Consider the following 288358-nt stretch of genomic DNA (forward strand, 5'->3'; position numbering starts at 1 on the left):
CCCACAAACTGTGGCTAAAATGGCACTTAAGTTTCTAAAAAGGAAATGTGAGACAGGGGTATCTAAGAGAGAAGCCACATCTGGTAAAAGTTTTGTGAAAAAAACAATAGTATGTTGAAACAGCAATTAGAAACATTATTCTAAGCATTTGTCTTCTAGTACAGACTATTTTTCGAAGTGGAAAGACATATTAGATTCAGCTATTTCTGAGATGAAAAAACTCCAGGGCTGAAGTGGGCTGGATAGCAGTGCAAGCCATTAACAAGCCATTCTAAGGTGCGCATGAGGTTACTGGCGAATTTCGTGGGTAATTCTGGACATTCTCAGGTAAGGTAAGAGTTACTCACTAATAAATGCTGTGCGGGAATAATCCCTTATAGTGAAACACTGAGTGCCGTTTGCCAATAGTAGAGAATGACCCTTCATGTTTTCATCCTCTTTCCAGGCAGATACAACTGTTTATCTGCCTGAGACGTGTAAGCGGTTGCCTTGCCTGTTTGGGATTTAAAGTAAGGCAGTGAGGCTGATAGGACGTTGTGGGGGCTCTGTTGTCACCATCGTACAGAAGACACTCAGTCCAGCATTGTCTTCCCATTTAATGGAAAGCACCTGGCTAAGATAGACATATGGATGACTATGAACTACAAGTGACCCGAAGAAACTAAAAGGGGAGTTGTGCAATTAAGCTGATTCTATATGAACTGTCTTTCAAAGACATATATTAAGATTACCCTTGAAATACATGACAGCTAATGGGTCCTGCTGAATCCATCATGATCACTTAAAGCTGCTATGATGGGGCAAGGGATTCGAGCCATCTCCTGTAATGTGAGCTTTACCATATTCAGCCACAATTTAGTTCTCTGTGGGTCTAGATGCTACAGTGTCTTCAACTTTGAGCCGTTATGGAAGTGCACCTTGAAATAAGGTCTGGTACAGACTAGTTTTCCCTTCCCAACTATGATAGTACAGTTTAGGATGACTACATAATTCTGGGGCTTGGATTTCTGCTCTACTGGCAGGAGCAATTCAAGAAGTTAGTAATGATCTTTAAAGCTCTAGATGAGTAATGAGCTGATTGCTATCAAGATTGTCAGAAGGATCTGAGAAGTACCTAGACATTAAAAAAAAACCCAAAAACTATGCCCAATGGCAGGGCAGGGTTTTTGTTGTTGTTTTGTTTTGTTCTTAATTGAATAACTGGAGGTAGAGGCTCTTAAACCGAAGGCTTCGTTTTTCCTGTGGTAAAGTCCCAGACTGCAAATCTGGGGGTGTTGAGGATATGTAGAGGTAGTGAAGACACATGCAACTGGAAGGGACTACCTGTGTCACTGAATCTAACCCCTTCTATCATAGGCAACCCTATCACATGCTCACTCAGAAAGTTTTTTCCTCCAAAGGAGGAGTCGATGCACCTTCCTTGAGTCTCTGCCTTACTGCTGTGCAACGGCACGGGCAGCACCGTCAGGCTGTACAACACTGTCCTATGTCAAGTATCCCACTCAGCCCAAAGCAGAGGCCTCCTCTGAACTTTCTGTTCTCTGAATCTTATTTCTAAATGGGTCCCTTTGCATGATGGAGGTCTCTCTGCCGTTTGGGTGTCCTGCTTCCTACTGGGGAATAGCACCAGGTAGAGTGGGAGGTGAGGAGTAGCACCGTTTGCTGGAGGGGACAGCACTCAGTGGAGGGGGTGACGGGGATGGAAGAGGAGAGACAAGAGAGAGCAGTGGAAGAATAAATGAGAAAACAAGGAAAAGGAGTAGAATAAGATAAAGAGATAAAAGAAGATAAAGAAATAAAGCCTGACATGGCCAGGCTGTGCAAATTACGGTTTACGGGTTTCTTTTGCCTGAAGCTGGAGTTTCTGCTGCCATGCCTGAAGAGTTATGGTAGTTCCTCTCTTTATGTGTTCTAGTATGAAATGACACTGCGTGTGTACACGTGAAAAGAGTCATATTAAAGATTTCAGGGGATGCCTAAGCAAGGCCTTGCAGTGTGGTGTTCACATTCCCCTTTGTCTCCCGGACATACCTCAGTAGATGCATCCTATGATCATGGTTTGCCTTTTCCATGGTCATTTCACAGAGGTGTCTCATAGTTGTTCTGTAGTTGACTTCTGTGTATGGATCTTGCTCCATTGTTCCCAGCTTCCCAGGTGCCAGGTCACAGTTTCCTGTTATAAAGTTTTTCAAGCTTTTGGCAATCAACTTTACCACCCCACCCCACGCCCCCCAGCTATTGCAATTACTGTCACTACTGAAGTGCACAAAAGAAGGAAATGTGGATTTTTAGTATGGAAAGAAGTTCCTGATTTTTCAGAAAACAGGTCTGAAGTGCTATCATAGTCCCTACTATTGGACTACACTAGACAGTGTGCTATTTTCAGTGTGATGTAGACAGAAAGACCTTAAGAAGGGCAGCTGTGCTGATGCCCTAAGATGGACTCTGAGGCTTCTTGCTCAGGCCGTATTACTTGGTTTAAATGTCCTGGTTCTTTCATAACAGCCAGGGCACACTATGCTGTGCTTCCCGCATCAAGCAGACTAAGGTATATAATTAACCATATAGAATGATGTATGAGGAAAAAAGACATCAGAGTACCTGTAACCCTTTAGCAGGTATAGGTAACACTAGTAAATTTAAAGAGGGTATGTGTTCTGCTGGGACCATGGTCACATCCAGAGTGAGGCAAAATCCACTGGAGTGGGACAAACGCAGTAGAGCAGGCTAATAAATCTGGGATGCTTTTCCCTTTTGTATCTATCTATCATCTCATCAGTATCATTGTCTCAGCCAGTAAACAAGACAATCTATGACGAGCAGTGAAAACAAGTGTACAATTAACAGCCTTTTAATGACTTCTATTAAATCCTGGTTGTCAGTGCGTTTTAGTGCCACTCCTACAAATGTGAGAGGTAAACCTCAGAGCGGCTAGAAGCTTGCCCCAAGGTCTGTGCTAGGATAAGGTGGCACTCAACCACACGGCCACTAGCCTGTGACCAAGGGTAGTCATGGCTTTGTGGCCTCCCGGCAGTGACACATGTGCTGGGGAGCTGGCGCGCTGCTAAGGAACATCCAGGAAGCAGCACCGTAATCCCGGCTGCGATTTCCTGGAAGATAAACAGGGTCAGCACTAATAAACTACACTATTTCCAAAACGCCCCACTTTTAGCAGCTTGCTGAACGGGAAAATTTGCAGTGCTTCCCACAGCTCCAGACAGTGGCAGGCGCTTTAGCCCAAGCCTGATCGTGCTTTAGCCTGCTTCCCTGAAGAAACTGTGATCTCCCAGTTACCCTTGAACCTATCCAACCGCATTTCGAAGAAGGGCTTGCAAAGAGACAACACTCCTTATGAGTTTTCCACGAAGGTCAGCTACTGTGCAGAAGAGAGAGACTCAAAGTCACCTCCTTCCCCGAGAGAAGGATGGTCAGCACCAGCAGCTCTCCTGCAGCAGCAGAGCTGCCGGGGCTGCGGCTGGGCCCAGGGAGACAAGCAGATGCGGGAGGGAGCTGGGGGGAAGGGTAGTGGTATCATGGGAGTCTGCTGAGGATGCGAAGTTCGGCTTTCAGGATGCAAATCCACAGGAAAAGCAGGATTCATTAGTTTGCTGCTTACAGGAAACTTTCTGAAGTTGTTCTCACAGAATTTTCTCATCTTCAATGGAGGCTGAGTTTTTGTCAGGAAAAAGTAGTAAAGACACTTAAAAGCCTTGGGACTGGAGGTTAGTAATGTATCTGCTACTAGACACGGCCAAGGCTTTCTCTACAGCCCTGAACAAGTCACTTAATTTTTCCATGCCTCAGTTACCTCATTTATAAAACTGGAATAAAGATACCTTTTATCACCGATTACCTTTGGTAGCTATAAATACAATTTCTTAATCAGTGCCAGATATATAGTATCTGAAAAGCTTTTGATTACATCTTTTCCCAAACTTGGTATCAGATTCCTACTTTCGGAAAATAATTTGCCTTTCTGCACAGGTATTTAAAAGAATGACATGTAACATTGCTGTGATTGAGATAATGGCATTTAAGAAGGCAGCGATAAATAAAAACAGTTGCCTGACAGAGGAAGATTAGTCCAGACCATGCGATCAAAGCCAAGTCTTCTTTTTTATTCAGAGGAAGATCCACTCCCTACTGAGATGCTGATGATAAGGCCCTCAACCAAGGGAAGAGAAGAGAGCAGCCTTTGATTGCCAGAACCACCCCACCGCTGAGTGTGCCCTCAAGGGAGAACAGATTTACCTAACAGCTGCTTAAAGCTGTCTCAGCCTTTCACGGGCATCCCATGCAACTTGTGTGTCTCAGGACAAGCTCAGGAGATGAGTTTTCAGGGCCACTTCGCTCTTCCTTTCCCCTTTCTCAGCTCAGTGCTTTCTCTGTGATACCGTTCCTCACAGAGACTGTAAGTATTTTGCAGTGGCTATGTGGTATATAATGTGCACGGTGGTTTCAGCAAAGGGTCCGTCTATGCCTCAACCCTGTCTCCAGCAGTAAACATCACTAGCGACACGGCCTTAGGCTGGCTGGCCTTTTTGACTTCATATTCACCATACCATGAGTGACTATCAGATTTCAACTCCTCCTTTCTGGATAACACGCGAGGCAATGGCTTTACTATCTTACAAAGTGGCATATAGGGAAAAACTTTTATTTTTTCCTTTCCCCCAGCTTCCCTACCAGCCTTACCAAGTTCCTCTTTCAGAATTAAAACCCCTGCATTTGGGGGAGCGCATGTCAGAGCACTTCTATATTCTTGCAGCTCCTTTTCCTTCCAGTGCTTTGCAGCTTAACTTGCAAAACCAGCCCCCTCTGACCCAGAGTTCAAAAATGACCAACATGGTCAGGGCCAGCGCGGAGAAATGTGCTTCCAAATAAAACCTGCTCATGTCTGGATGGCCCCAGATTCAGCCAGTGACCTCTTCTTCCCTGGTTAAGTCCTGTACCCAGAAGGAACCTGTGTGCCTGTAGGGAAGATCAGGGCAAGAGCCAGGAAGGTCCGTAGCTGCAAGGCGACAAGGTGGCCAGTTCGCAGAAGTCCCTTGGGAAGGCTTTTGGAGCCTTCACTTCCCAGCAGGGCCACCCTCTTTATTCACCTTCCAAACTCTTCAGCCAGCGTGAGCAGCAGCTTGTGCCCGGCAGGTATGCTCTGTAGAGGATCCCCTGAGCTTTCAGGTTTGGCAGCATTTCTGAAAGGGTTCTGCTTACCTCTCCCCAACAAAGCTTTGCCTCCCTGACTCCAACCCCGAGCCCCTAAGGGCATGTGCTCTCCCTGTGCCAGACTTCACCCTTGTCTGCCCGGCAGCTATGCAGGGATCTGCCGCTCCAATCTTAGAGCACTGAAAGAACAAGCTAAGGAGCTCCTTTGCTTTGGGAGAAAGAGATCCTCATGAATATTCCTGCTAACCTAAGGAAAAGTGAATATACATCCTTTGTCTGCCTCAAACCCTGTGCCAGGCTCCCTCCGCCTCCTACCTTTTACCATGAAGCAGGGATTTTGGTGGACTGAAGCACTGCATTTTATGCAGAGACACCAAATATGGCCCTTATCCCTGCCTCCTGGGTAACCTTAGGACATGCAAACATGGCTTGGATTTCGTGGTGCTCATAGGATAAGGACTGAACTGCGGCGTTAAGCTTCTCAATGCTCAAGGAACACTAAGCCCCCTATAACTTGCATGGTGAAATGTTTATGCAGAGGATTAACAGATCCCTCAGATAAATGTGTTTGTTTTGATTGCTTATCTGCCCTGGGGAGGGCAGAGGAACAACCTAAGTGCTTTTACATCTAACTGTAACAGGCTTTTCAAAGGAAACTTCAGTAGCATGTCTGGAATTAGACTGCAAATCTCCAGTTTCTGTTGAATCCACTTATATTACATGACATTTTCCTACTAGGCTTGTATTTTTTCCTTGCCCATAATATGATCGTTGGGTTTGGTTTTATTTTCTACTTTTCAGTAAAGCTACACTGAGAGTTACCTACCTGCATGTTCCGAGCTGATAGTTTTTGTCACTCTGTTGATGACGGGAGAGGAAATAATTCATCCTAGGCATCAGTTCAGGCTTTGCAGCATTATTCACGCTACTGAGTATTACTGCTCTTGTTTCTGGATACAGAGTCAGGCCGCACCTGCCAAAGACACCTGGCTTTCTGAGACTGGCATAGGTAGTCCCTGGCTGTCTGCAAGTGCTTAATTTGCTTCTGTTTGGAGGTAAACCTGCTTAATGTAAGCCTGATTTATCTAGGTTCTCACTCCCCCTTGAATCTTCTCTGTGGTACTACAGTTTCTAAGGATTTATCCCAAGTTATCATGTGCCAAACAAAGCAGCCGGTCTGCAGCACACTGTGAGATATCCTCTGGCTGGCAGAGGGTCTCCATTTCTTGCCCTCTAACACATTTGCTGCTTTGCCAGTGCATGATCCTGCTCAGCTTCACGTGTCTGAGAAGCAACCAGAGCTCCTCATGATGGTAACAACGCTCATCCATGATAAGTGGGCAACTGTCGGAAGTACCAGGGACCTCCAATTCCCTGTGATGTTAGACGACGGAGGGCAATGAGGAGACCAACAGAGCACATGGCTGAAGGCAGCCTTTCATGTAACATGCAAGTGAGCTGGAAACCCTGCCCAGGAGTCCCAGATCTGTGCTCACCGGCTGTGTGTGCCGGCTGAGGGGTGGAGAGTTTCTGAGGCCGTGGCTTCTGATGCTTGTCTCTGGGTTATCAGTTTCCTTTATACAGCATGTTTAATTTTAATCTGTCAAGACAGTGCCAACAACTTATGGTTCATTTTGTTTAACAATGGAACATAAAGGTTGTGAATTTATTGAGTATTGGCACTAACTGTTTGTTTTAACCACGGTGTGGTAAATCTGAAAAGAATTGCATTGTTATTTTAAACACTGAGAGACATTTAAACGGACGAAACTTCATGGTAGGTCGCTCATGACATGCATTTTATCTGAAATAATGCTGTACACTTTTGACGGTGAGCAGCTACAGTAACGGCATCTGCTTTAAAGCTCATCAGAATCTGATAATGCCTTTTTGCAAGGTCTGTGCCCCAAAGCAAGAGGATGTTTTTTAGCTTGTGTACATGGTCAGTTTTCCACAGGTGAAGAGGGACACAGTAAAAGTTGCTGGTGTAGGAGAGACATGGTTCCCAGGGGCTGCCCAGGCTCTCAGGTGCTGAGTGACAGGAAGCACACAGAGCTGGTGATGCTGGGTGCCAATGATGCTGGGTGCCAGTGATGCTGGGTGCTGGTGATGCTGGGTGCTGGCAGCGAAGCCGGCAGTCCATGGCTAAGCAGTTCTGTCCATATCCAACAGAGGGTGGTGGCACACATATTCCTTAGGCAGCTCCTCCAAGTAACTTATTTAGGGTGAAGAATTCCACTGGCCTATTTTGCTTTAAACGTACCAGAGATATTGGTGGAGAGACCATCTGATTACGTGACCACTGTAAAGGGATCCGGGTATACATCCTCCAGCTAACAAAACACGGGGTCCCTTCCTTAATATCTTGTTTGATCCTGTCTTCCTCTCCTCTTTTTAGGAGGAGGTGTGGTCTCATAGATACGATTAAAAAGAAGAAAGAAATGGGTGTGGGTGTGGGTGTGTCCATAATATATGCTGTAGCCACTGCAGCAGTTTTCAAGTGTACTCTTTCCTCTATTTACTCAAACTCCTTTTCTCACCATTTGGTAGCACCATCCCGCCCCATGGGTACATTCCTGCCTTCACACTCGGGAGAGGCGAGGGAAGGAGGCAACAAATAAATGAGGGAAGGTGTGGGCCCCGCTCCTGCCCTTCCTCCATCTCTCCTTTGCCTCCTGCAAGCCAACAGCTGCCATGATGCAGATGTCTGTGGCCTCAGGTACTCCCAGTCTGGGAAGCAGCTATTAGGACACTGTGAAGAGAGGCAATATCTTTTTCTTGCAGCTTTCAATACGTGACAGGAAAGGTCCTGGCTACCTTCTGCAGAGGCAGCAGCTGGGGTTGGACTCCAGCTGTGACCAGGCATCACTAGCTCTGTCTGCTGCATCTCTCTCCTGGCTGCACCCCTTCCCTTTCTCCTGCAGCTCAAATTAAAACAGCCCCATACCCGTATGCCCCTACACTTGCACTAGTCTGGCTTCAGTAGCAGAGAGCTCAGCGTGGGCGATGAAGCCCACTGGAGATGTGCAAAGGACACTCCAGCAGTAGAGGTCCAACGGGTATGGCTCAGCTCTGGCAGCTTTGCGCCTCTGGCTGAAGCCCATTTCTGTAGGGCTGCGCATGGGAAATGGGCCTGCCCTTGGCTGCCACGCTGCTCGCTTTTGAGTGCAGGAGGTGCTCAGAGCCCTGAGGACCTTTAGCAACCTGCAGGTACCAAGATCCTCTCTGACAGCACATGAGGCCTGTCAACAGGACAGCAGCCAGTCATGGCAGGGCGGTTGTGAAGGGGATTTATAAGCTGGACTGCACGCAGAGGGCTTTGAACCTCTGGGCTGTGACAGCCCAAATGAGGGAGAAAAGGTGCAGACAGGAGTTGTCATCTTCTCGCCTACTTACGGATATGAATAGCTGAGCTGTTCTGCAGGTGATCTACTTCGGGTGTTGGGCTGTTCTTTGTTCCCAGGACTGCTGCACAGCTCCCTGGGAGAAACCCTCCCACCTCTGAATTTCACAGGGTTTTAAATTCATGGGTCAGACGACAATCAGGAAGACCAGATGCTTGTTTGTCTTCCCTCATTTCCCCCCCTTAGTAGCTGAGATGAACCAGCGTGGGAGGCTGTAGCTGCTATTACAGCTGGTTTTTTTTCTTCTTTCTGTACTTTGTTCAAATGAAGAGGCCAGTTGACTTTTTCATTTGCAGGCTTCCCCCCCTCCAGGCAAACGGAGAGAAATGCAAGAGCTTGCTCTCCCTCCCAGCTTGCTCTCCTTCCAGCTCAGCGCACTGGTTCCCGCCCTCCCTGGGGCTTGTATTCTGCATGGACCAGACAGCAAGGGCCAGCATCCTGTCAGCAGAGGTCTGGTGCTGCACCACGGATGATGTTGACCAGCACCAGACTGTATCTCACATACGTTGGTTTACTCTAGACACACTCTGTTACAGTTTATGCTGATTCTCAATATCTACACCATCTTCAGACATGGGCACAAGTAACTGAGGCCCGCGCTACACCCGAGAGGGTTCAGTTAATTTTTAGATGAATGTATCAAAACCAGTAATGGACAGGTAGCTTCACTGATACCACAAAATATGACTGTATACAACAGACTTGCTACATCCATCTGTACAGGTATATATCTATTAACTGGGGCATGGTGACAGTGCTTCCAATTTACTGTGAGATCCAGCTGTGTGAATTCAAGGCCTTGCTGTAGGCATGTGTAAAAGACCACCTAGATATAAGGGGGCATCCAGCTACATGGAGCGGGAAGTAATAAATCATCAGATGCAAATGCTACACACATTACTCCCCTGGGTGTTGTTGGCTATGGAAGCTAGTGGGTCACAGCTTTGGGATCCAAATCTGCTCCTAGTATTACGTTCTTGACTGGTTCTTGGGCATTTTTGAAGAATCCACAACAGCTCAACTGTTGTTGATAACTGTTGATAACTGTTGTTATAACTGTTGTTATCAACTACTCTGTTGCTGATAAACCTCGAGGTATAAATAAATAAATCGAGGTATAAACCTTGATACGATTTGATTCCCTAGGCCTTATCTACTATAGAAGCTTCTGCCTTAGCTGTAATATAACAACTTATCACTTCAAGTGTATTAGGCAACAGCCCTGGCATAGTAAATGCAGCTGATAACAGCAAAACAGGCACAAGCATATGCTGATCTTAAGAGTCGAAATAACCCGGCAGAATTACCTTTTAAAATACAAAACCTGCATCTATAGAACGGCTGCCTGCCCACCCTTTTGAGAGGAGACCAGGCTTTAGCTTGCAAGCCATTAGGGGCATGAATTGTATCTTCTCTCAGCCCCCAGCACAATAGAGCCCTATCAGCGCTGCGGTTAGAAGAACCTTCAAGCTGATTAGTCACACCACAACTTGGGTTTCTTCCATGTGAGCACTTAATTAGATTGAACCCTGCTAATTTAGGAGATAACAAGATAAGGTTAGCCCAGTTAAGTATATGTGGTGGTTTTATCTTTTATCAGCGGTAGGCTTCCCTTGTCTTTTTCTCTTACAAGTGTTTAACTTGCAATTCCCCACAAGGTGTTATCAGCACTCACCTGAAAGAAAAGGAACCGAGAGCTCCCGTTCTGCAGGGAGCAGGCAGCCCTGGCGAGGAGGCCGTGCAGAATGGGCAAGTCAATGAGCACTTTGCAGGCCCTCGGAGGGTGACAATGGCCATTGTTTAAAGCTGGTGGGGGGGCTCATTGCCATGTAAATTGTGCCCCCCCCCATTTAGCTAGACCCAGTACTGCATTCCCTACAGATACAAGTAGAGAACATGTAACTACTCCTATATAAAATACACTGATTGTAAAATTATGGTTAAGCCTGCCCTGTCTTAAATGATCCTAACTGGTTTCAATGGAAGTGACCTTCCAGGAAAAACTGTCCATCCATCCATCCATCCATATATGTACATATACATGTACATAGCCTCAAGACAGATGTGCCTAACTTGAAGGTGATCTCTGTACAAGTTTCTCAGTAATTACAGCTGCGGAACTTGTTTCACTTGAAAGGTTTGTTGGTTTCATAATTTCTAACCTCAAACACCTCCAAATAATGAATCAGACCTCAAAACTGTTATTTAGGCTCTCAAAAATGCAAGGAACTTTTGGGCTTATTTGTTCTCATTTCTTTAAGCCTTTGATATCATGTTTCACACTCTTTATAGTGAAGACGAAGACAAAATGATTCAATGGAAGCTGAGATTCCCATCTAATCAGTTATTTCCAGGAGCCAGAGACATAAGGTAATTGTAAAAAAAAAAGAAAAAAGAAAGAAGAGAGAGGTATTATAAAATCATAGGCTAGAGACACCAGAGCTGTGTATTTTGTAAAGTACTAGGGATTTCCAAGGTAGGAGCAATTGTGCATGCTTCTGTCCAAGTCTGTAGAAGCCTGACTCACATGAGGGCACAGGAGCTCACTGCTAGGACGCAGGCAGCTGCTCTGCTAAGCCAGGGAAGTGCTGACCACAGAGTACCTGCTGTTTATGTCTGAACGATCCTGGAAACAGCCACCAAGACTTCCTCCAGAAGCTGGAGATGCTCCCTGATGAGCAGCATCTCCTGGTTAGTGACATGCAATTGGGAACCCATATCTGTTCTTCTGTGCTGGTGTTGAGATGAATGATCCAGCACTCAAGAAATCAGGACAAACTGTAAGTGCTCATGACTACTGGTTATGATCTCATGGCATCTGCCTGGACCTGCAGGGGAGCTCCAGTAGGAAGAACAGCATTTCCATAAGCTCCATTTGCATTTTAAAAGAGCTGACTTCAACCTGCTCGATGGTTTGGAAGGCAGAAGGGGGAATAAGGATACAGGGCACAGGCAACGCTGTTCCTGTGTCTAGAACAATAAAGAGGAAATGAATCAGCATAGATGAGAGAAAAGCTATTCTTGCTTTGTTGTTCTTGTTACATTTATTCTCGTTAGTATTACTATTATTAGTATTATTATATTAATAGTGTTGTATTATCATTACCATATATTATAACATATTAACATATATTATTACTATTCTATTTTATTTATTTATTCTGTTATTATATTATTATAATATACTATAAGGTATTATAATATAATTAGCATAATTATTATTACTATAATTACTATTATGCAGAAAAACTATGTGCCTGAAAAAATTCCCCTCCTGGGAATGGCCACTTCAGGTCCAAAGATAGTAAGAAATGCATAAGGTATGCAGGGAAAATGTCCTCCCTTCTGTCATGCACTATCTCGTAACAATAATTTGGGGCTTCAAACATGGAGCATAGCCCCCCCTTAATCCTGTGCTAAATAAACACTAAAAAGAAACAGTCTCACCCCAGAAGTGCCTACAACTTGTGTGTAAGGCACCTGTCCTGCAGAGAGAGGATGTTGTTTTGAAAAGCTACCAGTATGCCTTTATTACAAGCACCACATTCAGCTGAATACGTACACTTTATTTTATTACAATTTTGGAATTAGTTCAAGTTAGCCTTTCCAGTCTCTCATCATGCTGTGATTCATGCAGGTCTCCCAGCTCATTTAGAAATTAGTCCTATCTGAGGTCAACCTATCTACAAAGTTAGTCACCTGGCAAATGTCGGCACCTCAGCTGTTGTGCATGACCTTCTGCTGCAAATCGCTGATAACGTATGTAGCTCCTCCAAGCTCATTTTGTCATGCTAAAGCTCACTACTTATTCTACTTCGTTCTGTCTTTCTGAGGTTAGAATGTGTAAAAATACATGAATACTGTAACAATTAATTTTTCCCATCTTCATAGCTTCTTGAAGCTCTCATCTTTGTAGGCTTTTTCACATGTGGCAGACTGAGGCCTTGACTCACAAGCTGTCCACTTATCACCCGCTAGGGTGCATGATCTTCAGGTATGCTTCTCCCTTCCTCTTAAAATATAGGCAATATGAACTCTCTTTTACATGTTTTTAAAAGGTTTTGATTTTAACCATCAGCAGATGCAGTGATTGGTCATCTAGTATCCACATTTTGGGGCTAACTTCAGCAAATGGCAGTAGCATGGGACAGATTATGTGTATAACACGTTGTCACTATCACATTTATCTAACAATAATCAGATATCTGTAATTCTGTATTCATTAATTCATTGGTAACTGAAGCTGTGCTGCCAGATAGCATTCTCTTTTTTAGCTACAGAACAGTTTAAAGGGGATCATGAGGTCCGTGTTTGGCATTGGGGTATTGTAGTTCAGGAGAAAAAAGGCGATGCTGTAAATTGGCGGTGTTGGCCAAAATGAATGCTCCCCCTGCTCCTCTCTTTGTCTGCACTGAATGGCATCACCACGGACGCAGCAGCCAGGGAGCATCGAGAAACAGCCACAACCTTTCTGTGCGTGCAGCAACATGCTATGCTGAGAATAAATATTTGTCATATCCTACATGTGCCACTAAGCTGCAGATGAGAAGCAAATGAATCTAGTTTCAGGCAACAAAGAAATTAGTACTACAGCTAGTCTTTCCATATATTTATGTACCACATTCCCACGTAATTTTTATGATGGTTTCCAGCATGTTCCCCTGAAACATGAGAAAGGGGGTCAATAAGTATTAAATATTAACATAGAGGCTGGGTACTAATGTCTGACCTTATCACTAGTCTAAAACTGGATATTTAATAAACATCATGAGACAGGGAAATCTCTTCTAATAGCATCATGAATCTTTAAAGTGCGGCTTCCCCCTGCTCCATTTCCTGAAATGAGCTCTCACCACAGCCTCTGCAGATACTTGTCTAAAGCCTGAACTTCATGCCAGTTCTCTTTAATCTTTTTAATATTGTTTGTAGCACAGTTTTCAGTGCATTGTCTTCTTTAGGTCCTCCTTGCTGCCTCTTCATTTCTTCTCTTTCTTCTCTTCTTCTCTTTTCCAGTTCTGTCTTTCCCTTTCCTTTTCCTTCTCCTCAGAAGGCCTTGCCCATCATCACTCCAGCTATCTTTTTATTGCCTGGTCCACACTCAAGGAGCAAGCTGATACAGAGCTTGCTCACTGCTGCATGCTCTACATGTCCACATTGCTCAATATAGGATGCCTGTAGCTCAGTCCCCTATGGCCACACTTATGAGGGCAACCCAACTGTGGGCTGCCTACACACTCAATGATCCTTCTGGTATGCAACACCAACACTTTTCTAAAAGAGACTTCATAACTCGTCTGCCAGATGTTGGGTTCAGAATGGCGTTGCAAAAGATCAAGTGAAGGGGAAATTTGTTGGACACAGTAGCTACATCATCAAGAGAAGAACAGCAGTTTCTGGGCCCTGGAGCATGACTGGCTGCACCGTTACACTGGGAGCATGGTGCAGGCATGGTTTGGCCCAGGCCAGTTTGTGCTGTTCCAAGCGGTTCCTGGGAGCAGATCAGGAACTGGTGCAACCCCCAGCAGGCATTTTCCCTGTGGCCACCCTGATCTGGATAAGATCTGGATAAGAGACTTTAACAGCATGGAGGTAAGTCATCCTGCACAGCTAGCCTCCATGTGAAGGGACAGTTCCTGGCATGTTTAATTTACTAGTACAGCTGTAACTAGCATTCCCAACCTAGGATGCCCTTCAAATGGGTATGCACTTAAGCTTTTGCAAAAATATTCTTTCCCCCCCCGCCCCCTCTGAGCTGGGCCTGTGTTAGCTTCTGTCTAAGTAATAGGTTTGTCTCCAAGCAGCATGGACAGATGAGCTTGGGCTTAAATGCCAGCTTGGGACTACTGCAGAGTACAGCATGGCTTTTTGTATCTTCTCCTTCCTTTGAATGTTCCCTCCATGTTCCTTTTCTGACAACTTTCTGCATGTTTCACTACCAAGTTAATATTGAAGTAGAAGAAGACAGATGTGGTGAGACATGGTTCTGGTGAAGACTTGGTATGATAGGCAGTGACAGCACCATTTTTCTGCAAACCTGCATGAATGCCACAGGGTCAGCACATAACATGAGACATCCATGATCAGAAGTGTGTGGTCCCTACTTTGTGGAAATGTGGAAGTGCCAACTGCTACTGATAAACTTATGGGGGTAGATCAACTCTTGGAGCTACTGTAACGGAGAGTTATGCAATAAATTGACATGCCTGAGGGATGGGATGGCATTCAGAGGGACCTGGACAAGCTTGAGAAGTGGGCCCATGTGAACCTCATGAGGTTCAACAAGGCCAAGTGCAAGGTCCTGCACCTGGGTCGGGGCAACCCCCAGTATCAATACAGGCTGGGGGATGAAGGGATTGAGAGCAGCCCTGTGGAGAAGGACTTGTAGGTATTGGTGGATGAAAAGCTGGACATGGGCTGGCAATGTGCTCTCACAGCCCAGGAAGCCAACCGTATCCTGGGCTGCATCAAAAGAAGTGTGGCCAGCAGGTCAAGGGAGGTGACTCTCCACCTCTGCTCTGCTCTGGTGAGACCCCACCTGGAGTACTGCGTCCAGCTCTGGGGTCCTCAGTACAGAAAAGATATGGACCTGTTGGAGCGGGTCCAGAGGAGGGTCACAAAAATGATCAGAGGGATTGAACACCTCTCCTATGAAGAAAGCCTGAGAGAGTTGGGGTTGTTTAGCCTGGAGAAGAGAAGGCTCTGGGGAGACCTTATTGTGGCCTTTCAATACTTAAAGGGGGCTTACAAGAAAGATGGGGACAGACTTTTTAGTAAGGCCTGTTGCGATAGGACAAGGGGTAGTGGTTTTAAACTAAAAGAGGGTAGATTCATACTAGATATAAGGAAAAAATTTTTTACAATGCGGGTGGTGAAACACTGGAACAAGTTGCCCAGAGAGGTGGTAGATGCCCCATCCCTGGAAACATTCAAGGTCAGGTTGGACGGGGATCTGGGCAACCTGAAGTAGTTGAAGATGTCCCTGCGCATTGCAGGGTGGTTGGACTAGATGACCTTTAAAGGTCCCTTCCAACCCAAACTATTCCATGTTTCTATGATTCTATGAAATTACAGACATCATTGCATGAACAAGGTCTGTGACCTCCTCGTGAGGTTACTTATGGCATTGCTTGTGTGGAATAGCTTGTTGAAACTATATTTTGATGACTTATCATCTCCTGTATAAAACCTTGGACTTCATTGATGAAAACTGGTGCTTTCCACCAAAGCCTAGTTAGTCCTGTTGTGGATTTAATAATATTAATGCAGCTTGCCTGGAAAATGCATGAATTCTCATTTCTTTCCCCTAATGGCTGATTTTGCTAGCATGGTGAACAATGTGGGATAAGGAGCACCACCCAATCATGTCCTATTCTAAAAGAACCTGTTTACCTTCTCTTAGCTTGATGAAAGCTTTTGCTAAAGATTTTACTGGAATCTTGATAGAAAGTAACTGCTTAGCTATAGGATGACAGTGGAGACTGAAAAGTAAATGCTGAGTGCTAAATGGAAGGCTTGAGGTGCGGATTAGTGTGTGTGACTCATGTCAATAAATCCACTCCAGCGCATAAAATGGGCTCAGCCATAAATAGTTTTCCCTTCAGGTTTCCAACTCATCTTCATAACCTTGGGTTATTAGGGCACCACATGGGAGCCCAGTTATAGTCTTGCTTGGCCAGTCTCTTTACTGCTTCTCTCAAAAATACCAGCTTCTGTAGTTGGGATCATGCAGCTCCCTGCATCACCTCCTTTTCTGAGGCCCTCTGAGTGGCTCCAGGTGGAAACACAATGCAGAAATACAGGGCAAGGGAGAAGATGAGGTCCAGCGTGCTTATTCGTGAGGCAGGAGCGTGCACTTGCATTTGTGTCAGCATTTGTGCTGACGTTGGCACAGTGCTGCGACTTCAGTCGCAGTGGCCCCGGAGCAGGACTGCACGCAGGCCAGCATGTCAGCTGGTCACGCACAGTGCAAAAGCCATGTGGGAAGGCAACGGGAGAACCACTAAAATAAACATGACCAGAGAAGGATTATTGCAGCATAAGATCTTTGTGGCTGATTTTAGCAGGGGAAGACCGCAACAGTAATCTAGTCACATCCCAGGAAGGAAGCGTGTCACGTGCATGAAGGTCTTTATGCACAGAGGCAAGCAGCTCAGAGTGGGTAATGCATACGTGTAAATAACTCCTTAAAATCTAGGCTAGTGCAAGTCCACCTGGCCATCTATCTCAAAAATGCTCAGAAAGTAGTTCTAAAAATACCACATGCAGTTGCTGTGGGATAAACTGAAGTTAAAACTTCCATTATGTTCTTCTAAATGGACTCAACATTAGTGAGATGAGCACCAGTCCACTAAAAGAAAGGAAAGAAAGTCCCTCCTTTGCTCCTAAGGCTGAATAAAGAAAGACTGGAGACATATTCACACATTCTACTATTCAAAATAGAACTGTACATAAACTGTGGAGTTTGAGTAAGGGAAATGAGATCAGTAGCAGTTGTCAGGTATGAGTCATCCCTTCACAGTTTTTTGGACCATGGGAGTGAGCAGCATGTTCCAAGCAATATGCTTATTGGAGTAAAAAATGCAGTCAGCACAACCTATTTACATCAAACAATATTATTGTGGCTACAGCCTCCATGGAAAAACTGAGCTGAATCCATAATGGAACTTTTGATAGCAAATAGAAGTAAATAGAAAGACTGGGAGGGAAACTAATTTAATGCATATGGTTTATTTAAATATTTATAGAATAAATCTTTCTCCAGCATGCATTCAGAGTAACTGAAAGCAAAATCTGGCTCTCCCCTGTTTAAAATATGAGGTGGGTAATATTTAATTTAAACCAAAAATGCTTATTATTAGATGCTGTAAGGTTGCATTGCAATATCTAACTTCTAGATGGCTGGCTTCTTTAGTGAGATCCAGAATGCAGAGCTAAGCACCCAAGCTTCCTTTGCGGTGTACCAGGAAAGAAGCAGAGGGACGCAGAAAGAAGAAGAAACTGCATACTCATGCATACTCATTTGGGATTTTTTTGTCAGCTGCAATTTATTGTGAACCTGCAGCTTCATTGTTCCTATGCATCACACAGGGCAAACTTTGCTTCATTTAGTCTAAATTTAATCTATTTCAAGCAGCCTTATCTACATTAGTGTTTCAGTTGAGGAATGTGCTTTTTAAACAAATTGTCCAGTTGTCCCCACTTACTGCATCTGGTGTGGCATGCTTGGAGTCTGTAAGCTAGACTCCTTTCAGATTAAATGAAACCATGAGATGTGCTCCAGGAGCATGTCTGATGTGCTCGAACCACAAGTGCGCGTTCAGTCCATTGGACCAGACAACAGCTCATCTTAAGTAACCCTCCTAAAAGGCACCTAATGTAGATGTCAGGTTTTCAGCATGAACTGTTTCACTCTGCCGATCCGCTCCTATTATGCTGCATTACTCATGATGTAGACAGAGCCCTTTTCTCAGGTCACTGCAGGCTGCTTGGACTGAAGTTTTTTTCTGCTTCCCATTTACCATTGGCCTACAGCTAGCTCTCACCTTCACCAGCATTCAACTGCCTCGTCAGAAATCATCAAATGGCTGCACACACACACACACACACACACAATCTATCTCTGTAAAGTGCAAATCAAATATTAGCCGCTGACAGGTGAATAACAGGTCTTCTGGCTATGGAAAAGACAGTGAGAATCAGCACTTTATTGATTGATTGGTAAGAAAAACATCTTAAAAAGTTTAATACATGTCTGCTGCACTTCCCCTTAGCTGCACAATCACTGACACTTTGAACTCTCCCAGCAATCTGTTAACACAGGAGCACATGGGAGAGCAGATTTCTGGCAAATCCCAACTACCTTGCATCAGCACAGTCAGGCCTTTATTAGATACCTGTATATGATCAGCAGTATCAATACGCTGCATAACCAAATGCCTCTGTTTAGCTCAGAGAATCAGAGTCACATAGACCATTTGGGTCTCAAAGTGCTCCTATCACCCAGCCTGCCAGGCCCTCCTTCCTCTCCCTGGCCCAGCTACCATTTTCTGCACGAAGAAATGTGCTCGGTGAGAGGGAGTGGGAATGCCTTTTGTACAGAGCCCATCCTGTAAGGGTACGAGGCGCGCTCAGAGCAGATAGTGTCCCTTGCACGGGTGTGGGTACGAAGAACGAGGGTTTCTCAAACTCAGGCACTTTAGCATAGGTAGGTGCTGAGTGCTCTCCACTGTCAAGGCAGAGCTATACCACGGCATGCTCTGAAGCAGCACTTTAGGTGTTTGTGAGAGGATAAAGTAGGAAAGAAAATGGAAGCAACTTCTGAAATTAGGAATTTCCTGGCTTAGGTGGAGCTATGGAGGTGGAGCAGGTTGCAATGAATATAATTTTGGGGCACCTGAAGTTTCAAAACTGAAGCCTCTTCGAACTCACTGCATCTTAAGAACAAACTCACTGCATGTTAATAACAATGTAGGAGGAGGTACAGAATAATGACTGTGCAGCAATACATAATTCTGCTTATTTCACAATAATTTTCCACTGTAAACTTTCTCCTGAGTCCTGTTGGATCTGGCCTTTAGTTACCATTCACACAAGTGATTAAAAGTGTATCCTACTACTCTAACAGGGGCTATTTCAATCTGAAATCAAATAGCCTTCTATAGACAAAAGGCAGAGACCTCATTAAGAACAGCGGGTAATCTGTGTAGGATTTCTCCAAGTTAAATGGAAAGAGAAAAACAGGCTCTGAAGGCCATGATAGCTAAAAAGAGTAGGAACTTACATAATACATGGCATAAAAGAGTATCAGGAACTAAAACCCAGCCTGATGGAATGAGTTGCAAATGCTGAGGAAAGCAGGTTGGGTGTTGGAAGCATATTAGAGGCTGGAAGCCAGGAAAAATAAGAAAAAGTAATGGAGGGAGTTGCCCTGGGACAGATCTCCTGGAGACAGAAAATTTGGGCAAGCAGAGCTGAGAGGAAAAGCAGTCTTGGAAAGAGTGAGCAACACAACTGTGTGTTGTTTGTTTCCAGGTTGTTTTGGGGACATAGGCATGCATGCACTTCTCTGTAAACAAACAGGACTGAACAACCAAGAATAACTTTACTCATGTAATAATTTTCTCCTCTTGCTAGAAATAAACCCACAGTGCCATTGAATATTGGATGACTGAAACAAAATAGTCATACAATAGGAGCATGTTGGAAAGCTGGCTCCTGCTGCATCAGCTGTATTGTTGTACCTGACCCCTCATGCACAGGAATCCAGGTGGAGCAGGGTCCCATAGCAGACACGTCTCGGAAGTCACCAACCCACCTCTAAGCAGCATCTTAGCTCTGGAACTGGTGGCTTCTGATTGCATATCCAGGTCCAGGTTTGTCTTCAGTGAGCAGGAAAAAGCCAAGGAGCAAGGTCTGAGACAGCTGTACTGCAGTATAGGGTCAACTGCTGAGCACCCTGCCCATTGCTTCTCCTCAAGTCTGCTACCTTGCAAGCCAAGTGTGTGTTTGTACAGAGTGTCATTGATCTAAATGAAGATCTCAGTTTTAAAGCCTTGGAGCAAAGCCAACAGGGAAACTTTCTGTGACAATGACTCCCTGTAGCTTCTTGCAAATGACATATTTCCCTGGGCAGGCAGAATGCTGGAGGTGTAGTCCTTCTAAACATTACTTTCAGCAAACCGTGCGAGATGATACACAGAATTTCCTATTGAAAATTGAGTTTGTTTGGGTTGGTTTGTTAGGGCGCATGACATAACATTTTACAACAGCCTTTTACAACACAAGGGTGGGAACAGAAATCTAGCTAATTTAGGAGTAAGCTTGCTGAATTTGTGCAGGGACTTACATGATGTGGTTGCTATGATAGCAGAGGGCTGGACTCAGCCGGTTTATAGTACCCCCACGATCCTCCTGCTGCACTGCCTTTGAGGCTAAGCTTTCTGACAGTCTACATGGTCTTGACCTTTAAGATCACTTGAAGGTCACTATTTTTACGTACCACAGTACACCTATTTCTCTTCATGGCACAGGCACGAAGCTGGGCTCTCACCCAGACATAACCTTGTTACTTTGCTAGCAGCAGGATACACTAACAACATGGTCTGGCCCCGAGGGGGGCTTCCTGCACCTCTCAGGAGAACCTCACACCAAAGGCATCATGGAAAAGCTGTAAGATGTGGGCCCCCCTAAAGTTTACCTCCGTCCTCTGCACCGAGAAGCAGAAAACTGTAGCTGAAGCAACACACTGTAGCTCATCTGCAACCTCTGTACTTCATGCCTCCTCCATGGCTATCAAACACTGTATGCCTTTCCAGCTTAAAAACTCCAACGTTGATAACTGAGCTCCAAAATGTTGGTTCCCTGACAGATGGCCGCTAGACAGATTTGGGCTGTGTTAGTGCTTGGTGTTGACACCAACCAGCTAGTTCCTCTAGATGATGAGCACCGTGTGCTTACATAGGCTTAATACCGTTTTGTTCCTCTGCATCTACCATACACGCTGAGGCTTGTGCCTGCTCAGCTGTTTCCCCCACTGTCTCTTCCCGTTCCCTGCCCAGCATGGGAGGCAGGCCTGGCCTGCCCCTTATTTTTGTACCGGCACCAGCGCAGCTGTGAACCAGCATTCCCAAGTGCACTGTGCACAGGCAAAGGAAACCACAGCAGAAGGGCTCTTTACTTGCCTACAAATCCTTTGCTGTGGTATGTGGACCCTAGCTACTCCTGCTGCTCCAGCCCATGTGTTTACCCCATGGCCCTGTCCTCCATCCCCACCAGTCCCAAGCTGCGATGCTGGATGAGTCCCACACCACCCATGTGGAGCTGTGTGGCTCCCAGGCTGGGCGCTCCCCAGCTGGGGCTGTGAGCACACATCAGAAACACAGTTCAAGGCAGGTTGTGTTAGGATGCCAAGGTCACGTCTCAGGGACAAACAAAGCAGGACACTTCAGGGTCCATGACCAGCCATGCCCCATCCACTCAGCAGTCCCTGCCTCCCACCAGGGACCATCTTTGGCTACCTCTCAGCCTTAGTCCCTCCAAAGCCTCAGTCCCCTGAGCCTTCATTTCTGCACAGTCAGCTTTTGAAAGCAGGTAGCAAGGCTGGTATTGCGTCCTTTCAGGTGGACTTCCAGGGACAGGGGCTGTGGCTTGAGCACAGTCTGCCAAGCAAGTGGTCAAGGCAGAAAGGGACCAGTTGTGACAGCCCTTGCAGAACGTTTTTCTGCCCATTCTATTGTCCTCATGCCTGCCAAGGTGGCACGCTGCCTGCCAGCCTGCTGCCAGCTCCCTGCCACTGCCAGCCCAGCCAGTGTTACTGCCACAGGGCACCCACTCCTTGCTGCATATTCACGCACTCTTGTATGGAGGTATCTGTAATGCACTCACACTGTGGTCTCTTTGGCCAAAGTCTTCTGTACTTAGAAAATAAGAACACCTCTTTGAGCACTCCTGGGAGCATTTATCTGGAACGGGAGGTAGTGAGGGGGAAGTATGCCATACCAAAGCTGTACTGCAAACATACCTGTTCCTGTACGTACCTGTACCACATGCCTGTGAATGCCTGAGATAAGATCTTGTCCCATACGGGAAATCTGGAGCCTTCTGATCTGTACAGACTCTGATTTAGGCTGAATCTCTGAGGTGGATGCCCTCTGTAGCTTACATGCAGGTCAACACAAATGCATTCAGATTTTGGGGTCACTGCACTGGAAGGCTGCTACTCCAGACAGCTAGCTCCTTGCCAGAATGGGGGAGCTCCTTTTTCCCCTGTATTGCTGTAAGGACTTAGTGGATATTTCCCACCCTTGCATCACTCCATGTGTATGGTATGAATAAGTCAGTGTGGTGGAGATGATACTAGAAGGGCCTTGCAGGGCAGCATGCAAAGACTTACAAGAAAAGTGTCATGCCAAAGAGCATGGGGTGTGCCCAGGATCTGCAGCGGGTGCATAAGTTCAGTGCTTCTTCATGTGGCACCCAAAGGGGCACCCTCAGGTTTGACCTACCAGAGCACTATAGATATGACTTGTGATTCCTCACGACACTATTCATCAGCAAGAGGATTCCTTCGGTGCACTTTCAATTGGTGTGCCAAGTTATTGCTCTGCAGAACTATAAAGATCTTGGCACTCAGAAAACACGAAGAAAATTAAAGCTTTGTTTAAAAATACAGGCCAAAGCTATACATGCTAGATAGTCACATAGCTCAGGTTGTTTCAGGGGTGACTGTGCAAATCATATCCTGGGTAATAGCTTTCTTGACAAGCCCCAGCAAAACATATTTTAGTTTCAGATTCAGCAAACTGTTACTGACATAATTCAGTCATAATATAACATGCTCTAAAGGAATATCGCTGCCTGTTCACTTTCAGTATAATGCTAAATATACTGGCCATGAGTAGGTTATCTTGGGAAAACCCCCGCTGTTTCAAAGAAGATTAAAAGTCATGTCCGCATGATATAATACCTTTCAGTGAGATAAATCACGTTTAACCTGGGAAGTTTTACCTGGGTGTAGTCCCAATGTTCATTTTCCCATAGATGTCTCCAAGGCAGCTATTTCCAGACTTTTCTTTCCTCTCAACTGTATTCCTGTAGTTACAGCCCTAAAAGCCAGTCTCCTCTCAGGTGTATGTCAGCTGGGTCAAACTTTCATGGTCAGACCTTACCATGGTGATTTTAAACTTTGTGCTTTACTCACCCAGACAGTGTAAGTCCAACAGGGAAGAGTGCTTAGTAACAAGCTGGCGTCTGCTAGAAATGGGATGGGCTCTTACTCTAGTGGCACAACACAGTCCAAGCCTGCTTACCACCTGGAACGGGGACAAATGAAATGGGGGTTGGAGAAGGAGCGAGGACACACACATTCAAGTAGGATGTTCCTCTTTCTCATAAATGAGCTCTGAGGAAACAGATCTGTTCGAGCACAGCTGATGGAGGTCCTGTTTCCTACATGGTCCTCTGTGGAGACCCACTGACCCTTCAGATTGTGTCCACAAGGACAATGATAGTGTTCACTGCTACGTAAAGGTCTCTGGTACGTGCAGCAATAAATGTTCTGTTTATAACATAAATGAAGTTCTTTTTTAACAACCTGCTTAATGGTACATTTATGGCAAAAAGAATGACTGTGGCGGAGGATATAAAATGCTGTATTTAGTGACAAACTTGCCTGTCAGTTGGAGGTCTCTGGGTAATGAAACTGTCACCTTTAGACTCTCATCCCTCAGGAAAATGGGCAGTTGTATCAAGCCTGCAGACAACAAGCAGTGACAAGACCGGCTCTTGGCAGGCAGGCTTGGAGGAAGAGTTCTTCCAGCAGCTTTGCATCTCTGGCTTAGGAATGAGGGGAGAAGGAGAGGGGAAATTCTGCCCATCCGACCAGAAAGTGGTGACACCATGGCTGTGACATTATTTGCTTCAAAAAGACACAGAAAGCAAAGCCATAGGGACATCTGAGGCTGTGGATGCAACTCCATCACTGTTGGTGATCGTCATGTCACAGTTTTACCAGAAAGAGGTACGGGCTTTACCCGAAATCCACAGAAGTCACAAATTATCATTGGCTGCACTGTAGGAAAATCCCTTCTGGAGCAGTAGCTTGCAACTTGCATATACCATGCAATGAGTAAAGACAGAAAAACGAACTGTGTTTTGCAGGTAATGCTGAAATTCCAATTAATAAGCAATAGATAAGGAGGCTTAAAATGCACTTTCATTGAAAAAGAAAGATCTTGATTCTCAGTTTCATAGTTAGCCAGTATGAGTGACAACAGTGACATGAGGAACAGATTGATTATAAATGGAGCATAACCAGCAGCAACATTTGAAATGACTTATAAAAATGGGAACAGGAAGTACAGAAGGTCAAGGAAATAGCTCAGTACTCTCCTGATGATGTATTGCTACCATGTAAAATGGGCTTTAGCCTCAAAAAATGTCAAGCGTGTAAAGCACAGGCAAGCCTTCTGTTGAACTGTCAGCTGAAACAAAGGTCTCATTTAGGCAGAAAGAATCTCTGTCAAAACAAATGCCTACAGTTTTACCTATCTTTCTGGGCATCTTTAGTGGGCATGCATTCCTCAACATAGGCCAGGAGTCTGTGTATAACACAAGGAAAACTGGATTCACTAGAAAGGGAAATGAAGCATCAGTTTGGCAAACCTCCTGCCATTCTGAAGGCATGAGAGAGAAGATGCCTTCTCCACCTGTAACTTTAGAGGTAACCGATTGACTAAGTAACCTAGCTAGTAGTGCAGCTACCACGTCACCATCTGGGATGGTGAATGATCTTCACTACTCAGGTCACTCACACACTAGAATTCTGCTTGTGCTTTGGTATGGATGGAGAGTGTCACCCTACAGCTTTGGGGGTCATTTAGACCAACCTGATGGAAATGCTGCCTCCTTCTGTTCTGAGGCTTTACGTAGCTCAACTCCAGATATTTCAGCTTTATTTAGAGGTGAATAGGAGAAGCCCCATCAGAGGTTACTTAGCACTGTGGCTGTCATCTGCACCTCCTGCCTTACCGCCTATAAAACAATCCAACAAAAGCACTGTAGCCTTTGGGGCAAAAAAAGAGCATGATTCAAGGCCCTAGTGCTGATCCTTGCCACCTTGGCATGGGGAAGCCCTCTCTCCTCCCTGTTCACGCAAAGTCTTATTTCATATGCAGCTATGACAATTGTGAAAGTATGTCACAGGAATTCTGGGCAGAAAGCTCCAAGCAAAGAGTCATTTTGGGGCTGTCCTGCCTGCTCCCCAGGGGTGTGCGTAGAGCCCATTTCCAGCTCTGCAGCTCTGGGTAAGCTGTGTAGGAACCTGCTGTGTGGCCACTCTTCCCTCTCCTCACCTGCAGCAGGACCTGAGGGCTCTCGCCTGCATCTGCAAGGCGTAACTCTCACTTGGGAAATATTAACAGAATTAAAATATTAAAAAAGAGTGGAAGGAAATGCAGGTCAGCTAGCAGTGTCTTTATCTACTGTCCAAAATCAGTTGAATCTCACAACCCTTAAAACCCAAGAAGCATGGAAAACACAAGCACTGAATAATTATATATTTTCAAAACATTCTGACACACATTCAATAAACGTCAGCTGCACAATGAAGAGGCGCAGTGCTGTGTATTTGTAGCCACACTTGGAAGTGAAATAAAATCTAATCATTATTACTCCAGAGACAGGAGTTTTACCAACATACTCCCTTTGACTTACCACAAGGACTGAAAAATGGAAAGATGACTGAGGACTGCCCAGGAAACCCTCCAGACACAGTGCAAGTGAAACATATTCTTTGGGCACAGCATTTCAACTGACATTTAATTGAATTTTTTTTTTTTAAACTGCCAGCAACGAAATGTGCAGCTGGGCTCTGAGAGCCAAAGATCAAGAAGAACCTTGGAACAATAATGTGATGATAAATAGAGTAGAAATGGATCATAAATCACAATGGATTAACAGCAAGAATAATGCCTGGGATCTAGCGATTATCAAATGATGTAAAGTCATTTGCTGTGAAGCAATTACCTTTCACACTACTTCCGATTATCGCAGTAAGTGGCCAGCTCTATTGATTCAAGATACGTCTGTAAGGTTGGGAGCTAAAAAAAGTGTTTCCATGCCTTGGGAATGTGAATTCTGTTAATGCATTACTAGCAAATACTGCCGTGGAATATGGGACAAAGCAACAAGAACATTGACAAACGCCAGGGCCAGGGTTAGTACGACGCTGTTACATTGTGCAACAATGCCGAGGAATATGCTGACCATGATGTTTAATTTATTTCCGGTTGTTCCCTTAGCTTTAGTCTTAGACTTGCTATTGTCTTTAGTTGAATGATTTTAAATTATTCTCTTCAGGTAGAAATTTTAGAGGGGAATCTCTGCACTTCTATATTTGTGAAATGTTAACCTGTGCTAAAAAGATGAGTGCCTTCTTGTAAGAAGTTGCTATTAAGCAACTGTTTGCCAAAAGGAAAGAAAATAATTGAATAAATGCAAAGCATGATTTACTATCACTCATGAAAAATATACCAAGTTATCTGATTGTGTGAGAGTATTAGCTAGCAGCTAAAAAAAAAAAAAGGATGCTTTAAGGTACCCAGGTTAAGCACAAAGAGATGAATCTTAATGTGCTTACCCGGTTTGCTCTTCTTCCCTTCAGTACAATATCTGCCGTAATGAAGGGGAAGAATTTGCAGAGAATTTGCAGGCATTCTGCTAAATGCAGCAAGACTTGCCTGAAGTCTGGGTCTACCATTGACATGTTTATCACTGTTATGGTACTGGTGGGGATGTGGACAGATAATATACGCAATAAATGTAGTGAGGCTGGGGAACTTCGTCATTTTTGAGGTTATATTAGCCAAAAAAGTACTTTTATTGGTGCAACTCATTTTGTTTCAAAAACTAGTAGCAGCTATGCTAATGAGATAACTCTCTGGTTAATCCCTTGCTTACATGAAAAGGGACTTGCTAGCCTAGGTAAAGTAACAGTATTAGCTCAGCAAACTTTTTTAAATGTAGAAGCCAATGTAGTGCGGCCTGAATAAAACTGGAGGCCCAGGATACCTCCTTGAAGCTGGACCTGTGAGGTAGGACTGGAGACAATTTAGCTTGAATCTCTTCAGAATTAATCACAGTAGCTGAAGTCATCCAGTGCTGGGTTTCCTCTCCCTCAGCTCAAACTCTCTGGCAACCAGGGCACTGTGGTATCAGGCCAGCCTGGGATCCTGCTTAAGAAGAGTATTTCTGGTGAACAAAGCGTGCATAAACCCGGTACTACAGCTTCAAGCTGCTTAGCTTTTATTCACCATTTGTACCAGGTCAGTAAGGGAACAGTGTAGGTCCCTGGACAGTCCCTGGTCCAGCACCCACTTTACAGGCTTCGGGACTAAGACTGGGGAGCTTTATATTGGTGATACAGCCAGGCTCATTGTCTAGGGACCTGCAAGCAAAGAGGCAGATTGTAAAGCTTGGGTGTTCATGCCCTTTATGAAGCAGGAACACTGGTGGGCACATAGTATGCCCTTACACAGGAGTTATGTTTCTAGAGGGATGTTACTGTGGTTGTACGTGGGCTCTCAAAGGCCCAGTTTGGACTCAAACAGAAAGTGTGGGATTTGTCCTCTTGTTTTCACCCATATTAAAGAAAATGACATACATTTCAGTCACTGGACCACAGATCAGCAGCTGGAAAAGTCTGAATTAAAACCCAAATTGGCAAGGCTTTCTAATAAAACTTTATTTTGCCCATCTGCTGCAGCACTTCAGGCACCTGAAAGTCACAAAGTCAAAGCCATTAAAATATTGCACAAACAAACAGAAGATAAAACTTACACGGGCAAATACAGCTAAATCACTGTGCCAAGCCAAAAGCCTCTGCAAACACAGACTTCTGAGAGGATTTATCCAGCTTCAGAAAACTGGAAGTGGTGGGGAGGTTCTCATGGCACGTACAGCTCAAATTCAACTACATCTCTTGTTGCTTGGAAGTCCTGTGGTCTAACAAGTCAACCTTTAAACTACATCCCACATCCAAACCAGTCTTTTAAAAACCTGAATACACTATGGCTTAACAAGGTATGGACTATAACTTACCTTTTCTTTAACCTTCACCTCTGATTTCTGCAGGGAACCCGCTGCTCTGGGTTCATCCTTTTCAAGGCTTCTCTGCCCACAAGCATCAGCTTTGAAATGGAGCATAGGGAGATGGGAACAGAAAACCAGATAGAAACGTGCTTGGCAGCATGTAGAGCTAGAAACTAACAGAGCTGCCTGCAACAGAGCATGGTGAAGCTTCAGCTGTGTTGAGACATCACCTACAGGGTGAAACCACATAAAACCAAGTTGCTGAGAAAGCTGGGCAGCAGGCACTGCTTAAGATTACGTGTCTATTACACCCTGCAGTTTGCTGTGGAGTTGGAGCTCTTTAGAGCTTGGGCACCAAAGGGAACTGATACAATGTCTCAGGTATAGACCAGATCTACAGTCGTACAAAGGAAAAGAATTTAAGTTAGCCCTAAAGGTACAGCTGTCAGAGTTGTCCACATTCCCCCCAGTGCTGGATATCATAAAAGACACCCACCACCTTTCCATTGCTCATTCAATCTTAACTGAGGCTCCTTTGTACTCACCAGGCGTGGTCTTCAGTTGTATCATCTCGTAATTGTGCAGGATGTGATCTACTCCAGGGATTAATTAGAGCTGGTGAGGAGGCTGTGGTCTGTTCTCTGAGACCTTTTCTTTAAATATTGCAAAAGTTTACTTTCAGAGCGCATGGACATGGAAGGGAAAGGGCCTCACGTCACACTGCAGGGAAGGCTAGAGAGCCAGGCTCCGCATTCTCCTGGGAAACAGGAAATTAAAAAAAAATCATTGACGGGATAGAGTCGCAAGGCCATGCTAAATATGACATATGAAATATGGGTTGATCAGCAGCACTATTTCGGCATAGCTATGGCTGAAAGCGTAAAACAAGAACAGACCCAAACTGCGTATTAATTTACATACTTGCAGCTGCAAAAACTTCAGTGTGGGCTTACACAAGGGTAATGAAAGTTATCTTGTAGTATAGTTGAATAGGGAAACTGGTATTAGCTGTACTAATGAAATAGCACCTTTGATAATTTAAGCTGCATCTTTACTAATCCTGCCCAGAGAAGCTAAGGGCTTTTGTTCTCAAAGAAATAATACTGTGGTTTTAGAAAAAAAAACGCCCAAGGAAAGGGTGTTGTCAAGAAGAAAAATATTTGGAGTAGAGATACTGCTGATGAAAGAGGGGAACAGTTCAAACAAAGGAGAAGAGATAGGAAGGAGTGGTGTTCTTCTTACGTTCCTTCAGCAACCTCTTCTGAGGTGTCCAGACCCTCATTTGGCAAGGTGTTTGTGCTCACTCAGATATCCCTGCTCTTTCATCCTCTGTCAGACTTCAGCATGGTACTTCCCGAATCTCTCAGGCGTGCTCTGCTGGCTTAACTTTGATGGGATAAATGGGCCACAGCGTCCAAGGTGGAAACAAGATCCTGTTATGGTTGAATGTGTTTATTGGGGATTGAGAATACAGAGAGGAAAGCCTGCTTATTCCTAGGGTGACAACCATTATTATAAACCTTCAACCTGTTATTAAAAAACCTGTAAACAAAGAAAAGGCAGCTAAAATGGATAATCTGAAGTATTTACTCGCACTTTCATTTGAACACAATCTCGTATCCTTTCTTCCAAGCCACAAAGAATATTAAAACCTCCTTTGGTGTGGCCTTTAGGGTGGTTAATGATGGGAACGAGCATTCCTTTGGGCTACATAAGGAGGAAAAGAGTAAAAAACATCTAGGGCTCCACTGCTGTAGCTAACGTACAATTCTGCTTCCATGAAGAAAAAACAGACCCAGAAGGGACAGACTTTTTTAGCTTCGTTTTCACCAGAGGACAGATTTGATCTGAGGGACAAGGGGTTCAGCGAGGAAGGAAAACACCGGGAACAACAGGAGGTGGGGGAAGAGGCAAGACAGGAGCTCAGCTCTTAAATTTCAGATTGTCCTGGAGGACTGGGCCAAAGCCCCTCTTTGACTCAGCCACCTCGGGGTCCCTGGGAAGGCGGGTTCCCTCACATCCCAGAGGAAACCAGTGAGCACAGTAGCTGGCTCCTGCCCCCGTTGGGTGGCTTTACAGCCCACCCACTCGCTAGGCTGGGCCGGTCCCACCACCCCAGCCAGGAGCAGGGCGCTGGGGGGCACAAGGGCAGCCCCAGCCCTGGGCATTGGGCACCTCCCTGGGGATGGGGACAGGTCGGGACATGGGCATGGCTCGGCAGGGCCCATGGCTGGGCAGGGCAGGGCTGTGGGGAGCTGGAGGCCAGCCCTGCTGCAGTGTTGCCTGGGCTGCGGCTGGCAGCCCCGGGGGGCTGACGTGGGTTCCTGGGCCCTGGGCAGGTGTGGGGAGCCCAGGGGGGCCTGACAGGGCCAGACAAGGCTGCGGGTGCCCCCAGGGCCTCAATGCTTTTTCCCTTTCATCTTCTCTGGGATTTTAAATTCTTTTGCTGTTTTTCTTGCAGCTTTTTCACTCCTTTTTTCCAGTCCTGATGAGCGCATGATAGGTCAGCTGGTGGTTCCTCCTTGTCCGACCTGAGCCATGGCAGGGCTGGAGGCAGCGGGTCCTACCAGTGCCTGCTGAGTGTTTCCCCTTTTTTCCTGGGTCCCTGCTCCAGATGCCCCCAAGGCAGCGCAGGGCCAGCAGACCTTCAGTGCGGGTGCTGCGTAACCCCCCGGGCACCAGCCTAAGGCGTGGGTGGCCCCTCAAAAGCGGGGCATGAGGAGGCAAGACAAAGACGTAAAGGGAGAGCAGATGATGGAGGAGGTATTGACTCATGGAGTTGCAGCGGTAGCAGTGTCAGAGCTGTAGTAGTGTGGAAATATAATAGGGGCAATATCTGGGGACTATTCTGAAGCATGAGGTTGCTCATTCTTCCAGTTATTTCAAATGCTGTAATAAAAGCAATTACTTTGTACAAACCTTTGCATACTGTCAGGTCTAAGGTGAAAGAAAGTAAAAAAGGAACTGGAGTGACATCAGTCTGGTGCATGCACTCCCCCCCTTATATCTGACCATTTAATTTATTTATGCATTTGAATTTGCTGCATTTCCCCCCCTTTCTCTCCGCCGCCCTCTCTCCCTGCAGGGCTCTCCTTCCTCCCTCCTGCCAGCTCCCGCGTGCTGCCTCTCGCTGCCTGCCCCTGCCCAGCCTGGCAGGGCTGGGACGGGGTCCCAGGGCTCCCCAGCCCTGCTGCCCCCCGGACCTGGGGCTGGGGGAAAGCTTGATGGTCAGCTGTGGAAATTTTACATTGTGATAGTTTTCATGGGAAGCGGGTTAATTAGCTCACTAAATACTTTCTTATCTCTGGCAGGCAAAATTAGGGAGTCACCTTTACTGGAAGTATTTCAAAGCAAAAGAACTTCAGTTCTGTTTTCTCCTTGTGTCTCTTTCACACAAAGCCCAGCATTTAAAAGCACTGATTGTTTCGAGCTTTAAAGTAGCTTGTGTTACTTTTTGGTATATCTTGTGGTTGATTGTACCAATTCTGCCTTAGCGTTTTGGAACATAACAAAATAATTCCCTTCTTTCCTCCACTGCTACTGCATGTATTATCAGGAATGCATAATCATACTTTTGATTTCTTTTACCTATTTTATGAAACAAAAAGTCTTACTTACTCATGCAACGCAAACAATTTAATTTGAACAATTAAAGAAAAACAACTTAACTGGAACCCACTGCCATAATTTTAAGACTTTTTTCCAGCAAGCAGTTTGGGAAAATGATGGCGACTGGAGCCAGCGATGACTGGGTTTATTTTTCCAAAAAGGGCTGAGCCCTGCTGAGTCAGTAGTGTGCAGGATTGAGCTGAAACTGCTAAAAAGACTTTCCAAACAAGGCCTGATGAAAAAGCTTACAATATTGTTCTCTAAAAAAGGAAAAGATTGTTCCCTGTAATGGCAGAGCTATTGAGTTTTTATTGCCTTTGAAAATCATTCAGTACTTAGGAATACATATTGGAAGAGTTATATCATAGACTCTGTAACACACGTTTAAATTGTAAGTTTTCCTTCATTATTTCATGAAACATGCTTCTTATTTTTATTGTTTTGAACAGGTTCCTCTGTTGGAAAAGTGTAAAGTCATTTTCAAACAGAATTGGTAAATACCTTAGTTTTAAGTTCAAATAAACTATGGCTGAACTCCCAAAATCAGCACATAAATTTTGAGGGAGAAAAGGAGATATTGGGTCTTTATCTGACTACAGAAATTAAAATTTTTAACTCTAGTGGCTAAGACTTCCCATTTTCAGGCTTTCTCAAATATGAAGGAGAATTTTCTTTAAAATCTTATTGTAAAGCAAAGGTTTAAATTCCTCACAACCAAATAATTCCTCGAAGCTTTAAAGAAAACACTAGACATTGGAACACATTCTATAGAATTTCAAAAATGCAAAACAAATCTTATTGGCTTGCAAGAGTTACTTAACACAGAAAATATCTATATCTATATCTACATCTGTTCTTTTGGAAAAAAAAAAATTGTGGACCTGGAAATACCCCAGCCTTCTCAGAAAACACTGATATTCTTCTCATGCAGCTATTGATCTGGGGGTGTTTCAAAGACTGAGGGCTTGTGCAGTGGACTTCATCAGATCCTTTGAGGTTTCTTCCCTGCTGTGTTTCAGTTATGAATTGTAATTTCTGAGTGTGGTGTTGCTAACCTCAGAATATTCGTTATTCTCTGCTCTGCTATTTTGATACTTTATACATAAACTTTATCTATTCAGGTTAAAAAGTAGTCCTTTATATAAAGATAGCCTTCTGAAGAGCTCTTTTATTTACTTGCTTTTTTGTTTGCTCGGGGGGCAGTCTTTAGCTGGAGTTGCCAAGCCCTCTTCTGTTGTAATTAAACGGTACATTTGGACCAAAAGGGAAATATGTAGTGGTTTGTTTATTCAGGAGGAAATGTTTGATTTAATTTAACAGATTATATTCTTGAAAAGGAACAGGACCAAAAATAGATCCTGAGCCAAATTCTGCCTTTAGCTACATCTTGCAATCTTAAGTGCCTCCAGAGCTGTGCTAGGGAGCGGGTCCCGGAGAAACCGCGGAGGCTGTGGTGGGGCAGTGTTACATCTCTGCAGGACTGGGAGGGGAGAGAATAACCTTCCTCTGACAGCTAGAAAAACTGGCCTTTGCTCTGCTTGTCTGCCAGCTCCAACCTCTGCCCGCGCCAAGGGGAGAGGCTGGGGAACGTACTCTGCACATGTGGCACCCCCACGGCGGGGAGGCTCCCCGGGCACATCACAAACCAGCTGTGAACGACTGTGGAGAACAGGGAGAGCGACTGCATCTGTGGCAACTGAGAGACACCAGCTGAAATCACCAGTCTGATAAAATACACCGTGGTTTTTGCACAGTCACCTTGAACTGAGTGTGGAAAGTTCATGCATCTCTTCTCCAGTGCTGGCTCCCATAGGCGGTTTGAATACTTAATTCTGCTCTTGGAGATACCTATATGAACCAAGGGCCTGAAACAATTGGCTGCCAGTTGTCTTGTAATTTGTTCTTAGGATCAAGATTTTGTACAATAAGGGCCCATTCTTGCTTGGTCTTGGGGTACCTCTGCAATGCAGATACATGTAATTGAGGTGGCACTGCAGTGAGGAGCATGCTAGCTTCCTGCTCCAAGGTAGCGTAGCTCTATTTTGCAAAACAAACAAGGACTAGTCTTGGAAAGGGCATAAGGTTAGTAAAGGGTAATAAAATCTTAAGGATTTTAATTGCACTTAGAGTAATTCTTCCCCTCTTTTTAAAGAGACAGGCAAAATGCCCTGTATGTATTACAATGAAAACATCCCATCTCTACTTACCTTCCTTCTCAACGCCAGGTCTCAGTGAACACAGAAGCAAGGGAGAGGTGGGGGTGGGGAAGTGTGCAGACCGTTAGGGTGAACCTTTTTTCTCTCTTCCAAAAAAACCCAAAACCACAATTAAAGAATTTAAATTACTGGGAGTCATAGCTGCATATTTCAGGAAATTAGGAAATTTCAGTCAATTAGGAAATAAAAAGGAGAAAGGAAATAAAAGAATTCCCAGTGTTTGTCATCTACTGTGCATTGCTATGATTCAGCTTTTCCCCTTTTTGGGTGGAATGAGACGAGGAGAGGGCATTTAATGTTGTTAGGGCTGGATATCCTAAAAGGGGAAAACGATAGCTGCGGCCAGTACACCAGCGGGTAGTTTTCAGCAGCTTGCTGACAGGGAGCAACAGCTACTGGTGAGGATGCTCGTGTTCAAGCTCTGCAATTCTATCATTTTAAAGGTTTGATCTTTTGATCCTCATCTCCATCCCTGCTTTACAAAAAGCGAAACACTGAACAATAGCAGATACCTAAGGAAGAATATAAAAACAGGAAAAATACAGAGATACTGTATAAAATGCTTTCCTGGTCTGCAGCCATTTGCAGCTTGGGACCACCTTAGATAGAAAGGGCGATCTGTATTAAACAGTATTTGATGGCTTTTTCTTCCTTTTTTGTCCAATTGCTCCTTGAACTTATAGGAACTTCCCAGACTCCTAGTGTCCTGGGACAAGGAGCTTCACGGCTTAATGCTGTATCGTGCTAAGAAGTACTTTCCATTATTTTAACTGTTTTGTTTCATGCCTCCTGATTTTTTGTGTTGTAAGAGAAAGTTGTTCTCTGCTTTTATTTTCTGCATCAACCATGATTTTATCAGCCTCTGCTGTTAGTCCCCTGCCCCCTTAATTTCTTTTCACTGAGGAACATATGACCTGGAAAATAGAAGTGTATGAAATCCTTCCAGGTACATTTAATAGAACAGGCAGTCACAAAGTGTCTCCTCGTAAAAGCAAAAGCAATAGCCTCAGTCTGCGCTACTGAGTCTTCTTGCTTGAAGGAACGTCTTTGTGCAGGATAACACTCAAATTTGAGTCCTAAAAGCAAGACCTTGACCTTCTGCCAGTCTAGTTAAACCAGCTTTACAAGCGTTATAAATCCTGGGCTGGTTCAAAGATTTTGAACAACTACACATTGTTTTGAATCACAAGCAGCAACAAAACCTTCGTGTTGCATTCGCATGACTACTTTAGTGACAATTTTAAACTTTGGAGAAATAAAGTGTAACTTTCAAGGCTTTTAGATAAAGGATCTATTTCAGGAAAGTATTTTTATTATTTGCAGCTAGTGTTTCTCCTCTTTGACTCTTCTTTCCTTAGTATTAATTGTACCATATTTCCCAACAAACTGCAGCAGCCCTCCAGTTTTGGGGGGCTCTATTTAGCAGCTGTGTTTACCATACGCAGGAATTTGAAGGTGTTAGGAGGGTCTGATGCTATTATGCAATGGCTCTACTGCTCCACCTGCAGGCCTGGGTCTTATCTTTAAATGCACTTTCTATGGGCCAAAGACTTTTGCCTTTCAGAGGCAGAGATATGTTCAAACAGTGTACGTGTGCTGACATTAGTGGAATTGAAGACCTGGCAAGAGATTTTATTGCTATTCGGTTTGGGAATAATTTTACATTGGAGAAAGTGAAAACATTTATCTGGCACCTATAAACCACAATATTTGGGTTGACTACAAGTGTTTTCCTGTATCCCTTTGCACTCACAGGCTATTCTGGTTATATCTGCAAGTGCCTAGGATGATTCTGGAAAATGGCTCGCAGGTGCATTGCAAGATAAAACCAGCCCTTGCTGCCCCGCACCAGGACTTTGGCATGAGACCCCAGAGTGAAATCACGCTTTATCTCAGGCATAGCTGAGAAGCTCAAGGACAGAAAGGAGGATGGGACCAGCTGGGAAACACTAAACAAATCAGCCTGAACACCCACACCTCATTCTACTCAAATGGCCTTGAAATGTGTTTACAGACAAAAGAGCTGTGAATTGTGCTATTTGACTGTGCTGGGAATTACTGTAGGAAATCAGTGTAGGAAGCCCGGGTTAGTTTATTACCTTCACAAATCTTAGGAAGTTACTGTGCTTTCTGTTAAAATATTATTGTGCTAAGCAGCTTTTGATAGCGGACACTTTCCTAAGTAGCCTTAAACGTACTGCTGGCCTTATTGTGGTAACAAGCAAAGTACGACGAAGGAGCACATTGCAAAGCAAAGCCACAAACCCCTCTGACTCTGGAATTGCTTGCAAAACAGGACTGATGATCGGACAAGGAATCTGATCATGGCCACAGGGGAGATAAAAATGGTACTTCAGATTCAAAGAGGGCTCTAGCAAGGCGGTCTCATTGCTGGTCAGGTCTTCCTTTCTGCTAGGTCAGGAGAGATGCCTGTGTTGCCCTTGGCTGAGCACACTGGCAGGAGCAGCGGTGTGATGAGCACCGGCACCCAACCGTGCCTGGTGCTGATGACTGTTCATAAGTGCACTTTCTTTGCTGTTTGTTATGCGGTTCAGAATATGGTGTCTAACAGGCAAGAAAGCTTGCAGAGTATAATAAACACACAACACCCGTTTGCGGGCCTTCGGGAGCCATTCTCACCCAGATGATCTCTTAGACCTCCCTTGCTTATCCTGCTAATTAGACTTCTAGTCCTGTAGCCTCAGAACCAATGCAGCCTCTGCCAAGAATCAATAAAATGCAAAGCAGCAGGCAGACAGTATGCAGCCCATTAGATACCAGATGCTCATGCCAGGGTGCTTTCCTGTATCAGCATACCAAGAAACCTGAGAGGAATATCTGGAAAGGACTCCCTACCTCTAGGGTCTTGCATATCTGTGCAGTGTCCTTGGGACACGGCTTTCCAGAATTGGAAGTGACATGATTTTTAGCATTGTTACCACGGAAACTAAACAACCTGGAATGAGCCAACTCTTGTTATCCCTCAGACCTATGCTGCTCCAGGCACAAGAGATCCCTGCACAGTCTCAAAGAGAAAAAGTGCCCACTGCGGCTGTGAGCCCTCTCCCAAACTTCCATCATCTCAGTGTAAATCACTTTTATCCACTAATTTAAACTTCTCTGTTTCCACAGTGTACATGTTATCGGTGTTTGCACACTTACTGCTGTTTGCTCTTTTAGTAGGTGCACTTTAGCGATACTGAAGTTGCGTTTTGTTTAAGTATAGGAATATTTTTGTGAATGCTTTGGGTTTCCCACGCAGGATTCACAAAGCATTTGCAGGACAGCCTACACGTTATGAACCTACCTTGGCCTTATATCCCAGTGTTTAATATTCATGGGGCACCAAAAGCACAGCAGGCCCCACTGATGGTTCATAACACAGCCATACGTGATGCACCATGGCATGTATGCATCCCATATAATGTGTCCCACATGGTCAGGTTTTCAGAAGGGACATCAAAACCTCTGAAAAGTCACTGAGCCTTCATGTCCCAGCCACGGCAAAGCTCTCTCCTTCGCTTTCCCATGTGCTGTGCAGGATGCAGTGCACAATTATGATTTGAAACAGGTATCGCTCTGTTGCCTTAATCTTCCTGTTCATAGTTACCATGTACGGCTCATTTTCCCAGCCACTTTCAGTTTCAGTTTCAGAAAGGAGAGCTAAACAAGTTTTGCTCTGTGAGGCAGTAGAAGGCTTCATTGCTTTCTGCAGAAGAGGACGGGGTGCCTCAGGATAAGAGCAGGCAGGCTGATTCTGTTAACATGCATCAGAGAGACGAAGAGGTTATGGTGCTTCAGGCTCCCACGCAATGAGGACTAGCCCATGTGTCGGAGGTTTACATGACCCTGTGCTCATGTAGCTACATCTACCTGCTTTGCGTGGCATTCATTCTCCCTTCTCCCTTGGAGAAAACACAAGAGATCTTGAGACACGAGCAATGGCATTTACTGCCCTAACACCATCACAGCCTGAAGAGCTGCCATGCCCACAGCCGTCTGCTGGCAGTTTGAAAATGTCACAGCCTAACTAAGCAGTTGGGTAGGGTGAGGAGAGAAGAGCCCTTCAATTTGTCCCAAAAACTGGAGTGAAGTTACCTGTGCCATGTATCCCACTGAGACTCACCTGAGTGATCCCGTGGCATGCAGGGCTCAGCACAACACAGAAAGCATTGCCGCACTGAGCATATACATGGTGGAAAATTCCCAATGCATTCCCAGGGAAGCAGTGAGAAGCTCTTCTGTAAAAGATATTGTTGTTTGTGGAGATGCTCCATTTCATGTCAGATAGTATGAACCTGAAGGAAATAATTTTGAAAGTACATCCATGCAGGCATGTGAGGCAGACTGGAATCTAAATAACATACCTGCCCTCGGGGTGAGCTCTCCCCGCATATGCCTCAGTATCTGACCCCTTCACAATATTTTTGTGGGGAGGCAAACACAGCAGGAAAGATGGTAAGGGAGAATTCCTCTCCCCAGCACTTTGAGCAAGCATGGTTCTGCACGAGATCTGCAAAATTTTTGCTGTTAAATTAAAAAAGGAGGAGGGAAAAGAGAGTGAGACAGACCTTGCAGCTGGTTCCCCTCTACCTTGGCTAATGTTTGCACGGGAGCAGGGAGATATCAATGGGGCTCAGAGAATCATTAACTGTCCCTGCTAAGTTTCGTGGCCTCAAGGTCACAGAGCAATGGTGCACTGGAAGACTACAGGAGAGCAGCAAAACAAGTCTGTTGGTGCTGGGGGGACCAGAGCACCTTGTCCATGAAAGGCAGAGCTCTGTGCACACCTATAAAGCTGCAGCCAGGTTTGCTCCTGGGATTCTTCATCCCTGATACTGACACAGCACAAGGATGTGAACACTGGATGTCCTAAAAGCTGTTTCTTTAATTTTTTGTTAAATTACTTTTTTTTTTTAATTATTATTTTTATTTTACTCCTTTATTGCAGTTCCAGGGAAAAATTAGCCCTAGATGTCTCATTGTGGTTACCACCTGCTAAATTTCTGACATCTCGGTCTAGTCGCCTTGTCTTCAAGGTCTTGTTTTCCTGACTGGACAATGTGCTCCCTGCTCTCTGGTTAGTACCCGCGTTGCTGGGAAGATTAAACCCAGCTCTCCCCCACAAACACCTGGCAGCTTCCTCACTTGCAGTGCGATTAATGAAGCCTTTTCTCCCGGGTGAGAGCAGAAAGTCACCTCCTTTCCTCATGCCCTTGAGCACATGCAGAGCCTTTATCTGAGGTCACTTGTTTCTTGTAGTCCACAAAGCGCAAGCAAGGATTGTCCTCTCAAGTGTGGGACTCATATTTTGACCCTATTTCTCACTCCCCAGCCCAGGTGAAGATAAAGAGCATTTGGGGAGGAGGAAGGCAGATCCCCCCCCACCACCACTGTGTGCTCTCACCAATGAACAGGTAGGTGTCCGCTTGCTTCCTCTAAGGACATCCCCTTAGCTACCTCCTTGACTATAAGAGTCAAACTCCACCTATGCCCCCCCCTGCAGTGCTGGCATCCTATTTCCAGGACAGAGCTATAGCTTCTGTGCTGCTTTGAGCTGTGCCTGGTGCCTGAGGTCCCCGAGCCAGGGATGAGTTACAGCACTGCAGCACAGCTACCCTGCAGTGTCCTGTGCTCAGGGCTTCGTTCCCCAGACATCAGCCCGAGGCCACTGCGCCTTCCTTCTGTCCCCCATCCTCCCTCTTTCCTCATAACATGACCTGGTGCATGGCATCCATGTGCACTGATGTCCAGCCAGACAGAAAAGTCTCAATCTTAGTATTTACAAACTTAAAGGTCAGTACATCTCACTTGGCATGAGCAGGAAAAACACACCAACCTTGTAGGAAGACTGATGTGTTATTGTGTGTAAGTTTACTTTTGTGCAACGCAAGCACGATCCTGAGTTTTCAAGGCTTGCTCTCACCTGCTTTTTTCTTGCAAGGAAGATGCAGTCGTTAAGATGCTGCCAGTATGCAATGCCCTCATATAATGTAATTAACATTTTGACCACTGGATGTTACTGTTGCTCCAAACATCTGCAGGGGAATGCAGGGTAAAGACTTACTGGCAATGCAATCTTCTAATTTTTTTAACCTAGAACCTAGCTAAATCAGACAGTGACCTGTGGATAGGTGGATCAACTATTTATTGCCTGCCCATCAACTGAGGAAGAATAGGTAGAAAGTTGTTATTCAGCTATAAGGGAATGTCTGCATCTAGCAACATGCAAGCAAATGATTAAATTAATGGTACTGGACTGAGATTTTAGTAAGGAAGAAGCAAGTGATTTTTCAAACCATTAGGCTTAGGAATTCTAGCACATTGCCCAAGACAGTCAAATGATTTTGTATGTATTATACTAGTGGTGCACAAAGCCCAGAAATAAACCACATTTTTTAAGTACCTTCGACCACTTACACTGCACTTATTAATCCACCTCTCCTAGAACAATTAGTAAGCCTTATGTGTAAGCAATCTCCTTTAAAAATTTGTGGTTTTATTATTATTATTCTAATCATATGCAAACATTTTTGAACACTTCCTAGATCTCTAATTATTTTTGCTCTCTACTAGATGCCTCCCCCCAGCCTTTCTGTATGGATCCCACACATTTTGTGCGTGCAGCTCTCACTGATGCATCCCAAAGCAAAGTCTTCCTATCAGATGAGCACAGTTGGTACAGTTGTGATGTGCCCAGAGCAATTAATCATTTATTGATTGGCACCTCTGTGGAATACTTTCTTTGTGCATACTGTGTTGCAAGTGCTCCTGTTTTCATCTTCCCCAAACAAGAAGAGCCTTTTAAATATGCATGGTAATTTGTCCACCCATAGGTGGATACCATATGGGTGGACAATATATCCACCTATAGGTGGACACAACCATTACTACACTCTACATAAGCTGACAGAAATTCAGTATGTGGCTGCACACCAATTGTCCATAAAGATGGTTCTGCCATTTTTGGTGTTTCCTTTTGATTCCTCACATGTTGCAGGAAACATCCAGGAACTGTTCCCCCAGCAAGGCAGTATTTTCTTAGAGTATCATTTTATCTGTAGACCCAGTAACTTATTTATGCATTGCCTTATCATTCCACAGTTTCGGTATCTCCAAGTAGGCATCTCGAAGAACAGGTTTTGCACTTTTCTGAGATCTCCATGTGATTTCTGAGCCAGTTTGTCACGTCTGAAGATACACCTGGCTTGAAATCAGAGGTAAAACTCCTGCTCGAGATATGAAAAGTATGAATGCTCACAGACAGTACTCAAACAGGGAGCTACTCAAGGGGAACTCACATTGCCTATTTTAGCTGCTTAATGTAAATGATTAAAGCTCCTAAAGGAGTGAGCCAACTGATCTATGGCAGAAACCTAATCCAGAAAGATATGAAACTCATGATGTAGATGCTGGTTTCTGTCCATTTGTGTGTTGAATGGCAAAGGGAAGGCTTCATCACTGTGCATGCCAATACAGCATAGAGTTATTAAAAAAAGCAAAAAACAAAAATCTTTCTGTTTTTAACTCTGTTATCACTTAAAAAGTGGCTGGCCAAAAATTCTGAACCACTTTCTTCATCTCATCCTAAGAAATTCTTAGAGACTTGATACTGCAAATAGTTTATTTATCAAACTTTCCCTCTCTCCATTTTGTATACCATAGATTCTGCCTTGTCTCTAAAAGACTGCTAGTGGGCTGATGGGATATTTTAACATAGAAAACGTGGGAGCTTTTTGAACAGACATGTAAAGCTTTCTTCATATTTGAACCTCCTAAGCTACCTCTGCTTGCTTGCTAGGGTAGAGCAGTCTACACCTTCTGCCTGTTGCCTACGCACTTGCCTGTTGTCATGATTTACACACTGGATTAACGTGAGGGATAATAAATTAACAAAGTGTAGCCCCATAGTGCATAATCCTCAGTGCTTTAAATTAAAACTGTCTGCTGTGGGCACGAGAGTGATAAAAGCAGAACTTTGCCCTGCAGGCACGTTTTTCGCCACCCCATCTGTTGCCCCAGATACTAGGAATGGAAATGCCCGTTTTGCTCGTTTTTCTTTTAGGGATCATCTTTTTTTTTCCTTCAAACATTTTTTTCTTATATTTCCTTTCTTGAGACTGTTGCAAAAGACATATGAAATACAACATTCAAACCACGACACGGAAGTGGAATGCATGCTACAAGCCAGAGCAGTATAAAATATTCAAAGAACGAATACATGCGTATTTAGGTCAAGTAAAACGAGGGATCCTAGCAGTCACTTCCTTTCTGTGACTTGAACACTTTGTTACTCCTTAGTTATTATTTGCCTGGGATGTCGTCTTCTTTTAGCTCCCTTCAGCTGAAGAGTTGGTGGCCTGACATTTGGTCCCTGGAGTCTTTTCCGTGTGATCTGCCTCCATCCCACCTCAATCCTCTTTCCAACAGCTTGAGGAAGCAACCTTAGCTTACTGTAACCCAGTGTAAGGCATGCAGGGTACCCAGAGTGGAATAGGTCAAGTTCAAAGCATCAGATTGTCCGAGCCCCCTGAATTTAATCAGGAGCTGGTTTCTTTATTTCTTTGGAATTCCCCGTGAGTTAATCAAAGTGAACTCTTGGACAGATTAGCTCTGAAAGGTTTGGAGAGGTGAGTCCAACTGCAGGCCAGAGCAGCATCTACAACAGCTTTATCTACAAGAGCTTTGCTTTCCCCTCTCCCTTTCTCCTCTCTTCAGGACCATTATTTCCTGCTATGGGCTGGAAAAGCATCTGTTCTGGGAGAAGATGGAACCATGGGACACAAATTATTGTGAATTATTTGCCTTTTATTAAACCCATCTGATGTTCCATTCTGGCCTATGCAAGGCCAACACAGTTTCTTTCAAGGGTACCTAATTGTGCAAAATTCCCTCTGCACACACTTTTACCTCATTTTTCTTCACATATTCTCTATGTGAGATTGCAGCAGTGATGAGCCCCTTTGCCACACCTGAATCTTGCTCAGAGTGACCGATATGTGAGAGTTTGGTTGAGAAAAGCTCAAACTGCTCATTTCCCATAGCAGTTTACTTAGTTATGGAATGAAAACTGCTAGATCAATAAATATAAATAGTTTCTAAACTTTGCACACAGAAATACAAGTCTCCCTCAGTGAATGTCTGAAAGCTGAATGGTTGGACACTCTTGCATTGATCATTTCACCTAACTTTTCAAATACATATTCCTGAAATATTCCTGAGCTGTATCATTTTACAGCTAAAACTTTGCAGTTCTCTCTTACCTCATGTAAAAAGCCAGCACGGACCAAATACCTCTCTTGACTTACACAGATACAGGATCCCTGTAGGATCCGAATGTCAAATGGCAGTGTCCAGGCTTCAGGTTGTAGAAGCTGGTGCTGAGAAAGAGCTGATTGTGGGCGCCTGTTGTTAGATCTTAGCAACATGTGGAAAGAGGATGGGGAAAAATGTCCTTAGTTCTCCTGATCTCCCATTCCCCACAAACCACTGCTACGTCTAGAAAAGAAGAGCCCTGGGCATTCAATCATTTCAAGTCCAAATGCTCTGACAGTGGCTGCTTCAAACACTCCCTTGGGCAGTCTGCTCCATACACCCCTAGGGCCCTGCTTGCTGTCCCCTGCAGAAGTTCCTGAAGCTCTCCAGGGCACCACGGCTGAAAAACTGCTCTCCGGTGGGTTCAGGTCCCCGTAAATGTCTCTTCCCACCCTCAGAGGCAGGTAAGTGATATCAGATTCCTGCTGGTTCAGGAGGGAACTGCTGGCCTCCACAACCAGGCAGGTTGCTCCCTCTTCCCAAGGCAGTCGCTGGGAAGCAGTAGGTGGTGGCTACTCTGCCAGTGAGGAGTCCTGTGAAACATCAAAATTAACCTCTGGGTCAGGATTTTCCTATCTGATTCTCCACACTCTCTAATTTCTCCTTTCTTCAGACCTAACTTAGGCTCCATCTCATTTACAGCCTGTGACTGCTCACCTCCAAATTGATGATATTTAAGTAATACAGTAAGCACTGAAAAGTTAGTATATTTAATACTATAATTGGGCCATATGTTCCCTCTCTGGCTCTCAATGTGCTTGTTGTCTTTGCCATTACTGTTTCTTATCACCACACACATTTATGCCAGTACACAGCATAAAATGAATAAAATGAAAGCAACTGCATTAATTTGAGTTCTTCTGCCTCTTTTCACAGGCACTACTGTTTGCATAGAAGAACAAGGAAGGATAGCTTGCTCCGTATGCATTTCCACCCAGTGCTGCTGGATCCAGCCCCAGCACTGTTGTGCAGAGCTGTTCCTCGGGTCTCTGTGCAGGGAAATTCAAAGGGGCGAGGGAAGCCACTGGGCTGCCCATCCACTTCAAGCCTACCTGAGATACCTGTCCTCACTCGGCATTAAAGCCACATTAACAGCACGGCCCCTCCACCCAGTCCAGATAAGGTGGCAGATGTGTTTAGTAGTGGGAGCAATAGTAGTAATAACATGTATTTTGTGGGTTTTTTTGCCAAGGACGGACCAGCTCCTCTAAATGGATTACTTTAATTTACGAGGACAACCCCCTGGGTTTTCCCACTCCCTACAAAGAAGAGTGAATAGTATGTTAAAAAGCTCTTCCTGGTAGCTTATCTAAACCTGTCTTCTCCTAATCCCCCAGTTTTAGTCTTGAAATTAAAATACATTTGCTTTCTCCTTTTATCGTGAAGTCACTCAGCAATTAGCCTGCTGAAGATTTGGGAAAATTTTAATTCACGCTAATGAGATACAGTTCTCTTCTGACTGCTATCTGTCCAAGGAGATTAGGAGAAGGTGGAGAAAATGTTTCTAAATGGGGATGGAAAAACCGAACTTCCTTGCCAGCGTGCTGGGCACATCCCCTTCTGGAGCATAGCTGGCTGCCTCCAAGGTCAGCTCCTCTGCTGATAAGGGCTGCTGTGAAGAAACACAGAAGCGAAGGCCTGCTCCTCCTGCCTCGTGGGAGCTGCTTCGTAGCTGAGGCTTTATGCCGGGCCCCCACCTGTGCTACATCGCTGCTGTGCCACAGTGATGCCCGCACCCTGGCTCTTGGTGCTGTGATTCTGGCCCTGACCCAGCTCCACCAGCTCAGCTTCCCGGCTCGCCCTTGGACATGTCTTGCCGCTGCAGACTTGCTTGGTGACCACCCAGCTGTGTCTGACCCCGATCACTGCCCCAGACCTGATCCTGCCCCAGGCTGGCTGCTCAGCATCCTGGCTCCTTGTCAGTGAGGGCTCTGCCCCGCTGGCTGTGCTGCCGTGGAGCAGCACCGAGGTCCTCGCAGCACCCCGACTCACTTTTGGCTTTCCAGAGAAGGATTTAATCCCATTCACTAATATCCCCTCCAATTCAAAACCCAAGTGACACTGAATTGGCCTTGTGTGGCCACGTGATGAAGCTGTTTCTGCCCAGCTCATTATTTCCAATGAGTAATAGCAGATTTGTCAATATTTATACTGCATCCTCAGTAAGAGTCAGCTTGTTTAAGCTGAAGTCAATATAAACTACACTGATTCACGCTGGCTGAAAAATGTCCACATTTTCTAAACACTTCAGTCGACTTAAAATCCCTGCACCTTTAGAACAAAAAATATCTTGTGTTAATATCTCTGCGTTAATATTTTCCCATTATGTAGATCAGAGACTTGGGGAAATGACATTAGCACTTTCCTTCAGTGCCGTTTATAGCTTTTGACAGCTTCCTGACATTGATAAAGAGTGTTATGAAAAGCAGAGTCAGCAGGCTGAAGACACAGACTGAGTTATGTTTTCATTAAAAGTATTATTCAGCTGTCACGCAATGTCACATGTAAATATCGTCACGAGCTTCTAGTGAAGCAATGTCATATATGCAGTCTCTGTTTCCACTGTTGCCTTTGCAGTGGCTGTAAGGATACCACGCCAGCGGAGAGAGAAGGGAACAGGGGCCCTTAAACTCAAATCCACCCCTCCTGGTTTGTGGGTGACCCTGGGCAAAGGCACAGGACATATGAAGTCCCAAGCTGTATGAGAACGGTGTTACCTTCCAGATGGATATATTAAGTGCTAAACAAATATTTAGAGCCACTATTTTCAGTCAGTTTCTCATGTGAGTAAATGCTCTCAGATTGACCTGCTTTATAAAACTCAACTCTGAACTTAGTTGTGATTACTCAGACATATCCCATTGCAGTGTGTACCTCATGAAAAACAAAGATACCTCTTTGCATACTGGCCTCACCACCAAAACCATGTCTCGTGGAGGTACACCCTGACTAGTTCAGGGACTGATTATTTGTAGCTGTGCAAGCCTGGGACTCATGCTGCAGTCTGTATTTATGCTGCTCCTTGGGTAGATTTTACAACCTGCAATTCAATTCCTTGCTCTACAGCTACATTACTGAAAATCCTGTCTTGGTTTCGGCTGGGATAGAGTTAATTTTCTTCCTAGTAGCTGGTACAGTGCTGTGTTTTGGATTTAGTGTGAGAATAATGTTGATAACACACTGATGTTTTAGTTGTTGCTAAGTAGCGCTTATCCTAAGTCAAGGATTTTTCAGTTTCCCATGCTCTGCCAGCAAGCAGGTGTGCAAGAAGCTGGGAGGGAGCAGAGCCGGGGCAGCTGACCCGAACTAGCCAAAGGGGTATTCCATACCATGGAACATCATGCTTAGTATATAAACAGGGGGGAGTTGGCCGGGAGGGCTAGATTGCTGCTCAGACATCGGTCAGCGGGTGGTGAGCAATTGCATTGTGCATCACTTATCTTTTCTTGGGTGTTATTTCCTTTTTTTTGGTTATATTCTTTTTCATTACAATTATTATTATTATATTATTATTCTTATTCTTAGTTAGTAGTGTATTTTATTTTACTTTACTTATTAAACTGTTCTTATCTCAACCCACGAGTTTTACTTTTTTTTTCCTCCTCCCCACCTCACTGGGAGGGAGGAGGGAGAAGTGGCTATGTGGTGCTTAGTTGCTGGCTGGGGTTAAACCACGACAATCCCAAAGCTAGGTACTGTAGAGGTGACCTGGGGTCACCGCAGCGATGTGCTTCAGCGTGCCATGACACAACAGGGTGATGGACAACAAGAGGGACAGCAATAGAGTACCATGATTGACTGGGCATGCGAAAAGTGTTTCCATTTGAATCTGGCATTAACAATGCCAATTATCTCTATTACCAGTAGAGATAATAGCAATAAGCTTGTGAGAGTGATCTAAAAATGGTAACTAACGGGTTTGGAAAATTAGTTCTGAGCACAAGGCATCAGATCTGTGGTGAGCAGGTCTTGCAGCTTGATGTGCGAGCCATAGCACTGGGCGTTTTTTCCCTAAGTCCGACTGTCTGCCAGTCCTTGATTATGTATGGCATGCACCTTGATTTTTCTTCTTCTTTTCTTTATGGAGTAGAGTTAATTGAAATGTTTTGACTCTAATGTGCACACGATTTAGACGAGGACAGCACCATGTCATTAAAACTTCCCAGGAGGCAGAAAGAAGAGTCTGAGGACATGATCAGTGTGCTCCCTCAAGTTTCTGGATTGGAAAAGAAAGTGAAAAGAATCAGAATGGTATCAAACACCATTTTTTTAGCCATTTTCATGATTTTGGAGGTTTTATCCTGTCTTCAACAACGGCAATAAGAAGGCGGCTATTTAGGGAGAGCACATGAGCCTGGCCGCTTTGCACTGCTCACTTGTCCAGCACATGCAAGTACATTAAGGCTGTGAAAGGGTACGTTCTTGCCAATTCCTTTTCATATTTATAGTCCTGTTGTCTGTGAAGAAGAAAAGACAAGGTAAATAAAGACAAGCCATGTATAAAGCCTTATGAGAAAGGAAGACTGTTGGAGCTTTGTCTTTTTCTCTCCCCCACCAGAGCCACCTCAGGGTGCCTTCCTCCGGTTGCTGGTCTCACGGGTTGTTTCTGCCCTCTGGTCTGCTGTTCTCACCTTTCTTCGTGCTCTGCCCTGGGTGAGGGATCCATATGGTTTGCAGGCTGGGAGGCTGCAAGCAATGCATGATGAGCAGCAAGAAGGGAATTCACTGTCATCAGACCAGGCTGCTGAACTACAGCCCCTGCAAACATTCGCTGCACAGCGCCTGGAGGTACTCTGGGGGGAAGCCCATAAACATCACATGGAAGGTACCAGCATTTTCTCTGGCTTTGATAAATGAGTATGTGTACCTTCCAAGTGTTGTCCCATGACTGTGAGGCAGCGTAATTGCAGTGAGGTGGCAGTTGCTACAGAAACGGGTCACTGGAAGAGCCAAGCAATTAGGCAAGTAAAAGCAAGGAAATCATCCATGTGTAAACTGACTTCCTAAACATCCACACCTCCTCTTATTGTATGCACTTCTGTGCAGATAGATGGAACATGTAAATAGGTGGAGTATTTATCATCAGCCAGATTGAGATGTTTTTTGCTTTTTTTTTGGGGGGGGGGAAGTGTTTAAAAATGAAACAATTTAAATGCTTAATTTCCTTTAAACATCCTCTTTAAAAATGAAAGAAATGACCACTTAGAGACAGAGGAAGCTTTGCTAAAAGGTCTGTCTTCCCCTGGTCTTATTTATTATTTAGTTCTTCAGCTGACGTATTTAATACTGCAAGGCACTTGGAGACTCTAGTTTGAAAGAAATATGCTGCACAAAATCAAGCTTCCTCATAGGAGCAGGAAACATCTTCAAAAGTTAATTGCTTTCTCACAATTAAATAAACCTCTTTATTACTGTTCTGTTCAATAAGGAAAAAGAACACGCAGCATGTCTTTAATTTCTCCAAGATGCATGCTATAAGGGTAGCCCGATTCCCCTCTCTTTCTCTGTTTTGATAACAGTGAAAACTTCACACCAGTGTGTCTGACTGTACCTTGGTACACACAAGAAGAGAATTAGGTGTGTTATCTGTGATTGATACTTTCTCTTAATGCTGAAATTGGCTGGAGACACAGAGCCACACACTGGTTTACTTCATAAACCCTAAGGATAAAGCACAGAAGAGCTGCAAAAGAAACTATGGACTTTGTCCTAGCTGTTTTAAGTCGACAGCAGTAGATAATACATTAAGTGGAAAGCACACTGGAAACACCATTGTGTACTATCATCAGAAGAGGAATAAAAATAGAGTTCAGTGTTCAGAGAGAACAGCAACAAATATTAGTTCTTCATGCAGGTAAGCACGTACTGGCTCCAGGCTGACCAAGAAAACCATTCACATGCTTCTTTCCTTCGCAGCAATCCAAAATATTGCTCATAAAGCTACTGTGAAGACCTTGATTAAATGATTAATTATCATGGATGTGTTAGGAGGTGAACTGCAGGACATGCTGCCTTATGGCTTTTGAACTCACACACTCTTTTATACCCTCAAACTATGGCACCTCAAGATCTGTGTGTGTGTAGAGGGGCTGTCATGCATTGACTTCTCCTGGTTGTGTGGAAGGGAGTACATACAAATCCTTTCAGCGGAAGAAGGAAGAACAGGCAACTGGCTGTTTTCTGAGACCTCCTTACTGGTGCTGAGGATGTTATTATTAATTGTGTTTTGCATGCTCCCAGGGCTTTGCAGAACGGATTAAAAGTTTGCCCTTGGTCGTAGTCCCTTACTGCAGTGCAAAGCGAGGGGCATTAAGTGTGACATGTCACGGCTTCAAGCCAGGAGCCCAACGTAGGTGGGTGGTAGAGGTTTAAAAGGACAAGGCTGTGACCAAAGTTCTGTCTTGCACTGCAGGGTCCTGCCCATGGAAACCTGACCAAGATCCCCCAGCTGCCGTCTGACTCTGAGGATGAGGGAAATAAGAATAACTGTGAGTCGGAGTGACCAAGTGTGCTCATGGCTATGTGAGGGAGAAATGGAGCAGCTGGGACTTGATGCATATGCAAAAGAGGGCGAACAAGTGTGCACACAAGGGGCTGGACGGGTGTGTGAATGGCTACATTACAGAAGGAGACATGGAGGTTAAACAAATCCAGACTGTAGCTCCATCCCCTGCTGTACTGCACACCAGGAGTTCTGGAAAGAGCTTTACATTATTTATCTTCCAGCCTCTTCCAGTTAGCACCAAGAGGCAGCCACCCTGCAGCATGGTACATCAACATACCTGCAATGACTTTCCTCCAAAATCGCAAAGGAAAGCCACCTTGCTAACAGCATGCTAGGAATGCTCAACAGCCTCTGCTACCATGAAAGGAGCAGAATCTGTACTGAAACTAAGTCTGGCTACTAATTGGATTCATACCAGAAACTCAGACTGTTTGTTTAGTGAAGTAATGGAAATGAAAAATGTGTAATGCAAAAATACAGTTTTGGGAGAGTAGGAGGATTTTTCAGAAACAGAGGTTTCACAGCTATTCACCCAGTTTGCATTTATGTATCAATCTGGAGAGCTGCTGCTGCGGTGAGGACTGAGACTGGAGCTGTCAAAGTATCAACCGAGCACATCTTGAGCTGAAAAAGCGAGCTGAGAGATGCAAATTTGGAATGATGGTGTAAACATCTACATGTGGCCCAGGTAGTGCTGTAGGAGGGCAGGGTACTACTCTAAGAGGTATAAGTTCTCCTTTAGGTTACAGGTCAGGTAACTGCATGTACACTGCTTGCAATCGGCCAGCGGTGTTGCTTTATTGCGGCTTACATGCACACCCCCTCAGCGATTGCATGGGCAAAAAAGAACACCCTCATGCTTGCATTTAGCACACGCACCGATGTATAGTTCAGGCACAAAATATACAGGCTTTTGCAAATGAAACAAGTACTGGGATTTTCTCTTTGAAGGGAGAAAAAGTAAAACCGAAACCCGCTCAGGCTGGGGATGGCAGGTGGCTGACTTTGCAGAACCGCAGCTGTGCCTCCTGGCTGCTGCTGAGTAGGGAAGCGGCTGCCCCTTTTTTCAGAACTTCTGGTGGAAGTTTAGGTTCACTGAGAAATCAAATAAACTTTGTGCTGCTTTTAAACAAATAGATATACTGGAGGAAAAGAACAGAGGAGGCCTGCTTTATCTGTTTTGTTGTGGCTGAAATTGGAAGTATGGTCTGTCTTTTGGCAAATTTCAAGGCAGGATTTTTGCAAGGAGTTTCAAAGTGAGCTTTATAAGATCAGGTAGGAACTATGTTAAGAGATGTAGCGTAGTTGGCTTCACAACAGTCTGAAGGAAAAACTAACTTACATAAGTTATATCTGATTTGCACATCTCATCTCGTGTGTTGGAAACATCATTTCTAAGTGAGATTGTAATGGAACTGCCTATTGGCTGGCTAATGGCAGCAGGGAGTAGACAGTGTTACTAGTAAAAGATTAATGAGATGAATGAATCTTTAATCTCAGTGTTTATAATCTAATTTGTTGCTCTTATTTTCACTTTACATTGGCTAGCTTAGTGGAATGCCTTATCAATGAAAACAGCGATATGCTTAGAAGCTTGAAGCAAAGACTGTCTCTCTTCAAGAGGCTGGATGCTACGTTATTGGGGAACTATGAGGCTTGACTTTTTGTTTGCAAAATAGGGGAGGAAAAATGTCTACTGGGGGAATTTAAAGGCTGGAGTTCTATGGCTTGTGTTATGCAAGCGAGAAGGCTTTTGCAATAGTCTTTTTCTGCTTGTAAAATCCATAAACAATTTGCAGCAGTTTTAGTTAATTGGGTCATTGCTTTTTTTTCTCCCTTGTAACCTTTTAATTGGATTCCTATATATTTCTTCTGGCTCCAGTTCTGCTTTTTTTGTCTGCTTCTAGCAAAATATAAATAATCTTTGTGTTTTGGTTTACCAGTAATAAAGTGGACCTGGTAATACCTAGTCATCCCACAAGAGTATACTGAAAGTTAACTACAATTTGAAAAGCAATCTTGGATCCTCTGGTTCTTAATTACCATGTAGTAACTGTACAGCACTGCAGCCTTAAAAATAATTTAGTAATGAGTTACTGAAGACATGACCTCATTTTATTCCTAGTATCAATTTTTAGAATGTGAAAATTTTCCATTTAGTCCATTTTCTGGAATAGAATATTTGTGACTGACTAATTAGCAGCAGTTAGTTGACACGGATGTAGTTTAGCTCAAGGTTTATCTACAGTATATTTACTACAGCAATAAAAGGTGCCTGCTGCAGATCGTAATGCATGTGACAAAGAAAGGACTGTGCTCCCCAATCGATATATTTATGTCGTAACTGGAAACAGCTCAGAGGCTTGAGAACACTTCATCACATCATTCCTGGAGCTATAATTGAGCAAACGCCATTAAAGGAAGTTGTGGTACAAAAGTAAGTAATGAGAAGTTAGAAACATTTCTTCTGCTCACAAGAGAAAGTAAAGTGTGGGGGTGGGAAGGGGGAGGGAAAGGAGAAATACAAAGTATTCCTAGATATACATGAGTTTTAGTAACTTTGCAAAAGGGAAAAGTAGTGACATTAACATTGAATTAATAATTGCATTATATCATTGTCTTTCATGTGATGAAGCTTACAGCATTCGTGCAACTGTGTGCACATCTATGCCGAATTTCTTGTATCTCATGCGAAATAAGCCTTGTTACGAGTTTTGGGGTCTTAATTAAAATAAACACGTAGGTACTCTTCCTTCATCAGGAAATAATGAAATAACCAGGAGACAGACAAAATAAAAATCCATGGAGTGCTCTAGCTCTCCCTCTAGTGCCTCTGCAGCAGATTTAACACGGGGTTTGAATTCTTTTTTTTTTTTTTTAATTTTTATTTTTACATCCCCCCGCCCAAGTCTATTTATCCCACACTAGCTAGAAGCTGCATACAGTGGGTGTCAAATGCTGCTACAGATGGGAGGCATGAACTCCCAGCTAACAGCCTTTTGCATGCACCCAGTCGGATTAGTTACAGGAAACGAGCTTCACGTAGGCCGGTGGCATGCAGCCTGGTTCTTTGATGGAAGGTTTAGTTCCTGTCAGGATTTCAGGATTTGGCCCAAGACAAATAACTGTCTTACAGTCGATGACCGCTGTGGAATGCTCATGGAAGTGTCTCTATGGTGGACTACTCAGCTGAAGACCTCCAGGTTCTTTGGGAGGCATCTCCAACACCCCTGCCCTAAATGTATCGACACCCAAATGATTAAAACTGCGGGGCAATTGTCTTCTGAAGCATTTAACCAATTCAGAATTTAACTCCCACTTGGAAAAGTGGCCTTGGACTTGGAGACATGCAGGCATTTAAAGAGGGAGAAAGGCATCCGCAGATATTTTCAGCAACGAACCGCACTTAGATTGTGGTGAGGTGGGAGCCTATGGGATTTTAGAATTCCACTAGGCATCTGCTTATCTATCCCAGTGCGTACATCATAGGTATGACCTTGACCTGTAGACACTAAGAGGTGTGAAGGATTTATTTTCCACAAAAGGCTTTTAGCAGGAAATACACGAGTCAAAACCATAGACTCTTTGACTTGCTAGTCAGCTGATACCCAGCCTTAAAGAGGCACTTACATGTTCAGTGTCTCTTTTTGACAGTACAGTTAATTGGGCATAGGCAATTCTGCTTTTAGGGATTTCTAACGCTGCCGCAGGTGGGACATACTGCATAGGATTTCTGATCCAATGTATGCCTCTCTTTGGCTGCCAGGACTTTGATCCAGTAAGTGCTTTCAGGGTTATGCCTGGTGAGTCAGGCAATAACATAGAGGGAGGGAGTGTGCTTGCTTGTCTGTTTTCCTTCCCCTAATATCCCACTGATATTCACCTAGAATAGGGCAAATACAGGTTCATTGAGTAGCTACAGTTTTTATTTACCTGTGATACTGATGGTTCAGTATGTACTTGTCTCCCCTGCTGAAGGGCTTTTGAATTTGCACTTTGCAGGACAGTGCCCAAGCGAGCAGGTTATGAGGAAGGGGCTACCAGGTGAGCCAGAGAGTGGTGTGAATACTGCCCTGCCATCAGGGCTGTTGTGTGGGGAGGAAAAAAAACCCTCTGTGTTTGGCTACATCACACTGAATATTTAATGGTGTCCTTAGTAGAACACAGCTGAGCAACAAGGCTTTTCTCTCGCTAAAATTTAATGTCAGCCTCTTTTGATCCCATGAACTTTTTTTTCATATGCAGTGGAACCGTTTCCATTGGAGGGACTGAACATTATCCTAACTCACAGCAGGGTGCTTCCCCCTGAGCTTGGAACAGGTTTATGGGATACAAGAGCTTAATTCCCTGCCTAGAAGAGGCAGTTGAACTCAGGTTTAGGTTAACAAAATCCTTCTAGGCACTGACTTACAAAGGAGCCAAGCTGACGGTGCTCTTTTGCTGCATTTTGAAATAAAACATTGGACATGTTCCTTAGGACAGATTTCTCCCAGAAGATGACTCAAGGCTGTGAATGAATGGAGGACATTTTGTGCCAAGTAAAGTACTACAACCCTGGCAAGGCACAGGATTCAGAACAGATTTCTTCAGCACTTTCTAGTGCTTAGGTTATGTGACCTACGTGATTCAGGTCTAAAATGCTTTGGGACTTAGCTCTCTCAGTAGACGCAGCCCGCTCAGCACGCTTAGAGTTGTACAGTCTTGTTTGTGTATGCCAGTAGATCAGCCTAACAGCTACCCTGAACTAGTATAACCTATCATCATCTGATTCAGCTCTCTGCACATAGGAAGGTATCTGTTCGGAGGTAATTGCATTTGTAACTACGGCAGGAAAGCTCAAGGGCAGCAAGGTTCTTTGAAAAATAATTAGTGCTCTTAAATCTGGATTCTTCAATGACCTTGACAGTATTAATTCTTTGAAACCTTGGCCTTTATTCACTGCTGACTGCCTGGCCTGTTATTTTCAATAAACGGCTGATCTAGGGGGAATGTATTTTAAAACTGGGCTCTGACTCCACAGTGGGAGACCTAGCCTATCTGTACGGCAGAGCACTGGGAAGGCTCAGGTGTTGGGAGTGTGAAATGAAATGTGACATACAGCTATAACATGAGCTGCTTCTGCGTTTGCTGCCTTACTCTTATTCCCATACAATAAATGTCCCTTGCACAGAACAGGTCCAGTCCCACTCAGGACAAAGTATTTTGAAGTCTTGTATTTAGGTGGTGTGTTGGGTTTGTGCAGCAGGGTTTTGGTAGTGGGGAAGGGGCTACAGGGGTGGCTCCTGTCAGAAGCTGCTAGAAGCTTCTCCAGCTCCAAGTAGGACCAGTCGCTGGCCAAGGCCAAGCCCATCAGCGATGGTGGCAGTGCCTCTGTGACAGCATATTTAAGAAGGGGAAAGACTGCTAAAAAAAAGCTGCAGTGGAGAGAGGAGTGGGATGTGAGAGAAACAACCATGCAGACACTGAGGTCAGTGAAGAAGGAGAGGGAAGCGGTACGCCGGAGCAGAGGTTCCCCTACAGCCCGTGGTGAGACAGCAGGCTGTCCCCCTGCAGCCCATGGAGGTTAATGGCAGAGCAGAGATTCCCCTGCAGCCCGTGGAGGACCCCACGCCGGAGCAGATAGCTGGGCCCAGAGAAGGCCGTGACTCCGTGGGAAAGCCCACGCTGGAGCAGTTCGTGGAGGACTGCAGCCTGTGGAAAGGACTTGAGTTGAAGAAATTCATGCAGGACTGTCTCCCGTGGGAGGGACCCCACACTGGAGCAGGGGAAGAGTGTGAGGAGTCCTCCCCCTGAGGAGGAAGGAGCGGCAGAAACAGCGTGTGATGAACTGACCCAAACCCCCATTCCCCGTCCCCCTGTGCTGCTGCGGGGGGAGGACGTAGAGGAATCGGGAGCAAAGCTGAGCCTGGGAAAAAGGGAGGGGTGGGGGGAAGGTGTGTTTTTAAGATAAGGTTCTATTTCTCATTATCCTACTCTGATTTGATTGGTAACAAATTAAATTGGTTTATTTTTTCCCCCGAGTCGAGTCCATTTTGCCTGTGACCATAATTGGTGAGTGATCCCTCCCTGTCCTTGTCTCGACCCAGGAGCCTTTCATTGTATTTTCTCCTCCCCATCCCACCGAGGGGGGAGGAGTGAGCGAGCGGCTGCGTGGTGGCTTTGTTGCCAGCTGGGCCTAAACCATGACAGCTGAGTAGTCCCAAGTTCAAATAGGCTTGCCTTCTATACATGTACTTGTTTGTTTTTATTTTTATAACTGACTGGAGGAAAGAAGTAGTCACGGGCACAAAGCTCAGTAGCTCAGTACACCCCTAGTCCCATTGTCCTTCACTTTTGTCCTTTTTCGTAAAGACAAGACGACCTTCAGGACAGATTCCGTCTTTTCTTCTCAGTTCATGTGTTTATATTCTACGAACATAATTGGAGCCCGTAGGCGATACTCATACTACTTTTAATAGGCATCGGCTTGAGTAACAGATGCTCATTACAACGATTCCATCTCCTCGCTAGTCAGGGCTATGTGTAAAAAGGGAATACATCATCGCATTTGGAGATGGTGGGTTTTGGGTGTCTCCCTTGCATCTAAAGTCTTTCTGGACAGGACAGCTGGGGACCTGGTGGGGATCTGATCCCACAGGTAGCCCCGTCGCCACTTTGAGTGGGCCACAGCTGCTAGGGAAACCGAACTGCGGAGTGCCTAGGGGGACTGGGAAGGGGGATTTCTAAACTTAGACACCAAGTTCAGCAAAATGCGTGCAAGACCACGCACAGTAAGGCTACACCTGCATTGAACAGGGCATTCCTCAGCCGGGCGGTGAGCAAGTCAGCAGTGGGCCACTCCACTCAGACTCAGGTGGGCGGGTGGGAGTGTCACTGGCAGAGGGTACTGAATCAGCTCTCCAGGTAATGCCCCTGTCCTGGTTGCTAGCTCTTGCTTTTTGGGATGTGCTGGTGAAACATACCTGCCCCTAAAAGAAGCAGTGAGATGCTGACAGCTTCACTGCTCTGCAGGTTGGTTCCTGACAGGTGTTTCAGTGCTGCCAGGGCTGCTGCTAGTGTAAAGTAGCTACAAAGGGGGGCAAATTTTAATGCTGTTGATATTCTTCCACTGTGATTACAGATCACGTATCAGATATCAGCTGCTCAGTGGGAAAGCTTGGGACTTCAAGTGGAGTACTGTGGGAAAAAAATCTATTCTTTTTTCTTAAAAAAAAAACAAACCAGACGTACCTTCTCAAATATCTATTTGAGTTTATTTTTTGAAACGGTCGTAAAACATAACCGGGACATGGGATGAGCTTGTGGTGAGAATCATACATTTGAGCAAATTAATTTCTGTGCTATGAGATGAAACAAGGTATAAACATACAGGGATATATTCTGATCTACTTGCTATTTTTATGGCACCATTGTAACAACCTCCTGCTGCAGCTACGCGGATCCTAGAATATAAGCAAGCATTCCTTTACCCTAGCAAAAGCTCACGTTCCTCAGCTGCATCGTAGATTGAAAAATACCTGGATTTGCTGCTGCTGTTTGTTATCCAAAGCAAGGACATCCTGAGTTGGCACCTCCTGACTCTCTATTGTGCTCTGCTTTAGCATGTGACCGTGCACGCTGAGCGCTGGTGACAATTTGGCTATTCACACAGCCCCACGCCATGGAGGCCTTGCCGCTTGTTCTGTGCAAACATTGATCTTTTCGAACAATCAAATCCATAGATGTCAAGGCCAGGGATTTGAAAAGGGTGGAGTAAAAAACCTATTTGGTAGCTTAGTATTCTTGGTAGTCTTGTAAAGCAGCTTGCTGGGCAAACTACATAATGAAAACTTCTCTGCACTTAATGTTATTTTAATAGAAAGAGCTCAGATTGCAGCTAGGACAGTTGGTGGTGGTTTTCAAAGTCTCTTTAACGCAGCCACAATGCATCGGCTTGCCTGGTGTAAGTGCTGGCGAGTCTCGAAGGGCAACCTCCAAAGAGAAAATAAAATCACAGTTTAATTTCCTTAACACAGTGCAATTTGTGAGGGTGCGTATACTTTGCTAGCGAATGCATAACAAATAGAAGGGAGAACCGCTGACAACGGCGGCTTCCACAGCAGCACAGCTGGATCTCTTCAGTTGCTGTGCTTGCGCAGCCTCTTCCTGCTCGTCGTGTTAATTACAGACAGCAGGTTGTTCTTGTCTTTCCCCATCCAGCCTGTGCGAAGTTGCCTTAACAAACGCAAATGGCAGTATTGCACTGGTTGCACACCGCCCGAGGGGAAAAAGCACTGCAGAGAGCCAGGCGCTGCCCTGGAGTGAAAAATACAATAGGTAAAGGCTCGACCGAGGGGAAAGCACTGCGGCTGGAGAAACGGGGGCTGTGGTGGGACAAGCCCTTAAGTCCAGCTTTAGGACTCCTAGTACCGGATTAAAAGCGCTGCGGTCACGTAACGGGAAGACGCGATACACTACGGGTTCGCTCGGCCGGTTCTGATCGCTTCAACGTTGCAGCACGCAAACCGTGCCGGGTCGCAGTGGCTGCCAGACCCAGGACCGGGAGCGGGACCGGGAGCGGGACCGAGCGGGGGCCCGCCCCGCCCCGGCCGCGGGGGTCGGGCCAGGCCGCGCCCCACCGGCTGCCCTCACCTGGGCGGGGCGGGGCGGGCCGCTGACTGACGTGCGGCGGCCCCGCCCCCGCGAGCGCGGGCGGTGCCTCCGCTGCCAACCAGCAGCCGGCGGGGGGAGGCGGCGGTTGCCGAGCCGAGCCGAGGCGGGGAGAGCCGGGACCGGCGCCGGGTCCGCCATGGAGCCCCCGAGGGACCAAGGTGAGAGCGGGGGAGTGGGGCTGCCGCCGCGCCTCAGGCGACCCCGCGCGGCGGGTGGCGGTGCCTGGCGCTGCCGTGCGGCGGGGGGACGGCCGTTCCTCTCGCAGCCCTTCCGCCGCCGGCACGCTCGGCCCGGACCTGCCCTGCCCAGCCCAGCCCAGCCAGCCCGCGGCGGGCCTGGGTCGGCGCCCCCTGTGTCGCCCTCCGCGCCCCCGGGGCTGGACGGGGCGGGGGGAAATCCTCTCACGAGGTAACTCCCGTGGCGGGCGTGAGGCGGTCCGCTGCGAGAGCTGAGCGCGCCCGGCTGAGCTGGCTCCGCTGGAGCCCGGGGCCGGTGCGGGAGAGGGTCCCCCCGGCCTGTCGCAAGGCTGCGCCTCCCGTCGCGCCGTCGGCTCGGAAAATGCGGAACCGGGGGGCGGGTGCTGGCTTCGCGCCGGGGCGGGCGGCGGAGCCCGGGGCGGCTGCCGTCCCGCCCCGCCTTCCCCCTCACTCAGTGGGTGCCGCCACTCCCCGGGCGGCGGGCACGGACAGTAAATCCCGGCCTTCCCGCCGGGCTTAGCGGGGAGAACAAACTTTCTGGTTTCACCCAGGAGTAAAAGTAGACTGCTTCCGTTTTAGGAGTGTGTAACTTTTGATTAACCAGCACTGTTTGTGTGGTTTATTCCCTCTTAATTTTCGCCATCCCAGGGCTGCCTAGCAGCTGGCAGCTCCATTTTGGCAGCTGCCCCTCGGCTCCTGAGCAGTAGCAGGGGTGGCACCTCCAGGCGGTCGCCTGCCTGGGTCTGTCAGCTGCGGAAGACCCAAGATGGTGCTTCACCAGTGTGCGTTTTGCCTGGGGAAAGACCGTTGTCCTAGCTGCTGCGGTTGCAACGCTCTCCTTAAAACTTTGTGGTTTATTCAAAACCAATAAAACCTTGGGAATGCTGCCGCCCAAGCGAATAGTTGGTGCCTCGATGGGGGCTGACCTGAATGTGGGCAAAGCAGGATCTCTTGCTATAAAAGCTTCTCACACAAAGGTATATTGCGTATATCCTACTGATCCATGCATCAGTCAGTGTCTTTTATATGGTGGTGTACTGAACTATATGCCAGCTGTTTTCCACCTGACAGAGTAAGGAAGGCCGGGGTCAATAAGCTACTTTGTTTGAGTAAGCTGGTAGGGCTGCTCGGCCCAGCTCAGCGTCTGCGCCCATGGTCGGGTTTCATTCAGCGTTTTCCTGCTGAGCGTGCTTGGGATCGTAGGAAGCGTTCACTTGTGGCGGCAGCGGTGTTGGAGGCACGCGAGGTGCTGGGAGTGTAACCCCTGACTCTGTGCGGTCAAGCTCTCTGCTCTGCCAGGTGAGCTGGTTCAGTGGTACAATTAGCAATGACTTCTGAGTTTCTCTGTATGTAGAGAAAAGGGCAAGTTATCCTTGCCAGAGCAGAAGATAATCTGGTGAGGGGCTAAACCTCCTCAGGGAGGTTCCTTCAGCCATTCTGAAGTCCTGTGTCTATCTTCAGTGTATACAGAAATTAAAAAAAAAAAAAAAAAAAGAAAACAAACCCCCAAACCCTATTGTTGGGGACTGACAAACAGAACCGTTCAGCCAGAAAACAGCACAACTGTCAGTTCGATCAGGATTTTAATTCCAACTGCAGGAGTGTTAACACAGATTTCAGTATTTGTCCTGAAGTTTTTTCTTTGTGTTTGAGCCTATTAAAAGGCAAACACCTTTATTGCAACTGCAGGGTCTTGAACAACTTCTAATGGAAAAGGAGACTAAAATACTGTGATCTTTTGAAAAGCTTTAGTGACAACGCTGACAAAGCTTTCTAGAGGCTTGTTTTGCTATTGAACTCATTTTTGTATAAATACTGCTTTGTATGAAGAGGGTACTGTGCCTCAGGTTGTATATCAGAATAGTGTATCTAGCGTGACGTAAGTGACTGGTATGGAGCAAACATGGTGCAACACCTTCTTCCTCTGCTTTCTTTTTGAAGGTGATTATGCTATTTTTTGGGGGGGAGGGGGGTGAGGTGAACACCTGCAGGTACAGTGGGAAAATCTAGAATAGCCAGCACACTTGTGCCTGTTCAATTAATGGCTTCTAATACCCTGCTAGTTAGCCTTCAAAGACCCATTTCCCTGGAAAACTGGAGTGCTTGCATTGGAAATTGTGCTTGATGATACAGTATTACTCACCAAAGCCACGTACTTGGCTAAAATCCAGGCTGCCAGGTCCTGTCTCTGGGGCTGGCTTAAACATCCTGGATTGCCTCCTCTAACCAGAAATTAATTTGTTTAAAAGTGTGAGTCAGAGGTTGCACTTTTCCTTGTTATGATGACAGCTTTCTCAGCTAGTGAAAATTACGAGGTGGGAAGAAAATCTAGATTATACTTAAGACTGCAGCTAAATTAGACAAGGCTAACACTCCAGGTGTATAATATGTTTAAGTTTTCCCTCTCTCTTGAGTGATCAGGTATGGCAGCAGTCCTTGAACAGTTTTTACTAGCCTACTATCAGCAGCATTAGAACCATTGAGCAATTTTTTGCTTGAAGTGTCTTTGTTTTCAGCGAAGGGATGTTTGGCCTGGCTGTATGCCTCTACGTGGTGCTCGGTGCACTGCAACTGCTTTGGAAAGCTTGGGCTGCAAGCGCTTGGGGTCTCTTGCTCTGTGATTACAAGCACCAAAGCAGTAGTGTCGGCTCAAGCCAAATGGATATAATATTCTCCTGAGATGAGGAGTCCCTTGTTCTATTGCTTTGCATTAAGGTGCCATGAACAAAAATCTGGTCTTTTACTCTGTGGACTCAGTTGGTGAATGGGCTAATAACTGCAGTTGTGTTTTCACAAAGATTCACAAAGATAGGATGAAGCCTCCCCAACAGTAGAAGTGATGTGCTCTGAATGAGGAGACCGTGCCACTGAGCAGTTTCATGAAGACGTGCAGCACGGCACAAACAGTTATCTAGTAATACTGCACCTCCAATGTTGTGTTTAGGGGAGTTCTCTTATGCTTCAGCAGCTCTTTGCTTACGTAACCTGGTGTCTTTCAAAATCGTCTGGCTTTGTGGGACTTAGGAGTCCCAAAACACTACACGTGATTTCTTGAGAGAGTATGTAAGCTTTTCTTTTCCTAGAGCCTTGACTTGCATTTCTGGGGCTGACAAAATGGACTTTAATCTTCCTTTTGTGCAGAAAGAACTTGTTGCTGGCAGTAGGACAAGATTTCCCCCATTGTCCCAATGGACGAAGCTGCACCTTTTTTTACTGCTTTATTTGTTTTCTTTATCACTAGGTACTTGCAGTACAGTAGGTAAGAATTTTTTTTTCCTTAATGTGCAATTGTGAAATCAAACACTTGTAAGTAAATAAGAGTGAAAAGCCGTTGTCGGAACTGCAAAGGAAGAATGATTTCACTAAACTGAGTGTCTGTTGCAGTGACTTGAAGATGAAAGAGGAAAAAAATAGCAGAACAGTTACATCAATAGGTCGCTTGAACAGCAGCAAGTCTTCCCCTCTCTTGCGTGAAAAACTCGGGGGGTGGGGGGTGGTGCATGTGGGGGGGATCTCATTGTTCTGACTCAGGCTGAAGGTCCTGGCTTGACAGGGTGGCGTTATGTGAGTTATTTAATGGCACTGCTATCCTCCCCTCTCAGCCAATGCATGAATGAGGTACTGAAATGCAGGGGATCGGTGCACTGTGTTGGAGGGATGCTGGAGCAGCTGATGCACAAGCCGCTGCCCGTGCATCGGCACGGGGTGGGCAGCCGGAGCCTGGAGCAGTGTCAGCTGTTCCTGCCCTCTCCAACGCTTGGGCGTTGAAGGGTAACTTGAACTCTTCATTCATGCTCACACCCGCTTCAGGAGGAGGGAGCCTGCCTGACTCTCTAACAGTGGAAAGAGTCTGTTGCTTGTGGTATGCATGGATCTTCTGTCCCTGTTGCCTATAACCAGCGCTGTCACATGCAGTCAAGACAATCCTTTACTCAGCCAGAGTAAAGCCTGCTCTCAGACCTTTCCGGGTAGGGAAAGCTTAGCTAAGGATCTGCTTCCTTTGAAACTCCAACGAGGCTAAGCTGTAACTGCTCGGGGCTTTTAAAATCCCAATGCCATGAAATTGATGCAAGTCCTGTTTGTTCCAGTTTCCCACACTTTGAAGCCCTGTGAAACAGCCCATGGGTTCCCCTTTCTCCCACTGCAAATGCCCATCTAAGCAACGGGAGACCTCGGAGGCTCGGTCTGACCTTGCTGGCTCAAAACAAAGCACTGCATCTCGGCTCTGGTTTAAGAACTGCGCTGGCACAGGCTGGGCAAGCGCCTTGCTCTGCTTGATCTGCGTGCTTTGTGGGTAAAGTGGGAACAGCTGATTTTTATGGCTGAAGTTGGCTGCCATATGTTAACACCTCTCCTAAAGCTGGCCTGGGCGCGAGTGCTATTGAGCTGCTTTCAGCTGTGCCTGGGGACTTCTGAGCATGGCCCCTTCCATCTGCAGGGACTGGCAATAACCATGTACTGCACTAGTCTGCCTTGGGAATTTTTTTGTATTCGTTTTCTTGCTCCTGTGTTTATCTTGTACTGCATTTTTTTTCCCTTGTCTTCTACAGCTGCTAAATACAGTAGCCCTTGACTAACAGCCTCTGCTTCATGAGACAGCTCTCAGCATAGTCCTGGGAGGAGCTGGGTGGCGAGGGAAATGGGTGTTGGGGCTTCTGATGCTTTTTGCCGTGCACTGACCCTGCTGGGTGAGGGCACCCTGAAAGCTGCTTTGGCTGCCCTGAGTGTTGTAAAGGCTGGGGGTGCTAGGTAGGCTTTGTCCTCTTTCTTCACAACCGTTTGCTCCTTTAATGGGAAGGGGTCCAGACAATTTTCAAGGGGAGGGAGCTCTTCAGCCAGTACAGAGAAGTCTTGTGTGAAGTCAAGGGACTAGATTTGTCACATAAAATCAGTGAGGTGTTTGTGGATTGCTGATTCCTGAGGGTGCTGGACGTTACTGCAGGTAAGGGAGCATATCAGCTTTATCTCTTCAAAAAGTGACGTTTCCATGGCAGCAGATACAGTGCAGGGAGTCTTCTTGAAAGCCAATGTTTTCTTGACCAGCTTTCAAAAGAAAAAAACCCAAACAACTCCATTCTTAGTTTAACAGGAAGGAACAACAGTGTTCGTTGCTGAACCCTGTGCAGCAGACATCTGATGGGTGTGGGGTTTTTCATGTTTTTAAGAGAAGCTTACCTCCAGGTAGGATGATGATGACCCCGCTGTTGGCTTCATTAGAGTCTTTGTAATATGGGCACTTCTGATTTGAGATTTGTTATATGGAGGAAAGGAGGTGTTTACCCTTGTCCTTTTAATATCCTGCAGTGAGTAAGCAGAAAAATGTCAAACAAAGGGTGACTGAAAGGGAAAGCAAGCATTAAGTGAGATTAAGCACTAAATTGAAATACTCTTGTTCAGCCAAAACCGTCACTCTGCGTCAGCTTCAATTTAAGACTCCAGAGAGACAGCTTTCTCTCCTCTTAAAGGTAGCGAGCATCTTCAAAGTCCCTCATATTTGGGTCTGTATTAGCCAGAGAGATTGGGAGCCTTCACTCAAACCTTGTAGTGGAGGGTGGGCTTTCAACCGCAAGCCTTCCCTTTTGAAAAGGGCTGCGGTAACAGACCAGCTACCCCTAACTTTTTCTAATCTGGATCTCTCCTGAAGGTTCAATGTCACTGCTATCATTTCCTTTTGCTCGTCTTCCTACTTCTCCTCTGCCTCTGGTTAAGGGAGCTGAAAGAACATGTAGCTCTGTGTTGGCTTTGGCAGTTTGGCAGAGTGATACCATGAACTAGGGTAACTGATGTTGAGTATGGTTGCCATGCTATGAAAACACTTACCTCTGGCAGAGGTGTAGACAGCTGTATGGATTTTTCTGCTATTGCAGCTACAAGTGGTGGCAATCGTCTGCATGAGTCTGCAGCCAGTTGCCCCCAGGGGAGCAGTGCAGCGGGGAGTATACTGGCTGCCAGCAAATGCTGGTGTGCGGAAAAACGCTCATTGTGCTATTACTTGCTCCCAAACAGAAAGGGGTGGACTGATGCTATCTAGTGAGAAACCAGCGCTGCTATTGTGGTGTGCGTGCTGTCACTGAAAGACGCAGCTTTCCTGTTTCACAAGCTGACTTCTGTATTGCAGACTGTGAGAGCAGAGCAATAAGTGTCCTCGGATGCTTACTGACAGTGGAGTGCTCCAGCAAATGTATACACTGCCTTGGCTGAGCCTGGGATGCTCTGTTAATTTCTGCAGAACTGAGGTCTGTAGGAACATGCTGTGCCACACATGGTTCGGAGTGGCAGGCTTCTGAACTGCCCCTCTCCTGCTTGTAGCCTACCAGCAGCACAACAAATGTGTGCTATGCTTAAAAACTTCATGGGCAAAGAGGATGCATGCTTTGTATGTGTGTGTGCATATATATATATAAAAGAAAGCCAATAATTTATTTTTAGTGTAATTGAAATTTTAACGATCTAATTCAAGAATGATTATTAGTTTAGATCTTATTACAGAAAAAGACTGTTTATGCACGTGAAGTCTTAGTAATAATAAAGGTAACACTGTATGCACTTAGTTTCTATACCTTTTCCTGGTGTTATTCTCATCCTTCCCCTGGCTTCTGAGGCTGGTAGTGTCATTTTGGTGGCGGTAGGGGTATTATAGCAAGTTGTCAGTATTGTGACTCCTTTGCTGGGAGGAATAGGGTGTTGATGGCTGCTTCTTCATCACTGTAGGATCCACTGGGGTCCTTCTGTTATGTTTGCTTTTTACACATTTGCTCTTTCTTTCATTGCTCTGCAAGCTCCATGTTATTTCAAAATCTATTATATAGAGTGCCTTTTATGTACATTAAATATTATTTCTTTGCTCTCTTTGTTACCTCTAAAATAGTTTTGTCCAGCTGCAGATCTCCATTGGCGATTGATTACTTTCTTACAGCCATGGGATCTCCCATGTCACCCATGTGCCCTATTACTTATCATACCACGCCCGTACTGTCACATCCAGTGTCTCTGCTTTCTGAGATACACCAAGTAAAACAAAGCTGCAGGCAAATCAAGAAGAGTTCAGACAGCAAGCCTGACGAGCCTCTAGTCCTGAGGCCTTGCGAACTTGGTTCAAAGATTATGGCCAGTTACTAGCAATGGCAATATGGTATTGTGGGGTTACAAAGAGGCTCGTGAGCAGCTGCAGTTTGCTGGGGGTGGTGGGAGAGGCTGGCAGAGGCAGAATAGCAGGTTTTTTTCCTGTTTTGCTTTCCCTTCTCTAGCAGCTAGAGGGGAGTGGAGTTTCATCAGAGCCCCCGAATCCTGGGATATAGATGAAAAGATGTGCCAAGGGGGGCAACCTGGGCTGGAGATGGTGTTTTCAGTCAGGTGCTTCCCCTGTGCTTCTCTAGGATCAGAGCCCATGCTTGGCAGTGATCTCGGTTCATGAGAAAAACCTCAAAAACGTTGAAAAAGAAGTTTTGTAAGTAATGCTTCTTAGCTGCTCTTTAGCATGGCAAAACTGCATGTTCAGCTGTCAGCATTGGGGGTGTTGCTCATGTCTGTTTTGCTTTGTTTACTTTTTTGTAAAGTACTTTAATTAAACTACTAGCAGGAGTCCTAAGGTGAGCAAAAAGCAATCCTCCTCACCCCTCTCTCTTCGACTGTTCTCTACCTAAACGGGTATCACATCATGGCATTAGAAAGTCAGGATAGCAAAATTTAAAAGAAACCCCTCTGATGCTTCCACTCGAGTCACTGCTGTCTGATGTTCATTGCAGTGCTCTACAGCAGTCCAGTCCCAAGCAATACTCATATAATAGTGGACATTTGCAGCTGCTGGCAGGAAGGCTGCCTTTGAAGAAGGCCATTTCTCTAAACTTACATCTTCTGGTCCCCTGTAGTCTCTGCAGGGTAGTCTAGGGTCCTGGTATGTCCCCTGCTTTTCCTCACACAGGCTCCCCGGAGTGGAGCTGTACAAGGACTTGCCTATAAGCATCTTTAAGGAAGCTGTCCTGTAAGTAGAGAACCAGTATTTCCCACCCAGAAGAAAGGTTGGGGGTACGAAATGGGCACAGCTCACACTGGCTGAAGTGCGTCTTGCTTTCTAGTCGCTGTATTGCTCTGTAGAAGACAAATCCCTTCAGCACAGCTCAGAAGTGTTTTGCCTACATCTGAGGAGCCTTCAGAAGCAGGCTGAAGGCAGAGCAGAAGCCCCCAAATCAATCGCTGTTTTTAACTAACCTGCTGACTCTTCTGTGCACTTGGATTACTGTTTGCAAAGCTTAGTTTTATGCCTGAACATAGACAGGCTTCAGTCCGCATGAGTGGATCACACACTGCTGCATGCTGTTTCCATAGCACCACTCAAATCTGTGCTAGGCAGTCCCTGAAGAGGCTTGCTGAGCAGCTGACGTGTGTTCAGGGATGAGGAGCATTAGGAGTAGTACCAGCCTAGTGCACAGGGTGGGGAAGGAGCCTTATTTATATATTGACTTTCCTGTTGCCAGATGTCGCTGTCTTGGCAGAAGGAAAACAGGCCGTTTTACTGCAACGTGCTTTGCTTGGAGCCATAAGCTCTTAAAAGCACCATTCATGCTGTGTGTTTCATCTCCTTGACAAGCCACTTGCAGCGTTGTGCTCCAAAACTTTTTTTTAGAGGGTATTTGATCTTGAGTAAAAAGATCACCTGCAGTGAGTTCTTGTCTTTCTCTTCTTCCAGGACCGCCCTGGTGCCTGCCTGGCAGGTATTTGTTTTACCACCTTGTCCTCTGGGTTGTGACAGCCCTTTGTGTTCACTGCCTAGGCAGACTCTTCAGGTGCTGCACAGCTATAGTGCCACAAGTAGGTAGCGTATGGGCTCTCGAGCAAGGGATGCATCCTGGATGTGTCCATCCGCTGTATTCAGAGCATTGCTGTGTGGTTTGTCACTACCTCCGGAGTCACTTGAAGAAGCAGGGAGCAGAAGTTACTGCAGAGGATCCCAAAGAGATAACTGTCTGGACATCTGAAGAAGGCCTGGTGATGTGTCTGAAATGGCAAGCTGGGATTGTGCTGCTGCCTGCCAAGCAGTGGCTCATGCACTACTGGCTCCCTGCTTCTCCCAGGTCTCAGGCCATGTTTGGACCCCTGCACGCTATCTTCCCCACCAGCTCGTGCTCCAGGGTGCGTGAGGACCTCAGCCCCAAGCTTGGGCTGGGGACACACACCTCAAACCCAAGTTAAGGATGTGTGTGGGGGCGATCCTGTGCTCCATAGAGGTTGGCTTAACTGCTAAAAACTCTACTGCGGCTTCTAGGTGGTTACTACTGTCATATGATTTAAGTGCAGTAATTTGGAAGGAGGGGAAGACTTCAAAGCTTTACTGTTGTTTTCTCCAATAAATCAATCCTTAACTGCAGTAAAGATGTGTTCTGGCACCCACTTTAAACCTCCTCATCTGAAGACTCTGAGGAAGGAAGAAACAGTCGCTGTACCATGTAAATAACTGTTTCTAGGAATCAGTCTTAAATACTAGCCTTTTCTGAAATACATTTGCATTTCTTAATGCACTTCTAGCAAATGCTGAGGTACAGCAGTGAGACCTGCCTGTATCTTGAGAACTGCTCCTTGAGCTTTGTATACTGATCTTGATGCTCTGCCAGGACTGCAGATCAGTCTAAATAATGGTCCTGTCTGGGTTCAGTGCCTTGCTAGAAAACATGTTAGCACTCTACTCAGTCTAGCAGAATGAGTGTGAACACTAAGCAGGTAGTAGTAAATATCTTTGGAAAAGTAAAATGCAGTGTCTGAATGTCTGTTTTTTTAATAAGAACTTGATTTCTAGATGCGAACAAGTCCTGCTTTCCTGCCCTTCATCTTAATCTTTAAATACTCAGTCAACTATGTTTTTTCTTTTCTGGAGGAATCTCTGAGTATTTAATGTTAGGTGTAGAACTCAGTTTTGGATTGCATTGTCTCCAACAGTTAATTTGTTCAGAGAAATAAGTCTACTGCAAGTGCATCCTTTATTACTCAGTTCCAGCAACCAGTGCTACCGTTCAACATAAACTTATTTAGTTGTGTTTCCCATCAAAACTGGGAGATAAAAACCAGAAGCTCACCAGGCATGTAACAACTGCCACAGAGACGCTGCATATGTCGCAGGACACTGCTGCCATGTGCAGTGCCGCACAAACTGCCTGCTGGTTAGGTTGGTTAGACAGTACAGAGCGCTTCTGTAAAGAAGTTTGATGGCGTTGCTGGAGTGTCTGTGGGGGTACTTGTTCAGTATGTTTCCCCACAAATCATGGTTGTGAAGGCTTGGTTTTAACAATCCAGTAGTTCTGCAGGAAAGGCAGTTGGTGCTCTGAGAGCTGGGATGGTAGGTGAGCCTTTTGCCTAATGCACCTCTCTGGGTGCATTGCTTAAAACACCAGCTTCTGAGCTGCAAGTTGTTCATGCTATTAAATGTATAATTTGTTCCTGCAAATTGTTCTGGGTTGGGATAACCCCCCTATCAATACAGGCTGGGGGATGAAGGGATTGAGAGCAGCCCTGTGGAGAAGGACTTGGGGGTACTGGTGGATGAAAAGCTGGACATGAGCCGGCAATGTGCTCTCACAGCCCAGAAAGCCAACCGTATCCTGGGCCGCATCAAAAGAAGCGTGGCCAGCAGGTTGAGGGAGGTGATTCTGCCCTTCTACTCTGCTCTGGTGAGACCCCACCTGGAATACTGTGTCCAGCTCTGGAGCCCTCAGCACAGGAAAGGGATGGACCTGTTAGAGCAGGTCCAGAGGAGGGCCACGAAAATGACCAGAGGGATGGAGGCTGAGAGAGTTGGGGTGGTTCAGTGTGGAGAAGAGAAGGCTCCGTGGAGACCGTATTGCGGCCTTTCAATAGTCAAACAAGGCTTACAAGAAAGATGGGGACAGACTTTTTAGTAGGGCCTGTAGTGATAGGATGAGGGGTAGTGGTTTTAAACTAAAAGAGGGTATTTTCATACTAGATATAAGGAAGAAATTTTTTATGATGAGAGTGGTGAAACACTGGAACAGGTTGCCCAGAGAGGTGGTGGATGCCCCATCCCTGCAAATGTTCAAGGTCAGGTTGGACGGGGCTCTGAGCAACCTGAAGTAGTTGAAGATGTCCCTGCGCATTGCAGGGCGGTTGGACTTAGATGACCTTTAAAGGTCCCTTCCAACCCAAACCATTCTATGATAAATCACAGACACTGAATCTTTAATTGGGAAACTTATGCCACCCTTAAAGAGTATTTGCGGCATCCTGCTTTGATACCTTTCTGTGTGGATTGCAGATGAACATGAGTGCTATGGTTGACAAGAGCAGCAGTGAGCAGGGAGAATTAGTTTCTGCATATTTCTAAACAGTAGGAAGTGAAAACTGTTGGAATTAATGCTCTGAAGCTGAATGGTTTTGGTTGACCTGCATGCCTGTCGCTGAGCAGCTTTTTTGGCGTGAAAGGTTTTTGGAGATTGTATAAGAAGGAAAGCAACTCAAGTGTCAGTGGAATCTGCAGAGCAACCTGTTGAGTGCTTCCTGCAGTGGCGAGGGAGTGTTTTTGGAGTAAACGGTGAAAGGGAGAGCTTTACTGGAATAAATTTACAGTCATCTTTAATTCTGTTCCAGCACACTGGTACGTGAAGTCTTTAATATGCTTCTGTTTCTTATTTACAATTCAGGAGCAAACTTCACCTTGGTGAATCACAGAAATGTACTTCCCTCCCATCCCCAATGAAAGTACTTTCCTATTCAAGAAGTATCTTTCTCAAAAGTTAAAATATGGAATGGGAAGAGGGATACAGAAGTCAAAGGAAGACCTCTGTGTCAAGAGGAGCTGAGAAGACTTTTTAAGCTCTTTGGGAGGGAGACCTGATTAAGTCAAGGACAAAGCGAGCATCAAGTAAAATAACTAAACTTCTGTAGTCTGCCTGTTCCATAGCAATGTCACTATAGAGGTCTTGTTTCCCCCTCATGCAGGGTGGTGGCAGCAGCATTTCTGAGGGGTGTGATGGCTCATTAATAATAAGGCCATATCACAGCTCCCTAGCTAAAGTGCACACTTGGGGATTGACAACTAGGAAATAGCAGTATGCAATTCAGTGCTTGGACTTTCCCCTCTTCAATATCCTGATCCAGTTTTTATCTGGCAATGCAAACTGAAAAATTTTGAATTGCATTATTAATAGCTGTTTAAGCTCTGAATTATTCTGAGCGGTTTCTGTGCTGGTGGCTGAGCTATGATGTGCCAAACCTGATCTAACAGTAACCTGCTGGGTATCAGCTAGACCAATCCTTAAGCATAAAGTTTGAAAAGTTTACCAGGCTAATCCATTGAACAGAACTGATCCATTAAACTCAGACTGGAGCATGACCAGTACTGAGAGTGGCTGCAAATATATTTATTTTTTGTTTGATGTTTACAGTTGTGAAATGGGGTGTGTGATGGGTTAGCTTGTGCAATAGGGAATGATGCTAAACTTAGACTTCACTTAGCAGTGCAAAGCTTTATTCTTAGGGTTTGCAGTTGTCCTGGTTTCAGCTGGGATAGAATTAATTCTCTTCTTAGTAGCTGGTACAGTGCTGTGTTTTGGATTTAGTGTGAGAATAATGTTGATAACACACTGATGTTTTAGTTGTTGCTAAGTAGTGCTTATCTTAAGTCAAGGATTTTTTCAGTTTCCCATGCTCTGCCAGCAAGCAGGTGTGCAAGAAGCTGGGAGGGAGCAGAGCCGGGGCAGCTGACCTGAACTAGCCAAAGGGGTATTCCATACCATGGAACATCATGCTTAGTATATAAACAGGGGGGAGTTGGCCAGGAGGGCTAGATTGCTGCTCGGGCATTGGTCAGCGGGTGGTGAGCAATTGCATTGTTCATCACTGGGGTTTTTTTTCCCCCCCCCCCCCCCTTTTTTTTGTTATATTCCTTTTCATTACAACTATTATTATTATTATATTTCATTATTATTGTTAGTATTATATTTTACTTATTAAACTGTTCCTATCTCAACCCACGAGTTTTACCTTTTTTCCCGATTCTCCTCCCCATCCCAGTGGGAGGGGGGTGGGGAGTGAGGGAGCAGCTGCGTGGTGCTTAGCTGCTGAGTGGGGTTAAACCACGACAGCAGTGATGTTCAGTTCCAGGTCAAATACTGTGAGGAGGCAACTTGTAGAAACAGTGCAGTGCAGTTCTGGACCAGCTGCTCACTAAAAGCAGTGGAGGTGTGCTTTCTTTAAAAAAAAAAAAAACAACAAACAAACCAACCCAAACAAAACAACCAAAACACATAAAACCAAATAAAAAACCCCAACAAAACCCCTTTCCCTTCTCTCCCCCGCCGCCCCCCCCCCCCAACTTTTAGACCTGAAGCTCAATTTCCTTGAAGACACATCCTTCAAATTTTGATCCTTCAGACCCACTGCACTTCTTCCCTCCCCCTGTAGTTTCCATCACATCGGCTGTACCAGAATCAGGAAGAATGTCTGCCTGACTTTGTGTTCATCTAGATATGTCTTTCCAGTTTTGTCCACTCATATACTTCAGTAAAATAAATGGTTTAACTTGCTATACTTACTTCACTGTGAAATACAAGTGAGGAGCCTGGAGATGAGCTTATCCAAGCATGCTGATGCTTAGGAAAACTTACCTTTGTGTGGAATGGACTGGGATACAACTAGATCATGCATAAATAGATGAATACTGCTTGGAAATCTTGAGAGATTAGTACTTTTATGATCTGAGATCAGTACTTTTCTGATCTGAACCTGTGTAGGTTGTAAAAAAGCAAATATAGATTGCCTATAATGTCACCCAGAGGTGAAAAGTGATGTCTCCTGTCCAAAGTCTGATCTGATGGAAGGGGGTATGCTCAAGTTCTTCTAGGACCTAGAAATCTTTGAAAGCTTTATCTCTTTGTGGGCAATCATCTCTGGACAAACTTTCTTGACCCTTTTCTTTGCCTTCCTCCGGTTTTGGAGTGATTAGTGTTTTATGACTGTCTGTTGGTTTGTGTGACAGCAGTATCTCTCTAGGCTAACAGTTTCATTTAACTTACTGTCCTAGTCTGACTTGGACCAGGAGCAAATGTCTCTTAACAGGCTTTACTCGGCTCAAGCAGCATTAAAAGTCATTTGAGGACATATCAATCGGATAAAATCTCAGAGTACTTATTAATATAATGGGAACTTCAGTGGTCATAATACTTTAAAGGTAGGTGTATTATCTGCATTATATTATAAAAAAGTAAGCCAGTCAGTGCAGTTGGTTTGTTAGTGAATTGCTCCTGGTTCATTGCATGCACAGTTGCAGGATTCTCCCTCTTATCTCTTAAATGAGATTAAGAGCAGTGCAGAAATATTCGAGCCCCACGTCTTGAGTTTGACCAGTTTGCAGCCCTGGCAGAATGCAGTTCAAGGTCCCTTTGCTAGTGACAACCATTGCTCCGAATCAGTTTGGAAGCACTGCAGGAATTGATGCTGCCCAGCTGGGTGTGCCATGTAGCGTATGGGCAAGTAGCAGCCAAACTCCATCTGGAATAGGACACTTCAAGCACTACACGGCTGGATGGGTGACTGGTAAAATGCTGGACTGTAAAGGAATAGGTAATGTATCTTGTTTGATGCTGCAGAGAAAACAACACAACTTATTCTGTGTTTTCGAATGAGAGACACCCAGTAATAGTGAACTGCTGCATCAGTGTGCAAGAGTATTTTATACCAGCAATCTGTTAGTGTGCCATTAGCACTCCTATGTTAGGTCTTATTTTTGTAAGTTTAGGTGGGCTCAGCAAAATTCTGCAGTGGGTGAGAAATGTAGATGAATAATATGGGCTTGTCTTCGTTATGGGCTTGTCTGCTTGGATAAGCTACGTAACTGGCTCAATGTCTATTGTCAGCTTTTAAGTACCTCTTGGACAGGCTGGTTCTCTGAAGGGTTTGTGGCAAAAAGCATTACTAGTCTAAAGGTGTGATTTGACTGTTTGGTGAAGGGGGAGAAGGAGCATGTTCTTATGATCTGAGAGATTTCTGGGGCATGTATGATTGCATATTTATTGTACCAGTGCACTTCTGCTGGCTAGGCAGGGTTTTACAGTTTTATGGACGTTTCACACTATGTTCTCAGATAAGCCAAGAGCAAAAATGTTAATAGGATTTCTACACAGCTTGCTACTTGCAGTTGCTTGTGTTGGAGAAATCATACTTTAAGTGTTATGCAATTACACTTGTTTGACAGCACCAATCTAAATCTTAAACTTCGTTAGTCAAGGCCTGAGAAGGGAAGAGACTATCAGCCTGGTGGTTGCCATCATCATGTTGAATTATTAAGCAAAAAGCTTATCTTTGTCATGGATAACTGAATAAGGAGCCAGACTACAGCAGGAGTGCAGCCTAACCATGCAATCCGTAACATGTGTGTGTGGAACTTCTGGCAAAAAATGTACGTTTTTACAGCTTTGCAGTTTCCAAGAACATGATGTGACTGCAAGGAGCTGTGAGCCTTGAGAAATTAGAAAGGTTTGTGCTTCTCAGGAGGGACCACTTGAAAGTAACTGGTGTCTCAGGAACTTCTGTGTAGCCACCTTTGGTAAGAGTGTGTACAATAAGGGCTAGATTCAGCTGTAAGCTTTCAAATTAATTTTCATATTTTAATATGCATTTATTGGAGGGGCATAATTCTCTCCCAGGTTGCAATAAGCTAAAGTTGGGTTTGAGGATGAAAAGGGTAAGTTAGAAGTCTGGACTCTTGTTCACTTTTGTAGCTTACTGAAATGGCTCCGGGCTAGTATCAAGCACCTTCAACTGACTTCTGATACATTGTTTGGATCTGTTTAAGTTAGCCGATGCTGTGAGCCTAGAGAAGGGCAGGGTAGCCAATGAAGGATTAGGCAGAAAAAAAAAGTAAGGTATCCAAACAACCTGGCAAAAGGTTGGCTGCCAGGCTTCTGTATGAAAGCTGCCACAAAGCAGTGTGTGTATGTGCAACAACAGAAGTCAAAATGATGCCTCTGTTAAGTCCCATCAAATCTGCAGTGAGGTATCTGAACACTGCCTGCATTTAGAAAATTGAGTGGGATCTTGGGAGAGTGCAGCCAGCTAGCTGTTTCCTTCGTTAATGTTAGGGTGTTTGGAGTGGAATTACATCAACAGAGAGGCTCTTTTGACAAGGTGGAGCTTTTCATACTTTGTTGTCTTCTGATGGTAAACTTAGCAGTGCTTCTAACAAATTTCACTCCAGTTGGTGTTATGGGTGCATCCTTTGTGGGAGCCCGCCTGCACATTACTGTGCTCTGACTATTTGTGGGCGACTTGTATGACAATGCTAAAAATTACGATGTTGCGAGCACAGAAGTGACTCTCCCAGTGTTTTTGAAGGGCAAGCTAACATCTCTAGCTGAACTGACACGTGTTTGGAAGCTTTTGTGCCAGCTTTTGTCTGGACTGAGGAGCTTTGCTAGGAGAACCCGAGAGCAAGCACTAGGGAAAGTTGCTGGAGGAATAAAGGAAGCTGCACTAGAGTAGGTGAAGGATAATTTGAGGAGTCTGAGAAGGGAATTCAAAGACTTCACTTCAGCCTGGTTTCCCTGGGCTCTGTTTAATTGATAGATTAAAGGGTAAGAGGAGAGGCTCGTGCTATAAGATAGCTTGAGCATAGTGACACTGATAGCTAATTTGTCTACTTCAAGCTTTTCTTTGTATACAAGAGTGAACTCTTCCTGCTGCAGAGGCATACATTCACTTCCCTCCTAGGGAAAGGGGGGTCAGGGAGAAGTGGATGGCTTTCTAAAACATATTTGCCAAGAGCTTCTTCTGTGTTAAAGGTCTGGAATCATGTGTTGGGCCCAAGAAGTTGCTTGCTCATTCATGTTGTGAGCAAAATGTAAGTCAGTCCCTTTTATGCAAATACAGGACTCCTTTTTCCCCAGAATCTGGCTCAACTGGACTGGTCAGCTACCTTTTTCCTGCAGACTCCTAACTGAAATCAAAATAGTCTCTACTGCTGTAAATGCTCTTGCCTTGCTTGTCAGCCGTCATAATACTCCTGTACACTGGGGAGATGTGTGGAAGTGCCAAGTCTCCTGTGAAGTCTCTGTCCATACCTCAGTTTAGAAGGTATGGGAGAAAATTGAACTTTATTCTGTCAACAGGTAGGTATTTGCAAATGTAATTCACAAGATGAAGGGCTGGCCACAGACCTCCCCTGGGGCAGGGCACGAGGACTCTTGTGTTCACGAACAGTCTCTTCAGGGTTGCAGACCTTGGAGAATCTGGGTGAGCAGCCTGTGACTTTGTACAGCCATTGTCTTAATCACAGAATGGTTGAGGTGGGAAGGGACCTCTGGAGGTCATCTGGTCCAAACCCCCTGCTCAAGCAGGGCCACCTAGAGCCAGTTGCTCAGGACCATGTCCAGATGGCTTTTGAGTATCTCCAAGGATGGATTTTGTGAGGTACCCTAAGCCCTGTTGCTTGCATCAAATTGTGCGCTGCTTGGTTGCTTAGGTGCTTCTATACTCCATACTTCTGTCCTTGATAGTAAATGGTGCAAATTCTGTGCTACACCAAATCCAGGCACGAACTTGGTAATTACGTGGTGGGAGCTAGTGTGTACCTCAGGCATTGAAGAGTGTTTGCTGGTATTATTAAGGTATTGCTAAAACTACAGATGGTGCTTTTTTTGGTGATTATCCTTTCAGATATCGCAGTATGTGATTCAGCCTAATATGTAATCAAATCAGCTTTGTTCTTAAAACTTCAGTATCATTTTCATGGTGGGACCTGATATTGTGGAGTGGGAATGGTGGGCTTTTCTGGAGCTGCTTTTCAGAAATGGAAGCTCTGGGGTGCAGTGTTGAAAGAGGGAGGTTTGCTTTAAGAGTGCAAAAGAGCAGACTTGTCTTCTGAGGGAGGCTGGGAGTCGCTCCAATCAAACTCACTCAAGTAAAGCTTTTAATTAGATTGCAAGGTGTCCTGGTTTTGGCTGGGATAGAGTTAATTTTCTTCTTAGTAGCTGGTATAGTGCTGTGTTTTGGATTTAGTGTGAGAATACTGTTGATAACATGCCGATGTTTTAGTTGTTGCTAAGTAGTGCTTATCTTAAGGATTTTTCAGTTTCCCGTGCTCTGCCAGCAAGCAGGTAAATATACTACTTAGTTAGTAGTGCATTTTATTTTACTTTAGTTATTAAACTGTTCTTATCTCAACCCACGAGTTTTACTTTTTTTTTTTTTTCCACCCCACGGGGAGGGGGAAGTGGCTGCGTGGTGCTTAGTTGATGGCTGGGGTTAAACCACAACACAAGGTTACATACTAAAACTTTGTTTAAAACAATCCTGTTCTGCACTACAGCCTTTTCTTTCTAATCTTTTCCAAATGTCATCTGTCTGCAGCTCAGCACTATTTCTCCAGCTTTTTTGACAGGTTCAGTCTCTTTCCAGGAATCAGAGTCTCTAGAGGATGGCAGCATAACTGGGATAAGCAGCTGAAGTCAAATAACTAAATACATTCTTCTAAAATCTACCTGACAGTGTTTTGACTCTGTTAATCTCACTTGGAAATGTTCCTCTGTACTGGCAGAGTTTGGCCTGACTTCTCCAAAGTCGATGCAATGCCCTACCTGATCACTGGTTCGGGAGTGCTGGCTACTGTGTCCTTTGGCCTGGACTCTTCCCATAGATTTGAAATGCTTTTCACCTGTTATTGCTGGAGTTGACAGATGTCACTGCTTTGACTGCTGTTTGAGACACAAAACTTTGCCATAAGTCAGGTATTTCTGCCTAACGAAAATCCTGTAAGTGCTGGAGCAGATGTCTTCAAAAGGTAGTGGAGAACCTGTGCAAATACAGAGACTTCTGTCTGATACGAACAGGTTAAGAGTCTTACTGTGGTATCATCTTGTCCAGTGGCAAAATATGCTGGAGCGTGGATCTGCTCCCTTACAAGATCTCAGGAAATTAGTCTGAGTTTTTAATTGGATTGGGAGGAGGAGAGAAGAGAACTGCTGCCTTTGCTAAGACATGCGTCAGCTGTCTGAAATGCTGTGGGCTGAGACTTTGGTTTAATAAAAGAGCAATACGAGCAACCCCGTAATCCTTAACTGTAACACTCAGAAATATTTGTGTTGCAGGGTGATACATCTTGGGAGAATACTGATCATTCTAAGAGGGTTTTGTTTGTTTGGGTTTTTGGTTTGTTGTTTTTTTTTTTTTTTTTTAATATGAGTAAGTGAAGGCAGCATTTAGTCTTAAGAAAATGCTGGAGAAGGTATTTCTATACAAAGAACCATACTGGACAATGCTATTGCATCAGGGAGAGCTAGTCCAGAGAAAGCATGGGGGAAGGCTGAAGTAATGAGATTAATATGGTGGTGTTGAGTTGGACTCTGCTAGAAGACAGCAAATGCCTAAACCCTTAAGCCAGTCTGCTGACCATTACTAACAGAGCTGCAGAAGCCTGTACTCATACTGTTCAGCAACTAATATAGCTGTGCAGCTCCATTCATTTCATGCACAAATCTTGGGGGCTGAAAGAGGTATCTGCTGTTAAAGGGAGGGGAGAGAGCACAACGTGGAAATAGGAGCATGAATGTACTAATTTAAGGCTTGCTTAGTGTTTGGCCTTCTGTCCTATTGCTTTATGGCATCTTTGTCTCTTAATGCAGTTTTAAGGCCTTGGATCAGGTGCTGAAAGGCTTTACTTGTCTGTAAACTGGTAAGACTTTGAAGATCAAACTGATGCTACAGAATGTAGATTGGCTTAAGATGCTTAAGTAGCTTTATAGCTCTTAAAATGGCTTATGCCCTATAAAACTCAGTTGGAGTGGGGAGAAGAGCCTGACTGTTGCTGCCTGATTGGGATCTACCTGGGAAAGATGGGTGTGGGGGAAGACCTGGCTGAAGTCTTTACCCCAGCTGCAGTTACTGGAAGGTCTCCAGTCATCTTGCCTGTTAGCAGGCTGCAGAAAATGCAAATTCAAACCAGGTATAGGCTGAGCGGGCAGTTGAATCTTAACAATCAACCTTGAAGTAAGAGATTGAATTTTTTTGCTATGCCCCCAAAACAGCAAGCACCTCTTCCCCCTCTTTGGCAACAAACTCTTCCCCTCATCTTCCCCCATCCTCCTCCATCCTCTTTTGCTTGCTGAATTAAGTGCTGGAGTCATGGCAGGCTTGCCTAAAAGTATGGGCTGTGGTGCACAAGTTTGGTATCTCTGTGCTTAAACAGGACACAAATGCAGAACGTCCAAGATGGTGAAGGTGCCTGTGTAGCAGCAGAACTCTAATTTGATTAGGCACAGATCTTGTGGATTGGTTATTTAGGTAGCTTTATCCAAAGTATTGTTTGGATCTTGTCCTAGGGTAGCCTCTGCATTCCTCCAATCCCGAGGCATTAGTGGTAGCCTTTCCATTATTAATTTAACTCTTTGTATGAAACACTACTGAATACATAGCTTAGTTTCTTCGAAGCCCAGAGATGGTATTCAGTTGTACTTGAGCTGGGTTTGGTTTCTTTAGGAAAAGAGGGATGTAACTTTTTCATGTATAAGCAAACTATTGTTCTGCTAGACCTAAATGTGGGAAAAGCAGACTCTGCAAGGCTACCATAATATCTTATCCTTGCTTAGCTACCAACAAGGTAGAAATGCTTTAATACTATATCGCCTCACTTAAATTGCTGCTAGAGCCTTGGGCTAAGGTTGAAGCTGCAGATCTGGGTAGCAGGTGGTATCTGAAGAAAGAATGATGTCTGAGACTAGGCAGGCAAATATCTGGTTAACAGCGTTTGCTCAAACTTAACAGCTTTTCTAGCTGTGCAGGAAGTTCCCTCCCTTATGATTAATGATGTGCACAATCTGTGCTGGCTGTTGATGCTAAATAGTTACCTGGGAAAGCTTTAAGCACACTCTCTAACCTTAACAGAGGAGATTACAACATGATTAATGGGAGGGCTTGTGATGGTGATGCTTTGCTGAGGCCTGCCGAGCCTGCCTGAGCCACTTTGTGACATTCAGTTGAACTTGTCAGTAATTGGTTCAAGCATTGTTGACAGAAGTTATCTACCTTCATGCCAGTCTCTCAAACACCAGCTTCTAAAATGGCATAGATGTCTTAAGTACCAACCTCTTAGTTATCCCGAGTTGTTAAGGGCAAATGAGTACTTGCTCTGGAACAGCAAAATCTTCAGTTTTAATCTCTTGCATAGTGAGCAAAACCTCACTGCTACTTGTCTCTGGAGCAGGTGCGTCCTTAGGCTTCAAGATCTCTTCAGGTACTGGCTTGCAGCTGATACTGCAGTAATAACCAAGGTACACCTGTAACAATTGAATTTGCTGTGCAGGGCAAAGAACAAAGATACTCGCGCATGCACAATAACTACTCTAAGCCACATAACAGAATTCTAAACTTAAGCTTCAGCTCTAAAATGTATGTCTTGCACTGGGAAGGTAGGGTACATCTAGCAGGGTATGGCTCTGCAGCCTCAGTTCCACCTCGAGCCAGCTGCATGTGCTCTGAATTATTGTGAGGAGGAGGAAGGCCATGCAGCGGGATATTTTGGTCATGGGAGGGCCCTTTAGAAAGGCCTCATAATGAGCCTGTTTTCATAGTGTAGAGAAATCTTGATTCCTGCCATTGCCAAGCGATGTTCAGACTGTCGAGAGCTGCTAGACTTGTCAACAAGCTTCATGCTGCAGAGCAAACCCTTTCTTTTTGGTTCTCTGTGGCTGCTGTCTGTCATCCCCATCCTGCTTTGTTTCCTTGGGGCCATCACTTTAATTTGGAAAGTCCCTTGGAGAGAAGTTAATTCCTCCTCCAAATGCACTACACTAACAGCTAGCAGGGCTTATCTTCTTCAGACTGCCTTTAGGCAGTATAGGGGGAGTGCTGCCTTGCTCTGCCCTGAATTCCCTGGGTGTGCTAAGGAGCTACTGGGGAAGAAGCAGGCAGGGGTGTATTTGTCTTCCCTGAAGTGGATGAGTTAGGGATGACAGGTAGCCTAGAAGTTGTCCTACAGCAGGTTTGGAAGGGTGGACTGCAGTCCTTTCTCCTTACAGCTGTATCGGCTTGTACTTCAGGGTGAAGACCATCAAACGTCCCTAGGTGATGAGGAAGAAGCTTGTTCAGTGAGACAGCTTCCTTCATCACCAGGTAGGATTTGTAGCTGAGAATGAGTGAGGAGTGACACTCCTGTAAACTCCTGCAGGTAAGAGAGCAGGAGGCTGATGTGTTTAGGCGGCTTGTTTGGGAGATGCTATAGCAACCCAGCTGTATGGCCACTATAAGATTAATCTGAGCAAAGAGAGTAGGTTGAAGTCAGGAGTGCTTGCACCTTCTCTCTCTTGGCAATGATCTTAGGACAGTATTATTTCTAAAAGCTAGAGAATTGTCTCGGGTGACTTCTGGGGTTGTGCTCAGGCTATGCGTGAGCCAGGGCAAAAGCAGAATTCAGCCTCTCATGTGGAGGCTCAGATTTGTAACTCAGCAAATCTTCCCTGTAAGCCAAAGGTATGTTCTAGCGGTGGACGATGTCCTGTACTTGTCTCACTGACTACACTGAAGATGTGTTGGAGAGTTTGGCCCATACACATTTCTGTCTGTAGCAGTGACAGGCCAGGTCAGTGATCTTAGACTAGCGATCCAGATGTCTCCAGGGACATGAAACCAACTTTTGCACAAGAAAGATGCAGGAAGAGTACCAGATTTTTTTTTGAATGGATGGTATGGGGTAAAACTGAACACAGGGAGTTTCCTGTAAATGACAAGAACGTAAGTGTAAGTAAATGCCTTTGGCCAGGAAATGCTGTTCCTGATTGTTAGCAGGGATGAACAGATCTTCTTAAGGGGTTCTTTTTCCTGTAATAGCTACTTTCAGTTGTTGTAGCCTGCTAGCATTGACTGGTGTTACATTGAACGATTCTCTGGGGTTGGGAAAAAGTCCTAGGGGGCGGCCTCACCTTCACTCTCTCTTTCTGTGTCGGGAGAACGATGGTCGAAAACACCCAGCTCTTCCAGTGTGCCACATCTGATAACTTGTCATTTTGCCTAATCTAGTTAGTACAACTACTGCCTGAGCCTTTGGTACAGAAGGCAGTCCCCATCTGCTGAGTTACATGAGGGAAGGCTGCAAAGCAGAATTGGTAGCTATTCATAGTAGTGTGCTTGGTTAATAGGGAGTATATTATTACTGTAGCTGTGTTACAGTTCTCTTCTACCTCTGGATGCTTTAACTAAAATCTGTGACCAAAGCTTTGACCTTTGTCAGGTGAACTTTGCAGTATTTCTGGCAAATGCCACAGCCATGTGTCAGAAATGCAGAGGCGCATTATGTTTTCTTCTTTTCAGTGGGTTCAAAAAATAGCAGACACCTGTGTTTGAGGCTCCAGCACTCTCATTGTTATGAGCCTGCAGGTAGTCTTCACCAGAAGCCAATGTAGGTCTGCAGCCTAAAGGAACTGCTCTTTAATTAGCTGGAAGGTCTGTTCCTGTGCCCACTGACTGCAGGGGAAATGGGAAGTTAAAACTTCAGAAGTGGTACGCTTTCTTCTTGTATCCCCAGGGAATACATTGCCCAGGCTTGACTCGGGTATGCCGCAAGGCTCCTTCACTTCTACAGCTTTGAGCGGAGGGTGGCGTAATGTCTCTGACTCTGTCTTAAAACATCACTCTTGTGGTGGAGGAAGAGATTAACTTCCATTTGATTATGCTCCTCTGTGTGCAGGCTGCAGTGAAGAGCCCAGGTGAAGGTGTGGGGTTGAGAGGAAATCATTGCTCAGCTGTAAAGGCGATCTGCACTGCTAGTAAGCTTGTTTTTTCAGTGAAAGAAGCTGACCTTGGAAGAAAAAAATGTAGTGAAGCACTGCAAAACTGTGCTGAGTGCCTCTTTTAGGTAAGAAGCACTTCTGCTTCCCAGGGCTAAATCTTATACCCCCAGCATGAAGTCAGATGGCTTACGTAAGTTGATCTTTCTTTATGGTATACGTGTCAAAACATAAATACATTTCATCAGGGTGATGCATTCCAGTGTTACTGGTTCCTGGCATACCTGTCTGCTTTAAGTGACGCTGGCTGAAGCACCAAGGACATAGGGCAGTGCGCTTCCGTAATCTTCTTAAAAAAAAAAAAAACAAAACCCCCTCATACCCAGATATGTTTAGTCTCATGGGCAAAAATCATAATGCACATTCATTAAAAAACCTAGGTGGTGGTTATAGCATAGCCTTCAGAGATGAGTGCTGCTTTCTCCTATTCTAAGCTTGCACTACAGTGTGATACCTGGGCAGCAGAAACTGGGTTCTGCCTGCTGGTTATTACACTGGTGGAAGCAGCTGGAGAAATAGTTACACACACAGAATTTTCCATTAATCAGAGGAAAAAGTCCTACACAGATGGTATATAGGATAGATTACGGCTAGTAATCCTTTTGTGTCCTAGAAGATTAAGGATATCCTGGTGTAGCTGCAGTCAGCTGACCTTTTTTTATTTAAATGATTGAAGATGCTTGATGCAATTTTGCAGAGGACCAAGGCTCTTCCAGAAGCCACGAATGGTGTGCTGTGAATGTTTGTTAAAGGAACAGTCTGTTTAAGTCCAGCCCCAGTTATAAATTTACAGGAACTTAACTTTGTGCCACGTAAACAGCAGCAGCTACAAGATGGCTAAGAAATTACTTGCTAGACAGCTCTATCAAATCTAACATAGGTGGAAGAGTGCTGAATTTTATGAGGCAGTATAGTGAGTGTCATGTGAAGAAACGGAGGGTTTCTGAATCCTGCTGTCTGGGTTGCCCCAGAAAGCGAAGATGAATGCTTCGGTGGAAGAAGAGGATGGCTGCATGCTCTGAATTTTCTGGCATGGATCTGTGTGAGGATTACAAATCGCCCTTCGATTTCAATGCTGGAGTGAACAGAAACTATCTTTACCTGTCACCTAGCATAAACCTTTCTCCACCTGGATCACCTACACTGGCAAAGTCTGGTAACTTCCTTCTCTTTCTTTTTCCAAACCTCTACATGGAAAACTTAGTCATTCATAGCTGTAAAAAGGAACTTCTCCAATTAAGAATCTCTAAAATTTGGCTGAAACGCAGGTGTAAATGAAGGTAAAAGTTGACCTGCTGTTAGCTCTTGTAGTTCATTAGCTTTGGTGTGTCATGTAGTAATATCTCTTGTGCTATGCATTTACCAGCTTTACCTTATTTGTTATTTCTTAATTCAGTAGAAAGGCAGTTTGAGGGAAAACAAAGTGAGCAAAAAAATTAGGAACAAAAAGGCAACTTCTGCAAGATTGGAGTAATTGGCCTAGTTTGACTATTAGCTTTTTTGAGGGGGAGGCAGGAATTGCATACTTAGTATGACTTCAGAGCTCTGGATAATCTAGCATGTGTTCTTGCCCTAGTACTGAAAATATCACCGATTAACAAAAATGCCCTCTAAAACCTTTGCTCTGTTCTACCTAGCATTTACAATGCTGTAAATCTTATGCCTGCAGATACTAACTGTACTTGCAGTCCCCTGAGGAAGTGGCTGTTGCGTGCTGTTCTGCAGCGGCATCTGTCTAGTGCTTAACCCTACTAGTTTCTAGCTGGTAACCTGTTGTACAGAACACCTACAGCTGTGCCTCCCAACACATCCTAGTCTGGTTTTACCACCTTTCCTTTCCATTCCGTGCTGCTGGACGTGATCTTCCAGAGTAATTAAAAATACAGAAAGCTTAGCCCTACTTCAGGTGTGACAAAGCAAAGCAAAGTTACAAAGGTGTTGACTTTTTTTTGATGGGCTCATTCTTTAAAATCTTACAGAAATGTGCATCCCTTGGGAAATCTCTGTGTGAACTAAAACAAACCCCTCTGTGAATTTGATGAGCTAGGGGCCTCTGGGGAACAGTGGTCAGCTTTCATTTCTGCAATTACTGCATCTCCCACCTCTTCTAAAGGAGAGGGGAGCAGTCCTTTGTATCTGGTGGTGATGCATCACCATAAGCATCAACCTTTGCTACGCTTTTTTTTCTTTTTCATTCACTGTGAATTAATATATGATTAGTGTTTGGGAGAAGCCCAAGAACTTGCTTCCCCGAATTGAAGAAATATGTCTTGCTTTGGCTTTTTCACTGAAATAAATGGGAAGCACTTAAATTTGATCTTTCTTATATATTGCAAAATAAATATCTTCTGTAGCACTGTACATTACTCAAATGTTGGAGTGATCTTATAATCTTGTAACAGCTTGTTCTCCTGAACTCTAACAAGCACCTTTTTTCTTTAGCTTTGCCAGCTGTATAGTGATAGCCAAAATGCTCATTCTGACTGTCTGACACAGAATATGTCCGTCTAAAGATAAAGCTTTGTGAAGGCTAACCCTCCCCCACCTCAAAGGCTGCTCGTCTGAAATGACCAGTACTTCCTTAAACTGCTAATGTTTACTGCTAATCTCTGAATTCAGGCCAGAAAGAGGTAGGAACTTCTGGTCAAAACAGAGCATGAACTTGGGCTGAAACCAACCAAAGCAAACCCCAAACCAGAAAACCTGAGTGTAAATTGAATTACTCTAATGCTTTGCCTACCCCAGCATAATAGGGATAGCCTAAGTCCCCAGAATAATAGGGACTTCAGTGCCGTTTCCCTGAATGTGATCTGTGGAGTCCTAATCAACTAACTTGTTCATGTCTTTATTTGATTCATTTAAGTAGATCTAATAAACTGCTGGGATAATATGTTAAGCTTAGAAATATAGACACCTACAAACCGACCTTAAAACTAGGTAGGTTTTCCCAGTGCTAGATAAGTCTTCCCAATTTTTCCCCCCCAACAGAATTTTTACTTTGTTTAAGAGTTGGAGATGTGAAATGGTCAGCTAAACTTGGTTATAGCAATCAGAGTACCAAATGACTGAATTTTAAGTCCTTTGCAGCTCTAAAGATGCAAGAGAACTAATGTAATGAAAGGTAACAAGTTGGAAGACATTAACAACAGTTCGGCTGGTGAACAGAGAAGACCACAAGTGAGAAATGCTCTCTTAATAACAGATTGAGCCGAAGTATCTCCGTCTGTTGGCTGACTGCTGTTTCCCTGGTTTCTTGCCCTGCACCCCAAAAAAATAGCTAAGGTGGGCTGTGCACCTTTCCTGACGAAGCTTGCTCAAAGCCAGGATCTTACTGTCTGTCAGCCCTAGTTTATGGGGTATATTTGGGTTGTAGCCATGCCATTGTGCAGGTCTGTGGGTTGTTATCTGTGTAGACAACTGCTTCTTGGTCAGGCTGCCTAGCATGGCCTTCCCATAGCACAGATGAACCCTGTGTCCTGGAAGTATGGAAGTGAACTGAGGAATGGGAGCAAAGTGAGCAGAGAGGTGACCAGTAACAGGGGATGAGACGGGAGGTGCTGGAATAAAGACTGATGGGAAGGTGTTTGCATACTTCAAATGGAACTAAAGAAAAAGTAATAAATGGGAGGGGTGCAGAAGGCAAGGGGAGGAGGGCATGGTTAGATATACAGGGTGAGGTATGGAGGACTCTGAGTAGCAGTGATTTCCTGTCTTCCTGAAAGATCTAGAAATAGGAAGGGGAGGAGAGATCATTCCCTTGCTTCTTAGCATTGTGTCTTAAGTTCAATGTAGGCAACAAGCAGCACAAAGTCCCTTAAAACACGAGTTTTCCAAAGAGAAGATACATTCCCAAAACAGAAGCTATTGCTGCGAGAGACAATCCAGCATGTTTTCCTACTGCTGGATTCACTTGATCTATTTTTGGTGAGATAATCCAGATGACTCTTTGTAACCAGATTGAACAGACTTTCAGCTGGATGTGCTAATGCTCTTGGAGTCAGCGTGGTCTTTGGTACTTGCAAACTTTCTGAAATGGCTTTCGCAACAGCAAGCTCTGTAGTCCCTGAAGGGCCTGCAGATGGAGAACAAGGGCAGGAGTTGTTGGGGTTATAGAGTGTCAGGGCAAAATGTAGTTTAAATTGTTAGTTTTCCTTCAGTATAGGCATATTTAATTAATAGAGTAAATAGCAATTTGAGAAAAAGGTATGGCATTCTTAACCGTTTGATGTTAAGAAAACGAAATATGTTGATGTATAAAACAAATTATCTGATTGTGAGATATGAGTTGTAATCCTCTTTTTTTTTTTTTTTTGGTGCTGTAGTGCTGTGCTTTGGTTTGGGCATTAGACTCAAACTTTTTTTCTGCCCTAGATTTCTGCCAGAAAAGAGTGTATTGGGAAATCTGTAGGAACTACATTATGTTTGTGTAGAAGACAGACGTAAATCTCTGGGAAAACGTGGTATAGATTTCATAAATAAATGCAGAATGAGGTTTCAGTTGCTTTCGGTATGCTTCCTTCTCAGTGTACTCCATGGTAACTTACCATTTACAAATGTTCTGCCCATGTAGCAGTGTGCTTCTAGAGGACAAGTGTTCTGGACACAAATACAGGCAGAAAACATACTGGTTTGGAAAGAATTTGTGGAATTGAGCTTTACCTGAGTTCAGTAACTTGATCAAGAACAAGGCCTCTTCTTAGGCTTCACAGCTGCTAGGAACACGTTTCATAGAATACTTACAACTAATTACAGACTCGCAGAATCTTTTTTTCCCTGACTTTTCAGTTGATTGTGATGTAGCTATTTGATATCAAGCCTCACAACGAAATCATAGTGATGGTCTCATTGCACATTAATGAGTTTTTGGATTCCTAGACCAAATGGTAGTATGGAGTGCCATCAGAAGCTGCTGAAATGAGGATGGAATTTTATCCGGTTAATTACTATAGTGACTAGTAAGGGAACATTACTTAACATGTCCTCAACTTGTCTGAATTGTATATTTATATATATGTGTCTATATATGTATATATACATACATAAGACTTTAATTTATTTTTTACTATCTATAAAGCTATTCTGCCTCTTGAATAGACCATTACTGGGAATCCACCATTCCAGCATGCAGTCTCTCTGCAAACTGGTCTCTTTGCAAATTAGAACAGGATTCCTTAATTCTGGCAAACTGTATGTTTAAGTGTCAGCTACAAAGATTCAAAATGGGAAATCTTTTGCTGGAAAATCTGTTTGTTGCATTAAAAGGTGTTTAAAGTGATCTTATTGCAAGCACTAAGGACTAAGAATAAATGAATCTTTACAGTGAGCACATCATAGTAATACAAATAATATCGATCTCCTTCCTTTCCCTGAAGCTGTGAAGATGAAAGTTGAGGAAGACCATAGGGATGTTTAGGATTCATACAGAGGAGTTTGGCAGAGTTTTGGTTTCTGGATTTGGAAGGGGAAGAGGCAGCAGTGTAAGCGGATGCACATCCTCATCAGTCCCTTCTCAGCACTCCTCCACTTTGTCTGAAGTGACGGCCTTTTGTTCCCAAGCTGCTCCTCTGGGCTTCTCATCTATCTTAATGTCCGGGTGCAAACCAGCAGCTTACTTCTAGTTCCACGATATCTGTGACTTTCTAGCCACAGTGGTCCCAGTTAGTAGGGACAGAGAGGTTGAGCAGGGTATGGGGGAAGAGTTTGTACTTGCAGTGCAACCCTTTTTGCTGCTGTTGCTGAGCTTGCTTGTCACCATGACTGCTCCCAGTGTGCTGAGAATGGGCATTTTTTTAATCGGATCCAGAGAGACGTGAGGGAGGGAGCCTCTGTGTTGGTCTCGAGCACCTCCAGCGCTTCCAGAGTTTCTGTGCCATGTGAGCGAGAGAGCAGAGAGCACATGGACTCCTGGGCATAGGTTGTGTAGGAACCACTGGTTGGGACAAAGTGTTCTGCGCTTTGGTTTCTATCAGAGTAGTGGGATGCTGTGCTGGTTTTGGCTGGGATAGAGTTGATTTTCTTCACAGTAGCTAGTATGGGGCTATGTTTTGGATTTGTGCTGGAAACAGTGTTGATAATACAGGGATGTTTTAGCTATTGCTGAGCAGTGCTTACACACAGTCAAGGCCTTTTCTGCTTCTCACCCCACCAGCGAGGAGGCTGGGGGTGCACAAGAAGCTGGGAGGGGACACAGCTGGGACAGCTGATCCCAACTGACCAAAGGGATATTCCATACCATATGACATCATGCTGAGCATATAAAGCTGGGGGAAGAAGGAAGGGGGGGGATGTTCGGAGTGATGGTGTTTTGTCTTCCCAAGTAACTGTTATGTGTGATGGAGCCCTGCTTTCCTGGAGATGGCTGAACACCGGCCTGCTGATGGGAAGTGGTGAATGAATTACTTCCTTTGCTTGCACGTGCAGCTTTTGCTTTAGCTATTAAACTGTCTTTATCTCAACCCACAAGTTTTCTCACTTTTACTCTTCCGATTCTCTCCCCCATCCCACTGAGTGGGGGAGTGAGCAAGTGGCTGCGTGGTGCTTAATTGCTGGCTGGGGTTAAACCATGACAGATGTGTTGTTCTCAACATGTTTCCAGTCTCCTATTACAGCAGCAGGTGCAATTACATTGAGCTTTAATACCACTTAATAGAACGAAACAGCCAGTAAAACGTCTCTGGTTTCCTGTATGCCATAGTACTCGAGGAGCATGACTTTGGTGTCCTCTCATCAGTTTTCTTTGTGTACTGGCACAAAAGGGCTGTATATTAACCTTAGCTGCTATCTGGCAGACACATGATGATCTGACTTTTCATGGTTTATTCACCTCAAGGGCTGCTGAGAAGTGACTCTATACCTGAGGTTGGAGAGGATGCTGCTGCTACAGTTGGTATGGCAGAAACACTCTCAGAAGAAGAACAGGATGAGCTAAGAAAAGAGCTTGCTAAGGTAAATCTCTTGCAAATAGCTCTTAAACTGGTTTTGAGAATGAAAATCTGGGATAATGCTGTCTTTGAACATACAGTTAATACTTTGCATATTTATTCTGTGAGTGTCTAAAGCTGGGTACGGCACTCCTGTGTATTGCGGGGAGGGAAGGTGTCAAGGAGAAAAGAACACCCAGTTCTCGCTATGGGGAATTAAGCTAGAAGTGCTGAGTGTACAGATCTTAAACCAAGATGCATAAATGCCTAATCCTTTTTTTCCCTCAAGTGAGAAGGGGGTAAATAAGCTATCGAAGAGAACATGGTTGGAAGCCAAAACCAAGTATTGTCTCAACTGGTGTGGAGTAACTAAAGCTGTTGTTTTCATGAAGGATGCTTCGTAGTAATATCCATGTAGACACTGTTTTGCTGATGTCTAACCATGTAACTATTCTTGTCCGTAGTTCATATAGCAGAGATTTTTTTAAGAGCGAGTTAAAGTATTACTCTTCGAAGGACAGTCAAATATTCAAGCCTGATACATGCATTTCAAAAGTTGTCAAAGTCAAGCTTTATTAAGTTGCCAGTCTTTTTTCTTTTGTGGCTCTATGTGACTTTAGGACCCTAATAAAAGACACTAACGCAAGCCTAAGGTGGGCAAGCGAAGGTTAGCTGTGAAATAAGCACATTTAATGCAGTCTTGGTAGTCCTGAGTATTATTTCATGCCAAACCAATCAGCTGAAGATGGTAAGGGAAATCTGGTCCTGCTAGGGTATCTCACGCTGGACTTTGCACAGGTATCCAAAACAAAGGTGCATTGAAGATATTGGTATTTCCTCAAAGGAGCTTAAATGAGTGGGCAGCCTGATACTCTCAAGTAGGGTGGTCCAGTCTGGATGAGGAAGTAGGGTTGGATGTATGCCTTCGCCTTTGTACATATGGCCTTAGTGCCTCTGTCACATCTATATAGCCCACATAATGGCATCATAAAACTGTTTTAACATCTCTGATCATGATCTGGTCATGCTTCTGTGAGAGGCTTAAGTGAGCATCTGTGTAAAGAAGGAAGTATACAAACAATACAGTTTTCTAGTTGCTGAACAGGTGCTGTGTTTTTGTTGTTGTGGTTTGGGTTTTTTTGTTTGTTTGTTTGGTAGGGGTTTTTTTTGTTTTTAACTGCTCAGTCTGCCACCATTTCCACCCCTGCTCAGGGAAGGCACTCCTGTGGCTGGATCCAGCCTGCAGTTGCTGGCTTAAGCCACAAATGAACCTTTCTGTTCAAGCAAGGAGACAAAACTTGTGTATGGATCAGACATGCTCTGAGCTTCCTGATACTGGTCATACATTGGTATCTCTTCTGACGTGGAAGGAGAATACAGGCTTGGCGATTGTCCCAGGTTTGACTAATCTTCAAGCTTCACATAGGCTAATGTTGTCTAAAGGTAATGATTTCTAACTAACAGTCTTTTAGTTACCAACTTCCTTGTGCATGTTCCAGTAACAGGGCTAGCTGCAGGTAGATTACTTTCTCACTAGCTCTTGTTGTAGACTATGTCGGGTTTCCCTTTTAGTATTTAGAAACAACTGAGGCAATGTTAAAACTCCCATTACTGATGCCTAGTAGATGTTTTAATAAATACATAGTTAAATGGCTGGGTATATCACTTGTTAACTTACATCTCGTCAACTCTGCTGCCACAGGTGGAAGAGGAAATCCAGACGCTCTCACAAGTGCTAGCTGCCAAAGAGAAGCATCTAGCAGAAATCAAGAGAAAGCTGGGAATTAACTCATTACAGGAACTAAGGCAGAACATTACCAAAAGCTGGCAAGATGTTACATCAACCACAGCGTATGTACCAGTTCACGACGATTGTCTCAGCTGTTGAGGTGAAAACTATGTAGTTCTTGGGTCATGTCTAAACCCTCTGTTCTTGTGAAACAAGATGAGTGTAGATACACAAAGTCAAGTTGCACTAAAACTTATCTGGATAAATAGTCATAGATTTCTTTGAAGAAGGCCACTATTAGCCATATCTTCTCATGCAAAATAAGAATGATTGACCATAATATGGGAGATTCGAATACTTTTTGTCTGATAGATCTGAGATACTATTACTGAGATACCAAGGTGTCCTAAGTCCAACAGAATACTCTTCTTTTTCAGCCTGAAAAATTGTTGTAAACAGCTCATGCAGGAAGAGTGCAAAGTCACAGTTAACGTTCTGCACACACAACTGTTAGCTTAAGGTCTAGCGTGAGGTGCTTTCTGCAATTAATGAGTACACAGAATGTAAGAGGATGTACCTCAAACTTTTTATGGTGAAGTTTATTGACAAAACGATTTGGTACAAGATTTTAGATGCTTAGCACAAAAAATAGACCTCTGTTCTTTTTCAGTGTGTGTGCATGGTGTTGTTTTCTTGGGGTGTTTTGGTTTTGTTTTGTTGGAGGTTTTTTTTGTTTGTTTTGTTACAGTCCTACAACAGCAGATAACATCTGATCTGGGGGTGGGGGCAGTAGGTGCATGTTGGTGAACCTGATCTGAAGTCTGAGATGGCAGAGATGCTGTAGCCAGAAGGGATTGCAATAGCTCAAAATAATCTCTTAAGTAGCTTGTCCGTTTGACCCCAAAGTTGAAGTATACCTCTGGGTTTGATACAAATTTACATACACTAAAAGGTTCCTTATGTGTTCTATTAAAATAACTACAAACTTGATTTTATTTGAACACAGATACAAGAAAACATCAGAAACCCTGTCTCAGGCTGGTCAGAAGGCTTCTGCTGCTTTTTCATCTGTTGGTTCAGTCATAACCAAGAAGTTTGAAGATGTCAGGTAGGTTTCTTTTAGCTTTTCCCAAGTAGTTGCATTTTTGATTTAAGCAGGTGATCACCGAAATAAATTTATGCTGTTAATACACTTCTAAAAGTTAATCTATCAGAACCCTCGGCATCTGTTTTAGGAGAGCTGAGCGACTTGCTGCAAAATCTGCTTGTATGTCCTCACTGATGCAGAAGAGTTCTGTGGCGTGTATTTTATATATGCAAGAGAAGCAATGTATGCTATTACCTCCACTGCTACTCTTATTTTTCTGGTAGATTGCAAATGGCAGCATCTCTGCCTGCCTCTGTGTGATGCACATCGCATTGTCATTTCTCTTCTCTGACTTTCTAAGCTTGTGGAATACTACATTTAAACAACTAATGTCTTTAACTGTTTGTGGTTTGGTTTAGTTGTTGGTTTTTTTGTGGTTTTGGTTTGTTTTTTGTCTTGTGTGGATTCCTTTCAGGTGTGTTTTACTTCTTTGTAAGTTGTTCTACCTCCTAGCAGTGGCTTGATTTTATTACTTTTTTAATAGACTATTGGAACTTTTCAATTCTTAAATATTGGCATACAACATATTTTGACTTTGTGTCAAATGACACAGCCCTTCATGCAAATTAGGTAAGTTTGGTGGTCATTTTTAGCACTATTGTGAGCTGCATGCAGAGCTGTTCCTGGATGCAATCCAATCATATGGTTAGCTTACAATCCTTTGCTTGATTATATAATTTTTACTACTGGAACATATACAACTATTCATCTCTGCTTGTAATTTGTTGTGAATAGTGGATCAAGCTTATTTTTCAATTATTGGACAAATAAAAATTCACACATTCTAAGGGAATATTGTTGCATTGTAAAGCAGTGTAATAAAATCAGCCCTCTGTTTTAAAGTGCTGCCATTAACCTCTTGCTTTTTGAAGTCTAGTGAGAAAACACTTTGAGGTGCAGCTACACAGTTACATATTTTTCTTCAGATTTATCAGAACTTCCTTTCTCTCTTTAATGCTTACTCTGGCATTGTGCAGACTACAGGCATTTTCACATTCCTTTAGGTAAGGTGGGCGCAAGAATTGTTTCTGAAACTAAGCATGTAGTCAGACTGTCTCCATTAAAATCTTTAAATAAGCTTTGTCTATAAAAGGTAATTTCTTTTTTTTCTCCAGTGTTAGTTCATGTAAAACTGAAGCTCTCTTAATGTCAGGGAAGATGTTTCTTCATGTTCACCTGGTAACTATCCCAGAACGTGAAATCTTGAGATACATAATAATCAATTAGTCTCTCTTCCTTGTAAGAAAGGAATCTGTTAAAATGATTCTACAAGTTTTTTGTAAAGAGATAGAATATGGATTTGAGGTCAATGGCATGCAGAATTCCTCCTTCTCTTTGTCTGTACAGTGTTTGTGCCTTGACAGAGTAGAAATTTTCCCTTTTTTGTGTCTCTTACAATGGCTGTTTAGCATTGTGACTCTAATCAAATCACTAGAGTCTAAATGTAAAATAGTTTATGCATTCTCTGTTCATAGTTTGTCCAGTGAAACAGTTCTTATCTTTGAGTTGATTACTCTAGCAGCTCTAGACACTGAGTATTTTAGTTATCTTGTCTGTATTGCATTTTATCTGCCTAGTCTAAGCAAATATTAAATGTTAAGTTTTCAGTAGTTAAAATTCCTGTGTAGCAACTATTGCTTCTCATCCCGTCTATGCACACCTCTGAGTCTGGCTTCATGTTTTCTGTAGTCTCCCACTAAGCAGCTAAAGACAGCAGTAGTATCTCTATAAAGATGTAGGGATCTGGCTCCTAGAATACTAACTAGGAGCTATAGCCCCAGGGGCAGTGCCTGGGGAGGAGATGGGCAGTGGCACAGGATACTATCAGAACTCACTGAAGTGAGCTCAGTTTGCTGAAGTATAAGAATAGCAGCCTGTCTGAAATACCTCCCCTTTAGCATCAGTAAGACAAAGGGAGCCTGTAAGATGTCTCTATACCTTTTGGATGCAGAGCTCGGCTGCTCACTTAACAGGGTTCACCCTTCTTCCTTAAGGCTATGGTGTTCCCCTACTAGTATTAGACTACTGCATTTGACAAGGACAAGCACAGACTCATAGCTCTCTTCTGGCTTCAGGAATTTAATACCTCAAAAGAAGAGTGTCCTAATTACTCAAGTTAGCGGCTGGGTGGGTGTTGAGTACTCTCTATCAGAAACTGGACCACTGGGAGGGAATGTAACAGGGCCAGAGGAGTCCACACTGTTGGTGTGCTTCTTGGGGACAATCACAGCAATGGAAATTCAAGGTATTGTTATAAATTCAGGAGCAGCTGGATTTAAAAACAAAACAAAAAAAATTGGGAGGAATTAGTGCTGTTCAAGATCTTAGTTGCACTTAAACAGGAGATTTAAAAACCTTTGAGTTTTTTTCTTTCATGAAGACCAAGTTCATCTGGGATTCAACCAGTGAATTCAGGTCCCAGGGTTATGTGAGTACTCAAGTGGTGTCTATTTTTAAGACCGCACAGGTCTGAACTTTAGAAAGTTTTAGATGCCCAAGTTCTTTCCTGGAAATGAGAATTGATGGGCTTGATACTTGAACAAGTACTGAATATGCAGGTGCATTTTATTCTTAAACTCTTATGTGGCTGCTTTATTATGGCTTTGCTTTTCTTGTACTGTTTTAGCTTAGGGAATTCTCAGCTGTAATGGCATGATTTCTTCTGTGTTGGACTATTTCCACATGTTCCGTGCAGCAAACATCACATGCAGGTCTTCATTCTTGCACTGCAAAGTGATCTTGGAGGGAGTTGCGAAAGGGAGTAAGGCAGCTGCTGGAGCTGTGAACTTGGAAAGTACTGAAATAGAGAGGAAGAGAGAGGACTGGTAGTGTGAAGTCAGCACATTATTGCTTCGTTTTTGTGTTTGTTTCCTCTGCTTTTTGTTATGCTGAAAATGAACTCTATTCCTTCTTAGCTTTCTCTTAATACCTTTATTCTTCCTTATAAGAATGTCTTGAACTTTTGATGAGCTAGCCATCCTTGTGTAGGCAACATCAGTATTATGTGCAAAACAGCAGTGGTACCAAGATGTAGTGCTCTGCAGACTTCCTGAGCAATCATGACTTTGCACTTAGCTCCTCTTGCACTGCATCCATATTATGGAGCAGAAGTCCTCATCTTTGCCCTGTTCTGAGACTGCAGAATAACTTTCTTTGCTTGCTTTGGAAATCAGATATGATCACGGACTCCTAAATGTCATCATTTATCAGCATATCAGCTGGAAACCTAACTATTAACAAAAGCAAATAACTAGTGCTTATGCACTCTGAAGTCCATGTTTTCCAGGCAGGGACTCTGGCATATCTCCTTGTGCATTTTCAAAATGTAAGGCAATGTAGTAGCTATAAAAGGTAATCATGTAAAGGATAAGAAAGCTTTTAATGCAATACAAAATACATGGAAGGCTGGAGAGCAACTTATTGTGCCTTTTTTGGTTTTATATTTTTTTTTTTTAAAGCCAGGGGATTGCTTGTGAGCATTGTAAAAAGGGCTTCTATTCTTCAAACTGCCCAGCTTGATGGCCTAGTTGAGTGCTTCGATGTGGCATTCTGTCATTTGTGAAAAGAAATAAAAGTTCTCTTCTTTGTGAAGCTTTTCAAGGCTTAATCGTGCTTCTTTGCACTACTTGAAAAACAGGTAATTTGATGTTAAAAAAAGATCAACTCCACTTATCTAATCCAGTTCTCTTGCGAACCAGATCATGCTGTGATAAAACTATATACTATCTTATGGTGACATTTTACAAAATGGATACTGAGTATATGTAAGTGTATTGTACAACAGCAAGTAAATCCTTCACAAATGTACAAATAGTTCTTCCATTAAATGATCTCTCTGAGATTAAACTAAACTTCCCTAGATACCTGTTAAAAGATCTGCAATACACCATAGGTGGTTGGTTTTCTGTGTGAGCAGGTCTACAGGTTGTAAATAAACATGGGGAAAAGAAAGTAACTTTCACCCTTTTTAGCCTTAAACTTCTTGCAGGGAGGCACTTCTTGCAGGGTGAGGGGAAGTGGCTGAGCACAACTGGACAAAGAGAACTAGTTAGTATCAACCTAGCACTAGCCTAGTACTAAAGGTAAAAAAGTACTAGTAGCCTAGTACTAAAACATGGAATATAGCAAGACCAGAACTTCTAGTAATCCACATCATGGCGAGGAATATAAATTACAGTCCAGAAGACAATCAGCTTCTATGTGCTCTGGAAAAGCTTGTGGAAGCCAAACCATCTGTGAAGATGAAACACAGCAGAAAATGGGGTTGGGGAAAGGGATGAAACATGGCCACGCATTACTGACGTGTGCCAGGACAGCATCTGGCCTTTGTGTACGCTGTACCTACAAACCAACCTTCAGCTGTGCATCTGCCTTAAGGGATCCCAACTTTAAGGGAACTTTTTACATGTGTAGTTTTTTTTCTATTACTGTATTCTACTGATGAGCCTCCCAAAAGAATCTCTTAGAACTTGTTCTGCAATGAACACAGAACCTTTTTGTTTCTGTGAATGTATCTTCCATTGTGCTGAAATACTAATTGGAGTTTTGGAGGTGCATCAAATGTGAGCAATTCCCCTCCCGCCCCCCCAGCAATTGCCTGGAAAGTGTTCTCTTGAAAGACATCATAAAGCCCAGTCAAAATTTGACATTCCAAATATAGTTATGAAAAACTGTGATCATCAGCATTTTCTAACCTACTATTTGACAAGAAACACTTAACATGTAAGACTAATTTGTATCAAGAGTAAACAGGGATTTTCTAGAATATGGAACTAAATTAGATTCCAGATGGTCTTGAAGTTGTTTGGGAGCTCCTTAATCTATATCCAGTCTCCTTCTAGGAGTAGGTGTGTGTTGTCACTAAACAGACAGTAACTGTATAGCAACACTGGCAGGTTACAGAAATCCTTCATGAATTTCAGAACAGGGTTGAGACTAGGACTTTCTCTCTGCCCCCAGCATAAACCTGACCTTGAATATAGATTGATGTGACTGCTCTTGCTAGATAATTTATATTGACAAGTAGATAATTTGTATTGATGAGTGTGGAAATCTTACACTGAATTGAAATGGAAGCCTTCTGAATGTAGGATTAATTCTTTCAGTAGGAAGATTAGTTGATTGATAAGACTCTTGAGTGTTCACTTTCTACTTGATATCATCAAAACTGTAAATGCAGCATGACTCATTGCTTGAGAAACTTAATGAGTAGACAGACTGTTGCAGCTAAGCAGAATATGTACTAACAAGCATGGCACTTGAGTCTGTCTAAAAAGGAAAAAAGCTGTTGCAGCTTTTGCTCTGATGTACTTGTGTGTGTGCATGGCTAAGCAATTTAAAAAAGCAAAACCAAGCAGTTACTGTAGAAGACTCTTTGGCTATTTACCAAAGATAGTATTCAGAAGTGTCTCTAAGCCAATTTCTTCTCAATCTATCACTTAAACTAACTTCTTGCTTTCTTTTTTCTTAATGCTGGCATTTAGTATACGCTCCATACAACATTCAATTAGCATGCCTATTATGAGGTAATGTATGCATAATCCAGCTGTTGGGTTTATTTATTTTCATGTGTGGAATCAAGTCAAATTGAACTTAAGTCAACCAGCATAGATTTAAAACAAAACCAAAAAACCCACCCAACTTTGTAATGGATTTCCTGTACTAACATGTAGCATAAAATTTGTTTTATTTCTGCTTAATGGTGGTGGTTATCGCACATCTGGAATGTGACCAAGTGCACTTCCCTGCTGTTTGGAAAACTGTAACAACTTTTCCCTGCCCGTTAGAAATGTAATGCTACTAAATGATTCCAAGTTTAAAAGGCAGTAGCTTGGCATCTGGTTTAGAGCAGTGAAAGGGAGTAAAAAATACTGTGGTTTCACAAAAAGTCTCTTGCTGAGTTGGAGTGCTTGCCTTTACTCTCCCCTTGCTTGGCACTGTGTCCCTCCATCTCCTGAGAGAGTCTGGTTTGATATACATATGTCACTGTGCTTTCCCAAATGAAAGAATGCTGCTAAGTGTGGGTGACCTACACAAATACCAAGCAAAGGGGGAAGGGAAGCTTAAGATCTCTTTTGAAAAAACCCTCCTGTCTTTCATCTTTATATAATAATTTTTTGAGTCTGCTATGAATCCTTCGTCCCGGTCCACTGAAGGCAAGCATTTTCCATCCTGCATAGAGGCAGAAAAGGTGTACAAGCTGTTGCACAAAATTGCAAATGGCAGTGACAGTTGGAGCATTAAGCCACTCTTCTGACCCTAATAAATAATACACTGGCCCTCAGCACTGAAAATCCCAAGCTGTCCTGCTCTTCATATGCAGAACTTACCATTTGTAATCACAGCTATCTCCAGCACTTAAAAGGCAAGGGGGAGTCTCCCTGAAATTGAACATGTAGCAGAAAATGCCGCTGCGAACCGTGTTTTTTTTAATTGAACACATAGCCTATTAAATTAAACTAGTTTTCCTATAGCAAGTGAAAAAACTCTGATGACAAGCTTTCTTCAGCAATAATGTACTAGGCTAACCAGAAGTGATAACTAAGCTTTTCTGAACAAATCCTTTAAGCCAGAAACCTGTTTGAAATCACTGGGAATAATAAGCTAAACCTAAAATACTTGCTAGTTCTCCCTTCCGTGTTGTGATGAAAGATCCTATTGCTGAGCCTGGCAATGCTTAGTTGCCAAAGATACAAATGAGCTGCAACTTGAGTGTGTTTGAATTTTAGTTTTGTAGTACTTGGGGAGATCCAGATCTAAACTATTTTTAGGCTATCCTTAAAACAAGGGAAGAGCCCCAAACAAACAAAACTCATGCTGACATTGGAAAAAGCAATTGTCTGCTTGTTTTCTGATATTTATAGACTAACCAGGTATGCTTTTAATTCTGTGGTTCCTTTTTTAATTTTCCTAGAAATTCTCCTACTTTCAAATCCTTTGAGGAAAAAGTTGAAAACTTAAAGGTAAGCATTACTAAAACGCCTTGGTGATTGTGGAGCTGTGGATGTGGAGAAAAGACTGAAGTGGACTCTGGGTAGCCTGGTTTTTAGTTATTGGTAAACTGTTGAAGGTGTTTAGATGATATCTTTTTAAGTATTGTGGAAATGCTTTCTCTGCCTAATGATTTGAGAATAAAAAATGGGCTTCCTGCACCTCTTACAGGAGAATGCCTTTAACTAGAAGGACTAACAGCTAGCTAACCTGCACAAACAGCTAGTATAACATAACTAGTATTATGTATCTAAAATGGTCTAGGCTTTTATTTCCATGCCTTCCTAAGGACTAGTATCCTACACAGGAGAACAGCTTGAGATGTTTCTCTTATTTCTGGAATAAAATACGCAAGGCCTTTGTACCTTAATTTAAAATTTACTCACAAAAGCCTCAAGTGCCAGAAACAACCATTAATAGCTTCTCTAGGTAAAAAAAACACTCTAAAAATAACTAATACACGTAACTGGAACCAGATTTGACTGTTCTCATGGGCACACTGGGTTGGATGAGAAGCATGCAAGCAATAGCATGGGGAACTAGGCATTCCCTTGCAAACTAATTGGCATTAACGCTCCTGCCATCCCACAGGATATATACTGTAGAGGGAAGTGAGAAGGCAAACACATTACCTGGAGAAAGTAAAATAGTTGCCATGTTCCACTAAAGATCTCAGGAATTGCTGTTGAGACTGAAAACTGTTCAAGGTTTGTTCTTGAGCAATACAGAAGCAAGTTTTAACTCTGAATCTTTCAAAGCCTAAATGGCTTGAAAGGCTGCATGCCTGTATCCCTTTTTATCTGAGGGTGTGTCAACCTTCAGACTCCCTGGAATCAGGGCTGCTTCATGCTTTCTGTATCTCGAAGTCAAAGGGAGACTGCTATGTTAATCTGCTGCTGGTAATTGTTTTCCACATGATACTTAAAGACTTGTCTTCAGAGTATTGTGGAGATAGCTCAGTCCTGGAAAAGCTGCTCTGCTGAAGAGAGTTATTAAACTTACTCATGCAGAGGTACTGGTTTTATACAGTTAAGCGTGTTTGGCATGCCACGTAACTGCTGTTTTATGTTGAGGCTCTCTCTGTGTTCTAGTCTAAAGTTGGAGGAAGCAAACCTGCTGGGGGAGATTTTGGAGAAGTTCTCAACTCTGCTGCCAATGCCAGTGCCACAGAAACGATTGCAGAACAGGCACAGGAGGAGACCCACTGAGATTCCTGCCTCTGTCCTGCTACCCACTGCCAGATGCTGCAAGCAAAAACTAAGCACACTTGTAACATTCTTTGCGCTCTTTCCACCTGATGTGCTTTTATTTAGCACCTAGTTATTTTACCAGATTAACTGATACCAAGCTTGTTTGTGGGTTCAAAATATTTTTGAAACTAAAATACATTGTTTGGGGTTTTGTGTGGGAAGGGGAATTTTTATGCCTTTCAAACATTTAAAGGACTTACCTGTAATTTGAAGGCAACCTTTAAAATATAGCAATGAAAAAAACCTCTTTTGAGAAGTTAATTATACTGTACATATACTGTGGATACATAATTTCTTTTGAATCTGTAACCACTGCTCAACTTAATTGTTATGAATCTACTGCTGCTGCCTAACTGAACCTTGTTCCTTCACTCCATTGTGATTATTTCAGTTAAGGGTTGCCTGCCCGGGACACCGGCCTAGGAGGATCGCTCCCAGCTAAAGAAAGGACTTCTGCTTCAGCAGGCTTTAAACAAGTTATTCATTGCAGGATTACACATGGGTAGGAACATACTGTCTTAACGAGCATGTTCCTCATATGACAGATGTGGATAGAGTAATACATAACATCTAAAACTTACTGATTTGTCTGTGGATTATCCACCTAGGAAACTTCTGACCATTGCAAATGGAAGCAAGATGCCTTGAAGTGCTGGTTTGGTTCAGTTACAATAACATTTTCAGTCTTGTTTTTTGTACATGATGTTAATGTGGTAAGAAACACTCCTCTGAACTTTTGGTCAGTTGTGAATAGATTCATCTTAATTCACACATGGTGGTGTCACATTTACACTAAGCAAGCATGGACTGTAAGAATAAGCCTGAGCACGAAAGTGGTTCTTTTTTAGCCATCAGGAGAATTGCTCTCAAATGCTAACGTTGTTTCCCTTGTAGGCTGACCATCGAAAACGTCCGCTACACTGTTTTATTTTTTTATGTGTTAAAGGCCTGTACCACTAGCCCCCCTATTCCTGTTTAAGAGCCCAGAAATCTGTCTTGAGAGGTGTACAGTGTCATATTGCAGCATAGCTCTCTTACAAGATCTCTTCTCCTACATGTTGCTTTATCTGATGCACTCTTCAGATTTCCTGTATTTTGTATGTTTCTGGCACATGGTGTCGGTATGGTTAGAACTTTTGGCAAGTGTTTTATCACCGTGCTTAGAACTGGAAACAAGTTTTGAAACATTTGTGTGAAATCCATGAAACTTCAGCTGCCACAGATGTCTGGAGGAAAAAAAGTTGGCTCCTGACAACCTTGTTAGCATGTCAGATGTAGTATATATGCTTAATTACATGTGAGAAGCTTAATAAAAACCTGTGTGAGGAATGTGTTGTCCTGTGAATATGGAGGATTATATGAATAAGTAAGAAATTTTTATTTCTAATTGAAACAGTCTTTTAACTTTGGTTTCAAAGTAGTGCTGATACATACTACTGTACTAGGGGGCATCTGCATCAATGAGCTTGGCATTTCTAGATAAGACTAGGCCTGGGTTGACTTCTAGTGGCTTACATAAAATTAAACTGCCCTTATTGCATTGGGAAGTTCAGAAAATGGGTTGAGATGTACCCTCAGCCTCTGACAGCTATACCTTAACAAAGGAATGGAGAGTAGAATGATGCAGTGGGAGTGGAGCTCTTCCTCTATAGGGTCAATACCATGTAGGGCAGCTCCTTCTGCAACATGATCCTTGTGGTGTGGGTTGTCTTTTTGTTTATCTGATGAACAGAATGGTCATCTAGTCCAGAGCTGGGCTTTCTGGGTTACGAAGGAAGATAGTTTTGGGGTTTTTTTAAGGCCAAGTGGTTGCCTCGTTGGGTCTGTAACATATTACTCAGCTTTGCAGCTGCGGCCTCACATAACCTTCAGCTGCATCTTCCTCTGCCTGCACCCTTCCCCTGCCTGCACCCTTCCCTTGTGCGCAAGTAGCCTTAGGGTGGCCGTTGCAATTTAAGCTTTACTTCCAGGGGTGCGCGTGCTGATGTGGCAGCCGGCATCCATTTCCTGCTCCCTGAGGCAGGACTGCCGCCGCCTCTCCTCTCGGCCTGCCACACCGGCCCCTTACGCTGCCGCCCCGCGGCCGGCGGGGCCCGCTGGGCTCGCTCCTTCCCCTCACCCGCCTGCCCTGCCGATGGGTGCTCGCCCCTCCGCCGGGCACACGGCGGTTACGAGCCGCCTCGCGTGTCCGACCCCGCCCGGGACGGCTTTCCCTGCGCTGTCCCCGAACCCCCGCAAGCCGCCTCGGGCTCGCCTGAGCGGGAGACCGGCGGAGGAGCGCGGGCGCCGCGGTCAGCCGGGTCTTCTCCTCCAGCAAGAGCGCCCGGGCCGTGCCTAGCCCCCCGGGCCGGCAGGACGAGGCCGCCCCGCCGCTGCCTGTGGGAAGCCGCCGCCTCCCGCCAGCGTCCCTCAGCCAAGATGGCGGCCGGCCCGCCTCAGCCGAGCCCGGCGCGCTTGCGCCCGCCGCATGCCGGTGACCCGGGCGTGGCGCGGGGTCAGAGTTCACGCTCCGCCCTCCACGCGGACAGTCATGGCGGCGCCGAGCTGGGTTCTTGCCGCCGCCGCCCGGGCAGGGGTTCGGCCGTGGCGGCTGCGGCTGCGGCTGCCGGCGGTGAGGCGGTGTGGCGGTGCCCCGCCGGCGGGAGCGCCGGACGCCGGGACTCTCCCGCAGCAGACGGAGGAGCGGCCGGGCCCCAGTACCGCGGCCAGCGGCCCCCGGCAGGTGAGGGCGCGGCGGGGGGGCCGAGCCGGGGCAGTGTCCAGGGGCGGTTCTGGCCTGGCTGCCCCGGCAGGGCCGCCCCTGCAGTGCCTCCTCGCGGGCCTGCTGCCGCCGCCTCTGCCGCTTGGCCGGTACAGGCGGCGTGCTTCCCCACCGGCTTCGCTTTACCTTCTTGAAATGCCGACTCTGTGCACAGCCTTTCTGTCTGCGTACCTGGCTGTTTTATCGCTCTTCTCGCCGCTTCACTCTGCGTAGTAAATATGCTACAGAAATGTGGACAGTTCTTACGCTTTTTTTTTAACATACTCCTGCGAAAATCTAATACAGAAAGCGTGCAAGTAGTTTGGGGTGTGTAGAATGCAAGGTACAGCTCTATGGGCAAAACTGTATTCTGGCTTTTACAGACAGGCAGGGAGGATGTGGAAAACCTTAAATTAAAACAATTATAGCAGGTCAGATCACTGACCTGTTAGGCCCGTACTCTAGAGATTTGTAGTGGAAATATGAAGGCTGGTATGAATGAAACACCTGTAGAAATGCACATGTGTGAAGGCAAAAGAAAAAGCAGGACAGGGGTTGAAAGAATAGCATATTTAATGTGGAAAACCATAGTTCTCCGGGAAGCTGTTCTCATGAGTAAAATTGAGGATCATGATGTTCTCGTCAAGGCCTGCACTCTGATAAGCCTGGAGCACAGATGATTTATCAAGAGCAGACCCTGCTTCCGAACAACAGGAGGAGGGCAACAGGCTTGTATCGTATCTTATATGCCATTTGTTTTCCTGTTACTCCACCATGAAAACAAACATGGGGAGATAGATAGTGAGCAGCAGTCTGCTATTTGTTGAGGCTGCAGTGAGTGAGACTCTGGAGCAAAGGACCATGCTGTAAACAACTGTTGACTTCTGAAGGTATAAAAGATTTGTCCAAAACCTGGTTCATCATTGCCAAGCAGGAAGAATCTCAGAGATGTAATGAGGCCTTGATACCTGGCATCCTTCATCCTTGGTGTTGCACCCAAATGGTCCTGCCCAGACCACTTCGGTATACGCTTCTTGTTGTGAGTCTGTGGGTATGAGAATGTGAGTGAATGAAACTTCTGAAAGAAGGAGCGTGAGCGTGAGTGGGTAAAATGCATGTAGAGCTTTTGTTAAAAAAGTCAGCTTCTCTGGCTGTTGCATTGATTTTTGTTGTGCTGATTTTCCCACAATGTCTGTTGTGACAGTGGACATTAACGGACGTCTAGGGGAACAGAAAAAAAGCAGTATATGTGTATACTAACGTATCGGAGAATATCTCTTCCAGGCTGAAAAACCCTGACCTCTGATTTTTTCTCAGGTGGAAGTGATTCTGTGCTGCTCTTCATCCTTATCACTCTTCTTTTTCTAACTTTTCCAGTTCTGTTTGACCGCATCAGGGGCTAGGATTACTTGGAGTGTGCCCGGTAGGATATGGAGATTAATGCTGTAAATTAATATTGTAGGACTGGTTTAGTACTGGGAGTGTAGAACTGGAAATGCCTCTGTCACTGAATCCAGGACACGATATCCCAAATTACTGTATAATCTGTAACATTCTTTTTTTCATTGAATATCCACACTAGCAAGGCTGGCTGTGCAAAGATCAAAGGTCTGCCTAACCCAGAGTGCTGGCTCAGGTGGTGTCCAAGGGGGATGTCCACAGAAGAATTTAGGAAGGGATTCACTTGATCTAGCTGTAGAAGATACTGAATGCTACTTCGGGGATTTGGGGGGGTTGATTTTTTTTTTCTTTCTTTTTTTTTTTCCTTTCTGTTGAAGAAGCTAGGAACATATTCTTTTCTGTTTTATAAATAAATTGTCATCAAGCCTTTAAAGGTTCTTAACTGACTCAAATGTTACATAGTATTCACAACATCATTTCCAAGTGGAATTACATACACAAATATAAATAATGCAATACAGAAATCAAACTAGGAATGTAAAAAGAAGAGCTGGACTACAGCTCTGGATTTCACTACACTCTGCTGAATTACTTTCTCACTCGAACAAGAAGACGACCAGTAGCTTGCTTTGCAGTGTCATGGTGATGTTAAAAGCATAACAGATGAGATGAAGTAAGATTGTCATGAGTCTACTTTCACGCTGTTCTTAGCCCAGTTAGCAAAGGCTCGGTGAGCCCAAGTGTGACTGATGATTATTCACTGTTTGCTCTTTTAAGAGTGTGCAGAAGGGGGAGTGGGTTTTGGTGAGAATAAGTTGGCAATGGAAGATGGCATACCAAAACAAGGAAAATGAAAGGGGTCTGACTTGCAGTGTAATCTGTTGGTTCTGTATAGTTTTCTTGAAATCACATTTTCACCAATTTTAACTGATTTTTGATTGCTAGGAAGTGTGTTATTTGGTGAATAAACTTTCCACAGCTGGGAGCAACCCTGATGCTAATGTGGCATAAAGCTGGGTAATACTTATGGGAGGATGTACTGGATGGTGCTGGAAAAACTCAAAGCATTAGGAGACCTTTTGAGAAAATCCTTCTAAGGGGAGCAACACGCTCTCCTTGGGAGGGGGTGAGGTGGCTCTAGCTGCATTCCCTTTCTGGGGTGCCATGCATCTGCAGGATCTGCTCTTCCAAGCAGGAGGAATGTGGTCTTGCTCATCCCTTACCTGAGCTGCAGCCAGAGGAAAGCTTGTGTTCCTTATCTCTGCTGGCAAATAGACAGGTACAAAGTGCTGCCTGGCTTTTGGTGTACTTACACCCTGTAAGAACACAGAGATGTTATTTGGGTCCTTAGTGTTTCTGTTTCTTTTGGGGGGTGAGAGGTTTGATGATGTTTCTGTACTGGTTTCCTATGTTAGCTGTTTTTCCCTCATTTTTGAACCTGGATGAACGCTAAGATGTTTGGTAGGCAGTGGCTTATTTTAGGCAAATGTCAGGAAATTTGATAAATGGGCATGTTGACATGCATTTGTCTAAGATGATTCAAAAAGCATGATGATATTTTTCCTAGGTAGCTTTTTAAGTTTTTTGGGCACAGCAGCAAATGTGTACTGCTGACCTTGCTCCATAGTTGCCTGGTGGTGGTCTCTGCTGTGTTGGTAATTTTTTAGGGTTTTGTGGTTTATTTTTCACCTTCAGTTTACAGTTCTGCTGGTACTGTTTTGCAAATAGTGAAACTTATAGAGCAGGCACTTACATGTTGATTAAAATTGTTAAAAAGTTAGCAACTTGGTGAGCAAAATATTCTGATACACCCACATGATATTTAACTTTGCAGCAGGCAGCTTACTTCTTACTGCTTTTTCCGTCTGTGTTTTTATAATGTCTAAGTTTTGCATTCTAAACTGAACAAAAAAAAAGACAAGTTTAAAGTTCTTTTCTGTGGAATTGCTTAAAGAAATCTTTTAGAAGGACAGGAAATGCTTTAGGTGTTATCTTTATTTGCAGATTGAAGCTGCCTGCCTAGCAAAATAGGAAACCTTGCCTTTTAGGATGGACGTGATGATTTTTGTTGGTACAGGTAGAGAAGTGGTTGTTGAGGTACGTTCATAGCTGGGTTACCAACATTTGAAGAGGATGTAAGAATGAAGTAACTAATTAAGAACAAATTGTATATTTTCCTGCACTGTGAAATATAAATACTCTAAAAAGGTTTTAAAAAATGAGTGGTGAAGTTTGTCGAATGTATTTTTAGGTAGAAATGGGTTGTCACTATGTTAGCTTTGCTACTGGTCTGCAATATGTGTCACAGCGTGATAAAACTTCTCTGTTGGTACCTTTTTACTTTATAGTAACAGGGTACAAACCATCAGGTGCATGTCAGATATCAGTGACGTGAGCAGAAATGTAGTCTTTGTTCAGAAGCAGAGATCTCCAGCCTCTCGCTTGGCCAGGCTGCAAGTCTCACCGAGGCAGCAGGGCAGGGATGCTGCGCTCGGGTTTAGGTGAACCTCCGCGCCCGGCACAGCAGAGGGCATTGCTTGTTTCTAGATGTTGCAGGAAAAGTAGCACGTTTGAGGAATTTCCTATTTAGTTCTTTGAATACCATGTTTTAAGGGAAAACATTTGTTAAGAAGAAACATAACTGGCTTTCTCTAAAGTTCAGATGGAAGAGACTGGGTTGATATCAGTACATCATAACTAATTTCTGAAATAGAGATATTAGAAATTATTCTTCCAGAAATGTATATATTTATGAATTTACTTAGCCACAGGTTCTTCCCTGAAAGGATTCGGAAATTTGAGGAGGGTGTCCGTGTATTTAAATTTCTTGTCAGTATTTTAAAAAATAAAATATCAATATTCATAAAGAGAAGAAAATAAAAACTGTTTTAATAGGTGATATGAAGAGTTGCCTTATTTATGTTTTAGGGGAGAGATTAAAAACTAAAACACAAAAGTGAGAATTTTAAAGGAATGTATTACACTTCTGTTCTGAAAGCTACATGGACATGCTTTATAAAGGATGTGTATCTGTCTTGCTTATGCATTATCTTGGCAACCTCAGTTTAAAATAATGTGTAACACTGGATATTTTGAAATCAAGCATTAAAAAAAAATCAGAATTATTTTCAGTGTAATTATTGATGGGAAATACTTCTCTCAATCTGTCTTCCCACCTAAGTTAACATTTAGAAGGTGATTTTACTGAAGTTGCAGTTATTTGAGAACAAAAATACTTATTTACATTTAGTGCAGTTTTCACTTGTAATTTTCATAGTGTAATATTTCTTAGGACACCTGTAATCTTTGTGTGGATGGAGTGCTTTTTCCAGTGTTAATAAATAACTTAAAAACATTTTTGGTTCGATTACAAATGTAACAGCATTTTATAAAACCTATATGCCAAGCACAGAGGTTACACTTTTAGGTAGATTACCTTCTGGCCAGCATTCAAGTACTGGAAACTGCTGACTAACTGAGAGCGGGACTTGCCAGTTGTGGAATTTGTGGGAGCTGGAATCAGTTTTCTTTACCTGGAAGTTTCTCTTGGCTTACTTGGCCAGCTTGTACGGCTGCGTTTGAGAAACTTGGGTTATGTCTGCTCCTGCTATGCTGTGAACACGTCCTGGTGCTTTCAGGTTTGTGCTAAGTAAGGCCTGTATTGCACGCTTCTCAGCATCCTCTCAGCTGGATCTGCTCGAAATGCTGGTTTGCATTATAGTGGGAATGAGCCTCTTTGTCCTTCTTTTTTGACCTCTGTGAAGGAGCAGTTCTGGCCTGTGAATGCTCTGGCTGAGGCACCCAAACTTGGCCCTTCTGACTTGGGTTTGTCCCAGCTGTGGGCACAGCTGGGTCTGTCGGATGACCTGCTTTGCATATGACAAGTGCTTGCATGACAGGATTTTGTAAAACTCACACAATGTTGGAGCAACACTCTCTGAAATGAAGCAGACAGGACTTCTAATGTTGTTGCTGGACAGCAGAGGAATGATGCCTGCTGCCCCTTTGGAGGATGTAATTATAGTACAGTAAAATTGTACACAGTTGTGATAGGCAGCGGTGACTCAGGAACACAAATTCATGTGGGAAGGCCCTGAGCACCTTGCACAGCTCTGTCCTTGGTTATCATGAGGAAGACCACAGCGCTGGAGGAGCAGTGGGTTGCAGTTGTCTTCTGGAACTCACTTCTTCCTTCAGATAGCTCTCGGTTGGCGAATGATCGCTTTGGCATTGCTGGAGGTCCGTGAGTGGTAGGCATATGTGATACGCCTTGGATGACTGGCTGTCAAAGTGGAATCCCAAAATTCAAACTGTCTTGGGACTACCAGGATCATGGAAAAAAGCAAGTGAATGCCAGCTGCCTACTCTTGATTGGCTGCCTACATGCGAGATACCTGGAAGAAGGTGCATGGAACCATAAAGTAAAGGTTAAATAGGAATTGAAATCCTTCCTAGTGGTTACTGTTATCAACAGGATATTTACATCCACTGTTGCTGTGGGAGATGCCAGTTACCCTCCTACTATGACTATTGAAACAGCATCCTGTCCTCCAGGAGCCTGGGAAAAAGAGCCTGGAAGGGTAGGGTGGTGATAAATGGAGAAACTCTCAGGCTGAAGATAAGACAGTGCTGTTGTGTGGGATTGCCAGTGTCCCATTTCAGCGTGGCAACCCCATACAGCCACCTAAAATGTGAGGACACAGACATATAATGGCTCAGAGAAATGATGCAGAGTTCTGTCTAAGCAATCTAGCTGCACAGTCAGATTCTGGGCTGAAAACACCATGGGCTGTTCTTAGGACTGCATGTGCTCATCCGGTATGATTTTCTTTTTGAAGTAATCCGTGCAGTAGGTTCACCCGCTTTCCCTGATTTAGAGACTAGGTGATTTCTGTTCAGAATTGTGCTGGAGAGTTAGACACTTCGGGTGTTCTGCAAGCTGCGGGTTTTGGTATGCTCACACGAGCAGGTGACCTGGTGTTTGTGTACTCCTCGGGGTGGCTGGCAGCATGCTAGGTGCATGGGAATCTTACTGTTGAGATAGCTGATCCCAGCTCCTTTAGGAACTGGTGCGGGCACAGGGGAGGAGTATGTATGAATTGAAGGTAGCTGGGAGGAATGTGAAAAGCCATGGACTTATAGGTTCAGGGCATTGTAGGAATCACTTCTCGGGTCCTGGGTTTTTTCATCTCTTTCCATATATTACATAAAGCAGTAAAAATACTTAGATAACTGTAAGTGATCTGAATTTGTTTCCTTTCCTGTTACTGATGAAGAAATTGCAATAAGACTTGGCTCTCCTTTTATTCCTTAAAGCAGAACGTCAATGAACTTTTGTCTACTGTTGTCTTCACCTCTTTGTTTTCATCCATTCTTTCTTTCCACCTCTCTGAAAGCTTCATGTTTTGTTAACCTTGTATTGATACCATTGCAATGTTCTGATTTTTTGCTATAAAATAATCCTTGAAAGAAAGATATAGATAGATACTTCATGTTTTAGATTATATATAGAAGTTACTTAAATTCAAGAAAAATAAGCAGCTTTATTGTGACCAAATTATGTACTATTTTATGTTATGAAATAAATTCTTAGCTCAGCGTTGTTTAGTAAGTGATCCTTCTGGCTAGTCAACAGCGCATTTTCAAAGCTGCATTTGAAATTGTTTATGGAAGTCTTGTTTTGCAGTTTCTGCACTGTGTATCCAATCAAAATATGAAGATAACTGGAAAACCTTCCTTTTACTACAAACACGAAGTTGGTATTGAGTCAACTAGTGCAGCAGATTGTACATTTATAAGATTTGTTGGGTAAGCCTTGGTGGTTTGAGTAGTGTTATAGTATGTTAGCAATATGACTTTGCTGCTTTCTGGTATTTTAAATGGGCAATTGATTGATGAAGAAGTTTCAAAAAAGGATCTAGAAGCAGCTGTAGATGCTTAGTTTTCTTGATACAGCTGTAATGTCCTTCCCCTCCCCAGATGTACTCTATTGTTTTATGCTATTTCTCCTAAGCATGGTTGTGTAAAGTCACAGGAAAAAGTAGTATAGTTTGAGTTTTTTGGTATTATATACAGTGACACACAACTAAAATTTAAAACTCAAACAAAATAGAGTATACCTTTGACTCTTCTGATAAGGGGCAGGTATAGCCATAATTGACTAAAAAAATCACTTGTCTGTGGATTTACTATGATAGTGCAGTATTTGTTGTAGGACATACAAGGTTAGTCTAAGTGAAAAAATTTACATTTGTTTTATGAACAGTATTGCTACATTTGATTTAGCAGCATGTAATAAGACATTGGTAACTTACGTAATTTTACGAAGTATTCTGAATATTTATGCTCTTTCATGAGTTTGAAGAACAGTGTATGTACTGCATCTCAATGACAAGTCTAAGAAATACCTGTCTTCAAACAGAATAAAGCTGCAGATAGCCTTAACAACAACGTAAAGAGATTTCTAGACAACAAAGAAGTTTTGATATTAAAAGTGCAATTCAGGAAAACCTGTTGAATATTGTGCACAGCGTACAAATCCTATTCCTGTGATCTTTTTTTTTTCTTTGAGATCTGCATGATCCTACTTGAAAAATGTAATTATGAGAGACAAAGATTGTTTTCACTGTGGTATTTTACTGGTTAAATGCTACATGTATTTGGTTAATTGTTATTTGCATCTCTTTTAAAAATGTGCTTAGTTCACAATATTACATTGTTCATTATTATGAGGACAATATATATACATACAAGTATATTGCATGTTCTCTGCACAGCTGAGATACTTTTAATTAGAAGTTATTCCGTATGCAAAAATAAAATTAGGTTTGGAATATACTATATTCATCAGTCAGCATTGCAATGAGTACCAAAATATGGAGCTTGATGGAAGGATGTTGATGAACATAAATTGATATCAGCTAGTGTATGATGAATCTTTCATTGTTTTTAAAATACAAGTGTAGTCCTTTGTAATCTCCAATCAAAATATAATTTCAAACACTTTTTTAAAAAGTGTAATTTCAATATGTGAAGTTGGCTTAAAAATTGTGTCTGTAGCCAAGCAAAATCTTCCAATGCTCTTTGCCAAGTATGACAACTATTACCCTTATAACTTCCTATAACCATGTTTATTTCCCTTTGAATAATACTATGAAATATGAATAGTCCTATTCTTAGTAAAACTGAAGTTTAGTCCTTTTCATATTTTTTCTTTTTGGGATGAGAAAGGTTGGTAAATAGGAACTGTAACTTGGACAAAATGAAGATATTCTTCAGTGAAAATCAGTTATTTCTGCATTACATGCATTTCAAAATAGCTTTGTAGACATTTTTGTGAAGTAGCCTCTTTCTTAATTAGTCACAATTCTTCCTACGTGGAAGTCAATGAAGCAATACAGCTCTTACAGACCTTCTTTAGGAGTTACGTGCCAGAAAATTTTATTGCTTGCATAGGACATTGGAAAAATGGTATCTGTTCTGTTGAAAGTATAACATGTACTGATGTAACTGAAGATTAAACGATTGATTTTTAGGCTGGAAGGGATCACTGTGGCCATCTAGACTGACTTCAGCTGACATAAGGCACTGAATTTCAGCCAGAGACTCTTGCACTTATCCCAGCAAGCTTGTCTTTCAGATAAATCTGTGGACTTAAAAATAAAAAAAAACCCCTCTGCTCTCGTGAGACCCCACCTGGAGTACTCCATCCAGTTCTGGGGTCCCCAGTACAAGAAAGACAGAGCGGGTCCAGGGGATGGCCACAAAAATGATCAGAGGGCTGAAACACCTCTCCTGTGAAGAAAGGCTGAGAGAGCTGGGGTTGTTCAGCCTGGAGAAGAGAAGGCTCTAGGGAGACCTTATTGTGGCCTTTCAATACTTAGAGGACTTGTAAAAAGTCTCTCTCCATCTTTCTTACCAGGGCCTGTAGTGATGGGACAAGGGACAATGTTTTTAAACTGAAAAGCAGTAGATTTAGGTTGGACAAAAGGAAGAATGATGAGGGTCATGGGACACTGGAACAGATATTCCAGAGAAGTTGTGGATTCCCCATCATTGGAAGTGTTCAAGGTCAGGCTGAATGGGGCTTTGAGCAACCTGACCTAGTGAAAGCTGTCCCTGCCCATGGCAGGGGGGTTGGACTAGGTGATCTTTAGAGGCCCTTTCCAACCCAAACCATTCTATGAAAAAAGCGTCAATCGTAATACATGAATGTAAGAAAGCAACACCAGAGTTTCTATTCTGTAATTACTTTTGGTATTTTGTGCCTTACGAGGGCAGCTTGGATATCCACTTAATGTAACTATCTAAATGGGATTTCCTAGAGGCTTTTTTTCAGCATTATTGTAGTTTACTTAGGACTAAATTGAAAAATAAAGTAAGATATTCTTCATTTTCCAGGGCTTATAGCTCAGCTGGTTTCAAATGGATTGGCAAGAGCAGCCTTAAGTTCTCCGGTTTACAACTAAGGTTTAAAATATTGTCAGATTGTTTTGTCCAAGCTGCATAGAAGGCTTACGGAATAGATCATGCTCTCTCAGATGTTCCACAGGGGAGAAGGTGCTCTTCTCCAGAGGCTTCAGTTCAGGTGTGCTCCCAAGTCACACTGGAACGCTGAGACTTCTAGCACATTTTATGCAGCAAAGTCACTGCCAGATTTTACCTTCAAGTTAGCAGTGAGTATGGACATACCTTAGCTTCTGTACCTATGCTCCTTAAAGCCTAATCCTGCAGTATTTAAGAAAATAAGAAGTCAGGGTTTTAATGAAGAGGTCTTTACAAAATACTATTAGACTTGTACAGTAAATTAGGCACCAAAAATCCTAATATCTACAGTGAAATTTAAATGACGCTTTGCCAAAACACTTAGTCATCGCTTCTCACCAAGGGATGCTTAAATGCCCAATTTCAGCTTTTTACTTCCAGCCTTTTTGGCTGAAGAGTTTTGTTTGTTTTGCTTTCTAAAATAAAACCACACTTCTTCATGTGCTGAGGAGAATGTATGGATGTTCCTCTTTTGGTTGAAAAAGCAGAAGTTTGCTTTGCTTTCTGGTGGTTCTTTGGGAGTGCTTATAGTTTTAAGGTTGTGATGGGAAATAACTGGACAATTAAAACCCTAAGTGTGAAAGGTTTTTGAAAGTTAATGAAGATTTAATAAATGTAAGAATGAAAATACAGCAGTCAATTTCCCTCATCCTCTTCTAGGCAAAAAGAGCTGTTTTCCTTTGCTTTTTCCGATCATAAAATCTGAGTTTTTTCCCTCCAGACTTTGATGTTTTGGAGGAAAAGCTTTCAGTGCTCACTGTGCTCTTCTTGAATACCAGTTTTGTAGTACCATATTGTATTAAAAAGTGGTTCTGTTTTCTTCTTCCCTCTTCTGCTTTCTTCAAAACTTGCCTTTAAAAAGATGGGTGCAGACACTATTTATGTTTATTCCAAAACTATATTATTTGGGGTTTGCTGCCATTGAGGATGCAATCAAATCATTACTCAAGTATCAGCAGAAATTAATGAAAATGGTATCTACTGATACTGATCAGTTATACTGATATTTCTTCTACTGGACTGTAGATATTAAATAATTAATATTAGAATATATTAGAATCCTTATAACTAAAATAATGCCCTTAAAGAATTCAGGTCATCATAGTGTAAGCTGGTGTGCAAGTGCTGTCTTTACAGAACTTGGGCCTTGTAACAATCTTTGCATAGGAAGTGATTCATATGAAGCTTTTTATAAATATCTTCTTGCTTACTAGCAGGGAAGCTTCCAGTTTTCTCCTTGACTGCTTTCAGAGCTCTCCTTTGTGACTTTGCAGTCATTAATCTTAGATTTTTCCCTAAATCACTGCTTTTATTTCTGCTTTGAATCACGGTTCCTCCTTTTATGCTTTCTCTTTGGGCTATTTTCCTTCAGTAGTTTTATTAAATAACACCAATCTTGCTTTTGTTTCAGCTTTATACAATAGTTAATCTTCAAAACCCTTTGTTAGCAAGAAGTTTATGTTCTTCACTTTTATCTGTTTGTATGGAATAAAATGGAAAAGTCTCTTGTTTAAAGGAGACTGAAGAGATCTTCCTTCTCTTTGTGGTTGCCCAGTTTGCGTTCTAAGTTGAATCTGTTGGGAAACAGTATGAACTTCAGTTGTTTGATTTGTGTTTGGTTTGGGGTGGTTTTTTTTTAATAGGACAAAACCTCAGGCCACTAATCAGGGAGGAAAAAGAGCTATATTATGTTGGGGAAAAAATGCAAAACAGACAGTGGACTTTAAAAGAACAAACTCTGAGTTCATGCTGTCTTTGGTTATAACTGTGTGCTATAAGTGGGATGATGTGCTGTTACTTATGAGCCTTAGTAGGTGAATTTTGTGGCAGTTGTATTTAATTACTTGTATACTAGCTAAAACTTCTGTACTAGTTTGCATTATGCAGAGCTGTATAAAGAATAATCTTCCTATGTTCTACTATGTGCATGTTCACATGTCTGCTTTATCCATAAACATTTGGGTTTCTTAAATAACAGTGTTTTAATATTTGCCTTGGTATGTATTGCAGAATTATACATCAGGCCTCAAAAAAGGCTAAAATAGCCTTATACATCTTTTAGTCACTGGAGCATCGAGCTGGTGTCTATGGTATGTGTTCTCCATGTATGAATAATGTATACTAGCTAGCAATTTGCGAATCGTCGTCTTTAATACTACTTGAGATGAATGCTGTTTGCGAATAAGAGGATAACAAGTAATTTGGTATTTTTTGCAAATGTCTCTTTTTCAAATGGTAAAATGGAGATGGAGAAGAGAAGGTATGTGTTGATGAAGAGATGATTCCTGTCTTTGCATTACTGTTCACATGAAAGTCCAAGTGATGCTCCGGAGTCATATTTTATCTTAGACTTCTGATTTCTCCCAGTACTGCAAAATATAAGCAAGTTGTGTACTGTATATGACAAGTACAAGTATTTATCAGATTTTGTTTCTATTTATTGTTTACATATCTGTTGATAATAAACAAGTAGGTGAACCCCTGGCCTGCAGAGCTATAGCTTTTGTGTTGTCTGAAAAAATAATGGTAGGCACAAGCCTTCTGCAAAGGAGTAGGATGCATAATACTGTAGCTAGTGCTATATGTTGAGATGATTACTGATGGTGTTTTCTGCATCTCGGGATGTATGTAAACTGTGGGTCAGTGTTCGTTTTGCCCAGTGCAGAGTTAGTTTAGAAGAGGAGACAAAAAGTCTGTGACTGCAGGAGGTTTGGAGGGCTCTGCAGATTTAGTGGGAATGCTGTCTTGGTAGACAGTAGCTGTACAGTGGAATGAGCGTGAAGATGCAAGACTGGGTAGTTTTTAAAGAAATCTAGATTAGACACTTACTAGAGGTTGACAGTATTTTAGAGTAAATAAGTAATAAACATTAGTGGCAGCTCTTAACTTTTAAAATATTTTTTTTCTAAACTTTTCTTTCCTGCTAATACAGGAAGCAGAGTTTTTGCTTTGAGAAAGCTCTAAAATCACTGATTACTGCTAGGCACAAAGTTGTGAACACGTTCAAAGTTGGAGGTATAGAAGGTACTTGAACTTATTTGGTCGAGGGGAGACTGGGAGCTCTACATCTCTGTTTGAGATGAGTTAAAGGCATGAGGCCTAAAATTTGAGTGACTATATTCTGAGACCAGAGTAAGATATATTGAACTTCTCAATAAAGAGTCATCAGCATTAGATCATATAGTTTAATGTATAAAAAGAAGGTGACAGAGAAAGTACTTTGAGCTGTAATTGCTTGTATGCTTGTATGTTGAAATTTCAGTCACTGTAGTGATGTATCAGTCCTCTCAGTGCTCCTCCTGAGTCTTCACCCTCCTTTCTTGGAAGAACTTCAGTGTGCAGGGAAACCATGGTGGTGAAAACAAAGCTCGATGCTTGTTCTTTGATAAATCTAGGAGAACTCTCCAGTTGGCAATGCTTGTTACGCTGCTTCTGGATGGAAGGCCATTAACTGTTGGATGTCAGGTTTTGCGGTATATTGTCTGAGTTGGTCCTGTTGCCTTTAAGGTGATACTCATCTGCACAATGGAGTTTTGACTTAAATAGAGCTTGTTGCATTCGAGTAAAAAAACAGTGAAAGTACACTAGAGAGGAATTTGGTAAACGAACTGTGTGAATCATGATGACCTGTTACCCTAGTAATGCCTACAACGACTTTAAAAAATTCCTGGGATTTAGGTTTCTATCTAAGCAACAGCGCACACTTTTAGTAGTTACAAGGTATTGAAAATTAAGGTCTGATGGACTAGTAGATAGTGAAATTTTTCTAGGTTGCTGGTTGAAATAAGTGCCTTATCAATATATACTTGGTCAGAGAGTAGCTTAATGTATTGGGTTTTGTTTAAATATTCTTTGTAGCAGGCTCACAGCCTTCTCTCTTTCCTAAATAAAATAATATGTGTTGAAAGTGATCTCAGGAGCTCATCTGTTCAAAACACTTGCTCCAAGCAGGACAAACTTGGTTCAGGTTGCTCAGGGCCTTTTCCAGTCAAGTTTTGAGTATCTCCAAGCAGTTGGGCCTTTAGCTATTGTGGCATCATACTAACTTGTTATTGCAAATCAGTTTCCCCATTTTGTTGTTTTGTGTAACTAGCTTTGGACAGAAAAATCTTTCTAGCTATGGATGACAGTGCTGAGGAAAACAAATTTGATAGTTACGGAGGGTTGCATTCTTTGCATGCTGCTTGATGTTAATGTGTCATTCACCCCTTAATTGTAGCAGTCGGATTACTGATCTCCCATCTCGCTTCTCCATGTTTCATCCATATCTCTCACATTCCAACATGCATGCTACTTGTCTTTGCAAGCAAACATAAACTACGTAGCTAGAGTTTTAAAGACATATCGCTCAGTGGGTGGGATAGGACCACCCTGCTTGTAGAGTCATAGGCTTTGCTCCAGAAATAGTATGTTACATTCCTCCGTTGGAGTTACTTCTTTCGTTTGGATCTTACTGGGGTTTAAATCTGTGACTTTTTCCACTCTCTGGTTAATGTATATCATCTTGCAGAGTATTCTGTTATTGAAAGAGCTACTGTTTTTTGTTGAACTGTGCGCACAGAAGGTAAAAGGCATCCAAATATTTGTGAAAAACTTTAAAACCTAGAAATTAGAAGGAAAATCAAACAGGTCAGGCATTTAAGAAGGAGGAAGAAAAAAAGCCTTTGTACTTCAGGTACTTGAAAAGAATGTGCCCTTTGTGCTTCTGAATTTTGTAATATTCTCCAATTTTTGCAACTTGACAGGTTATCGATGCATTATCTATCACAGCTGCATGGCCAGCACTCCTTGAGAATGAGAAAAGTAGAGTGCTTAATAAAGTATGTTGCCCTGTTATCTTACTGTCTTATTGTTTTTCTGTAGTGCTACTGTGGGGAATCCAGTTCAAGAGATTTAGAAATCTTGGAGGAAAGTACTCAAGATGTCATTAAATCTCTTTGAACGCTTGAGATAAATTACTGTTTAATGAGATCTCCCTTAGGTTATACAGAAGACTGGAGAAAATACTATATTTTAGCTCACTCAGTTTCTAGACTGTCCACAAAAGAATCCTTGATGGCAGTAACCAACGGAGTCTCTTGAGGGTTCTTGTATACATAAATTCGGTATTTGTGCTCTTGAGAAGTTCCTCTCCAGGAAGCACAATGGAGAATGCTGCAGACTTGTAGACCTGTGACAGAATTCAAACAGATTCCCCGTGCCTTCTTGGAAAACTGTCCACAATGAAGAATGGCCAAGGATTTCTTTGTACATTAGCATCTGTATCTTAGTGAGTTTAATCTCTGTTCTAGTAAGGAATGAGCACATCTGTCAGTGTGTAAAGATAGCACTTCTATGTCATGTACAGATATTATTTCACAGGCAGGTTTGCACATGGGAGAATTTTGTATCTGTATTTTTTCCTGCCAGCGAGATAAAGGAGGGGGATGTTATTAACTAGAATGGACCACTCTTAGGTGATAGAAACAGGAAATCCATAGAATGTTAGTGTACCCATCTTCATGATGTGGAGATAAAAATTTCACAAGCAACAATTTTTCTTTTTAAGGGTAGAGAGGCTACTGTGTGCGCCATCGTATGAAGGCAACAAAAATGAAGTGAATGCTATTTAAGAAGTGTAATTGCCAAGAGACGAAGGAATTTACTGTGAATTATATTATTGCTTAAAAAAAGCTTAGTGTTGCTCAGTGTGCTGAATGGCCATTACTGATGCCATCTTTCTAGATAACTTAGGAAAATCTCCTTCAAACCAAACTCAGAACTTCTCTTGATCCTCTCTACTAGTTCAGGCTTTTTCCAGATGGTCTACATATAAGAAAAGGCAGTTCAGTTGTTGGAAATGGATCATCTAGTATGGTGTCTGATTCCACTAGCATTCATTAAATTAATCCAAACCATAGGTGGACCTCCTCACATCCTGTTGAAATATGAAAACAAAGCTGCTCTTTACTTGAGACCTGAACTTAGCTGTGCAGTACATGTGTTAGCCTATAAATGATAACATCTGCCTGCCTTTGTGGGTTTTTTCTTTTTGTTTGTTGTTTTTTTTTGCTAGACCAATTTTCTTATTAGTTTGCCTTGCTATGAAGGATAACTGAAAATATTCTGGGATGAAATGATATTAGTCCTTATGATCCTGAGTTTATATGTTGCTGCCATGTTCTTATCTTTGCTGTTGTCTGTGGGCACTCTCACACTCTCGTTTGTTCATCCTGATACTCACTCAGTCCTTTGGTGGTCTAGTTTGGAAACTAGACCAACAGAAAACTGTCCTTACAAAAAAGTAAATAGCTTTTGTTTGTTACATTCCTGAAATAGACTTACTCCAGGTTAGGACAAGTTTCAGTGGTGGCATAAGGGGACAGGAGTTCTGTCTGGGAGGGAGTGGAGAGGGCAGGATGAGGCATGGCAGTGCCAGCTTGGTTGGTTTAAACACTTACAGACCTGTTTCCTAAATTAAGAAGACTTAACAGCGTTTTTGGGGGACCCCAGCAAGATTTTTTTCAGATGTTAGGTCTCATAGATGGAGCAGGTAAAGTATTTGGAAGGATGATCTATTCCAAAACACCAGTTTCTGAGAAGCCAGTGTCTCTGCCAGTTGATGATAACTGTGCTTGTGTCTGTCTCTTCAGTATCATGTATGCTGCCCTTCTCTATTTACATTATGTGTATTTCTTAAGTCCCTGCAGGCATCCCCCTGTGATAATGTTAACTCTTACTTGGGAAGTTGTTTTTATATGTAACATTCAGCTACTCCATCTGAGAGACTGAATGTCCACTGGAAATCCTCTGCTGTGAGCATTCCTGCTATCACTTTCTGGATGATTGTTTTCATTGGCGTCATCTTCGTCAGACAAATCAAGTTAGGTCAGGAGTAAAGGATGGTGAAATGGGGTAATGCTGGTTAGGGAAGTACGGAATTGAACGATCAACTCAATGGATAGTGTAGTTGACCATGGAGTTTTGTTGTATTTGACTGCTGTAACTTGGTGTTGAGTGACAAGGTATAACTACGATGAGATGTATCATCTTTGAAAACGTTTATGAGCATACAGGATGATGGAAAAGCGTTTGTTACTCTACAGGGACAAGCAGTTGAATTCCAGGGCAATTGGGTGATTCTGCAAACTCTAGTGAGTTCATAGTGAGAAAGTCAGTGGAAGAGCACTGAGTTTTGCACTGTGTTGTACCTCAGTTGCCCTTAAAACAGGTTTTGACATTTCAATATGAGGATTGATTTATAATCTCCTGCCCAGACGGAGTCATTTTGAGGGGATGTTAATTTTGAAATGTTTACTTTTAGCTTACGACTTACACAGTGATTTAAAGTTGCATTTAGATTGCTACTGCCCCCTCAATTCATATGATAAATCTCATTTAAATACTTCCTCTTATTGCTTCCATTGTTTTGCATTTATTCTTGCAGCACTTACAAATGCATCCTGTACAATTAATTTTCATGTATTTGAATTTAGACTGCATTGTGAAATTCAAGCAATCCTATGTTTGGAACTTTATCTGATATTAGCTTTCCTGTATAAAATCTTACTGCTCTGTTTGTGGTTTACCATCACCAGCCACTTTCTTTTTGTGGTGTGTGTGCACGCATGTGTGCGCATGTTGCACTTTGTTCAACCCTTGTCCTTGGGATGCTGCATTTAACAGTTCCTGTTTCTGAAGCAGCAAATTTACCAGGTGTCAGATCTCTAGCTTATAATTCCTGAGGTTATGTCACATCAGAACAACCCGCACTGTTTGTGCCTTCCAGCAGAGCTGGAATTCAAAACTGTCTCTTGTTTTGACTTCACCAAGAATAAAAGTTTCCAAATGTACAAGTGGAAAATGATGGCATTATTCTCTGTTCATATAAAATATAGATGGATTTTCAGCATCCACTTGAAGTAGTCAATGGGAAGGTGTGTCATTGAAGCCAACAGATCTCTAAACCTTTAATTGCATGATTATTTTGTTCTTTTTAGTTCTTCTGCTGGCTTGAAAATAGTCTGAAATCTTGTATTAAGTTATTATTATATCAATTAACGCTAAATGTGGGGGAAAATTAATAGGCTCTTTTTTTTGCATCTGTTTATCCAGCTATAAAATGATTTCCTTAGATTCACTTTCAGATTTCAGGTACATGTTGCTTCCAAAGTGCATCTCCCCTTTCATTCATCACTGGCAAGAAGGCTTTTCTTGCTAATTGTATTTCAAAGGCGGTAATCCTACAAAGTGGTCAAATTTAGTATATCAGGGAAAGTGTATGTGAGAATGTCTCACTTCGATATAGCTGGGTATTTTCACCTAGCATATGATGGGAAGCCTGTGATAGTCAGCTTTCTCAGATCACAGAACAGAGATGTCTCCATGAGGAAGAGCAGGAGGATTTATGTTCTCCCATTTCCCCAAAGCTCTATGAGAAGAAACTGGCATTTTTTTTATTTAGTTACTGAATTAAAATATTTACTTTGATATTGTAGAGTGAAAAATCAGAGAAGTGATGGTTCAAATTTATTAATGTGTTAGATCAGCGTCCTGATTTTGGCTGGGATAGAGTTAATTTTGTTCTTAGTAGCTGGTACAGTGCTGTGTTTTGGATTTAGTGTGAGAATAATGCTGATAACACTCTGATGGTTTAGTTGTTGCTAAGTAGCGCTTATCCAAAGTTAAGGACTTTTCAGTTTCCCATGCTCTGCCAGCAAGCAGGTGTGCAAGAAGCTGGGAGGGAGCATGGCCAGGACAGCTGACCTGAACTAGCCAGAGGGGTGTTCCATACCATAGAAGGTCATGCCCAGTATATAAACAGTTAGGGGGAGTTGGCCGGGAGGGCTGGATCGCTGCTTGGGCATCGGTCATCAGGTGGTGGGCAATTGCATTGTGCATCACTTATCTTTTTTTGGGTGTTGTTTCCTTTTTTTTTTGTTATATTCCTTTCCATTACAATTATTGTTATATTATTATTCTTAGTAGTGTATTTTATTTTACTTTAGTTATTAAACTGTTCTTATCTCAACCCACGAGTTTTACTTTTTTTCCTCCTCCCCACCCCACTGGGAGGGAGGAGGGGGAAGCGGCTGCGTGGTGCTGAGTTGCTGGCTGGGGTTAAACCACGACAATCAGTCCTGTGCATGCTTTCTACTTTTGCTGCTTTGGCAAAATGGTTTTGTTCTTTAAAATAAAGATTTAAGTATCATTCATTATTAAATAGTTGCATGAATAGCTGCAAGGTACTAATTCTGTTTTAGTTTTCTCCAAGGAGATAACAAAGAGATGAGAGATGTTCTTTTCAGGAGTATCTCCTAATATTGGGAATGCATTTTTAAATCAACTTACCTAACCAGTAGTAGAACTGGCAGATGTTTTCAGGAGATGCAGAGTGTTACGTTTTTGTGTGACTGACTTAATGAAAGCTTTACCTTTAATGTGTAAAATGTTTGGAGTTGGAAAAATGTACCAAATGCCTCCTTAAAAGTCTTACTAAAAATGCACCAGACACATGAAATCTTTACTTGTAATTTAGTGAATAAAGCCTTTTTGTATGTTACAAGTTTAGTTTAATTCCTCCTTCAGGTAGTATGTTTTGTGAAATTTTTTTTTTTTTTTTTATTTATCTGTAGGTTCCTTCAGAGAAATCTGAATCCTTTGCATCCATGTTGAGACGCTCTCCTTTAATTCAGATGGGACCTGCTAAAGATAAAATTGCCATTGGTCGAATATTCCATGTTGTAGATGATGATCTTTATATAGATTTTGGTGGCAAGTTTCACTGTGTGTGCAAAAGACCAGAAGTAGATGGAAAGTAAGTAATAAACCTACGGTAAGCGATTAACATGTGAATGACATACTGAAATGCTTAGCTAACGGGACTTGACCATCTTCTGGACTGAGCTTGGATAGTTCCTATAAATTTTGTGGTTTAAACTATAGAAGTTAACATATTGTGCAGAATGCAAGTATGATCACAAACAGATCTGCATAGCTCAGACATCGTTGTCTTGAATGGAGATTCCCTTGCAAGTTTGCGTTATTGCTATCTACGTTATTCCAATTTACGATGACTAAAGGAAGTTACTGGGTGTTTTGTCACTGAGGAAAGGGGAATTTGTTGTCATCTGAGTTGTTAAAACAAGCAGTGTTTATGGAAATGCTTGGGAGTTTTGTGAATGTGGAATTTTATTCTCATGTAAACTGTAAGCCTCCATAGGCAGGAACTATCTATGCTAAATATATATACATGAGGTAATGTACTGGGGAGTTTACACATTATTTGTGATAATACTGTTCGTGATAGATGATCAGTGCTAATGTGGTCAAATATTCCGTATTGTAGAAGAAGATTTTATATAGATTTTCGTGGCAAGTTTCACTGTGTGTCCCGAACTAGAACAGCTGTGGTGGAACTAGAACAGTTGTGCTGGGGAATGCAGTAGTTAGAGCTAAAAGATCAGGAAGCAATGAATTCTAGTGGAAATAGTGTTTATAAGCTTTCTAAACTGTCTTTAGCACCTTATGATTATGTATTATTCAAAGATATCTTGTCTATTTAATTTCTCTCCAGGTTGCTTTAACACTTAGTTTTTAATATGTAGGTAAAATATCATGTTTTCGAATTGATAACATCAGAATATTTTAGTCCATCTCTTTTCCCTCTTTTTTTCCTTGAGAGAGGAGGAGCATCTTTGTTAATATGCAAGATTACTGTCTCTCAAACATTAAATATGATTCCTGTGATAAACAGTTCTGAAATAGTTGATTTTTAAAAAAAAAAAGATTTAACAGAAATAATCACACGTTCGTGTGCAAGTTTGTGATAGTATTTTATCAGAGCATTTGTATACTCAACTTCCTTTTTTTGACAGGTCTATGACTTTCAAAGCAAGTGTGATTGATGGCCCAGGATGAACAGGGTCCTTTGTGCCCGTCACATTTGGCAGCAGGCGAAGATTTTCTTAGTCTTTTGCTGGTGCTGTAGTGGTAAAGCCCTTGTTACTCTTTGCATCTCTTGCTAATTCTAAATCGAGATGAGCTTTGCCTTTCCCAGTCCCATTCTTGCATGCCTGAGAAGTGTTTCTATATTCATCTCAATCTATGACCATTCATTTTGTTTTTGTGGTGGAGTTCAGACCGAAGCTCCCTGTTCAGCTGAGCTAGCCTTCTGCCAGGCCCACTTGACTTTTGCATGTTGGGGAAGACACTTCTAGAGCATTGGAGAGTTTGTCCTTATAGATCAATGGCCTCTTCCGGGCACCTTTTCATGTCAGGACAGCTTCTTGTCTACCCCGAATAAACCAGAGTCTTCTGTCCTGAAGCCCAGATCCTTCTTCTGCCACTTGCCTTTCTCACTTTCCTTCAGTGTTTAAGGTCTGTCATTGGTGGTCACTGCAGCCGAGGCTGCCATCAGCTACCACGTTCCCAAACAGTTCCTTCCTGCCCGTGAGTAATGTGTCCAGCAGCAGACCTGCCCTAGTTGGGTTGTCTGGCACCTCTAGCAAAAAAACGTCACCAGGGCACTCACTCTGGATTGCTTGCTCCCCTCCGTGTTTGTTTGTGCTTGAGCAGACATCAGGACATTTGAAGTCCCCTGTGGAAATCAAGGCCTGCAATCATGAGTGGCTTCTGGTTTTTTGAATGAGGCTTCATCCACTCCCTCTTCCTGATCAGACAGATAGCAGACATCCACCATGACGCTGTCTTTGTTGGTCTCCTCTCTGATTCTGACCCGTAGCTCTCAACTATCTCCTTGCATGGTTCATAGCAAGGCTCCATGCACTCATGCCCCTTCCTTGCTTCCAGTGCAGCCCCCTTTACCTTGTCCAATGTTTGCTTGCATGCTTCCTCCCAGGTTTGGGCAGCAGGCAACTTTGTGCATTGTTTTCAAATCCTTAACTAAGATTCATTCATCTTGTGAATGCTGAGCCCACCGCTTGCTGTTTCCTTATGTGGTGTTAATACCTCATTTTGTCGTGGTGCTCTGGAATACTTGGGTGGCAAGACAAATTGGGGGAAAGTAATGAAATACGTCTTCCTAAAAAAGCTCACAGGCAGACGAGTGTCTGTCTACTCCTTCCCTGCTCTCATCTTTCTCCTAATGCTGTATGTCTTTTCTTCCGGTGCATGTTGTGGTGGTACAGGGGGAAATGAGGCCCAAGGAAACTATTGTTGGGGCAGATGCTTCGGAGTCAGTTGTCCATTGGACGCTGGGAGCATAAGCCTGGGTCTGAGAGGATCTAGGCCAGTTACATTTTTGGCTGCCTGTTATAAAAATGAGCAGATCCATGAGCAGATCCAATGAGCAGATGATAAGGCTTGTTTGTACTTACATCTCACTGCTCTTGAGTGGGAGTGGAGAGAGGGAAATTAACAGCCTGGGCATTTTTAATGAAATAAAATCTGGCACTAAATGCAGTTGTTCACAAAATGATGCAGACAGCATTTACATTGAGGAAGTAGTGACAGTGGAAGTAGTAGTGTTGATACTCTAGTGGACTTAGAGCATTCATTTGAGATGTAGGTGACTGATTCAAATCCCCTTTCTCCTCAGTTCAGTCCAGGAGCCTGCATTTGTCTCTGACTTCTTAAGTGTTTAAATGCTATGTGGACCTAATTCTCTAAATAAAAATATTTGTATAAGAAAATAAATAATTTAAATAAATCGTGCCACCTTTTTCCAATTCATTGTGTTTCTGGAATTGGAATTTCTAAAATTTACCAGGATCTACAAAAAAATTGCAGTGACAGGAAATCTTTTGTTCTGTTGTTTAGCTTGTAGCTTGTCATAAGGTGCTGTGTCCTATAACATAGTTGTACCAGTTCATGTCTAACTGGGATTTGTAACATGAAATTTGCAAAGTACTTGTGGAATCAAAAATAAACATGGAAAACTGCTGTCTTAGCTAGCTGCATATGTTATCAATAGCATTCAGGTGCTGCAGAGTTTGGATCTCCCTGCTTATTAAAAAATAGTGGGAAGACTTGTGCCTTTGCTTGTACAATTGCTTTGATCTGCTTACATAGTCAAGACAGCAGCTCATTGATTTACAGAGTAAAGTTTGCCTTATCAAAACAAATATAATCTTTTCATACGCTGGGCTCTTAGTGTGAAGGCTTAGAGTCTTTTGATAGACGGTGACTTCTCTTTAGAAGGCAGTAACTGCTTTTGATGACCAGAATAAAGGTCAAACTAGTGCTAGAGTATCTTCTACCAAAGCTTGAAAGTAACTGGGTAGAATTTGCAGTGTTTATTTAGATCTGTGCCAGCTTACATTGGTAACTGCAGTAAGACTTTGTTACTGTTATTTCTGTTAATTCACTTGCTGACAAAAGTGACTTTATCACCATATTGTACATGCATGTAATCAGTAGAACTGTTTACGGTTTTGCGTGCAAAATGTTTATTGTTTGTGCCAAGGAGAAGAATGGGCATTTTAATGTACAGATAACAGCTGATTTCTTGAAGGCCATCAGTTCAGGACAGAAGAACCACATTTAATCTTCAGGCATGGAAAATCATTATACCATTTTTATGAAGTCAGTCTTGGGAGCATGGCTCTTCTAGTACCTGTATTCTGATGCTGGTCTTTGGTTTTACTGTATTGTCTTTTCAGGTATTTGGCAACTCCTCCAAAATATTAGTTTAGCATCTTTAAAGGAAAAAACCCTCTTTCTTGCAATTTATGTAAGGAGGTATCTTCATGAGGACATGTGCTTTCGGTATTTCCTTGGTTATTTGGCTTTTTTCTCACCAGAACTCACCTATTTTCATGACACTGTAATACAATTTTCTTTTTCTTATATAATGTTCTTTGCTCTTTGAAAGTGCTAGAAGTTATTTGAAAAGAAACAAAAATCCTACAAGAGGTTCTTGTCTGTAAAGCTTGTTCTCTTAAACTGCTCAGTCGTGATCCTAACAGTTGTGATTTCTTGGGATGTCCAAGTGAAAGACCCTATAGTGCTACCACCATGTGGCCATAAGAAAGGATTCCACCCTCAAGACTGTCTTGAGTAAAAGAACAACTACAAAAAAAGATATCCCTCACTTGGAAAATTTGAAGTAGCTACATAAATACATTTTTTTCCATCAGTTCTTGTAAAGTAAACTTCAACCTTTAAAAAAACCCTCAAAACCAAATAAAACAAAACACCACAAACTATTAAGTAAAAGAAACCTTAGAACAGTAATGATACAAAATTTAAATTGCATAAACATTTGAAGAACCTGCTAGCTATTTTCTTTTGGTTTTTGCTGATTGTTTTCCTTCTTCCTATCCTCTTTGGGAAAGCTGTTTCATAGGATTGCAAAAAATATATTTCATTATCAGCATTGATGGTATTGAGATTGGAAGCATGCATCAGCTTAGTTAGAGACCAGAGATGCTGTTGGTAAAATCTCACTGGGGTCAGGCAAGGATGTATTTCGTTATAAATATCAACAGCATTTTGTTATTTGGGATTTATTTAATGTGACAGGAGTATTTATTACCCTTATGATTTCAAGGTCTTATTTAATATGTGCTGTACTTATTTAATATATACTATAATTAGTAAAAACATGTTTCTTGATACACTTTGACTTAAATGCTGTATTAAATTTGTGTTTTATGCCAACAACATACAGCAGTTCTGTAAAGCATCCAGAGTTCATACAAATGACAAAGGGTCTGTAGGAAGGTAAGGGTAAAGTAATTTTTCAGCTATAGGAAGAAAGTGGTGTATTTTTTTTTCTTTCTTTTAACATGCAGAGGAAATGAAGTCCTAAAGAGGAGAGTGTCTGTCTTAGATCTCCAAATGAGCAACAACTTAATCCATGGCAAAAAGGTGCTGTTGCAACCTGCTTCTGCCATTATCAGATGGAATTCCTAAGAACCAGAAAATGTGGGAAGGGGTTGTGCTGACACTGCCTGTTGCATGGTCTGCACCTGTACTGTTAATGACCAATTCCCATCAAAAGCACAATGGCTTTCAGCAATTTTCTGAAATGTAGGATTGTGGGACCAGCTTCCAAAGAGGATTAAACTGCACCTCTCCATGCCAGTGTAATGAAGCTTTATTTTCAAAGACTGCTGTAACCCTCCAGCAACTCCAGTATTATCAGGCTGTAGGATCAGAAAGACACTTCCTTTATGTTTGAGTATGCAGCTGGTGCAGGGATTTCCAGTATATCCTGTGGCGATTTTGCTTGACACCTTTTATTCAGTGCATATTTGCCAAACTTAAATAGTAGAGAAGGGAAGAAATCATTTGATGCCGGTTGTGATTTAGAACATGACAGCTTAATGAGCATCATAAAACATTACCTAATGCTGTTTCTGTAAATTGTATCAAAATATTTACGCTGTTTGAATGGTTGCCAGGGTGAATTTTATTTGGGAAACATTTAAAATTCTTCTCTTTTTGTTCTATTTTTAAAATATTTTATAGATAAGGGCAGAATGGAAGCCAATTAAAAATAATGTATCTCTTTAGACTAGGTAATGTGAATAAGGCTGGCTTTTTTCTAGCACATTCATTTTATTAAGACAGTCTTAAATTTCAGTTAATAGTGATAAGTGAAACTATTTAAAAGATCTTGTAAGATTAAAATAATTTCTGAAAAAAAACAGAGGTGCATGGAGAGGGATGCTCTGCAGGGGGGAGGATTTCAATAAGACACCATTTGGTTTGGTTCCAGTTTGTGTATTAAACAAAGTCACTGTGCGTTAAGCTGGAGGGTGAGTTTGGAGTTACCTACTCCATTTTGATGCCATGTGAATATGCTTCTTGAACAATTAGTGCATCTTTCAACCAGAATGAGCTACCTCACACAAAGCACCGAATAAGCTACCTCGCTCTCAGTGTGCGGCAAAGATACTTACACAAGGGAAGATGTCAGTGTGTGGTAAATTCACCCTTTGCTTGCTGAACCCTAGTTTCCCTGACTGTTGTGTATATAATGGTGCAAGATTACTATGGAAAGGTTTAGCGAGATGATGTTAAAGATAAAACCTTTCTAACTTTTTCTTTTAAAATTAAATAAAGACCAGACAACTGGCAGGAGGCTGGCCTGATAGAGAGACCTAGCACCCCGCTCTCTTCCCCGGGCCCTTTGCTCTTTCATTGCCAGAGGAATCACAAACATCAAGTTCATGCTTAACCTGATGTCTGTGACTAACTGGGAGCAAAGTCTCTGAGTAGCAGTATGAGCCACCCGTAGGATACAGATCTGGTGGCAGTGGAGAGACTTAATGATGTTTTCCTTAGAGTATGTATTTCTTCCCTATCCTGTACTGCTGCTGACTGGAGTGGTGCTGTTCTGGCAGCCTGGCACATCCTACAGCTTTCATGTCAAACTTTGAATGTTGATGGAACTATTACTGCTGGGGAGAAAAAAAAAAAAAAAGGTAATTAATGTGATATATAAAGGAAACATTTCTTGCTGCAGTAATGCTGATTTTAGTTTTACATGTTTGTTTTTACAGTGGTCTACTTCCTTTTTACTGTCTGTTGCCAGCAAAATAGCATCTATCTGTAATGTGTAATTCTCAAGGGGAAAGAAGGAAATTGCTAACCAGCAGTACAAGTGATACAATAAATTATGCTTTTGCAAGTACAATTTTCAAACTCATGCAGATGCAGAAAAAACAGATCATATAAAAGAGACTGAAAACCTATAGAAACGTAGTAATTTTTTAAAAATTATTAAAGCATGTTGAAGGTACTGATAAAATGCACACCGTGCTGGGTCCATGTGCGAAATTGCTTTTGATTTCCATGGTGTAGTCTTGCTTAGAAAAGGCTCAAGGTCTGCTGAGGAAAATTTTTTTAACTCCCACTTTTGGTAAGTGAGGATAATGAACACAGTAACTATACTAGCAGCATTTTCTCATTCCATTTATATGTTCAAATTGTTGCTGTTAGCTCATCAGCATTAAATCGGTGGTTTCCTCCATCACTGCTTCCCTTATTCTGTTGTAGTTTTCATTCCCAACAGATCAGTCTTTTTCTCACAAGTCTTTCTAGTAGTAACCACACTGTAGAAAAACTCTTATAAGAAGATGGAGAGAACGTGTAACCAGTCTTTTACAGGGAATACATTATCTTCCTTCCATCATCTTTTGCTGCCGTTGCCTCGTCCCTGTGCTCTGTTGTTAACTATTTGTACCGCTTCCAGGTTTGTTCTCTGTATTCTTTTTTCCAATAGTGGTTGCTGATATATATTTCAAATATAATGTAGTTACATTTATAATTAATTACAGTTTTATATTATTGTATCTATTCAGTATTATATAAGTTAGTAAGCCTTTTTAGCTTACATATTGCTCACCTTTTTACCAGTGTTTTCCCACTGAACCATTAGAATTTGCAGTTTTGTTGTGTGTTTTTAAGCAGTCACCATGTTTTAGAGGTGGCCGTATTGCAGCAGTATATGATATGTTCCTTCTAATAATACTTTTGGAAAGTTTTATAAATAATTTTTGCTCATTTATGCATAATTAAAGCAGAAATTACATCACTTACTAAAATACCTATTAACATAATCTTATTTAATCAACATGAACACTTACCTGGCCTTTCACACAAAATTTGCTCTATTCTTTTGTCATCAGCTCTGATTTTTTTTTTTTCATTTTGTTTCAAAGTATTTCTTGCCTGTCAAAAAAAAATAGTGGCATAAGTAAGCAACCTGGGAGAATTTGGTAAGTTTATATGACAATGATTTCCATTGTGCCTATAACTTTAAATGGTTTACATCCATCAGTGCCATGTTGCTGACTGATATGTTTGTAATACTAAATAGCTATCTGAAATCAAAGCAATCTTCGTACTTCCCTGCTCCTTCCTCACTCTCCTTAGCTTACAAGTTGTCCTACCTCTCAGGTAAGCACCTACTTATTGGAGGGCAAAATTTCTCTGCATTTTGAAAGATGAACTTAGACCATAGTATTTTTGAATTGTTGAATAATTATGACCTGGTCAAATTTGCTGAAGTATAAAGCAAAGAGTGCACACATACTTTCCTGAATCTCTTCCAGTTTGTATCTTTTATGGAAAACATAACCAGACAGCCGGTCTCCACACTGTGAAAACCAGTCTCTTTCTGTGATTAAAATTACCAGAATGTCATGTTGAAATTCTCTGAGGACCAAGGTGGTTTGCACTAGTCATCAGCAAACTTGGGTTTTGGCACTCTGGTCAGCCTTTGGTCTCAAACTTTGCCCAAATTCCAGGGAGAAGTGGTAAGCAGTTCTGATCTTGTTGTCCTGTTCCCACATACCAACATTACAACTTAAAAAGGAAGCCTGATTGTTTATATTGAAGAGGGCTGTCGTGGTTTAACCCCAGCTGGCAACTAAGCCCCACACAGCCGCTTGCTCACTCCCCCCGGTGGGATGGGGGAGAGAATCGGAAGGGTAAAAGTGAGAAAACTCGTGGGTTGAGAGAAAGACAGTTTAATAGGTAAAGCAAAAGATGTGCGCGCAAGCAAAGCAAAACCAGGAATTCATTCACCACTTCCCATCGGCAGGCAGGTGTTCAGCCATCTCCAGGAAAGCAGGGCTCCATCACGTGCAACAGTTACTTGGGAAGACAAAATGTCGTCACTCCAAACGTCCCCCCCTTCCTTTTTCTTCCCCCAGCTTTATATGCTGAGCACAACATCATATGTGGTATGGAATATCCCTTTGGTCAGCTGGGGTCAGCTGTCCAAGCTGTGTCCCCTCCCAGCTTCTTGTGCACCCCCAGCCTCCTCGCTGGTGGGGTGGGGTGAGAAGCAGAAGAGGCCTTGACTGTGTGTAAGCGCTGCTCAGCAATAGCTAAAACATCCCTGTGTTATCAACACTGTTTCCAGCACAAATCCAAAACATAGCCCCATACCAGCTACCATGAAGAAAATTAACTCTATCCCAGCCAAAACCAGCACAAGGGCTAAATTCAAGGAGGTGGCATGAACTCCCTTTTCTGCAAAGCTTCCGTATAGTGCAATTCGCCATTGCTCCGAGCCCAAACAATGCACGCGGTGCCACTCTGTCTGCTGTCGAACAATTTCAGCTCTCTTTTTTTAAAACAGGCACGCAGAATAGCCGTGTGATTGCAAACTTAATCTGTGTACTTCAGCAAATAACCTCTAACTTATTTATAGCAGTGTGCATTTTGGAAATTATAGCATTTTTATCCCCTATGGACATAGCTTGATGTTTGCTTGGTTACTTTACAATTGTGACTGTTTTTGCCACCCACTGTATATCGTTCTTCAGCGGTTATTTTCAACCACAAATGGACGTGTTGGCTTTGTGTGGTTCTGTAATACACAAGACTGTGCTTCCAGAGTTCCTGGAGCCCAAAGTCTGTAAACATTTTTTTGGACCATACTGTAAATTTTTCATCCCAGATAGATGCTTTAGAATTTAGTTAATGTAATAATAGCATGGGACAGGTGTTGGTTATCAAAAGTACAATTAACCCATATTAATGAGGCACCCTACTCAGCATTTGGTACAGAGTATACAGCATAGACGTAGGATTACAGCCACAGCAGTGCATGCAAGCCTGCTAATCACTTTTTCATCTTTGTTTTCACTTCTGTCATTAGTTTAAAGTAGCAGAGAGTTATGGAATTTGATGGCCTTTGGAGGAAAAAACTCCACAAAACTAGTAGCATTTACTGGTGAAAACTTTGTGCCAGCTCTGTCTTCCCAGGGCATCATGATAAATGGGAGATGGAATATGCCATATAAAACGTCTTGGGAGAACAAAGCAGTCCATAGGTGGCCTGGAGCTTTTTTGGCAGTGTCAAAGCCTGTAAATACTCTTTAAGCCACACTTTTTCTCATATGTGGACGTGCACACATACACGATAGGAAAAAAGGCTTGGGAAACTTACTACTGCATTGGAAGGCTTGAGTGTTGTCTGTAGAAGATGAGGTAGGTTAACTCTCTCTTTTCCCCTAATCCAGGTATTGGCTGTCCAGAACTCTAGAAACCAGAATTATAAACTCATGACTTGGCAGAAGAATTAAAATTGTTTCTAGTATTTTGTTTTGAAATTGATGAGAATAAATGGCTTGAATCTCTGTATGCAGCATATTTGGAAATTCTTTTTTTTTCCCCCCACACTTTGAGAAAGCCTTGCCATTTGCATGCAGGGAGGAGCGCTCTCACTTAAATACTCCTAGTAAAGTATACTTAATTACCTCAATAGCTAGACAAGGCTCAAGGAATCTCAGCCATTCCAGATGCAGAAGATTATGAATTTTGGTGAAAACCCTAATGCTCCCCAACATGTTTCACTGACCAGTGATTCTGGGTGACAGCAGATGAGATAGGGACATGCCAGTTATATAGACATGTGGTACTTTTCAGGGGTATAGGGAACTGTACTAAACCACAGAGCAAGGTGCAGATGTTTCTGGCTTAAAGTCTGGTCAGTTTGACCTGTTCCTGTAATAGAGGTAAGGGCTAGATGAAAAAACAGTCCAGGTTACTGAAGCAGTATAACTGCTTTATTAGGTTGGGTGTAACAGTGCGCTAAACCCTCTTCTTAGCATAATGAGTTGAGCTGCAGTGCTGCACTGATGTGGCCTTTGATTTCAGTTTGGGAGCCAGCTTGGTCTAAGCTAGCTCATGGGCTTTGCATGGCAATCCACTGAGAGGTGGAGACTTGCCCAAAGACAGAAGCTATTTAGTTTCTAGGTTGAGAAACTGAATTAATGATGGTTTGGACCAAATGTGAATTACAAGTCTTCATATAACATAGATCTTACTCAGGAAAATTAATGCTATCATATAACCATGGAGTGGTAATTATTCATCCCTCTGGAATAGTTTTAGTAAGCGAGTCTGAGAAGGGAATTAACACAGCTAGGGAAACACTCTGCAGGTAATATATCAACCTCGAGCTCTTCAGAAGGCATGAGTCAAGCCTCCCACAAATCATGATTTTCTTTTTTGTTTTATTTCTTTTTGGGTTCTTTAGTCTTTGGGTTCACATCACTTTTTTTTTTTTTAACTTGGCAGAATAGGAATTTTTAATTAAACCAACTTCTTTTAAAAGGCAGTTGAGCTGCTTGTGTAACAGTATAACTGCAAGAACCAAGACTTTAAGACACTAAATATCAGAAAGATATGATAAAGTTGTTTAATATTAGCAAAGCTAGAGATGTTGTACAGACTTATTTCACTGATAATTCTTCTCAGTCTGCTATATAATATTAGGATGACTCAAGCTGGAGGCCAGTAACTAGCAGTGTACCCCAGGGGTCCATACTGGGTCCAGTCCTGTTTAACATCTTCATTAATGACCTCAGTGATGGGACAGAGTGTATCCTCAGCAAGTTTGCATAGAGTACAAAACTCAGAGGAGTGGTTGTTGCATAGGGTGGTTTGTGCTACCATCCAGAGCGACCTCGACAGGCTGGAGAAATGGGCTGAGAGGAGCCTCATGAAGTTCAACAAAGAGAAGTGCAAAGTCCTTCCCCTGGGGAGGTACAACCCCAGACACCAGTACATGCTGGGGCCACCTGGCTGGAAAGCAGCTTGGTCCTGCTGGACACCAAGTTGAACATGAGCCAGCAGTGTGCCCTTCTGACAAAGAAGGCAAATGGTGTCCTGGGCTGCATTAGATAAAGCATTGCCAGCAGGTGGAGGGAGGTGATCCTTCTCCTCCACTCAGCCCTGGTGAGATCAGACCTGGAGTACCATGTCCAGTTTTGGGCTCCCCAGTTCAAGAGACAGTCCAGTGAAGGGCTCCTAAGATGATGAAGGGACTGGAGCATCTCTCCAATGAGGGAAGGCTGAGAGAGCTGGGACTGTTCAGCCTGGAGAAGAGAAGGCTCAGGGGGATCTCGTCAATGTGTAGAAATACCTGAAGGGAGGGTGCAAAGAGGACGGAGCCAGGTTCTTTTCAGTGGTGCCCAGTGACAGGACCAGAGGCAACAGGCACACACTGAAACACAGCAGGTTCCCTCTGAACATGAGGAAACACTTTTTCACTGTAAGGGTGACCGAGCACTGGCACAGGTTGCCCAGGGAGGTTGTGGAGTCTCCATCCTTGGAGATACTTAAAAGCTGTCTGTGGCCATTGATGATTTAGTCACGCATGTGTATTTGCAGTCAACTGTCTGTACAGAGGGATGGTTCATCAGAGGGAGGAGTGGGTGTTGACTGCCACTTGGAATAGGCCCAAAAGACTGATAAAGTTTATTCTGTTACTCCTACACACCAAACCCCTGACAGATGCTTTTCTTCCCATGACGCTTTCTGTAACTCCTTGTCAGCCTATTTAGATGTCGTTATCCAACCAGGGCACAAAAGCAGGTACATTCCTACAAAGCAAGGTAAGCCTTTTAAGGCCGAGTGTTTCTGAGCTGCGTAGGCGATTCAGCTGCTTTGCTATTATTAGGCAGCTCAGCAAATCTGAATAAAAAGAAAAAACGGGGTTGAGAGGCAAAAATAAATAACATTTTATTGCATGTCTATTATTTAAGAGTAATTTATTTTCCTTTTCTCTTCTGCTCACTAATATGCTAACAAAAACCACACAGTCCTTGCCGCCTCTCTTTTCACATGCGCTTGTGTGGAACTAGGATCAGAATAGCAATTGAGTACAATGTTTGTATCAAATGTTTTGGAGGAAGAAGCAGGGGCAATAAAAGAACTAAAGCAATACTTAGGTTTTATGTAGTTGCTCTTGCTGAGTAAGGAGCGTCTGATAACGCTTGTATTTGCTTGCATGATTTTTCTTAAATTTTCAAGATTAAATGTAAAATCCTAGGCAGGTATTGCTGTTGTGCTGGAAGAACTGCAGTGTAAGTAAAGACTCATATATTTAAAAAGAAAAAAAGAAAAAAAAAAGTGTTACTCTTAGAAGAGTATTCAGTAGCTGTTAAAACTTGCCTTAATAGATTTTGGAGTCTGTGTGTGGTCACTGCTGCCATGGCTCTGTCAGCATTTTAGGCATGATAGCAGCCAAGCAGGGATGCAGATGTCTGTTGCTTTGTGAACTTGCTGAACATAGCCATGATTTATGGACACTGAAATATGAAGTATGATGATAGTCAATCATGGAGCTTTTTTTTTTTTAAACAAAACTAAAGCTCTTTTTCCTTTTGTGATAGCTATCAAGAGAGGCAAATTTTCTATTTTCCTGTCTTAGCGTTTTACAACAATTTATTTTTTTATCTAAAGAACTCAAAATGCAGCCACCCAGATCGGGTGAGAAATAATAATGCCCCCCCTCAGTCCTCCAAATCCTGAAGGGATTGTTCTGAAAAATACTGAAGCTATATTTTAAATGATCTGCTTTGAGACTTGGCAGGCTTTGATCACATGGAAAAGTGCACATAATGTGGTCACACTGCATGAGCACGTACCCACTTAACCGAGAAATTGAGATACAACTCTAAAGGCAGGGAAATAACCATTGGGTACAATGAAAAATGCCTATCACTTATTAGTGTTTGGTGACTTCCCATTAGTAGTGTAAGAGGAAAAGGGTTTAAGCAATTTTTCTTTGATTAATGGTTTTATTAGAACGAATAAAGGATTGCTTACTTGTTCTCTGTGAAACCTCTTGTTCTTTGTTTTCATAGTAGTTAGCGGGGTCTTCCAAAGGCAGTGAGATCTTATGAACCAGTTTCACCGTTCGTATAAACCTATGTAAAGCATGTCTTTATAGAAATGCACAGTGCACATGTTTAACCCTTCTGAAATCTTCTGGAAGTAATGGAGTGTTAATTTTAAAAATTTAAATATTTAAACTATAGTATTCTACAACATGAGATCCCAAACAGACTTTCCAGGTCTTTGCCATACATCATAAGGAAACGTAAGTAGCATACAAATTTAATTTATTTGCAATTTGTACTCATTAACTTCAAGTATTGAGGCAGAGATCTTAATCTGAATGGTAATTATAAGTTGATTGCTAATCTGTCCTTCTACTTAGGGAGTTCAGTTACTTCTTTTCCTATGACTTTATACATTTGAAGTTACCTAAAAGTGTTTTAATCTTTCAGATCAGGTAGTGCCTTCTCCCCCTCACTCATCTGTGCGTCCCTGGTGCCAGACCAGTCTACTTACCACCTAAGTACTACATTTTGCTCCCTCCGAAGCCTTTCAAGACTGTTCTTGGCAGCTGGCTTGACAAGGCTGCTGGAGACGAGACTGAAACGCGCTCTGCTTCCTCCAGACAGAGCTCGGTAAACAAGCTGTGATCCTCTGCTTGGCAGGAGGCAGCGCTGCCACTGCTGCCAGCCTGGAGGGGGATGCAGAGCAGTGGTGATGCATGGCAGCAAACACAATATCCCTTTCTGGGTCTTTTGGTGTCTTGAATCACACGTTGCTGTAATGTGAAGGTTTGTGAAATACTCCTCTGCTTCTCCAAGATGTATGAAGAGTATGCTAGGCTTTGGCCTGGTGTACACACCAGTGGTGCATTTAGCTAAAACTAAATTATAGTAAGCCAGTGGAAAGGAATAATGTATGGCTGGAGTAGGTTAGGCTAGGTTTAACTTGCTAAGCAGTGATTTAAGCTTAAAAAAAATAAGAAAAAAGGCATTTTGCAGTGATTTATCATAGAATCATAGAATGGTTTGGGTTGGAAGGGACCTTTAAAGATCATCTAGTTCCAACCCCCCTGCCACGGGCAGGAACATCTTTCACTAGGTCAGGTTGCTCAAAGCTCCATCCAACCTGGCCTTGAACACTTCCAGGGATGGGGCATCCACAACTTCTCTGGGCAACCTGTTCCAGTGCCTCACCACTCACAGTAAAGAACTTCTTCCTAATATCTAATCTAAATCTACTCTCTTTCAGTTTAAAGCCGTTACCACTTGTCCTATCACTACATGCCCTTGTAAAAAGTCCCTCTCCAGCTTTCTTGTAGGCCCATTTTAGGTACTGGAAGGCTGCTGTAAGGTTTCCCCGGAGCCTTCCCTTCTCCAGGCTGAACAACCCCAACCCTCTCAGCCTGTCTTCATAGGAGAGGTGCTCCAGCCCTCTGATCATCTTCATGGCCCTCCTCTGGACTTGCTCCAACAGGTTGTGGTTGGTTGACCCTGGCTGGATGCCAAGTGCCCACCAAAGCCGCTCTGTCACTCCCCCTCCTCGACTGGACAGGGGAGAGAAAATAAAATGAAAGGCTCGTGGGTCAAGATAAGGACAGGGAGATCACTCACCAATTACCGTCATGGGCAAAACAGACTCGACTTGGGGAAAAATTAATTTAATTTATTACTAGTCAAATCAAGCAGGATAATGAGAAATAAAACCAAATCTTAAAACACCTTCCCCCCACCCCTCCCTTCTTCCCGGGCTTAACTTTACTTCCGATTTTCTCTACCTCCTCCCCCCCGAGCAGCGCAGGGGGATGGGAAAGGGGGGTTTTGGGTCAGTTCATCACATGTTGTTTCTGCTGCTCCTTCCTCCTGAGGGGGAGGACTCCTCACACTCTTCCCCTGCTCCAGCATGGGGTCCCTCCCACGGGAGACAGTCCTCCACGAACTTCTCCAATGTGAGTCCTTCCCATGGCTGCAGTTCTTCACGAACTGCTCCAGCATGGGTCCCATCCACGGGGTGCAGTCCTTCAGGAACAGACTGCTCCAGCGTGGGTCCCCCGTGGGGTCACAAGCCCTGCCAGCAAACCTGCTTCAGCGTGGGCTCCTCTCTCCACGGGGCCACGGGTCCACAGGTCCTGCCAGGAGCCTGCTCCAGCATGGGCTTCCCATGGGGTCACAGCATCTTTCGGGCATCCGCCTGCTCCGGCGTGGGGTCCTCCACGGGCTGCAGGTGGATATCTGCTCCACCGTGGACCTCCATGGGCTGCAGGGGGACAGCCTGCCTCACCATGGTCTTCACCACGGGCTGCAGGGGAATCTCTGCTCTGGTGCCTGGAGCACCTCCTCCCCCTCCTTCTTCCCTGACCTTGGTGTCTGCGGAGTTGTTGCTCTCACATATTCTCACTCCTCTCTCTCTCTGCAACTGCTCCTCCCCTGTAACTTCTTTTCCCTTTCTTAAATATGTTACCACAGAGGCGCTACCACTGTTGCTGATTGGCTCGGCCTTGGCCAGCGGCGGGTCCGTCTTGGAACCCACTGGCATTAACTTTATCGGACATAGGGGAAGCTTCTAGCAGCTTCTCACAGAAGCCACCCCTGTAGCCCCCCACTGCTACCAAAACCTTGCCATGCAAACCCAATACACAGGTCCATGTCCTTCTTTTGTTGGAGGCCGCAGAGCTGAACTCAGTACTACAGGTGGGGTCTCATGAGAGCAGAGGGGGAGAACCACCTCCCTCAACCTGCTGGCCATGCTTCTTTTGATGCAGCCCAGGATACGGTTGGCTTTCTGGGCAGTGAATGCACATTGCCGGGTCATGTTGAGCTTCTTGTCAGCCAACACCCCCAAGTCCTTCTCTTCAGGGCTGCGCTCAGTCCGTTCATCGCCCAGACTGTATTTGTGCTTGGGATTGCCCTGACCCATGTGGAGGACCTTGCACTTGGCCTTGTTGAACTTCATGAGGTTTGCACGGGCCCACCTCTCAAGCCTATCAAGGTCCCTCTGGATGGCATCCCTTCCCTCCAGCATGTCGACCACACCACACAGCTGGGTGTCGTCGGCAAACTTGCTGAGGGTGCACTCAGTCCCACTGTCCATGTCGCTGACAAAGATGTTAAACAGTACTGGTCCCAATACCGACCCCTGAGGAATGCCAGTCATCACTTCTCTCCACTTGGACATGGAGCCGTTGACCGCAACTCCTCGCATGCGACCATCCAGCCTATTCCTTATCTACTGAGTAGTTCATCCGTCAAATCCGTGTCTCTCCAATTTAGAGACAAGGATGTCATGTGGGACAGTGTCAAATGCTTTGCACAAGTCCAGGTAGATGATGTCAGCTGCTCTTCCCTTATCCACCAACGCTGTAACCCCATCATAAAAGGCCAGCAAATTTGTCAGGCACGATTTGCCTTTAGTGAAGCCATGTTGGCTCTCACCTATCACCTTATTTTCCGTGTACCCTAGCATAGTTTCCAGGAGGATTCTGCTCCATGATCTTGCCAGGCACAGAGGTGAGACTGACTGGCCTGTAGTTCCCCGGGTCTTCCTTTTTTAAAAATGGGGGTTATGTTTCCCCTTTTCCAGTCAATGAGAACTTCACTGGGCTGCCGCGACTTCTCAAATATGATGGATCGTGGCTTAGCCACTTCATCCGCCAGTTCCCTTAGGACCCATGGATGCACCTCATCAGGTCCCATGGACTTGTGCACCTTCAGGTTCCTTAGATGGTCTTGAACCTGATCTTCTCCTACGGTGGGCGGTTCTTCATTCTCCCAGTCCCTGCCTTTGCCTTCTGTGACTTGGGCGGTGTGGCTGGAGCACTTGCTAGTGAAGACTGAGGCAAAAAAGTCATTGAGTACCTCAGCCTTCTCCATGTCCCTGGTAATCAGGTCTCCTGTTTCCTTCAGAGAGGGCCCACATTTTCCCTAGTCTTCCTTTTATCACCAACATGCCTATAGAAGCTTTTCTTGTTGCCCTTGACATCCCTGGCCAGATTTAATTCTATCAGGGCTTTAGCTTTCCTAACCTGATCCCTGACTGCTCAGACAATTTCTCTGTATTCCTCCCAGGCTACCTGTCCTTGCTTCCACCCTCTGTAGGCTTCCTTTTTGTGTTTGAGTTTGTCCAGGAGCTCCTTGTTCATCCATGCAGGCCTCCTGGAGTTTTTGCCTGACTTCCTCTTTGTTGGGATGCATTGCTCCTGAGCTTGGAGGAGGTGATCCTGGAATATTAACCAGCTTTCTTGGGCCCCTCTTCCCTCCAGGGCTTTATCCCATGGTACTTTACCCGGCAGATCCCTGAAGAGGCCAAAGTCTGCTCTCCTGAAGTCCAGGGTAGCGAGCTTGTTGTGCACCCTCCTCCCTGCCTTAAGGATCTTGAACTCCACCAGTTTATGGTCACTGCAGCCAAGGCTGCCCTTGAGCTTCACATTCCCCACCAGCCCCTCCTTGTTGGTGAGAACAGGGTCCAGCATAGCACCTCTCCTCGTTGACTCCTCTGTCACTTGGAGAAGGAAGTTATCAACAACACATTCCAGGAACCTCCTAGATTGCTTGTGGCCTGCTGTGTTGTCCCTCCAACGGATATCGGGGTGGTTGAAGTCCCCCATGAGGACCAGGGCTTGTGAACATGAGGCTGCTCCTATCTGTCTATAGAGGGCCTCATCCGCTTGGTCTTCCTGGTCAAGTGGCCTGTAGCAGACCCCTACTATAATGTCACCTGTCCCTGCCCTCCCTTTAAGCCTGACCCATAAGCTCTCGGTCAACTCCTTACCCATCCCCATTTAGAATCACTCTGTTGAAAGAATTGGTGGAGTAGAGTTTATTTCTCCATTTTCTTCTCTCATCATAGGGCAAACTTGGAAGGTCTTTCTCTGCTGAGAATTTCCTGTTTTATAAAAAAAGTTGTGCTAGATGTTCTTCTAGCTTTGTTGATCAGCCTTTAGATCTATGAGTGTTCCTGTGGCAGGGTATGTAATAACCCTAATAGTAGTTGAAAGGTGAGGATTTTCCTCCCTTAAAGTGAACTAAAAACTGTCCATTCAGGATTGTGATTGATCAGATCCTTGATAGGCTTGCAGGCATACTTTGGCATTCATACAAATGTTTGCCTACTTTACATACTCAGTACCAGTATACTCAAGTGCAGTGTCTTACAGCTAGTGTTCAAAGCAAGCAGGCCTGCTTTATTTAAATAAGGCCATATGTAGATATAAAAAGTAGAAATTCTTGTGCTGCTTTAAAATAAAGTATCTGAGAATAAGGTGATGGTCTTCACATATCTTTCAGGTTACTCGCTCACAACTCATTTGCCAAGAGTGAAAGTCATAGCTTCAGACTCCCAAAGTCTTTATGACTAGCTCACACATAATGAAACTTTCAATTTGTGGGATTTATTTTTTTTCTGGCATTAGACACATCGATTTTTTAGTATTTTGGGGCTTTCTTCTGTAGCTGATTAATGTAATAACAACATTCCAGTATTTTGAGCTTAAAAAATAAAATTGAAAGAGCAGTAGAAAGCATGCTAATACTATCTTGGCTATTAGTGATAAAATGAACAATATTCTTTGTGTTCCATTCATGGAAATCCAAGGATTTGTTTAATTTAAAATGCAATTTTCTTCTCCCCCCCCCCCCCCTTTTTTTTAAGAAACCAATTCACGGTCTTAAAACATGTTAAACAGTTCTTTCACTCCGACTCTATCATGTATGACTTTATCTGTAGTATGGTCTGCATGAGTTAAAGAGCAGTTGCTAACTCCCTTATTAGCTTCATGCTAATCGTTCCAGAGTCTAAATACCTTTTGCAAGCAAAGACTTCACTCCTTAGAATAAAGTATGCATATTTTGTTTTATACTCTAGTATCTGAAGCAGGTGAAGGTAGCAGTTTTGACATTGTGCTAGGAGCCTACTTCTGTTTCTTCAACATGCTTATAAGGATGGTAATGTAAATAATAGAAGTACAGTTTCCATAAAGGGAAAGTTGACAAAAAGAATTATTTGAAGAGTAGCCGTAATCTATATGAAGTGGTTTTTTTCTCTGCTAATAGATAACTAATATACAGGTGCATATGCAATATTATGTATATGATACATTTTCCCTCACCCTTTATTTGCACAATCTAAATGTTTTGCGTGAAATACAGATGTATAGCTGTGGTTGCCTTTTGTTACTCTTCTCATTTCCTTTAAAAGTCTTTGCAGTGGGAATTTAAAATGATGACTACGTTGTTATCGTCTTTGATGTACCTTTTGAAGGGATGTAGGGCTATTGTAATTCCACATCCCATGCTTAGTTTTTCTTCTTGGTCAAAGTTGCAGCCATGAATTGGGTCATGGTGGGAGGGAAGGGGTGGGGGGGGCATGTTACTGTGTTTTTGTTTTTGAAAGAGATAAAATACGTTACTTAAAACTACCACGCAGTCTCCGCAGCAGCAGCGTGGCGTGCAGGCTTCGCCCGAGGTTGGAAGCGAGAAGCGCGCTGCTGTGCGATGGGGTGGTGGGAGCCGTGGCAGCTCCGGGCTTCCCGCCGGAGCTGTCCTGCGCAGGGGGATCCGCCGCTGGCTGCCAGGGCGAGCGCGGAGCCATTCTTCCGCCTTCACTTCCTCGGCTCTTTAGCCCCCATTGAGCGGCGAACAGTGGCGGGGGACAAAAGCTGTATACACTGTACAAACAGAGCACCAAAGCGGCAGTACACTGACTCATTCTTCGCTCTGTGTGAGAACTGAGGGGGACTCTATTCACCGCCTTTGTGCCGGTGTCTGTCAACAGCGCTGTTTGAGGCCAGCCCCATTGTGCCGGCCAATGTTTCTTATTGACCCGAGTCTGTGCCCGCAATGTTCCCAGGGTCGAAGTTGCGAGCGAGGGAATGTTTGAAAAGGGGTAATCGTGGGCTAAATGCGTTTTGCTGCATTGTCGTCTGACCTATTAAATCTAAACTGCGGTCCGCGTTCATGCAAACAGGTAATTATGTAGTCACAGCTGCGGCCATTGACATCTGGTTACCGCCCCGTGGAAAAAGGGGATGGGGCGCTCGCCTCTCCCTCCAGGCTCTCAAGCGCTGAACTTTAATGATATTAACTGAAAATAGAGGGTGGATTAACAAGACTGACAGGTCAACAAGGTGGATACTTTATCAATGTAAGCAGAAATAAGTCCGAGCGCAGTTCCTTGGGTATTTCTGCTAGCTTACGCATCAGATTTTTCCCATAGCTGCAGGCTTGGCTGGGCTCTAGATCCAGTTATTATTTAGCAGTTTTAGATCAGGAGAGGCTGCAAAATACTTTTGTCATCCTGTCTTGCAGAATGTCTGTGCAGAACAGCTCTGCAAACAGCCACCACATTAACTAATTTTATTTTTTTTTCTAAACCAAGCGGCTTACAATGGCTCTTGTCCCTAGAGGCCGGGTTGCCAGGATTTCCAGATAACAAACCTTCATTATCAATAGGCCAGCATTTCAAAATGTAGTGATAAGTCTACAAGGGTAATAAAACATTGCTGGCCATAAATTATTTTAGGGCAACTGCTTTTTCTTTTAATGTACTTTGGAACTGAGGCATAGTATTTGCATGTAAATTAGTATGACACATCCTCTCTCTCATCCCCCTCTGTTCCCCCCTTCTGCTGGGAGGGAAGAGGTCTCTACGTAACATACATAATTATTAAAACAGTGTGCTTTTCGGTCCTGTGCAACTTTCAGTGACGGGGTAGACAACAACAACTGTGGAAATCAGGAGAGAGGGTTACATGGCCCTGGGTGACTTTCATGGCACATCAAAGCTGGGAGCCCACTCAGTGCTGGGCAGCCCTGGCTGCAGGGCAGGAGGGGAGCGCAGCCAGCTGATAAATCCCTGCTTTAAGGGATCTCTTGCAGGAATGAATGGTTAGCTGCTTCTCCTTGCATTTGCATCCCAGTGCTGCTCCTTAGGAGCCAATTGTTCTGAAGAGCTGTTGCAATGTGGAGTGTAATGCAACACGGAGAGTAGGTGCTACATGTTATGGCAAATATATAAAATATATATATAATCCTTCATAGTTATGGGAGGACTGTAATTGCTAAAAGTGTAAAATTTCTCCTGCAAAGACATGTCCACTGTTTCAGAGCAGAGAGCTGGCTCTTCACTCATGGAGCAGGGAGGGAGAAAAGCTGGTCTGCTCAGACTCATGGGAACCTGCCTGTATTATGGATCTCTAAAATTGTCTTGTACAGGCATCTGTTACGTAATTAGCTTTTTCTCTTTTTCTGTGGGTTTTTTACTTGATTTCTGCTTTTTTCTACTCCTTACAGGCCTCTATAGAACTTACTGACTCTATTACGCAGGAAGCAAGGGTAAAAAAGCGAAAACCAAAAATATTTCAAATGTATCCAGAAATGTGTTGGCATTAGCATCTTTTTCAGGCAGAGGACAGCAAGGAAAGACCAAGTCCATCTGCCAGCAAAAGACAGTTAAATTACATCTTCACAATTATCTGATTCTGTGGCTCTCCGATACTGCTGTAGGAAGGAATAAATTTCCTTAGGGACTTTTCTAGGATATACCAGGGCTATATACAGTCTCTGCTGCCTGTGTGTCAAGACAAATTTTTCAAATATGGAGAAAATTCTATTTCTGCATTCCCCAGTAGATCTATTAACTTCATAAAAATACTAGATAGTCTTAGGAATTTGTTGTTTCTCACCTACATAGCTCTGTCTCCTAAACCATTTGCCCATTTCTCTGGTTAAAAAAAGAAAATACTCAAAATAGAGTATTTTCTCTTTAGCACACACTGTTTTTTCTACTGTAAAGGGAATACCAAAGTATAATACTTATCTAAAGGATTCAATTGTCTAAAACAGTGTTCTCCTCAGCTGTGTTATTTGTAGAGGAGATAAACGAGACTGAAGATTTATCCTATAGAAGTCTGTAAATGCCTTACACTCTTTTAAATACTTTAATTCTATAACTAAGACAACCTGTTCCACTCCAAATATGAAAAGTCAGGAAGAACTTGAAATGAGAATTCCCAGCAGAGATCAAGAAGCTTTCTGGCTAAATAGTTTTTTCCCCTGACTTACCTAATAAGTAAAACTTGAGCAAACTTTTAACTTGGGTACTCCAGTTTTGATGCCATGTGCATCCTGTGATGTCTCAGCTGTAGTTGTGAGTGTCTCTTTAGGTTAATTCAAAAGGAGTTATAAGAATACATTTTTCAAAGAGGCAAAGATGGCTTCTTGTCTTTAGATATGTCACCTGACTTACTGAAATAGGTATTAACTACTGCAGCATTCTTGTACGTTTGGAAGGTGGCGCTGTATAATGAAGGGAACATTGAAAACTAGATGTAGAAATAATTATGTGCTCAGTGGTTTGGAGCATTAAGGTAACATCAGTGTAATCGGGGGAAACCTTGCATGGTATATGTAGCTTAGTTTCATGCTTTAGCAAACAAGGCATTGTAGACAAACTTCTTACAGTTCTAGACAAAATAAGAGAGCAGAGAATGTAGACTTTTTGGATATGCACTGAAAACTGATTACCTGCACATGCAATATCTGTACTCAACATCCTGGCCCACACTTCGCGGAGAACAACTTCAGTGTGGGCTCCTAGGTTTTCCCAGAATGAAAAATTCATAATGACTTCGTTGGTCTAATTCATTTTCTTGAAGCAGTGGTAGCTTGCAGAAGTAAAAGGCAAATAAGCATAAAGAATTTCAGCTGAAATGAATAGTGAGGGGGTTTTAGTTTTCTTTCTTTTTTTTTTTTTTCTTGGAGGTGGTAGTACTTGAAATGCTTACTATTAAATGGGAAACGGTGTCTCTGATCAACGCTTAACAGCTTTTCGTCTTTCACAGTAGCAACATGTATCACACGAAAAACTTACAGTAATTTGTTATACCTTTTACAAAGAATTCTGCTTGATTTTTTTTTAAAAGAGATTTGTTTATGTAGTGGATTAGATTATGATTAAGTTTTAATATATCTCTTTATTTTAGTTTAATATAAGCCTATGTGAGACTATTCACAATGCAACAGTATTATCTGTCAGTTGGTATCTATCTTTATGCATTGGGAATGGAAATGAATAATATTCTTTCTGAAACTGGTGTACTTACTGGTAAAGTCAGCCCTAAATATGATGCATGTATATGCAATTTATATATGACGCATATGTGGCCATAATCTAAATGGGCATAGTTCATGTACCTTTCTTAGAAGGAGAATGAAGTGTGAGTCAAAAAAAAGAAAAAAGGTTTCTAAGAGAAATTAGTTGGCTTGTTTCAACAAAGGACCCCAGGATATCATAACCTATGTTTAAAAACAACAGTACCCTTGGCACGCATTGCCCCTGTGAGTTCAAAAGAACTTTATGGAAGCTGAAATAACCTTTCTAAAAATATATTCGAGGGCATACCCTTTGAGTGCTGGAAATAATGTTCTGATAGCACAGTGTGGGACAGCCCTTTTCCGATACATAGCGTCTGTGGATTACAGCTATAAAGAAGGTACAGCAGTGAAGCATAGGAATGGACAATACCTATAGATGAAGGCTAACCTGTCACCACTGCTTCTTTTAGGATTTGTCTTTGTACACCCTGTGGGAAAGGATTCATGATTCTATGAACTCGCAATACAACTGAATGTTAACCATTTTCCTTATAAAGATTTTTTTCAGGTTTTAAAAAGTGCATTTATCTCAGCAGAAAACTGGAATAGCACAAAACATTTGAAATTATTCTTACTAACTTTTAAAAAATTTTAATAATTCTTAAGTCCACTAGGTAGCTTATTTTTTTTGGTTTAAAAATGTACAATATCTAATACTGAGACAACATTATGGGCATGTTCATGTAACATGTAGTTTTCTGGATGTGTCAAAGAGCTCAGATGTTGTTTTACAGAAACACAGCTATAGGGAGGATCAGATATTTTAGTTGTTAACATACTGTCTAAAGCAGAGAATTTCACTTCAAAAAAGGAAAACTTGTTCACAACCAAGATCAGATCAGTAATGGCTTTGGAAGACAGCTCTGTTTTTCCTGCCATGGGGGCTAATGCACAGTAAGAGCAAAGAAGTGGGATTGGCTTACAAATTACCTCATTTAGGCTGTGTAAAATCCAGATGTATTGCCCCAAAGTAATCAAAGCCTCCATTATGAATGCCTTGTTATACTCCGTAATATGAGGGCAGTTGGCTAGTCAACTACATTTTCTGTTTTTGTAACTCTTTAGAAGTTGAAACAGTTTGCTTTTTCCTATTGATTTTATTGCGTGTAGATGTTTCTCATATTCAAGTTAAGATTATTTTTTTTCCCCAGTTACTAGAATGAAATTAACTTAGTTCATCTCTCAGTCACATTGTGACTTATATTGCTTTTCATTAGGGAAGATTTCTGTGTATAGACAGGATGCAGTGGTTAAACAGAGTTTTGGAACAAGAAAATATAGATTACAATCGATGCAAGTCAGCCTTGACATGGGCTTCCTTTTACCCCCTCTGACTATTGTCACAGCTTCCCCTCATTCAGTTTGGTTGTGGTTGTTCTTTGCTTGAGACCAATAGATAGTATTGATAGATCAGCAAATGTTGCATTTATAGTTGATCTCTTGTAAAATAAAAATGCAGCTCTGGGTCCTTCAGAATTCCTCATTTCCCTCATGACGACATTGCTGCTCTGCGGCCCTCAAGAATGAAACAAAAAACTATTTGGAGAGTAAAGAATTTTCAGTAGCCTATTCTTGCTTTATTTCTTTAAAGGAATTTCTGCTCTTTGATAATTTGAGATCCATCTGTTTTTCTTTGAAGGAAAATAGACATGGCAGTACACACCAAATTCATGCAGGAGGAATACTTGCTGGCTTTTAGAAATGCTGCTAAAAGTCATAGTGCCAACTACCTGGTTAATTCATCTTCATTTATAGAATCAGTGAGGTGAAAATGTGGAGGGCTTGGAGCCCTCACAGTACCGGTAACGAGAAAGCTGCTCGGGTATTTCTAGAAGATGCTTATACCTTAGTTGCTTTTGGAGAAGGTAGATGCAGCAGAGGGTTAACTCTCTGACGTACTGAAGTGTCTTAATTAGAGCTTGGCAAAGAGCCATGGTCAGTAGAAAATATGCAGTGCCTGAGATGGCAGCAATAACTGGTGGTCTGAGCCTCTGGCGAGGTCCTCTGCATTCAGCAGCACTCTCTGCTTGTGCCTACCTGTTGTGGGAAAGCAAAATGCTGTCCAGACCTGAAACAAAGCAGCCGAGCATTTTCCCATCCAGCTTCACCATTGTAGCCTTAAAAAGAAAGGATGTGGGGATGCAGAGAGGGGGGAGATACCTGTCAATAAAAGTAGCTTTTGCAGGGACTCGCTGCACATAGTGGCCCACAGTTGAAGGAGGGGCTAGTTAAAACTGCGGAGCAAATCTGGTTTTGCACACTGTAGAGAACGAGTACAATATTTGCCTTAAAATGGGAAAATGGGATAATTTGAAGTTTGAGGCTGAGAAGATTTTAAAACATTGATGACCTGTGGTGATGCTTTTCAAATTGGGAATTGCTGCATTTTTTTGAAGAATGATGATGATTTACTTGTAAGAATTATTAATAGATACTGCTTTCCCAAGGTTATGGCCTATTTACAGTCCTGGTGGGAAAAATATAGTATCAAGTTGCCCAATTAATCATATATTGTCACAGGATGACAATACAGATTAAATGTAAAACAAAACACCAAACCTGTTATTTAAAAATGAAAAACTACTTATAATTTCAAGACTAGGTTGCTGGATCTTGCAATGAGAAATAGAGATACAGACTTGTGATAAAATTAAGCTAATAACATTGTGTCTGTAGAGGCACATATTCAGAGAGACAGTAGGGTAGGTACTCCTCAAGCTGGTATGTTTGTAAAGTGTGTAGAAAGGCATGTATTTTTACAATTTTTAAAAAACCAGAATTTGTAAGACTGCATCTTGGGGTCTGTGGGAATGTCAGAATGCCCCATACCTGTATTTGAAGAGAAGAAAAACATGTTGTAAGTTTGAGGAATTTGCCAGAGGTACCGACAGTGGTTAAGCTCTTCTATCTCTCACTGAATTTCAGTGGAAATTAAACACCTAAATCCAGTCTGTGAAGGCCTGAAAGTCATCTCCTTTTAGGTACAATGTTAATAATGCATTGCAGTCTGACTCTACAAAACCACAGTACCAAATATAGTCTTTACTAGTATTAATATTTAATAGTAAGTAACAAGATCGAATCAAAAACATACCTGTGTGTATCTTTAAATCTCCAGGTAGACTCTATTCACTTCAGTGGGACTCTGCATTACATAGTAAATCACATCAGAGGAGACTTGCAGGTCACAGCAGCATGGAAGTCCTGCTAATTAGTTAGGCACTGAATGGTCATTTAATCCATGCCAGTTGTGTGCATAACAATAATCTGTAACTTTAACACCTCACTGGAGCATTTTGCAAGTTTCTAACTCTACCCTTACCTATTGAGTGATGGCAGAGTGACAATGCTAGTGTTGGCTTTGTGTGTGCCAGGCTGGTGGGCACCATTATGGACCTATTCTGCACTGTTTGAGTAAGTTTTGGTTATATGGAGAGAAATCTAAAAAATATTCTGTGAATTACAATCTGCAGTTTGCTCTGATAAAAACCCACTTGGAATAAGACAGTAGTGGCTCTGGAAAGACTATCTCCCATTTTATGCTTTCTACTCACAAGTTTGATTTTTTGCCTGGGATCGTGCATCACATCAGAGGAACCCATCAGAACTTTCCAGCAATGAAAGTCCACCCTGCAAAGCAAACAAAGGACCTGTTTCCATAGCATTCAATCATAGCGCAGGCTGCTTCAGAAGAGGAGGACCTTCTTTGTGGAGAACACCACCTGCTTAGGTCTTATTGCATGAAGAGGGGTTACCTTCTGCTTGAAAAAGGTGATCTCTCTTAATTTATAGTAAGCGCAGATAGTAAAGAATTCTGGGTCCTGTGGAAGACTTCCCAGTATGTGTACCTGATTGGAATATAAGGAATTGAGCTGCTTGAATTTATCCATCTGCATTATGCCTCTGAGACAGCCAGCTCTTCTTGTGTGGGCACTTAGTTGTATGCCACAGATAGTTGAAGTGTCTCTTCCCTGCATAGTGAAGACATGATTTATTCCTTCCAAAGAAACTACACGGGAAGATGGACAATGTCCTTAAGCATGGAAATGTTTTCTTCTGACCAGCCTGGTCTTGGGTACATGCAGCTACTGCCAAGTTAATTTTACTGCGGAAGTTGTGTGTTTACATTTTCTGCATATGTTTTCTAGGAGGAATATTTGGATAGTCAATGATTTGCTCTGCTTTTCGAAATGTTTGTGCAATTATTTTAAATAGAAATAGAAGAGCAAAGTCAATACTCAAATATATTACTGTAGACAGTTTGCATGCATGTTTGTTTATTCTAAGGAATGTAACGGCTCTGTGTAAATTTGTATTTAGACACTTGTAAAAATAACCGTTTGACCCCGTTATCTGAGAGCAGTTGTTTTATGAAAGAACTGCTGGGGATCAATTAAGATCTACCATGAGAAAATACATATTAGAATGCATTATGAATATTTATAGTGAAAAATTCTATAGCTAAATTATTTGAAAATTAGGTATACGGCACATGTTTCACTGATACTTTCAATGTTTAATGTCACTCTCTAATGAAACCCTTTTGCTTGTGATTCTTATAAACCAAAAAGAAAGGTTCATATTTCAGCCTTAGCTTGTAAAATATGTTAAGGAATGAGGCTGAATTTAAAAAACTCCTGAAGAGAAAAGTAAGTATTTGCAAAAATATTTGCTTTTTAGATATACTTGTTGGGGAACTAGATTTACTCATTTTATTATATTGATTGTAGTGAAATCGTTTGTGTAGTATTAGAATTACACTTAAGTGGCTGAAAATTGTATGTGTGCATGTATACGTTTATATGTAATGTACTCAATTCAGATATTATTTCTTGGATTATGTGTTTTATTTCAAGCTCAGTTGAACAGAGGATGGTGGCACCCAAACTGTTGCCAGGTAAAGAGAAGAAGTCAGTTTTACTATTAAATTGTAATGGGCATTGCACATTTTCATATTTTTTGTTTTGCTGAAGTGTAGTCATACAGGTTTGTAAAACTTGATGGTGGGTGAGAAACGCATCTTACTGCCATCTTCACCTACTTTTGCCATGGTAAAATGGGGCACAACAGGCTGCAAGAATGAAATAGGGATTAAGATCCTATGTGCAGTGTGGGTATTTAGCATCAGCAGACATTTCTTGGGAAAGAGCCTGTGTACTTTCTGCAGTGTGCTTTTGCATTTTATGGTTCCTGTGTATGTTGTGTTTTATTATATGCAGTTCAGAGAGTAATGGAATAAATATGTCTAGAGGTATAACTGAGCATTGAACCATTCTGGACCAAACCCAAGTACTTGAAACACTGTCTTGGTATTGTGATTTAAATGTTGTTTAGCTTCAGTGAGGCTTCACAACATATAAACTTGGGCAGATCTGGCCCTCGCATAGAGCTGTGGGTTTTGTAGTATTATTGTATCTGGGTGACATCAGTTAATGTTAAGGGGAAGTGAATTCATAGGTAAAAAATTAAACACTTGATCTTTGGCTTTGTTGTGTGATTGCACAGTATTTTATATAGCACTTTTGCTGCAGGTTTTCTCTCCACAAACAAAATTAATTCTTCCATGTCCAGAGCATTTTCTGTTTAAAATCAGATACGTGAAGTAAGGAGAGCAAAATTAGAAGGGCTGGAGTTTGAAAAAATAAGTAAATCTGTCTACATTTAATCTAATTCACTTTTAAATCTAATAGATTGTCACTCAGCCTATCATAGGTGACTGTAAACTTTTAGAGGTATAATGTAATTTACTGTATGATAGTTGTAATTTTTTTGGTTTAGGAAATTAAATCATTTCCTTCATTGCATTATATCTTGCAAAACCCTAGAAGAAAAGGAGATGAGTAACAATCCCTTTGGATTTGTTAAAAATTGTGTAAAATGAATTTAGTTTTCTTTAAAAAAATAATATTGGGGTCAACAGGTTTTGTGGACAGCAGGGAAACAGTGCATGTCAGAAGCTTGACATCCGTAAGTGGTTTTGTGCCATCTCAGTGGCCTTCTGATAGCAAACTAGGAAGGCAGGAGCTATACAGTACGTACAAAACTCATTTTAAAACCATAGTGCATCATTATCAGTGAGTGGTTCATTGTCTGAATGAGAAGATACATTGACTTTGCTTCCATAGGACACTGCCTTGGGTTAATGGTAGCTACCAGCATTTTTGTTAATGATCAGAGTGATGGAATACTGAGTGTCTCATTAAATGTGTAGGTGATACCAAGCTGAGAGGGGCTGCTAATCCAGTTTCAGAGTCCTTTAAACTGTAATAGGTTTCAAAATTAAGTTGACAAGTTGGAGAAAAGGTCTGAAAAAAAAAATTGGCAATCAGAAGGTACGGTGACAAAGTGTTAGACATACACAGAAATCAGTTATGCAAACGGGGATCAAATGGTAGGCAGTAGTTCTATAGAGTAAAACCTTGATGTTACTGTAGATATGAAGCTAAATATGAAGCAAGAAAATCATGCCCCCTCCCTCCCCCGCCCCCCCCCCCCCCAAAAAAAAAAAAGTGATAAGGAATAACTTTTCCAGATAAATAAAAAGGGGTCTTTTTGGTTAATGTTATTATTTTGATCCATGGTGACTTTTTCCACCCTTCCCATATTGGTGATCCATACAGCTCCCTTCTCTCCATTCTCCCTGCCCACCTCCGGTCGTCTGAGAAACCAGTGAGTCTGTCCTTTTGTCAACAGAATTTCTTAGGCCTGGTGATGGGACAAATCCTTAGGTGTCGTAAAATGCGTTGGATTGGGAAGGTGGCATCGGCCTGCCTTTGTTTTGTTGGGGAGAGCCCTATAGCTGCCATCGTCGTGGCGTATCTGTGGTATCGTGCGGTCGGGACAGATAGTCACTGGTCAAAAGATGCTTTTGTGGCCTTTCAGGCCGCTCTCTGAACATGGTTTTAATTCATTGAGACACTGTTACTATGCATGACCGCCTCCCATGTCAGATAAAAGTCAGTCACAATGCATTTTCAGTGAATAAGGTATGTTATCGAGGGTTTCCCTCAATATAAAAGAATTAGCTCTGGAGAAACTCTTTTCTACAGCTGTTCAGTGACAGAAAATGTACACTTTTAATGTAGGATCTCTTGGTTTTGATTAAATTATGTTAAAACAAGTGCTGAGTCAGTTGCCTGCATTTTAATAGGTATAAATACATGAAAGGAATAACAGTTTGTTCAGCGTGCAATTTTCAGTCACTTCTTAGGTTTTTATTACTTCAAATGAAAGAGGCTGTACAAGCATAAAAAATTTAAAACATTTGAAAAATTTGAACCAGTTAAAGCAAGATTGCATTCCTGGTGAGAAGAAAGAACAAGTTTTTGCTGAATTACCTTCAGTTTAGATTCAGACTTATTTTTTGTATCAGTATTTTTAAACCAATGATTTTTAGAACCTTTTCATGTTTGTTTGAACAACAGAAAGTTTCCAGGGCATCTGTGTTTTCCTTTGCAGTGACTAAGTTTTGCTTCCAGGTAAGTGAAGAGATTCCTGGTCTTTGAGTATTTCAGTTTGAGTATAAGGGTAGCTTTTAAAGACTTTACTTCCCTCTAATCACAACTATTTAACTCATGTCTGGGGATATTTGAAAATAATTGAGGTTTTTAAGGTGTTTTGAATGGATGCAGAACACAGAATTGAGAGGCAAGGAAGGACTTCCCAGCTGAGGACTCCAGACTCCTGTTGCATCCGCCTCCCTCCAGCCTGCCTGGGAGCTGATCTCCTACCCCCAAAGCCTCTCATTGTGGTTGCCTGTGGCTTCTGGTGGCAGACACAAGAATGTAAAAACAGCTATTTTGGGTAAGACAGCAGTACCTCTTGCAGTACCTCGTCTCCAGCAGTAGCCAGTGCCAGGGGAAGCTTTAAGGACAGGGCAATAACAGAGCGGTGCTTTTGTTCAGCTTCCAGCCGCTTGTGGCTGGAGGGGCTTCCTGAGCAAGAGGTAGTGTCCTCATGGTTAACAGCCCTTCACTGATCTCCCCTGCCCCAGTAAAACACTCTGTGAACTTCTGTCAACTGTTTCAGCATCTGCAATAACTTATGACAGAGTATCACAGCCTGTGTGATAAATGAAGTTATTTTTTCTTAGCTCATCATGCTGGTTTTATTTACTGCCCACTTATTTCCTGCATTAGAAGCAACAATGAACCATTTTACCCACTCGATGCTTTCCACGACTCAAGACTCAAATGTATTCCAGTTTGTCACACAAAATTGAAGTTTACCAGGGGTCAGAAGCAGGGGGTACTGGTCACACTGTTCAGTCCTTTCTTTTTGAGGCTGAACAATCCTAGATACTTTTTCCACTGTTCTCTGAACACTTGGAAGTTTAAGTATATCCTTTTACAGGAGAGAGAATGAATAAAGGGGACACTTTTTAAGGCCATTATTTTGTACAGCAGCATAAAATATTTTCAGTTTAGTTCTCATTTTTTTACGTAAAGCCAAATACTCGATTTGCTTTTTGACTGCAGCAGAGTCTGAAGCAGATGTTTTCTTTAAAATCACCTCTTATAACCCCACAATCGTCTTCCTGAGCAGTAGAAAGTAGTTTAGTGTGCATGTAAAGTTTGGATATTTTTCCCTCAATGTGCAACGCTTCACACTTACCTGCATTAAATGTCATTTGTCACTTTATATCCCATTCACACTACTCTGTGAGGTGCTTATGCAGCTCTGTGTGACTAGATTTATTTTTACTAACATAAATAGTTGTAACCTCCTTACTAATTTTGGGGGGACACTGTTTGTATACAGATTGCAGTATTAGATTCCTGTGGGACTTGACTGATGATTTCCCTTTATTGAGAAAATTAACCACTTTATTCCTAATTTTATTTCCTGTCTCTCCCATTCATCGATGTGATGATTATCCTTCTTATCCCATGGCAACTTAGCGTGGTGTTCCGTGTGGGGTGGGGTTTTTTATGATCTCCTTGGAAGGGACCTTCTGAAAACCTCTGGAAATTCAAGTAAACTGTTTTGGAGTGATACAGATCTGTAGTTCGGCTCCTTTCAGCCTTGCACCAAACCATCTGATCCCAGTTACATAGTCTCTCTTCGTTTTCCCACTGAAAAGGGAGGCAGGAGGGCATCTAAGGACTGCCTCTCCTTCCCTGTAGAAGCTGGCGTGGCTCTTGGTACACCATCTGGACCAGATTGTGCTAGTCTTACAAGGTAACCAGTGCCCTGGACTAGGGGAAGAGGAAACCGAAATTTGAGGTAAATCCAGTGAGTGGGAAAAGAGATACGTGAAAACGTAAAAGGACATAAATGGGATGCTGGCAATCATCGCTAGTGTTCTTTAAAAGTAACCTTTTTCTTGGCACCTGGGCCATTGTTGTCTGCAGTTTGAGCAATGTTGTGTGATATGGGACTGGGGAAGCTGGAGAAGCAGTTTCTTTGACTGCTGAGTCCCGTTGACTCTACTGGAAGTTTGATCATACTGCGCATCAGAGGTTGTTGGATAAGTGAAGCCACCTAGTTTAACCGCTGGCTGCCATTTTAGGCTAGCCTGTCCAGGAGTCCATCTTCTAAAGCATCCTGCTCTGCACTAGCATGTGTGCTGGAGTATGTATGTCTCATATACTTGCAAGGGTGCAGATATATATCTACAACTTTTAATTTGCTGTTAGCTTTTTAAAAGAACTTAGTGTACTGGTTATTAGAAATTCTCAGTAAGAGACTGGATACCAGCTCTTGTGGTGGGCTCTGTGTGGGGGATTATTTTGAAAGTAACTGTTAAATTAAAACTTGGATCAAGTACAAGGACTCCAGGATATGGCACAATATAAGCTGTGAGATTAGTAATGTCATATCGGTGATATAAATCAATGATGATCACAATTATCATGATGTAGTAAATAAAAATAAATAGCATTCTTAACAGATACCCAGTCTGAAGTAAATTTACTCAGACGAAATGCATATGATTAAAGCAGTGAATTCTTTGCAGTCATAAAGCCCAGGTCATCACCTTCATATTTTCTGTCTGATTAGTTCTGGGATTATTTCTGGTTCTGTTATGTCTGCTTTCATTTCATTACAGACACAACTTCATCAAATATTAATAGTAAGGGGTGTAGGATAAAACCTTTGCATCTGGTTCCTTGCTCTTCTTTGCTGCCTTATCAGCAATGGGAGTATTCTGGAAATCATGGTCAACTGCTGCTGCAGAGCCAGCAGATGGAGAACAAGAACGCTACTCTGTTTCTATGTGAATATGAAATAAGAAGTCGCTATTGTTTGATGAGAAAGGGGGGTAAAATGTAATTAGCCAATCAATACCATGAATAGAAAATCAGGTTTCAGAAGGTTAAGTTTTGGAAAGACCTTCCCCCCCCCCCCCCCCCCAAGGCCCCCCCTCTCCCCCAGTCAATTATTTTCCCCCTTAAAATATTAAATGTACTCAAAACTTTCTGGCTGGGCAAATTGACAATTAATGCATGTAACATGCAATCTAGCAGCGTGGCTAGCTTCTACCTGAATAGTTTATTTTCGCTTTTTGCATCCTGCAGCTGATAGAAGGATGTGATCGCAGAAGTACTGCTGGTAAGAATGCTTTTGTTTTAACTGGGCTTGAAATTGGCACCTGTCATGTGTACATTGGCAAATGATTACAGTTATGTGAATAGTGGTACAGCCTCTCTCTGAAGGCAAACACCTGGACCAGCTGGCAATATAGCAGATATACCATTTTATCAATCAATCATTTCCGTAACGGAGTATCTCCTATTCTGGTATTCCTCCTTTCTTGATTTGAAAGTATAACTTTCAGTCATTTCGCAGAAGGTTGCTTTGTAGCCAGCTTTAATCACAGCAGAAAGCATTAATTATATAGTGAACTACGTGACATGTACTGACAAAAGTATAAAATCTTTCGCCAATATTCATATCAATAAATCAGGTAACTTCTAGGATAATAAAAAAATATATATTTTACACTCACATTTTTGATTCATGAGGAAAGCATCTTTTATTTTGGGTAATAACGAGGCTGTTAAAAAACCCTGGTTGGAAACAAACAGTCTACATACTTACTCAGGATTCTCACTTATGACAAGAAATTTTTTTTGTTTAACAGAGCTCATCTGTGCTCATTCTTGTTATCAAGCCTAAAACTTCTCACACAGAGTTTTAATAAGTATTTTATGGGCTGTGCATAGCAGTGAGCCTCATGATGTATAGTCAGTGTATCCAGGCTCAGCCTGTCATAGTTTATAAACCTGTTCCCTTAAGGTTTCAGTTACTTTGAATATTGGTTAAATACGATGGGATAATGATCCCAACTGCACTTTGAAGATTAAAAGAAAATTTTTGCCTGTGTCCTTCTGTAGATTAGGGACAGTGGAGTTTTATTCTGGTCAGGTCCCATCTCCTGCCTCCATCGCCACGTACTCATGCACATTCCAGCAACGCCGTGAGAGGCATGGCTAACATCTGTCGCATGCAATCCGCTCTTTGTTTCTCTTTCCTTTTCCCAGGGGTAAAGTTTCATATGGAATTTTGTTTTTGCAGATTTTAATTCGTATCTCATTTGTTAAGTTTGCTTCCTAGAAGAAGCCCCAGCTGAAGGAACACAGCTTGTACTTGAAACACAAAGGTGTGCCACGGAGTGGTTCTCACGTAGGCAGGCACTCTTTTCAGAGCCTGTGTCTTGAAGACTTAAGTTTTGATTTGTGAATAAATAACTCCACATGCTTCAGCTTCATAAATACCTTTAAATAATAGAAATGTGCCCACTAGAAGATCTTTTATATATCCAAGCACTGTGTCTTGAAATACCTCTAAGTCCAAGGGATCTTGTAATACAGTGCTGTGTTTTATAAGTCAGTGTGCTGATCAAAGGAGGGGTTTGATGTGCTCCTGATAACCTGTTTTGCCAAGGAACTTCTAGCTGTTGTTTCCTCAAGAGTGGCTTGATGCCTGGAGAAGTGATGATGCTGTTGTCCAAGTGCCTGTTACTCACCTCTCTCCTATTGCCCTGACAGTTGGGAAGCTGAGTCTTTGGGTGGTTTGATGCAGTCCCAGAAATTAGCAGGAAAATGCTGTTCACAGGAGAAGGTGGAATTCAAGTGCTCTCCTATTTCCCACCACTTAAAGGAGGTCTAACCATTTTGTTGTCTAAGCATTGGTACTTTTGAGAAACAGTAGGAAAGCAGAGTGTCTGAAAGTGGCTTCAGAAAAAGGCAGTAACCCTGCTTGCCTAGTTTAAGATGTATTTATTTCTGAGGTCAGACCAGTATCAGTCATGACACGACATTTTTTTCAGTATCTGGTCGTAGATATCACTAAGTAGTATTTTAAATTTTATGTGAGACCTTAGTGCAGGTGGGACTTTTGTATCTGTAATCAAGTTTTTCTTCACTGAAACCAATATCTACTCTTCCAGTCAGGAAATGTCCCACTGGTACAAAACCAGGGAACACACGGGTCAAATTCACAAAAGTTGGATTGAAATCCCTTTAAGCTTGTTCAGTATTTCCTTATGTATGCAAGGATTGAACTGGAGAAAACTTGACGAGTTGTTTAATTGGTGGTGGAAGGATGGGCTCATGGTACCAAAGGAAAATTTTAGATACCTGTGATGAGAACAGGTCTTTGCAGTGCATTGGGCTAAACCCTGCAGTGAACTGTAAGCAAAACTGATGAGGCAGTGCTGAGTAATGCTGAGAGATGCTGAGTAATTCTTTAAACTGTGTTTTAGTAACTCATACGAAAAAAGTGTCCTTTTCCAGTCTCTTTGTTTCAGAATTAGCTTTCCATAAACAGTGATCACATTTGCATTCTTTTTTATTTTAGAAAATTAGGCTGCTCTAAGGTGCCACGAGGAGCTCACTGAGATGACAAGCATGGTGACCAGAGTATTGTCACCACTGATAAACCACCTCCTTTATTGATCTGCAGACAGAATACTGCTGTCCTCCAGTCAATTTAGTAATTTGAGCCTTTGTGGACAGATCATACCTAGTTGAATCACTGAGGTTTGTTTGTTTGAATGAATGCCTAATTCGAAGGCATTATTCAGGTTTTCCTTCTCTGTTGGGTCTGTTGTTTGTCAGGTTTTTCACTGTGAGTTAATATTATATCTGCATTGCATCTCAGTTAAAATATAAAAAAAAGTTTGCTTTCTCTCTGCCTTCTACCTTGTATTTAAAAAAAAATCACACCTTCAAATTAAAGATAGGTTAGATATTCTGCCACATATTTATGCTTTAGTGACTAATTTAGTATGATTAAAGAAGCTTTCTTTCCCTTTTGCTTATATTATTGATGTAGTTTTCAAATTAGTTTTCTTTATTTTCAAGGAAGAAAAAGCTTAATACTTTCATTAATTACATAAAAGAATTAACATTGTCAAATAGCTGCATTTAATTGGATTTGGAAATACCTTTAAATACATCTTTCATGCTTCTCGTCCCACGCACAAGGTGGGTGCAGGCTTTCTGCCTGCAGTTTGACTAGAGGACATCGGGTTTCATCTCGATCTGGGCTTGAGCAGCTTTTGAGCATGTGAAAAACTGAGCTCACAGGCAGCTCCTTCTCACCAGGAGCAGGGATGTGCATGCGCGAGCGTTGTGCAGCGCGTATCCGGAGTGACAGTAAAAAAAAAAAAAAAACAGAAAAAAACCCAGAAAAAAAGACTGGGTACAGCCTGCTGAGCATAAGCAGCTGCTGCTCGCTGTCTTGTGCTGTGAGAGCACCTTTCTGACAGGTTCTCAGGCTCAGCTCTGAGGTCAGCGCAGGATTAGGATGGGAACCCACTTTGCTTCTCCTGACAGCTGCAGTGTTTAGTCACCATGCGGTGACTTCAGCCCTGTGGCTTCTAAAGAATGTTTAATTAGTTTGCCCGCTATCAAAAAATTATCTCAGGCAAAGACACAAACATATGTTGGAATTGGAGAAGACATAGTAGGGGGGCTGGTGAAGGGTGGCATCCAAAATATTATGAATAATTTTTTATACAGGCTGATACACTTTGATTCTGATCTTGTGATTGTGTGTTTTAGTACTTTATTTATTTATTTTCAAAATTTCAGCTTGTTTGAGATTAAAGTCTGCAGCAAACCAGTGCTGTTTTCAGAGACGTAGGTTTAATTTTGATGATTTGAATTGTAATCTAAGTGTTGTATCTGGTATTGCCATATTCTGCGTGGTCTGTGTTTTGGCATGTGGAAGTAAACTTTAAAGTTTTCATAGGTATTAATCCCAAACTGAAGAGGTGCTTTTATTCTACATAATTATTTTTGAGAAGTCCCCTGAAATCAACATGTCTTCTCTAATGAAAAAGTATGCTGAAGCGAACAAGTATGCTGCTGTTCTCTCCCGCGGACTAAGAGGTTGGTGGGAACTTGAGGAGCCTTGGGAAGACACAAGTGCTGTTGTGCGAGGAGAGCCAGCCCGCCTCGCCAGCGCACTGTGAGCACAAGCCAAGTCGAGTGAGTTTGTTATAGATAAAAGCATTGGATCTCTCCTGCTTTCCCCTGGGACCGGCGGTGTCTCGCTGTAAATTGTGACTCCATCACACCCTGAAATACTTCCTGAAAACCCAATTATTTTCCGAATAGCTTTTAAAACTGCACGAAATGTATCGGCATCCCCTCCTTTGTAAGCTTTCTGTAAGAAATGTTACCCCATTTGAAGGGTAAAAACCTTTTCACTTGCTTAAATGTTTAGCTGCGTGTCTTGCGGTGGGAGCGGGGACGTGGGAGGTGAAACGTGGCAGCGCTCACCAGGTTTCACGGCCGCGTACGAGATGTGACCTGCAGCCACTGCTTCCACTTGGCCAGACCCCCTGAGAGTGGTGCTCCTGTCCAAGGGCATTTTCCCACCAGGAGATTAGAGAGGAGGCTAAGGAGAGCTCGTTGGCCTAAGGGGTGAGTTGCTGAGTATTTAGGTCACATTAGACCAGCAGAGATTGCGGTACAGAAATACATGGATACACACTCATAGGAACCCTAAAGACATATGCCCAGCTACCCTGACTGCAGAACAAATTGGGTTGTTTTCCTATCCTTGTCTCTCTTACCTTTTTTCTACCTTTCTTTTATTGACTGGTCTTAGGAATGTTTTTTTCCTACCATTTTAATTGTAACCTCCTCGTGGTATGGGTAATCCCTACAATGAACCTCAGTCCGTATTTATTTTGTTTAAAATTGTTCTGAATTATCATGATCTGTACTTTTTAAAATTCATCCTGAGTAACCTCATGGCCTGTTTTTCATCTTCACCTGTCCTTCCCTCCTGCTGTTTTGAGCTCAATTAATTTTTCATTAAAAAAAAGTTTGTAGGCTTTTCAGGGTAGGAATTGTATCATCTTGCTTGTTTCATGCATCCCTACAATAAAATGCCTGTTCCTATTCGTGATCTTAGGCTCCTATCAAGGGTTGATGACGTTACAGGGGAAAGAGCCTGTTACATGTACATATCCTAGTTTGTATGAATAACTGTCAATAAGATGTGTCTCTGTACAAGTTGTCATATCTAATTACTAATTTCTGTCGCTGACTTTGGAATCCTCAAGAGGAATGTTGTAAATATTAATGAAACAAGTTTTTCAACATCCCACTGCTATAATGAACTATTATTCTCATTTTATGAAAGAAAAAAATTACAGCATGGAAACTGAAAGGTACCCATGAATACAGACTTTTTTGGCAGGAGTAGGAAGTAACTGAATTTATTATTTCTGTTTTTTAACGAGGAGACATTATTCTTCCTGGCTGAAATTTGTTGATTCACATCATAATTGAAAAGGACTCTTCTGATAAATGACATAAATGTTGCTATGGCTTCCCAGCATCTGTTTTCTGGCAGTCAGACTGCAGAGCAGCTTGGTGCTAGTGAAGCATCTGCTTGTGCCACTTTGCAGAACTGTGCTGTAATGGAGGGTGTCAGCAGGATTCTTCTCCTCTGCTTTACAGTGAGAAGAAAAACTCGACACTGCCTTCTTCCTTAGTGTTTGGATTCTTGTTTTGCTTACTTGAGATTTGTAAGAATAAATTAGAGTTAATAGTTTAATATGTGTAACATACTACATAAAAGTATGTGGTTATATCATCATCCCTCAGCCAGTTGCTAGAGTTAAACATTGACTGATGTTTTGCTTAATATAACAAATATTTCTGAATGCTAAGATAAAAATGCTGTGTGTGGTCCTGTAAACAGATGTTTTCTTATGTTTTGGATAAAGATGTATAGAGAATTGCACGTTTTAAAAAAACTGTAGATTTTGCTATAATCCCAGTATTTATTGTCCATTGTCTATTGCAATTGTTTAGTGGGCTTTTTCTGGTTTAAGTCTTGTTCGTAGGGAAAGGTTCCTGTTTAAAACCTTAATTGCTTTCATTTCAGAAAAGTAAAAGCTAAATAAGAGCATTGAACTCCTCTGAGATATGTAGAAACACACAGTACCTAGGGAGAGAAAATGGAGAAAGTCAAATTGTTCTCCCAACCTGCGTACAGATTGGAGTTGCCACTTGTAGAATATAACAAAAACAACCTGTATGAAGCGGCATAATAATTATGCTATGAATAGAGGAGTAGCAGCTTAAGACTGTTATCTTCTCCACAGAGTGCGTAGTGCTTGTGTACACCGTTGTTGGGGATTTGGCCCGTCTCTGCAGTGCATCGGGGAGTATTTCTTATGTGAGGTTTTACTATCTAGGACTGCGTGTTCTGCTGACAGTTGTTGTTTCAGAGATAGGCAGAAGAGTTTCGTTCTTATTTCTTCCCTATCCTGTACATCCTCCAGTTCCACATCAGCCACTCTTCCTGTTGTGCCTGCGGTACTGTAGATATGATAGTCCACTACCTGTCTGGTAATCAAATGGAGAGTCTTTAGGAAAGCAGGAGAGTACCTAACAGCAGGATATTCTAGCCATTATTTCTCTAAAGCTAACTAAACTAAAGAAAACCCTAAAATGTGCTAAAAATCTCCAGATTCTTCACTGGTGTTTTGGGTGAATGATGGAAGTCATCCTTTTCATAGCACTGGTGTGTGTTGGCTGTCACATTAGGGATCTGGTCTTCAGCTAGGAGAATCATAGAATCACAGAGTGGTTTGGGTTGGAAGAGACCTTCAAAGATCATCTAGTCCAACCCCCTCTGCCATGGGCAGGGACAGCTTTTAGTGGATCAGGTTGCTCAAAGCTCCATCCAGCCTGACCTTGAACACCTCCAATGATGGGGCATCCGAAACTTCTCTGGGCAACCTCTTCCAGTGTTTTGCCACCCTCGTCATAAAAAATTTTTTCCTTACGTTCAATCTAAATCGACACTGTTTTGGGTTAAAACCATTGTCCCTTGTCCTGTCACTACAGGCCTTGGTAAAAAGCCATCCCCATCTTTCTAATAAGCCCCCTTTATATATTGAAAGCCGCAGTAAGGTCTCCCCGGAGCCTTCTCTTCTCCAGGCTGAACAACCCAACTTTCAGAGCCTTTCTTCACAGGAGAGGTGTTCCAGCCCTCTGATCATTTTCATGGCCCTCCTCTGGACCTGGTCTCTCGGGTCTCTGTCATCCAGCTGGGGACCCCAGAGCTGGATGCAGTACTCCAGGTGGGGACTCACCAGAGCGGACTAGAGGGGGAGAATCACCTCCCTTGACCTACTGGCCACCGTTGATGTTGTCTTTTAGCTTGTGTAGCTTGCCATTCCTCTTCTGCTCTAAATCTTTGGTTTTGGAGATATTTTGAAAGTTTTTGCTTGATTTCCTCAGCTTTTTCAGTGTACATTAGCATTCAACACAACAGATGTATCCCAGAAAGAGGGAAATGCTGTTACCATTTTGGGAAGAAATTACAAGAATCTCTTCATTTACCAGAGTCTTGGAGAGGGAGCAAGGAAGTTCTTGACTAATAGAGCAGTGGAAGATAACATTATTGGTAGTGAATTAATTTTACCTTTGTATATAGGGTATTGATAAAAATGCAGCATGTCACATACTTATGTATTCCCTTTCATTAGAAGTGTTGTGTGAATGACAGGGAATTGAATACGATGCACTAATTATCAACCAGAGTTTTATGTATAATTGGGCCTATAATGAGAAGTGTGAGTGGTTTGTTTACTGTGTGCTTCAGTTCTGAAACATAAAAACACAGCCAGTAGCACAACAAAGAGCTGTCCTCATAAGTTCCCTCAGTTTGATACCAATGTTAAAATTTCTTTGCTATTAAAACAGTGCATTGCAGGCATACATAATGGTACCAGTCATTTAAATGTACATTTTATACAATATGTATAGTTACATCCTCAGTTTGGGGGGGAAGACAAAAGATGGATGGAGGATATTGAAACCAAAAAAGCCCACCTGGTTATGCCATGTGCTGGTTATGCCATGTGCTAGTTCTGCCTGGTCTCTATTCCTCAAGAGATTTTGATGGGGAGGGCTTTTCACTGGAACGAATTGCACTGTATTTGGACAGCGGTTACTTGTGAGCATGGTTATCTGCTTGCTAACATCTTGTATACAGCTGTTAACATTTATGTTAGTGCCAGTTTATCTGCAGTAACAGTATTCTTGAGGAGGATGTAGGCAAATGAATATTAATGTTTCCTATGAAATATGGCATCTTTCAGCAATAGCCCATCTCTGAGGTATTACACTGTGCTGTCAGCACTGGGGAGAAACCCATCGCCTCGTGGGTCTTGACCTGAAGAGTCTCCTGTCAGCAGATAAACAAGAGGAGCCAAAGTAGCTTACATGATGGGTCATCAAGCAGCCACGGGTTGCTGTAGCAGCAGCCCACAGAGCTCACTCGCTCATAGTGACTTTACAGTAAAAGGAAGAGGAAGAATGTTTTACAGATGACCAAGGCTGAGACACAAAGTACCTGCAAAGTAGCTTTGATCATTTTCTTAGTATACCATTGTCGTGGTTTAACCCCAGCCAGCAACTAAGCACCACGCAGCCACTCGCTCACTCCCCCCCCACTCAGTGGGATGGGGGAGAGAATCGAAAAAAACCAAACCTCGTGGGCTGAGATAAAGACAGTTTAATAGGACAGAAAGGAAGGAAAAATAATGATAATAATGATAATATGACAATAATAACACTAAAAGAATTAGAATATACAAAACAAGTGATGCACAATGCAGTTGCTCACCACTCGCCAACCAATGCCCAGTTAGTTCCCGAGCAGCTATCTGCCCCTCCCAGCCAGCTCCCCCTGGTTTATATACTGGGCATGACGTCATCTGGTATGGAATATCCCTTTGGCCAGTTTGGGTCAGCTGTCCTGGTCCGTACAGGTGGGGAGTAGGACTTTTCAATCAGTTTTTCCACAGCCGAGATGCAGGCTCGTAGGGAGGAAGAGAGATTTTCTTCGCAGTATTTTGATCTTTAACAAAAGCATAGAGAAATTGAGACGGGGTAGTTAGTAATACTGTGAGATTTCATTTTCTTTATATTTTTCTTCTGCTTGTCTTCTTTAATAAGGTGTTTGAATAAAAACATAGGACTTCTTTATCTAAAAAACTTTTTCATCAGTTTATTTTTTTCTTAATAGTGCTGTGTGGAATAATCCAAGAGGATATAGAGTATTTCTGATGATTTGAAGGTAGGTGATTTCCATTGTGTATCAGGTATTTCTTTCTTAGGGGAACTTTTGAAAGGCACAATTTCTAGTAAGTCAGTATACAAGTATTGGCTGTTACTGTATTCTGCCAGCAGCCGTACTAGCTGTTAAATTGCATTTATACCATTGCATAGCCAGTAATTGTATATGAGTAGTTGAGAATAGAGATGGCAGTTTCCAAGTGGTTGAGGTTGTTTTTTTCTTTCCCCAGACATTTGTTCAGAAATTAAGCCAGAATGACGGGAAGGTGGGGCATCTCAGCTTAAGCTAAATAAAGTCTGGGATGTTCTGGAGAACAGGGGGAGACATGGTGTCGGTACTGCGGAGTATGCTGTGGGCCTGAATGAGAGGTACCTGACTGCATGGAAACCTACCAGTCGTGCCAGCCCTGTGCTGGTTCCCACAGAGGCACTGGAGATTCTCTGCGCCTGAATCAGAGCTTTTAATCCAGGAGCATCCTCTTGGTCTCACTCTGGAAATGAGACCCGAAGTTAAGAGGTGGCACAAGAGGGAGAACCTGTGCTGTACAAAGCTCCTCATCCCATCTTCTGCCCCTAGATTTCCCTCCACTCCTGATTCTTGTCCTGTGTTTGGTCCCTCCCTTGTGCATCATATACTGAGGTCCACTCCAGCATAGATCCTCTGTTTCTGAGACACCTCCATCTATTTTTCAGTTCTGTGCTCTTTTTCCCACTTCTTCCCCAATTCCAACTCAAAGAGTCTGGTCAGTTCTGCTAGCGCTCTAGTTGCCCTTTCAACAAGGAAGGGGATCTGAAAGCCCCTTGTGCTAGTAATGACATGCAATTTCTGTAACAGTTTGAGAATATAGCTTGTTCAGTGTTTGTCGTCAGCTGCAGAATATCGATGAAGATTGCTTTTTCCAAAAGCGGTATAAGCTGCATACCGTATTTATGTTATGCAGTGAAGTGTAGACTGCTACATATGCCTACTGAGTCAGAGCAGGGAAACCAGGGTATGTTTCTGTAGTATGTATGTGTTGTGTATACGTGCACTCCTTTCTCATTCACAAATGTGCTTGAAAAGCAACCAAAGAGGAAAGATCCTTATAGCTGTTCACGAAATCTAGCTAGCACTCAGAAGTTGAAGAGTGCTTAAGTTGCCTATCCATGCTTAATTTTAATCTTAAATTTTTCTAAGTCTTTAATATTATTTAATGCATAGAGCGAATGGTATTTATGTAATGAACAGCTATGCCATGCTTTGAATAGTTCGCAAAGAAGATAGAATTCCCTATTTCTTCTTGGCATTGGTATGATATCATTATATTAATATGCTTCACAGTCACAAATGAATTTAATTTTTCAGGATCCTATGAGCAGAAAGGCATATTTATCCCATATTTATCCCAGTTCACAAATGGGCAGCTAAGGATCAGAGATTAAGGATGCAAGTATCTATTATAAATTCTGGGAATTATGATTACACAGCTTGAGCCATTCCATCTTCCATTTCTCCTCCGACTTTGATACCTAGCACTCTTCCTGCAGCTGTATGAACCGAGCAGCTGCCTTTGCAATCAGTGCCAGTATTAGATACTGGCCTGTGCCTCCAGCACTTTTCCTTCAGCTGCATAGGCAGGCAGGCAGCTGCTTTTATGTATTAATATGTGGAGCTGGCAGTGGGTTATTAAGGCAGCTGCTCGACTGTCCTTACAGCTGGAGGAAGGGTGTTTCCTACTAGGAACAGCTCGTAAGAGTGGAGAGAGTTCAAAACAAGGAGGGTATGGCCTGCTTTTTCATCTCTAAGCTATATTGCTTAGGGCTGCGAAACTGTTTGATTTCATTAGGAAGTGTAAACAATTAATGGAAGTAATTGAGTACATTGAAGTTACCATTTTTTTCTTCTGCATTTTATGGGTTTAGACTGATGACAAAGTCACCGTGTGACTTGATTTTTTTTTTTAAGCAGAAACGTTTTTATTGCTTGATTTTAATTTGGAGTTTTGTGCTGAATTTAAAATCTTGTAACACTGTCTCTTTTAATTGTACAATTAGCGTTAGGATCTGTTCACAAAAGTTTTAATATTTTTTTGTGATTTTCATACGCACAGAGGTAAAATGGAAAGTAGTGCATGGCCGTCCTTGCTTGTAGCACTTGGCTGTTTGTTCAGAGTACTTCTGTGGGGTTTAAAGACTCAAATGAGTTTGAACCTTGAGCTTTTACTTCTGCCCTTATTTAGAGAAAAAGAATGAGAGCTTGCATTACAGTTTGTGCAGCCTTTGACAGATGAAAGCTCCACTCTGCTGTATTTCATCTCGTCATCAACAGCCACTGGCAGCTTGGTTTTGGAAGGCCTTGTCCATATGAAACTTCCTCCTGTCAAATTCTCAAGTAACATAAGGCTTAGAAGAAAAGAAGAATGGGGATTAGTGAAAAGCCTGAAAGTGCTGTGTGTGACATAAAGCCATGCCATCATCAGTAAATGACATAAAGCCCACCACTAAGCTACTTCAGAGTTTGTGGACAGTGTTGAATGAAGTAGCAAAATTCTGCAAAGAGCACCAAAGTGTTTCTTGAAGGAGGAAAGCAGCAGAGAGCGAGCGAGCAAGGCGATATTTAATATTCTGTTGTGAGTGGGCAAAGCAGGCTTCAATGGCGCAGAACTGTGCACCTCTTGAGTCTCTAGCAAGCTTTCATATAGGGCTAGTGGTGTAAAGGAGGTGTTTGAGGAGTAAATAGGAAAGCGTGAGAGGATCTCGGTATTGACGGGAGCGCGTTCCTCCATGCGGCTGGGAGTCCTACGCACCATAAGCTGCTCTTGGAGCGTAAACAAACACTTCTTGGAAGAAAGTGGCGTGCTTTCCTTTGATGTCGCTGAGAGGTTTTGGAGTACGTGTAAGAAGTAGTCTTACTCTTTTTCACACCCACCTCCTCACACCGCATAGTTAAAATTAGTCTGTTCTTTCCTATGATATTTGCAGTATGCAGAGTGAAAGTGTTGGGGGGGGGGGGTTGGCTATAATGGAAATCTCTTCTCCCTTCAAAAGTCTTCAGACCAAAAGTTAAGTTTGTCCTATACTATTTTTAGGTGACAATTCAAAGAAACATTATTATTGAGTGTAATTTCTCCTTTGATATACAAATGAGGTTCTTTTGATGTGGGACGGTTGTTCCCATAGCAAAGCAACTCTTCAGTGCAGTTCATTATTAGCAAGCAATTGTTAAATGTATACATCTGTTTATATTACATAGGCAAAACTGATTGTGGTGCTACCTAAGCGAGCTTGCCTCATACACTGTGTTTTATATCTCCTGTTACTCGTCATGCTGAATTCTGTCAGATTTTGAATGCTTGGAATTAAATTGTCTGTCATCATTTCTCCTTGAGTCTGCTGTTTGTTTATTTTACTTTGTGTACTGCTGAAACGTTTCAAGCATTTCTGGAAGTACGTTGATGTGGGTGGTTTTTATGGAGTGTTAGCCTGCCCTGGTTCTGGGTAAAACCGTGAAATTTGACAGGGGTAGCCTTCATCGGGGAGGTGCCTCATGCTACTTGCTTGATAATCCACATAGACTGAGCTAAGATAGTAGGTATTTGGACACGCATAGAGATTTCATAGATGCTTCTGGTGAGGATCTTCAAATGCATCAGCTTCTGTGAGCAATGGTCATCTCCAGATAACTCTGTTATTTTCAGTACCCTTTAGTGTCTGCTGGTTCTTCTCCCAGACCAAAGGCAACTTGACCGCTGACAGCAGAAACTCATGTCGTACAGCCCAGTGAGGGAGGATGGATAGTAGTCAGGAAAAAACAGTGATTTCTAGACTTCTTCTTGTTTTATTTGTCCTGGACAGAAAAAGAATGATTTGCATTTCACAGTCCCTTGATCACTGTGCCGGTCATCAGTCTTACGATTAGAGAGTCAAGTGTCATTTTTTGTGTTGGATAATAGACAGTTTGCACAGGCTGATTTCTGCTAGTGCCAAGAGTAACAGCTAGTAGTAGTGCTGATCTTCTCAGGGGAAGAAGAGAAAACTGAAAACTGAACTGGGATTTAGAAAAGTTAGGCTCTTTTTTCTACTCTATGATATGCTTCCTATAGCAGTAAAACCAGTGATGTTGAATAAAACTTGAATCTATACCTAAGGGACTGAATTGCGAATGTTGGAGAAACTTCATTTTCATCTTTAGCTTTTGAAAGCTTATTTTTGCCACCTTAACTTTCTTATAGCTTTCCTTCATGTCATAAATACAAGAATTAACAAAGTATTAAAGAACGTGTTGTATTTCATAATTTCTTTTTTAATCATTTCAATATGAAAATAATTAGTGCCTCTATTCAAAACCCATTTCCAGTATAGAAAATGATTCAGTCATATCTTTTGATCTTTGCTGGGGGGGGAGAACAAAAAAAGTTGGCTTGGTTTAGACAATTAGCTTAGACAATTAGCTTAGATATTAGGTAAACAAGTTCAACTGTTAGGATGGTGAAACTTATCCCTTATGAGAGGGCTTACCTAGTGGCTGTTTAAAAGAACCTTTCCTTCACAGAAATTTCTTAAAAACAGGTTAGATAAATATTTGTCAGGGGTAACCTTCTTTAGTGTAAAAGGTAAGACTGGAAGTCTCCTCCCACGTTTAATTTTTCTGATTTTGATCAAGCATTCAAAAAGTGGCTGGTCATTAAAGAAGACTTGCTTTTGACACACTTTAAGGCAAGTACAGTAGAAAATCCAGCTTTCCAGTACAGTAGGTGCCAGTAAACACTTCAAAATTCCTGAAATAAATATTTCTGCGTGCTGCGTGTAAAATACTATCTTTCTTCCAAGATTTTATGTTCCCTTATAAGTGACCCAGATGGATGAGAAATATTCATAAATACAATCTCAAAGTAATCTGCTCAACTTCTTTTGTAAATGACCATGAAATAATTAAGAGTTAGATGGGAAGCATTTGGCCGAAATACTGATACAGCTATTAGCCAGAATGATTCTGCCACCTCAATTTCATGTTGTGAATTTTCTTAGCTCTCATTCCTTTCCATTTGCTCGATAATTGTTGGAAGAAGCTGAGGTGGTCAATCACATGACCTTACCTCTAAAACAATTTACTAGCAGGCTTTGCTAAACTGTGACTTGAGTAAATACATATTTTCTGTCTCACCAAGAGTTTGCACTATTTAACAAGAAATAACCTTGTGGTGTGCCTTCTCAACTTCTGGCCCTCTGATTTCCTATTTTTCTCATCTGTGCTATGAAGAAAACTTCTTTATTGAAGAAGGAATATACTAATTACAGCCTTGTACCTGGGTTGTTTTCTGTTCAAGCTAGGAAATCTTAGGGGAAAAAAAAAGAAAAAGATGTGAACATCCAGTATCACCATCATATAGCAGTATTTGGTACGAGCCTACGCACACATTATAGTTTAATTAAAATCTGTCATTATTTGACTGCTTGCATGTGCGCACATGCACAAACCAGTTGACTCCTGAAAGGGAAACTCTTTAAGAAGCTATCTTGTTATCGCTGAATGTATCAATTAGTCATTTCATAGAAGTTATTTAGATATTGAAATGAGGAAATAAGTGTTGAAAATGCTGAAGAGTTATTAACTTAGAGTTATTTTTTTTCCGTCACTTACTATGACACACTCTAGCAGCTTGAGTTACAGCAGAATCTCACTCCCGTGTGTTGGAGGATGGCATCTTTAAGACTAATATACTGCTACACTGAAAAATCTAAATATTTTTAGTCTTTTTGGGGATGCAGTTTAGCTACCTGTGTTTGATACCACAATGCTAACCTGCATATTACTGCACAACCTGCACAATTACTGTGCAAAGCAGTTTGCTGTGAAACATTTATTTTGCAACATCCAAGGCATGAACTAAGGATAAAACCCAGGTGTTTGAATATTAAATTCTTTAGTTTTATTAGTCCTCACTTTTTATCCAAATTTCTACAAAATACTGGTATTATAAGACATTTTTAGTCTCGTGTTACCTTCGCGCTTGTTATGTTTGAACATAAAATGTAGGTTGTAGTCAGAGTGGTGCTTATATTGCAATATCAAATGACACAAGTGTTATGAATTGTTCTTTTTCCATCGCAAAAATGGATGAGCATGTATTTGACATGCAGACGACTATGATGATGGTATTCCAGGAACATTCAGTAAATACTTCCCCGGTCTCTTCTCCAGTCCCTCCAGCAAAATGAGTTTGGTTTCTTAAGGAAGGCTGAAACATGGGAATTACGCCTGATAAAGCTGGAAGAAAACCACTGAAATAATTATTTGGAGCTAAATCTGTTCTCTACATCATTACATGACAAGAGTGTGAGGAATTAACTGTTCACGTAGCGAAGGGGAACCCTTGGACTTCCCAGAGCCACTTCACTATCACCGTTGCAGCAGTGAGGTTACGGTAGCTGCTGTCTTACCATTATCCCAGCTCTGCAGGGGTGAGCCTGCCTGCTGGTCCCCCAGTGCCATTCACAATTGCTGCTGCTGCATCTCTTGGCCACAAAAATTGCTCCTGGGGCAGAGAATCCAATGCACAGACAAATCTAAGTCCCCTGCCAGGGATTTCCAAATCCCGTCAGTGCTAGCTGAACTGTAAAACTTCTGTGGTTTCTGTCTGATTTTTACTGCAGTTGATGAAGCAAAGCCATCATTCTTGCATTTATTTGCTGTTTTATTGGGTGTTAAGTGTGGCACATTGCTAAAATCCTATGTTAAATAAATCTGACTTTTTATATATTAAATTTTATGTATGTTTATATAAGTTTTATTTATATATTATAAACAACATGACTTTTCATATATTAAAATGATTCCTATGCAAAAAGTGATATTTTAAGGTTTAGTTAATTACTCCTATTATGTCATATTATTGGGATGATTTGATTTGATCGAATCTGTTCTGCCCATGGATGAAAGGCTAAACTAATTGATCGTGTATAGTAAAAGGAAAGTTAATTCAAGTATTTAAACATTTCCATTTAAGACTTTTTAATTACAGCGTGGAATAAATAGTGAGTTTTTAACTGACATAATTTTCTTTGTGTGTTAGTTGTGCACATCCATCAGTACTGGGGTTGAATAACTTCACCTTAACCAGCATGGTTTCTTCTAAGTTTCTTCTAATAGTTCACTTTTAACTTCATAAGTGTGGTTAATGCTGAAATGGGACAGCGTGAGATGTGGCTAAGATGGGGTCCAAAAGGGTGCAAGTCCAACGTGCTTAAACAACTTGGTAGATAGACAAGGTGCTGAAATACTGTCAGCCTTACTGGAGTTAAATTTAAGGTTTCAGTCCATAAGCATTGCGGTACGGTGGTGGTAACAGTGCTGAACGTACGTCTCTCCGTGGAAGGACGTACGCTGCGTGTCCTGGTTGCAGGTTAAATATCTGCAGGTGATAAATGGCCGAGCAGGTACTGAAGATCAGTGCTGTAACAACGTAAACCTGTACCTGCCTCCTGGTGCTCAGCCGTGCTCTGGGCTCTGTGGGTGTTTTATCACCCACGTAATCTGAGTTTATTCCCAAGTATAAGAGAAACCGAATTTGAGCTGGGTGATGGAATGCTTGTTTTTGCCTTGTATAGTCATTATTGTTGTAACTAACACCATTGGCTTCAGAAGTGTTTTACTGCAGGCGTAATCTTTTAAAATGCATAAGTAAATTCTTTCAGAGTTGATAAAATATTTTAATGGAATTGACACATTAATAGGCAAAACCGTTTATGTGTAGTTTTTTTCCTTTTCCCTGTGTGAGAAAACTTTCAGAACGATTCTTTCCACCCCAAGAGTGTTACAGATTGCTTGGACCATCAATACTTTCCTTAAATCTTTTGTGGAGTACAATAAACCTCCCTGTCCTTTTTGTAGAGAGAGTGGTAGAATTTCACCCCCCATTTAAAATGCAGATAATACATTGTTTGGAGAAGTTTGTTTGAAAAGGTAGGTTAAGCTGGAATGAGTCGTCACCTAGGTGCTCTCTGTGTGTGTGCATGTATCAGCAACTTGATACTGTGGGAAAGCTGCAAGGCACCTTCTAAGGTGATGGAAAAGAAATACTGTACTACAATTAGTTTTACTCACAAACGAGAACAGGATTTTGTTATCGTGATTAATTGTGTCTTACCATACTCCACCAGAAGGTAAGCAATAGCAGGAGCTGAAATTCTTGAACGATAGAGAGAAAGAAAAGACTAACAAGTGAAAGGTACGGAAGCAGTCTTGAGATCTCTCTTACTTTTGCTAACAAATACAACCACAAGCTCTGACTTCTGAGATAGATGGAAGTGATAAGCAGGTCCCTTTTCAATGACCAAGCTTATTTGAACATTTATTGGGACAAAACTGTTCTTTGTTTTATTAGTATTACTGAATCTTTAGTACAAAGTTGGCATTTAAGCCAAGGGCTGCCTTTACTACAAGACTAGTTTCTAACATTTCTAGTGCCTATTTTATTCCAGGTTTGTAAACTGTGAATTTTCCATTGGCTTTTATTTGCTTTAATGAAATCCCTTCAATATGATACACTGGCAAAAGCCTGTTGTCTTTTATCCTATTCTCCATCTAACTAGTTCCTCTTGATCTCAGTTAGCAGTGGACAGAGGGATGGAGGGGTCCCAGATCATTTTTATGGCCTTGTCTTCTGCTGTGAGCAGAAGCAGGCAGGGTCCACGTTAGCATTGTCCTCAGCCGCTTGCACCGGCCATCTCCCTTGTGCAGCTGTATTTAGAGCTGGGTCAGGGAGCTGATGCAGAAGAAAACTGCCTTTTTTTTTTTTTGTTTTATTAGTCTTCAGATGGATCCAGTTCCTGATCAGGTTGGCAGCCAGAGAGCCTGCCCTGTCACAAGGACAGCATCAGGAGTGATCAGGTGGGGGTGAAGGAAGAAGGCTCAGACTGCCCTTTCAGCAGGTCAGGTTTGTGCTGGGTGAGTATGACCAGGCAGTCCCAGCCTCATAGACTCCAACATCCCTGCTACATGCAGGGCAGAACAAAAATAAGAACTGCAAATGAGTGCAACCTTCCCGTTCAGCTCCGTTGAGATAATTCACCGCAGCAAAGCCAGTGCATGCACAGCCTCTACCACAGCTTGCTACAGCACGGTTCCTAGGAGTTTGAGGATGGTAAGTTAAGCAGTCGAGGTTTTCAAGGCAGCTTGGGAAAACAAAAAGAGAGTAAAAGGTTAAAAATGGAGAACAAAAGAGTGCATGACCTGGAGAAGTGTATGGAAGGGTGATGGGTGGATGTGCTGGGCTTCTTTGCAAGTATTTCCAAAACCACTCTGTTTCGTTCATGTGTGCCACCACTCTAAGTCTGCAGTAATTCACTGGCAGGATGTATTTAGTTTACTATTCCTGAACAGCTTCAAAACCTATTAAAATTCAAAACTCATTGTTACTTGTCAGAAACTAAAGGTGAACATACCAAACATCCGATTACAGTTTGCTGTAGAATGGTTTCCTGTGTTTATAAAAAGGCATAGTGCATTTTATAAGTGTTTGAAATCTTTGGAGTCTTGAAATATCTTTTCAGTGGTTTTAAGAATATAAACATAAATGTTCAGTAGAGTATTTTGCAGATAAAAGAAAAATGGGGAGGGGGCTTGAAGTCTGTTCCTGTGATTTTGCAGATAATTTGGGGGAAACCTTTCAGAGCCGCAGTGCAAATAAATTCTGATTGAACAGGTGAAGACCCTTGCAGAATTACTGCACACAAAGGAGATGTGGACTTTTATTTCATTAAGTAGTGAGCAGTTTGGCAGTAGAGCTTGAAAATCAGGACTTGGAGGCACTACAAAGGAACTGCAGTGATGAATTAAGGAGATCATGATACAGGGTTTGAATATTTTTTGCATATTATCAAGAGTTGGGTGTAGAATGTACAGCAGTGATGGGTAACAGAGAGAAAATGAGATGGCATCTTAACAGCTTCCCTTTTTCACTCCAGTAATACAGGATATAGGCTAAGGTGCTTGGTCTTCTAGGAGTTAGTGCGAGCATTAGCTAGGAGCAAATGTTCTCACTGAATGCTTGTATCCTAGGACACCAGCTAGAGATACTTTTGGTGACTTTTTTTAAAATCAGATAAATGCTGATAAGGAGAGAGGGGTAGCGAAGGAAGTTATATGGGGAGTTTCGGTTTAACTGGCTGAAGTTTGGAGGAAAATACGAAAAGTAGAGTAGAAATATAAGTGTTACGTTCATAAAGAAGAGTTGCTGCTCTGAAAAAAGTCCAGCAAATGAGAGATGCTGCCTCCTTATTTTGTTCTATCTGTTCTTCATTATTTTGGTTGAGTTTTTTTTTTTAGCCCCAATTCAGCAGCCACTTGTGCAGGCATATTGCACAGCTGTATGTATAGTCCCACAGAAATCAGTAAGCTTATCCATGTCAATGACATGGACCAGAACTCTTAGACAACACAAGCACTAGTTTGCAAATATTTCAGGATTTGCTGTCTCTGTACATGTTTGCACAAAAGCTAGCACAGTCATGCTCTGAAACTGGGTTGAGGATTTGGCAATAACAATGAGGGAAGAAAGGAAAATTCTCTAAAAATTGTATGCGTTTCTTACATTTGACTGACTTCAACCATTTTAATCTTGTTTCCATGAGCATTTACATCAACTAGTTTCACTGAAAACTGCAAAATGAGAATTAAAATATATTGTCTGTACATGCACAGATATTGTATTAACCAATTATTTTTATTTTCTGGTGATTTTTATTCATGCATAGAACAAGTGAAACATTTTTCTTTCACACAGTACTAAGCTCAATTAAATGCTCTAACTTTATTCAAGTATTTAGTTGTGTTTTATCTAAATGAGTCCTAGTTTGAACTTCATTCTTTGCAGTCACCTCTTGTCTAAGGTGATTGGGGTAGAGATAGCCAGTTTATTCTGTTTGCCAGGATCTCACAGCTATCTCGGGATGCACTAGGAAGGACATCCAAGTGGTTCCACGCAGGAGATGTTGGCACCTGCTCACCTCAAGCCCCTTCAGATGTGGGCTGGTTTCTTGCAGTGCTGTGTCGTAGCCCTTCGCGTCCTGAGTTCCAGCAAGACACACTACCTCTCCTGGCTCCGTTTTCCCCAAAGGGAAGGGGATGTAATTTCAGACCCTTAGTTAAAGAGTTACAAATATTTGGGGAAACAGATAGGTCGCTGCTAATTGATTCCCTGGGCCGCTTGTTCCCAGTTTTGGAGATACTGCTGACATTAAAGATGAGGCATGAAGCAATCCAAGTTAATGGTCTCTGTCAGATGATTAGATTGCACCACACAGGTTGGGAAGGAGCAGCTGGAGAACGGGTAGGAAGAAAAGGAGAATATGGCATTAGTAAGCATAGCTCCAGAAAAAAACCTTATAGTTTCATCTGATTTTTGCATGTAGCCAGGAACTTGAACATATTTAAATGCCACTGGGCCAGGAGAGTCACGCTACCAGAAAGTACCTTCTAAAGTGGAGAAGAAAACAGTGTTTTTCAATCCATCAGTAAAGAATTGTTGGATTATTTAAATAGCTGATTAAGTAGGTCTTATAAAAACAAAATACAAATGCTCATTGGTAAGCGATGGTCTTTGCCCTCTGTAGAGGGTCTTTCTATAATCACTTGCTTCCATTGGGCTGGTTTTCATTGCTTTACAGCTTTAATTTCATGGTAGTGCAAGTTCCTGGTTCACATTCTCTTACGCTGCTCTCCAAGTGATTGACCCAATGTTCAGAAAGGCAGCAGTATTTGTACTTCTTTTGTCTGATTTTTTTTTCCTCCTTTTTAAACTTCACTTTGTTCGTAATTAAAGCCCACAAATGCATCCACCTAGTAGGAGACATTTTACTATCTGTAGTTCAGCATTTCAGGAATGAGATCTGCATTACAGTTGTAATAATTTGTGCTAAAGGGACAAGTAGACCCAGAATCCTCAGATTATTTGATGAAAAGTAGATATATGTGTTTAACGCCTAAAGAAATACTTTCTGGTAAAAATAAATCCAGGCTAAAACTAGTAATGTGGGAGAAACTTAACCCCTTTCACTGGGCTGGGAGAAGTAGTTGATAACTGCTGCGGCTGTTTGACTCCCTTGTTCAGATTAAAAAATAAATTAAAGGAAGGAGGAAGGGAATGAAAGAGCATTTCCTTACCAGGCAGTCACACAAGCTATTGTCTGTGAGCTCCCCGCCCCCATCTCTTTCACCCAGGCGCGCGCACACACACACACGCACACAAAAAGCCAGTTTTGTGTCCTTCTGAGCACACAGATGTTCCTCTTGGCATCCCTACAGTATGGATAGGTTTTTTTGCAGGCGCAGAATGTGAGGCGTCTTTGTTGGAGACAAAGTGTTGCCTGTGGTGGGAATTGCTGCAGTGATGGGAAAGTATCGTAATGTATTGTTGGATTACTGTGTTTTTTTCCCCAGTAGAGACAGTACATTAAAGTAGCTTTGTGGGCAGTGAATTGTTTGAGCCAAGCCTGGCTAATAACACTCTCTCCTTGGCAAGCAGTCGTACAAGGTATGGTTGGCATAGTTTGGACGGTCACGGGGTTTGTCCCAGGCATGTGCAGCGGTTCTGCTGCATTGAGTAGAAGTCTTACCAGCCATATTTGATGAGCTAACAAAAATGGTCTGACTGTGAAGATAGAGCTGTCGTACTTTCAGCTCTTCATTTTTTAGTCGTGTGAAGATCTGATACGATACGTGCCTTCTTCTAAATCATTTTTAGGACATCTGTTCTGGGTTTTCTATATAATGGTTCTAAGAAAAGAGCTTAAAATTAGAAACTAATAGGATTAAGTGTTTGCCTGAGCTTTCATACAGAAAAGGATATAAGCCTTTCAAATTGTTTCCTGTGCTACAGCCTGCCAGAGAACATGGTGCTTCTTTGGACACAGTTGATGATGTTGCCAACCTAAAGCTCTGAATCCATCTCTCCTGTTGTTGACGGTACCGAGCAAGAGAAACACAGGCCTGTCAGCTGGGGTCTAGATTAAGTTCCTTTTGTCCATATCATGTTATTTTTTGTCTCCATTCCTGAAATACGCAGATTTTGTCATGACTTTAACTCTTTTGGTTGGCAGTTTTATACCCCCATAATAAATATGTTCTGATGTGAAAGGTCTGCCTATGCAGATCCACTTGAAAGATTGCAGTTTAAGATGGAGAAAATGAGGTATGGCTCCATTTCAAAATGGCTCAAGAAAGAGTTTATAGATGAAAAATTCCTTGAAGAAGCTGCTTCTAGGGAGAATTTGGAGGTGAGACTATAGAGGAGAAAGTTACCTGACTCTGTATAATAACCATTAATTATTTTGTTTCCCAGTTTGTTCCTCTAATGACAGAAGCTCTATTCCTTCCTTTTTTCCCCAGATATTTTTATCTATCTCTAGTTTCCTCACTGGAGAGAGATGTAATGATTTAATTTTCTGTAGAGCTTTCATCTTTCCACATCTAGAAAAAAAAGAACCACAGCCTTATTTGGTATGTTTTCTCAATCCATGTTTGTGTATTGTGTTTAATGAGAACTTAGTGTTTCTGTATTGGCCAGAAGACGATAAAGTGGTTATAAAAGAATGCATAAGCCAAACAAGTAGATCAGGAAGTTGGTTCTTCTCCTTGTGCAATGTCCCGGCAGTTGTTGCTAGTTCATTTCCAGCTGTACTCCACATACTGGATGCAGTTCTGTTGTCATGAATACACCTACTTTTTACTATTCTTAAATAAGCTTTTTTCATCCCTGAGGCCTATTTCTTGTTTGTCTCTCCAGTTTCACTGAATTGCGTAGATTATACTTACTCTTAAGCTTTTCCCTCTTCTTTCACTCCCCCTTTTAAAACTATAAGCATGCTCCTTTTTCTGTGTCAGTGTCCCCTGAACAGAATTCCCTTTGGAAACCCTTCCTACCCTTCTGCTGCCTTTGGTTTCAGGAACCCAGGACACGTTCTGCTGCTGTACCCAGCAGCATGGTTTCTTTCCTAGCTTTCCCTGGAGGTCCCTCTTTGTCTACTTCCAACCTGCAACTGCCGTTTTTGCCTACATGTCTCTCTTGATATATCCAACTGTTCATTTCTTCTTTATTGCCTCCAAAACTAAATTTTCTGACATTCCTTCTAAGTTCCTTTTCATAGTTACTTTCAGTGATAGTCTATATTTCCTTAACCTCAAGCACTATAGCATTAGATTAACCTTTGTCATTTCTAATATCTTAATAGTGTCTGGTAATACCTTGTTTCATGCTATTTTGTATGCTTTTTCCCTCCCTTTAGTATTTCTAAAAGCTGCCCTTAGCAGTCTGAGCTCACTCCTGACATTGTGTGCAACAGGTGAGTGGCTTGCTAGGTGAGCTGTCTCACTGTTAACTCCTTGCCTAGACCCACCGTGTTCTTCATGGATATTCTTTATACGTTTTCCTCTTCTGTTTCCTGTGTTTCGTGAAACACATTTTTTTAAAATCTGAAACACACCTTTTGCAAAACTGTCCCTCTCCAGACTGCAGTTAAGATCTCTTAATAGTAGTTATTTTTAGCAGAAAGTGGAACCATCAAATACTGGGTTTTCTTGAAGACAGGTGCATGGCATTCTGCAGAGAAGTGAGCTTTTCCCATGCTTCACACTCTTCCTTGCCAATTCTTGAAAATCAAACTGACAATGTCAAACCGGTTGTATTTTTAAGGCGCCACTCCCCAGTAAGATTTTCATCTTGTCTCTGAATTGGCTTTTATTAACTGTGAAGGCCATTTGAATGAATAATGCAAGTGTTAGCTTACAAAGAAATGTTCCTGACCAAATCTGAAAATGTCGTTTTACAGGAGCACCATGACCTCTTTTTCATCAAAAAGCCTGTTCAGTCTTAGTCCGTATTGTTCATTCATAATGTAAGTAGCTGAGATTGTTCTTGGGACATTCAGATTAAATGGACATTAACAAGGAATTGAAACTTAAAGAAGTATTACTTGACATACCTTAAAATGTTGGGTAATGTTCTGTGGTATTTAAATGCAGGCATATATTCTAGATTTGCACACCCATTGATGCTTCAAGATGATTTGTGTGCACTGGAAATAGTTACGTTTATAATCTGTTGTTACAGTGATGCTTTTTCCCTGCAAGATCCCATTTTTTAGCTTTGTCAGACCATAGTGTTGATACTGTCAGATATTTTTAGCTAAAATCTTTGATTCCTTTTTCACTGAGTGTCTTGCAGTTGTCTGAGCAATCTGTATATGCTGCATCTTATAGACCAACTGTTATGTAAATGTGACTTGACTTTTGCCACAGGTAAACAGTAAGAGTGACTGAGCAAGCCAGAGGGCAAATGTTAACAGGCAGTGCTTTTGTGTAGACACCAACAGCCAGAAGGAGAATTGGGGAAAGACATGGGAATAGGGAGGTTCATGGAAGAAACTGGTACTTTTCAGCAGTCCTTTGGGAAGGAGCAGTCCTCCCTTGGCCTTAGCTGGTTGATAAAGGGGAACCATATGGTACCTCCAGCTTCTCTTGTCTTAGAGCCCCATCCAGTTCTTCTTTCTTTTTGCTCAAGCCCACCAACTCTCACCAACCCAGTATTCTCCACAGACCTCACCCACATTCTCCAAAGTTGTATTCCTCAGCCTGCATCTCTTCCAGACCCCGCTCCCCCCTCCCAGTCTTTCTCTGAGACCCCAAACCATTAGTGCCCAGCCTTCCCCCATCTTCAGCACCTTTCCCATCCCTCCTGTTGGATTCATGTGCAACTAAGAATTCAGGTATCTGCTTCAGCTGTTCAGCAACTCCATTTTCTGTCTGTATATGTCAGCCCTTATATTAACATAGTTACCAGGACTTAGTGCCACTGGAATAGCTGTTCTAGCCTCCCCAGCCGTCTTGTGCATCCAGCTCTCCCAAGAGAAGAATAAATCCAATTTATAGCTACGATGGGGTTTAAAGACAAAGAAAGGACATGGACAGTACTTCCATCAGCGCAGATGGGAGTGTCAGAGCAGGGTTAGAAGATGTGTCTGCAAAAACCTGCTGACAGTATGTGAATTATCCTGGTTTGCTGAAGTTTTTCCTGTGTGACAGCTTCTCCAAGCTGTACAAAGCTTGAGGGTTGAGCACCGAGGCTGGGCAGGTTTTTAAATTCGTTGTCACTGTTCCCATAGCTAGTGTCATTACCCAGACAGTAAGGGGGAGAAACAGTCTGATTTGAATTTTGATAATAACCATGTCTGGATTATCAAAACCTACTATTTTTAATCCCTTATAAGAGACCTGCCAGGATGGCTGGTGCAAGGGGACTGGAATCGGCTGAGTGAGAAAACTGAGAAGCACTGCAAGAAAAAGAAGACAACTGAACTTAGTTGGTACTGGTGAAAGAAAAAACTGTGATGGGGTAAGAAACTGGAGAATGAGGTTGGCTGGATAAATGGGCTGGGACTAGGATCCGTGAGGCGGCAGTAAGAGAGGACAAGAAAAAAAGTCTAATAGCTTTTCCTGGGGTAGAAAAGGAAAACTGGAAACACCTGGTCAGAGATCCCAGGGAGACAGCGAGATCAGAGGAGAAGTTATGATTAGGGAAACAGAGTAAGTGTAGAAAGAGAGTAAGACTGAGACCACGTGCATTAAGAGGAAAACTAGAACAGTATTGTGGAAACTGTGTTTGAATTTTGGAGGGCTGAAGGTTTAGGACTATGTACATGAAAAGTATCTGACTGAGACGGGGTCCCAGCGTGGGAAAGGGAAGGGACAGGAACTGCAATAGAGATCACTTGTGGAAGGATGGACAGAAGAGTATGAGCTAGGGCATGCTTCACATGAGTTTGCCTTTTTTTTTTTTTTCACTTGGCTACGTTTTTCTTTCAACTTTTAAGCAGGTTGCCTGGCTTCTGGTGCCCATAAGTATGAAGGACTATGGGGTTTTTTAATGTTTCGTAGTATAATTGGCTAAATTTTTTATATATTTAAGTATATAATCTTTATTTTTTATCACTTTGTAAGTTACAAAGCACTATTTTAATCAAAATAGTTCATTGCATAGTTTAAACAGCAGAAAAAATATAACAAGTTGGACTAAAGACTCAGATTTCTTTTATTTTAGAGTGATGTTTCCTCTCAAGTTAAAGGATATGTTTTAGACTGAGAAAGCAACTGGCATAAATTACTGTATGATGACATAACTATATCTGATACAAGTTCTTAGATGACAGGAGCCACCTATTGCAAGTTTCATTTGTCAAAGCTTACCTCACCATGCCATAGAGAAAAGGTTATAGCATTCATCTTTGATGTGATACGAAGTACATTTTTAAATATAGATTATTCTGTGGATTCCTTCTCTAAAAAGGGAACGATCCTGTCCCAAAAGTTTTAGTGAATGCAAATTGATTCTTGCGGAGACTGTAGCAAAAATTACAGCAAGATTTTTTTGGTCTGTTCTAGTAAATATTGGGTGCTTTGGGTTTTGTCTGAATTGAAGGCAAGCATGTTACTTTTTAGAACTTTTTCACAACTGAGAAGTTCTACTGAGAGTCTGAATGTTTACACTGAGTGGAACAGAATTAGATTTAAATATTTGGCACCTTTGGCTCTATTTTTTTTTGCTGTTGTAGAAACAAATGCCATTGATTATTGATACCATTGTAATAGCAGAGCTTGACAGTGTCTTCGAGTGGTTTGCTCGGGCTTATCCATGACAATCGTAAAACAATTCTTGTCAGACTTTGCATTTACCTTCTTTTAGCTGTAGGAATGAAAACTTCCATGTTTCTTTCACTTATGTCTGTGCCACTTTCGGTTGTCTGCCAGTCGTCTCAATAGCCAGGATGGAGACACAGGGAAGGGTGACAAGGTCCCTGAACTTGGGTCCCACAAAATGAAGACGCCAGGGCTTGACCAGTATGTTATGGCTTTGGGCAGCTCCATTAGCATAAAAGGAGATAATATTTTACCCCCTGATGATGGGGTGACCCCCAAATTCTGCTGCTCTCACCAGTCTGTTTGGTAGTTATCTTCCCACCAAGTGTCAGTACCTGCAGTGACGTTAGTGTGTGCGCTTGCTTCTGTAAGCTCCAGTTGGCCAGGGGTATATTCAAGTGCTTCAGGGTGTTTTTCACATCAGGATCTAGCTAATATCCCCAAACTCTTTTTTGGTATTCATTTCAAATTTCTGCTTTAGCAGTGGTCAGAGCAAAGTGGGGTTTGGCTTTGGACTTCCTCAGGTGCATAAAGCACCTGTTGGTTTTAAGGATGCTTGCCATAGGCTCTACTTATGCACTATTGTTTGAAAACACAAGGTGACAATGACTGTTGTTTAAGCTGATGGTTTCACACGGGCTTACAGCACTCTGCTAAATGCTTCCAAGAATATGAGAGGCTTTTATCTGCTTTTATCTAGCGAAGTATCTACACCTCTGCTTGTATCTAGCAGAATATAGCCTTTTTCCTTGTAAAAGGATGGCTTTGACACAAGGAGCAAAAATATTCTGAAAAATTATTAAGCAGGTGTCACAAACGGTAAGTGTTCAGAAGTGAGAGCATGTTTGCTTGCTTAGTTCATGAAAAGAGGAAAACAAATTGAGTAGGAAACAAATAACAGCTGTAGTGGCAATGAGTTGATGAGTCATGAGAAGAAAGATTGCATTTTCTGATGGAATATAACCAGCAACCTTGGAACATTTTTTGTGAAGTGTTTGATTGCAGAGAACAGAGATGCTTTGAAAATCCTATTTTGAGCATCCATCCTTTATTTGAATGACTGGATGCTGTGATAATAAATAATGGATGAATAAAATTTAAGCCAAAAGGGACCTTCAGGTCATCTCTCAGGACTTCAGTGTATCACGAGACATGACATTTCAGCAGGTTATCCTGAACTGAACTAACACATCTGTTTTGACATCTCTTCAGTTGAAGCCATCAGTGGCTGAAAAGTCTCAGTGCTTGGAGTTTTTTTCTAGTGGCTCATCAATATTATTGGCAAAATTGTGATTCTCATTTGCATTTGTTGGACTTCACTTTCCTGCCGTTACATGCTTTTCCCAGATAGATTTAAGCACCTTTTAATACCAGTATTTTCTTTCTGTAAAGGTATAGACAGCTCAATCTTTTTAATAACTTAACAGATCAAGATCTTTACATGGTTATTCAGTTTTATGCATGTTCTTTGTCCTCTCTTTAATAGCCTTTAAAGAAAGGTAGGCAGCAGGATACTACACACTCTCCTAGTATCTCTCTTACCATCCCATGTTCTGCTCTGTGCAGAATTCACGCTGCCTTTCTACTGCCGCTTTCTGCCGTCTTGCTTGTACATACAAAGCTAGGATTTGGTCTTTTTGCCCCAGCATTGCCTAGGAGCTCATACCGAGAGGTGTGTGTATGTGTTATGACTGCTGTATCGAGCTGCTGGAAGCAGGATCGCAGTCCCCCCGTCGCTGGATGTGCAATGTGTGCCTCACTGGAAAAAGCCACTTTAGCAACATGTGGATTTCTGCGTAGAACTACGCTGCCTTTGACTTGACAGCAATCTGCTAATCTCATCCGTATTTCTTCTGAACAAGAATTTTATGTATACTGGCAATGAGCGAGGGGTTGCTGGGAAGTGGTGTGCTCTTGCTGAGCTCCTTCCCTGTAGGGCATCAGAGGGTGACCTGTACAAAAATCATACAGATCTGTGCCAGGGTAGCTCCTTAAGCCATGGCCTCCCTTTGCTGATAAAGTTGAGACCAATGTGGGCGCGGGCAGCATCTGTGAATGCTTCAAAACGTTTTTGAGAAACAAGATGAATTGTTGCGCACACAGCTTCGTCCCACCCCAGCTGCACTGCTTTGCTGCTGGCTGGGGTCAGTTAGAGGTGGGCTCGCTTCTGGGAATGCATCGTAGTTTCAGTATTACTAATGAGGAGCTACAGGGTGATTTTGAGTGGATTTGAATGGTGGTAAGAATGGTGAACAAAAAATCTGGAGAAAAAGTGATGGTCAAATTTATTTCATTACCTTTGTTGTTGTTGTATTTTTTCTGAGGTTGATAATGTGATGTCTTCCACATAAAAAAAAAGGGAGAAAATTAAAAAATTAAGAATCTTGTAAACTGTTCTGTACTGTACTCTGTTAAGGCACTGAAACAAAGCCACCTGAATAATAGATCGGAAAAACACACTTTGAAATTCTCACAGTACAAAAATGAAAGACATTAAGACTTCTCATGGCATTCTCTGAGAGTACCGTGGCTCAACTCTAACCTTGTTTTCAGAGTGTTTCATATTAATCTATTTTGTGTGGGAGATAATTCAGGGATTCCTTTTATTGCAGTTTTTGAAAGCCATCACTAGAATGTGTTGAGAGACATTAAAAAATAATGAGGCAAAAAATGTAAAATATTCAAATTAAATTCTCTAAATGACACCCTCAGTATAGGAATTAAAAATCAGGTTTAATAGTTGCCTTCCTACTCCATTCAGAAATGTATGTTTATGAGGGGTGGGACAGATGGCACGGAAGAATGAACGATGGGTGAGAGTGATCGTAGCCAGCCCTAGCTAGTTCGTTCAGTTTTGCATTGCACAGGTTATCATTCTAAAAGGAGGCAATGGAGACTGAAAACCAGTAACAAAATAGAGGGAATATAAGTTAAAGTATTCCATTTGTCTCAAAATAGCAGTCCTGTATTTTTATAGTATGGAATAGAGGGTATCTGTGAATGCATTTTTAAAATGAGTGGGAAATACTAGCCAAGACCTGGTGAGACTCAACCATTTCTGTAATTGTGTTGTTATTTTTGTAGCACTGTTTCCAAGAATAGAAGGTTTGTTGCTTTAAATTTTGAACTAATAACTTGAGTAGTTTTAATAGAAAAAAGACTGCTTGCTAATTTGTGATCACATGCAGTTTTAAATATTGGGTAGTTTAACAAAATGCTTTAATGTCTACACCTATAATTTAGAGTTTGAATAAAATTCTTAATGCCATGTAGTAATGAGGATGCTTCCTCTACATGTGAAATTGCACACCTGCAAAACTACTGTCCCATTTTCTTGGTAGCAAACAGTATAATTAGGATCCAAACCCCATTTTTAGTTATAGCCTCCTTGTTTTTACATGCTCATTGCTTTCCAAGTTAACTCCCTTTGTAAACCTTTCACTGTAGCCTGAAATGACTTTTAAATTAAAAAAAGAACTTCCCCCCCCCAGCATTCTTCAAAGTTAGCAAGAGCTGAAATATGTCATTCCATATCCTCCCCCTCCAATTTTGTTATGTAAAAATATTGGGGGGGGTTGTTTATTCATATATTTTAAGGGGACCTAGTAAAATGATTTTTTAAAAATTACAAATTTAAAATCTTGACTGAAGAGTTTTGGGGGTTTTGGCTGTTTCCTTTAATTTATCATTAAGATTTTGAGAGATGTAAAGCTTCAGTGCAAAAGTGAAAGCATTAGGATAGGGACCAAATTGCAATAAAAGGGATATAGTCAGTCAGAAGGAAGCTTCCAAGTTGCTTAAGTTTGGAAGTGCACGCTGTGCTATTTATGTGTTCAGCAAAGAGAAGACCTACTTTATGTAAGTTAAGACACAGTAGTTTGATATTTGCGTGCAAAAATAAAAGGCCCTACTTTTAATGTAATAAGAGGACATAAACTTTAATTTTTGTATTTGCTTTTAAAGTTTCTTTAAGCAGCATTAGCAAGGCTGCACTGTATGCTTTCTCTGTGCTCTTACATACTGTATTATATTGGTGATGTACGATTGTACAGAATTATAGTTCAAATAAGAAAAAGAATTTTCATCTTGCTTCTTTTCAAATGCTTTTCTGTGACAGTCCAAAAATTACAAAGAGCACTGAAGCAATTACTTGGGTTGCCTTCAACTTAACTTAAAGTCATCTTCTGGAAGTGGATGTTTGAGGAAAGGTGCACCTGTACCCAGTGCTTTGCCCACTCCAGAAGAGATGGAGAGAAGCCTGCAAGCACTCGTTTAAACTAGAGGAAGCTTTTTGGAGCCCATTGATCCTTGGCTGAAGTTCAGGTGAAGGTTTCTGGTGGGTGCTTCAGTGGGTGCTCTACTGACAGTGGCCTGAGACAGGGTCATGGCTCAGCAACAGCAGCCGGTGGATTCCCACCTCTGAAGTTGGGTGTTAGGTGGAGTCCTTCCATGCAAAACTGGTGTTCCCAAAGGATTAAAATTGGTAGCTCTTGTAAATAAATTCTACAGAAGTGGAGAAAGCTTTGACTCTACTTGCAAAATAATTTTTTAAAGTTCTGTAGAATATTCCTATACCTTCACTTATGTATGCAACTAAACTACCTTTGTCTACTTTGAAGTGAATTTAATACTCTTACCTGGCAATAGGAAGTGGTAGGAGGAAAACACGTGCATCCTCGACAAACACAGTGCTTGGGGGTTGGGCGAAGGTTAATGGTTCCTGCTGATGGTCATGAGATAGGATGATCTTGAATACCAGCATTGTTACTTAAAAATAAAGCAAGTCCTTTTGCAAAATGGAGTAGATGGTTTCTTTCCTTTTACACTGGTGTCCTGTGTCTCCTAGGACACAGTTCCTGAAAATAAATAAAATAATAAAATGCCTGCTTTGTTTCTGGGTCCTGCTTCAAGCTTCTGCTTTAACCATAGGATAGTTTTGTCTGTTTTAAGGATAAATACCTTCGTGGATAGAATATGCTTACTATGCATAGAGCAACCTATCATTTCCTCTTGCTCTAAATGTGGTGGATAGACCACCACTGCACATTGTGTTCATGTTTCTACTTTTGCTACATCTTCCACTTCTTGTTTATTCTAAAGTGTTTTAGCTGTAGGGAACATCTGTCACAAACCCAAATGTTTATATTCATACAAATTGGCAGTTGTGTCAGCTCCTTTAAGTGATGTTCTTCAGGATCTCTTTGTAGGCAGATGGGCTGTGACTGGAAAACCTTCTTTAATAATTGAGTTAACTACGATTAAAGTATCTGGAATCTGTTTGAGTTACTGAAGCAGCATTGAAGATTGTGCTGCTTTTTATGAAAATACAATTTCTTGGATTTTGCATTACAAATACATGCTAAAGTCATGTCTGGAAATTTGAGCAAAGTTCTCTGCAGACTGTACAATGAGCAGAGTCTTCATAATGCTAAAATGAGGGGAGTCATGCTTAAGATTATTAATTTATTATTAAATTAGATGTATTTATCATGAGAAGTACAATTTCTTCACAGATTTTCCTCATGGACTTTCCTGGTTCTAAATAGCACTTTTAAAGGTCTGATTAGAAAAAATTAGTTTCATCTATTCACTTGCAAAATGCTTACCACTGTAGTCTAGCAACCAGCCCAAAAGGAACTATTGCATGATGAAAGTAATATTCTGTATTTCAGTTGCAAAGATGGAGCTCAATATCTCTCCCACTCCGTGCTGTCAAATAGAGAGAGGACTTCTAATTCAATTTAAACCTCGTTCAGTTTGATCTTCTGTAGAAAAGTGTTGGACCCTGAAGTCAGTTTTCACAATAGCGTCCTGCTTTACGTTATTGGTGAGCCGCTTTTCCTGTAGGAGGAAGGGGAGGAGAAAAAGGCAGAGGGATGGCTGGTCTTTAAAATTTGTCACAGAACCACCAGTTTTAGTATTAAATTTTATTAGGTTAAAAACATGTCCATCTTTTTAAAAGCAGCACAGAATGCTGTAGTTCACAGGTCTGAGTTTAGTGTTACTCAAGCTTTAATAGTTTTATGCAGTCTTTACTTTTCAGTGACTTTTTTCTTCTTCTATGGCTCTACTCTGTATACAGTTTCCTTCATTTCTACACTGTTTGCCTGCAATGTTTTCAGTGCTTTTTTGCCACCTGCTTTACCATTTATCCCCTCTTTCGTATCTTTCCAAGCCTCCTTTTTTCTCATTATAAGGTGTCTGCTCCCTCTTTTCTGTTTGCACAGACCATTTCTCCCTTTCAGATTTCCTTCTCTCCCTCTTAATTTTGCCTTCTCTCAAAACCTAGTCTCTCTCTCCCCACCCCCCCCGCCCCATCCACTCCTCACACTCATTGATAAAGGCAGAAAAGTGTGATAATTTATGCCAAAGATAGTATTAGGGATCCGGATAAATTTATGGTCAGACGCAAAGGCAACCCATCTAGCCAGCAGCTGTGAGTAAGGTAAAGGTTTGGTTCATGTTAGAGAATTCTCTGGAGATTTCTCCCATATACCCAAATGGCTAAAATCACTAGTCAGCTGGTATCTTCATTTAAGGTTCTTCACTGAGGAGCTTTCCTCTTCATTCCCCTTCTTATCTCAAAACATCCTGACTTCTTTGGGGAACTTTCTTTTAAATGAGCCTAACAAATCCTGGAAGATACTGTCCATTTTTAAGGCCTTATGCATTGTCTTTTAATTTTGTTTTGCCCTTGTTTTACTCCTCCAAAATGTTGCACGTTAGCTTTCATGAATCATTATCATCAGTTGTGAAACTGTTCTGTTTTGAAATGCAAATATTTCACAGAGAAAGGGGCAGAATTGATCCTTTCCAGCTATTCAGGTAACAAGCAAACATAAGCTGTTCTCTGTCTTTGGTAGCTGTGCCGTACTCTTCACTGCAACAGTGGCTACTCGCATTTTGGACAGATGAAGGACTTCAGTTTTATGTTTTTAAGAAAATGTGTGGTATGTTCACTGTGTTGATTCATGCAGATCATCACAGGATTCATTGGGATGAGCGTTGGCAGAAACCTTGCTGGCCAGAGTACCCTGTGTAGCTACTTGTTCAGAGTGGAGGTATCAAATGATCTTCCTTTGCAGTTTGTAACATAACCAAGTATATTACCCAGGATTAACCAAGAGCCACAGGAAATTAATGTAAGATAGAATTGACAGAAAATGGAAAAAAAAAAAAAAGATAAATGCAAGTCCAGCATCTTTTCTTAAGATGTTTAGTTTTGCGAAAGGATCTTGGTTTGATGTGCCGAAGAAAGTTGAAACTCAGTTCAGTTTTGCTCCATACTAGCAAACAGTTGTCAGACAGTAAAGGCTGCCTGCCCAGGCTGAAGGTGAAAATGAGTAAGGTGGAAATGTGTGCAACCAGACTTCCCTGTTACATTTTCTCCAGTCTGTAACTGGAGAATGTTTCAAACTTTCTCTTGCTTTTGCTCAAGGTGGTCAACCTTGATGCATCTTCAACTCTTTATGCTTTGACTAGGAAAAAAAAAAGTATGGCTTGAACTTTCAAAAGAAGAATAATTCTCAGTCTTATTGCTGGACTTTGATCAGTAGCTCTCCAGGTGCCTTATAAAAGATGCTAGTATTTCAAAAATCTTCACTAATTTGGCATGGCCATCTTGACACAGGGTCTGTTTTTAAAACACGTTGAACACTCGCATCTTCTGACTTAAAAGGAAGAAGAAAGAAAAAAAAGAGCATAAAACAATAAAACCCAACCCTGTAGGCAGAATGTTTCATTACAATAGTTGTGGGGTTTCTTTTTAATTATATGTAATAAAAAACTTGCAGATAATACCCACTCTTTGGACAAGGGGATAAGACAAGAAATGTTCCCTTGCCCGAGGCCCAGAGTTGGAAATATAAACCACAGTTAGCTGGCATTATACTTTTTTGATAATAGCAATGTCACCAGTAATCTAATGATGACTTGTCCTCCCCTTTAATGATACGTTGTCCTGCAGATAATTGTGTGCATGATAGCAGATGATACAGTGAAATATTTTGATGGAAGACACAGTTTCCTATATAATAAACTGCTTTTTTGTAGAGCCTGCATTCCCTCAGCGGGATCTGGTGGTGTCTGCTCTTCCATGGGCAGGATTGTGTCAACAGAGACTGGCTCTGTGGTGTTACAGAGTGTGTCCCAGCAGTTTTAGTGCTGAGGCATTACAACAGTGTTGGACTTCCATTGCAGCACATTGTTTTCTATGGGGCTGCTACTTCGGTTTGCAGACAGGAGAGTAGCCTTAGGAGATGCAAGACCGTTGCTTAACAAAACTTACCTTCTTCCCCCTCTCCCCTTTTCTTCACAGAAAATATCAGAGAGGAACCCGAGTACGCCTGAAACTGCTGGATCTTGAACTCACGTCTAGGTTCTTGGGCGCAACAACTGATACAACATTGCTGGAAGCTGATGCAGTGCTTTTAGGGCTTGTGGAAAGCAAGCAAACAAAGCAAAAGGAGTAAATTTCATGTAAATAAATGCACTTTGTGCTCTATAGCAAATTATACAAATGAAACATTTCCTCAAGAAATAAATGAAAAGTTTCTGTCTGCTTGGTTATGTAAATAATGAGATCAATAAAAGACAATAAGTACATCGTACCTGATTCTTGCTCCATTTTTATTCACTCATCTTTCTAGCTCTTTGCCTTAAATTTAAATGTGAAAGGTTAACTGAGCTTCTGTAGGTAATATTAGTTGAATGTGTGCATTCATTCTGTATAAAGAATTCCAGAGTTCGTCTTTCCATCCCGAAGGGATGTTGATCTAAGACATTGTACTTCCAAAGCTTGCTGTCATGGTGCTCCTTCCAGTACGGTGTTTCATACAGAACAGCGTCAAGTGTTCCTGATTTCCAGGTTGCAGTGCAGAATGTTTACTGCAGAACTGGTTTTAATCTCTGTTATAATACATCATGCTTTTATCTCCATCTGCATGAAGAACTAAAGATTATTCCTTGCTTTAACTGGAGCTCTCATTTCCAATGCATGTTAGTAAATTTTCTCTGGTTAATATAAATGAAAAGAATTATTGCAATGTAGTAGGCCAAGTGTAGGTCTTAGGTTTCTGTAAGTATATTTAAGATAAATATAATGGGTATTTGAACGCACAACCAAAGAATCATGCTATGGTGTTTCCAATATCTTTTTGGATCATTTGCTATCAGAGAGCATTTCTTTTGATTTCTGGTATATCCAAGTCTGAATTCTGCACAGTCATTTGCGGTCTGCATAGTGCCTAGCAGGTGTGCTGAGGGCAAGTGAAATTTGCCATTTATACCACTGAATTACAAAAGAAAGACTGTTTAATCTTAAAATGTTTTTCCCAAATGTTGGAATAAAATGAGATTTGTTAAGGTGGTATGCCGTGTTTGTCTGCAGTGACTGTCCAGTGACAATGTGTTTCTCGCTATATGTACTAATTCAGCAAAACACACACTGGCTTAAGCATATATTACTCAAATCCATAGACACCTCGTCTTTCTGCTGGGGCAGGCCACGTGAGCAGTGATGGTATAGCACTAAAGGATGGTATAGCTCCTTCTGCCTCTCACGACTGAGTATATTGGTATTTCAGTCACGTGAGGGAAGAGCAGGTAAGGGATCCCTACACAAGCAGGGTACCAGGGAGCCAGCTCCAGGCTGCTGCAGCTCATGCACCCCTTTCCTTGCCTGCATCTGAGAGATGCTTGGATAAGATGGCATCAGAGAGCAGAAACTGTGAGCGATTCTGTTAGATTGGAGCTGGCCTGTGGGTCAGATTGCCACCCAAACTCTGCAAGTCTTCATATGGTCCAACAAAATTCATTCAGAACAGGATACGAAAGCTTTAATCCGTTTAGAGGTCTTTCCCAAAAACATCGCCATTTCTCCTTTAAAGGTTGTTGTCTTTTATTTTTTTCTTTGAAAGCATGTAGAAAGAAAAGCGAAAGGAAAGCTGAAGTGCCTTTTTACCTGGAACCACAGCCCTATGACACAGTGGTTTGATTCTTTCTTACTCTTCTGCCCAGAAGAAACACTTGACAAAAGAAACAAAAGAAACTCCTTTCCTACCTTTGCCCTTTTGTAACACTGAGAAGAGAGGTGTAGTGCAGGCATCACCTGCTATGGGTAGTTTCCATAATACATCTCATGCGTGATCTGTCAAGGAGAATATTTTCAATATAAGGAATTTATGTGCCCAAAATACTAGGAGGAATCACATGGAAAATGCATAATCATTCTGAAGGGAATGGGCATGTTTTAGCACATCCTTTTATAGTTTTGCAAACTGAAGTTTTGTTTCTGAAATCAGTAAGGATCCAAGCAAGAGAGAGGAAACAAGCAATGTGAGCTTATTTCGTTGCCTTAATTTGCTCATTCATCTCAGTGATCTTAATTAGGGGAGTTTGAACATGAATTTCATTGGGTGTTAGCCTCTAGGTAAAGAGTTATCCTAGCACTGGAGTAGGAAAAGAGGGCCTTTTTAAGAAGCCAGAAGGGATTTAAAATATCAAAGAGAAATCCTGTCTGTTGAATATAACTCATCCTACATGCTTGATCAACCTTAAATCAGAGTGATTTGGGAGGAAATATATGCGTTAATGTTTTGGGGGCAGGCTAAGAGTTATTTCACAGTAGGGTATCAAGTAGTGATTTTATCAAATCTTCCTCTGGATAACCTTTAGAGAAGTGGCTTTTAGAGACTGTAGTGGTTGCGATTTCAAATCCAGCTTAGTGTTTTATTTGGAAACCCACAGGTTCACATAAACCAACCCAGTCTTACAAATCGTGTAGTTGAACCTTCAATGGCTTTAGGCTGCTGCTAGCCATTCTGGCCTTTGGAGAACCAGTCGTTCTCCCAGCTTACCTTTGGTGACCTTCAAGGCAGTTATTTATTGGACCTCTAAACTGTTCAGACAAGAGTTGTCCGATGGAGGAGTCTCTATTTGGGGTAGCCTATGCCCATCACACATTGCCTCAATTCTGTACAACTCCCAAATGCAGAATTACGATGACAGAGCAGGGAATTCTGAAATGTCTTTGTGGTGGGCTGTTGGGGTTGTGTTTCATATTTGTAATACCTACATATGCCAAGAGTATGTGTAGACTACATGTCCTTAATGCAACGTAAGGAACCACCAATGTTCATTACTGAACAACCACGATGGCACAATTGCATGGCCCTGTGTCTATAAGACCATAGATTGTCTATAAGACTAAGACTGGAGTAATTTTTGACTCCAGTCCTTTATCAGAGTAGAAATTGATAATGCAAACAGATATTTCTAGGGCCATCCGTACAAAAGAATAACAAATGCAGACACTTTTCTGCTGGTTGCCACCTATCCCCGGGAGTTCCCTCTCTCTTCATGGCCACATGTCTTTTTGCTCCGTCTCTTTGCATTTTCTGCTGCCAAACGCACACAAGCGTATGTACGACCCGTTCTTCTTGAACAATGCACAGTGAATTCTCCTCGTCCACATAGTTCAGATTCCTGAGTGGCCTTGCATGTGCCTTGGTTTGGGCAGTTGCATGAATCTGACTTTTTGTTTGGAGGTCATTCTTATTTCATGTATGAGGATAGCTGTTTCTACTAACATAAAGGAAGGGTAAAGCCACCCCAGCAGCTCCTGTGGCACTGTGCCGAGCCCTCACCACCACCTGGAATACTCTTATCACTTAAGTATATGTATTACTCATATTAACCAAATGAATGCTACTGAGACTTTGTAGCTGTAAGTGTAAACCCGTCATTTTGCTGAGAATCCTGAGGCCAGTATAAGCCGAGTTCTGCAACTATGTTCATCTGACTGCCAAAATCAGGAATTTCTCTATATACCATGCTGTGTTTTCTTTTAAATTTGTAATTTTGCCTTACTCTGAAGCACTGACCAGATGAGCAAAGATAATTACTAAAATCATATGGATTTAATCTCGCACAATTCATTTTTTTGATTATGCAGCTGAGAAGACGTTTGGTGTTAGCAGATCTCTTTGTTTCTTGATCTGTTTTTCAGAAGTCTTTTTTTTCCTATAAGTCTTGATTTTTGAAAGTGTTTAAGGTTTTTTTGCTCTGAAAATTTTCAGGTAACAACGCAGACCCCATTTCATTAGCAGATACTCAATTCTCCATCCTCCTCTATCAGATACTGATTTGCATGCTGCCCACATCTCTTAATTGACAAATTTCTCACTTAAGTTTGGATGGGCACGACAGATGATTCACTTCAAGTAGTTGTAATTCGTGCTTGCTGTGGTGTAAAATTTACACTCGGAGATGTAACGCTGAGTGCTCAGAGAACAGCATGGAACGCATCCTCGGCAGAGGGAGGAGAAGGGCTGGCTGCCGTCTCGGCCTCGCCGTCCCCACTCGGTCGGGTGCTCAGTGCACGCGCTGGCGATGGAGAGCTGGGCGATTCAGCAGCAAGTAGCTGTGGACAGGTACAAATCTTCACTTCTGCACAAGCAAGAAATGTTTCCACCCATTCTGCTAGAAGGACGCTTACTTTTTCTAGGCCTGTGACTGAAGTGCCCATGAACTTCCCCCTGCCCCACATCTACTTCTTACCCCGCCCAAATATTGTACCTGAATGTCCGTAGTGCTTTCTGGTTTTACAGATGTGATTATAAGCAAAGTTAGCTTTAATAAAAACTGAATCAAAGCTGGTTTGGGTTTTAGCTGAAGCAAAACTTTGCCTTTTGTGTTATTCAGATCCTGTTTTGAAGGCTTTAATAAGTTTTACTAAAATTCTACCTTTTATTTTACGAACAGAACATTAAAACACTTTATACATACTTGGAAAGCAAAATAGCTTTATCATGATGTGGAGTTGGAAGAAAAATGAAAATAGTTCAGTGTTCTTTTGATGACTGATGTGCTATAACAAGACCTGGTAAATCCCCCTGGGCTTGTCTGCCCTTTCATATTCCAGGCCTTTAGGTGATGAGATGGGGAAAAAGGGAAATGCTGAAGAAATCAGGCCTGCCTATTGAGAGCAAATTAGCATCTTGCCACCAAAGCTTTGGTACTGAACTCGTTTCTAAAGAAAAGAATACTTCACATTTTACTTTTCTTTAGGGCGTTCTGGAAAGTTTGGGTTCCTCCTCATTTCTTAATACTGTCACATTTATAAATCAGGCAAATTATTGTTCAAGCTTTTTTTCTGACAGCATTATTCCCTTGTGCTAGGAAAGCTTTTCAAGTCTTCTGTTTTGGCTAGAGGGCATTTCTGCTAGATATAAGCATGCACTCTACATGTGTTTTTTAGTAAATTATGCATTCTGGGGAAGCATTTATCAGATACGAAGGGTCTAGACTGCCCAAATGAGGCTATAATGTTGTTATCTGGCCGTAACCCAAAATAAATATTATCCCTGGTATGACTGCATTAGACTAACATCACTTAGTTCTTAAATACTCTTAAGTGTTCTTATTTCCTTCTGGGTTGTGTCCTTTTCAATCGGAGTTAAGCAGGCTGATGCACTCACTCTGCACGTCAGCTACAGCGAGGCAATCAGCCATTTGTTGACGTTGCAGCGTGTCTGCAGCAGGCTGGGTGTCAAGTGCAGCCAAGAGTTAACACTTCCCAAATGGGCTGGTCGATCCAAGGCATACGCGCCCTTGGGGTAGATACTGTAGTCACTCTACAGCTTTGGGTTAACTTCTGAAAGTGGCAACATATTTAAATTATTTTTAAAATGTTGACATTTAAAGTCGTGAAAAAGGTCTTTTTTTATCCTGTCTTTGATGAGAAATCAAAGAACTATTGAAATAATCAGCTCTGTTAGATAGCAGTTCCTCTTTGACTGCCTTTCCTTCACATAACAGCAGCTCGGCTGGTTCAATCTTTGCTTGTCTTCTCAGCCTCAAACCTGGTTTGTGTTTAAGACATGGCACATACAGGAACTTAAGTGTTATTTCACGGTCTCAGTCCAGTAGCATGACGAAGAGAGTTAAGTGCTTAATACTTCTCTTCCCAGGGAGAGGAGTTGTCATCTTCTCGTCAAAATGACTATATCAAATACAAATAAAACACAAAACCAGCTCAAGTTGAAGGACACAATCTAATGTGCCAATTACCAAAAGATACAGAGACATCAGAGAAGAGAGTTCAGGATATGTCCTGACCTGCTGCACAAATGAGTATATGGGCATTGTGTTGAACATCTTTGAATGGCCATGACGATTGGGAGAGGTGCCTGAGGACTGGAGGAAAGAAGATGTCACTCCCATCTTCAAAAATGGCCCGAAGGAGGACCTCAGTGGTGCCCAGCGTCAGGACCAGGGGCAATGAGCACACATTGAAATACAGGAGGGGGGTTCCTTCTGAACATCAGGAGACACATTTTCACTGTGAGGGTGACTGAGCACTGGCACAGGTTGCCCAAGGAGGCTATGGAGTTGTCATCCTTGGAGATATTCGAAAGCCATCTGGACATGGTCCTGGGCAGCCTGCTTTAGGTGGCCCTGCTTGAGCAGGGCGGGGATGGACCAGATGACCTCCAGAGGTCCCTTCCAACGTCAACCATCCTGTGGTTCTGTGATCTGTTGTCATCTTATTTCTTATGCCACTCTGTTGAACACTGCTTCTTTTCGTTTCTCTAAGTTTGTGAAAGCTCAGAGCTTCTTCTATATGCCCTGACATGGAGATGATCTGCTCCTGAGCTAGGAGGGTATGGTCTTCACTTTGGGATCCAATTGCTAAAAGGCTGCAGGGAACTGGGGTTTTCCAGAAGTGACAAAGGTGGAAATCGGTACCTTCCGCGTCACCGCAAGGCTGGCTTGCTGTTTGTTCAGCATGGCCTTCCCTGCAGTGGAAGGGAGACTGGCTACTGCCATCTCCCCCTTCCACTGAAGGTATTGTTCAGTCGTCTGCTTTATTCCTGCTGCATGTATTGGCAAACCAAGAATAGGTTCAATCAAACTTAGTTTTCCTTAGGTTCAGACTCCTGTACACTGTGATAATGGTGTCCATCAGCGCAGAGTTTGGCATCAGCCACACCAAGTGAAAGGGCCGTTTTGTCAACGTGGCTACCAGAAGCTTCTTGCAGCCTTGTTCTTCAAGGATGGTTTTTCAGAGTGGCAGTGGTCCATGGACTCTATGTTTAAATGTCCTCTCGTGCTAATCACTGCTAACTCCTGCCTTCCCCATCTGCCAAAGCACTTGTGTGAGCTGCCCTGGCTTGTTGCAAGCTAGCACGGATCTAGCTGTTAAGGGCTTGGCCCAGAGCAGGACGTTTAAATAGGCCTGGCATGGTTTGCTCAGGATCACGTTAGTGCCGAGCAGGCGTTGGCGTGTGATTTTGTTGTCTCTTGTACTGAAAGCCAGACTTTGCTGTCTGTGATTGAGGGGCTTGCGCGCCGATTTGGGTTCCCGTTCGCTCCCAGAAGACCACTGCTGTGTTCACAGCGGCATTTGGGGTGGCAGGGTCTTCAGCAAGCTTAGGAAGGACGCATCGTCCCGGTGCTCGGGTTTTCCCTCCGCTAGGCAAGCAGCGGGGAGGCGAGAGCCGGAGCCGGCGAAGGCAGGCAGCTGCCTGACAGCTCGAGCTGTGAAAGAGCAGCGTCAGCTCGAAATCTTTCTGCCGTGCCCTTTGCACCTCGGGCTGCGGCTTCTTTGCACACGCTGGATCACCGGGGAGCTGAAGTTTCGTTTACCGACTGAACGACTCTGAAAAAGGTCCCCCCCCGTCCCAATTAGCGTTGCCAGTCGTCCGCCTCGGTGGCGGGTTAAACTGAGCTGCCCGCGCAAGTGGTGGGCGGGGGGCTGGCAGGGGAGCCGCCGGGCAGGCAGGGGAGCCGGCAGCGCACGCCGGGGGGGCGCGGGGGGCACCCGCCCCTCTCCGGGGCGCTGGACCCTTTCAAGCGAGCTGCGGCGCGCCGGGTTCTTGTGTGAAAAACAAGGGGCACAATGCTGGAGTCGTAACCTCCTCACCCCTGACGGCATGGGAAAGTGCACTCCTCAGCTGTTGGGTATAGAAAGGCTGCTGCAGGCATGAGAAATGTTCATAAAAATGCCGTTTAGAGCCTGCCCTTCTACTCTGCACATGTCATCTTGCCTATCAAGCTGCCTAATTGGAAAATTAGGCTGGCCTTAATTTAGAGCCCTGAAAGTTCATGCCAATAATTTCCCAGAGACTTTTTTTTCCAATTATTATTATAAGCGGTTTCAGCACGTTGGAAATCTTTATTGAAAAAAAAAATACACCCGGAAAGAGCAGATCTTTCATTTCAGAGAGATTCTTTGATTTCTGTGTGTGAAATTGTATTGTTGTGCATCCTGTGAATGATCATCCAGAGACGAATGTGAGCCCCCATTGTTTTCCATGCATCATTCTTTATTTGACTGTGCATGGAGAGCTGAGCATATTTTAATTTAGAGCATGTTATAATCTTATTTTGGAGCTTAATGCACCTTCTATTTTCTGTCTGCTGAGGCTCTGAAAACAGCAGTGAGCAGAAGCTGCCTTGCAGGTGTAAACGATTCCCCCCCATGGTCTTGTGTCTGTGGGCACCATTGATCCCGAGTCACCTAAGGAGACCTGAGGTGGTGTGCAGGATCAGGCCGGATGGTTGAATCCTTCCTGACTTTGATCACGGCTCAACCTTGCAGTTAGCCACATCCAGATAGCTGTGGTCTAAGTCTTCGAGATCTCCATTTCAGCCTCTGTTTAGATGACGTGGTGAAGATCTCCTCTCTGTGCCTGGATACTGTCCATCTGAGACCCCTGATGGGGTAAAGGCAGCGGTGACCATGCACGCCAGGCTGTCTTGTTTATCCTCAGCTGTTAGGACGAGGAAGAAGGATTTCAGCGGACTCCTACTTGTCCTCTGCGGACAGGAGCTGTGCTCCCTGGCCGGCTGGGCAAGGGCTCGTGGAGGCAGCATGGCAGGGCGCTTTTGTCACTCCCGCTGTATGCACCAGCAATTGGCTGCGTTGGAAGCTGGAAAGGCTGACAAACCCTCTCGCCGTGTCTCTTGGCAGCAATAGGAGTGGCTGACATGTACAGCGGGGACTAAAGCATGGCTTGATAAACCCGTTAGTCCTCCAGGTTTTTAACCTGTTGCTGAAAGCTGCACACACGAAGCATGGGAGCGGGAGAGGTCCATATCTAAGACGATTTTCAAGGTCAACATCAGATACTTTAAGATAGATGCAGTGTGGGAAGGCCATGGACACATCCTCCCTGGGTCCTGCTGAGCCATCTGGAGAGGCTGCTGCTGTTGCACGGCTGCTCTGCTACTTCCCACCCCAGAAACTCACTCCCGGGTGAGTTTCCAACCAACTTGGACCCTGCTGTTTGTACAATTTAAGGCTAGTTGGTCATTCTGGTTACTTGTTTTGGAAGACGTACTTACAGGGGCAGGGGCAGGGAGTGGGAGGGAGGGAGGAAGGGCATCTGGCATGAGTTGGGGGCAGTTGCTTTTCCATCTCCAGGACAAGAGCGCTGCTGAGCGCTGGGGCAAGAGGATGCCTGTGGGTGAGGCCACCAGGCACAGCTTAGTGGCAGGATGCAACCCCAGGGTTAGGGTTTCGCAGGTTCAGCCCTTCTTTTGGTGAAGCAAGCTATATGTGTGAGCAGGACCCCAAGCCTTCATCTTCCCCTAAAATTGTCACCACACACAGGCTGGGGCTGAGATCCAACGTTGACACAGAAAGAAGGCTTCACCTAATGAATCGCCACCACCAATTACAAGAATGATTTTCCTTGAACTATCCTATCCATCCAAGCTGTGACAGCCCCGACAGCCTTGATTAGGCTCTGGCAAGGCCGTGGAATTAAATTTTCTGTGAGTTATACTAATGTCAATACAGCTTCGCACATTGCCATGACTGACCCACAAATCAGAAGGGAAGCAAAGGTTGGATTTTTATGGATGAAAACCAAAACATTAGGGTAAAGAAAATACAGAGAACAAAGTGAAAACAAAGCAAGCATAACTCCTGCTCATCTTGGGCTCTATCCACCCTCCCTGCAGGCGTATAGTGTTGCACGGGAAGTCTCCTTATGAGAAAGCACCCACGCGTCCCTGAGAGCATCACTGCCATTTCACTTCTGCTGGAGGGCAAAGCCAGGCCCAGATGGGACACACATAGCAAGGGGTCCTGTCTTCATGAGAAAGAAGTGACGTTATTGTTCCATGTTTATTCAGTGGTTTTGAAAGGGCAGGAGGTGTTCCTGGAGCAGAATTGAGTCTCAGGTGCATGAAACTGGGCAGAACAAGAGTGTGGTCCCTTGTGCAACCCAGAGAGGTGTATAGTGTACAGTATGGAGTACAAATGTACATGGGTACTGTGTGCAGAAAATAGGATGTAAAAGGCATATTTGTTGAATTTACACAGAAAGATAACAGCATGCTGCTGGCTGTCTGCAGCAGTGCCTCTGGCAGCACCTCGCTGTGTCTCCCTTCAACGTCGTGGTAAGACCCAGAGCTCAGCTGAGTCCCTCCTGTAAAAGGGACAATTGCAACATCTCTGTCCTTATTTTGGGTGCCTTGTTGGCTGGTAGCAGTGAGGGCACGAGGCTGGAAGAGCCGCGACTAAGCACCTTGATGCAAACCACAGTAGCACCCTGTGAGCTCTGAAGATGGGCAGCTGGGGAGGACCTTTTCCCAGTCGTTAGCCCCAGCTTACCTGCTATTTATAGAAAAGCACAGTTGTACCTACATATTACCCTATTCGAGCTCCTTGACACGGGACTTGGCGGCCAGCCCTGCCAGGGATGTGCCCCCTCTACTGCCTTTCCTCTGGGCAGGCCCGCACTTCACCAGCGTGAAGTTAAGGGGAGTTATCCTCCCTGCCTTCCATCGCTTACAATGGAAATTAGTTCAACAGGATGAAAGGTTGATGGTGTGAAAGCATGTCAGAAAAAACAATGCAGAGAACATTGTTTGGGAGAGGGCCGTTTGTTTTGTTATTTGAAAGGCCTCAGGATTTAGCCAAGGGGGCGTAGTTATAATTTACTTTAAGGGACGCTGACAACTGCATTTGTCAAGTTAGATTATGGTCATACTGTCATAAAGGATCACTCTGTTGTTTTACTGCTAGTGTATATATGCATAAGTACTTTGGGCCTCAATGAGGATGAAAATATGGCTCTGGTGTGCGAAAACCCATACTGCTGCCTAAATTTCCACACTGCTATGTGGCCCTTTGGTCACGATGAGACTATTCAGTGCATACGTTTGAGCACTTGAATGGATTTTAAGCCTTTGTAGATCTGAAATAGCTTGACCTTCTGACAATCACACTCTCTTAATTACTTGTCCTAAATACAGGCGGACTGAATGGGATATGCCTAGACATTTTCAAATAGATGTGAGCTCAGTGCTGAAGAGATTGGGCCAACATGGGCACCGTGATCTGCCTGTACATTCAGAGGTAGGTACTTGTTTAGCAAAGTGACCTCATGGCCTTCAACTTATGTTTTGGTATTCATTATCATGACTTTCCTACCAATTTACGCTACTGTGCTTACACAGAGTATTACTATTTGCCATCCCCCTTTTATTTCTCTTCATTTTTAATTTCAAACTCTACAAGCCTGAGGATTGATCTACCTTTTTTTTTCTTTTCCTCAGAAGAATGCCTGTCACTATTTGTATTTCTTAATCAAATGTTTCCTCTCTACTAAAAGACCTGCATATTTGAAAGAGCCAGGTACTTCCAAGAAAGCTGCCAGTACTGCAGCCCAGCATGTTTTCTGGGGGGGATGATGCTTAGCAAGGGTACAAGGCGCTTCTGGGGTACTGAGCCATATGGGACAACTCTAAACCGTTTCAAGCTCCTGACATGAAATACAGTCCTTCTCAGGCTGTGTACCAGTGAATGTGGGCAGACCCCTGCGTAAAGCGACTCTGATTTGAATGTAAATGACAGGACTTTGCTGCAGTTGTCCACACTGAGGTGCTAGTGAAGAAACAGCTTGGTCCTTCTGAGTTTGGTGGTGTGCTTGTGCCAGATCCCTCGCCGTCCCTTCTCTTGGCGGGAAAAGAGGGATGAAGAACTGGATCGATGCATGAGTAGACAACTGCCCATGCCGTTTTTTTCCCATTACTTTCCAAATAACTCTCTCCCTTCCGCCCCATGTTTGCTATTCTTCATGCTGTGCTCCTGAAAAGCAGTAGTCGAGCTTAGGAGAGTTCAGTCTTTCCACCCTGAAGGGTTATTCTGAAAGAATTCTTTTCTGCATGAGAGTGGGTACATGAAAACACACCTCTCGCAGCTGGATAGGCAGAACGGGATGTTGGCAGTGCACATCTAGTTCACCCGGAGTGAATGCTCATGCCAGGTACTCACTGCATGCTCACCTGAATGGAAGCACTTCTGGAGCTAGTGCATATATGCTTTAAAAAGCTACCTTTGGCTTTAAAAATCAGGTTTAACTGGCAAACCCTGAGTTTATTATATGATGCTACATTTTTAGTATAGGGATACTCCAATTTTGAGTCTGACCATGCATTTGATTCTTCTGAAACACTTGGCCATGGCTGCAGGCACAGGTAGGTTCAGTCACTGGAGCTTGCTCACGGGCATCCAGCTCTCCCCATCTTCTCAAGTTCACAGTCCCTTGAAACTTAAGCTAAATGAGACGCTGTTGGGCTTTTCCTGGTGCTTTTTGCTCCCAGAAGGACATGTCGTTAGCCGTGTGCGTGCTGCGACAGCCGGGGTCTGGCCGGGGCGGCATGGGGCTTGCCGGGGCCGTGCCGGTGGCACAGCTGTGCTGCCCGCCCCAGCACAGAGCCAATTCTCCCCGGTACAGGGGCTGGTGGGCACACCTCAAATTAGCCATGTGGCCAGCGTTTAACCGCAACATTACCGATTCGCATCCGAACAGCTGACAGCCTGAATAATTTACTGCATGCAAATGGTGGGACCTGCTGTCTCTGTTAGTGCCGGGATCCGATTGCCACAGCCCATTAATCGTAATTGCTAGTTTGTGCTGACAGGAGCAGGGCCGTCACCCTGTGAGTGATTAGGCAGCTACCGGGGAGACCGTCCCCCTCCTCATCCTCCCCTGCAAGGGGGCTAGGGCTTTTTTCTTTCCTTTTTTTTTTTTTTTTTTATTTCACTGAACTGCAAGGCCAAACCCAGTGACTCCCATATGCTGTGGCCCCCTGGGAGCGCAGGGGAAGCCCCCGCCCCAGGGGAGTGCACCTGAGGGTTTTGTGAGGGCTGCCCCGGAGGCAGACAGGACACTGCGTTCTTGTGGGAGAAGAGGTTCCCTGGCACAAGTCCCACTGCAGGGGACCAGGGCCACCAGCCCGGTCTGACTTGCAGGGGACTGTCCTCCAGGGCCTCCCCGCGTCTCTGCAGCGTGGTGGCTAGCATGACTGTCAGTCCAGTTTTAAATGGCTAAAGCAAAGGAGCATCTGCCCCCTGTCTTGTCTCTTAGATTTCTTTGCCAAGAAGCTCCTTCGTGACAGCCCAACTTCTCTTTTCCTTTTTTCTTTGCCATTTCCAGCCTATCTTCCCCACCCTTAGCTGGGCCATCCCGTACAATCGCTCAGACACCCTCTCTGCATTGCTCAGGTACCTTCTCTGCTCCGTAAACTCTTCAGGTTCTTCTGCAAAGCAGATTTGGTTCTCAGTCTTCTTCGTTGATCAATCAACTTTTTGTGAACGCACTAGCTTTCAGTTTTGGGTGCTTTTGCAATGGGGGGAACAGCAGGCTTAAGCTCCCGAAACACAGCAGTTATGTTGTATTGGGGTATTCGTAGCTGCTGCTCAGCTATCACAGCTGTCGTGAGTGCCCAGGAGGGTGGATTGCCAGCAGACACAGTTGGAGCAAGGAGGAGAGGCAAAAAGAGGAGAGAAAGCTTTCCTCCCTGCAAAAGCCTGAGAGAGCAGGCTAGAAGAAAAGGAGGGAGGGAGGCGAGAGTGTACAACGGTGGGTGCAGGGGACAGGGAATGAGGGAGGAGGAGGAGGAAGAGGAGGAGGCAGCAGAGGGACCGGACAGTGGGGCAAGAGCTCGCACAGCCCCGGAGCAAGCCTGGGCCTGGGGAAGCTCCTCGTCAGAGCTGGGCACGAAGGAGCAGGGCTGCTCGTTTTGGCTTGCGATGACAAATGATAGCTTTTCAAGTCGTCGCCTTCTAATTGACTGCGTGAGAGTGCAAGCCCACATGAACAACTGTCGTTTGAATGGCTGGGGGATGTGGAGAGCTGGGGAAAAAAACCCTCTGGAAATGGTGTCACGAGCCTGTTTGGCATCTCTATGTGAGCTATTTCAGGTACGTTTGCTAAACTTCTCCGTTACTTGCCAGCACATGATATAGTTATGCCTGTGTGCACGTGCATGCTGTATATAAGAGGACATGTATCCTGGTGCAATGATACACAGGTTTCCTTTAAATCTATCACGTCAGGCCCCCATGTATAGCAGATGAAAATGAGATGTGCTGGTGGTTTGCTGCTATTGTCGATACAAACTGTATTTAGTCTTGTCTGGCTCTTGGACATTTGAGAAGTGGGAATTATTTTTCTTGTTCCTTTTCTTTATGTACTCTCTAGCACAAATCACAAATAGCACAAGCCCTCTGTTACCCACCTTCCCTCCCTGTCAATCCATGTGCTTAGAATACGCAGCTGAATCCAGGAAAAAATTTTGGAAAATCTCTGCTAGGGAGAAGACATCATCTGATCCCTTCCTTAATTAGGACATAGGCTTGATTTGTCTATCTTGAAATGTGAAAGGTATTTATATGTTAAGCAAATACTTAACAAAGGCTTATTTCAACCCTGCACAAATGTATGCAGCTCTCCTGCCCGCTCCGTTTTCCCAGGAATATGAGCATTAAGGGTGAGATGCAACCGGTTTGCGTCCTTCTGGTGCTGGGAAAAAGAGATGACTGAGGGCAGGTGTGATAGAGGTCTCTAACATCGTTTTACGGTAGGGATTGATTGTTCTTCCAGTGCAAGGAATAAGGGCACCCAATGAAGCCAGCAAGAAGCAAGTTCAGAGCAAACAGAAGAAAAAAACCTTCTCCAGATGATGCGTAGCTTGCTCCTTGCTGCGGGATGCTGGGGAGGCGGAAAGCGTGCACAGATTGAAGGGGAGGCTCCACAAATTGAAGGAGGGGAAAGCTGTCAAGGGTTGCCAAATGCACAGAAGCCGCTGCTGGCTGAGGCAAATCTGCCAACGGTTGGAAGCTGGGCAATGCTGGTCCGACCCAGTACAGCTGTTCTCATCTCAGTCATCCACCCCAAACAGGGGATCTGCTCTTGGATGAGGTGTCTGGGCCACATCCTATGCGCTGCGTCAACCAGCTGCAGTTGGCTAAAACTGAGCTTCATCCATGACATTAATCTAACCCTACCATTCCTCTGGATGGGCTTCAAGAGCGCTGTATCCTTTAAGGCATTTATCAATGCCTATCTGTGTTTAACCTAGGAGCAGTGACTGGCCTGAAAAATCACCTTGCTTGAGCTGGCCTGTGAAGGAGAATGGGCATCATCCTAAGAAAAAAAAAAGGGAAAAAAAAAGAGGTCACAACATACTGAATTTGACGTCCTCTTTACCTAGACCTCCCACCTCTCTGAGGCCTGGCACACACACCTTTTCTGAGCAATCTTCCCTCAGTCAAAGCTGCTCTGAGGTCTGCGGGTATTATTTCCATGGCTGAGATGATTACTTTGCCCTCATGCGGAGGAGGAGTTTGTCCCCAAAGCCCTGCTGCTCATGATGCCTGTGGGATTGCTCTGGCTCAGAGGAGCTGTTTCCCATCGCACATAAACACTAGCCATGGAGCTCCAAACTGCAGCTGCCACCTTGTACCAGTTTAGGCCTCCTCAGAAAGCACCTTCAAAATTGCACTAAAATAGGTATGAAAACCTACTTGGGAAAAAAAAAAAACCCACACCACCACCAACAAAACCAAGCAACTTTTTTAATTCAGTTATCAAATTTCATGCCTTTTCATTGTTTTGATCTGACACAGCTTATTTCTGAATGATGGATGTGGCGTAGATATCTAGAAATCTCATTTGAAATGCTAGAGAAGTGTACTTCTCCCAAGCCTATTCCAGCTTCATCTTCCACATTTGTGTTGTGCTGGGACCTGTTGTACCGGCCAAGGCATGGAAAGGTCCTCAGCAGCTCTGCAGGTGCACAGGCTGCTAAACACAAATGTTTCTACAAGGACAAATTCACTAAACAGGTTTAATTTGGGTATTTTTCTCTCTTCGCTTAGGTGACCTTGTGGTACGACCCTCTGAAATGTACCTCTGTGGTGGTGGGATGTCCCACGTGCCTGCCGGCTCTGCAATGTGCCATTTTCTACGTCTCAGCACTTCTCTCCCCCTTTATGCTTGGCTTAGAAAAGGAACTATGCAACATAGCAGCCTGGGGGACAGGCAGGAAGAAGTGACACTTTGATTGACCATTTTACATAATCTTTAACAATAGAAGGGTTTTAGTGACTTGGTACAGCCTGTACTCAACATAAAACCCAGTCTGTTACCTAGAAGTGCTTAGATGGCGAGATAAGCTGTTAATGCTAGTGGAGGAACATTACTGAATAAGAATACAATGATGATATTTTTTTTCCCACTTCCACTCTTTTTTTCCTTATTTAAAATGTTCCCTTGAGCATTACCTGATAGACTTGAGTCCTGCATCAGGTCATTGTTTTGGTTGGACAGGCTGAGATCTTTTCCTCATTTTAGCTGATGCTAAAATTGCATTTTTTTCTTCTTTTTTTAAGTAACTCAAGATATAAGCTAACCAAGACACACATGTGTTCCAATCTGATAGAAAGCAGCTTTTACATCCTAAGGAGTAACCCCTTGTTCCAGATTACAGGGATATGTATTATCCAGTCATATTAATACTTCAGTAAGAGAAAACTTTATATAATGAAAATTTCCCCTTTTTTCCTGCTGAAACTCTTGGTGAACTAGCAGCTGTTGTACTCCATACCGGGACGTATGCTGATGGGTGTCTAAATAATGTTTACATTATATAAATTGCAGACAAGAATGATATGAGGACAGTCCATCACCAGAGCCATCTTTTGGGGCTTGTCACGGAGGAATTAGAAAGAAACCCACCTGCAGTCACCCCAGAGGTGCCCGCATTTGCCAACTGAGTGGTGGGAGAGCAGGGAGCAGGGCTCTTAGCTTCCTCGTATTCAAAGGTGAGGGGAATGGAGTCAGGCTCCAGCATCTGTCCTTTGCACGTGCACCTCAGTTCTCGAGTCTGCTGGTGGTCCTCAGCTCTGCAGATGGAGGATGTTCTCCAAGACAGTGCTTCTGCCCTGGCATCAACGGAGGGATCGATGCCCTCATGAAACTGGCCCTTCCCAAAGAGCCCCTCCATGGAGTCAGGGATGCTTGTCCACATGGAAGACATCTTCGTGGGTCTGTCACACCCCACGTGCATCACCTCCGTGTCAGCTCCATCCTGCCCTGCCAGGAGGGAGAGCGATGTGGGGTCTGGAGGGCGCCAGGGGGACTTCTGCAGAGGGGGTTGGCCTGGGTGGGAATTTCATTTTTGCAGGGGAGAGGGAGGTCCCCGTGATGTGAGATGATGTGTGGAGAGATATCTGGGTTGGGGAAGGACTGGTGAGAAGAGGCTGCCCCTCGGGAATAGCAGGTTTGAAGGAATCCTGCCCGAAACCTCAGTGCTACAGAGGGGCGGTGGGGAAGCACCTGAGCCCAGTGGCTCTCCTAACTTGTGAAGCGATGAAATGCAGCTATAGGAGAGGCAACAGGTCTGTAAAAATGGCATTGCAGAGGGTAACAATTCAGCATTGTCACATTGTGGCAGGGAAGGCAAGTGTCCTACTGGGACATGTAATAGGAGAATAGTTTGGTAGGACCTACAACCTCATCCTTCCACTCTGCTCACACTTGTGTGGCCTCCACTGAGGCAGCAGTTCCAGTTTTAGTTTCAGTACTGCCAAAAGAAGGTGGGTCAGTTGTTGAGAATGCAGAAGAAAACGGCGCTCAGGGGCCTGGGATACATTTCTGAGGTAACATTGAAAAATCAGCGTTGTTTGGACTAATGAAAATACAGAGGGCTTCAACTACGTACACGTCAGCTGCGGGGAGCAGCGTTCTCCATGTCCATGGAAGACAGGAAAGAAAAGTGATGGTTTAAATTGCAGTAGGGGAGCATTGCGTTAGACTCCATAGAATAATTTCTATGAGTAAGGAAACTGAAGGAGTAGGATAAATTGCCCGAGGGAACTTGTGCAGCTTTTGTTACTGGGAATCTTTAAGGACAGCTCAGACAAACATCTACCCGGCTGCTCTCCTGCCCTAAGCAGGGGAGTAAGAGAGATGACTTCTTGAACTCTCTCCTCTTCTAGGACCTTTTCAGTGGAGGGCGTTAAACATGTGCTTGAATCAGACTGGAGTCGTCGGCTTTGTCTTGGCTAGGATACAAGCGTTATAAAAAGTGTTAAAATTGATCCATATTCAGGAAAGCATTAAAACATACGAATCATTTCAGACATGTTTATCACCCGGTGGGTTTTGTCTTGCGTAGAAAGGAAGGGGCTGGTAACAGAATGTCTTAATTAACACATTTCAGAACTCCAGTGTGGATGCAGTTGTGTAGCTTTCAACATCTCCTCGCCGGCCAAGTTGAAAGCAACGCTGCCAAAACTTTCCAACACATCTTTAAATCCCGGCCGAGGACCAACCCAGAGGGGTTTAAGCATGTATTTAAAATGAAGCATTTGCTTAGTTTACATGCTGCCTGCAAGGGTGCCAAGCGGGGAGTTTCATGTCCGGGGTTGGTGCTCACCCGGCGGGAGGACACGCCGTGGTGGACGCGTGTCCACCCAGCCTTTGCCGGCGACCCATCGCTCCGTGCACAGCCCTGTGGCTGGGACTCGCAGCCCCGGGAAGGGGCTGCTCTCCCTAAATCCGCAGTGGCCTGGAGTTTCTGCCCGAGAGGATTAATGTGCCCAGGACCCGTCAGAGCAAGTGATGTGATTTCTGGTCTCAGCGGAGCGCAGCCAGCCTGGCAAAGCAGCAGCCCTTACGGTGATGAAAGTTTTGTTTATTGTCCGTCTGTCCGGGGACCACCGGGACGTGCAGGACTTTTTGCCATCAGCTCTGCTGGATGCTGGGTGCTGAGAGCAGCTCCTGCCTGCCCCAGCACTTAGCCCCAGTAAGTTGGGTGCCTCTACTTCGTCTGCTCATGTCGCTCCATTCATTGCTCTGAGTAAACTCTACTGTGTTTTTCATTCACTTCCAAATTTTTAGTTTTAAACACCTCACTGCAGAGGATAAAATTTAATATTGAAAGTAATGCACAGACGTTGTCATCCAGGCAATGCCTAATGAATGATGAAGTGTGAATTAGTTAATATTTTCTTTTGAAAAGTTTTTTTGTGTGAAAGTCTTTCTCTAGATCCTGCACTGTTGGATATTTTCAGCTTAAATTTTTGCAGTGTGAAGTTAGTGGAAGAATACAAATTACATACTTTTGTATTTTAAAACACAGTATTTAGAGGACAGAGACTCTGTGAAATACTTGACCACCTTCATTCAAAAAGGAGATACATTCGATATACATGAAAAATGTTTTCCTCCACCTGTGGAATGAATACGAGCAATTGCTTCACACAACTCACACTGGTACTTTTTGTTTCCCTGTCAGAATATGATTTGTATCAAACAGTTGTTGTGTTTGTGTCCTATCTGATTTACCACTTTTCATACATGCTTTCCATGCTGGAGACTGTCTTCTCTCTTGCTTCATTTAAAACCATCAGCTTTTTTTCTTACGGTAGCTTGTGTGCTGGAGTTTTATGTGTGCCACTAGTATCTTTGCTGACCTGCTAGGCTCTGTAGGATATATTAATTTCCTCTGAGCAATTGCAAAACCTTACTGTTTTTTTAGCAGGACTTTAGCACGACTTGAAATGTGCGTGTTTAATCCGAACAAATGTGATTCTGTTTAAATACCTGCTGGGTTTGCTTTTTTAAGCTATTTACGGGGGTGCTAGATGGTAACCTGTGCGGCATCAGGCAGATGCTCCCAATGGTAATGCTCGTAGTGCAGTCTGTTTTCAGTCTAGCGATTGCCCTACGCTCTTGGAAGACATTTAGCTATGGCCTTCGTCAGCAGGAGACCCCGTTTTACGGTAGATACATGTCAGCCAACTTCACCGCAGCGTGCGGGGGTTTCCGTGCTCACGATGCTTCGCCTTCTGCTGTCTGATCACAGGGTCAGGACCTGAAGGAGCGTGTCCTTTTGTCTCCGCAAAGCCACCAGGGAAGTCCCTGCTCTGGTGTAATGAGTGGCAAAACCTGTGTTACAATCAACGGGACCAATACTTTTCCCTGCGTGTTTCCTATGATACACACGGCCAGGGAAAGCGTAGGTAATACTGTAAACACTGAAGTACCCTGGTGTAAAGAAAGGCTGGCAAGACTCTGGAGATGAGTCAAAACTTAATTCATTTTTAATCCCAGGGCTGGCCGGCAGTTGCTATTCTGTTATCAACCTTTCTTCGCCCCCCAATATTTTGATTCCAAAAAAAGAGACTAAAAACAATAACTGCTTGGTTAGCAGCGGTTTCTTTATAAACAATATAAATAGATGAGTACTGCACTGCCCTACACCGAGAGTTTGAAAAGGGTATTTAGAAGGCTCCTTAAGTTAAATGAAGTATAAGATCTTTATTGGTTTGTGGGCTGTAAGCGCCTGTGGCAATCCAGAGACAAACCAAGACCAACAGAAAAAAAAGTACCCTTTGATAAATAACCTTTCCATATTAAATGCACATCAATCTGACATCAACAATTAGCTGTCAGGTGCTTGGCTTTGCTAGCAAAGGCCAATTTTCAGATTAGTGCTAATTGCAGGGCGGGCTGACACATCAACTCAGAGCCCCGGTAGCTAACCGCCCGGGTAGGAGCGGACTTCAATAGTGGGAGCAGGGGAGGGCTGAGGCTGCCTGTCTCCAGCTTGCTGGCAGTTTGACTGTAGACTAAAGTAATGGAGCTGGCAGGGTGGAATCAATTACTGGCCAATGAAGATTTTCCCACAGGTCGAGGCTTGGGAAAAAAAGGACGTTCCTGCTGCCGAGACAGCTGGCATGGACTGTCCACTGGGAAAGGAGCCTGGAGAATGAGAAAAAGAGGGACAGTTCTCGGTGATAAACTGGTGACAGACTATAAATTATGAAAAGGGGATTTGGCAGAGGATTTAGAGCTTGCTACCTCTGCTTTTCCCTCCCCCAAGATTTTAATGCCAGCCATGTTCACTGAGTCATTCAATTATCTTAGTTAGAAAATAAGAAGTGTTAAGAGAAAAGGCTCAGAATGTATTTTGCTGAGCAGGGTGTGCGCACATGTGAGCTGAGCTTTTAAAAACCTTTAAACCAGCACTTTCCCCTCCAAGCAAACCTTTGGACTGAGCCACTTGATGCAAAGCTTACTAATGCTGCTGTGTCTGGTGCTCGCTCGTGAGACAGTTGGATTTCTGCAGTGCTGTTTCAAAGGTCACAAAACATTTTGCCTTTTTGATCAATCTGAAATTTCCTTACCTGCTCCTTTTCTTTAGCAATTCACTTCAGTCCCGAAGAAAACAGTAGCAACGCAGGAGTGCAGCACCTACCTCTGTGTTTCGCTGCATCTGGGCAGCAAAGTCAGGGATGTACTTGCTCTGAAAAACACTGTCCTTCACTGGCAGAAAGGAGTCACCAAAACATTCATTGCTGGGAACAACCGGCTCTTTCTGTACTGAAAATAAGATGTTTATGCTCTCAAATTAAAATATATCAGTTTAAGCATGCACTGAAGTGAAATCTATATATAAAAGACTGACAGAGATGCCAAGCTAAAGATGCAGGTCCTATTCTTCCTGCTCCTTTTGAATGTGTTTCCACATTAGGACGAGGATTAAATTGTTTCTTTCTGTCTCCTTTTTTGTACTCAGAGGAGTTTAATTAGAAAAGTCAGGAGGTGACATGTAAGTACTTGTCATTTTTTGCTGTGTAACATTTATTCCCAATATTGTGATCAGAAAACTAAGAATCTTCAGGGGTTTTTTGTAGCCTTGTTATAGCTGAACAGTATCTGTACTGGGACTCTTGTGAGGCTGATGAATTTGTCTGGGTTTTACATCGGTGTAACTGAAATGATGACTGTGTCTATACCAGCAAACCTGATACTTGATGTGGGTATGTGCCTGTGTGCCTGCGTGTGCACCTATATTGGTGAATCTCTTTCTACCTTTATGCACTCCAAAATAAAACATATTGAAGGCATCCAATCACCCAACAACTACCAAACAAAAGTTTATACACCTTTATTTTGCAGTGCATGGTGGCACAGAGCAGTTCACCCAAGAACGGAGTCACGGCCCTGCAGTGACTGCCCCAGCTGTCCCAGACCAGGAGCTATGTTGAGCTGTGGGCATGGTGGTTACCACGGGCTTCTTTTGCTTTGTCTTCTGTTTTCTAAGCCAGTATGATTTGCTTGATTCACAATCTTGAGCTTTCTTTCATGGCACTGAGGGATAGAAATCTACTTTTTAATGAAAGCTGAGATTCTCACATAATGGTTTCCATTCGGGAGCTGGGGCTTTAGGAAAAACACCCATTATCACAAGACATCAAGAAAAATCTCAGGAGAGATGGCAACGTTAAGTTTAGGTTAGGTTTGAAAGGTTTTGTGGGAGGTTTGTAGAAAATATGACTCTGTGGTTTACATCCAGTTTAACTAGATCTTTCTGAAACTTTCCAATTGTGCGTGTCAACGGATGGAAAGGAGATTGATTGGTACGTCAGCTTGCAGGGTCTGGAGCAGGATTTCTCTTGGCTGTGCCCAAGAGTTGGGAGAAAGTACAGAAAAATCCAGCAGTCACCTGGCTCAGGCAGAGCTCCTTTCTCCTTCCCACTCCTCGATGTGGCTGATCCTCTTCTCACCTAACTGCCTTTCTCTCTTCCCCTCTACAGACACCAAAACAACTCTCACTGCCACCCCTCAACCATGACGGGGGAGACCAGCTCTCCCAGAGGCTTTGCTGGTTGCTTCACCATTTCTTGTCACCCTTCTTGACTTCAGCTTTGGCATTTGCACCAGCCCTGTTCTTCCCACCAGAGCACCCGGGAACTCACCGCGCCCAGGCTCAGGCAACCCTGCACCACGGCCACCATGGCCACCACCATGGCCACTGCCACCATCACCACTACCACCATGGACTACAATAGTCCGGCAGGAGCTAAAGTCCACCCGCTGCTTTTTACCCCAAGCTCCAGCTTTGGCAGATGGTTTCTTCCCTAATTCAAAGGGGGAGTTTAAGGGTGAAGAATGAGGTATTGCTGCTAAGGCAGATGAGAGAGAAGTGATGTTAGTGGCAGATAAGGTGATACTGCAGGGGAAAGGTTCCTCGTGGTCCTGCCCTGCCTTCCACTGTCTCTCCTGGCTCTTTGTTTCCCTCCCTTGCTCTCTCACGGCTGTACCCACATGCAGGCTGGGGCAGATACAAAGGTGTACGTGGGAAGTACATGTTGCTCTCAGAAGAAAGGTCATGTAGTATCTACTGTTGTTTTCTTTGTGAAGGATGACAGATATCCTTGAGTCTTCATGGAAGGAAATCTGGATCTGATCATTGGGGCTAAATCAGAGACACAGTGGTGGTCCTGCTTTAGGAAACCCAGCATGTTCGATTCATGGCAGGGTTATTCTTGAGATAAAAAACAAGGACTACAGTTTTTAGAGGTACCAACTGAGAACAGTTCAAACTGCTAAATTTCTAGAGTGGAGCTGATCCAGCTGCATCAAGATCTGTTTCAAAGTTTTCTTTAACAGGGGAAAAAACCAAAGAAGATGTATGGATGGACTCAAATCAGAATATATGTTTCCTTGGAATAAATAAAAGTGTCTCGCCATGCTGCTGTGAGCCCAGCCTAGTCTAAGCCTCATTTGTGGCATGGTGAGACAAGCAGGGGGACAGTCTGAGAATGGGCAAGTCCCTCCACAGGACTGTGACAAGGGCCCAAGATGCAAGGGGTGGCATTTGTGGCCTGAGGTCATGGCTTGTACAGACGTTTTCATGCATCTTTGTGAAAAAGGTGTTTGAGGGAGTTGGGTCGGAAACTACCAGTGCTGTTGAGGATCCATCAGCTGCCCAAGGCATGCTGGGCTATTCCTAAAACCTGATGGTGTCCTGGCCTCACAACTGCTTTTTCTCTTCTCATATTTCTGGCAAATCTGTTCTCCAAATTGTATTAGACGTTTTTGTTTTCTGAAGTAATTTAGAGACTTACCTGACCCTGCTGACAGGTCTGGAGGCTGAGCAATTTCTTCACCAAGAGAGGCAGATTGCGCAGTGCTCCTCATCAACTGCAGCCACAGGAGCCCCCAGTTTGAACTGCAGTTTGCTTCCTCGGGTCGAACATTTCCTGGTGGGGTGCCCCATGGGATGAGCAGCCCCGATGCTTGTTTTGGGGTTAGCCTGACAGGTGGGAATGGTGACTGTGGTACCTACTACAGAGGGTGCTGGCAATTAAACACCAGCAGGATTGGGCCGTGCCATATCTTTATCAACTCAGGAACTGTCCTCTTAGGGCATGCAGGTCAAAGGGGTTTTAAGTGTGTCACAGGCATGGTGGCCTGGCAGCAAATTGATTTGGTTGAATGGAGCAAAAATGCACCCTCAGAGGTTTCCCTCTTGGCTGTGCTGAGCCCTGCAGCGTACCTGCAGCTCCTCGCCAGTGCCTAATGGCAGGGTGACGATGGACTTTTAGTTAAATTAGATGATGTCATGGCTGCAGAGCAATGCAGTGAGATCAAAAGAGACAAATTCAGATCTGACTGGTGTCTTGGCTATGATTTTTCATTATAATTGCTGAAGACTGTCTTCTGTTGGCTGCATCCTGTGGCTTGTTAAGGGAATCTCTGTGGCTTTTTCTGCTTGGTCTTGACTGTTTCGTGACTCACCTTGTAATAGGTTCACCTTCCTCATGTGACAAGTAACATTCAGAATAGGAGAGAGGCTCATTAATGGATGTGAATATGTGGTAGACGTGGCACCAGGATGTCAGGAACAAATCCAGCCATAGGCTGGTGGCTGGAATGAGAGAAAGGTGTCTGAGTGACAGGACAGCCTCTCCCGATCATTTCTGTGGTGGAAGTCTCTCATTAGACGTATTCAAAGTGCACTGGAAGGTGAATAGATGGGACAAAGCTGATTTTAGTATCAAACAGGCAATGCAGGGCTATTGTACTGACTGTATAATTTATTTTTATACGTAGTTCAATAAAATCCTCAGGGATAGCCTTGCTTCAACATTAGGCCTGGCTTACAGCAAACTGTCAGAAGTTTTAATGACTCTTACTCAGCCTTGGAAGAGGCCAAACAGGCCAAAGGGGAGGTGCAAAGCTCTTCCACTGGGTAAGGGAATTATTTTCATCATCCGAAGTGCTGTCTCTAAAGTTTCTGCTTGAAAATCCGCGCCCCCCTCCCCAGAATAATTCAGAGCAACTCCGATTGCAGAAGGAAAGCCGCTCAGAGCAGGTTTTCTGTGGGGGCTCCTCCATGTCTCAGGCATGGCTCCTAGTGATAAAAGGGAAACACGCGAAGTGATCCAGAAACCCTGTAACAAGAGCTGTGGCAGATATCTGTGCTCCTGGAGGCTCTTCCCACATCTTTCCCCTGCCTCTCCCACGCAGACGGATGGGGAAGTATTTTTGGCTGGTGGAAAGTCAGCCGGGAGAGCTACAAAGCCTCCCATCACTTTTGTTTTCTTTCATGCCCCCAAACCCCTCAGACTGGAATCGGCCATGTACACCGCTGACAGTTGTAGCGGCACTTGCATGGCTCCGGGGAGGCCTGCCGGGTGTCCTAGCAAACGCGGCCGCTCGCGGGGGGGACAGGGCAACAATACTGTGGCCCAGAGGATATCTCCACCCAGAGACCTGAGCTGATTCCAATCTTGAAACACTGAGGAAACAATTGAAAGCTTTCAGGCTTAGGTAAAAGGACTGAAAAAGGCTCTGAAAACGTGGAACGGTATGAATTAAGTGTGAGCATGCTGAACAGATCCTGTTTAAATGCTGGCACAAAAGACTTCCCCGACAGGAGCCACCCTCGCCATCCCTAGGGATGTTTTCTAGACAAAAACAACATAAAGAAAAAAAACAACTCAAACACCCCAAAACTGGTTGCTAGCACCAGTTAGTCTCCACCTCCATGGACGGACTCGCATGTCCCTGCTCACATCTGAAAGCCGTATCACTTTGGTGCCATCCAAGCAGGCTTACATGCACATGTTGAAGCTCCCATGGTGGCGATGGCTGCAGGGTCACCAGCGCCGCCACAGCCAGTGACCTGGGACGGGGTCTGCGGAGGCAGAAGCAGCTCCGAGTTTCCCTAGCTCATATACATCCTTCGAGTGACTTTAAGAAACTTGCCTTCTGATAGAGGCTTTCCGTGCCCAGAGCCAAAATGTGAGGCATTTTAAAGGACTTACTCAAACCCGCTATGACTCATGCAAAAATAAAGCATTTCTGGATATGAAAAGACCATTTATCCCCTCTACACACAAAACCATTTTTTTTTCCCCTCTCCACATTGTAAGCTGTTTTGGAAAGGGGACTTGTTATCACTCTCAATTCAGGGCTTTATGAACGTATGGTATCTGATTTTCTCCCAAAAGGAAATACTGAAAGAGCATCTTTCTCCCTTTTTTTCTCTGCAGCAATTCAGGCTATAAGAAGATTAAAATTATCAGGATTTTCTACTTCATGTTTTCTTATGTAAATACGTAGAATATCATGACTGGGAGGGCTGAAAAGTTGTCTATGAAACACTGGTAGCCAACAGATTAAGGCTTCATATCCTGGCTTGTCATCTATTAACCTGTTCATCAACTCAGTATGAAAAACATTTCAAAATATTAATAAAATATAGAGTAAATTTGGCTTTTCTCTTTTTTCTGTTCCACTGTTTGCCTGTCACTCAGATGAAATCAAAACCTGACTGCCCAGGAAGCTCCTCTGTCCTGTGCTATCCTTCTTTAGCCAAATGTTTCTCGTATTTATTCCTTAAGAGCTCACACAACCTCCGGCATCTGCAGAAATGAGATCCAAACCTCAGTCTGCTCTAGAGAGATGCCAGCGTATGGCCTTGCTCTTCGGACAGTATTGGCAGAGGGGAGTATGTAGGGGGGCAGCGTGCCCTTCTCTGAACGCCTGATGCCACATGACGGTGCTGCTGTAAAGCACTCTCGGAAGAACTCTATTCAAGATCTATTTTTGCTCCTCTAAGTATCTTTTTAAGTCACTTCTGCTTATTTGTGCAGCTTTCCCAGAGTCCTCTTTTCCCAGCTTGTTTGTAGTTGGAAGGCATTCTGCTTATTGCTCATCCTAATCTCTTGCATCTTTACTTAGCAATGCTGAACCTATTGCCCTCATCCCTGTCTCCACTTTACTACAATTGATTTCGCTTTCTTTATGGATCCTCTCTCTCTTTGTGTGTTTAGCTTTTCTGTCTATTCACAATGTGTTTGCAGTTTCCAGGATCATAAACGTGCTTCCAGGGTTAACTCTTATCTCGCGGAAGGATCCCTTTTCCTAAGTCTAGCCCCAAAGCCGAAGCTGTCTCTAGCTACTCCCCCATCAGTCTTATGGCTGAGGCAGACATCCTCCAGTTTGCTCCTGATTAAGGGCAGCGTTCCTTTTTTTTGGCCTGTGAGGAGACCATGATGGCATTGGTCCCTGGGAATCAAGTCTCCATTCCTAGCCCTCCCGTGACCTAAGGGCTTCATAAGCTGTGGCACTGCTTTTCACCATGAAGCTTTCCTTCTCGCTTCCTCCCTCCGCTCCCTCCAGCCACGGCAGTTTGCCTGAACTCTTTTTTGAACCCATTTTTGTTTTTTGTAGAAGCCCTTTTGAACCGCTGATACATGTTTCCACTTTTCCTTTCCACAGATGTGAAGGCTGGCAGTGCTGCATTCTTGGCGTATGTAAAAACCATCTCCTAAATTTCTCTCCTCAGCGTCTTTGGAGGTCTATATAGCATTCATCGTTATATTTCTTGACCACAATATTTTCCTAATCTCTACACTTCCTTGGCTTAGTCAAAGTATTTGCTTCTGATTTCAACCTTAACAAAAAGCTATTGCTCCCACATTTGTTTCATTTCATACAAGAGAGGCAAACACAAGCTCTCCAGCTCCTTATATTTAAAATTCCTCAGTAATTTTCCCACTTCACCCATCTATGTCACCTGCACAGTATAGGTATTTTAATGAAGACAATAATGCTAGCTCAGCATTTATTTTATGTATTCAGGTAACATGCAGTAAAGCATGTTGCTAGTCTTCATTCTCCATTACAACATATTTTCTGTCTCTGCCAATTGCTAATTGGGGAGCACTTGCCCTATCATTATTTTTTTCATTCCTTACAAATATCTAAGGTGCTAACCAGGTTGCTTTTCTGTAGTAGCAGGTAATTTATTTGTCTCCATGGAGATAAACTGTTGGCACTTTTATTCATGCTGTTTCATCATTTAAAAATACTAATTATCTCAGAAATCCTGAGGTTCTTGCCTGATTCCTCATCTTGCCCAAGTTCCTTATGAAATCCTCTAAACATAAAAACCTGAAAACGGATTTTAGATTTTTAAAAAAGGAAGAACATTTACACATCTCTGGGGAGGGTTACTTACTAGAATATCTTGCAGAATAAAATGATGTAGTATGTATTTATATTGTGTCTTTCCTCAGAAAGGGCTTTTGAACCTTTTAAATGACCATAATAAGTAGGAGAAGGACATCATATATCGCTGCAATGTATAAACCCAGACATAAAAACACTGCACTTTTGAACATCTTATCTTCATAGGCTTCCTCTTTAATGAACGGAAAGGTAAAATGAGCACATAAAGTTAACCGCCTGTCAGTATCTCACTAGTTTCCAAAGAAGATGATCTGAGCTCCAGATCTACCCAAGGAACTTGTATCATTCCTCCAAGTTAAAAACCAATGAGTTGTAGCATCCTGATGGCATCTTTGCCTATCTGGGCAGCACAGAGATCCTGAATTCTATGACTCATATGGTATCTGTGCAAAGAGGGGAAAATTGTCTATAAAAAGAAGGAAAGAAGAAAAGGTGCTTCCACAAATCCTGCCATATCATTGGGTAGGTTAATTCCTGTCTGCACTCTGAGATGGAGCTGTATCTCAGCCTTATGAAAGGAAAAAAATTACAGTCTGGTTTGCAGATTTGGTTGTTTTCTGTTAAGTCAGCTCCTGATCTATACCCGTCTTGCCAGCAGAACTTTCTGACTCGTGCTGCCTGCTAACTTTGACTCAAGCCTGGCTTGGCACTCTCTAAAACCAGGGAGTGTCTCCAGTGACTTCTGGGGATGTTGGCTACATCCTGGATTCCTCACCCTCACCACAGATGCTTTCAGAAACATGCTACAGAGCATCATGACTCTATTTAATTTTTTTTTTCCTAGAATTAACTAATTTTTTTTTGTTTTTTCCCATGGCTGAAGGAAACCCCGGCTCAAAGTGACTTGGGGGACAACGTCAAAGGGAACACGCTGTATTTTCTTCTTTCTCTTCTTTGGAGTGAAATATTCTCAGGGGCTTTTGGATGGCCTTCCTTTTCACTCCCGTCCCTGAATGAGGTTGTTGGGCAGAGGCAGTTCAGTTCTGTTGTGCTCTGCTCTGCAGTCCCATGAGTAACCAATGAAGTGACTGATACTGCAGCCTCTCCTTATGTGCACAGACCCTTTGAAGTCACTTCAAAGGGGTTGTTTGCAAAGGGGCTGCAGGTACAGGGCATTTAAATATGGCCAATACCGTCTCTACTGTTTAATGATTCAAGCATTATTTCTTATGAGCAAACAGAGGCATTTTTTTATATTGTTGACACTGATCTTCTAGCTTAGCAAAGGGCACTCGTGCAACATTTTCTGACTCAATTTATCATCTGCCCTAGGCATTCGTTGCACTTTTCTCATCATTAGGGAAGAAATAAAAGCCATTCGCTAATCCCCAAACCACTTTGTTCCTCTATGGCCCTTCAAAGAGCAGGGCCCCTAAATGGTGATTAAGGACTCTGGAGACCTTTCTCAAGAGAGATTCCTTTCCTTCCCCATATCAGGCAGAAGGAATCAAATTCTCAAGCTGGGTAATGTTTTTTTAATTAATACCACGGGACCAAAAATAAAATAAAATAAGATAATTATATGGGGCTTTTAACCTTTTTTATAGGCTTTTTATGTTGCCTTTAAATAAAAACAACTCTCTCTCTCTGCTCAGCTTGTGGATTTAGGGTGATGGTGTTAATTTGCAGGCTGAGGCAGAGATGACGAGAGTAGGGAGCCAGGCTAAGCTCTACCTGGCCTCCCGCGGAAGAAGCAAGAAGATCTCCTCGTGCCCTCTTGCTCTTGGCCCTGGGACGTTGTCTGCACAAAGTCAGAGGAACTTTAACCCCCCAGCAACATGGGGACAAGAGAGGTCGGGACTCGGGCTGAGCTCCGGCCCCGCAGCGGCTGCTGGATGTGGGGCTTTGCGGCGGGTGCACTGCCTCTCCGTGAGCAGCTGCCCGCCTGCGGAGCCTCCTCTCCCCAAGCTCTGGGTGTTTGCTGACGGACACGAACCCACAGCGCTGGCAGCTGTGGCAAACACTTGGTTTTCTGCCCCCTCGCTGCAAATTGAATTCTCTCATACATGTGCAAAATGTGGGGAAAAATACTGGCATCTGTGGTCATTTGCACGGGTGTGAGTCAGGTGCTGGGCAGAAGTTCAGCAGAAAATACCCACCCCAAAAGTGGGAAAATTTAGCGGCCTCCATTCTATTTTATGACACTTCTATTTTCTTATCTGTGTGTTCCTCTCTGGAGCCCTTTCCAGTAGCATGTGCCCTATGAATACTGATTTGAGACATGACCTCTAGTTAGAAGTTTTCTCTCTCTCCCTCCTAGGCTGGATGGTTGCATTTCTTATTTTCCTTTGAGCACAGCAAAGCTTTTTTTAGCTCTGATGCTGTTAGAGTCTTGGGGACACAGGTGCATGTGTGGGAGAGCAGAGGCACAGCCACAAGTTGAACACTCTTTGTTTCGCTGTTAGAGGACTTTCCTCTTTCACCTCCATCCCCGACCAGAGAAAACACGGGGGTTCAGAAGAAGCCCTGTATGACAGAAATGAAATATGTCTCACCTCTTACAGCTGGCTTCAAAAGCTCAGTGCGCTAGAAAACTGTGATGAGTCAGTAATACCCATGAAAGGAAAATAATTGACATGGTTCTTCTTATGGTAGTGTTTCTAGGTCTGCTTTGTTTCAAGCCTCCATTTTAGGAGAACAGTGAGAAAAGCACTTTTTAAAAAGCCCCCTCCTGATATCAGTGAAACTCTGATAGTCTTGTTTAAGAAAATCATTAAGTCACCTCACAGTTAAGGGCAATGGTATTGGAGTTGTAAGGGGGCTGCAGAGCTGCCACCGCTTCCATTGGGCAGTGCAGGAGCTGGAGGGCTCCAGCTGAAGGCTCAGCCCAGCGATGCTGGCTGGTGATTCCCAAAATGCAGCCCAGGGACCAGCACTGCCCTGCCCCAGCTCAGCCTGTGTCCCAGCCCGAGGATGTGACATGCAGAATGGGTCTTACTGGGGGCTCCAGTTTTGGTGTAGCCCTGAAGAAGTGACCCCCAGGATCTTCTAGAAATTGTTGCTGTTGGTGCCCGAGGGAAGAGGAGGAGGAGGAGGAGGAGGGCAGTTCTGCGGCAGTAAGTGAGCAGAAAAGCTTTGCTGTTATCCGTAGTGAATATCACGGCGCTTTGCCAAACCTTCTGCAAGGAAGACTGGTTTGTGCCTTTTGTACAAACCACTGGCCGAACTATTAAGCTATATTCTCCTCTCAATTCAAGCCCTCTGGTGTAGATCTGGAGTAAGCTGGTGCGAGTCAACGGAGGCTCAGCAGCGCTAACTGAGCAGAATTTGTCCCTTTGGTTTTTCTCGCCCCTGGCGGATTCATCTGTCATTGGGAAGAAGCAGAAACTCATAATTAACGGAGAAGCAGGAAGGGAAAAGCAGAGTTCAAAGCTGTCTGCCAAAAGAAAACGATCCCAACCGAGTCTCCCATGATTGTGTCTGGGATGACAATCGCAGCCCAGCACTTCCAAGGACAGCTTATTGTTGTGCCGTGCTCCCCATCCTCGGCTGCCGCTATTGTCTGCCTGCCTTGCCTCGCTTGTTGAGCTGTAAGTTGCCAACCCAAAATTAGGACTCTTCAGGGGCTAAAGGTCAACTGGCAGCTTTGCGATCTTTCGGAGGATGTGAGTTATAATGAGATCACAGAAAAGTGTTCAAATGACAAGCAATGCAGTGGCCGAACGGGTTGGCTTAGTGATAAGGAACGGGGCAAAACTGGGGGGCTGATCCATTCCTCTGGGTAAATTTCCATACAAGCGCTGGTCTCATTTCGTCCGTATAAAACAAGCCCAGTTTAACCTATTTAAAATGGGGTTAAAAGGGGTCATAAATCTCTACAGGAGTTGAGGATCCGCAGAAAACTCGATCTGATCTCTTTTACATCTGTTTCAGGTTCTCAGCCTTATCTGCTTCAGCTGCCTTTACTCTTTGTGGTTGCACACAAATGCCATTAAACAAAAGTCCTTTTGCCGGGGCTGAGTGGCAGGTATAGGGTGACTATACTGCGGGCGCAGCAGAGGCGGAGGGGAGGGAGCGGCGGGAGTTATTGCCGCAGACAGCCCCCCAAGCCCGCCTGATTGACATTGTAAATCTATACAGAGGGGTTGTTTGAGGGGAGCCTGTCAGATTGACAGTGTAAATGTGTAACACACACACAGCCTGGGAGAGAGGAGCCTGCCGGCGGGTGGGAGAGCGCCGGCGGAGTGTCGGTCACACGGAGATTGAATTACAGCTGCATTAGATCAGAGCTGTGGGAAACGGCACCTCCTAAGCACACACACGGCCTCGGCGGGGCCGGCCGGCCGGCGGGCGGGCAGCTGCGGGGCCGGGCCGAGGGCAGCGCCGGGCGGAGCTGCCGCCGCGCCGGGAGCGCTCCCCGCCGCACTCCGCGGGGCCCCGGCTCCGCCACCCGCCCAGCCCGCTCCTCGGCAGCCGGCGGCTGGAAAGAAGAGACGCCCCCAAAAAAAGAAGGGGGGAAAAAAAAAAAAAAAAAAAAAAAAAAAGAAGGGGGAAAAAAAAAAGAAGGAAAAAAAAAGAAGGAAAAAAAAAAAGAAGGAAAAAAAAGGGTAAAGGCCGGGATGGGAAAGGCGGGATGGCAGCCCCGCAGCTGGAGGGGCCAGACTCCGAAGGGGATTTTGCCGGCTTTAACCGATACCTTTTAAGATTTGCGGGTTTATAGCGTTTCACTGCCGCTGTGGGGAAGAATCTTAAGACCCTACCGGCCCCCTCAGATACCAATCGCCCTCCTAATCCTTTTGATTTGCCATATACTCCGCTGGCATTTCACAAACCTGCGGTATTAATGCCTCCGAGCTGAGGGGCGGGGGCGGGGGCGGGGGGGGGGGGGGCGCGCTGGAAAACAGAAACATTTTAAGCTCTATTAGAAAGGGCAAAAAGTCAGCTGGCTTTGAAATGAACTCGCTCAGCAGGAGCGGTGGAAGCATTTCCAGGAGACAGCGGGAAGGCATTTGTTTTCTTGGCTGGCACCGAAGCGCCGGCTCGCCGTGCCGCGCACAATGCGTGGCCTTCTGTGGGGCCATCGCACCTCGGCGCCTGCCAGCCACCCCTCCTCGCCCGCCGCCACCCCGCCGCAGGAGGAATCCGCTGCGGCGGCTTCTGCTCTGCCGGGGAAGAAACAGCCTCCTTGCCTCCCCTTTAATCGCCTGAGTTTGCACATCTCCCTGAGGGCTGGGTGAGCAGGGGTCAGAAAATGACCATAAAGGCTTGCGTCCAGAGACCAGATTTTTTTTTTTTTTAAAGTTGTTATTTTTCTTATGCAACCCACTTTTCAGGACAGTATTTTTTATTTGATTTTCCAGTGTCTCCTGCTTTGCATAATCCCCTCTCTGCCCAACTCTGCTCACAAACATTGGCCAGTCCGTTTGTAATTTCTCAACCTCCAGGCTAATTCTCATAAATAAAACAAAGCCAAAGAGCAAGACAATGCCTGACAGTGGAGCCGGGGCTCCGCAGACTCCGCAGATCCAGAGGGCAGCTTGCCCCCAGCTACGGGGCAGGATCAGACCTACGCTTTGCAGCTCTTGAAGTCTCAGAGACTTGCTGCGAGGCTGATCTGTGCAGCCCGGCTGAAAACCAGAGTGGCTGGCAGCAGGGAGAGGCTGTCGCCGAGCTCACCCAGTTGTGGGTCCTGAACTGGGAAAGATGTAGAAGTATGCTATGATTTGTAGCGAGTGGCCCTGCAGTATAAAAAACAGGCATTTTTCTCCTGCTCTTCCCAGGGATTTACAGACTGGGCTGGAGCCCTAGCCTCTCCACTGGTAGTATGCTCCCGGTAAAGGCAGAGCCCCGGCACTATCACATTTTGTCACACTGAGCTGCAGACTGAAGCGAGCAGCGAATGACTCGTGCTTAGCGTGAAGGGATTCCCTGCCTGCACGTCAGCCAGAGGGAGACTTCCCCGGCTTCAGGTCTTTTCACCTCCTACTGACATCACAGCTGATTGCAAAATCAGTCCTTACTTGCCATCTCTCTGAATGACCCAGCTCCCTGAAGAACCTTCTACCAAAGCCATTCAAACTCAGCCAGGTTTGGCTGACCTGGCCTGGATGAATAATTCCCACAGCTATGGCGGCAGAGCTGCTGAGGCGGGTGGGATGGAGGGATGATGAACACTTTGAACGCCAACTGCTTCAGCTGTATCAGCTGCAGCCAGACCAACTTCAGGATCCCTGTTCACAGCAGGATGTCCCTTGGCACCAGGATTTCAAGCTGGCTGGCAGTGGGCTTGGCCACTCTTCCACGATTATCCAGGTTGTCTGGTTGCTCACTGGCATGGTTTTAGTCCAGTCTCCAATATGCAGAAGGGATGAGACCACTCTCTTTTGAGGGGAAAGAAAGTTTAGCTGTGTGGATATAAGCTGTGTTGTGGCACTTGGCCTCATGAGCCCTGGCCTGTTTATTTAAGAGTATAGACATAGTCCAGGTAGAGTAAGCCCAGAGCTTCACAGCAGAGGTTTGCTACTCCCAGTTCACAGACAGCCTGCCACATGACAGACTCTGACACTGCTGTGGGTCACAGGGATTTAAATCTCAATACAGAGCCTGGCAGACTCTGCAAGGAAATTGTCCCCTGCAGTGCATCTTTTGCTCAGTCCCCTTGCTCACAGGCCAGCCAAGGTCGGGGAAAGACACATGAAGGTGGACAGATCTTTATGTCTCCTTCTGTAAGCATGTCTGTGTTAGTGTAAGGGGAGCTTTGAGCCCTGACTGCTTGCAAGCCTCATCCACACAGGGTTTCTTACTGCTTACCCAGAGTTCCTTACAGTGCTGTCTGCTACAGTATTTGGGGAGGGGGATACATTCAATTTCATGGTTGTTTATAGTTTGTTCACTTTTGGAAAGAGTGTGAGGATTGCTCCAGAACTTGTTGGTAAACAGCAAACCCCAAATTCATGTCACACTGGTATTCATACTCTATTACACTTATAAAATGAGAACTGGAAAGATGTGTGGGCCAGCATCCCCCAGTTGTCTGCCTTCAAGCTCCAGAAGCTGCCATAGGCACATCTGTGCTCTCACTGACCAGATCACTGCCTCATCTTGTCATTTTGCCAGGCCTAACCTTGCTGGAGGAGAACAACCCAAGTTTCTGGTGAAGCTGACACAGCCTTGTGGGAGAGAGATAGGGTCCAGGTGCCCCACTCTTTGGCCAACAGCCAGGCCTCCTCCAGCTAACACGAACCACGGGAAGATGTTTCTTCTTGCACATAGATGTTTTTTGTTGAAGTCTCCCAGCTCAGCCTAGGACTCCCAGGAGGGAAGACATTACTCCTTCAGGTTGACCCCATAGGACTAGAAAACCTTGTTCAGTGCTACATTACCCAAAAGCCTTGACTGCAAGCAGGAGAGGAGGTGCTTCTCCAGCTTGTTGACTGATTTGGGGTTCGTCACAGCTCACTTGCTGAATAACTCATTGATTCTGGTCCCTGCTGCTGTCACTCAGGGGTAACCTTACACTGGTGGTCAATCCACCCCTGTGAAAGGGCCGCGGGTGAAGAGGGATTGCTTCCACCTCCTCACAGATGCAGCTAAGCAGTTTGTTGCCCTGAAAAGAGAGAAACTAATTTGAAGAATCTGCTAGTTGACAGCAGAGCATTACAGAAGACATTTTCTTGTACAAAACGACAAAGATTATGAAAAACTACAGACTTTTATACTGTGCAAGTTTTATAGTTGGAAAACTTTTCATGGCTTTATGAGCCTTTTTCATGGCCTTTATGAGAGGTAACCATTGAATGAAGTAGGAAGTCAGGGCTACAGATGCATTTGAGTTTCAGACATTGTGGCAGGTTTTGTCCTTTGGGTGAGAAGGTGCTGATGCAGTGTGGCAGGGCAGGAGGCAGCACGGGGTCCATTTGCAGTTCTGCAGAGGATGATCAAGGCATACAGCGCAAATAACTCACCTTTGAATTTCCAGTGCTATCAGGACTGAATCAGTGTAAATCCACAAACTGTGGCCATCAGGAGCTTTCTGTGGAGTGTTTTGCAACAGCAAACAACAATTCCTCAAAGCAGAACTCTTTCCAGAATAGGGTTTTGGAGAGAGAAGTGCTTCAATTTATTCAAAGTTTGAAATGAATATGCTGTGTCAAAGTCACTGAAATATAATTTAGTTTTGATACTTTAGTTAATTTACTCTAAAACATAATTTAAATAAAATTTCTGTTAAATAAATTGTTGTGAATCCTTCCTGTATTATGGACTTGCCAACATTTTCGAGAATTCAGTTTGGAGTCTGAATGCTTAGTGTGAGGGGTCCTCCAAAGCTTACCCCGTAACTTCAGAGAAGACCCACCAAATAGGAATATCAAGAAATAGGATGATGTTGTCCTTCAGAGTACTTGAATTTATCATGTCTTGATGAGATCCTGGCTATTCATTTACCTGGAACAGGTAACTTCTCTCCTTGTTTACTGCCTGCTTGCGATATAATTTCTCTTTTCATTCTTATGACATGTTAAGGATCAGCAGTTATGTTTTGTGTTGGGGCTGCTCCAGTTTTCATGAGAGATGCAGCAGTTCAGCTAGGGAACAACCCAGTCCTGTGACTTCTCTGCAGGACTCTCCTATCTCACATAACCACTGATCCCTTTCTCAGCTGAAAGCAAACCTCCGTGTGAAACGCATTGATTCAGCCACCTCAGCACACCCCTTTTTTTTTTTTTTTTTTTTTAACTTGAATTCCTGCCGTCTCCCAATGCAAATCATTTCGGTCCTGGTTCACAATGGAGCAGGAAGGCTTTCCACTGGAAAAGCATTCGGTTTTGAAAGTGCTTGCGGCGCTGGGGAAGCTCACGGGTTGCAGCCAAGCAGGGCAAGATCACACTTCCAGGAAAGTATGACTAACCCAATTTCCACATTGACTTAGCACACAGAGTGCCCTGGTAAATATAGCACCTCAGAGGTCATAGGGATGGGGTGCCAGGGGTAGAGTTCAGTTAATTTATGGCCGGGCAGCGCAAAGCAGGGGATTCAGCCCTTTGATGTCAACTCTGTTATCGGCACCGGCTCGCTGGGTGTGTGAGATTAGCTAGCGTGCATTACAAGGTTGCAGAGCAGGATGTTGTTTCCTGGGCGGGCAAAAAGAGATGCTGCAGAAATGGGGCGGTGTGTCCGTCAGAGCTGGTGGGCTGCTGACAGAGGAAAGCGGGTCTCGGAGGGGCAGTGGGGAGGACGTCACCAATGAAACAGCTTATCACGGTGGACATCTGCAAATGCATGCTCTGTGAGCTGTTTAACCCGCCTTGGCCTTCAGAGACCATCTACAGAGTAGCTGCAAGTGTGGGCCAGCTCCTCTGCTGCTGGCAACAGCAGCAATGGCCTGTGGTCTTCAACACCCGTTCCTCTAGAAGTCATTCAGGATGTTGTCTGGTTACAGAAGATAAATGCCCCTCTTCTCCTGTCTGCACATGCCACCCGAACAAGGGGTCCTGTGAAGTGGTGTGGACACAGGACCCTGAGGGACCTGAAAGACAAGCCTGGCACTGTTGCTTTCACCTACTTAAAGCTCCTCTGATCAGTCTCAGACAGCTGCTCTCTCCTCTTTCATTGCCTCTCTCCTCCTAACAACCCGCCTGGTACTTCCTTCAAAAACAGAGTTTCCTTGTACGAGAGCCAATAATGAAATGTCTCCATATTTTCAGATAAAACAAAACTAGTTTTCTTTAAAATATATGGTGTATGCAGAATGCAGAGTTGGGCAATGTCTTGGCACTGACCCTCCTTGTTGCACCTACCCAACGTCTCCATAGCATCTCCACTGGTGATGAATGAAGACACCTCCGCCATGTACTAAAAGCTACCTGGTGCACTACCAAGCACCCATGGGATCTCTCCTTCAGTGACTGCAGCATGTAACATGGGAACTACCACATCACTGTCATGTACACTTTTCTGTAGATTTAATTAAAAGAGGAAAGATTTACAGGAGTATTGAAAGCATTATAAGAAAAGCTTTCCACACTTCTGAATTTTGATTCCTTTCGAAGAAAAGACTACAGGAATTTGTATCTGAAAGTGTTCACGTACACCTAAAAGAAACAAACAGCAGCCTTGTTATTTACCGTGTCCGAAACCCACTGGAAACTGGAGAGTGGCCCACTAAAAATACCAAAAAAGAAGAAATCTTGTGTAACGGGTGAAGCAAAGGAAGTGCAATCTAGTGATTAAGGCAGGCGCAGGACTGCCAGGAGGTCTTTCTGGCAGCAGTTTTATTCCTGGCTTTACCACAGGCTTCCTGTGTGACTGGGCAGGCACTGAAGGGCCGGACAGCATAAGAACATCTCGGCGCACACCGGGAGCAATGCCCTGGGATTGCGGCCAGGGCATTTGTGGGGTCAGGACTTTGCTCTTGGAGCACCTCATGAGCTGCTCTCAAAATCGAAGTCAAGGAGCTCAAGGCCATCACATGGCCTGGTCTATGGCAGGGATCTGGGGAAGAGCCACCATGGGAAGGTTGTCTTGTGCTGGAGGGGAGACAGGCATCGTCTCGGCCATGGCATCGGTGCCTCCGGGCGGGCTGGCTGGCCCCGCTGCGGCTTGTGCAGCTGGAACAAAGCAGGGTTTTGAGTTATGACTTTCTGAACCCAAATCTGTGCTGCTCGGGGGCAGCGGGGCAGCGTGTGGCGTCCTCCTCTGCACTCACAGTCCCTCCTCGTGCGGCCATGGTGGAGACTACTGGACCTGGGAGACTTTGTAAAGCTGCCCTCATTGAAGCACACCTTCTTAGGGGAAAGAAGAAAAGGGGATTGAAATGCAGAGGATCATTTGATTAGACCACACGCCTTCTGCTCTCATCACCCTCCGGCTGAGTTTCCCCTCCATGGGCAGGATGAGCAAGGCGGGCAAGGGAGCGACATGGATTCAGAGGCACCGGCTGCCCTATTTATACCTGTCGCACATTAAAGGTGACCACCCTGGGGTGTCCGTGTCCCCCCCACCGGCCGCCTCACCAGGCTCAGATAACAAACATAGCCCTGGCTGCACAGCAGATCTGTCGCGGGGATTATCTCCTCGTTTGAAGTGAAATTTAGCTGGTCTTAATCAGAAATCTAACCGCATCAGGTTCGCATTAGCTTGTGAGGAGGTAGTAGTTTCACACGCTGACATGGTAGCAATTAAGCGAGTTGCTACTGGTTCTTACCCCAGGGTACAACTTTGTTTTGTTCCTCGCAGATTAGTGGAGCTGCGCGAATTTCCACATAGTTTTCTTTCCTGTAGACCCTGGCTATTTCATGTTGAACCCTCTGGGACCGTTTATTAGACCACACAAACGGTAATTATTTCCCAAAGAGGCGGACGGTGTTCCAGACTTCTAGCATGGCCAGTTATAAAAAATGTTATGAATCTGAGCAAGGGAAGGGATTTCACTAAAGCCAAAGAAGCCTTAAAACTACACAAACACAGGGAATGAAATATTTTTGAATGGCAGGAACAGAAGACAAATATTCATTTCAAAATGCATCATTATGCCTTTCTTGGCCTGGGAGGTGAGAGTGAGGGAGAGCTCCTCCTGGGTCCCCCTTCATTTCCTCCCTCGGCTCCTTGGCTTGGACAAAGCCACAAACCTCATCTCCTCTTCATGTAAAACCCTCCCGGGGGACCCAATTATAGCCTGGTTACCCCTCACATGAGCCCACTGGGAGAACCCATGTTTATTTTAAGACTGAGGCTGAAGGCCTGACATGTGGGAAGGGGTTGGATGTGTCCCACCCTTGGAAACAGCACTTTGTATGAACGGAAGAAGTCCACATGGAAAAAAAGGTGAGATCTGTAAGTTACAGCCGATCAAGGCGAACACACACACACAATCAATTATCTGAGCCGAAACCAAGCCCCTTGCCACTACAAGAGCAAATGCTTTTCACAAGACGAGCTGCTCTCAGATGAGTTTTCAGCATGTGAGAGTTTTTCATCTTGAGGACCACATGCCTCTGTGTGGCAACTATGTTTTCCTAAACAACCCTATGTCTTGTAGCTGCTGTAATGAAAAGACTGCTGTCATTACTTTCTGGAGTTCCCTCCTACAATATTCTGAGGCAGTCATGCAGGGGAGTATCTTATTCCAAACCCATTGTGTTTCTCTTGGCGTTTGCATCAGTCAGGAGTGAATTATTTTCATGTGAATTGAGGGAAAAAAATTCACATCTATTACCTCAAAAATATAAAATTCCGTAGCCAAAATTTCTTCCACCTTCTAGACCACACCAGAAAGATACAGGAAGAAAAAAAAATTAATAAAATAGCAATTTGCTGCCTGGTCAAAGGCAATAGATGATCACGTTACCCCGATGTTATCTTGTTAACGTACAGTAACTTAATCTCATTAAGTCATTTCCTAACAGGCTGACATTTATTGATCCCAAATATATAGAGAGTCACTTATTGCAAGAGAGGACAGACCTAAGCTAACATTGCTGTTGGATGACTTGGGCAACTCCTCTATAGTATTTGAGACCCCTGAAAGCTGTTTGAAGAGCCGTCGTTGCTCACGCACACGACTGGCCCCAGCAAGGCTTCTAGATGGGAACCTGCCTACGTTGGATGCTTAGTGCTCCCACAAGCACAGCGAAGCCGAGGGAGTGGACAGACGCAGGAAGGCCGATATGAGTTTTCTCAGCTCTGATGTCTACATTTCAGAGGGGCTACAACATACAAATACAAATAACACATGAAGCAAGGAGGCCAGCATTTCTAACAAGCTCAGCCTGGATCTTTGCAGCAATCGCCACAACAGCTGTTAAGTCCGTAGAGCTTTTGAAAGGCAAACATTAACGCTGGCAAGCAAAGATGATGGCAAATCCAGCTGTAAGCCACCAGCTGAGGATTTTCTTGAGATAGCGAATGGCCTGCTGCAGATACCTGACTCCTGTCACGTTTGTGGGCTCAGCGAGTGTCCCCACTGCTGCTCCTGCCTCCTGATGCAGCTAGCAGGTGAGAAGCAGCCCAGGGCTGTGTAGTTCTCCTTTGCTGATACATGCTCTTGACAGGCGGTCTTCGGCATCGCTTGGAAGAAGTGTCTACGTCAAGGCTGGATTTCCAGATCAGAGACCCAATTCTGGCTCCATTAACACCTGTGTCATCTGGAGGGGGCTGAGCTCCAGGTCAGGAAGGTCTCAGCTCCAGCAGCTGCAAGCTATACCTGGCTAGGAATCAGTCCATGGGCTTCTTACCTAAGAAGGCGTATTTTAGCTAGCCTGCATCAAACTTGTCCTGCTACCAGCGGCGATGTGGTGGCATGAACAAGGCCTCTGGGAAACCAGCCATAGTCCCTGGTGGACTTGTCCAGATGGTGGCTGGTTCTTCACATCTGGAGTTACCTGTTAGCACCTCCTGCACGCCGTTGCACCTAGGCTCTGTGCTGGGGAGCACTCCTCCTCTTCCAGCTCCATGGGATCCTGCAGGCTGTTTGTCTGTCTCTGTAATTAATAGGACTATCTCTGACATTAGCAGAGTAATGGCTATTTTTATATTCTTGTAGCACTTTAACTGGGAAAGTGTTGTACGTTGCCTCAAGGAAGATGGTGTGTGTGTGCATGTGCCAAGAGATTTCATGGATAACATAATGGTTATGGATTTTAATGTCCTCCTCCACAGTTTCGCCAACAGAGTGAAAAGCAACATAGAGCATTTTCCGCGTTAGTGGCCCCAAATCCAAACAGACTCCCTGTCTTCCTCTTGGTTTAAGTTTAGATGCTGTATTTCTTTACAGAGACACAAGTGACAAAGACTCCAATAAGCACAATTTCAATGGCTTTCTAAACTTACCCCGTAACAGAGCAGGCGTGTTGTATTTTGTAGGGCTTACAGAGTATTAAGACAAAATCAACTGACAGTTCAAAGGAGGCTGGGAACAGAAATTCTTGTTCCATACGTTATACCATTCCTGATGGCAGCTACCGCTTACATTTCTTGCTGTTTACTTTTCAAGAGGTCAACAACCAGTGTCTGCAGGGAGGCTTTGCCTGGGAGTTATAATATTCCAACTGTGTAGTTCCTTTCAGCAGTTCCTGTCTTTTACCGGTCCAAGGTAATAACCTTCTCTCCATATTTTCTTTTTTTTTCACTGCATCAGAACTACTATGTATATATATATGTTTCCCATTAGCCAAAGACCCCCTCCGTAGTATTTATGAAAAAATATAACAATGAAGATATCGACTTCCAGTTTTGAGCCACAAGATTGATACTCCTCCAAAGCAAATACTGGCCTTGGCTGTGCCACAGTCAATATTTACCTCGAGTAAAATAAATCTTGCTGACAACCAAAACCTGAAGTCAATATTGGCTTGCTGTAATCCAGCTGGTATAAAGTAATCAGTTTCCTTTATATTACCTGAATGCTTTATGCAAATACTTCCAAGTTAAAGGTGGACTCTACATTCCTGTAGTTGTAAATGTGGTACTGAAACCATCCCCCCATTTTCAGTCACCACAAACCTGAGAACTCTTCAAGAGAGCGTATGAAAGCTCTCCTATCTCAGAAACAATCTGCAAGTGACTGATTAACTATCTAATCTGTGTACCTACTCTGAGGCCCATTACTCCAGTGTCTAAGAGTCTTCCAAATCCTTAAGAGAGGCAAAGTTTGCAAAGAAAGAGAGTATCTTTTACTAGACCAGGTGATATAGCTGAGAAAGAGGATAAACTGGGCACACAAACCTTAGATCTAAAAATATTGGCTCTTCCTAAAAAACCTGCATCTCATTTATTTAGACCATCAGGTCTACAGCAATAGCATTGCTACTGCTACCTCTAAGGAGAGAAATAATTTCTTCCACCTAATCCATGGGGAAACATTTTAGTACTCGAAAGAGGCTCTTTTAAAATGGATTTCCTTTGGTAACCAGGCTTCGGCAACCATCTCATTTATCTGCCTTGCTGTTTATCCATCTATTGATCAGTCACTCCGCACTCAATAATGTTGAAGCCTGTTGGCCAACACCCACTGTCTTTGACAAATGGCAGATTCAAGCTAATGAAGATCCTACAGGTTTTATGCAAAACTGGTGAAGAAGAGGGACCTAGATTAGTCTTCCATTGGCCATGCCAGGGGAGTTGATCTGGGTAGTCAGCATGCCCAAGCCTTCGTGCCCACTGCAGCATAGTCTGCCTCCTGCCCACGTGTCAGCCTGTGGGCGCAGGCAGCAGCACTGTGGAGTGAACTGGCAGGTTACAGATACTGGGCCAGTATCAGGATGTAGAGCATCACTCCATAGGAAACAAGGTTTGATTAATTCTGCTGACCATGGAAAAGCACCATTTTTAAGATTTTTGTGTGTAACCGAGTATACTGTACCAGTACACACAGAGAGAAAGTTGAAATGAGGTCGTTCACTTAATTCGTAGTTCCAAAAGAGGAGGGCATCTTTGCAGAGCATTTTGCAATTACCGTGACCAATGCACCCAGCAGCCTCTCTTTTAGCTGGAGCTATGTTGTTCCATTGCAGTGGCTGTTGTAGGCAACTGTGGCCATGAAGTCTGAGTGAAGCTCCCTCAGGCAGCTAAACCAGTCTTAGATAGGCTTTGCATATCAGGTCAGAAATCATGAGCCGCTTTCCATATTCAGTGAGAAAACAGGAAAAAGAACAGAGAGCTTTTGAATGACTCACTGATGGGCTGGGTTTTTTTTGTCCTTGCTGGAGCTTTTTAATTTCTAAATATAAATAACGAGTTGCAAGAACTAAAAAATCATTAACTAGATTAAGTCCTGATGAAGTTTTGTAATTGTTGCAGTGCACAGAGTCGCTTTGCTATTTCTCCTTTGTTCAGGTTACTTGTGCAAAGATGCTGGTGGTCCTCACAAATCCTTAAAAGATATCTGAACACAGCACTCACCACTCCCTGCAGTGCAATTTTGCCTGATTAGCAATCTCTCTGGGAGGTCAGTGGCTGGAACAGTTTGTCAGCTGCATTATAAAAGAAATAAATAATGATAAATTATAATGTTTAAGGCCAGTGGAAGTCCACAGGTGCAAAAAGCTGCAGACTCTATAGACTGTTAGTGCTACATTAAAGCCTAGTTTTCCCCTTGGTAATACTGTAGCCATTCGCAAGGAGAGGGATGCTTTCCACCAGGAAAAGGAAGATCTGACAGCACACTACTCAGGACTATTTGCTTGTAATGGTTGCCAAAGATACAAACCTAGGACCAAGACAGAGGTTATTTAATGGAAATAAGGAAGTTAACGATGCACATGCGAATGCCCTCCATATTTCTATAGGATGCCTTCCTCACCGGCCACCTGAGTAAAGCAGGCCATGACTCAGGGTGGACTCTGCAGGTCTTTGCTTCATTAAGCTTCTCCATGTGCACGGTGGGTGAACCTGACTCCAAGGCAGACTGTGCTTTGCGACCCACTGGAGCACCAGCAGTGCCTGCTCATCTGCAGAGGGCTGGGTCACCAGCTACTTGATCCCATCTCTCCTGAAATTCTAGCTCCTTATCTCATTGAAAGCTAGACTGCAAATATTTTCCCAATTTACCTACCAAAGCAATTGGAGCTACTGCGTGGATGTGAGGTGTTTGTAAATGGCAAAAGTGGTTATGAACAGAAAGCAGGATGTGCATGATGGTATGAGGACGCCAGCTCTGAAGCCTTGCACAGTGATTCTGTAAAACACTTTTTTCCACGGCAGCAAAATTACCCAGCCTTGCTCTGGGCCAGCCAGCTAGCCTGTACCTTCAGTAATCCAAAATATTTTCCTGTACCCTGAGCTGAAAAGGATATCATGAGACAGGCAACCCAGAAAGGGGACCCCATCTCTAAGAAAAAACAGGGTTGGGGGATGACATAAATGACAACTTCCAAGTATTAAAGTGACACTCAAAGAAATGCCCTTTAAAGCTGAGCTGACTCACAGGGAAGTGTTTCACTGTTTCCAAAACCTAGGACTTGTTTTCCCCGTAGAAAGGACAGGAAAACCCCAAACCAAACAGACTTAAGATACTTCAAATCTCCCTGACCCAAGTAAAAACAAAAAAAAGTGTAGAAATATTGGAATTTCCCAGAGGATGGAAATTTAGATTTTTAACTAGCTGCAATCCTACAACGTCAGGGCAGCCTGCCATTTCTTTGGGCTTTTCCTTAGACATTACTGGAGCCGTATAGGAAAGCACAGGCTATACTTGCACTGAGCCTGACTACGGTTATTAGCAGCAAACCTCTGCTTTCACAAGCTCGTGCCTGGTGAAAGAGAAGCAAATGCAGTCTTAGACCTTCCCCTGTTTCTCGGTGAGCGCTTGGCAGTCCCCCTTCAATGTAATAGCTTGGGACCTGCCTCCTCCTGAGCACGCCTGTGTCTTTGCTGAGCCTGACCGTGATGATAACACAGGCATTAGGCACTCAAGCCAGTTGCCCACGGTTGAAATGAGAAGAGCCCCTGCTACCACTCTCCCGACAGGGGGTCACTCTCTGCAGGAGCCCCCTCCCCTGCCTGGTGCAGCTGCGGCACTTGCCCTTGCTCGCACGCTCTCAGCCCCCCGCTTTTTTCCTCAGCGTGTGAAACTGGAGAACACAGAGGGTCACTCTAGACCAGTGGGACAAGGACTATTAATGCCAGAGGAGCACGGCCCCAGGGCCTGCTGACTGAACGAGAAGGACGGGTTTCAGCCAAGGCTGCTGACATGACACCAGGGATCAGTGGGACCCTGGCAGCTCCCACCAGAGGGGCTCCAGCCCGGTGCCCGTGTGGGCTGCATGCTGCCTGCATGATCTGAGGAGGGTCTAGTGTGCTCGGCATTTGAAAAGCACCAGGGCTATGGGTAGGAAGATTTAACTGGAGATCTAAAAGAAAAAAAATCTAAACCAAATCAAACGTTGAGTCTAAAACCTGATCTGTGCACAGGTACTTGGTCTCACCATGTGACTTGGCCTTGCTGTCTGACGCCTGCACTAATAAGCAAATGCCATGACTCAGGTAATTCTCCCTCTCTCTCTCTCTCTCTGGGTCTCATTTTGTTTTGCAAGCCATGGCATGAGCTAGCTTTAGCCTTGCCATAAAAATCTGACTCACTTCCTAAGGGCAGGCTAAAATAACCTGAGGATTTTTTAAAATGCTGCTTTTACCTTCTTAGCCACAACAGAAAGGCATTGGGGATTTCTGGAGGGGGGAAAAAAAAAAACCAGGTTTGTTAAACACAGATGAGATGTTCTTTCCAGCCCGATTTTCTTTGACTCTATGAGTTGCTCCTTTTCAGAAGAGAAAATCTGTGCCTCTCCCGTGGCTAGCGTTTGACAATCAGCACTTCTTCTCTTTTCCCTGAGTGGTAAAGCCAGGGGGAGGGAGAGGGCTGAAAGTAAAGCAAAGAATTGTTCAGATTGCCTAGATCCCTCCAGGAAGTGATCTTTCTGCTTTTACTCCAGACACACGCCTCCCAGCTAGCCAGCAGCTCCAACTAATTAGCACACGTGATGGGAATAGGAAACAAAGTCACAAACAATAGTAGCGTGGGAACGCAGTGTAAACTGCAATTACATAGACCCCCCCCGCCTCCCCCCGCCCACCCCCCACTCTGCCCTTCTCCAAATAAATAAATAAAGGCATAAATAAATAAATAAGTGTATAAATCCAAAAAAGCTGCCGACAATACAGCAGATAAGCGTGGGAGGCAGCACAAACCGTGCTGGGCAGGAGGTGAAGATCGGCGTTTGCAGGACGAGCAAGAGCCAGCTATTATTTTCATTCCATACTTCAAGTATGTCGAGGCTGCTTCGTTTCCTTTTGTTCAGCGTTGGGGCACAACAGAAAAATGTGTTTGGGGAATTTCAGCACTTGCCAGGTCACGGGGGAGGTCACTCCACTTTTGTTGGGAGAGAGGCAGAAGAAGAAAGAGGGCAATCAAATATCCTCCTTGAGACAGCTTACAAGCACATGTCTCATGCTGTCAGGGGGCTAGGCTCCAGTGTGACACTTCCAGCTTCTTGTCTTCCTGCCAAGCTGAATATGTTTGGTGTATGTTATATATGTGAGAAGTGGTCACCACTTCCCAGGCCGACCACAGCTTTAAGACATATTATAACAGAGCTATTGTGTGGGATTAAACACATTTGCTGTGGTTTAAGCATTAAGAGCGTGTGACTGTTTGCACTTGCTTTAGAGCACCGTCATTAATACTGACCATGGAGGTGTTCATACAGAGCTCATCATCACGGCATTGCAGTGCTTAGACAGTTATGTATCGAGAGGCATGTCCTAGCGATTTGGTTTTGTGACAAGTAAACACAAGGGATTTTTATTGCAGCTACAGCAGTATGAATCAAATGAGAGGCCTGGGTATGCATGGGAAATTACTGCTATAGCTGACCTGGCATGCTGCTTTGGTAGCTCCTGTTCCCGTATAACTGAGATTATCTGGAATAAATCTTTCAGATGGGCGCTATTTTGGAAGAAAACTATTTCTCCTGGAATAATTTTTCTTCTTTAAAAGCAGATGAAATGAAGGTCACTCTGAGAACAGTGGATCCACACAGGGTATTGGTTTTACACCGCTATACTGGTCAGCTCTGCAGGGTCCACAAGTCTTGACTTTTCTGAAACCCGTAGGAATGCTGCAGTTTTTAAGTACTGTGAGCAAGACTGAAATAAGGCATCTTGCAGGAAAATACCCTCAGTGTCAGCGCAGGCCATTGCTATTTTGTTACTGTGTTTTCGTGGCGCTTCAAAATTGGCTTGAATCTCAAAATTAGCTGCTTTATGACCCCTCAGTTTGGAGTCAAAAACTCTCAGGTCAGATGCTGATACACATGTGGATTATTTAGGAAATAAAAGTTTCCCTGACAAAAAGTAGGTTCAGTATCTAGCTTTGTTCTGGCAAAATCAGAGCGGCCCTTCTCTTCTGTTGTTTATTTTTATCCTGGTATTCCATAACGTAATGGAAGAGACAACTGATGATAGGATTTGATTTTGGTATCCTCCAATGTCCAAATACTCTGCCTGCCTGGAATAAGGTTTCACATTCAAACCAGTCAAGCTTAGACTTTATTTTATCTGAAGTAGGCAAATCAGGTCACTTTGCCAGGATCTCCATGATGAAACCTCAGCCAAAGTCCTGACCGCCTTGTGGCAATTAGAAATCCCTGGCACTTTCTCACTCTTGTCACACATGCTAAACATCCCCTCACAGTTCATTACTCTGCGACTCGGGGGGTGTCTTATGTAATGGTTGTTTCCTTAGGTCTAACTTTTGCTCAGGTGGCTGATCGCTGTGGGACAGCAGGTGTCTAGTAAATGCTATGGCAGAAAGGTGTGAGGTGAATACAAGTTATCATCTGAGAGAAAATAAAGAGACGCTTTTCCAGGAGTCAGTGCTCACCACGTCAGATAGGTAATACCCACCGTTTTCATTTAACTTGTCTGTGCAATGGTCATCAAAGCTTTTAATAGCTGGTACCTTCAAAAGCAATAAACTATTACTTTGATTTGTTTTATTCCAAACTGTACTTACCAACAGCTACAGGGCATGCTCAACTTTCATTTTTATTTTTGCAGGATGAAATTTAGTTCTAGGAAACTTGTTAGGAAAAATGATTGTTTCTATTTGCCAAAAAGTCAAGCTTTCCCCTTTAAAGAGCATACTTTTAAATAACAGTTTGCATGGTGGAACAGAAGGTCTGGGAGTTGTTTTCTATCCTATGCTTTCTAGCAAGAATGAATAGAACACACACATTTTTCTCAAAGCTGTATCTTATTGGCAAAAAAACCTCAAAGTAGGTCTCAGACTGTAAACTCTTTCGAGCAGGGACTTCCATGCATCACTGTGTAACACAAAGCACGGTTTGAACACTGCTCTTAGAACACTGAAGTTGCAAAATTGCACAGGAAAAATGGCTAGTCAGGCTGTTCCTTGATGGACTGCGAGGATTTCGACAGCAGGAAACCAGAGCAAGTTTCTGTATGATTATTCCTCAGTCCAATTATGAGAAAAGTACCGTAGGAACAGAAGAAAACTATTTTGGCAAACTACAGAGGGCTTGGTTGAAAAAAGGTCAGCAAAAAGAAACACATGGTTTTACTCTGTGATATCTGGTGCAAACTGTACTGTGATACTGAGGAATGAACACAGGGACAAATAAACTGCCCAGCTATGGTGAAATTGTCACCTTGGCGGGATGGTGTCTGTAGGTGACAGACATGTGGCCATTGTCGCCTCTAGCTTTTGGCAGTGCTGATAGAGGCTGTCCTGCCAATAACATGTAACTGAATTTCTTGTGTGATTTTACATGCAAGGTACACTCTTACGCACACGGACATGACGTCATTTTCCTGTAATTAAGAGCAAAGGTGGCTGCAAATCAAACCAGAATTTTCTACACTACGCCACCCCAAGTCAGCCCCCTTTTGCATCTGTTATGAGACAGCCATTAATTAACATGACCTGGTGTCGTTCCTCCTGTAGGGTCTTGGCCTCCTTCAGTGCACAGGACAGACGGTGCTTTGGGAATGGAAGAAGGGATGTCTAGTGGAAGAAGCTGCTGTCTGTAAGAGCCTTGGCTCAGAGGGAGGCTTGCATAAAAAGAGAAAAGGGGTTGAATTGATTGGAAAGGAAACCCGGTGATAAAATAGCCAATCTGCCTGTTCCCCCCCACAGTCAGAGGGCTGACTGTATATGAGGTAGCTTTGCCTGTCAGTGGCTTGAATGCGTGTTCACAGATGAGCCTTTTACACAGTTATAGCCCAGGTCTGGTTTTGGAGATGAGCTGAAGCCTAATCAGGTAAATGCAAAGGCTACCTGCATTGTTTGGAGCCATCCAGAAGAGAAATCTGTCTACACTGCTGCTGTTAATATGCTGACAGTGCTAGTCTTGCTTATTTATAGCTATACACTACTTCCAAAAAATGAGAGCTGAAACCTATGCTGCAGCAGCAGTGTTGCAGCTGAGGCATTCTGCTTACAGTAAGGACTTTGATGTAAAAATTATCCCTGTCCTTGGCCAGCTTGAAGACAGAAATGTCTTGATGACCTGGACATCACTACAGGTGCACATGAGTGTGAATATGTAATCTTTATGTTCTTCTACTGCAGCGGTTGCTCCAGCACAAAGGCGCACAGCATTTGCACGGCAGAACTTGGGGCCAGCATGCTTAGAGAGCACCCAAGCCTAACTTCTGAACCGAGTATCTGGACCTCAGAGATGTGCAGACATGAATTTCAGTGTTCAGCTCCTAAGAAAACACATTTACAGTCATAGTACTGCTAACACATCATGCAAGAAGTCTAAAAAATTCTTCTGTTGCTCCTGTTCACTTCTCAAGCGCTTCCATTCAATCTGTGATAACTAGTTTTGAACTGGGTCAGTGGCACCAACAATCGACACATTCAGCCAGAAGTCAGTAAAGAAAAAAACAAGATTTGGAGCAGCAACTTCTTGCTTACAGAGCTGATGCTGCAGCTTGGGGGGGGGGGTTGGGGGGGGGGGGGGGCGTTGAAGTTTTTGCCTGGCTGCAATGCGAGTGCCAGAGCCACCGGTTGAATTGGGCACAGTAGCCATAGTAACAGCGAGTTTCCGGGACTCGGGGTGACAGGTTGACGGGATTACTCTTCAAAGCGCTTGCTCCCTTGGGAGAGAAGACCTAAAGGAAGGGGATGGGAGTTAATTTAGTGCACACACTAGAGCAAGGGTCAGCAGTGGCAGGCCTCTGCTGGAGGGAAGCCTGCAGCAGCAATAAACAACTCCCTTTCAGTGGGACTTTGACTAGCACTGAAATTGCCGTAGGAGGCATTCAACAAAGAAAAATGGGGAGGTGCACACAAAAAGTGACACCGCTCCCTTCTAAGGGACAGTCGCGACCAACAGTTCCTGCATGTCTCAAATCTGAGTCTCTGCTTTGCCGTGACGGCTTTACCCTGTCCTGCCTTTCCTGCTTCCAGCAGCCGGGTGGCCAGATGCAGCTGCGGAGCCTGAATCTGGAAACGCTGAGTTGTGCCAGACCTGGAAGCGATGGGGAAGAGCAGGGGGAGGCAAGCGTGCTGGTGTGTATGATAGGAAGGGGTGTGGGATGAAATGTTTGGATGGTGGGGTGACTGAGGCACAGGCATGGCTGTAGTAAGAGGTGGGCATGGGGAAGGCAAGAGGGTGCTTGCACTGCAGTGTGAAGCAGGGAGAAGGGAGGCACCGTGGCGGTGTAGGGGACAGGAGAGAAGGCTGTCATCTCCTAAGGTTCATTGCCTCATTGCTGTGAAGGTATCAATGGGGTCTGAAATTAAGCTCTCTTTAGAAGTGCTGCCTTCTTGTGCACTGGCATTTTAATTTCCTTGGACTTTGGTGAGCAAAGGGCTGCTCTCCCGTCTGCCCTTCTGGCGAGAGAGGTGCATGACAGCACTGTCTCAACGCGTTGGTAATTTCTGGCTAATAAAACTTCCCTTTGGGCCACGGTTAACAATTAGACCAACACTGAGGATCAGGCCCTGCCCAGTACCAGAAAAGCACAAGAGTAATTTAAAGCTGGTTTTGCTGTCTGTTCCTCCTAGTGCTGGATGGGAAGATTGAAACCACACACGGGCAAACATTTCTTATCTTCCCACGGCAGCTGATAGCCAACTGCAATTGCTCACACTGAGGCCCAGCTACGCTCCACCTGCCCGTTCCTGTAAATCATTCGGAGAAGTCAGTGTCTACACAAGCTCTGAAAGCATCTGTGGAGGCTGCCTGGCCCCGGTGGTTCACGGAGCTAAGGATGGGGGGCAGCTCCAGGATCTGACTGCTGGGAACCTGGGTGGCCAGACCTCTACTCACAAGCAATGAATGCTTAATGCCAAGTAACTTCTTTTACGACATTTTCTTCCCCATAGTAGGAAGAAGACATATACACGCCTGGATGGGAGAAGTCGGATGTGTAGTCTGCAGGCCAGAACGGCACAAATGTCACTGCACCTTCCACTGACCTGGCTTTTGGTCCTGTAAAAGCAAGTGGTGCAGGCAGAGATGTTTCACAACAAAATATAGAGGCTGGAAAGATGGATGTAATAGAAGTGCTGACACAAGCTTAATTATAGCACTGCAGAAAGGATAGATTTATGAAAAATGTACTGTGGGAACAGAGTATTTCTATCGCCTTCTGTTAGCTACTTAGAGGTGGCTGCAGGACTGTTTCTATCTTCTTAATTGCAGCTCTTTTACTACCTTTAGCCTGGTCCTTGCTTCCATTTCCCTTCCCACCAAAGATGCTTTGCAAAAATATGGGCAACTCCATGAAATCTGGAGCAACTCTGTGCCAGGTACTTTTACCTAAACAAGTGGGAGGCTGAAAGCAGCTATGCCAGGGTCTTGAAATGGGGAAACCTGGGTTCATCAGTTCTTCGCTGTCACACTGTGCATGTCTTGGTCATCCTCCAGTCCCTCCAATTGCGAAATGCAAAAGAATCAACTTAGAAAAGGAGCCTTAGTTGAAAGGCTTCATGTAAATGAAAATTTAATTATTATGAAACCACCTCAAAGAGTACACCTTCATTTCACCTGTCCCATTTTGCCAGTACCTCAGCCTGAGAAGCTGGCAGAATGAAGAGGACTTGTGCTGGGGAACATGGCAATTTGGGGGAATATGGCATTCAGGCTCAGGGCCCTGCTTAGTGCAAAGCGGCATGTACTCACTGTGAGCGCGCCAGCCAGAACTCTGGACACACTGCATGCAACGCTGACCTTTCCTGTCATCCCTTCTTCCTTGCCAGCAACTGCATAGCAAAGCGCATTTGCTTTCAGCTTCTTAAAAACTGTTCCTGCTTCTCCCCACCTCTAAAATACAGGGGGGGAGACAAGGAAAGGATTTGGCTGGCAGATCTGCAGTTTAGAAAGGCACAGTCAAGAGGGACGCCTTGATTTCCTTTGCACTGCCAACAAAGAAAAAAACCCTGAGCTTCAGCCTCCTCAGCTTTTGGGCCTTAGCCACCCATTTAACTCATTTGTTCGAAGGAGGGCAAGCTGCTCCCGCTCAGGCTCCCCTTCTCCTCACGCAGCACGGCCAGGGCCCTCGCTGCCGCAGCCTGCCTCGGGGAAGCGCTCCGAAGCCACGCCGGCCTCGAGGGAGGCAGTTGGCCTCCACAGGGTGTCATCAACCCGCAGGGCTCGGGCTACCGGGGACCCCGGCGTGAGGGCTGAGGGCAACCCCGAGGGCGCCCCGGAGCTGTCCTGCCCACCCCGCACAGCCTGGTTCCCCAGCCGGGGACGTGCACCCCCCCCTCCCCTCCCCTCCCCGCCCTCCCCCCCCCGCCGGGGCCCGCACGCGGCGGCCGCCGCTGGGGCGCGCCGCCCCGCGCCTGAGCGCCGCCGCCCGCCGCGCCCCGCGCCGCTTTCCCACGGCCGGCGGCGCGCGGCCGCACCTCCCCCGCCGCCCCGCTCCCAGCCGAGGAGGCGGGGCCCAGCGACCGGCCGGCGGCAATTGGCTGAGGCCGGGGCGCCGGCGGCCAATGGGGGCGGCAGGGGCCGCGCGTGGCGGTGCTGGGCGGCGAGCGTGCTCTGCCCGGCTGCCTGCCTGCCTGCTTGCCTGCCTTCTGCCCGCCTGCCTGCTGCCCGCCCGCCCGCCTGCCTGCCTGCCGGCCGGCCCGCCTGCCGGCCCGCCCGCCCGCGGCGGGTAAGAGGCGAGGCGTGGGAACACCATGGGGGAGACGGGCGCCGGGCGAGGCGCGGGGCGCGCGCTGGGCGCCCTCCTCCCGCGCGCCGCCCGCCGCCTCCCCGACGGCCGCCCGCGCCCCGCCACCGCCGCCGCCGCCATGAAGCGGGCGCACCCCGAGTACAGCTCGTCGGACAGCGAGGAGCTGGACGAGGCCGTCGAGGTGGAGAAGGAGAGCGCGGACGAGAACGGGTGAGCGCAGGCAGGGTGGGCGCCGTGAGGTGGCCCGGCGCCGCTTCCCTCCCCTCAGCCCCGCGGAGCCCCGACTCCCTTCCCCCTCCCTCCCCGGGGTGGCAGTGCCTGTGGTGACCGGTCTCCCGCTGCTCCCCGCAGGAACCTGAGCTCGGCCGCGGGCTCCATGTCTCCCTCCACCACCTCGCAGATCCTGGCCAGGAAGAGGCGCCGAGGGGTGAGTGAGTGCCTGCCGGCCGGCCGCGGCTCCCCTCAGCCCCGGCCCGCCCGCCCCCTGACCCCCCGCTTTCTGCCCTAGATCATCGAGAAGCGCCGCCGCGATCGCATCAACAACAGCCTGTCCGAGCTGAGGAGGCTGGTGCCCAGCGCCTTTGAGAAGCAGGTAGCGCCCAGTGACCCTCCGCACTGCATCCCCCGTGTTGCTGGGAGGAAGGGTCGCCCCTCTTTAACGTCTCTGGTTCTGCCTTAAAAGTTTCCCGCTTCCCCTTCTCTCCTAGGGTTCAGCCAAGCTGGAAAAAGCAGAGATTCTGCAGATGACTGTCGATCATCTGAAAATGCTGCATACAGCAGGAGGGAAAGGTAAAGTTTCGTGCCTGACAGTGGGTCAGCAGCCCTGCAGAGAGGCTGCTGAGAGAGGAGTGTGTTCCTGAGCATTCGGTGCGCAGTGTGCTGTGGGAGTGCTTGGAGAAAGTGAATGGAAACTCTCTTATGTTTCGTCAGGAATTTGGGACTTTATTCTACTTGAGAAGATTTGCGGCATCACTAGCACTGACACATTTTACAGTGCTAGCTCCAGGTTGTTCCAGGTTGGGGAGAGTGATTACAAGTCTCTCTAGCAGCATGTCAGCACTGTGATGTGAATTGGCTTTTGGCATCTTGGAAAACACAAAGTTTTTGTTGCTGTCAAATGTTTCTTTCTCTAACTTTCTGAAAGTTCAGAACAGAAACTAGGAAAAAAATCCAGATGAAATGAGTAGTGAAGAGAATTAGCAAAAATGGTGAAATGTGCTTTTAGGAAAAAAGTACGTTGCATGCAGAAGTCCCCTTTGATAAGTTAGGACTTGTGTTTCTAATGAATTTCACTGCGCTGTGGTTTTGCTTGCACTGGGGAGACATGAAAAGAACAAAAGTACTTTCCTCCAGTGGCAGTGTGCAATTTCAATTTAAAAATGGCAGTCTGTGACTGGTCTTGGGACTTGCAGCATCACAGCACTGATATAAAAGAAAAGCTTGTTAGACAAAAAAAGAAAAAAAAAAAAGAAAGGCACTTGGCAGCTAATCTATGGTTGGGAATACTAACCACATCCAAGTGAAATATGCTTATAGGGGAGGGTGGAGTGGGGAGGCTACATGTAGACAATGACTAGAAAACAGCATCTTAAGACTCCATTCTTTGTTCTTTTCTCTTAGGTTATTTTGATGCTCATGCTTTGGCTATGGACTATCGGAGTCTAGGGTTTCGAGAGTGCCTGGCTGAAGTTGCTCGATACCTTAGTATTATAGAGGGTCTGGACGCCTCCGATCCTCTGCGAGTTCGACTTGTGTCTCATCTCAATAACTACGCCTCTCAACGGGAAGCAGCAAGTAGTGCACACACTGGCATTGGACACATTCCTTGGGGCAGTGCCTTTGGACATCACCCTCACATATCTCACCCGTTGCTGCTGGCTCAAAATGGGCATGGTAATACCAGTACTACAGCATCTTCCACAGAACCACATCACCAGACCAGAATTGCCGCCCCACATGCTGAAACTTCCTCACTCAGAGTGCCCCCAAATGGCAGCGTTGGACCGGTGCTCCCCGTGGTCACATCTACTACCAAACTGTCTCCTCCTCTTCTCTCCTCCATGGCATCGCTGTCTGCGTTCCCCTTTTCGTTTGGCTCCTTCCATCTGCTGTCCCCCAGCGTGCTGAGCCCGTCTACACCAACGCAGTCAGCAACCCTTAGCAAACCATACAGACCCTGGGGGACTGAGATTGGAGCCTTCTAAAAACTAACTCTTTAGTAAGGGTGGGGAAGCCTACAAACCTAGCTGAGCTGGGTTATGCCACGCTTAAAGTTGAAGTTCTTAATAACTGGGACAAAGGTACAGCTTCACCTTAACTAAGTTTGTCTAAAAACTGTCTCTGGATTTTTCTTTTTGTTTTCTACATTTTTGTATTAGCAGGTTTTTTTTTAAATAGTTGCTGATGTTGTCCAAAAATAAAATTACAATAGTGGTTGTTAACACTTGTGTTAGATCTGTGCTAAGCATTTAAATCACTTTTGTAAACAGTTTGTTTCAAATGTTTCATTTTTCCTGAGTACGTCAGACTGCCTTTTTGTGAAGAGGTATCACCAATTATTGTTAGCAACGGCCTAGTTTAGTTACTAATTTTTCCAAGACCACTCTTCTCAGCGTTAACAAGCTGTGTTTTTGTTAGTGTTTTGACATTGAGATGTTCTATAAAGAATTACTCTTTTTGTAAACTATATTTGAGTCTTATATTTCTGAACAAAGCGTTGACAAATCAGATGGACCAGCTTGACCAGCTTTATCTAAGAGCCCAATTTCTATTTCTTGTGCAGTGGTTTGGTATATTTGGTGGTCTTATTCTAGTCCCTAGTGGACACTTACTCACATCTCAGAACCGCTACGCTATTTTGTCCACCAAAAGGAGCAGTATGTGCTTTAGAGCAAACTCTAGAGTGGGACGGTGCAAAAGCCAAATTACACACTGTATTGGCGGTGGGTTTAGTTGCTGGGGAAGTGAAGGGAAAAAAAAAGCTGTCACCTGCAGTAGTCTTCTGGCCGGAGCCAGTCATAGGCGTACTCATTTCATAGGGCCAGATTCTGCTTTGAGTTACAGTGGAGTAATTGTTCTCTTACCCTGTATTCTTGGGTAACTGAGATCAGACTCTTTCCCTCTGTGAGCTTCAGATTTGCACCTGAAAGGAATGATGCTGGTATTTAAATAGCCGATGGGATGGTACAGTGGGAACCCGTTCAGTGCACAGCCTTGTTGCTTAACAGATGTATCCTAACCGGTTGATCTTTCTATTGCGTTTTAGGTGCAGTTCAGTGCCTCTCCTCATTTTGTAAGGGCTCTGCTGCATTCTTATGTATGTGCTTGAGAGTGTGTGCGTGTACATGTATATTTTGGTTGATTTCATGAGAATCTTAATCTGAACAGGTTTATCTAGTGAGTTCCACTGGATGGGGTTTGACTGCTCTTGTATTCGTATTGTGGCTAAATAAAGGAGAAAGAACAAAGTATTTTAAATGACATGGTTGTCTGATATATATCTGGAGAATTCTGTGCCTCTGGGTATCACGAGAGCTGTCGAACAATTGCTACTTAGTCCTGCTGTGGGCATTTGTATTTACTTTTTTCTCAAATACTATGGCATACTTAGCTACACTAGCTGAGTACATAAAGAACCGCAGTGTCTCAGAATAACAGTCGAGGGAAGGAAAACGTAGGATTCATTTTGCATGTCACTTCTACTTGCCTGGCAGTGTGTGGGCAGACGACGAAGACACCAGGGCTACTGCTAAAGAAGAGGTTAAAGCTGCACTGCACCTGAATATTCTTACTGATTCGTATTAATATGAAAAAGTGATCATCTTTACAAATGGAGAGTCCTTTCCTGTCTAACTCATGAAATCTTTATCTGTCCTATAGCTCTGTAACAAAGTTTTGTACTTAATGGTCTGGTTTAGCTCACGTTCAGCACATGAGTGCAGAGTCTACCCAAGGTCTCTTGACTGATCCTGTATTTGTTACTGAGCGGTATTACTAGCGTCTGACGCTTTTTCTTGAAGTAACAACCTGACAGGCTTATACGTAGATAGGTTTTCTCCAGATGCGGTCCGTCCTACCTGCAAATCTCTACCTACAGAACGTCAACAACTTCTCCTGGAAGTACCTCACTTCTTTCCTGCGCATTTGAATGTCTAGTATGCTTGTGTCGGTAAATGGCACATCCTTGTCTGGATTTAGCTCTGCCAGAATAGCAGAAAGAGCTCGGCCCTGTGGGAGATGAGAGCTTTGTTCAAAGAGGGGCTCTCAGGCCAATTAAGGAGTGGCATCGATGAGAGGCTTTCTCGGAAGAAGGATTGCCGTGAGGCTGGAAAGAGTGGGAGGGCATTCAAGTGCGTAACCTTGTTTTACCTTCCTCTCTAGGCTGTAGGGGACCACTGCTAGAAATGAAACGCAAACCACTGTGGGAGCTAGAAATACATCGGTGTTATTAAGGAGAGATTATAGAGCATAGTATTTCATGTAGAAACATGAAATAAGAGGCTGTAAAATTCCAAGTCCAGTTTCCTTTTCACAGTGTGTATTGTCTCCTGTTTAATTATGCTCTGCCCTGTCCCTAATAGGTTTTTATACCAAATTAACAACTCCTACCTAGAAGATTGCTATAGTGCATGCAACTATTCTTTAGATCTTTTAATAAATGGCAATACTTCTCAGCCTTTTAATGGTTATTTCATTGACATTCAAATGACTTTGCCTGCCTCTAAATAGCTAGCTCTTTTGTGTAGAAAGACCCCTATAATTATTTTTGTCCCACTGTCCTACTCTTGAATGGACTTCAGAAGCAGAGAGTGCAATAAAAGTTTAGCTGCTAGTGTTTGTCTCTATATCCACTGTCTTCTCTTTCCATTACCAATGGCAAAGATATTAATGAAAAGTACTAATTTTATTCAACTTTTGCAGTAAGTCTATATTAATTTTTAGAGACTCAAAATCTACTGATTGTTGTCGTAGAAAGATGAATGAATTCTAGGAACTCACAAAAACTAGCCATTCAAAGGGGAAAAGCATGGCCCAGAAGCTGAAGCACCGGAGTTGGAAGTCCAGGGCTATATTACTACTTGTGCTGCTAACTTAGTAAATCATGCTTGGCAATCACTTGATCCCTATCTGTTTTGTCAGCTGTGAAAAAGGGATGGCAGTGCTTGTTCTCCTTTCATCAAGAGACAGTGGTAGTTGGAAATTTTCTATATGAATGACAAATGCTGTTGTTTCTCAAAACCTACAGTTCTGAGATGTTCTGCTATTTTTCTTTCCTATAGGATACTAGGTTTCTAAAGACAAACTGAGAAGGGCAAAATAAGCTTGCTTCTATAGACAATAGATATGTCCTGAGCCCAAAACATTTACTTGTTTACCCTATTGCAAAAGAGCAATTCAGGAGCACAAGCTTAACCAGAGGGATGCCGGAGAAGAAAGGAAATGCATATGTGACTTGATCCCATGACCCCCCAACTACTTTCAGTTGCTTTGGATGAACTGTGTCTGTCCGGAAATCCTCAGGCTAAAGCTTTGTATGGGGTGTAAGATGATGTGGTATTTCATATAAGCTAGTATTATCTTCCTTTATCAAGGAAGTTGGATTTGAGTGCAGAATAAATTTAAGAGGCTGGTAGATGCTGCATAAAACCAGATACAAACCTTTGGAAATCCACTCTGTGCTTTGGCGTAAAGGAATAGCTCATGAAAGTGACATTTTTTAGCTTTTGGAAAGAAGCTGTCAGTAGTTCTTAAGACAGTTTCTGTTCAGCGCTCCCGTCTTAACACTAGTAGCATGACAGAGTTTATTAGGATCATGCTGAAAACCCCATGAATCCTGGCTATTGCTCTTTTCACTCACACATCAGCACGTGAGTTCTCAGGTGACAGGAGCCTTCCTAGACTATTGCATAGTGGTGGGAAGCCTGCCAGGTTTTTTCCAAGCAACAAACAAGCCCAAGTGAGCACAGATAAACTGAAATCCTTTTATATGGTGTGCATATTCACAAGCACTTCTTGCCAGAAACTCCCAGTTTGGATTGTAACGTACTCTGTACGGAGCTGGAAGTCTGTAGCGAATACTGTGGAGGTCATGGGCTTTGTGCTGGAAGGCAACAAAAATGATTTACAGAGCCCTTTTCTGAGGCCTTACGTGAAAGGTTGCAGAGACGGGTTGTGGTACTTGTGACTCAGTACGCTAAGGCACGAATATGTCCATGCATTAACCAGCCTACCTGGCCTCATAGAGCAGTGTGTGCTTTGCCTGTAACTGAATGCCTTTCTCTCCACTTGCCCAGCTTATAAATAAAAATTAGAACAGTCCCTTTCGTCTGGAGCCAGGAGATGCAGGCATTGACTCATGCTTGCAATATAGTAGCTTGACTGCAGTAATAAATGTTTAAATGCCAATGCCTCGTAAGATACAGATACTTGAAGGTGTCTTTTGAGAGTCTGAAGTCTTCATTTGGTGAAAGCTTTTGTTAAGGAAGTGCTTGGGTATTATATGATGTGCTCTCTTATTCCAGCTAGTCCCAAGCAATTTTTTCTCTAGCAAATTCTACTAATTATTCATGCAACTTGAAGGAGTGGACCAAACTGCCTTGCTTTGACCCATGCTGTGTGCAGCCTGCCCAAGCCTTCCCAGCAGAGCAAAGTTCATAGACAGGTTCTCTTCCAGCTGGTTTTTCTTTTTTCTTCAATACCTCATGTAACACAGCTGTATAATGCAGGAAGGGCTTATCTAGCTGCTGAAAACAGCTGAGCACTAGGGGCATTCTGCCCTGCTTACAGAGCCCTTAACCACATTACATTGCTTGGACCTCTTCCAAGTCTTTTACCAGGCTGTTTTCTTCAGGTGAAGCCTCCTGGAAAGGAAGGGGGAGGTAGCTGGAGCCAGTTCTGCACATCTTCTGCACTGCTGCTTGTTGGGGCAGCCTCAGCACAGGGAGACTTCTGCAGACCACTCTCTTCTCTCTGTGTTGGAAAGGCTTCTTGGAGCTTTCCAGGTGGCTTGTATTTCTCCAAGGTAAGCTGTAAAGTCTAGGCACAGACAGCAGTAACACACTGACGGTATGTGCGTTTCTCTGTTTTGCACTGCTTTCACAGAAGAAAGTATGTTGGGAGTAGATGTTGGGAGTAGACAAGTTGGTGGAACAGCTCTGCGAGAGAATGGCAAGGAGCAGGAAGGAAGGCTGATGTGCAGGATCAGAGGAAAACTGAGGCTGTGAACAGATGAATGAAGAGTTGCATTGTTTGCATTGCCTGTTGCAGAGATACGGAAATAAGTGACGTCAGATGACAAAATAAGCTGCATGCAAGTATGTAAAGGATTCAGAGTGGGAAGGGTAATACCCTTAGTATTCATAATTTTGCTCAGTAAGCCAGAATCGGATAAGCAACGTACAAAGACTGAGGCACATAATTTAAAACCAGTTGAAACAAATGTCTGTGAATGTCTTCATCGAATTCGATGGGTCATCTCACTGGCGAGGGAGGAACCAGGGCTCAGATGGACTAGCGCCGGCTGTAAGAATGCATCACAGCATGATTTACTGATTGCATTTGTACAATGTGGTCAAGTGAGTGTAAGGAGGTCAAGGAATTAAAGCATGGTCCGTGCATGAGGGGGGGCTTGTGACCCAACTTGACAGAGAATTTGATACATCAGGATAACTGGTATGAGCACCTAATGACTGGCAGCCGCTTCCACAAATCTCTCAGCCTTCAGCAGCAACTACCACCTAGCTGCTGGGGCAGCTGCTTAGCTCCTGGATTTTGGTATGGTGTTTCTGGGCATGTGTTAGCCATCTACGTAGGTATGAGGTCTCCTTCACCATCAGGTGAGTAGGACAGGTGCATGTTTAGACCAGTAGTGGAAAACTAGCTCTTCTAGTGAAAGTGAGTATGGGAGCCCACTTCTGAGATAAGGAACATCTGGTAGAGAGAACGCAGAGTTGCTAACTTGCTTCATATCGTATATCTGCTATTGATAGTGCAGATACTAACTTGGTAATACTGCTTCTTATTCTCACCAAGCCTGTCTTCTTAAACAGAAAGGCCATTTCAGAGGCTGAATTTCAAGATCAAAAGATGAAACGAGAATAATTGTCATCTGTTGTTGTTCAGCGATGGTTACGTAAAAGTTCGTGGGATTGGATAGTGATTAAAAATGTAGCAAAGGGAACTGAAGTGTGTGCTGTAGGAACTCTTTTGCATGCTACACAGCAGGTAGATCTATTTTTTACTTCATCAGGAAAACATCAATGTGATTGAACAATGTTCCCTGTATAATGTAGATGCCTAGCTGTCTGTAGATTGCCCCTTTGAATTTCTCTGGGATTCATTGCGTCTTCTGTTGAGAGGAAATTATCAACAAGAGGAAATCCTGTACTAGTACTGAATAGTCCTTATTTTAAAGGTACTTCCCTTCTTGTGGGAATTGTATATAATCAGAACAACACTCCATAAAACAGACGAATTATTTTAGAAGGAGACGGGTCAGCCTTTTATTTAAAAGGTCTGACGTTATTGTACATAAGAAAATCAATTGTTAGAGTGGATGACATTCTTCCACGAGCTGCCTGTGCTTCCCAAAGGTGGGGCAAAGTTTAAGGCATTGGTAACAGGAAGTTTGGGCTCCTTAGAGACTTTCATGTATTCTGGAGCACGCAATGACAAAATTACTCTTTTTCTTCCCCAAAATAGCACCAGGAATAATAATGATTAAACTTTACCCTGTTAAGAATTGGAATAGGTGGAGATGCGAATAGTGCACATACCTGTTGGACAAAACCAAATATCCATTAAGTCGGTGTGGGCAAGGGTAAGGTGCATTAGTCAGCGGCGTGTTGTAAAGGCCATGCAAGCAGAAAGGGCAGCTCTTTTGAAGACAAACCCTTCCCTTCCATTAGGTTTCTGAGATCTGGCCCTCTGTACTTCAGTTCCAGCTGCACAGACCTCTTCCACCGCATAAATCAGTATGGGTTGAGCAAGGGGCAGGTGCCGCCCCCACCTGAAGCCAGGGGCTGAACTGCCACATGGCCACAACTGTGTCCCGAGATTTGGGGCACCAAATCGACCAAGCACACCGAGAGGTGTGATTGTAGATCTAAAGCTAAATGGTTGTCACTCCCTCACCTGTTAAATCCGTGCCTGTTTCAAAGGAGAGGATTGGAATCCGACATGCCTGCCCCAGCCCAACCAGCCATGAAGCTGTGAGAGCCCTGAATGAGTCAGATACTCATTGAAAGAAGTTAAAGCAAAGTCTGTTATGGGGCTTTAAAAATCTTTGGGTTGTTGTTGTTTTAGGCAACGTTTGTCCAATTTTTGTCTCCTCTCTGGGAAGTAAGAAGGCTCCCTGCTTCTTCATGGTGCTGACAGAGGTCTGCAGGACTCTTTACACAGCCCCCTCAGGCCCGACCTCATCCTGCCAGTTAACAAACTGAAGCCTCATTTTCCGCCCCTGCAGCCCAGCAACATCCCAGGCTGAAAGCACAGCTTCAATGATAGGGCTGGCTGAGAGCCACAGGGGCCCAAGACTGGGAATTCCCATGGTCTGCCCCCAGGGACAAAGTTGAAGGAATGACGCATCAGGTTTCCTGGTAGAAAAATCCCTGCTTTGCTTTTTTGTTTTTAAACAGCATCAATATCCTCATAATGTGCTAGCCAGACAGTCTGACTTTATGCATTTTTTAAGCAAAAAGGGAGCAATAATGAAATTATTCTTTAGCTTTCATTTTGGCTGTATACTTTTTAATGCAAAAAAAAAAAAAATGTTCAAAATCCCTTCTTATTGCCAGATCCTCTGCTAGGAAGTGCAGCTTTCCCTCCATACTATTTTCATTGCCTTGCGTGAGATAGAAACCCAGTCTGTATCAAACAGTTGCTGAGAAAGCTGTGATTCAAGCTTTATATAATGAAATACTTTTTATACCAGAGTCTATTGGGAAACAGCCTGTTCAGCTCAGCTATCTGCATTGTGTTAACTTTTATATCCCAAAACTCCCATCAGAAAAGAGATTTTGTTGAGATCGTATTTGACACACCCCAAACAAGGTTCCTTTAACAACTATGTCTGACTGACTGAAAAAGGCTAGAGAAGACTTTGCCAGGGGCTAGTGCCACCTCAGATTTAATTTTTTGGCGACAGTGTCTGCTCCTCACTCATTTGTACTAGAAGAACTGTTGCAACACTGCTGTTAATCCTATGGGACAGTGAGAGATGATGAAGATAAATTTGTATACAGAACTTGTACCCAGCATCTAGCCCCACTTGTTCCAAGACTGCAGAAGCTGCAGAATGAAATGTATTCCACAGGAGCGGGTAGGGCACAGGGGAAAAGATGAGACCACTTTTATGTTGAAGCCTGACTCTAAAAAGGAGGTTTTTATTAATAAGCCTCCTTCTCCCTATCCCCAGGGCATTTCAGCCTCAGCACTACTACATTTGCTCCCCCAACGTTAAGTCATATTTGCAATGTCCCGTGGAGGTGTAGCACTACGTTCTGGGTAGGGAGTTGGGACTCGGAAAGTTGAAAATCAAATAGTTGATTGAGTTGCTGGGCTGAGGTGTTGCAAACTAGGTTGTTTTTTTTTCTTCAGGGCTTCTGCAGCAGTTCCTGGATTCAAAGCACAGCTGCTTTTGACTTTCTGGAAGCCATAGAGGGTGAGTACTTCTTCACATCAGACTGGACTACTTCTCATGTCAGAGTTTCAGGCAATGAGGAGCACCAGGAACGTTTAGGAAACCTTTTCCTAGTCTCCTACAGCACTTAAGCAAATGGAAGCAAAAAAAGAATCCAGTTCCCACAGTACCCTTCAGTACCCTTAACTGTAAGACTATTTCACAGTCCAAAGTCTCCTAACACATTCAACTTTCAGCAACAACTAGACCCCTTCACTACTCCCTGATGAAAGAAAACCCAGCCAGTGGTTGGAATGAAACAGATTTCTTAGGCAAAATTAATACTCCCCTTAGATGTGTTTTTGTGTGTTTGACTTCACAACTCAACATTGTATTTTTAACACAGTCTTTTGTGTATAATGTACTAGGTCTTAAATGAATTATTTGAAGGCACAGCTTCCCTTACGATGTCTCAGATCATCATGTATATGGTTCACCACTAGGGCTGAAGGTCTTGCTACTTAGACCCCTTCAACTGGGAGGGATAATTGGTGACACATGTAGGTTATCTTCATGTGGACCAGATCTAGAAAAGAGTGGGTTTAAGCAGGAGAAAAGTATCCATTTGAGGAGCTCTGTGTCGTGGTGATGGTGGGAGATGCACAGCTGAAGGCTCTATTGAGATGGCACAGGTTGCCGGTGTGGCGCTGGGTCATGGTAGGGACATGGGGAGGTGCAAGCTTGGATCCCAGTGGAAAATCTTGCAGTGACAAAAATGTCTAGGATGTGAAAACTGGCAGCTAGAGTGCAGCTTTGGGAGGAGTTAAAGGCATGAAAGGAAACTGGTTGCGACTGTGGGAAGAGGTTAAGGTTGAGGAAAGTTTCGTTTGTGAAGGGAGAGGATACTCCCCTCAATCCTCCTCATTTGCCAGAAATGTCGTGGTGGTTACTAACCCTGTGTGACTCATCAGTAACTTGGACACGAGAGGTAGGATCAGCATCAGTTGGGCTGGACCTTTATTCCGACTGAAGTTGCCTCTATTCATGAAATGAACGTAATTACCTGGATGAGAAGCTGGCAATAAAACATCGCTCCTTTTGCACAAGGTGGCCCAGAACCTGAATTGCCACAGACACAGCTGTGCTCTTACAGTCTTCCCTGGGCACAAGCAGGTACCGTAGTAGATTATTTTTCCCCTGACTAATTGCTTGTTTCGCTTCTGTTGCCTCTCTAGTTCTACTGCCTGGTGCCAGGAACAATCACAACTGTGTAGCACTAAATAAACAACTAGATGCTTCAGCAAAGCCTTTGTGCCTACACATGGCTCAGTTGCTTTAAATGGCCAATCTGTACCTTGGAGTGATGGCAAGATCCTATTCAAGAAACGAACAAGGAGCCCTTATAACCTTGGGCAAGTGGTCTCCTCATGATGATGTCAGGAAAAAAATTGTAATTTGCACAGGAGGCTTGTTTAGGGATCCTCCATAAGGAAAGAAACACTATCTCTCTTTAGAGCAGGAAGAAAAACTCTTTTCTGGAGGACATACAAAAATATGTCAGTTATGTCACTTCTTAGGGAGCGTACAGAAAACACATTACAGATTAGTGTCTCTGGAACAATTTTGGTTTATGCTCTGGCTTTCACAAGACAGAGAAGGAAGCCTGTGAGGCAGCAGAGAAATTGCTGTATTCAGTGGCGTGGCCCATGGGAGCGAAGGAGCGCCATTTGGGGCGGGGGTGTTGGCCGCACAATAGCGATGGAGCTGTTTGGGAAACACTTTCATACGATTTTATGAGAGAGAGAAAATAGGTGCCTATAGAAATAACTTTTACAACTCTGTTGATTTAAAAGAGAATGAGAGTGCAATGAGGGTGCTTTTGTTCCAGCAGAGGACTTTATAGTACGTATTGTCTCCTGACATCTCTGTGGCTTTCTGCAGGTTGGGGCGCAGTGGGCTGACTCCCCTTGGTTTTCCTTCCTGTCCCTCTAAGGCCAGCAACTGTGGCTGGGCTCAGTTCTAACATGTAGGACACAAGGGAAGGAGGAGTTCCTTCAAAAAAACCAAAACAAAACCAAACCTGTGCAGAGGCTTGGCACGGCGGGTAATAATTAAAAGTTTCACCCTGCTGTCTACGTGGGGATGAGATCCCTGTTGCAGTCCAAGAGTGCCTTTTCTTCCTGGGACCTGTGGGATCAAGTGTTATGTGGTCAAAACTGCAAAATAGTAATTTCAGTGCCACTGAGCACTGAGAGATCCCTTACAGAAAATAATCTAGTGTCAGAAAATATCTTTCTGCTCTGGAGCTGTACTGGCATCTCTATGGAGCGAGAGCGTTACACTCCTGCAAATGCCTATTCCAGATGAGAGGTTATGTTTATGTTCTTTTGAAATAGTCACTATTAATAGGTTTGAATTAACTGTTATTAAAAAAATGAGAAAATAGTACTGGGAAGCCCAGTCTGAAAAGTGAAATGCAGTGGGCACACTGAACTGTCGGCGTCCCACAGGCTTACATACAAGCATACCTGAAAAGTAACAGCAGTTGCGGGCATCACTGCAAATCCTCCCTCCTGGCCCCTCAACTTGCTCCTATAATCTCAGAGATAACCCAGCCTGCGCATCACATGCAAGGGATGACACAGCGTGACCTTAACGACACACATGCCTCTAAGGTGTCCAGATGAGCAGGGAAGGATCAGTGTTACAATTTTTTTCCTAACACATGCTTCATTCTGGACAAATCATTGAAGAAGTGAGATATGATTCAAACCACGTACGCTGCTGGTATTGAAAACGAACCAGGTCACTTTGACTTTTAAGAGGCAGTGTTGCCTTGACTAGAGAGGAAACCTGATGGCAAAGCACAGCAGTCTGGCCGGAGGATTTGCATCAGCCATGGCTCTCATGTGGCTAAACTGCCAGAAAGTAAGCCCACGCTTCTGGGAGGGAATGTTTGCCATCTACTTCCCTCTGTTGACTGAGTTACTGAAGTACACTAAACTTGGGTACACTGAAGGTGAATCTCACAGACAATGAAGTGGGGTTGAAAGGCAGACAATAGGCCAGATTCTTGGCATTCGTGAGCTGGTGGAGCCTTGCTCAGAATACTGCAATGGCTGAGGACTGGCCCACTTTGCTCTTAGTTTAAGCAGCCCCCTTTATATAAGACCACGCTCTCAAAAAGAGAAGACGTCTTATGTGTACACACTTTTGCAGGTGCTTCATCTTTTTTATGTCTAAATAATAACACCCCAACCTAAACTTTTCTTTGCATCAAACTGTCAGTCATTGCTGGCACTTGGCATAAAATCAGGGAGGAAAATGAAGCAGAGCTACGGTTTTCTTGTTCCAATGCTGTTTTTAAAACAACAGCTTTATATTAGTCACCACAGCTACCAAATGTGGGCAGCAGTTCAGGAGAGCTTTCCAAGAGTATTGCTTTCTGTCATTGAAATGTTGATAAACTCACACTGGCTGGAAGGCTCAGTTTGCAGTCCTTCATGGAGTGCTATGGAAATGTAATATGCATTATAGAGAGATACCTTTATTAAACCCTAACAGCTCATTTGCACAGGAGTCAAACTGCATAATATCTATCATCCTGTCCTGCTCTGCCTTGACCACAGAGTATACATTTCCCTCTTCTGGGCAGGAAGAAATGGCAGCAGTGACTCATGTTTGACACTTATGTCATTTGACATGAAAACCATTTCCACTGGAGACTTGCAAGACCCTGGCTTACAGTTTCTTTTGTTTTCTCACTACTTCTCTGGCATCCTCCTACGTGACATTGTATTTGAAAATGCTAAAAGGGATGCTCAGTTGGCATAATATCCACACGATTTATTTTCTGCTGACAGAGGAGTGTTACTCAAAGGGGCTTCAGCTCTCTGTCAAGCACTCCTCAAATTTGAACAGATTTATGTTTCCACTGGTTGCCTGAGACACACTGCAAAACAGCATGTCTGTGCCCAGAAACAGCTTTCATCCGTGACAAAGGCACCTTCATGGCCTTGACACGATCCTTCCTCTGGGCCTACGGGTGGCTTTGAGGTGTCCCCAGAATTGGTTAAAAGAGCACCATAAGCTCTGCATTGTCTTTTGAGAAGTGAGCTGAAGTGCCCTATCACCTGCTGGACACTTTGTCGCAGCTCACCCTGTGCTGAGATGCTACTGCCTGGGAGACAGCTTAGAAATACTGTGGATCTCTTTAACAGAGTAAATCTCTTAAAGCTTTTTGGCAACAAGATGTGATCATTTGCCCATCTGCAGAATATACTGGCTAGCCACCACATGGTAGTTGTCAAAAATAGCCATGGGATCTCCTGAACATGCCAAGGAATGCTGCAGCTCTTGCTTGGTGGTCTTTGATCAGAGGCACCAGCTCATGATTTGCTTGGCTCTGTTCAGCAGATATATGTTTTAGGACTCTGGTTTTAACTGTCATCACCAGGCGTCATTTGTTATCTTTGCTTCAGGCCTGTTCTGGTACATACAACTACCAGTGGATTTGCTCAAAGGTCAGTCATTTTTTAACACTGGGATGAACCAGGTTCTTCCTTCATTTGGCTCCTACATGGTGCTGTGCTCACTTGGGGTATCCTGCCAGAATCCTAAATAATCCTAAATGACATGGGATCACTATTGAGCTCTCCTACTCCTGGCAGTTTCTTCTGGTTCCCTCAAATGTTCTGGGTGATGGGCCACTGGGAGCACGCCCCAAAACACGTATAATAAAATCAAGTTAGTATAAAGGCTCTATCATTTACATCTCTCTCTAAAAGAGCTGATAAAGAAACTCCTCTTTGGGGTGGATTAAAATAGATATAAGTAATCTTTGCAGTCATCTTTACAGATGCCTAACTGCAACCTATACAACATGTCCTTGACTTTAGGTTTAGCACCTAACATGATGGCAGAATTAGATAGGATGCACAGGGCTGTGGCCTGACTTTCTACTTTGAGGATAGGTTGGTTTGTGACTGGGAGTTAGGTAAAGCAGGCAAGCTCCTCCACACATTTCTTCTTGCTGTCAACATGAGACCAGTGTTGCCTGCATTCAGCACAGGAGGACTTGCTCTTAATACATGTCACTGCTTAGGTACTTTGTTGAGATGTAGAGTCTGTTATTGTTTGTATGTCTTGTACCAAACCTACTATTCTGATGGCTTCATTAGTAACACAACAAGGATTGATAAACTCATGAGAGCTCTGGCAAGCAGGAAAGTAGGAAGGTAGCCCAACCAGAAAGTTCATCTCTGTCAGGGAATGGAGAGATGCAGCTCCCGAGCTGAGTCCCACATGGGGTCACAGGTACTTAACCAGGTAACTTTTTCTTTCTTTGTAGGAAGCCAAAGAGAGTGTTTCCTTTGCTGATACTGCTTTTTTCAGTTTGCAGTCAGATACGGGTACTGTTTGGATACACGTGATGAATGAATGATTGCCATAGTTCCAGACCAACAGCAATGTACTTTCCATTTTAGGGAAAATTATGCCATGGTATCTAAATAAAAAGAGGATGTTGTCTGAAAGGCCATAGTATGTGCCTTTTCTTATTTACTCAAGTGACTCTACATGTTTCCTTTTTACAATGACTCAGCTTTTCAACTATGAGATTTTGAATGACCTATTTGGAGCCTGATTCAACATTTACTGACATTGTGGAACAAATTTCTGTTGGTATTAGTGAATATTGAAGGTGAGATCCTTTATTAGCAGTGCAAAGATCAAATGAATGACCACACCTCTTAAGTGTTATTTTGTCCTTTTCTATGAAGTTTACAGTTAATTTTATATTGTGGTTTTTTTTAAAGTACAGTCAAAATACAAAGGTTTAAATCTATAACTAAAAAGACTTTACTTTAAGGATGTGTTTATTTGTGACTGTTATAGCACCATCAGTTTTTCTTTAGAATAATAAAAGCTGAGATAATGTTTCAACACCAAAAATTCATTCAGTGTTCTCTCAGGGATGAAAACATGAATGATCAAAACCAATTAAATACTAATGTGATGATACAAAACATTTGCAGCACTTACTAGTGATGTCCAGTTAAAGAATTCCATGTATGTTCAGAATGCCACAGCAATTTCATTATAATCCATTCTCTTTTAAGAATCCATGAAAATGGTCCAGGTTTAAGTAAGTTAAGTAAATCAGATTGTGATTAATGGGAAAGAAAAGGAAAAAAACCTTATCCTTAAGTAATTTTGCAGATCCACATCTGGGTTTTGAGAGGCAAAGTTAATTCTTCACAAAGTAAAACACTTCTTCAGTTTGACAACAAGTATTGGATTTGGTGCACTTCATTGTGTGTGACTTAAACAGGTTTCCATAGGGCAAGCATTGCACTGTTTCAAGAAGCGCACATGAATTGATGAGGTCCAAACACTCAAAATGATGTGTTACCTTATTATTTATGTTGTTTCATCCCCTTGTGCAAATCCCAAAGAATGACCTGCATTTGCCATGAAACACTTTTACCAGGACTTGTGAGTATTAGCTTATTTTGTGCTATGATGGACAAATATATATAAGATGGGGTAAACCAGACATATTTTAGAAACTGTCTGCTTTCTCCTTTGCTTATTTTTCTCTACCATGGCCTCTGAGACCTCTTTTGCCAGAAAATATTAAGCAGTTTGTAGTAAGAGGGGTTGTCCTTTTTAAGACGTTCAATAGCACGTGAGAAGTTCATGGATTCACATTCTCTTATGACTACTGTACCAAATGAAGCCCAGTACCATGCACAGGCTTACTCAGAAGATGGATAGCTTGTAACAGTACCTAGGGCAGTTGTCTGGAGGACTTGGGTCATGAGAGAGCCCCACTTAACCAAGATAGGTAGCATGTGAGTCATCCAAAGCGTGGGTGAGAAGACAAAATTAGAGAAGCTTTCATTTCTGCTTTGAGTTGCCTTGAATTTAATACTATTTATAGGAACAGTGTCTATGCTTCCACCAACTTTCCAAAGGCAGCTTAAAATCTGCCAGTGGTGGCCTGGGTGATTGCAGCTACCTGAATGCAGGACATTTTCACCAGAACCGTGTACCTATCTGGCCTGCTGTTTGCAGGAGTGGCCATTCTGTGTCTTGCAGGTGGCCTCCAGTTCATGAGGAGGCTGTTTCTGTGCAGGACTATAGACTTTTTCTCCTCTTCTGCATGAAGAATCCTCCTTGCTGGCCCCTTTTCAGAGGGTATTTTTTTTCTGCAGCTTTTTTGATAAATATGTGAAAATAATTTTATGATTCCATATGGAGTTGTTAATGCTCCATAGATTGTATTACTTTAGTGGCATATCATATCCAAAGCCTACGAATACATGTACTTAATGGTTTCTCCAGTAGCTGGCTTATTATTGCACTTGCTATTGAAAGTGCCACATTTGTAACTTCATAGTGGACTCGTTCCTCAGATTTAAATTTAATAAAACATTGGCAGTTACTGACATGGTTACGTCTGCTGATGTGTAGCAGCTACCTCATGCAATGCAATGAATACTATAAATATTCACAGTACCGCCCACATACCCACTTGCTTTTGTCTTCCTAAAGTCTGTTGCTTCATCGCTGCGATTTGTCTCCATCTCCAGGCATTTTCTCAGAAATAGCCCTCAAGATGGCAAGATTCGTGAGTCTTACCTAATTCTGAGAACATTGTGGAGTTGTTCCAACTCTTCTTTAGGCATTTTGATATCTTAAATTCATAGTCTTTCTGCATAAAACTGCAACTGCTCTAGCCACTTGCAACTGTATTTTCAGCCAGCCCTTGTCTGGCCAAGTATAATGGAGATAATTTCATATTTAATTTCTGTTTGCTTTCTTTTAAGACCACTGTAAACATAGTGGTCATTTGAAGAACAATACTGTCTTCATAGTGATGCAAAGGTGAGAAAGTGTGTTTTAAGACTTTTTCTTAGTGAGATAATATGCACTGAGCAAAAGCTTTTCTGTGCTTTCAGTCAAGTATAGCTTCAACTAAAGGGCTAGTGGAAAGAAAATAAGTCATTGTTAACACCAGAATAATGAATAAATCACTGGGCAGAATAAGGAGAAAGACCATGTTTTCCCATGTTACACAAACCAAGAAAGATTAAGTTTACGGGTATAGCTATGCCGGGATTCAGTATCAGAGTATTTGTGTTTGATTTCCACTGCAGAGAGAGAAAGCTCAATACTACATTCAGCAGAAACCAATATACTGCTTAAAACATGGTGTGTTTCTTTTTTAATCATTCATTTTTGTTTACACTCCAGATCTGTACATCATCCTATGCTGGGCATAGGACTTTAGAGCTACAAAATGCATACAGAGCTCTCTAGCAAGCTGGAATACTTAGCTGATTTCTTGTCTTTGTCCTGCCTTTAAGGCCATTAGAAAATAGTCTGAAAAGTGGTCGAGAAAAGGAGAGATACAGACTACATCTATGCGCTTTATTTCCCTGGAAATCAACTATCTTTGATTTAGAAACCTCTTGCTTTTCTCTCTTTGCCTGGAGAATCCGTAGAAGGCTGAAGGTAAAATAGTATCTGACTGCATGGTGGTCCCCCTGTGTTACCGGACAAGGGGAAAGCAGGGATCCCCTTCCAGTGTAGGGAATTATTCTCCTCCAAACTAAGAAAAATCTAATTTCTCTTGGAAAGGAATAAAATGGGAACATGAAAAAACATTCCCTATATTTTATTGGTCCAAATAAAAAGAGAGGAATTTTTCCAGTATTAAAACATAGAAAAAAATTCCAGTTTTCCATATAATATGGGACAATGCTCCATGCTTACAGTAGTAAGCAGTAGAATTTCTGGGTGACCTGTATTAGCTAGGAGGGTTTTCCCATGGCACCTTTTCACCGAAGGCCAGAAGCTATGAAAATACGAAGTGTGCATGGGTACCCATTTCCAGTGAGTCAGAAGGGCCACTCCACTTCTGAGACCCCGCATGGAGAGAGACCTTCTCCTTAGGGGAAGGACTACTCGCTGGCTGGTGACTGCCACGAACAGGAGCTGGCTCGTGCAGGCCAGGATGGCACATCTGTACATCCGTTGCATAACGCTGTGCAGCATGTCTGTTAAAACAGATCGATCCTCAAGAGTTACGCTGCTTAAACTGGGAAGAAATAGAATAATTTGGGAACATATAGACAAGCAAACTGTACTTGTGAGGTATGACTCTGCCTTCATGCTGGTGTTTGAGTAGGGGGTAGGTGAGTAGGGTTCAGGAGGTCTGGAGGAACAGAAGAACCTTGTCCAGGAAATTTCCCTTCTTTGCCAACAAATTCAAAGTTTCTTGCCTGTCTCTCTTTTTTTGAAAGAACTGATGAGCTGCTTGAAGATGTAGCAGATAGCAGACACCACTACCAGGTGAAATCAAACACCTGTGGGGCTCACAGTCATGGGCTGTTACGGATGGCAGAAGTTTGCATTGGCCTCAAAAAGTGATTAGACATATCAATAAAAGAAAATATCCATCGGGGTTGTTAACTGTACTAAGTAATTCTTGCTCAGGCAGCTTCAGGAGTGCCTATTGTTGGAGGCTGGAGAAGCATCGCCATGTGTCCGTACTGTTCTTATACTCATCTTCGAGCATCTGTTACTGCCCACCAGCAGCGGCCGAGTACTGGGCCGAATGGGTACTTGGTCTCACCCAGTGCAGCTGGTCTTGCAAGTGAGGGTTCAAAAGATGCAGAATTAATCAAACCTGCAAGACATCATTCCTGCAGTTAGGTACTTGTTTAATTCAGAGGGAAACAATGGGAGGAGTCTGGTCAATGTGTTGGGGAGCCCTGCTCAGAGCTACAGGACAAACCTGCAAGTCCTGCCTGTACTCTTCCCTTCCTATCCGCCTTTGGCTGAGGTCTCAGTGCAGGGGTGAGGTGGCCGAGCAGCTTTGGGAGTCAGCCTCAGCATCGCGGCAGCCAATTGGACTTGCCCAATGCCTCCTGGAGGAAAGAGGGAATCAAATCCACTTTAATACTCACGAAAAACCCCAAGGGCTAACTGGGCTTTAGTAGAAAAAGACAGGAGCAGCCAGCTTGGCTGCAGGAAGAGTGGGGACCCACGACATGGGAAGCCTTGACCAGAGGAACCTGCTGCACTGGGAGAAAAAGAGCCAGAGTTTGGTGGAGGACAAAATGCCAGCTCTGCCTTGACTCCTGGGTCTGCAGAGACCTGTGCAGCCGTGGTGGCTCTGCCTGCCCTCTGCACTGGCTGAGCCGAGCTGGCAGTGAGCTGGAGCCCATGTAGCTGTGCTACAGCAGCCGAGAGCTTGCACTGGCGTGTCCTGGGACTTCCAGCATGGAGTTGTTTGGCTGGGGAGATCCTGTTTTCATGCTGGCTGAGCTCAGCCGGCCCTGAGCCCAGGCCAGGGAGCTTAGGGCTGTTTGGATACATCCCTGCACATGTGCTGCAAGAGCCAGCAGATGCCTTGGGCAATGCAAAGGACATTGTATAGCCAAGACCGCTTGCTACATCTATGAGCATTAAACATGCCTTGGCATGGAGGCCAAACGGTGCAAACAGCCAATGTCTTGGTAAACAATCACAGTGTCCAAGCAGCGCAGCTGCGTGTAGGCTGCCTGGTAGGAACGTGGGACTCCCCAAACCTGCCTGGGACCTGCCAGGCACAGCAGCAGCTTGCACTGGCCAAAAGTGTGCCTGGTGTCCTGGTTTCAGCTGGGATAGAGTTAATTTTCTTCCTAGTAGCTGGTACAGTGCTGTGTTTTGGATTTAGTGTGAGAATAGTGTTGATAACATGCTGATGTTTTAGTTGTTGCTAAGTAGCACTTATCCTAAGTCAAGGATTTTTCAGTTTCCCATGCTCTGCCAGCAAGCAGGTGTGCAAGAAGCTGGGAGGGAGCAGAGCCGGGGCAGCTGACCCGAACTAGCCAAAGGGGTATTCCATAACGTGGAACGTCATGCCCAGTATATAAACCGGGGGGAGTTGGCCAGGAGGGGCGGATCATGGCTCTGGCATCGGTCAGCAGGTGGCGAGCAATTGCATTGTGCATCACTTGTCTTTTCTTGGGTTTTATTTCTCTTTTTGTTCTTATATTCCTTTTCATTACAATTATTATTATTATTATAGTAGTAGTAGTAGTAGTTAGTATTATATTTTACTTTAGTTATTAAACTGTTCTTATCTGAACCCAGAGTTTTACTTTTTTTTCCCCCCCCATCCTCCTCCCCATCCCACTGGGAGGGGGGAGGGGTGACTGGCTGTGTGGTGCTTAGTTGCTGGCTGGGGTTAAACCACGACACCAGGCAACACTAAACTTTGCATGTTCCAGAGCTCTGGAAGAAGATGTCCAAGTTATCAACTTCTTGTTAAAATGATTAGGTAGGGAAGAATGGTACTAGGTGGCTCTTTTATTTTTATTGTCTCCTCCTAGACCTCCACAACTAGGTAGCTTTGAAAGAAAAAAAATGTGCCTGCAGCCTTGATGTGGAGAGACTGGCAACGTTGGATAACCATAAAAATAATAGGAAATAATGAGGAAGAATCTCTCTAATTTCAACATTGTAAATTCCGGCTTGGTTTGCTGATGAGCTGTATCAAAGCTATGGAGGTAGCCTCCTGAGAGAACAGAGATGCCTGCCTGCCTTTAAAAGTCATCATGAATCCTTTCATAGAAAAATACTAACTGTTTTAAAACTAGCCCAAGCATTAGATTATTGCATAAAGCAGGAGGATAAAAATGCACTGAAAAATAAAAAAGTAGTATAATTTCTACAGTCAGCTCTAATACGGAGCCATCAGCTGGCCAGGACACACAGCTGATGCCCAAGACTGATGACCTGCTGTGAGCTGGGGAGCACAGGGGCACCCACCCACATGGTGGTGTCAGTGCTGGAGAGCATCTCAGATGGCTCCAGAGTGCAGTTCCCAGGACGCCCTGTGACACCACGCACAGCACACCTTCCCACAGGACCCTTCCTGAGGTCCCAGGGATGGGGGGGGACTGAAAGCAGAAGCAGCACCCCCAGCTTTGCCCTTGTCCTCCCTCAGCTCGGGTGCTTCTGCCAATTTTCTGCTGTCTCCCAGCAGCAGCTGGCAGCCTCCTCCTTCCCTGCACCGCTTAGGGGATGTCTTCTCCTTCCCCTTGAGCTCTGCTGCAGACTGTGGCTGCATGGGCAGGCACCCAAGCTGACACACCAGGCTGCATCAAGTCAGGCTCCCTCCAGCATTTGTAGGGTGTCCTAGTAGCATGGCACAAGGAAAACTGAGCTGGCCTTGCATGGGGACATCTAAAGCTCTAACAGAAACTTATTCAGGTGCAGGCTGTGTTTTGTGAGCAAGCAGCTATGCTGCTTCCAAACCTGTCCCTGGAGGCAGAAGATGTGCATTTATCCAGTGCTGGTCCCGAGCTAACATCTCTGTCAGGGATAATCTGCAGTCTGGGTAACCAGTTCTTGGTTCATTGAGAGCTGCTCATGTGCCACTGCGATTCACCATTTTTTTCATCATTTGCAAACGTGTAAGTGTAAAACACAGTGCAGGAAGGGAAGTCCCAGCTGCTGAGTCTGGTTGCTTCTACTGTGAGCATCACCCTTTCCTAGCCTGCTTGAAATCCAGCTGAAAAGCAGTGAGGTTTTCCTGCTTCCATCCAGCACTCAGGAGAGCTGGTTCAGACTCGCTGGGGGGTAGGAATCAGCTCCTAAACTCCAGACTAACAGAACACCAAATTTTAACCTGTTCATTCATATGGGTACCTTATCCTTTAGCTCATACAATGCCTGCCCAGTGCTGTATTCTTAAGGAAGTCTAGCCAAAGTAATGAATTTTCCCCAAGGAGAAAGTACTATCTTTTATATTAAATCCAGTTTTTAGGGCAAATATAGAACATCAATCTCCACGAAGCAGGATTTCAGGATAGTGCACAGCTCAACAGGCTTTTCGAAATAAAACTTACCATCCGTAGTTTGTGTTAAATAATCAGAGCTTGCCCTCTTCTGGTCACAAGCAGTTGTACATGGGGATTTTTTGTGAACTACTGAGAACCTATGGAAATTATTATCTAAAAGACTCTTTGGCAAACTGCGTATTTTAAAAATTAATGTTTTAAAAATGTATTTTATTATGGTGTACTTGTTTTCCAAAGTTTGTTTAAAAATTTCTTGCAACTATAATAGCTAAAAGAAATTTAAGTTGTAGCTCAGCTGTTTCCTTGTATCACACAAGTGTGGGCTGAATCTTGGATAATGCCTTTCACGTCCTCCATCTTCAAGAGCTGCCCAGGAGCTTCCTTTTCTGGGACCCATTGGACCAAAGCCAACCTGTTACAGTGGGAAGACATTTTCCAGCCGCTATTTACTGCTACCCAAAAGAAAGGGAGCATGGCATCACATTGTGAACTTGAAGAACGTGAATATTTCCCTAAGTAAATTATCAATTATATGGATTCCTATGGTATTTATGGACATTTGAATAAAAAAAGGAACCTCCCTGAATTTCCCCAGAGGAAAAGTTAAAGCTCAGATGCTATCACAACATCAGTGTAATGTTGAAGTTATGAATGGCTGAAGCACAGGTGTTTTATTGTACATTGGAGAACCCCCTAATCCATGTGGACTCTAGCACACTCGGGTTTCTGCTGCTCACAGAGCTACAGGTTACGTTTACATATATACTGTAGGCTGGATTTTAGGCTCCTCTGTCTTGTGCCCTAGTTCCAAGTATTGGGGTGGGGGTGGAAAAAAACTTCAGTGTTTTTCAAGGGAGACAGCTTCAAGGGTGACCATCCTCTCTCCTCTGCTGGGAGATGAAGTCTACTTTTCAGTGAGAGTTGTTTCATGGTTCATTGAGCCCCTGATCTGCTGATGGTTTTTGATGCTAGCTTTTCTTGCTCTTCCCTATACTTCCGACGTTGCTTTTATCATGTCCTCGGTCTTTCTTCTGAGCTGGCAGCTGTGTATTATCTATTGCTTTCTAGACATGTTTGAAGTTGCAGTAATGCAGATATTCCTACAGTCATGAGAGTTTCTGGTGGTGGTGTTGCAATAGTTATAATTCTGACTACTCCTTTTTCCACGCAAAAATATCAGCCCTTTTTGGTCTTAACAGCTATCTGTGGTCGTGCCACTCATATCACAGTGGAGTTAAACCTGAAAACGTCTGGACTCAGTCTTCAGATTTCAGAGCCACCATCTACCTTATATAAGGAGGACCTAGTGTAAACTGTGTAGCAGACTACATGGATATCCTTCAGAGGAAATCCTTGCACTCCCTGGTGTATTTAGAGATGATCCCTATTATTAAGACTGACCACTGCATGGCACTATTGCACCAGCATCACTGTGGCACCAGCCCTGAGGCATGGGAAAGGTTACCTAAAATTCTCCCATTACCTCCCACCCAATATCTCTTCTGCTGAGTGAACGGCTGCCTCCTTCCACCGCTGAAATATGCTCAGAATGGGGCATGTGCTGCAAGATGGCAGTAGGGCCTGCCTCTTCCCATGCAATCCTCTCTTCTCTCCGCCAAAAACCTGATGAGAGGGTTTGATTTGAGATAATGGGATCTGGCAACAGTTGGATGAGAAAGAAGGTGTTCATGCTGCCCTAAATGTAGGTTTTAAACCATGTTCCTCTCCTTCTGGGAGACGAGAGAGAAGTACTCTTCTCTTCTCTCTTTTCTCTTCTCTTCTCTTCTCTTCTCTTCTCTTCTCTTCTCTTCTCTTCTCTTCTCTTCTCTTCTCTTCTCTTCTCTTCTCTTCTCTTTTCTCTTCTCTTCTCTTCTCTTCTCTTCTCTTCTCTTCTCTTCTCTTCTCTTCTCTTCTCTTCTCTTCTCCTCTCCTCTCCTCTCCTCTCCTCTCCTCTCCTCTCCTCTCCTCTCCTCTCCTCTCCTCTCCTCTCCTCTCTTCTCTTCTCTTCTCTTCTCTTCTCTTCTCTTCTCTTCTCTTCTCTTCTCTTCTCTTCTCTGTATAGTTTAAGGTGCTGTGAGTAAAGCTCTTTCCTTCACTGATCACATCTGAAAGGACTGCTGAAAGGCAGACAGGTAGACAACTGTGTGTGTGTCTGTAAGATGTTGCTGTGCCTCAGTGATGTGTTTGGGGATTCTGGAGTGAAGGAACAGACAGACATTGCTATTTGGCTATAGAAGAGTTACGATTTTGTTCCAGTCATTCAAAAAAAACCCACCTCCACGTGACGAGAAGCGTGATAACAAAGGGAAAAAAATGCATTGTTTTCAAGTTCTGGATCAGTGATGGGTTTAAACCCTACATCTTGACTTTGGAAATGTTTGACTTGGTTTGAGCATAAACTTTGTGTCTTCAGTAGGACCACGTGAACTGTGACAGTTTTGAATTGTTCCTGTTTGATTACTCAGGCAGTCTGCTTGTGGCAGCCTTGACATAACTGATGGGTTAACTAATAGGAAACCAAGCCCTACCCACCCTCGGAGGGGCAGTCCTGGGACCTGCGGAAGCCACAGGTCAAAGTGCTTTTCTGGATGTGCTGCACAGCTCTGCCCTGCTGCTGAGCCGCTGTAAATCTCAGTGAGAGGAGGGAGCATCTGCATGGTGCAATGCCAGAGCTCCAGGCTCCCTCCTGTCCTGTGGGAGGTTTCAGGCAGCCTACGGAAAATGCTCTGCATTTCAGCATCAGCTGCTCGTGGCTCGGCATGTAGTTGGGCATGTATAGTTAATCAAAGAAGCGGCCTAATTTTTTTAATGTAAAAGTCCTGAGCACTCTGCTTGCAGTTGAATTAAAAAATAAACTGAGATATTTCAACTAGCCAGAATGGTAATACTTTAAAAATGGATGTTTTGAATATTTTATTACTTTTCAAGGAGATCCTTAATCTGTAACTCCACGAGAGACCCATGGCACCAATACACTTTTGCTAGCACAAGCAGGAAGGAGCTAGAAAGGCAGTACTAAAGCAAAACATAAGGAAATAATATAAGAAAACAGGAGTAATATAAGGAAATGGCCATGCTGCAGCTCTCCAGATAATTCTTTTTGCTATTATAGATTAAATGTGCAGTGTATTTGCAAACAGGCTTTCAAAATATAGTTATACCTTAATAAAATGAACTCTAGACCCACAACTGTTAAAAGATCCAAGCGAACAGGAGCAGAGCATAAGCTGTGACATGGGTCTACAGCGCTCACACTGTCTTGTTCTTCACTCATTTCCTTGGTGCAGTCTTGGTACCTGTTGAGAAGCATTTCCCAGGCAATGCCCAGGTCTGTGCTGGGGTGAGCATGTGCCGGGGGCCATCCCAACGGGCACTTTGGATGTGGACACCCTCGTTTGTGGGTTAAGAGAGTTTAGCCCCATGGAGGCAAGGCAGGCTGCCCTGCTTCGCCTCAGCACCAGAGATTTGTCCTTGGCCTGTTCTCCAAGCAAGCGTAACCGGCAGGACAAACGGGAATGGGGCTTGAAGCATGACCAGAGCTTGTTAAGTCAATGGACAGGGAAAACTGTAAGTGACTTGCCATTGGGAAATGAAACCAAAATCCAGGAGCCCTCAAACCAAGATCCTGGACATTAAATTGAAATGTAAGCTTGACTGAATGACCTTTTTTTACTGGGGCTTAAAGCAATATACAAACTTTGAAGGCTTGGCAACATTGAAGCTCATGACATCCAGATTCAAAGTTTGCTATTTGGCTTCTCTGCCAGGTTTACTTCTGGTAATTTTGCCAGAAAGACAAGGAATTTAGGCAAGGAAACCTGGCTGCCATAACAAGTTGGAGTACTCCTCTCATTCTGTGGTACAGCTCATTGCACACTGAGCTGAGCTTGCGGCCTTGCACCTGGATCAGCTTCTGCTGCTTTTTGACCGTGGGCCAAGTCTTCCAGGGACATAACTTGGCTCTGAAATAAAATAGGCTGCATGGGTCAGAAACTCACTGTTGCAGATCTGGAGCTTTTGGCCCATCTCTCCGAAAGAGCAAGTAAATGATGCCACTTTCATGACTTCAAATCAGAAAACTAATCCTAGAGGTAATTCTCGATCACCTGTCCAGTTCTAAATGGGGTCTGATCCAATTTTATATCTCAGCTCTGCAGCTCAGCAGCTTCCCTAGTGACTTTGTGTTTTTCAATAAATCCTGTAAATGGATCCCTTTTACCCTGAAAATCAGTGTGTTAACAGCCAGAATCTTACTGCAGCTATTCATGGGTGTACCCGGAGTTACATTATTCATTTTTCTTTCCCCAAATTCCTTTTTTTCCCCAATATTGAGTCAGAATTAAGGGGTGCATGTGCATGTGTGTGTAGCTAGTTCTCTTTTTTAATAAACTCAGTGCTAGAGGTCACATTTATAGGACCAGTTTATATGGTAATCTTTAAAAACAACCAGCCCAAGCACTGGAAAACACATAGCAGGGGTTAGTCCTGTATTAGCAGAGAAATAGGCTTGGTTTATTAACAAGTCTTACTTAAGTCTCATTTTGATGCTTTTATGGCTACATTAGGTTTTCACCTCATGTGGGCACATGCCAGAGAAGTAATGGAGCGAGAGAAGAGACAAGCCCTTTTTCAGTTCACAGAACCCCAATTCTTTATTAATCACAGCTTGCTCACAATGACATACAGGAAAATAGCACTAATGAAGAGTAGAATATGCAGGCAGCAACCTCCAGGGGGGTAGGGACAACTTCAAAACTGCAGCTATTTTGGGGATGATGTGTTAGGTTTGGTGATACTGTACTTGGCACAAGCACCCTGTCTAGTCATTCCTCCTGCTTCAGCCCTCTTAGTCGTAGATGTCTGTCACTAGGTAGGGTTGGCTAACACTGAAGAGTAATGGTCATGATGAATGGAAGTCAGCAGTGTCAAAAAAAAGGTAACAACTGGCTCATGGGTTCCAGGTGAAATATTCGGTAGCCTCTTGTACTATTACACATGTAACGTGGTAGCATCAGATAAGTATCATAGATCATGGCACCTACAAATAAAGCCACTTGATGCTATCTATTGGTTGCTCCATCAATAAATTTTCAAGTGGTGAATTAAGCTCACTTTACAATTAGCATTTTATGGCTGTTTGGCATCATCCAGAATTTGTCATAGCTTGATGGTTACAATGTGCCTCTTAAATTTGTCTCAAACTGATCCCACTTGCTTTCATTCTATTGCACAGCTGTATCTGTTGCCTCTCACCTCAAAAAGCAGAAGCAACAGGTACTGCACGTGGCGATTTAACCTCAATTATATAGCATGCTACAGAGTCCTGTAGCATAAGTCGCATTTGACGAAATCACATTTTAAGAGCCTTTTGTCTTGGACAGCTGAATATGAAGTCACGATACCTGTGATCTAGTCACTGTTTCAACAAAGCTTATTGATGGCAAAGCAGTCTAGGTTATTAGGCAATGAGTGGTCTCTAGCACCATAGAACTACTACTGACCTCGTGGTGGGTTGGAATGAAAGTCGCAGGGAATGGAATTAGACGTGAGGTGCTTCAAATGAACAGACCCAGCAAATTCAATCGAGTGGAGATAGACAACATCAGAAGCCTGTTACAGGACATGTAAGATTATGAAATAACTTGCATAATGCAATACTTGTATTTTTTAACAAAAATGTAAGTATTTACAAAATAAGATCCAAGTTTTTTAAACATCAAGCAAATCATTCTGCAAAGAGACCGCATTGTTTTTGTTTTTATTTTTGTTTCTTTTTTAAAGTTTTTTATTGAGTTCTTGATTTTTATTTTTTTTAAACCATGTCATACATTTCCCATACTGATATCGCATGATCCATAATAATATAGGCAGGGGGAGTTTACTAATGGTGGGGATGGGTCACATCCACCATTGCTGTTTTCAGCCAGACAGTTCCACCTGGAGCTCCTTGTTTCTACGGACCTCTGCAGCATGCCTCTCCTGGAAAACATCAAGAAGGGAAAAATCAAATCTGTTTCTCATTCCGCCTGCCCAGGGAGGCTCCTGATGACAACCTGTTCAGGTTGTGCATTTGATGCTTGTGCAAAACTTGTTTCACAGCACAACCATCTTTAAAGGATGCAACTCCAGAGAGGTGTCATCCACTAGACCAGCCTGAGGCATGTGCGATGCTTACATTCTACTTATGCTCTGGAGCTCAATCTTTTTTCTGATATGGCCTTGTAATCCTCAGCACCTCCCAGAGTCTCATTTTAAAGGCCCACATAGAGAGGTGCTGCTTGCAGCATAAAATGTGCCACATGCTCACATTTGCCCTTTGAATTCCTAGATGTTAAACTACATATAGGGAAGGATGAGTGGGCTTGAATTAATTGCTTGCACACTGTATGCAGAAGAAGTGTTAGTTACTGTGTTATCTGTAGCATTTAGGAACCATAAATAAAGGTCCAAGAATTTAGTTCCACCAAGACGGGTCAATCTGAACATCTCAAACATCCCCTTAGACTGAATGATGAAGCTAGCTTTCCTCTCCATTCTTTCTCTGGCTGTGATGGAGAAGGAACGCGGTTACCAAAAGTCAATGCTAGGCCTTTCTGTCCACTTTCAGCCATGTTGTCTTCCCTTTTATAAAAGCAGTCATAATTAATTTAGACTTACTTGAGCCACTGTATATTCAGATACTTCTGTGGAAATGGGCCTGTGGTCAGGAACAACAGCTGTCAAATGAGTTTAGGAATGTTCTACTCGGGGTGTTTATAAAACTATTATTTTTGGCAGCTTCTGGGGTTTAGGGTTTTTCGTTTATGCCTCTCTCCTTTCAGCTGTCAAACTATCAGACTTTTACCTCTTCTGTCTGATCACTGAAAAAAACCCCAGACAACCAAACGACAAGCACAAGGTGACTACAGAAGCAAACATCCATCCCTAGCTGGCTTAAATTTAAGGCACTCCCTAGGTATTTCCATGCATTAGAGGGTCTTTTATGGTAAAAAATTCACAGAAGTCAACAGTTATCCTTTTATTGTCTGAGCTGGACTATGGATCACAGGCCAAGACAGCTTATTGCATCAACTGAACTTGTAAATCACAGTTCTTAATTCTGAATGCTAGATTTTGTAAGGGACTTGTTCCTCGGGGCTCCTATTAACTGCAGTATAGAGAAGTTGTCAATGATTGCAGGAATTTCTAGACCCCAATACCTTGGGGCATCCACAGTTCTGTGTAACTTTTGAAGATTCGGACCCAGATATCTTTGTTCTTTTCCTGCATATTCAGGGTTTGCTTTTGTGTTGGCAAAACTGTATAGTCATGCAATTTTTAATTACCAGTCTGTACAAATGTTCCCAAATGAGTTACTGTCATCTTTGTTCAGAAGCCTTCTTTGGATTTCATGCACATATGCCATCATATTGCTGTGGAAACGGGGGTTAACAGTCTGTTAACACTAACCTAGGACAGAGAGATGCTTCAGCTGTCCTTCCCGTTTCCTTTTGGACCTCAAGGATGGCTAATTGGCTTTTCCCTTTGTTTTCATAAGCTTTGGGATATGTGCCTGCAAACTAATCTAATGCAAAGATATCAAGTAATCTGGGTACAGTTCTTAAACTCAGGAATTATCCTGTTTGTGTAGTTACTTGTAACATCATCCTTCGGTTTCTATTGTTTCTTTCCTATTCTCTGAGACTTTTGTCTCCAGCAAGGAAGCAGAGGTACTTATGGAGAAGATCTCATTGAAAACCACTGAGAGCTATTTTCTTTCTGTCAGTCAATTTACTAACGTATTAGAAAGTTCATCATTGAGGAAACAAGTGATCATTCATGCAGAAATAATTAATTTTTTCTTAACACTTCTAAGTCTTTATTCGTATGTTTCCCTCTCTTGGGTGGAAGGGTTGTTTTGGAGAAGGGCACACTTGGTCCTGCATGGTGGGGTTTGTGGTTTATCTGTTTCCTCTGGCTGTATCAAAGATCTCCAAAAGAAAATTTACTCTGTTAGTTGCAAGACTTATGGAAGAACAGACCCCTTTTGATGTACAGGAAAGATTTTTTTCCCATACTTTTTCATCTTTCTCCTCTGAGAATCCAAGAACTACAGACGTAGGACAATTGTTGGATTTGATCAATGACTTTTCTTAAAACCCAAAATCTAAACACAAGTGACATTTCATTTGTTCACAGCACTTCTTAAAAGCTAGAAAATCAGCCTTTCTCTAGAGAGTCTAGCAAAGGGCCATGAAGATTAAGGAACTAGAGCATCTCTCAGTCTCTCCTATAAGGAAAGAGCTGGCACTGTTCAGCCTGGAGAAGAGAAGGCTCAGGGGGATCTCATCAATGTGTAGAAATACCTGAAGGGAGGGTGCAAAGAGGATAGAGCTGGGCTCTTCCCAGTGGTGCCCAGCGACAGGACAAGAGGCAATGGGCACACACTGAAACACAGCAGGTTCCCTCTGAACACCAGGAAGCACTTTTTCACTGTGAGAGTGATTGAGCACTGGCACAGGCTGTCCAGGGAGGTTGTGGAGTCTCCGTCCTTGGAGATACTCAAAAGCCGTCTGGACATGGTCCTGGGCAACTGGCTCTAGGGGGCCCTGCTTGAGCAGGGGGGTTGGACCAGATGACCTCTAGAGGTCCCTTCCCACCTCAACCATTCTGTGATGTGATTATAGAAGTTCAGTCTTTTTCAAAAGTGAGTGGTGGTTTAGATAGGTATCAGGGGCTCTGACTTAAAAATCGCTCAAGTGTAGCAACTGGGATAAGAGCTACCCACAACATCTCTTCAAAATGTTGATTAGATTTTCCTCTCTAGTCTAAGGTGAGGAGTGATGGTGTGGTTACCTTCTCTTGGAGACGTTCAATAAGAGCAGCTAAATTAGCTTCACGGTTTTCTTTGATCTGTTCCATTTTCAGTATCAGCTTTTCCTCTGCCATTTTGCTGAAGTTATTGTTCTCCTCCAAAGCTTTCTGAAGCACTTCTCGCTCATGTTCTCTCTTCTCTGCCAGATGTTTCAGCACCTGGGCCTCCTGGGACTGGAAACAGAGAGACATGCGACTGAAACAAAACACTCATGTGGAGCAAAGTAACACCCGTAGGGCAACAGTTCACTGAGTTTGGAAACTGCATAAAGTTGGTTGCTTTGTTGCTACATGCACTGTTTGGAAAGATCATTTCTGTGTATAAACCAGATTAGCTTCAATAACAGGGGCTTAGAGGCACTGGCTAAACGTGGGGTACGCGCCTGAGGCAGCAGCAGAGAAGTGTCCGAAACATTTCTGTTAACAAGAAATGCTGTCCTGTGTTACTGCCCTGGGTTGTCTAGGTTACTGCAGTGGTTGCTCAACCTCTGACAGCTGCAGTCTTTTAGCTATAAGCATTTTATTTGTACAGACAGGGGACTGGGGGCTGAAGGTATGTACAGTGTTAAAAGGGAGGTTGCCAACACAGGAGAGGTGCATTTTTCGCCTAGGTTGGACGATCCTTTAATGTTCTTGAATAGTTAATAACAGGCTTTGAAGTTTACTGTTGTGAAAGACAGACAGAATCAATTCAGACAATGTCTTTTTCCCATGATATTTATGTTTGGCTTCATCTCACTGATTAGGAATGGAAAAAAGGGGTTTATTCTATAGAAAATAACAAAAAAGCTATTTTTAGTTAGAAGTTCAAATTTTGCAAGGAAGATGAAAACTGCAGGTAGGAATTAAATGGATGCAGCCTATGCACAATACTGTGTTATTCTTCTTTGAAACTCATTGCTCAGAAGCATAAGCTTTGTTATTTATTTTAAATCAAATTACTAACATGAAACCACTAGTCCTAGGAGAGAAGCCAAAGAACTTGCAGCATTGGGCCCATCTTCTAGGCAAGTCTAGCGGAAAAGACAATGTGTTTCAGAAGGGTTATTTGGAAATGATAAACAACATTGTACGCTTTTGGATAAAATAAATTAGAGGGAGCATGAGAAGCAAACAGAAAACAGGGAAGGAAATATGGCTTCGGGATGCTAAGGGCGTATTTCAGTGCAGATCACAATGCACTGTTGCCATTGTTATCCTTAAAAATGAATTCATTTAAGGCCTAAATTAAGGGCTTTAACCAATAATTACAATTAGCAGTAATGAATCCCATTAAATTCTATCGTGTGGCTTTAAATGGAGTGAAAAAGGCTGCAATTCTTTTACATGAACGAGATCCAACTAGGAGGAGAAAACAAATATTTTAACGAAGGTAAGATACACATAAAGCCAAATGCACTGACGAGGCAAATTAAGCAGATTCTAGAAAAGGCTGCAAAAGCCAGGCAGAACATCTTGCAGCAAGACACTGGAGTAAAACATATCTGGCCTTGAAAGGCTGTAATGGCCTGCTTGAGATCAGAGGAAAGAGCTACTTTCATCCATCTTGGCCACTTAATGTATTTGCTTTCACCTCTAGCCTGGTTGCAGTTAAGGGCTCATTTCTCAAACTGTGGCCTCTGGCGCACTTGCTGATGGGAAATGTCTACTGAAATGGTTGGTACCTTACAAAGGCTCTTCCTGGCTCTTACCTCCATTATAGCGTATGCTGAACAGAGAGTAATAGAGCAAGCATTTTTCAGATATTTGACTCAGAGAAAATAACTGTGGTGCAGGCCAAAAGATGTTGCAAATGGGAACAAGAAGTCCCCAGACAGGTGCAGCCAAAAGCAGAGGGAATTTCACTGGTGGAGAATGGAAGGAGGATGAGCCAAAGGGAAAAAGAGCTGGGCAAAGAAGGAATTCTGTAGACTAATTGAAAAATCATAAAAGCCCCATAAGTTTAACAGAAACATCAATAATTTTAATAATAATAAAAATAGGTTATTTTGAAGCAAAATATTTCATTTCAAATACTTAGCATTTAACATTTCTTTAACTGTAGGCTATTGCACAAAGTAAAAAAGTTATTTTGAAAGATTTGGTACAATGTAAAACTGAAATAATTGAACATCTTCATCTTGCTTTACCATTTTTGGACCAACTTGAGTGGCTCAGTTTGATCAGTGCTTGTGAAGTTATTCTGCGTTTTCTGTTTAATTTAGTACTCAATGGCAACCTTTCATCTACTTTTGGAAAAGTTATCGTCATTAAATTTTGGTTGCTGATATGAATTTTGTGAACCCTTTGCTTAAGTGATCTAAAAGTAACTTCGATAATCTAAGAATCTATTTCCCTTCCTGTTGGGAGTTTGACTAGAAAAGGTACTATGATACTAATTGTAATGTTCTTTCCCATGAAATGTTTAAGATGTAACTTGTTAATTTGAAAGGCTATTTCATGGTGTTTAAATATGTATATATAATGTGTTATAAAATCGAACCGTTTCAGGTTTGGAAAACAGACATTTCCAAGGACATATCCAGGGTCCATGGAGATGTTATAATAAAAAGTAAGACTTGGACAGTGCCTATAAGCCGCATTTTTGAAAAGAGCATTGGCTTTCAACAGGAGGTAGCAAAATGCCTTTGAGACTTTGGGGCATTTGCCCATTTTTCAGGATTTGTTTTCTTCCATTCAAACCCTTTGCCTTCTGGAACTACTTATTATCATAAATCCAGGAGAACAGTGAAAAATTAGAGTTCCATATCAAAGTACACACAGATCTGGAGGCTACGCTAGCAGACAACACATTCAAAAGTAATTTGTCCACTAATGCATGATAATGAAGAAAATCCTTATACTCTAATTCAGTATTTACTGGATGCAAATTGCGTTGGCACCAGTAAGAGTCAGAATGAAAGATAAACCAGGCCTCAGGAACTGACTGCACACCCCTAATGCAATTTTCCTTTACGATATGCCTTAAATGGCATTCCTTTTCCTTGCTCAAAATGTTCAAGGTATCCAGGACTGGTTCAAAATAAAGGCCCCCCCTCCCCACCACAAAACATCCACGGGCTAGAGTCTCGTTTAGACTGACAACCCTCTTCTAATGCCGTTGTACCCCAGTTGTAAGTCTGCCTGTTTCCCTGGTGTTCAGACCATTTTTGAAATCCCCTTACGACAATTTTGGAAGGCGGTTGGTATGTTTTTGTACTGGATTGTCAAATGATTTTCTGTTTCCAACACATTTGGCAAAAGAACTTGGCCACCCTGTCTGTTCAAAGCCTACTACACATCCAGAAACGGGTAAATGAATGACCCCAGATACCTAGTGGGGCTGGGATTAATAGACTCCCTTTGTCATTTGTGTTGGCTTTTAACTGCTGCGTTTGGACTCCCATGGTCTTGACACAGGATTCCAACATACGTAGGAAGTTTTTATTCCAAGTTTATTTTCAACATATTGTATTGTTTAAAGTGCTGGAAAGGATATTTTCAAATCCTTGATAGTCTATGTTCTAACACACTTGTAAATGGCTTACGATAAGTGCTTCTTGTACAGCTATTGTGAGAAAATGAGTAAAAAAGGCTGGAAATGGGAAGAAAGAAAGAAGATTAATAAGGAGAGAAAAGTAGGAAATGGTGGAGAAAGAGAAAAGCAATACTCAAGAGGGAATATCCAGAAGACTTCTTAAATATAACAAGGCATAATCAATGCAGCTACAGCTGCAGCATCTAATGCTAGATGTGAAGAAATAAAAATGTTGCAACACATTAGTGGTACAGACACCTTTGCTCCTAGAAATGTACTCCTGTGCCAAAAAGATGGCTAATGCAGGCAAACTCCTATGATATTCATGTCATATTTCTAAAGGATCATGTGCACCCCCAGTTTTCAGAGATGAGTGCTTCAAAAGGAAATCCACATCTCATACTTAGCTGGCCAGAGACAGATGCAGACTGTCTAAACGCTCACTTCATGAGCAAAATTATTTATGGGAACTGGCTTTGGAGACACATATATTTTTTAATTATTACTCACAGGAAGAAAAGTCTACTTATCTGAGTAACAAGTGCTTTATTTTCTCACATTTATCTATTTTTCTTTGACATACATCCAAATATTGAAGTCATTTATGCAGAGATAAAATTAAAGGATTACTTTTAAGCAAGAAATGGGCTCAGACAACTGCTTTTAAACTAGAAATTTCAGCTTGAATGCATTCACCTTAGTTACCAGGATCCTTAGTTACTAGGATGTATGAGGCACACTACCAGTCATGAGAGCTCCACTTTCATAACACATTCATTCACTGGCTGGATTTTTTAAAATTGAATTGTTCAGCAGAAGCTGCATTAACCTTGGTATTCTTCAGTGTATTGTGTATTTAAGATATATTATTAATGGAGCAGGATGCAAAGACAAGATTAAAGGCTCCTACTGCAATGTAAATGCCAAGGTGAAGCTTAGGTATTAATCAGAAAGAAATGGTGACTTGAAGTAGTGATGTTTTCAGGGGAAGTAATTGAGGTTGGGATTTTTCCACGTAAAGGCAAGGGAATGGACTCAAGTTAGACCTCCCTCATGGCACTGGCTTCTTCAAATTTCTGCACGGTTACATCCTATTCCTCACTGGGAATACTATTCTTCATATTACATTAGCACCTGTTCTGGCTGTTGTGAGGACTCACTGTCCCAGGCAGTGTGCAAATAGACAGGGAGAGGCAGTTCCTCTCCCAAAGCAATGACAGTCTAAAGAGACATCAAGAAGAGGGGGATGCTCCAGCTCCATGGGATCACAGAGCAGAGAAGTGAAATGGCCATATGGCAGGAGAGTCAGAGACATCTGAGCTGTAACCGTAGTTGAAGTCCTGCTTCTACTGAAACTAGATGGTGCAAAATTTTGCTTGAATTTAGATGAGGATCTTTTTTTTTTGGTCCAGTCTGCCAAGGGACCTTTGGATCAGGGCTACTAAGAACGTGAAGTAGAGTAAAAAAATATAAAGAGCCCATCCACGATGTGATTCAAGAAAACTCACTTCCTCTTCCTCAGATGGCACAAAATTGCTGCTTTCAGGGTTGTGACCCATGGGGGTGAATAAGGCATGTTGGAGGGATGCAAGAGCTACCACCTGAGCCCTCTGTCTGATGCTCCCCTACCTGCTCATCAGGCATTTCGTGATCTGCTGCAGTTTGAGGCCTGGCATTTGTAAGTTAATGAAGAACAACGTCAGTTTGTCTTATGATTGTTCATTAGCAGCAAAATCCACAGCAGACTGCGGGGAGAAGCTTTGCCAGCACTGGGATGTATGCTGTCTCTGCTTATGACTCCATGTGCTCCGAGACAGACCCTGGTGCCTAACACCAAACCCTCTCCTAGCTGGTAGCAAACATCTTCCTGTGGGCACATATTCCATAGGATTACGCTTTTTGGATGAGGAATTGCAAAGTGGCTTGCAGTTTTGGCTATCTTTTGTAAACATTAGGGGTAAAGCACCATGTATGGAAGTGCTACGGTGTAAATCAAAATGCTGCAGAAACACCCAGTTCCGGTGCTGATTCCACACGTATTACTGGGACCTTTACATGGAAAAGCACTTCATGCTGTATTCCCTCTCCGCACAAGCACAGCCGAGGGCCAGCAGTAACAGAAAGGGAGATCAGTAGATGGGCAAGACAGGAGGCAAATGTCTCGGGCAGTGCCTGTCCTCCCTCCCAGCCTGCTCGCTTACAAATTTGGTGGGAAACCAAGGAGAGGAGCAGGAATGAGTTGGAAGAAGAAAACAAGCTCCACTTTTGCCAGGGAAGGTGCCCATCCCTTCTCTGCTGCTCCTCTCGCCTGGAGTGGCAGTTTTGTAGGTCCCATGCAATGTCTAGGAGGGAGCATTTGTCTCCCAGCTCCGCTGCTTTCCCTACCTTGGCGAAGCCTTTTCGCCCAACAGCCTGCTGTACTGTGCGGTAAAGCACGGGTGGCTTTTTCAATGCCAAAGGAGAGATGAATCAAGAGTATTAAGAAATGCCTCTGGGCAGGCTGTAGGGCTGGCTCAAAGGGGCATCGAGTTGGGTGCTGAAGCCCGACGCGGAGTGCAGCCACGATGCTGGCAGAGATGTCCCAGGCTGACTGTCTGCTGTGGGGAGCACAGCGAGCCTTGCCCAGGCTAGTCTGCACGGGGGGCTTATCTTGCAGCATTTCATAGTAATGGTATTAAAAACTCATGTAGCTATAATTCTATATCCAACAGCATGGAAGTTAAAAAATATGACTGTTCCTCTGCATTCTTTGTAGTGCCAAGCACTAGGGACAAGCCTGATTCAATTTCATCCCAATACAAAGCCATTAAAAGGATTTAATTACGTATGATATCTCTCCCATAATCCAAAGTCTAGTAGAAATGCGCATCCCTTTAGTGTTTCATTTTTATGCTAGTAAGTTGAACATAGGCAATAAAGATATATAATTCCACATACGGCTCTTGAAGTCTGTACATCAAGGGTAATAATAGCTGAACATTCAAGGCCAATGGATAAAAATTGATAAATGTTAAAGATTCTGTAAGAAATAAACTTCTGCTGCACACAATGTCACTGTGCTCTAATTTCTTAAGTAGGAAGGATGAAAAAATCTTTCTGATTATCCACCAAGGTGGGAAAATATAGCACACATATGCCAAAAAAATAATGGGATAATAACGGCATGCTGTAAAGAGGATTCTATAAATGGAAAGGACAAGTTTGTAACTAGCCCAAATGGGTCTCGCTGTGTGGTGCAAAAGGAAAAAATGCCTCAGGTGAGACTCTCGGTTTGGTCTGAGGGTAAGAGGTCATGACTGTCAAGTGGGGTAGAGAAAAAGGGGGAGGAAAGGAAAGAGCCCTGTAAAAGCTCATAAGGGAATAAACAAGAATGATAAACAGGGAACAGCATAAGCAGGAGACTGCTGAAGTGCATGTATTGCTGTAGAAGTTCTCATGAGTTTGAAAATTTATTAATGAACACTGCCTAATTAGCAGAGCAGAACCTAATTCCTAAACAGTGTGAAATCAATTAGTATTTTTTCTGAAAAGGCAATTCTCATCCATTAGTTATACTTGGTTTTAATTAGAACTGTGCTGGAAGGACATGATCTAGAATGGTCGTGCCTGACAGCTGTTGTACATAGATTGAAAAGTATGATGACAACTGCCATGCTGGATGTCAGAAAAAGTCTATCATCTGCTTTGTCTAGCAGCAGAAAGTGGAAGATGCTTAGGGAAAGTGTAGATGAAGTTGGACAAATCTGCCTGGTCCTTTCCTTGAGAGAGATATATATAAATATAGCTTCCCAGCTTTCAGCAGTCACCAAGTTACATATTTTCTGAGCCAGAGGTTGCATTCATATAATCATTTCCTACAACGCAGTGCTCAATCAATTTTGCTATCATCTTTTTGAAATAAATAATATTTTAATAATCCCTAAATAGTCTGTGATAACAAATGTAGCTTGATTAAACAATACATGAACAGGTGATTCCCTCTCTCTGTTTTGAAATTGCTGTCTGATGATTTCATTGCGTGTTTCTTCTCCGTTGGATTGCGTGAAACAGAATATAATTGTTCCTATTCATCCTCTCATTACCATTCATGACTGTGTAGATTTCTATCTTACCTTTCATCTGTTGTCTCTTTCCAAGCTGAAAAGTGGACTATTTAATTTATCTTCTTATGGAAGATTATCTATTCCTCTGATTGCTTTTTTATCCTTCTCTGCACTATACTCTTTTTCAGGCCAAAAATGAAGGCAATAGTTGAGACGCGAGAGCACCAGGGATTTTAATAGTGATGTAATGAAGTTTTTTGCTCTGTTCTTTGTTCCTTTCCCAGCCATTTCTGCTGCAGTGCTAATGTGGAGGATCTTGTCTATTAAAATAACTGAGTTATATCTTCATTCAAAATGAATATAGTACCAAGGGGAAGAAATGGCAGGTGTCTGTATTGCTATCACTGATTACCAGTTTATTGCATAATGAGGTTTTCTTTAGGAAGAAATGAACAGTAATGAAATCAATGAAATGAAATCTCTGGGACATTCCATTTATATTTCCCACTAAGTATATGCATAATACCAGGCTTCTTAATTGCTGCCATTTCATTCTGTGTCCATATCTTTACTTGAGTATTTGTACTCGGTACAGAGGCACTTCACAGATTGAGTCTTTGGGGCATATCATCATTTGGGTGTGTGAAAGCTCATACTTCTGGGCAGGTGCTAGTGCAAATGCATATGCCTTTCACATACAGTCATGTCCTTTTACTGAAATGAATACTCTGGCAGAAGTATTTCTTTGAAAGAAGCCATAGTGCTAATGTGTGTGCATTAGAAGCACAGAATCTTGTGTTAGCAAGGCAGCAGAAATGGCAAATGTGGCAACACTTCAGTGTTCATCTAAATGGATTGTTCAAATTAGCGAGGTCCAGAATAGTCAGGTTTCACTGCAAATCAAAACTGAGGGCCAGGTTTAAGGACCTGTCAGTAATCCAGATCTACTGACTTCAATGGACTCACATCTCACCATACACCAGTGTAATCACTCCATTGGGTTTCTTGGAAGCAACTCTGATCTGGTCTGACAGGAGTGAAAGGAGAATGGAGCTGCTTTTGTTGGAGCTGCTCCATGTGCTATCTGTGGCATATCTGCTGTCCTTGGACTTCTGCATACATTTTTGTCCATATCTGGAAAAGATTCTGTAAACGTCAGTTTTAGTAACAAATCACATAGTTTAAGAGATAAATGAAAGGCTTAGAGACATCTAAGCTTGTTTCATTTTCAGATACCCTCTACCAGGGACTCCATGAACAGGTGGAAAGGATTTCTAACTCCAATTTAACTGGTGCAAACAGATTTGCCACAAAATAACATTGATCACCTGGTTGAAGGACACAGAAAGTCCTTCTATGGCTCCTAAGGCTTCTCTGGCTTCTGTGGCTCTCCTTTTGTGCCATAGCAAAAGGAAACATGGATTAACCAGGACAATGTATTACCACATCTTGAGTTTTCTGTGGCCATTCCAGCCAGCCATGACTTTCCTGAAATGGTGCAACACACCATAAACACTGGGCCCATACAGAACACTGCTAATTTTCAGACTGGCAATTCAGGCTGGCTATGGTGAGTGTCTCGTTGGCTTTGCCTGTCGTCCTCTGACTTATCTGATCTGGAATTTGGCCTTTTACCTTCTGGGGGGAAAAAAAAAAAAGCAATCTGAGCTAGCTCTGATTTAAAGCGACTAAAGACCTCTTCAACACATCAGTCATGACGAAAGCCAAATAAAGAGTTAATGATGTGGACTTCCTGCTGCATGCACCCTGCATTTGTGCTAACCTTTGTGAAGAAGGTGTAACAACCCTTCCAAACCCTATGTGACAAACTTATTGATTATGAAACAGGGTTTTACCATTATGGGTAAGGTCATAAGGAAGGGAAGACTTAGTGTGTAGATAATCCTACAAGGCCAACTTCCAGCACTATTGAGACTGTCTGGTAGAAATGCCTCTCTTAGTAGCTGTGCTATGCTAGTGTCTTCATTCAAGTGTGTGGTGAATGATCCAGAACGCTCTTTATTCAGGGCTGACATGCCTCCATACTGCATAAATAAGGCATTTTAGCTGCCTCTGGCAGGCCTTGTGAGTAATTTCCATGGGCACTACAAGGAGTCAAGATCTGGTAGCTCAGACAGTAGCCGTTTGAATTGCACATCCATCTCTTAAACTTAGACACCAGA

General features: G+C 43.4%; 3 protein-coding genes across 11 annotated transcripts in view; 2 read left to right on the plus strand and 1 right to left on the minus strand.

Annotated features, from left to right (window-relative positions):
* Positions 1–58557: 58557 nt before the first annotated feature.
* TPD52 (tumor protein D52) lies at positions 58558–192678 on the plus strand. Of its 4 annotated transcripts, XM_050891959.1 has the most exons (8): positions 83410–83581; positions 89255–89370; positions 91048–91196; positions 92081–92182; positions 93199–93225; positions 97705–97746; positions 99135–99183; positions 100303–101797. In XM_050891959.1, the coding sequence occupies exons 1-8, from the start codon at positions 83410–83412 to the stop codon at positions 100417–100419; spliced, it is 774 nt and encodes a 257-aa protein (XP_050747916.1). In that variant the 3' UTR covers positions 100420–101797. The 4 variants fall into 4 exon arrangements, with proteins under 4 accessions (XP_050747915.1, XP_050747916.1, XP_050747917.1 ...); XM_050891958.1 differs by lacking the exons at positions 83410–83581; positions 93199–93225; positions 97705–97746; positions 100303–101797 and adding exons at positions 58558–58612; positions 122761–122942; positions 192374–192678; XM_050891960.1 differs by lacking the exon at positions 93199–93225 and having other exon boundaries at positions 83458–83581.
* Positions 192679–246387: 53709 nt separating this feature from the next.
* Positions 246388–249764, plus strand: HEY1 (hes related family bHLH transcription factor with YRPW motif 1). 5 transcript variants are annotated; one of them, XM_050891473.1, is made up of 5 exons: positions 246388–246494; positions 246636–246711; positions 246793–246951; positions 246992–247073; positions 247905–249764. In XM_050891473.1, exons 1-5 carry the CDS (start codon positions 246403–246405, stop codon positions 248486–248488), a joined length of 993 nt encoding a protein of 330 aa, XP_050747430.1. In that variant the 5' UTR covers positions 246388–246402; the 3' UTR covers positions 248489–249764. The 5 variants fall into 5 exon arrangements, with proteins under 5 accessions (XP_050747430.1, XP_050747431.1, XP_050747432.1 ...); XM_050891474.1 differs by having other exon boundaries at positions 246793–246876; XM_050891475.1 differs by having other exon boundaries at positions 246403–246494; positions 246600–246711; positions 246793–246876.
* A 25787-nt stretch (positions 249765–275551) lies between these two features.
* STMN2 (stathmin 2) overlaps positions 275552–288358 on the minus strand; it is a 14068-nt gene continuing 1261 nt past the window's right edge. For both annotated transcript variants that reach the window (XM_050891885.1, XM_050891886.1), the window contains exons 3-4: positions 278598–278789; positions 275552–275741 (exon numbers count right to left, since the gene is read on the minus strand). In XM_050891885.1, coding sequence (XP_050747842.1) covers positions 275682–275741; positions 278598–278789 — 252 coding nt within the window. In that variant the 3' untranslated portion in view covers positions 275552–275681. The remainder of the gene's footprint in view (positions 275742–278597; positions 278790–288358) is intronic.

This window comes from Gymnogyps californianus, chromosome 2 (genome assembly GCF_018139145.2).
Source record: "Gymnogyps californianus isolate 813 chromosome 2, ASM1813914v2, whole genome shotgun sequence".
Classification (NCBI taxonomy): Eukaryota; Metazoa; Chordata; class Aves; order Accipitriformes; family Cathartidae; genus Gymnogyps; species Gymnogyps californianus.

What these genes read in the sequence shown, in the direction of transcription:
- HEY1 (XM_050891473.1), top strand. Translation starts at nt 246,403, where the DNA reads ATGAAGCGGGCGCACCCCGAGTACAGCTCGTCGGACAGCGAGGAGCTG. An exon ending in CCAGGAAGAGGCGCCGAGGG is followed by an intron (nt 246,712 to 246,792) that starts GTGAGTGAGTGC and finishes TTTCTGCCCTAG; the next exon opens with ATCATCGAGAAGCGCCGCCG. An exon ending in GCATACAGCAGGAGGGAAAG is followed by an intron (nt 247,074 to 247,904) that starts GTAAAGTTTCGT and finishes CTTTTCTCTTAG; the next exon opens with GTTATTTTGATGCTCATGCT.
- TPD52 (XM_050891958.1), top strand. Translation starts at nt 58,591, where the DNA reads ATGGAGCCCCCGAGGGACCAAG. An exon ending in GGAGCCCCCGAGGGACCAAG is followed by an intron (nt 58,613 to 89,254) that starts GTGAGAGCGGGG and finishes ATTCACCTCAAG; the next exon opens with GGCTGCTGAGAAGTGACTCT. An exon ending in AGACCAGAAGTAGATGGAAA is followed by an intron (nt 122,943 to 192,373) that starts GTAAGTAATAAA and finishes TTTTCTTCACAG; the next exon opens with AAAATATCAGAGAGGAACCC.